The 288358-nt window shown below is 43.9% G+C and overlaps 3 protein-coding genes across 4 annotated transcripts; 1 reads left to right on the top strand and 2 right to left on the bottom strand.

The window, feature by feature from the left end:
• Positions 1-24885: 24885 nt before the first annotated feature.
• Positions 24886-143564, top strand: XDH (xanthine dehydrogenase). Its single transcript, XM_075863435.1, has 36 exons — positions 24886-25019; positions 31342-31399; positions 45378-45474; positions 46245-46353; positions 63419-63545; positions 66414-66475; positions 67666-67728; positions 71468-71554; positions 72245-72386; positions 73191-73283; positions 73363-73514; positions 75889-75982; positions 77592-77701; positions 77957-78141; positions 78886-79060; positions 82334-82423; positions 84730-84899; positions 86138-86261; positions 87025-87144; positions 87883-87979; positions 98181-98305; positions 98512-98645; positions 98882-98969; positions 99463-99549; positions 127279-127470; positions 129732-129877; positions 130301-130382; positions 130806-130901; positions 131239-131367; positions 134153-134227; positions 134724-134776; positions 134909-135023; positions 135702-135767; positions 139742-139930; positions 140709-140876; positions 143426-143564. Exons 1-36 carry the CDS (start codon positions 24942-24944, stop codon positions 143474-143476), a joined length of 4029 nt encoding a protein of 1342 aa, XP_075719550.1. The 5' UTR covers positions 24886-24941; the 3' UTR covers positions 143477-143564.
• Positions 143565-162842: 19278 nt separating this feature from the next.
• Positions 162843-169519, bottom strand: LOC142761431 (carbohydrate sulfotransferase 11-like). Of its 2 annotated transcripts, none has more exons than XM_075864623.1 (2): positions 169091-169519; positions 162843-164494 (listed from the first exon to the last, which is right to left on the bottom strand). In XM_075864623.1, exons 1-2 carry the CDS (start codon positions 169347-169349, stop codon positions 163722-163724), a joined length of 1032 nt encoding a protein of 343 aa, XP_075720738.1. In that variant the 5' UTR covers positions 169350-169519; the 3' UTR covers positions 162843-163721. The 2 variants fall into 2 exon arrangements, with proteins under 2 accessions (XP_075720738.1, XP_075720737.1); XM_075864622.1 differs by having other exon boundaries at positions 162843-164497.
• Positions 169520-224577: 55058 nt separating this feature from the next.
• On the bottom strand, positions 224578-278952 carry EHD3 (EH domain containing 3). Its single transcript, XM_075863436.1, has 6 exons — positions 278351-278952; positions 271138-271314; positions 264300-264397; positions 234845-235257; positions 231906-232070; positions 224578-227434 (listed from the first exon to the last, which is right to left on the bottom strand). The coding sequence occupies exons 1-6, from the start codon at positions 278572-278574 to the stop codon at positions 226907-226909; spliced, it is 1605 nt and encodes a 534-aa protein (XP_075719551.1). The 5' UTR covers positions 278575-278952; the 3' UTR covers positions 224578-226906.
• Between the last annotated feature and the right edge of the window lie 9406 nt (positions 278953-288358).

Genomic DNA, 288358 nt, shown 5'->3' on the forward strand with positions numbered 1-288358 from the left:
ACATCAGTACCACTTTCAGTATAGGTGGTTACATTTCCTTCCAGCCATAAGTCCCAGAATAGGGGAAAGACTCTTCCCAGTATCACACGGTGCAGAGGTGACTTTACCACGTCTACTTTATGACAGGCTGCACCACAGGTTGTCTCTTTTTGGACCACAGCTGTAGGGTACGCTCTAGTTTCTATGTGTAGGCACAGTACCCTATAGTATGGCCCAGGGTTTACCAGGGTCTATTAAAGTCACTAAACTCCCAGAGTCCAGCAACTGCACATCCTCCTATTAAAACAGTACACATTGGGGGTCTCTGCCGAATAAACGTTGCATTGTACCTCTACACAAGGTTCACGATCGGTAGTCACTTGTAGGTCCCGCCTGTAACTGCGGCCCGGGCAGACTGTATCACTTGTCTGGTCCCTTGTACGCCAGAGCTCACTCCTGTACCCTGCAGGGCCGATCCTGCCCATTATTCTGCTGGTGGAGTCACTGTGTACAGACATTACATTACTTATCCTGTACTGATCCGGAGTAACATCCTGTATTATACTCCAGAGCTGCACTCACTATTCTGCTGGAGTCACTGTGTACATACATTACATTACTTATCCTGTACTGATCCTGAGCTACATCCTGTATTATATTCCAGAGCTGCACTCACTATTCTGCTGGTGGAGTAACTGTGTACATACATTACATTACTTATCCTGTACTGATCTTGAGTTACATCCTGTATTATACTCCAGAGCTGCACTCACTATTCTGCTGGTGGAGTCACTGGGTACATACATTACTGATCCTGTACTGATCCTGAGTTACATCCTGTATTATACTCCAGAGCTGCACTCACTATTCTGCTGGTGGAGTCACTGTGTACATACATTATATTACTTATCCTGTACTGATCCTGCGTTACATCCTGTATTATACTCCAGAGCTGCACTCTGATCTAACTAAACACACTTTTCCCTCATTATATGGATGGCACACTACTAACCACGCGAAACAAGACAAAATTCTGTGTGCAGCCCCCAGTATAACTGTTACGGCCTGTATTATACTCAAGAGCTGCACTCACTATTCTATTGGTGAAGAAAAGAGTCTGTAGTAGAACAGCAGATATGGGTGTCATCAAACTTCTAATAGTACAGATACAGTTGGAAATGTTGCACTGTAGATAGATAGGTAGTGGGCTAAAAACTCAACGTGTATGCCAACTGTATAAGACAGTGTTGTAGGATGTCCGGTCAAGGGGCTGGTCTAAGAATTTTGAGAAAAACCAAGAAAGTGCATTGTTCCAAGCGGTATTAAAGAGCAAATGAAAAAAATAGCTTTGCTGTGCGGTGGTTTGGATAGAAAATGATAATAGGCCAAGACTGAACCATGAAGAACGCCAACAAGAGATGGGTATAGCAAAGGATCAGAGACGTAACACGAAAATCCTTGGGTCCATGCAAAATCAGTAACAGGGCCACCCCATTATAATGTGGAATTTATAATACTGGTGTCTTCTTATGTGGCAGAGGGGTCTTTGGACCCCCTCATGCACCAGAGCCCAGGCATGACTGCTACATCTGCATCCCCTATATGTACACCCCTGAATAGGATAAATGTCACATTGGGTATGTGGACCCACTGGACCGTACCGCCTTGGCGGTATGGCAGCTGGCCAACAGGACACAGGTCACAGTCTATAGTTCATATAGTGTACCTGTGGTAGCTCATACAGTAGCAAGACAGGCTCGGCTGGGACTAGGCATCAGGCAGGCGCCAGGCGTGGAGTAGCAGGACAGGCGTGGAACACAGCACAGCACAACTTCAGCTCAACACGGCACTTGACCAGGATAGCGCGGGATACAGGTTACAGGTAGCAGGAACGGGAAACACTGAGAACTGGAAAACACTTAGGAGACCATTTGCATAGACATACTAGGGTAACGATAACAAGGCTCAGGTAAGATAGGAAGGGGCAGAGCCCTTCTTATAGTCCAGGGGGCTCTGGAAGCAATCAGCTCAACCTCACACCTGTGTGCGCTCCAAGGCTGACTGAGCTCGCGAGCGCACCCTGGTGGTGAATGTGGAACAGGATGGCCGCATGTGCAGACATCTCTGGAGAGAAGGGCGTCGACCGGATGGAAGAAGTTTGTGGTCAGCGACCACAGACGTTACAATAAAGCAATATTTAAGGACACCATGAAGGAAAAGAGAGGTATGAGGGAAGCATGAGCACAAAGAAAGAGATACGCTTGCCTCATGTGAAGTAGATTGGAAACATTAACTGGTCAAGGACTGTACCTTGAAGTATAGCAACAAAGGGTAGAGGACAAGGCAACATTGAAAGACCAGTCTAAGTGTTATGAGGAAAACCAGGATAGCAGTGTCCCAAGTTGTTCTGGAGGTCAAATAAAAAAGCTAATTTGGCCAGTGTGGAGATTTGGACATAAAACATTACTGGATCAAGAATTAAACCTTGAGGTAGATCAACATAGAATGGGTTTGGAACAAGATCAGGTTAAAGTGAAGGCCACCTTGAAGGACCTGTCTGAGAGTTAGGAAGAAAACTAGGATGGCACAGTGTCCCAAGTGGTTTTGGAGGTCAAAGTAAAAGCTAGGTTCCCCTGGTGTGGTGGTGTAGACATAAAACAGTACTGGACCAAGCAGTGATCCTGAGAGGTAACAGTACTGGACCAAGCATTAATCCTCAGGACTTGTCTGAGAGATATGTAGACAACCAGGATGACACAGTGCCCCAAGAGGTATTGTAAGTCAAAGTTACTGCTAGATTCTCCAGGTGTGGTGGTGTAGACATAAAACAGTACTGGACCAAGCATTGATCCTCAGAAGTATTGGAGAGGACAAGGTCATATTGAAAGATACCTTGAAGGACCTGTCTGAGAGTTGAAAAGACAACCAGGATGGCACAGTGTCCTATATGGTATTGGAGGTCAAAAGCTAGGTTCGTCTCCAGTGGTGGATTAAGTAGACCATAGGCCCTGGGCTGTTACCTAAATTTGGGCCCCCCTTCCGCACCGCCGCCCTGCTGCGCCATAACTATTGTTAACACTACCTTTTTGGGCAAGCATTAACAAACGGGGGTTACGATTCCCCTTGTCACAGGGCTGTGTCCCTACATACTGACAGTATCACACTGTGCTGGGACACATCCTCCTGACAAGGGGAATTGTCTATCAGTCCTGGACTGCAGAAAGATTTTTTGTGAAATACAAGGATTTCCTATAATAAACATGTCAGGAGAGGTGACAGATTCTCTATAAATCTAGTGACTCACAGGTGACGACGTCTCAGATTCCAGTAGTTTTTTTCCTCTTTTCTTCTCCATCCGATCCAGAGCTCATGACGACTTCTCCCGGCCATGACTCATTTCTGCAGAATTTGCCACTCAGATGTCTTCGGCTCCTCACTTTTCCAACATTTTCACACCTATAAACGAAAATAAAATTATCATGGTGCCACATACTGTGCCCCTAAATATAATATCACCATGCACTGCGCCCCTGAATATAATAATACCACACACTGTAAAACACCACATACACACAGCCCCCTGTACATAGTGCCACACACAGCCCCCTATAGATAGCGCCACACAGCCCTCCCCCTCTTGTAAATGGTGCCACAGAGCCCCCCCTGTAAAGAGCGCCACACACATACCGCTGTGGACACAGCCCCCCCCTTGTATATAGTGCTACACAGCCCTCCCCTTTGTACATAGTGTCACACAGCGCTCTCCCCCTTGTATATAGTGTCACACAGCGCTCCCCCTTGTATATAGTGTCACACAGCGCTCCCCCTTTGTATATAGGGCCACACAGCGCTCCCCCCTTGCATATAGGGCCACTTACTGCTCCCCCTTGTATATAGGGCCACATAGCGCTCCCTCCCTTGTATATGGTGCACACAGCGCTCCCCTCCCCCTTGTATATAGAGTCACACAGCACTCCCCCCCCCCCTTTGTATATAGGGTCACACAGCGCTCTCCTCCCCCTTTGTATAAAGGGCTACACAGCGCTTCCCCCCTTGTATATAGGGCCACATAGCGCTCCCCCTTTGTATATAGTGCACACAGCGCTCCCCCTTTGTATATAGTGCACACAGCGCTCCCCCTTTGTTTATAGTGCACACAGCGCTCCCCCTTTGTATATAATGCACACAGCGCTCCCCCTTTGTATATAGTGCACACAGCGCTCCCCCTTTGTATATAGTGCACACAGCGCTCCCCCTTTGTATATAGTGCACACAGCGCTCTCCCTTTGTATATAGTGCACACAGCGCTCCCCCTTTGTATATAGTGCGCACAGCGCTCCCCCTTTGTATATAGTGCACACAGTGCTCCAGCTGGACGCATGTGAATGCTCCGGACTAGACGCAGATATGAAGATAACCAGGATGACACAGTGTCCCAAGTGGTATTGTAAGTCAAAAGAAAATCTAGGTTCGACTGGTGCGGTGGTGTAGAAATAAAACTGTACTGGAGCCGCGGCGGATTCTTGAGGTAGACCTACAGAGAGGAGTATCGAGGAGGATAAGGTGACACTAAAGGATACTTTGAAGAACTAGACCTGGAGTTGGGTGTGGGACAGAACCATAGGAAAACTGTGAGAAAACGTGTCCTAATGGACAAGACAGTGAAGAGTGAGGGTATGTTCACACGAGGTCATTACGTCCGTAATTGACGGACGTATTTCGGCCGCAAGTCCCGGACTGAACACAGTGCAGGGAGCCGGGCTCCTAGCATCATAGTTATATACGACGCTAGGAGTCCCTGACTCGCTGCCGGACAACTGTCCCGTACTGTAATCATGTTTTCAGTACGGGACAGTTGTCCTGCAGCGCGGCAGGGACTCCTAGCATCGTACATAAGTATGATGCTAGGAGCCCGGCTCCCTGCACTGTGTACGGTCCGGTACTTGCGGCCGAAATACTTTCGTCAATTACGGACGTAATGACCTCGTGTGAACATACCCTAACACGGAGGGGGTCACAGCGGAAATGCAGATGATGGGATTTCTGATCCTTTATGATCACTGTACTTTTCTTCTGACTTGTTTTGCGGGATATGTAAGTTACTGAATGACCGGTGTTTTCCATGTTGTACGTCTCCTTCTAGACAATAATCTGCCAGTGTTTTGTAAGGCGATTAATACTAACCTGTCCGTTACATTGTGTCATGAACCTTACTGTATATCATTAACCTGTGGGTCAACAGTCCATAGAGTCAACATAGACCATGGTGAAAAACTAAACCGGTCCATGAGGTCCACTGTACAGGATCAGATCTGGAGTCCAGCATAAAACAATATTGTATCAACTTAATATAAAAACATATCGAATTGTGTATTATATGAAGCATCACATGACGTGCCAAATACATCCCCCAATCACGTACCAGAGGAAGGACAGGAATACCGGACTTGTGTTATTATCTGCGCTGAAGATCCGTTAGGAGCCTCCATTGCAAATTCTTCCGAAAATCCAAGACAAGTTACGTAACCTGCAGCGCTATCCTGTCTGGTGAAGTGATGGACACCATGACGGAAGCCATTAAAGTCCATGAGTTCTGTCAGGCACCGTGGGTATCCGTCATGTGATGGATCCGTCACAGCACTGTATTCCATTTTTCTGCTACTATGACGGAACAAAAAAACTGAATTCCTAGTGCATGTGTGAACAGAGCCTAAATCTCCTCATCAGTAATGATAAATAACCAAATAAATGTTTGGCCCGGTGCCCCGGACGACTGCCGCTACAGCGGTCGCAATTGCGACCGGGCCACAGCCCCCCGCACCGCGTCTATAAAAATTTACTATAGTAACTGGAACCTATGTCATAAAATATACGGGCCCCTGTTACTATAGTGACTGGAACCTATGTCATAAAATATACGGGCCCCTGCTACTATAGTGACTGGAACCTATGTCATAAAATATACGGGCCCCTGTTACTATAGTGATACCACTATACTTACACTCCTTCCCGAGCGCAGCGGAAGGCCTGAAGTTTTCTCGCGTCATGACGCTGTGCGCCGCGCATGACGTCACGACGCTGGATTGTGTCGGGATATCCATTGTACCTGGAGACGAGGAGGAGGGTAAGTGTAACATTACTACCTGCTGGGGTCCTGTATCTAAGCCTGCCTTGTGGTAGGCTTAGATACAAGGTATAACAGACAGTATCACACATGGACCCTGAATCTAAGCCTACCACATTGTAGGCTTAGATACAGGGCCCAGGCAGACAGTAATCTTACGCTGTATAAGTTTACTGTCTGCTGTAGCCCTGTATCTAAGCCTAACACGTGGTGTGATCCTGTCTGCTGGGCCCTGTATCTAAGCCTACCACATAGTAGGCTTAGATACAGGGCCCCAGTAGAGAGTAATCTTATATTGTATAAGATTACGGTCTGCTGGGGTCTTGTATCTAAGCCTGCCTTGTGGTACGGTTAGATATATGGTCTAACAGACAGTATCACACATGGGCCCAGTATCTAAGCCTACCACATGTGTTACTAATGTTTTTTTGTGTGTTTGTGTTTTTTCACAGGTTCGGTTGTTGGACTTCGGATTCGAGGACTACTTCAATGACGGATTTTTTTATTTTCAATAAAATGGTTAATGAGGATTGTGTGTGTGTGTGTGTGTGTGTGTGTGTGTGGGGGGGGTTTATTTCAATAAAATGGTTAATGAGGATTGTGTGTGTGTGTGTGTGTGTGTGTGTGTGTGTGTGTGTGTGTGTGTGTGTGTGTGTGTGTGGGGGGGGGGGGGGGGGGTTTATTTCAATAAAATATTTTTTTTATGTCTTTGTATTTTCTTTTAAACTTCATTACTACTGCCTTAGTAATGGCCGCCGGGTTATTGACAGCGTCCATTACTAAGGCGAGGCTTAGTGTTAGCCGGTGGAGAGGCTTACGCTAACCGCCCATTATTACCCCGGCACCCACCGCCACCAGGGTTACCGGGAAGAGCTGAGTACGATCCAGTGCCCGAACATCTGTAGTGGTGATCGGGCACTGGGGCGGCCGCAGGCTGGTGTTATTAGGCTGGGAAAGGCCAAAAACAGTGGGTCATCTCACTCTGGTAATGCTAGGTTGCTGCTGTGTTATATCTGGCTGGTTATCAAAAATGAGGGGGACCTCACTTATTTATTTTTTTTAAATGGAAAAAACTTGCGTTCCCCCCATTTTTCATAACCAGCCAGATTCAACCCAGCAGCAGCCTAGCATTACCAGGATGAGATGACCCACTGGTTTTGGCCTTTCCCAGCCTGATAACACCAGCCTGCGGCCGCCGCAGTTCCCAACCACCACTACAGATAGTCGGGTACTGGATCGTACACAGCTCTACCCGTTACCCCTGGTGGAAGTGGGTATCGGGGTAATAATGGGGGGTTAGTGTTAGTCTTTTCACCGGCTAACATTCAGCCCTGTCTTAGTAATGGACGCTGTCAACCAGCCCTCCGGGTTCACCCCGTTCAGAAATAATATGTGATATGTGGGGTGGATCAATTACCATTATGAGCTTGAGGTAAAATAATTTAAAAAAAACCTGCAGTTATGATGGGACGTGATCGACATTCCAAAGGGAAATATGTTTAAGGAAAAACAAAAAACTTTTGTTCCACAGGAAACTGCAGCTCGGCAGACAAAAATGTGACCAGTTATTGCAGGAAGAAATGAATAATAGTGGAATTCCTTTTCAATAAACAAGATATTATAAAGAACATCATGCAGCTCAGAGTTCTCAGACAAAGTGCCCCCATAATAGAGACAACCAGAGGGCCCCCATAATAGAGTTTTACACGGTTATTCCTAGAATTGGAATCTAAGTAACTTACCAATATACTTGTATTTTCAATTCCGTGCAAAAACGCCACCCGAAAGCCCAATCATGTGATGCAGGAAGCTCTGTAGTTTCCTTCTACATGATGACGCGCCGACACAGCCCCGCGTGACTTCTGCCTTCTCTTCTCCTATTGTTGGTGTCGACGCATCATCAATCAGGTGACCTAGAGGGGCTGGCAATGTGACTGCAGCCCCCTCCTTATTCCCGGCCGCATGCACGGCCTATCACAGGCAAGGAATTGGAGGGGAATAGGCTGCAGTCAGGTAAGAAAAGCATGATGGGATATGTAGTAAATGAGTCACACCCACTTTTTCAAGCTGACACAAATGATTCTAAATACTGGCATAAATGGTTAATAAGTATGTGACACAAAAAAAAAAATGGGCAAATACATTGATAAATGTGGGCCACTGTGTCTGTCATGGCATAACTTTGGGGGTACTGTGGCTGGTACTGTTATGGGGCACTGTGACTGGCTATGTTATAAAGGCACTGTTTCTGCCATGACAATGGGAGGCATTTTCGCCTGTTTTTTGATGAGTTTTGCGGAGCGGTTTCAGCGCCAAAAAACTCGTGAAAAAACCAATGTGAACAGGGCCTTAGGGATAACCCCTTTAATTAGGAAGGACACACCTCTAATAAATTAGTCGCATCTTGTGTTGTCCATGCGACATAAAGTGAACATTTATGCCAGCTACGAGCTGGTGTAGATTTCTGGTACATTTTTGGCGTAAATTCTAGTAAATGTGTCGGTTTGCATATGGCCTCGCCCCTTCCACCAAGCCCCACCCAAAAAACGTTTCTACATTTTCCCAATTTAAGTATTGTATGTTTTAAAGGGGGAAATAATAAATGACGCCATTTTTTATAATTGTGGCCCAGTGCCCCATATCACAGCCAGTCACAATGCCCCATAAAATGATATCCGTCAATGGGGAGCTTTACTAATGAAATTATGCCAAAATTCTGTCACAAATTGCGCCAATAAAGGAGCGTAGATTGCATGCAAAGCGCCTAAAAAAGGGGCGTGGATGAGTCATAAAGTGTCCCAGATTTATTAAGGACTTGCGCTATTTTCTTTCGCACTGAATACTGGTGTAAAAGACGACAGCCACGTGGTGGCGTAAGAAAAAGTGAAACATGTCTAACACGTCTAGCAAGAGGCGCCAAACGTATCATACAGCGTGCACCGTTCCAATAAATTTGGTGCAGTTCCTACCAGTCTAGATTTGTTTATTCCTGTCTAAGGCTACGTTCACACAGGGCGTATACGCAGTGGCGGATTATCATATGGGCGTTTCGGGCGGCCGCCCGGGGCCCGAGGCTCCCAGGGGGCCCATGGCAGCCCGAAACGCACATCATCTCCTAAATCTATTCAGCGCGCTAGCGCTGCTAACGGCCGAAGATGAGGAGGAGCAGGGAATTGGCCGGGAAATAGGTAGGACACGCCTCCCTGACAAGTGCGGGCCGCCGCCATTGAGTAACAGAACAGCGACGGACGGCTGTTCTGTTACTCCAAAGCAGCAAGACAAGAGCCGGGCGGGCAGTCACCGGCGCTGAGGTCAGTACAGGCGCATCCTCCTGCCCAACTGGTTCCCGACCGCTGGCTGTATTTTTACGGCCAGCGGTCAGGGACGGGTCCTTAAAACCCGAGCCATAGACTTTCTACGGCTCGGGTTTTAACTTGCTGCCCGTGCGATCGGGCAGCTGAATGTCGTGTCTCCGGCTGTCAGTGACTGCCGGGGACCCTGAGGAGAAGATAGGAGCAGCTTTCGCTGCTTCTGTCTTCTCTGATCTCTTTTACATAGCGCTCAATGAACGCTGTGTAAAGGAATAGAGACAGCAGCAGCGGCGCTGTCTCTATTCCTCCCGGTGATCATGTGACTGGTCACATGATCGCCGGGTCCCGTTAGTGACAGACTGCTGCTGGGTCTTACTAGACCCAGCACAGCCCTATTAGTGACAATCGTCACTATGAGAGGGCTGATTTCCCCTGTAACTGGGGCTGCTGTGCAGCTCCAGTTACAGTGGAAAAACATGGTGTAAAACAAAGAAAAATAATATATAAAGTTCCCCAAAAGTCTTTTTTGACCTTTGAGGATCAGACCATAGTAATAAAAAATAGTAAAGTGCAAAAAAAAAATTAAATAATAAATACACATAAAATACCCACCCCAAAAAAAACGTCCCCCCCCCGCCAATCATTGTTGTAACGCTAGCGCTGACCCAATTACCCTAATATAGACATGTAATATATTAAAATTTACGGTAGACAATGACGATTACAAATAAAAGGTCTATTTTAGGGTAAAACAATGTTATTACCAAAAAAAAATAGCTGAAACGTAAAAAAGCTTATTTTTTTACTATTATTTTTAAACTTTATGAATAAAAATTCTAAAATAGCAAAAAAGGTGTGTATAAAAACGCTAAAAAAACGAAACCTGCATTGTCTACGGAAAAAACTTCGCAAAAATCACGTCGGTTTTATATTTTTTTAAATAAAAATGTGTGTTTGGGGCAACTTTGTAATTACGTTTTATTAAAAAATATTTTCACTTTTTGAGATACAGCTGCTTTGTATCCTGTATCCGTCAGGTCAGCAGGACTGACGTGTTCAGTGAAACGGGCCCTGCGCTAAATTATAATCTTAGATGTGATAGATTTGAGGTGGATCCTGCATGTCACTGATCCTGTCAGTCCTGCTGACCTGACGGATACAGGATACAAAGCAGCTGTATCTCAAAAAGTAAAAATATTTTTTAATAAAATCAATCAATCACACTGATACACAGACATACCATATATATATATATATATATATATATATATATTTATAATATAAAGTTTTTTAATGTGTACATAACATTGTGGCACTATATACAAGGGGGAGCGCTGTGTGGCACTATATACAAGGGGGGGCTGTGTAGTGCTATCCACAGTGGTATGTGTGTGGCGCTCTTTATAGGGGGGGCTTTTTGGTGCTATTTACAAGAGGGGGAGGGCTGTGTGGCGCTCTCTACAGGGGGGCTGTATGGCACTATCTATAGGGGGCTGTGTGTAACGCTCTCTACGAGGGGGATGTGATATATAGCGGGGGCTGTGTATGGCGATATCTATGGGGGTGTGTAATATCTACAGGGGCTGTGTGTGGCACTATGTACAGGGGGCTGTGTGTATGTGGTGTTTTACAGTGTGTGGTATTATTATATTCAGGCGCGCAGTGTTTGGTGCTATTATATTTAGGGGTACACTATGTGGCACCATGATAACTTTATTTTCGTTTATAGGTGTGGAAATGTTGGAAAAGTGAGGAGACGTCTAAGTGGCAAATTCTGCAGAAATGAGTCATGGCCGGGAGAAGTCGTCATGAGTGCTGGACCGGATGGAGAAGAAAAGAGGAAAAAAACTACTAGAATCTGAGACGTCGTCACCTGTGAGTCACTAGATTTATAGAGAATCTGTCACCTCTCCTGACATGTTTATTATAGGAAATCCTTGTATTTCACAAAAAGTCTTTCTGCAGTCCAGGACTGATAGACAATTCCCATTGTCAGGAGGTTGTGTCCCTGCACAGTGTGATCCTGTCAGTATGTAGGGACACCGCGCTGTGACAAGGGAAATCGTAACACTGTTAATGCTTGCCCAAAAAGGTAGTGTTAAAAATAGTTACGGCGCGGTGAGGAAGGGGGGCCCAAGTTTGGGTAACAGCCCAGGGCCCATGGTCTACTTAATCCGCCACTGCGTATACGCTGCATAAAGGTACGCGACGTATCCACCCTGTTGGCCGCAGGTAATTCCAGTCGAAAAACCGTACCAAATTGTGGTGTCGTTTTTCGCCCGGAATATCCGCTGCGGAAATCTTGCAATGAAAAAAAATATGGATATACTTACCATGCGTCCCTCCGATGTCCAGGAGCCCAGGGATAACGTCATCCCAGGAGGCCGGCCTGGATGAAGAAGCACAGAGTTCTGGGTAAGTATACGATTTTTGTTTTTTTCCTGAGTTGCGATTTTTGCGGCGGAATCGCAGCTTTTCTGCTGCAAAAATCGCAACATCTGCTATTTATTGCGGGTTTTCCCTCCCCATTGAATTCAGCAGGGAAAACCCGCAACAAAAAAGCAGCGACTACGCAAATACAATTGACATTAAAAAAGGCACCGCAGGTCAATTTCAAAATATTTTTTTCCCGCTTATAATTTACACAGCGTGTGGATCAGATTTGTTCATATCAACAAAATCCGTTGCGGAAAATCTGCAGTATTTGCGCCACGTGTGACTTCGGCCTCAGACAGTAATCATAATTTTCGTCCAATAGGTTTATAAATTAAAAGAGGAATTTCTATTATCGCACTCTTTATAATACACCACGGGAATAAACCAACGGCGACGGTATACATCAGTGATAGATACAAAGCCAGAGACCCCGTGTCTGGAGAGGACAGGAAGGGCGGTGAAATCAAGAAAATAATCCAAGTGTAAAATATTATAGAACAAAGAGAGCGTGAAAAAAGTGTAAAATCATCAATGTGGGTGTGAGACTGTAGCAGAATATTCATATGATGTCAGGCGGCGAGAGTTACATAAATGCGGAGAGATAATCCCAAACATTCCGCATTGTATAATGAAACATTCTGCAACTTTCTCATATACTTTGTGCCTCAATTCCTCACAAATTTTAAGATCTCGGCTTGATGTCAGTAAATGGAAACATTCTTACTGAATCTAAAGACATAATACTACTGACTGCTGAGTGATTGATACAATTGTGTCAAATCTATATACTATGGAATCCAGAGTAATACATTGTAACAAAATATCAGCACAAGAGAGAGATTGTGCTGTCCTCAGGGAAAAGAAGAGCACAATCCTGTAATGAGCGCGTTCAGTAAAGTTTGGTGACAATCTTGTCTTTGATGGTTCAAACCCGCTAAGGGCAAAGCCACACGTGGCGGAATTGCTCTTGAATTCCGCTGCGGACACTCCGCAGCGTTAATCCGCAGCGGAGCCGTTTCTCCATTGACTTCCACTTCTATTTAGCAGTGTTCGTTTAGATGAAGCGGAAAATTCCGCTGCGGAGCATAGGCTGCGGTGCGGAATTTGGTGTCCGCAGCATAGAATGGATGTTGCGGACCAGTGGCGGACTGGTTGCGGACTCATTGCGGAAGTTCTCCATTGACTTCAATGGAGATTCTAAATTCCGCAATGAAGTCCGCAGCTGTCATGCACATGTCATGTGTGCTGCGGATGCGTCTTGCTTTTTTAACATGACATTTCTTCATTCTGGCTGGACCTATGTATTTCTAGGTCTACAGCCAGACTGAGGAAGTCAATGGGGCTCCCGGAATTACGGGAGCGTTGCTAGGAGACGTCAGTAAATAGTCACTGTCCAGGGTGCTGAAAGAGTTAAGCGATCGGCAGTAACTGTTTCTGCACCCTGGACAGTGACTACCGATCCCAATATACAGCAACCTGTAAAAAAATAGAAGTTCATACTTACCGAGAACTCCCTGCTTCTGTCTCCAGTCCGGCTTCCCAGGATGACGTTTCAGTCCAAGTGACGGCTGCAGCCAATCACAGGCCAATCACAGGCTGCAGCCAATCACAGGCCAATCACAGGCTGCAGCGGTCACATGGACTGCCGCGTAATCCAGGGAGGTCGGGCTGGATGGCGAAAGAGGGACACGTCACCAAGACAACGGCCGGTAAGTATGAAATTCGTTTACTTTCACTAGGGAAAGTGCTGGCCCTTCTCTCTATCCTGCACTGATAATAGAGAGAAGGGAAGCACTTTTACCGCAGTCCGCAGCAGCTAGTCCGCATCAATTTACTGCACATTTTGGGCAGATCCGCCGCAGAATCTGCAACGCAGATTCTGTGCGGCATTGATGCGGACAGTTGCGGAGGAAATCCGCCACGTGTGGGCATGCCCTAAGGCTGGATTCACACAAGCATGTTTGGTCCGTAAAGTACAGAACGTATTTCGGCAGCAAGTCCCGGACAGAGCACACTGCAGGGAGCCGGGCTCCTAGCATCATAGTTATGTACGACGCTAGGAGTCCCTGCCTCGCTGCCGGACAACTGTCCCGTACTGTAATCATGTTTTCAGTACGGGACAGTTGTCCTGCAGCGAGGCAGGGACTCCTAGCGTCATACATAACTATGATGCTAGGAGTCCGGCTCCCTGCACTGTGTTCGGTCCGGGACTTCCGGCCGAAATACGTTCCGTCCTTTACGGACCGAACATGCTCGTGTGAATCCAGCCTTATTGTGCTTAAGTGCATGTTCAGACGTGGCGGAATTCTGCAGACACTGTCCGCATCAATACCGCACATATTCTGCGTTGCAGATTCCGTTGCGCCTTTGCCTAAAATATGAAGTAAATTGCTGCGGATTAGTGGTTGCGGATTCAGGTGAAGAGTACTTTGTGCTGTCTTTTAAAACATTCCATCCCAGTCTGGCTATAGACCTGGAAACACATAGGTCCAGCCAGAATGATGAAATATCCTGTTCGTGAAAGCAATCCGCAACGCAACACACATAACATCTGCGGATTTCTTTGCGTAATTTTGCAATTCCGCCAAAGTACGCATCAAGTCCACAACAGTCAGTGTATGCTGCGAACACCAAATTCCGTACCGCAGTCTATTTTCTGCAGCGGAGTTATCCGCAACGTCTGCACGAAGATAACTAAAAAGGTGTGGAAACCAATGGACAGACTACCTTTTTTTCGTAGGCATTTTGTTACATTTTGAGGCAGATTTTAGATACAATTATGACACGAAAACGAAAGATTATGGGTTATGTTCACATATAAAGTAAAAAACGGCTGAAAAACAGCTGAAGAACTGCTGAAATACGGCTGAAAATGTATTTTGGAGCTGTTTTTCCATCGACACAATGAAAAACAGCTCAAAAAATGGCTCAAGAACTGACATGCGTCTTCTTTTTACACTGCGTTTTTTGGCGCCACGTTTTTTAAAATGGCGCCGTAAAAAAACGCCCTCTCTGAACAAAATGCTGTTTTTCCCATTAAATTAGATAGGCAGATGTTTGTAGACATTTACACCCCGACATACGCCTAAAAACTTTGCCTGTAAATATATCCTAATTGACATGCTGCCGATTTTTTTAATTTTTATGCAGAAAAATTCTTCTAAATGTAGATGAGGTTACTCGACATCACATCTCATTTACTTAAGTGATACTGTATAACAATGCAGATTTGCCACAGGTAAATCAGTGCGGCAAATCCATACAAAATACAATGTGCAGGGGGCGCTGATCATCCTGCTGGTTCGTACTTAGCACATTGCATATTTGTGGCAAGATTGTGGAGTGGTCTAGGGAAATTCACCACCTACTGCCTTTATTTTTCAATGCTTTATTAGTTATATTCTTGAATATAGGGGGCAGCAGTATTATAGTAGTTATATTCTTGTATATAGGAGCAGTATTATAGTAGTTATATTCTTGTATATAGGGCAGTATTATAGTAGTTATATTCTTGTATATAGGGGCAGTATTATAGTAGTTATATTCTTGTATATAGGGGGCAGTATTATAGTAGTTATATTCTTGTATATAGGGGGCAGTATTATAGTAGTTATATTCTTGTACATAGGGGGCAGTAGTATTATAGTAGTTATATTCTTGTATATAGGAGCAGTATTATAGTAGTTATATTCTTGTGTATAGGGGCAGTATTATAGTAGTTATATTCTTGTATATATGGGGCAGTATTATAGTAGTTATATTCTTGTATATAGGAGGCAGTATTATAGTAGTTATATTCTTGTATATAGAGGCAGTATTATAGTAGTTATATTCTTGTATATAAGAGCAGTATTATAGTAGTTATATTCTTGTATATAGGAGCAGTATTATAGTAGTTATATTCTTGTATATAGGAGCAGTATTATAGTAGTTATATCCTTGTATATAGGGGCAGTATTATAGTAGTTCTATTCTTGTATATAGGGGCAGTATTATAGTAGTTCTATTCTTGTATATAGGGGCGGTATTATAGTAGTTATATTCTTGTATATAGGAGCAGTATTATAGTAGTTATATTCTTGTATATAGGGAGCAGTATTATAGTAGTTATATTCTTGTATATAGGAGCAGTATTATAGTAGTTATATCCTTGTATATAGGGGCAGTATTATAGTAGTTATATTCTTGTATATAGGGGCAGTATTATAGTAGTTCTATTCTTGTATATAGGGGCGGTATTATAGTAGTTATATTCTTGTATATAGGAGCAGTATTATAGTAGTTATATTCTTGTATATAGGGAGCAGTATTATAGTAGTTATATTCTTGTATATAGGAGCAGTATTAGGCTGGGTTCACACGTGGCGGAATTTCACTTAAATTCCGCTGCGGACACTCCGCAGCGTTAATCCGCAGCGGTGCCGTTTGTCCATTGACTTACACTTTAATTTAGCAGTGTTCGTTTAGACGAGGCGTAAAATTCCGCTGCGGAGCATAGGCTGCGGAGCGGAATTTGGTGTCCGCAGCATGCTCTGTCTGTTGCGGAGCAGTGGCGGACTCATGGCGGAATTTCTCCATTGACTTCAATGGAGAGTCAAAATTCCGCAATGAAGTCCGCAGATCTTATGTGTGCTGCGGAGCGTATTGGTTTTACTACCATGACATTTCTTCATTCTGGCTGGACCTATGTATTTCTAGGTCTACAGCCAGACTGAGGAAGTCAATGGGGCTCCCGTAATGACGGGAGCGTTGCTAGGAGACGTCTGTAAATAGTCACTGTCCAGGGTGCTGAAAGAGTTAAGCGATCGGCAGTAACTGTTTCTGCACCCGGGACAGTGACTACCGATCTCAATATACATGTATCTGTTAAAAAATATATAAGTTCATACTTACCGAGAACTCCCTGCGTCTGTCTCCAGTCCGGCCTCCCAGGATGACGTTTCAGTCTAAGTGACGGCTGCAGCCAATCACAGGCCAAGCACAGGCTGCAGCGGTCACATGGACTGGCGCGTCATCCAGGGAGGTCGGGCTGGATGCCGAAAGAGGGACGCGTCACCAAGACAACGGCCGGTAAGTATGAAAATCGTTTACTTTCACTAGGGAAAGTGCTGTCCCTTCTCTCTATCCTGCACTGATAGGGAGAAGGGAAGCACTTTTCCCGCAGTCCGCAGCAGCTAGTCCGCATCAATGTACTGCACATTTTGTGCAGATCCGCAGCAGAATCTACAACGCAGATTCTGTGCGGCATTGATGCGGACAGTTGCGGAGGAAATCCGCCACGTGTGGTCATGCCCTTATAGTAGTTATATCCTTGTATATAGGGGCAGTATTATAGTAGTTATATTCTAGTATATAGGGGCAGTATTATAGTAGTTCTATTCTTGTATATAGGGGCGGTATTATAGTAGTTATATTCTTGTATATAGGAGATCAGTATTATAGTAGTTATATTGCTGTATATAGGAGCAGTATTATAGTAGTTATATTCTTGTATATAGGAGGCAGTATTATAGTAGTTATATTCTTGTATATAGAGGCAGTATTATAGTAGTTCTATTCTTGTATATAGGGGCGGTATTATAGTAGTAATATTCTTGTATATAGGAGCAGTATTATAGTAGTTATATTCTTGTATATAGGAGCAGTATTATAGTAGTTAGTTTCTTGTATATAGGGGGCAGTATTATAGTAGTTATATTCTTGTATATAGGGGCAGTATTTTAGTAGTTATATTCTTGTATATAGGAGCAGTATTATAGTAGTTATATTCTTGTATATAGGAGGCAGTATTATAGTAGTTATATTCTTGTATATAGAGGCAGTATTATAGTAGTTCTATTCTTGTATATAGGGGCGGTATTATAGTAGTAATATTCTTGTATATAGGAGCAGTATTATAGTAGTTATATTCTTGTATATAGGAGCAGTATTATAGTAGTTAGTTTCTTGTATATAGGGGGCAGTATTATAGTAGTTATATTCTTGTATATAGGGGCAGTATTTTAGTAGTTATATTCTTGTATATAGGAGCAGTATTATAGTAGTTATATTCTTGTATATAGGAGCAGTATTATAGTAGTTAGTTTCTTGTATATAGGGGGCAGTATTATAGTAGTTATATTCTTGTATATAGGGGCAGTATTTTAGTAGTTATATTCTTGTATATAGGAGCAGTATTATAGTAGTTATATTCTTGTACATAGGGGGCAGTATTACAGTAGTTATATTCTTGTATATAGGGGCAGTATTATAGTAGTTATATATTTTCGTATATGTGGGCATTATTATAGTAGTTATATATTTTTGTATATAGGGTGCAGTATTATAGTAGTTATATTCTTGTATATAGGAGCAGTATTATAGTAGTTAGATTCTTGTATATAGGGGGCAGTATTATAGTAGTTATATTCTTGTATATAGGGGCAGTATTATAGTAGTTATATTCTTGTATATAGGAGCAGTATTATAGTAGTTATATTCTTGTATATAGGAGCAGTATTATAGTAGTTAGATTCTTGTATATAGGGGGCAGTATTATAGTAGTTATATTCTTGTATATAGGGGCAGTATTTTAGTAGTTATATTCTTGTATATAGGAGCAGTATTATAGTAGTTATATTCTTGTACATAAGGGGAAGTATTATAGTAGTTATATTCTTGTATATAGGGGGCAGTATTATAGTAGCTATATTTTTGTATAGAGGGGCAGTATTATAGTAGTTATATTCTTGTATATAGGAGCAGTATTATAGTAGTTATATTCTTGTATATAGGGGCAGTATTATAGTAGTTATATTCTTTTATATAGGAGCAGTATTATAGTAGTTATATTCATGTATATAGGAGCAGTATTATAGTAGCTCTATTCTTGTATATATGAGCAGTATTATAGTAGTTATATTCTTGTATATAGGGGCAGTATTATAGTAGTTATATTCTTGTATATAGGGGCAGTATTATAGTAGTTATATTCTTGCATATAGGGAGCAGTATTATAGTAGTTATATTCTTGTATATAGGGAGCAGTATTATAGTAGTTATATTCTTGTATATAGGGGGCAGTATTATAGTAGTTATATTCTTGTATATAGGGGGCAGTATTATAGTAGTTATATTCTTGTATATAGGAACAGTATTATAGTAGTTATATTCTTGTACATAGGGGGCAGTATTATAGTAGTTATTCTTGTATATAGGGAGCAGTATTATAGTAGTTATATTCTTGTATATAGGAGCAGTATTATAGTAGTTATATTCCTGTGTATAGGAGCAGTATTATAGTAGTTATATTCTTGTATATAGGAGGCAGTATTATAGTAGTTATATTCTTGTATATAGAGGCAGTATTATAGTAGTTATATTCTTGTATATAAGAGCAGTATTATAGTAGTTATATTCTTGTATATAGGAGCAGTATTATAGTAGTTATATTCTTGTATATAGGAGCAGTATTATAGTAGTTATATCCTTGTATATAGGGGCAGTATTATAGTAGTTATATTCTTGTATATAGGGGCAGTATTATAGTAGTTCTATTCTTGTATATAGGGGCGGTATTATAGTAGTTATATTCTTGTATATAGGAGCAGTATTATAGTAGTTATATTCTTGTATATAGGGAGCAGTATTATAGTAGTTATATTCTTGTATATAGGAGCAGTATTATAGTAGTTATATCCTTGTATATAGGGGCAGTATTATAGTAGTTATATTCTTGTATATAGGGGCAGTATTATAGTAGTTCTATTCTTGTATATAGGGGCGGTATTATAGTAGTTATATTCTTGTATATAGGAGCAGTATTATAGTAGTTATATTCTTGTATATAGGGAGCAGTATTATAGTAGTTATATTCTTGTATATAGGAGCAGTATTATAGTAGTTATATCCTTGTATATAGGGGCAGTATTATAGTAGTTATATTCTAGTATATAGGGGCAGTATTATAGTAGTTCTATTCTTGTATATAGGGGCGGTATTATAGTAGTTATATTCTTGTATATAGGAGATCAGTATTATAGTAGTTATATTCCTGTATATAGGAGCAGTATTATAGTAGTTATATTCTTGTATATAGGAGGCAGTATTATAGTAGTTATATTCTTGTATATAGAGGCAGTATTATAGTAGTTCTATTCTTGTATATAGGGGCGGTATTATAGTAGTAATATTCTTGTATATAGGAGCAGTATTATAGTAGTTATATTCTTGTATATAGGAGCAGTATTATAGTAGTTAGTTTCTTGTATATAGGGGGCAGTATTATAGTAGTTATATTCTTGTATATAGTGGCAGTATTTTAGTAGTTATATTCTTGTATATAGGAGCAGTATTATAGTAGTTATATTCTTGTATATAGGAGCAGTATTATAGTAGTTAGTTTCTTGTATATAGGGGGCAGTATTATAGTAGTTATATTCTTGTATATAGGGGCAGTATTTTAGTAGTTATATTCTTGTATATAGGAGCAGTATTATAGTAGTTATATTCTTGTACATAGGGGGCAGTATTACAGTAGTTATATTCTTGTATATAGGGGCAGTATTATAGTAGTTATATATTTTCGTATATGTGGGCAGTATTATAGTAGTTATATATTTTTGTATATAGGGTGCAGTATTATAGTAGTTATATTCTTGTATATAGGAGCAGTATTATAGTAGTTAGATTCTTGTATATAGGGGGCAGTATTATAGTAGTTATATTCTTGTATATAGGGGCAGTATTATAGTAGTTATATTCTTGTATATAGGAGCAGTATTATAGTAGTTATATTCTTGTATATAGGAGCAGTATTATAGTAGTTAGATTCTTGTATATAGGGGGCAGTATTATAGTAGTTATATTCTTGTATATAGGGGCAGTATTTTAGTAGTTATATTCTTGTATATAGGAGCAGTATTATAGTAGTTATATTCTTGTACATAAGGGGAAGTATTATAGTAGTTATATTCTTGTATATAGGGGGCAGTATTATAGTAGCTATATTTCTGTATAGAGGGGCAGTATTATAGTAGTTATATTCTTGTATATAGGAGCAGTATTATAGTAGTTATATTCTTGTATATAGGGGCAGTATTATAGTAGTTATATTCTTGTATATAGGAGCAGTATTATAGTAGTTATATTCTTGTATATAAGAGCAGTATTATAGTAGTTATATTCTTGTATATAGGAGCAGTATTATAGTAGTTATAATCTTGTATATAGGGAGCAGTATTATAGTAGTTATATTCTTGTATATAGGGGCAGTATTATAGTAGTTATATTCTTGTATATAGGGGGCAGTATTATAGTAGTTATAATCTTGTATATAGGGAGCAGTATTATAGTAGTTATATTCTTGTATATAGGGGCAGTATTATAGTAGTTATATTCTTGTATATATGGGGGCAGTATTATAGTAGTTATAATCTTGTATATAGGGAGCAGTATTATAGTAGTTATATTCTTGTATATAGGAGAAGTATTATAGTAGTTATATTCTTGTATATAGGGGGCAGTATTATAGTAGTTATATTCTTGTATATAGGAGCAGTATTATAGTAGTTATATTCTTGTATATAGGAGAAGTATTATAGTAGTTATATTCTTGTATATAGGGGCAGTATTATAGTAGTTATATTCTTGTATATAGGGGCAGTATTATAGTGTTATATTCTTGTATATAGGGGCAGTATTATAGTAGTTATATTCTTGTATATAGGGGGCAGTATTATAGTAGTTATATTCTTGTATATAGGAGGCAGTATTATAGTAGTTATATTCTTGTATATAGGGGCAGTATTATAGTAGTTAAATTCTTTTGAAATATCTACTCTTCTTATGGCTTCCTTTAGTGCTTTTCTCCTAGCTTTTTACAGACCAAAACGTCATATAAACTTTGACTCGTTTTTAGGGCATGATCAGACGTGGCGGAATTGCTCTGGAATTCCGCTGCGGACAGTCCGCAGCGGAAATCCCCAGCGTACACGTTTCTCCATTGTCTTCCACAGCTTTTTAGTTGGGTTCGTTTACACGTTGCGGACAATTCCGCTGCGGAGCATAGGCTGCGGTGCGGAATTTGGTGTCCGCAGCATACAATGGTTGTTGCGGACGTGTGGCGGACTTGTTGCGGACTCATTGCGGAATTTCTCCATTGACTTCAATGGAGAGTCAAAATTCCGCAATGAAGTCCGCAGCTGTCATGTACATGTTATGTGTGCTGCGGATGCGTATTGGTTTTACTAACATGACATTTCTTCATTCTGGCTGGACCTATGTATTTCTAGGTCTACAGCCAGACTGAGGAAGTCAATGGGGCTCCCGTAATTACGGGAGCGTTGCTAGGCGACGTCAGTAAATAGTCACTGTCCAGGGTGCTGAAAGAGTTAAGCGATCGGCAGTAACTGTTTCAGCACCCTGGACAGTGACTACCGTTCCCAATATACAGCAACCTGTAAAAAAAAAAAAGACGTTCATACTTACCCAGAACTCCCTGCTTCTTCCTCCAGTCCGGCCTCCCAGGATGACGTTTCAGTCCAAGTGACGGCTGCAGCCAATCACAGGCCAATCACAGGCTGCAGCGGTCACATGGACTGCCACGTCATCCAGGGAGGTCGGGCTGGATGCCGAAAGAGGGACGCGTCACCAAGACAACGGCTGGTAAGTATGAAATTCTTTTACTTTCACTAGGGAAAGTGCTGGCCCTTCTCTCTATCCTGCACTGATAGAGAGAAGGGAAGTACTTTCCCCTCAATACGCAGCGGCCAGTCCGCATCAATTTACTGCACATTTTGGGCAGATCCGCAACAGAATCTGCAACGCAGATTCTGTGCGGCATAGATGCGGACAGTTGCGGAGGAAATACGCCACCTGGGGCCATGCCCTAAGTGTCAGTGTTCACTGTGCATCTGCCATTATATTCATGAACCAGGAAGCCCAGCATGAACAGGTCCCATTGTAGGGTTGCAACGGTGCACAAAACTGGGGCACAAAATAAGTAATGCTGCATGTATAGTTATGGAGTCTCCTGGAGTAGTAATTTCTACAGGACACATTTTGGACCCTGTCAGTTGCCAGACGCTGTGTGGATCTCATGTAAATAATCACAGATCACAAACTCCTCATCAATAATTAACTTACTGTCCGGGATTGTTTATCCAACAAAATCCATGTGTGCGTTTTTAGAATTGGTGTCACCGTGCCATGGTGGGTGCTAAACAAGACACGTTGTGCCAGGGCTGGATAAATATTCATTAAACGTCACCATGGATGACTTCACTTTGGCAAAAGTATAGACTGGGCGCTATTACATAACGAAAATAATTAAATACAAATAAAATTCCACCCGTGCTGTGAGAGCTCAAAAAAGAGACTCTGCCCCGCTGCACGCCAAGGTGTTTTCACATCTACATTTGGTGCTTTGCCAAAAATAATTTCATGGTGTCTTATCGGCGCAATAAAGATAGCAGTGAAAGGGGTTTTCCAGCCGTAAAAAACTATTTATTGCATAATGAGAAGTTTTGTAACTTTTTAAAATACTTTGTGTTTTGATTCCTCACCGTTTTAAAGATGTCTTCTTGCTGTCAGTGAATGGAAAATTGATTGGTTCCATTCAGTGATATAGAAGCCCAGTTCTGCTTTTACACAGCTTTTGGTTTCTTACATTGTATCAGTGTAGAGAAAGCAAAGCAGTAGCAGCACAAATCTCTCCCCTGTCTCAGTGCTTACCTGCACTGATACATTGTAACGAACTGCAGCTGTGTGAGCAGGACTAGGTCTAAATAAATTTTTAGGATATAGTTCACTGGGTTGGCATCTTACATCTTGTGTGGGGGTAGAGAAGGGACACTGGCTTGGAGCACATCTCAGAATCCCAAGTGCTGCTTTTCATAGGCATTTGACTGTCAACCCATCAAATAAAAATATTCTTTGGACTGTCATTGCAGGCAGCAGGGCTAACACCCTGTCCTTAGGGGAAAGAATAATAATTGTGATCTGCCTACTTTTGGTCCTCCTAGACTTCCATGCATCCCCTCAGAAAATCCCAATGGTGTGCCATTTTGTCCCTGACCCCCACCCCAAAAAAGAGGCACTGACGATAAGTTGTTGCCAGGGTGTCTCGCTCCTGGGAACCCATTGATCAGTTGTGATCTGGGAAGAACCCAGCCGCAGGTGCTCGCCTTTCCTGCAGCGCCACCACAGGGAAATCAAAGAATTACAGTTCTCCTTTAAATCAATAGCTTGTCTGTGTAACGCACAGACATGATGGGTCCTCCAGGTAGAGACACTCTTTATAACCACTCTTTTCTCTGTCAAATAGATGAAGGTCCTGAATGGGGGAACTCGGAATTCCTCAATAGAATATTTGGAAATGGGTTTTCTAAACCTTTTTCATACATTCAGGCTGCAAAGGATACAACCCTTGTGTGATAACACCCGATCTGCTTGCTCTAGGGGGTTAAAACGTTACTGCTCACAATGAATAGAAGCGTCCATCTTGCCATTGGGGGGGACCAGGCAATTCTCCTCCCTGGCCAACTTTGGGTCAACTCTTCTGTCTAACCCCCACAACACAACTATAGAATGACCTACACTAATCGGTTCAGACCGCGACTGTCCGGATAACGCATTACATTGTGTAGCGACCCTCTTTCCCCAAAAAAAAACGGGTCAATCAGCTGATGGCTACGGCCAGATCCGGAAAATCGGTGAACAAATATATTTTCAGGGTGACCTGTGAGTCCCTATTGTTGCATTGACAAAAAGTTATTTGAGTTGATGTCTCAGCCTTGTCAGGAGTATTTCACAAAGTCCAGAAAACTGATTCTCTATAGTGGAGACCCCGTGAAAATGGGGCAGATGAGCGTGCCGCCATGGTAAGGAGCATCTCGAATTGAATGAGACTGGCAGAGCCTGGAAAAGAACTTTGTCATGCGAGATCATTGGTTCCCATTGTGGGCCGGTCTGCCCCTCCCCAGTCAAATGACATTTAGATACTATGAAGAGTAGTATCTGCCCGTTCACTTATTACGTACACTCTGTGCCTGAGGACTCATGTACTGCTGATCTGTGTTCTGGCGTTGACTAATTTCACATCTGCTGCAGTGATGGTTAAAATTCAGCAGGAAACTCAGGATCCGCACAATATGCCCGATGAACTGATATTTTTTGTGAATGGGAAAAAGGTAAAAAACAAAAATAATTTATTGCATTTTTAAATATTTTTGTTATTTTTGTAATTTTTTGTATTTAATTGTAGTTTTTTTTAAAGTAAATTAGTAACACGGTATGGCAATAAACGGACTTAATATACAGTCAATTAAGATTTGTTTTTTTTTTTTTTGCAAATGCGAAAAAAGGAAAAAATAAAGTCAACATTTTTTAAATTATCTATTTTTTTATTTAATTGCATTTTTATTTTTTGTTTTTATTGTATTTTTGATGAATGAATATCGTGATATTGCAATAAGCTGAATTAATGTACAGTCACAATTATAAATGAGTACTTTTTGTGAATAAGAAAAAAGATTTAAAAAAATTATTAAAAAATGGCAAAACAATGTTTTTTTTCATTTTCATATAATTGCATTTTTAAATATTTTTGTAGTTTTTGTATTTTTTTTATTTAATTGCGTTTTTAAAAAAAAAGTAAATAGTAACATGGTATTGCAATACGCTGATTTAATATACAGTCAATTAAGATTTGTTGTTTTTTTGCAAATGCAAAAAAAGGAAAAAATAGTCAACATTTTTAAAATGATCTATTTTTGTATTTAATTGCATTTTTATTTTCGTTATGGCATTTTTGATGAATGAATATCGTGATATTGCAATAAGCCGAATTAATGTACAGTCACAATCATAAATTAGTATTTTTTGAGAATGGTAAAAAGGTTAAAAAAATTGATATATTTTTTTTAAGTACATTTTTGCAGATAATAGATTCATTCCTATGGCCCCATGCCCACGAACGTGCTTTTCACGGATCTGTGTGATGGCCGTGAGTCCGGTGCAAAAAAACTCAGGACAAGTCATTTTCCTGTCCGGATTTACGGCTTCACAAACTGGTGAAATCATTCCATGTATCCTGATGACACTTGGATGCACAACAACAGATTTTTTGCAGACAAACGGCAACGGATCCGTGGTTTTGCAGCCCGTAAAACCACAACGGTCGTGTGCATTAGACCTGATTGCATTTTTTTAAACGAAACTGGTTACATGATATTGCATTGAGCCTCATTAATATAAAGACAATTATTTATTGACAGAAAGTTTGTATCAATTTTTGCCATTTTTGTTTTAAAAATCTGTGTTAAATTTTTGCATTAAATTTTTCTAAGAATATATATTATATAAGTATAAATGACATGAACTTACAACTACTTAGAACAGTATATAATACTATATATAAATTTAAATGAAATAGTTGTCTAGTGTAGGATCCTTCTATAAGGTGAACTGATCTTAGGGGGTCCCCGCTGCTTGAAGTCCCTGTATTCCCTATCTATCAATGTGGAAAGCTACAACACCACTGCAAAACACAGCAGCACCAGAGGCATATGACTGTCTTGTTACAATTTATCAGCGCAGCCAGGGGTGTGACTAGGAAAGACTGGGCCCCATAGCAAACTCTTGACCGGGGCCCCCCCAGGGTGCCACAAGCAGCTCCCCTTATAAATAGTGCCCCCTGTAGAAAGTGCCATACAGCCCCCCTGTAGACAGTGCTATATAGCCCCGCCTATAGACAGTGTCACACCCCATTTGTAGATAGCGCCCCCACCTCACCCTTGTAGATAGTGCCATATAGCCCCCCTGTAGATATCGCCATAAAGCCCCCACTGTATATAGCGCTATACAGCTCCCACTGTATATAGTGCCACACAGCCCCCTCCCTTGTATATAGTGCCACACAGCCCCCCTTAGTAGAAAGTGCAGCACAGCCCCCCCTTAGTAGATAGTCCCACACACAGACCCCTGTAGATTGCGCCACACTCAGCCCCCTGTAGATAGAGCCACAGCCCTCCCCCTTGTAAATAGTGCCACACAGCTCCCCCTTTTGTATAGTGCTACACAGCCCCCTTTGTGTATAGTGCCACACAGCTCCCCCTTGTGTACAGTGCCACACAGCCCCCCTTGTGTATAGTGCCACACAGCCCCTCTTTGTGTATAGTGCCACACTGCCCCCCCCCCCTTGTGTATAGTGCAACTTCGCAATGGTACATGTAAAAAAGTTGTGTCAGCCAGGGAGATGTCACACAAACATGGAAAGGTGGGTTTTGAGGCAGGACTTTGTGACTCTACAGGATAGCGGCACCGCCCCATGACCCTCTAATGAGTAATTAGCCTATAGTGTGTGACGTTTTAAAAGTGGATTTAAAGGATTTTGCTGCATCTGAAAAAAACATACAAGCGAATGTTTGGAAATATTGTCAGGTCATGTATTACCGCATGGTGGCGGTTCAAGGGGTTAAAACTACCTGACAGATTCCAATGAAATATACAATGAATTGAGAACAATTCCATCTGCCCTGCAATTTTGTTATTATAAATATATCCGATATAATTACAGATCTAGAACCAAGCTCTGACATATATACAGCACCACAACCAAGCTCAGTACATAAATACAGCACCAGAACAAAGCTCAGTACATAAATACAGCACCAGAACAAAGCTTAGTACATATATACAGCACCAGAACAAAGCACAGTACATACATACAGTACCACAACCAAGATCAGTACATAAATACAGCACTAGAACCAAGCCCATACATATATACAGCACCAGAACAAACCTCAGTACATAAATACAGCACTAGAACCAAGCCCATACATATATACAGCACCAGAACAAAGCCCATACATATATACAGCACCAGAACCAACCTCAGTACATAAATACAGCACCAGAACCAATCTCAGTACATATATACTTCCACAGAACCAAACTCATTACATATATACAGCACCAAAACCAATCTCATATGTATATAAGGCACCAGAACCAAGCTCAGTACTTACATACAGCATCAGAACCAAAATCAGTACATATATACAACACCAGAACAAATACAGCTCAATTTAGTGCAACCCCTGCCATATAGGTTTGTACGGCGTAAAACTACAGCTCCCAGCATGGCCTGAACAATGGTAAAGATATGCTGGGAGATGCTGTTTCACCAAAAAAAAAATCATTCCATCCATCATCTCGCTACAGATCATACAGTGACTACAGTGCTGATTAGAGGCAGAATAAGAATTTACATTAAGTGACTCACCGGTGACGTCTCAGATTCTAGTTATTTTCTTCTCCCTCCGGTCCAGACATCTATGATGGATTTCTACCGACCATGACCCACTTCTGCAGTTTTCCGCTCAGATATCTTCAGCTTCTCACTTTTAAGACAATTCTGCATCTATAAACGAAGTTAAAATTCTCAACACCTCTAAATATAACAAAGCGCCATACACTGCACCTCTAACTATAATAGCGCCATACATTTTGTCCTTAATTATAATAGTACCATACACTGTGTCCCATACACACACACACACACACACACACACACACACACACACACACATCGTGCCCCCTGTAGATAGTGACCACCATAGAGCCTCTGTAGATAGTGACCTACATAGAAGTCCCTGTAGATAGTGCCCACATATGAACTCCAGAGCTGCAAGGCAATAGTGCTAACCACTGAGCCACCGTGCTGCCCTACATATAGCTTCCCTTATAGCTAGTGCTCCACGTATAGCCCACCACTGTTTATAGCATCACATATAGCTCCCCCTGTATATAGTGTCCCATATATAGCCCACCGCTGTAGACAGTGCCCTACATATAGCCATCCTGTAGCTAGTGCCCCACAGGTAACCCACCCCTGTATATAGTGTCCCACATATAGCCCACCCCTATAGAAAGTGCCCTAAAAATTAGCTCCCCTATAGATAGTGCTCTACATATAGCCCACCCCTGTATAGTGTCTCACATATAGCTCCCCCTGTATATAGTGCCCCACATATAGACCACCCTGTATATAGTGCCCCACATATAGACCACCCTGTATATAGTGCCCCACATTCCCACACATAGACCCCCCCTGTAGATTGTGCCCCACATCCCCACATATAGACCCCCCTGTATATAGTGGCCCACATATAGACGACCCCCCTTGTAGATAAAGCCTCCACTATAGATAATGCCAGTCACAGTTTTATGAGAAAAAAACAAAAAACTTTACATACCCACATGATCCCGTTCCCACGCTGTTCGCTGGCAATGCAGATCTGCTCTCTTCTGAGCGGGTCTGCTGGAGCTGAGCGTCGTTCAATGATACTCATTGGCGGGGCAGAATGACTTGCCCCGTCAATCAGCGCCTTTCAAGCACGTAAGCATTGCACCGCTAGCCAATCAGCGTCATTGTAAGGAGCTGAATGGTCGGGAACATGCCCAGCCATTCAGCGCTAATGCATGTATTTGGCTGTCGCTAGCACCGGGGCCCCCTCCGGTGCTAGTGGCGCCACCGGGCATATGGGAGGGGGCGTGTTGGCTGGCATCACGGGCCCCCTCAAGCCACTGGCCCCGTAGCATTCGCTACGGCTGCTACCGCGGTAGTTACGCCACTGAGTGCAGCCTGTGCAGTGTGCACAGATGAAAGCAGCAGCACAAATCTCTCTCCTGTCCTGGACTCCAGGGTGATAACTCATATCTGCACTGAAACATTGTAACAAACCAAGCAGCTGTAAGGCCATGTTCACACGTGGCAGAATTTTTCCGCTACAAATGTTGGTGCAGATTCGGGGCAATTACGCAACGAATCTGCAGCAACATTTCAATATTTGACAGGTAATTCAGACGCTGCAGATATCACAGCGGACTTGCCACAGATTTCAGTTTTTGCTTTGCAAAGGCTGAAATCTGCAGTGAAATTCCGCTTCTTCTCCGCAACGTCATGAGCTGCTGCGGAGGGAAAATTCTGCACCGCAACCTAAATTCCGCACAGTTATTCTCCCCAACGTCTGAACTAACTTTCCTAAAAATGTATAGAAAGAAATGAAAAAAACGGCTGCTGCAGAATTCCACTGCGAACTATTCGCAGTGGAATTCAACAGCAATTCCGCCACGTCTGAACGTGGTCTAAGAAGTATTCGGTTTGCACAGGTTTTTAGCTTCGGAATGTAAACATTGTCTGTTTCCATTCACTAACAGCAAACAGAGATGTTGAAATGGTGGGGAATTGATATAGAAAATATAGTAAAAAGTTATTTATACAATGAATAAGTTTTATTTACAAAAAAACAGAAACCCCATTAATCTTAGGGAATCTACCCTGGATTTGGATGGGAGAGTGCCCGCCTTATGTTAATTAGGATCCCTAAGACTTCTCAGCCAATCACAGACGTCTCATGTATTTAACCCTCGCGGAGCTCGCATAGCATGAAATATCCTGTGCTGGACCCCTATGGACACTAGATGGGAAGGGAGGCGATGGCGGCGCCTCTTTAGAGGATGAACAGGCCGCTCTTTCCTCCACGAGATGTTTACAGGCGGCAGACACCTCAATAATAACTCAAGGAACTAAAACTATAAAAATAAAGACAATAATTGTGTTTATGGATCCATTCACTTTACACAAAGACGGCACACCATTTCCTTTTCTGTGGAAATATTTGCAAATATGGAGCCAAGATTGGTAACGCAAACAGAAAGCGCCGCCAAAACAATTAATCTTAAGTTTTATAACGGCATCTCCTTAGAGACTGTCTTACACAAAGCCCAGTTCCGCTTTGTAATATTATTTTACGGTTTAAATTTACATATGATTTTGACTAACTGATCCTATTACATCAGGTCATATACTCCAGTCACATCCAGAGCTGCATTCAAAATTCTGCTGGTATTATCTCAACCTCATATCTCATTTTTACCTCTTGCTGGTTCAGTATCGGTGCAAAACATGCTCCGTTGTGGTGCATTGTGGGAGGAAAAATTAACGTAACGTGTAGTAATCTGATTGTAGCAAAACACATTTCCCACAATGCACTTCATCAGAGTGCTGTGCATTATAGGATCTCAGGTAATTCAATGAGGGCTGAATCTGGCAGTGAGGGCATATTCTGTGACAGCCAGCAGAGGAGGAGTAGCAATAGAGAGCTATCTGTCTCCATTATGTTCTATGTGCGGTAAAGAAATAGCTAAGTACCCCAGCCTGATTCTAGGACCCCCACCTCACCTGCAGATATGCCATAGATACATTTGACTGTAATACCCCTTTAATGTACTATATACTATGTATTATAGACTGTGTGCAGTACTTCGTATGACCAGCAGGTGGCGTGTAGACCTTTTATGATACAATGTCATTTGTACACTACTCTGAACAGGAATCATATATACTACATGGCATAGTGTGGGATCCCTCTACAAGTTCAGTGTATGCCTATTCACATTCCTCTTTTGAACGCACTTTCTTATACATTTTTATCTTTTTTGCAGGTTATCGAGAAAAATGCTGATCCTAATATGACTTTATTGACTTACCTTCGAAGGAAATGTATCCATGTTTTTTGTATATTCAAGGGGTAACATAACATATTTTTCGGACTATAAGACACAGTTTATCGCAAGAATAAATCTTGCTAAAAACTCCCTGCGTCTTATAGTCGGCAGTCAAGCGACCCGTCTGCGCCAGACCCCCTGACCTTAATTAACCCCTTCCCAACCCAACGAGGGGGGTGATGTTTGGAGCGGGCTCACTCGCCCGTTTGAAAAACTGCAGGTGTCAGCTGTGTTTTACAGCTGATATGCTGAACAGTGATTGCGCTGTTCCTGGCCGTTTAACTACTTAAATGCCGGGGTCAATAGCGACCGCTGCATCTATAGGGGTTTTCCTATGAAGGACATTTATGACATATCCACAGGATATGTCATAAATGTCAGATAGATGCGGGTCCCACCTCTGGGACCCTCACCTATCTCTAGAACGGGGCCCCCTAAACCCCGTTCTAGCTTTGTGTTCTCCAGGTCACTTAATGATTACATGGTCGAGTTACGGAAACGCTGTTTCCGTAACTCCCATAGAACTGAACTGGGATACGACTCTATCTGACATTCATGACGTATCCTATGGATACGTCATAAATGTCCTTCATTCAAAAACCCAGGTGGACGGCCTCCGACAGCCCAACGCCCCCCCCCCCCACGCAATGCAATCGGGGGTGCCGATGGTTGTCTAATGAAGGCCAATGGGTCTGCTTTCTCTCTGTCTCTGCTAAGCCATGCCTCCAGCAGAGTAAAAATTTAAATATACTGCAATACATTTCTATTGCAGGGGTTTGTACCAGCAATCTAACGATCGCTGGTTCAAGTCCCCTAGGGGAACTAATAAAATGTGTAAAAAAAATAAAAAAATATTAAAGGTTAAAAAAAAACAATTATTTTTCCCCAAGCACAATGTAAAAATAAATAAATAATTGGTATCACTGCGTCCGAACTATTACAATTTACCGTTATTTAACTCGCACTGTGAAGAGCATAAAAAAAGAAAAAATAATGAAAACACCATAATCGTTGTTTTTTGGCCACGTTAGCGCTAAAAAAATGAAATAAAAAAAAATCGTATGTACAAAAAAATGGTGCCAATAAAAACTAAAGCTCGTCCCGCAAAAAATAACCCCCCACACCGCTCAATAGATGAAAAAACATAAAAGTTATGGCTCTCACAATGTGGTGGAACAGAACAGAACTATTTTTTTTTAACAAATAGTTTTTTCTTTGTAAAAGTAGTAAAATATGAAATAATTTTTTCCTATTTTCTGTTGTCTAAAACCTGGGGGCGTCTTATAGTCCGAAAAATACGGTATATGGGAAACAACCTGGCACCTATCTCAGTTAGCAAGTTTAGTGGGAAAGCAATATTCTATATTTATGGAGATTTCTGTATACGTCGCCATTCTTCAGACTCCTATATCTATTGTATCATTAAGGATTATTATAAACTTTAAGTTGCCTTTACCAGGGAATTCTGAATTGGGGGGGTTCCCTCATTAAAGACCCTCATCTATTAACTACAGCATTTCTCAATTTGGAGGACCCCACGTCATTGCATTACATCGACAGCCTATTGAGTTTAATAAACACCATGTAATACTTCATTTCCCCTGTGGTGGCGCTGCAGAATTGGACACTTGCCACACTCCCCCCCCCCCCCATAGATTATAGCTGATCACTGGGAGTCTCAGTAACAGGACATCCCATGATCAGTTTATCATTGGGGTGGGGGCGGAGTTTCTAACAAATCCGGATTGTGAAAAGGGGAGAACTCCTTTTTCACTCCTGGTAACCACATGAGCGACATTTTTACAGATTGTTCTCTTGTTTTCTGTTTGGGTCTTTAGGTGTCTCCATTATTTCTGTGAATGTCTCCCTCTTTCTTGTCACTGGTCCTCCTCTTCTTCTTTTTAGTTTAAAGGAATGCCCCAGGCAAAATTGACACTGTCTTATGCCAAGTTCAGGGCCTAAAGGGGCGGAGCATGACACAAGGATTCAAATAACAACAGAGCAATAATCTGTGTCATGCTCCGCCCCCTGAGGCCCTGCACTAGGCCCAATACAATGTATCACTTTAGTCCGGATTGTTCCTTTAACTCTTCTCCGATGAGCAGGGTCTTCTCATAACATGTCCAGAATAAGATAATAAGGGCCTTTTCATATCAGCGTTCGTTTTTCGTCGACTGCGCTATTGATTCCGTCAAAAGAACGGAAACCTTACGGAACGGAGACAAACGGCGACCATTTGCAACGGAAGCATTACCATTGATTTACAAACGGAAGTTATGGTCTCCATTTGCCTTTCTGTTGATGGGTTCCTCCGACGGAATGGTCTGACGGAATCCATAAACGGAAACCGAACGCAGATGTGAACACACCCTAAACTCCAGTCTGGTTAAAAAGGAAAGGTTAGGGGACTGCACGAGTCGGACGTGCGAGAGAGGAGCTCCGTGGATTACAGGAGAAATCCTAGCCCATCCGCAGCATTTCGGGCACAGAGATCACCCTGCTTATTACCTGTCCCTGTTGGAACAAAGTGCGAGCAGATCGGCTTGATCTGGAGGCCGCACACGCCATTTTTTGGCCGCCGAGACTTGAGGCCTAGTGGAGAGATAAGCCGTGGCCTCGACTTCCTGACTGAGCGCCTGCGGCTTTTGATACTTACCGGCCGTGCGGAGGAACCTGCCCTTGACCCCGGAGCGCTCCGCTTGCGGGAATAAAGGTACCAGGGGTCAGGGAGGATTGAAAGACCCGCCCGGCGGAGGCCTGGGTGCTCCACCTTTTGAAGCTGCCATCTTGCGTGGACGGAACGGCCAGCGTTCCAGCGCTTCTCAGCAAGTGCCACACGTTAGCCCTCCATTTACCCCTCATCATTCTTGGTCATTTTCTTTTTGGTCACTGAACCAGAAAATCTGTCGCAACTGACGCTATTGCTACTGGCTGTCGCATACGTGTACCGCGCAATTTTGCTGTGTGAACTTCTGATATAATAGGGATTGATATGTAGATCTCACCCTGACTGGTTTGCTTTTTCAAGCACTTTGTACGGCATTTCTCTATTAACAATGCACGCCAAAAGAAGAATAAGGCCTTATTCACACGAGCGTATTTCACGTCCGTGTTACGCGCGTTAAAACAACGGACGTCACACGGACCTATGCAATTCAATGGGGCCATTCTCATATTCAGTGTTTTTTCAGGCGTGCGTCCGCTGCGTGAAACTCACCATACCCTATTCTTGTGCGGGTTTTGCGCATCACGCACCCATTAAAGTCAATGGGTGCGTGAAAATCTCGGACAGCACATGGACGCAGATCTGTGTGCTGTCCGGGATTCACGCAACAGTTCCTTCAGTTTATTTTGCTGATGTAAAAAACGTGTGAGATACGGATGACATAGGGGCGCAAAAATGCAGACGCGCACTGTACACGGATGTCACATGGAACGGCAATGCAGGAAAAATGCTGGTTTTTTTACGCGTGCAAAACGGACACGTCCGTGTGAATAAGGCCTAAAAGTCCGCAAGATATAGACAAATTCCTCCGGAAACAATCTGACCACTCAATACTCAGCGAGGGGAAATATATTGTAGATGATGCAACAGAACGTGATCAAGGAGCTGACTCTGAAGAAGGAAGCGCAGCATCGGATGCAGCCGCTTCTTCCGACACCTGCCAATTATCGAAAGTTTTCCATAAAAAATGCCTGGCTCCGGCCCTCTTTCCGGTTCTTAAAGAGACTCTGTCACCAGATTATAAGTGCCCTGTCTCCTACATAATCTGATCGGCGCTGTAATGTAGATAACAACTGTGTTTTTTATTTTGAAAAACAATAAATTTTGACCAAGTTATGCACAATTTTAGATTTATGCTAATTAGTTTCTTAATAGACAACTGGGCGTGTCTTTACTATTTTACCAACTGGGCGTTGTAAAGAGGAGTGTATGACGCTGACCAATCAGTGTCATACACTTCTCTCTTCATTTTTAGCAGTACTCGCAACACAGCATGATCTCGCGAGATCACGCTGTGCTGTCACATACTCCCACATTAACTTTACCGAAGTGTCCTGAGAGTGAATAGACATCGCCTCCAGCCAGGATGCGATGTCTATTCACACTCCCGACACTTCGGTAAAGTTTTTCGGGGACTTACTCACAAAGCACAGCGTGATCTCGCGAGATCACGCTGTGCTGTCATTCACAGAAACTTTACCGAAGTGTCGGGAATGTGAATAGACATCGCGTCCTGGCTGGAGGTGATGTCTATTCACTCTCAGGACACTTCGGTAACGTTAATGTTAACGAGTATGTGACAGCACAGTTGTTAACAGTTGTTAACGAGTATGTGACGAGTATGTGACAGCACAGCGTGATCTCGCGAGATCACGCTGTGTTGCGAGTACTGCTAAAAAGGAATGGACGAAAGTGTATGACGCTGATTGGTCACTGATTGGTCAGCGCCATACACTCCTCTTTACAACGCCCAGTTGGTAAAAAAGAAAAAACATGCCCACTTGTCTATTCAGAAACTAATTTGCATAAATCTAAACTAGCTCATAACTTGCTGAAAAATGATCGTTTTTCAAAATAAAAACCACTGTTATTTACATTACAGCGCCGATCAGATTATGTAGGAGATAGGCCACTTATAATGTGGTGACAGAGCCGCTTTAAGGAACTGTCTGATATTAAATCTGAAATGAAGCATGTGGGGAGCCGGGTGGAAACGCTGGAAACCACACAGTCTGCTATTGTGGTACACAGTGATGTCGTACAAACAAATTTCCTAGCACAACAAGAACATCTCAATTATGCTTTTCTCATGATGGAAGATCTGGAAAACCACAGTCGCAGAAAGAATATACGTGTTAGGCCTCATGCACACGACCGTATTTTTTCCCACCCGTAAATACTGGCGTAAATACGGGTCCGGTGTCACACGTATTCCACCCGTTTTGCACCAGTATTTACGAACCCGTGCTCGTAAATATGGGTCCGGTGTCACACGTATTCCACCCGTATTTACGAGCACGTTTTTGGCGGCAAAATAGCACTGCACTAATCGGCAGCCCCTTCTCTCTATCAGTGCAGGATAGAGAGAAGGGACAGCCTTTTCTGTAATAAAAGTTAAAGAAATTCCTACTTACCCGGCCGTTGTCTTGGTGACGCGTCCCTCTCTTCACATCCAGCCCGACATCCCTGGATGACGCGGCAGTCCATGTGACCGCTGCAGCCTGTGATTGACCTGTGATTGGCTGCAGCGGTCACATGGCCTGAAACGTCATCCAGGACGTCGGGCCGGATGTCGAGAGGGACGCGTCACCAAGGCAACGGGCGGGAGACCGGACTGGAGGAAGCAGGAAGTTGTCGGTAAGTATGAACGTCTTTTATTTTTATTTTTTACAGGTTTATACTGATCGGTAGTCACTGTCCAGGGTGCTGAAACAGTTACTGCCGATCAGTTAACTCTTTCAGCTCCCTGGACAGTGACTATTTACTGACGTCGCTTAGCAACGCTGCCGTAATGACGGGTGCACACATGTAGCCACCCGTTATTACGAGAGCTCCATAGACTTCTATGGACTGTCCGTGCCGTTATTACGGCCAGAAATAGGATATGTTCTATCTTTTTTAACGGAACGGGCACCTTCCCGTGTGAAAACGGGAAGGCACCCGTCGCCAATAGAAGTCTATGAGCCCGTTATTACGGGTCGTGATTACGACCCGTAATAACGGGAGTTTTTACGGTCGTGTGCATGAGGCCTTAGGGATCTGCCAGGTACTTCGTCTAGGTATACTCCTGGGATTAATCAATCCACACCTGAGGCCAGACCTGTTAGACTGACACCGTCTCCCACCAACCAGGGTGGCAGGCTCAGGAGTGGGAGAGCCTATTGCGGCCTGGTCAGTCGGAGTTAGCTCCGCCCCCTGTCCTTTATTACCTGCCCTGTTCTCTTCCTCAGTGCTTGTAATTCTTCTGGATTCCTGGCCCCACTGCTGCTTGCTCCAGCCTGCTTCTGCCGTGCTTCTGCCTTGCTGCAGTTCCGCTTAACCTGCTTTGCTTTGCCCCTGGCTTGCTTCCTTCTCCGTGCTCACGTTGGTATACTCCTCTTCATCCTGGTCCTGACTACTCATTCACCGCTCCGTTTCCTCGCGGCGTTCCGTGGCTACTGCCCCTTCCCTTGCGTGTTCCCTGTTTGTTCTCCCGTGCACTTAGACAGCGTAGGGACCGCCGCCCAGTTGTACCCCGTCGCCTAGGGCGGGTCGTTGCAAGTAGGCAGGGACAGGGCGGTGGGTAGATTAGAGCTCACTTTCCCTTCACCTCCTTCCTGCCATTACATAATTACAAGCCACTACCTAGTCTACCATTTTTCCTATGCTGACGCTATCATGGACCCCCTTGAGACCCTGACCCAGCAGATGCAGGGCCTCTCCCTACAGGTCCAGGCCCTGGCCCAGAGGGTCAACCAGGGTGACGCTGCCTTAGTAGTACCCCTCACCTCACCTCTAGAACCCGACCTCAAGTTACCTGACCGGTTCTCAGGGGACCGTAAGACGTTTCTCTCCTTCCGGGAGAGTTGCAGACTGTATTTCCGCCTAAAACCCCACTCCTCAGGTTCCGAGAACCAGCGGGTGGGTATCATCATATCCCGACTCCAGGAAGGGCCCCAAGAGTGGGCCTTCTCCTTGGCTCCTGACGCCCCTGAACTTTCCTCTGTTGATCGTTTTTTCTCTGCCCTCGGACTCATTTACGACGAGACTGACAGGACTGCTTTAGCCGAGAGTCAGCTGGTGACCTTACGTCAGGGTAGGAGACCGGTTGAGGAATACTGTTCTGATTTTAGAAAGTGGTGCGTAGCTTCTCGGAATGGCGATGGGGTAACTCTCCCGGAGCGAACCCTAATTCCACCCCCTCGACTTCTCCTGTAGGTGCTGGCTTCTTCTTCGTGGGGAAGAAGGATGGTGGTCTTAGGTCGTGCATTGATTATCGTAACCTGAATAAGGTCACCGTAAGGAACCAGTACCCACTTCCTTTGATTCCGGATCTTTTTAATCAGGTTCAGGGAGCCCAATGGTTTTCTAAGTTCGATCTACGGGGGGCATATAACCTTATCCGCATCAAAGAGGGGGATGAGTGGAAAACTGCGTTCAACACACCCGAGGGTCATTTCGAATACCTGGTCATGCCCTTTGGGTTGTGTAATGCCCCTGCTGTTTTCCAGAATTTTATTAATGAAATCCTGAGAGATTACCTGGGTAATTTTCTTGTTGTGTACCTTGATGACATACTGGTGTTTTCCAAGGACTGGTCCTCCCACGTGGAGCATGTCAGGAAGTTGCTCCAGGTCCTTCGGGAGAATAATCTGTTTGCTAAGACTGAAAAATGTGTCTTTGGGGTACAGGAGATACCATTTTTAGGGCAAATCCTCACTCCTCATGAATTCCGCATGGACCCTGCCAAGGTTCAGGCTGTGGCGGAATGGGTCCAACCTGCCTCCCTTAAGGCGTTACAGTGTTTTTTAGGGTTCGCCAACTATTACAGGAGATTTATTGCCAACTTCTCGGTCGTCGCTAAGCCTCTTACGGACCTTACTCGCAAGGGTGCTGATGTCCTCCATTGGCCCCCTGAGGCCGTGCAGGCCTTTGAGACCCTCAAGAAGTGCTTTATCTCGGCCCCCGTGCTGATTCAGCCCAACCAAGAGGAGCCATTTATTGTGGAGGTTGACGCATCCGAGGTGGGAGTGGGGGCCGTCTTGTCCCAGGGTACCAACTCCCTCACCCATCTCCGCCCCTGTGCTTACTTCTCTAGGAAGTTTTCGCCCACGGAGAGTAACTATGATATTGGCAACCGCGAACTTCTAGCCATTAAATGGGCTTTTGAAGAGTGGCGGCACTTCCTGGAGGGGGCCAGACACCAGGTAACGGTCCTTACGGATCACAAGAATCTGGTTTTCCTAGAATCGGCCCGGAGGCTTAATCCTAGACAAGCTCGGTGGGCACTATTCTTTACCAGATTTAATTTCTTGGTTACCTATAGGGCTGGGTCCAAGAATATTAAGGCTGATGCCCTGTCACGTAGTTTCATGGCCAATCCTCCTTCCGAGAAGGATCCTGCTTGTATTTTACCCCCTGGTATAATCGTTTCTTCCACGGATTCTGATTTAGCTTCTGATATCGCGGCTGATCAGGGTGCAGCTCCCAGGAACGTCCCTGGGGACAAACTGTTTGTTCCCCTGCAATACCGGCTAAGGGTACTCAGGGAAAACCATGACTCCGCTCTATCTGGTCATCCTGGCATCTTGGGCACCAAACACCTCATTACCAGAAACTATTGGTGGCCTGGGTTGCCTAAAGACGTTAGGGCTTACGTCGCCGCTTGTGAGGTTTGCGCTAGGTCCAAAACCCCTAGGTCCCGACCTGCGGGCCTACTACGTTCCTTGCCCATTCCCCAGAGACCATGGACCCATATCTCCATGGATTTTATCACCGATTTGCCTCCATCTCAGGGCAAGTCGGTGGTGTGGGTGGTAGTAGACCGCTTCAGCAAGATGTGCCACTTTGTGCCCCTTAAGAAGCTACCTAACGCCAAGACGTTAGCTTCTTTGTTTGTGAAACACATCCTGCGTCTCCATGGGGCCCCAGTCAATATCGTTTCTGACAGAGGGGTACAATTTGTTTCCTTATTTTGGAGAGCTTTTTGTAAAAAGTTGGAGATTGATCTGTCCTTCTCCTCCGCCTTCCATCCCGAAACTAATGGCCAAACGGAAAGGACTAACCAATCCCTGGAACAATATTTAAGGTGTTTCATCTCTGACTGTCAATTCGAATGGGTCTCATTCCTTCCCCTTGCTGAATTTTCCCTGAATAACCGGGTCAGTAACTCGTCAGGGGTCTCCCCGTTTTTCTGTAATTTCGGGTTTAACCCAAGGTTCTCCTCCGTTTCCCCTGGTTGTTCCAATAATCCTGAGGTAGAGGATGTTCATCGGGAACTGTGCACTGTCTGGGCCCAGGTTCAGAAGAACCTAGAGGCGTCCCAGAGCGCACAAAAGATTCAGGCGGATAGTAGACGTTCTGCTAACCCCCGGTTTGTCGTCGGGGATTTGGTCTGGTTGTCGTCCAGGAACTTGCGCCTTAAGGTTCCGTCCAGGAAGTTTGCTTCCCGATTTATTGGACCTTATAAGATCATTGAAGTCCTCAACCCTGTATCCTTCCATCTGGAGCTGCCCCCATCCTTTCGCATTCATGACGTCTTCCATGCCTCCCTCCTTAAACGCTGCTCCCTGTCCTGGTCCCCCTCGAGGAAACCTCCTGTTCCCGTTCTCACCCCTGAGGGGGTGGAATTCGAGGTGGCCAAGATTATGGACAGTAGGATGGTCCAGGGCTCCCTCCAGTACCTGGTCCATTGGAGAGGATACGGGCCGGAGGAGAGGACTTGGGTACCTGCCCGTGATGTTCACGCTGGGGTATTGATCAGGAGGTTCCACCTTCTCTTCCCTACTAAACCGGGTCCTCTTAGTAAGGGTCCGGTGGCCCCTCATAAAAGGGGGAGTACTGTTAGGGATCTGCCAGGTACTACGTCTAGGTATACTCCTGGGATTAATCAATCCACACCTGAGGCCAGACCTGTTCGACTGACACCATCTCCCACCAACCAGGGTGGCAGGCTCAGGAGTGGGAGAGCCTATCGCGGCCTGGTCAGTCGGAGTTAGCTCCGCCCCCTGTCCTTTATTACCTGCCGTGTTCTCTTCCTCAGTGCTTGTAATTCTTCTGGATTCCTGGCCCCTCTGCTGCTTGCTCCAGCCTGCTTCTGCCGTGCTTCTGCCTTGCTGCAGTTCCGCTTAACCTGCTTTGCTTTGCCCCTGGCTTGCTTCCTTCTCCGTGCTCACTTTGGTATACTCCTCTTCATCCTGGTCCTGACTACTCATTCACCGCTCCGTTTCCTCGCGGCGTTCCGTGGCTACTGCCCCTTCCCTTGCGTGTTCCCTATTTGTTCTCCCGTGCACTTAGACAGCATAGGGACCGCCGCCCAGTTGTACCCCGTCGCCTAGGGCGGGTCGTTGCAAGTAGGCAGGGACAGGGCGGTGGGTAGATTAGGGCTCACTTTCCCTTCACCTCCTTCCTGCCATTACAATACGACTACGGGGCCTCCCGGAAAGTGTTGTCCACGAAGCTCGGCCAGCTACTGCCACGTCTCTTTTTTTCGGATCTTTTGGGAGAGGAGAGGGCACAGAAAATTGTGGTGGAACGGATACATAGAGCGTTGCGCCTCAAACCGGCGACCTCAGACCCGCCGAGAGATGTTATCTGTCGTCTACTAAGTCATGTTGATACTGCTGCAATCAAGAGAACGCTCTTCGGCTTTGAAGGTTCCCGGATTTTGGTTTTTCAGGACATTGCAGCCACCACGCTTACAAAACGCCGGCTGTTGAGACCACTTACAGATGAGCTAAAGGTGAAGAAGATTCCTTTTCGCTGGTTATTCCTGTTCGGCGGCAAACAGATCACCATAAATCATCCAGACGACCTAGAACAGATATGGCGCAGACTGGGCGTACCTCCCAAGGATATCACCTCTTGGCTCCCGATTCGACCACACACACCGTTTCCTGTTCTACCCTACCAGGAGGACTGGCGAGTATACACTAAAGGGAAATCCCCTAAACGTAAATCTGTGGATCGCAACCCGCCGGTGATTTGAAAGGGCTTGCATCAGTTATTTGTTTTTTGCCCGCCTTTAGACTTAAAGGGAACCTGCCACCAGGATTTCACCAATTCAGCTCTACTCACCCCTCGCTGACCGCTGCTTTCAAAAGTTCATTGCCGTTATCCCTGCTCCTTAACTCCTCCTCCGACCGTAAGTAACGGTCTGCAAAGATTTTGCGCCTTTTATGATAATAAAAGGTCCCGTTCGTTCCTCTTCTTATGCCCGCCCACGGCCGAAAACTGGCCAACCCTGAATAATGTCAATCAAAAGTAAGGAGGCGGGGTTAACTCGGAAAGGCTTGAGGAATGAAGATTTGACTCTTATGCTCATTAGCATACGGTGCGGGAACACTAAAAAACTGAATGCTATAAGGTACAGAGCTACTATGATCTCAATTCTTATATTGTATGCTCCATAGTGCGCCGGCCTCTTTCCACTGGGATCCTGGAGGCGAGTTTTCCCACCTTCCCTCCCTTGTTTTGTAATGTTGTAAATTGTATATTTATCTTTAAAAAAGAATAATAATAATAATTATATATATAAAAAGAATACAAAAAACAAAAACGTAACCACTTCCTGACCAGGCCCATTTTCACGTTTTAGCCATGTGCCAATTTAAAAGCAAATTGTTCTTCTATTACTCTTCCAATCTACATGTATTTGGTCTTGTTTTTCTCAGAACATATTGGGCTTCCATATTGTATAAAATAATAAAAGATATATTTTACTTTTTTTAAAACTGTAAAAGGAAAAACGGGAAATAAATTAAAAAAAAGTGTGCATATGTAATTTTAGGTGATGTTTTTTTTTTTTACATCTGGTGCATGCCGCTGGGTAAACACACCTGAATACATATCTATCTATCTATCTATCTATCTATCTATCTATCTATCTATCTATCTATCTATCTATCTATCTATCTATCTATCTATCTATCTATCTATCTATCTATCAGTCTGTCTGTCTGTCTGTCTGTCTATCTATCTAATATCTATCTATCTCATATCTATCTATCTCATATCTATCTATCCTCATATCTATCTATCTATCTATCTATCTATCTATCTATCTATCTATCTATCTATCTATCTATCTATCTATCTATCTATCTATCTATCTATCTATCTATCTATCTATCTATCTATCTATCTATCTATCTATCTATCTATCTATCTATCTATCTATCTATCTATCTATCTATCTATCTATCTATCTATCTATCTGTCTATCTCATATCTATCTATCTATCTATCTATCTATCTATCTATCTATCTATCTATCTATCTATCTATCTATCTATCTATCTATCTATTTATCTATCTATCTATCTATCTCATATCTATCTATCTATCTATCTATCTATCTATCTATCTATCTATCTATCTATCTATCTATCTATCTATCTATCTATCTATCTATCTATCTATCTATCTATCTATCTCATATCTATCTATCTATCTATCTATCTATCTTCCAAAATTTATGGATTATTACTGATAACTCAGTTACACCATCCTTTCGAGCAGTTTGGGAGAGGGAACTGGACACCCGGTTTACACCAGTGAAGTCCTCCAGAATCTTAGCCAACTCGCATGGTTCTCGAGATCCATTAGAATCCAAGAGAATTCTTAGAAGACCACGACGAGGTGGCATAAAACTCTGTGCCAGCTTAAATGAATGGGTTACTCTCCGGATGATACCCGCTGGAGGGGTAATTCTGAGGAACGATGTCACATATTTGGTGGAACTGTAATGTTATCGGGCTGTTCTGGAGAGATGTTTTAAATCATGTCAATTTCATTTGCTCGGAGTCGATCTCCCTCTCTCCTGAGCTTATCTTGCTCTGGCTCCCAACGCCGGAGTTGATCCCTTCCAAGAATAATCTCCCCACGATTTTGATAACCGCTGCGGAGCTTCTCATCCCTCTGAAGTGGAGATCACCGACTCCTCCAATGGTTTGAGAAAATTCAACAAATTGCTCTGTTGGAGGAGCTCTCATGTTGGGGGCGGGGTACTCATGCCAAATTTTGAAATGATGGAAACCATGGCGGTATTTCAACACTACAAGACATACCCCTGTTAGTCGCACTACATCTGCTTGATGTATATGTTCTGTCAGGGAAGGACCCATGGTTATAAAAGCTGTAGTTTTTTAGGCCATGGGCCCCCCATCTGCTGCTTAGCTGGTCTCTATGTTGTAAGACATCACTTGTTAGGGTATGTTCACACGGCTTATTTTCGGACATTTTTCAGGCAGTAAACAGCTCCGTGTTTTCAGACGTTTTTTTAGTAAGCGTGTGAACATAGCCTTAGACTTAGTCACTCGCCTAAATGAAACACTCACAGGCCCCATGCCCACGAACGTGCTTTTGCGGCCGCAATTCCCCTGAAAATCCGCAGGAGAATTGCGGCCCCATTCATTTCTATGGGCCCATGCACACGACCGTGGTTTCTACAGTCCGTGCATGGCCCTGGATCCCGGACCGCAGGAAGAACGGACATGTCTTATTACGGCCGTGTTCTGCGGTCCAGGCTCATAGGAAATAATGGACGCGGCCATGTGCACGGCCTGCGATTTGCGGGCGGCTCGCGGGTGACACTCTGCGGCCAGCCGACGCGCAAAATCATGGCCTGGAGATATCATGTGTGCGATATGGTTTGTAGATGTCGCGCTATATTCAGACACTGTTTTATTTGTTGTTATGAACCCCCCTCCCCCCTTTTGTGTTACTTTATTATATCTGCCGGCCGGCGTGCCTGTAGTACATTTATACTTGTTTGAATGCTTCTAAATTCAATAAAAACAAATTTGGAAAACAAAAAAAAAAAGGAAAGGTTAGGGCTAGTTCACACGCAGGTTTTTGGCGCGTAAACCACGTCGGAAACCGGACCAAAAAGTGTCCGCAAACGCCTCCCATTGATTTCAATGGGAGGCGGTAGCGTTTTTTTACTGCGAGAGGAAAAAACTCTTGCGGGAAAAAGAAGCGTCATGCCCTTTCTTCATGCGTTTTCGTCTCTGACCTTCCATTGACATTAATGGGAAGCAGAGAAAGCGTTTTTTGCTGCATTCTTTGCCCGCGGCGCTCAATGGCTGTTGCCGAGAAACGCTGCAAAATACGCGTCAAAGAAGGAATTTCCTGAAACAATTTTGAGGCAGATATTTCCGCCTACAAAATACTCTGTGTGAACAGGGCCCTAAAGGCACCAATACTTTTACACCTTTCTGTAAAGTTTTTGTTTTTCTTGCTTTTATTACCTTAACATTGCCTTCTCCAGTGGGGTTGAATGGGACCAAGCTGGGCTGTGGTGAAGGAGGCTGCGGAGCCTGCACCGTGATGATCTCCAGATATTGCATATTCCACGAGAAGATCCTGTATCCTTTTATATCAGACACATAACAAATGCCCCCAACCCGCAGCCCCTTCCTACACCAGTGCCATATGTTGGTGAGCTCTCTTAATTTTTTTAAACATATTGCAAAAAATAGTCCATGTAGCTTTAAATCAGATCTCCAGGCTCCTCCTCTTTATTGAGTCTCCTCCCCCTCAGTCTACTTGTACCTTATAATGGTACTTTTCTCCCTGGTGGTTTACTTGTAGTTTATTATCATTCTGCCCTTGTTGTAACAGAAATCAGTTCTCTATTCACTAATTTTCTGCTGAGCTTCTGCTTATACACAGCAGCCAATCTGAACAAGCAGAGCTGCAGTGTAAAGCATGGAGTGAGAGAGCAGCAGGATGGAGTGAGACAAAATAAAATACAAAAATCGAATAAGGTATTAGTCACTGAGTCATCCTTGTATGTGAATTTTTTTATTCAGCAGTTACCTTGGTCTCTTATATGGGTAATACAGGCGATAAATATGACTCTCAGCTATTACAGTGGCCATAGTGGTTTCATCCAGCTTTTTAAAGACCCTGAATGACATGTGAAGCAGTACTGTAAGTCTGTATAATTGTCAGTAGTCACTGTAGTTTATAGAATTCTATTCATGAACCAGGAGGATCAGGCTGAACACTACAAGAGATTTCTCCTTGATAGGGAATTGTGTGCTACGCTGAAATCCAACCTTATATAGAAGACGGATGCATGTTCAGAGAAAGTACAATCTGTCAATTCGGATCCTATACCTACGCCTCGTAGACATTATGCTGTGAACGCGTGCCTGGCTCCCGTCTGTTCTCTGAACTCGGCGTCCGTCACCACGGTGGAAGGGATCGGAAGCACAAAAACACGACTTCACCCCATTCAGGTAATTATGTTCCTATACGTCCCATGTATGTAACAGGATGGAGCATAAATGGGGCAGAGTGCCCAGAGAGCCATAGTGACCCCATACTAAAGTAAGACACAGTGACCCCATAATTAAAAACAGCCACAGTGACCCCGTAATAAAGACAGCCACAATAACCCCATAATGAAGGCATCCACAGTGACCCCATAATAAAGGCAGATTATGTAAAGTTGATGACATCACTCAGTCCATACAGGTATTAATGGAAATAAAGGTGTTTAATCCAACATAATCCAACAAGCCATGATGAAGTCTGCTGGATTATGTTGGATTAAACACATTAAAACATACATTTCCACTAATACCTGTATGGACTGAGTGATGTCATCAACTTTATATTATCTGTTTATATTGTAGGGGTCAGACCAAACCCATGAGGTGACGCGCACCAGAAGGACCTCACTCAGGAGCTGCTTATACTTTCATTCCTATAATAAATCCATCCACAGTGACCCCATAATAAAGACATCCACAGTGACCCCATAATAAAGACATCCACCGTGACCCCATAATAAAGACATCCACCGTGACCCCATAATAGACAGCCACAGTTACCTCATAATAGACATCGACAGTGACCCCATAATAAAGAAAGCCACAGTGACCCCATAATAATGAAAACCAAGGTGACCCCATAATAAAGAAAGCCACAGCGACCCCATAATAAAGAAAGCCACAGTGACCCCATAATAAAGACATCCACAGTGGCCCCATAATAAAGAAAGCCACAGTGACCCCATAATAAAGACATCCACCATGACCCCATAATAAAGACATCCACAGTGACCCCATAATAAAGACATCCACCATGACCCCATAATAAAGACATTCACAGTGACCTCATAATAAAGACATCCACAGTGACCCCATAATAATGACATCCACAGTGACCCCATAATAAAAACATCCACAGTGACCCCATAATAAAAACATCCACAGTGACCCCATAATAAAGACATCCACAGTGACCCCATAATAATGACATCCACAGTGACCCTATAATAAAGACATTCACAGTGACCTCATAATAAAGACATCCACAGTGACCCCATAATAATGACATCCACAGTGACCCCATAATAAAAACATCCACAGTGACCCCATAATAAAGACATCCACAGTGACCCCATAATAAAGACCTCCACAGTGACCTCATAATAAAGACATCCACAGTGACCTCATAATAAAGACATCCACAGTGACCCCATAATAATGACATTCACTGTGACCTCATAATAAAGACATCCACAGTGACCCCATAATAAAGACATCCACAGTGACCCTATAATAATGACATTCACTGTGACCTCATAATAAAGACATCCACAGTGACCCCATAATAAAGGCAGGAACAGTGACCTCATAATAAAGACATCCACAGTGACCCCATAATAAAGACATCCACAGTGACCTCATAATAAAGACATCCACAGTGACCCCATAATAATGACATCCACAGTGACCCCATAATAAAGACATCCACAGTGACCTCATAATAAAGGCAGGAACAGTGACCTCATAATAAAAACATCTACAGTGACCCCATAATAAAGACATCCACAGTGACCCCATAATAATGACATCCACAGTGACCTCATAATAAAGACATCCACAGTGACCCCATAATAATGACATCCACAGTGACCCCATAATAAAAACATCCACAGTGACCCCATAATAAAGACATCCACAGTGACCTCATAATAAAGACATTCACAGTGACCTCATAATAAAGACATTCACAGTGACCCCATAATAAAGACATCCACAGTGACCCCATAATAAAGACATCCACAGTGACCCTATAATAAAGACATTCACAGTGACCTCATAATAAAGACATCCACAGTGACCCCATAATAAAGACATCCACAGTGACCCTATAATAAAGACATTCACAGTGACCTCATAATAAAGACATCCACAGTGACCCCATAATAAAGACATCCACAGTGACCCCATAATAAAGACATCCACAGTGACCTCATAATAAAGACATCCACAGTGACCCCATAATAAAGACCTCCACAGTGACCCCATAATAAAGACATCCACAGTGACCCCATAATAAAGACATCCACAGTGACCCCATAATAAAGACATCCACAGTGACCTCATAATAATGACATCTACAGTGACCCCATAATAAAGACATCCACAGTGACCTCATAATAAAGACATCCACAGTGACCCCATAATAAAGACATCCACAGTGACCCCATAATAAAGACATTCACAGTGACCTCATAATAAAGACATCCACAGTGACCTCATAATAAAAACATCTACAGTGACCCCATAATAAAGACATCCACAGTGACCCCATAATAATGACATCCACAGTGACCCCATAATAAAAACATCCACAGTGACCCCATAATAAAGACATCCACAGTGACCTCATAATAAAGACATCCACAGTGACCCCATAATAATGACATCCACAGTGACCCCATAATAAAAACATCCACAGTGACCCCATAATAAAGACATCCACAGTGACCTCATAATAAAGACATTCACAGTGACCCCATAATAAAGACATCCACAGTGACCCTATAATAAAGACATTCACAGTGACCTCATAATAAAGACATCCACAGTGACCCCATAATAAAGACATCCACAGTGACCCTATAATAAAGACATTCACAGTGACCTCATAATAAAGACATCCACAGTGACCCCATAATAAAGACATCCACAGTGACCCCATAATAAAGACATCCACAGTGACCCCATAATAAAGACATCCACAGTGACCCCATAATAAAGACATTCACAGTGACCTCATAATAAAGACATCCACAGTGACCCCATAATAAAGACATCCACAGTGACCCCATAATAATGACATCCACAGTGACCCCATAATAAAGACATTCACAGTGACCTCATAATAAAGACATCCACAGTGACCCCATAATAATGACATCCACAGTGACCCCATAATAAAAACATCCACAGTGACCCCATAATAAAGACATCCACAGTGACCCCATAATAAAGACATCCACAGTGACCTCATAATAAAGACATCCACAGTGACCTCATAATAAAGACATCCACAGTGACCCCATAATAAAGACATCCACAGTGACCTCATAATAAAGACATCCACAGTGACCTCATAATAAAGACATCCACAGTGACCCCATAATAAAGACATTCACAGTGACCTCATAATAAAGACATCCACAGTGACCCCATAATAATGACATCCACAGTGACCCCATAATAAAAACATCCACAGTGACCCCATAATAAAGACATCCACAGTGACCCCATAATAAAGACATCCACAGTGACCTCATAATAAAGACATTCACAGTGACCTCATAATAAAGACATCCACAGTGACCTCATAATAAAGACATCCACAGTGACCCCATAATAATGACATCCACAGTGACCTCATAATAAAGACCTCCACAGTGACCCCATAATAATGACATCCACAGTGACCTCATAATAAAGACCTCCACAGTGACCCCATAATAATGACATCCACAGTGACCCCATAATAAAGACATCCACAGTGACCCCATAATAAAGGCAGGAACAGTGACCTCATAATAAAGACATCCACAGTGACCCCATAATAAAGGCAGGAACAGTGACCTCATAATAAAGACATCCACAGTGACCTCATAATAAAGACATCCACAGTGACCCCATAATAAAGACATTCACAGTGACCTCATAATAATGACATTCACAGTGACCTCATAATAAAAACATCTACAGTGACCCCATAATAAAGACATCCACAGTGACCTCATAATAAAGACATCCACAGTGACCCCATAATAAAGACATCCACAGTGACCTCATAATAAAGACATCCACAGTGACCTCATAATAATGACATCCACAGTGACCTCATAATAAAGACCTCCACAGTGACCCCATAATAATGACATCCACAGTGACCCCATAATAAAGACATCCACAGTGACCCCATAATAAAGGCAGGAACAGTGACCTCATAATAAAGACATCCACAGTGACCCCATAATAATGACATCCACAGTGACCCCATAATAAAAACATCTACAGTGACCCCATAATAATGACATCCACAGTGACCTCATAATAAAAACATCTACAGTGACCCCATAATAAAGACATCCACAGTGACCCCATAATAAAGACATCCACAGTGACCTCATAATAAAGACATCCACAGTGACCCCATAATAATGACATCCACAGTGACCTCATAATAAAGACCTCCACAGTGACCCCATAATAATGACATCCACAGTGACCTCATAATAAAGACCTCCACAGTGACCCCATAATAATGACATCCACAGTGACCCCATAATAAAGACATCCACAGTGACCCCATAATAAAGGCAGGAACAGTGACCTCATAATAAAGACATCCACAGTGACCCCATAATAAAGGCAGGAACAGTGACCTCATAATAAAGACATCCACAGTGACCTCATAATAAAGACATCCACAGTGACCCCATAATAAAGACATTCACAGTGACCTCATAATAATGACATTCACAGTGACCTCATAATAAAGACATCCACAGTGACCCCATAATAATGACATCCACAGTGACCTCATAATAAAAACATCTACAGTGACCCCATAATAAAGACATCCACAGTGACCTCATAATAAAGACATCCACAGTGACCCCATAATAATGACATCCACAGTGACCCCATAATAAAAACATCCACAGTGACCCCATAATAAAGACATCCACAGTGACCCCATAATAAAGACATCCACAGTGACCTCATAATAAAGACATTCACAGTGACCCCATAATAATGACATCCACAGTGACCCTATAATAAAGACATTCACAGTGACCTCATAATAAAGACATCCACAGTGACCCCATAATAAAGACATCCACAGTGACCCCATAATAAAGACATCCACAGTGACCCCATAATAAAGACATCCACAGTGACCCCATAATAAAGACATCCACAGTGACCCTATAATAAAGACATTCACAGTGACCTCATAATAAAGACATCCACAGTGACCCCATAATAAAGACATCCACAGTGACCCCATAATAAAGACATCCACAGTGACCCTATAATAAAGACATTCACAGTGACCTCATAATAAAGACATCTACAGTGACCCCATAATAATGACATCCACAGTGACCCCATAATAAAAACATCCACAGTGACCCCATAATAAAGACATCCACAGTGACCCCATAATAAAAACATCTACAGTGACCCCATAATAAAGACATCCACAGTGACCTCATAATAAAAACATCTACAGTGACCCCATAATAAAGACATCCACAGTGACCTCATAATAAAGACATCCACAGTGACCCCATAATAAAGACATCCACAGTGACCTCATAATAAAGACATCCACAGTGACCTCATAATAAAGACATCCACAGTGACCCCATAATAAAGACATCCACAGTGACCCCATAATAATGACATCCACAGTGACCTCATAATAAAGACATCCACAGTGACCTCATAATAAAGACATTCACAGTGACCCCATAATAAAGACATCCACAGTGACCCCATAATAATGACATCCACAGTGACCTCATAAAAAAGACATCCACAGTGACCTCATAATAAAGACATCCACAGTGACCTCATAATAAAAACATTCACAGTGACCCCATAATAAAGGCAGGAACAGTGACCTCATAATAAAGACATCCACAGTGACCTCATAATAAAGACATCCACAGTGACCTCATAATAAAGACATCCACAGTGACCTCATAATAAAAACATCTACAGTGACCCCATAATAAAGACATCCACAGTGACCTCATAATAAAGACATCCACAGTGACCCCATAATAATGACATCCACAGTGACCCCATAATAAAAACATCCACAGTGACCCCATAATAAAGACATCCACAGTGACCCCATAATAAAGACATCCACAGTGACCTCATAATAAAGACATTCACAGTGACCCCATAATAATGACATCCACAGTGACCCCATAATAAAGACATCCACAGTGACCCTATAATAAAGACATCCACAGTGACCCTATAATAAAGACATCCACAGTGACCTCATAATAAAGACATCCACAGTGACCTCATAATAAAGACATCCACAGTGACCCCATAATAATGACATTCACTGTGACCTCATAATAAAGACATCCACAGTGACCCCATAATAAAGACATCCACAGTGACCCCATAATAAAGACATCCACAGTGACCCTATAATAAAGACATCCACAGTGACCCCATAATAATGACATCCACAGTGACCCCATAATAAAGACCTCCACAGTGACCCCATAATAATGACATCCACAGTGACCTCATAATAAAGACCTCCACAGTGACCCTATAATAATGACATTCACTGTGACCTCATAATAAAGACATCCACAGTGACCCCATAATAAAGGTAGGAACAGTGACCTCATAATAAAGACATCCACAGTGACCTCATAATAAAGACATCCACAGTGACCCCATAATAATGACATCCACAGTGACCCCATAATAAAAACATCCACAGTGACCCCATAATAAAGACATCCACAGTGACCCCATAATAAAGACATCCACAGTGACCTCATAATAAAGACATTCACAGTGACCCCATAATAATGACATCCACAGTGACCCCATAATAATGACATCCACAGTGACCCCATAATAAAAACATCCACAGTGACCCCATAATAAAGACATCCACAGTGACCCCATAATAATGACATCCACAGTGACCTCATAATAAAGACATCCACAGTGACCCCATAATAAAGACATTCACAGTGACCCCATAATAAAGACATTCACAGTGACCTCATAATAATGACATCCACAGTGACCTCATAATAATGACATCCACAGTGACCTCATAATAAAGACATTCACAGTGACCTCATAATAAAGACATCCACAGTGACCTCATAATAAAGACATCCACAGTGACCTCATAATAAAGACATCCACAGTGACCTCATAATAAAGACATCCACAGTGACCCCATAATAAAGACATCCACAGTGACCTCATAATAAAGACATTCACTGTGACCTCATAATAAAGACCTCCACAGTGACCCCATAATAAAGACCTCCACAGTGACCCCATAATAAAGACATTCACAGTGACCCCATAATAAAGACATCCACAGTGACCCCATAATAAAGACCTCCACAGTGACCCCATAATAATGACATCCACAGTGACCCCATAATAAAGACCTCCACAGTGACCCCATAATAATGACATCCACAGTGACCTCATAATAAAGACCTCCACAGTGACCCCATAATAATGACATCCACAGTGACCCCATAATAAAAACATCCACAGTGACCCCATAATAAAGACATCCACAGTGACCCCATAATAAAGACATTCACAGTGACCTCATAATAAAGACATTCACAGTGACCTCATAATAAAGACATCCACAGTGACCTCATAATAAAGACATCCACAGTGACCTCATAATAAAGACATCCACAGTGACCTCATAATAAAGACATCCACAGTGACCCCATAATAATGACATTCACTGTGACCTCATAATAAAGACATCCACAGTGACCCCATAATAAAGACATCCACAGTGACCCCATAATAAAGACATCCACAGTGACCCTATAATAAAGACATCCACAGTGACCCCATAATAATGACATCCACAGTGACCCCATAATAAAGACCTCCACAGTGACCCCATAATAATGACATCCACAGTGACCTCATAATAAAGACCTCCACAGTGACCCCATAATAAAGACCTCCACAGTGACCCCATAATAAAGACATTCACAGTGACCCCATAATAATGACATCCACAGTGACCTCATAATAATGACATCCACAGTGACCCCATAATAATGACATCCACAGTGACCCCATAATAATGACATCCACAGTGACCTCATAATAATGACATCCACAGTGACCCCATAATAATGACATCCACAGTGACCCCATAATAATGACATCCACAGTGACCCCATAATAATGACATCCACAGTGACCTCATAATAAAGACCTCCACAGTGACCCCATAATAAAGACCTCCACAGTGACCCCATAATAAAGACATTCACAGTGACCTCATAATAAAGACATCCACAGTGACCCCATAATAATGACATTCACAGTGACCCCATAATAAAGACCTCCACAGTGACCCCATAATAATGACATCCACAGTGACCCCATAATAAAGACCTCCACAGTGACCCCATAATAATGACATCCACAGTGACCCCATAATAATGACATTCACTGTGACCTCATAATAAAGACCTCCACAGTGACCCTATAATAATGACATTCACAGTGACCCCATAATAAAGACATCCACAGTGACCCCATAATAAAGGCAGGAACAGTGACCTCATAATAAAGACATCCACAGTGACCCCATAATAAAGGCAGGAACAGTGACCCCATAATAAAGGCAGCAACAGTGACCTCATAATAAAGACATCCACAGTGACCCCATAATAAAGACATCCACAGTGACCCCATAATAAAGACATCCACAGTGACCCTATAATAAAGACATCCACAGTGACCCCATAATAATGACATCCACAGTGACCCCATAATAAAGACCTCCACAGTGACCCCATAATAATGACATCCACAGTGACCTCATAATAAAGACCTCCACAGTGACCCCATAATAAAGACCTCCACAGTGACCCCATAATAAAGACATTCACAGTGACCTCATAATAAAGACATCCACAGTGACCCCATAATAATGACATCCACAGTGACCTCATAATAATGACATCCACAGTGACCCCATAATAAAGACCTCCACAGTGACCCCATAATAATGACATCCACAGTGACCCCATAATAAAGACCTCCACAGTGACCCCATAATAATGACATCCACAGTGACCTCATAATAAAGACCTCCACAGTGACCCCATAATAATGACATCCACAGTGACCCCATAATAAAAACATCCACAGTGACCCCATAATAATGACATCCACAGTGACCCCATAATAAAGACCTCCACAGTGACCCCATAATAATGACATCCACAGTGACCTCATAATAAAGACCTCCACAGTGACCCCATAATAATGACATCCACAGTGACCCCATAATAAAAACATCCACAGTGACCCCATAATAAAGACATTCACAGTGACCTCATAATAAAGACATTCACAGTGACCTCATAATAAAGACATCCACAGTGACCTCATAATAAAGACATCCACAGTGACCCCATAATAAAGACCTCCACAGTGACCCCATAATAAAGACATCCACAGTGACCCCATAATAAAAACATCCACAGTGACCCCATAATAAAGACATTCACAGTGACCTCATAATAAAGACATTCACAGTGACCTCATAATAAAGACATCCACAGTGACCCCATAATAAAGACATCCACAGTGACCCCATAATAAAGACATCCACAGTGACCTCATAATAAAGACATTCACAGTGACCTCATAATAAAGACATTCACAGTGACCTCATAATAAAGGCATCCACAGTGACCTCATAATAAAGACATCCACAGTGACCCCATAATAAAGACATCCACAGTGACCTCATAATAAAAACATCTACAGTGACCCCATAATAAAGACATCCACAGTGACCCCATAATAATGACATCCACAGTGACCCCATAATAAAGAAATCCACAGTGACCCCATAATAATGACATTCACTGTGACCTCATAATAAAGACATCCACAGTGACCCCATAATAAAGACATCCACAGTGACCCCATAATAAAGACATCCACAGTGACCCTATAATAAAGACATCCACAGTGACCCCATAATAATGACATCCACAGTGACCCCATAATAAAGACCTCCACAGTGACCCCATAATAATGACATCCACAGTGACCTCATAATAATGACATCCACAGTGACCCCATAATAATGACATCCACAGTGACCTCATAATAAAGACATCCACAGTGACCCCATAATAATGACATCTACAGTGACCCCATAATAAAGACATCCACAGTGACCCCATAATAATGACATCCACAGTGACCCCATAATAAAGAAATCCACAGTGACCCCATAATAATGACATTCACTGTGACCTCATAATAAAGACATCCACAGTGACCCCATAATAAAGACATCCACAGTGACCCCATAATAAAGACATCCACAGTGACCCTATAATAAAGACATCCACAGTGACCCCATAATAATGACATCCACAGTGACCCCATAATAAAGACCTCCACAGTGACCCCATAATAAAGACATCCACAGTGACCCCATAATAAAGACATCCACAGTGACCCTATAATAAAGACATTCACAGTGACCTCATAATAAAGACATCCACAGTGACCCCATAATAATGACATTCACTGTGACCTCATAATAAAGACATCCACAGTGACCCCATAATAAAGACATCCACAGTGACCCCATAATAAAGACATCCACAGTGACCCTATAATAAAGACATCCACAGTGACCCCATAATAATGACATCCACAGTGACCCCATAATAAAGACCTCCACAGTGACCCCATAATAATGACATCCACAGTGACCTCATAATAAAGATCTCCACAGTGACCCCATAATAAAGACATCCACAGTGACCCCATAATAAAGACATCCACAGTGACCTCATAATAAAGACATTCACAGTGACCTCATAATAAAGACCTCCACAGTGACCCCATAATAAAGACCTCCACAGTGACCCCATAATAAAGACATTCACAGTGACCTCATAATAAAGACATCCACAGTGACCCCATAATAATGACATCCACAGTGACCCCATAATAAAGACCTCCACAGTGACCCCATAATAATGACATCCACAGTGACCCCATAATAAAGACCTCCACAGTGACCCCATAATAATGACATCCACAGTGACCTCATAATAAAGACCTCCACAGTGACCCCATAATAATGACATTCACTGTGACCTCATAATAAAGACATCCACAGTGACCCCATAATAAAGGCAGGAACAGTGACCTCATAATAAAGACATCCACAGTGACCCCATAATAAAGGCAGGAACAGTGACCCCATAATAAAGGCAGCAACAGTGACCCCATAATAATGACATCCACAGTGACCCCATAATAAAGACCTCCACAGTGACCCCATAATAATGACATCCACAGTGACCCCATAATAAAGACCTCCACAGTGACCCCATAATAATGACATCCACAGTGACCTCATAATAATGACATCCACAGTGACCTCATAATAAAAACATCTACAGTGACCCCATAATAAAGACATCCACAGTGACCCCATAATAATGACATCCACAGTGACCCCATAATAAAAACATCCACAGTGACCCCATAATAAAGACATCCACAGTGACCCCATAATAAAGACATTCACAGTGACCCCATAATAAAAACATCCACAGTGACCCCATAATAAAGACATCCACAGTGACCCCATAATAAAGACATCCACAGTGACCTCATAATAAAAACATTCACTGTGACCTCATAATAAAGACCTCCACAGTGACCCCATAATAAAGACCTCCACAGTGACCCCATAATAAAGACATTCACAGTGACCCCATAATAAAGACATCCACAGTGACCCCATAATAAAGACCTCCACAGTGACCCCATAATAATGACATCCACAGTGACCCCATAATAAAGACCTCCACAGTGACCCCATAATAATGACATCCACAGTGACCTCATAATAAAGACCTCCACAGTGACCCCATAATAATGACATCCACAGTGACCCCATAATAAAAACATCCACAGTGACCCCATAATAAAGACATCCACAGTGACCCCATAATAAAGACATTCACAGTGACCTCATAATAAAGACATTCACAGTGACCTCATAATAAAGACATCCACAGTGACCTCATAATAAAGACATCCACAGTGACCTCATAATAAAGACATCCACAGTGACCTCATAATAAAGACATCCACAGTGACCCCATAATAATGACATTCACTGTGACCTCATAATAAAGACATCCACAGTGACCCCATAATAAAGACATCCACAGTGACCCCATAATAAAGACATCCACAGTGACCCTATAATAAAGACATCCACAGTGACCCCATAATAATGACATCCACAGTGACCCCATAATAAAGACCTCCACAGTGACCCCATAATAATGACATCCACAGTGACCTCATAATAAAGACCTCCACAGTGACCCCATAATAAAGACCTCCACAGTGACCCCATAATAAAGACATTCACAGTGACCTCATAATAAAGACATCCACAGTGACCCCATAATAATGACATCCGCAGTGACCTCATAATAATGACATCCACAGTGACCCCATAATAATGACATCCACAGTGACCCCATAATAATGACATCCACAGTGACCTCATAATAATGACATCCACAGTGACCCCATAATAATGACATCCACAGTGACCCCATAATAATGACATCCACAGTGACCCCATAATAATGACATCCACAGTGACCTCATAATAAAGACCTCCACAGTGACCCCATAATAAAGACCTCCACAGTGACCCCATAATAAAGACATTCACAGTGACCTCATAATAAAGACATCCACAGTGACCCCATAATAATGACATTCACAGTGACCCCATAATAAAGACCTCCACAGTGACCCCATAATAATGACATCCACAGTGACCCCATAATAAAGACCTCCACAGTGACCCCATAATAATGACATCCACAGTGACCCCATAATAATGACATTCACTGTGACCTCATAATAAAGACCTCCACAGTGACCCTATAATAATGACATTCACAGTGACCCCATAATAAAGACATCCACAGTGACCCCATAATAAAGGCAGGAACAGTGACCTCATAATAAAGACATCCACAGTGACCCCATAATAAAGGCAGGAACAGTGACCCCATAATAAAGGCAGCAACAGTGACCTCATAATAAAGACATCCACAGTGACCCCATAATAAAGACATCCACAGTGACCCCATAATAAAGACATCCACAGTGACCCTATAATAAAGACATCCACAGTGACCCCATAATAATGACATCCACAGTGACCCCATAATAAAGACCTCCACAGTGACCCCATAATAATGACATCCACAGTGACCTCATAATAAAGACCTCCACAGTGACCCCATAATAAAGACCTCCACAGTGACCCCATAATAAAGACATTCACAGTGACCTCATAATAAAGACATCCACAGTGACCCCATAATAATGACATCCACAGTGACCTCATAATAATGACATCCACAGTGACCCCATAATAAAGACCTCCACAGTGACCCCATAATAATGACATCCACAGTGACCCCATAATAAAGACCTCCACAGTGACCCCATAATAATGACATCCACAGTGACCTCATAATAAAGACCTCCACAGTGACCCCATAATAATGACATCCACAGTGACCCCATAATAAAAACATCCACAGTGACCCCATAATAATGACATCCACAGTGACCCCATAATAAAGACCTCCACAGTGACCCCATAATAATGACATCCACAGTGACCTCATAATAAAGACCTCCACAGTGACCCCATAATAATGACATCCACAGTGACCCCATAATAAAAACATCCACAGTGACCCCATAATAAAGACATTCACAGTGACCTCATAATAAAGACATTCACAGTGACCTCATAATAAAGACATCCACAGTGACCTCATAATAAAGACATCCACAGTGACCCCATAATAAAGACCTCCACAGTGACCCCATAATAAACACATCCACAGTGACCCCATAATAAAAACATCCACAGTGACCCCATAATAAAGACATTCACAGTGACCTCATAATAAAGACATTCACAGTGACCTCATAATAAAGACATTCACAGTGACCTCATAATAAAGACATCCACAGTGACCCCATAATAATGACATCTACAGTGACCCCATAATAAAGACATCCACAGTGACCCCATAATAATGACATCCACAGTGACCCCATAATAAAGAAATCCACAGTGACCCCATAATAATGACATTCACTGTGACCTCATAATAAAGACATCCACAGTGACCCCATAATAAAGACATCCACAGTGACCCCATAATAAAGACATCCACAGTGACCCTATAATAAAGACATCCACAGTGACCCCATAATAATGACATCCACAGTGACCCCATAATAAAGACCTCCACAGTGACCCCATAATAAAGACATCCACAGTGACCCCATAATAAAGACATCCACAGTGACCCTATAATAAAGACATTCACAGTGACCTCATAATAAAGACATCCACAGTGACCCCATAATAATGACATTCACTGTGACCTCATAATAAAGACATCCACAGTGACCCCATAATAAAGACATCCACAGTGACCCCATAATAAAGACATCCACAGTGACCCTATAATAAAGACATCCACAGTGACCCCATAATAATGACATCCACAGTGACCCCATAATAAAGACCTCCACAGTGACCCCATAATAATGACATCCACAGTGACCTCATAATAAAGATCTCCACAGTGACCCCATAATAAAGACATCCACAGTGACCCCATAATAAAGACATCCACAGTGACCTCATAATAAAGACATTCACAGTGACCTCATAATAAAGACATCCACAGTGACCCCATAATAAAGACATCCACAGTGACCCCATAATAAAGACATTCACAGTGACCTCATAATAAAGACATCCACAGTGACCCCATAATAATGACATCCACAGTGACCCCATAATAAAGACCTCCACAGTGACCCCATAATAATGACATCCACAGTGACCCCATAATAAAGACCTCCACAGTGACCCCATAATAATGACATCCACAGTGACCTCATAATAAAGACCTCCACAGTGACCCCATAATAATGACATTCACTGTGACCTCATAATAAAGACATCCACAGTGACCCCATAATAAAGGCAGGAACAGTGACCTCATAATAAAGACATCCACAGTGACCCCATAATAAAGGCAGGAACAGTGACCCCATAATAAAGGCAGCAACAGTGACCCCATAATAATGACATCCACAGTGACCCCATAATAAAGACCTCCACAGTGACCCCATAATAATGACATCCACAGTGACCCCATAATAAAGACCTCCACAGTGACCCCATAATAATGACATCCACAGTGACCTCATAATAATGACATCCACAGTGACCTCATAATAAAAACATCTACAGTGACCCCATAATAAAGACATCCACAGTGACCCCATAATAATGACATCCACAGTGACCCCATAATAAAAACATCCACAGTGACCCCATAATAAAGACATCCACAGTGACCCCATAATAAAGACATTCACAGTGACCCCATAATAAAGACCTCCACAGTGACCCCATAATAATGACATCCACAGTGACCTCATAATAAAGACATCCACAGTGACCTCATAATAAAGACATCCACAGTGACCCTATAATAAAGGCAGCAACAGTGACCCTATAATAAAGACATCCACAGTGACCCCATAATAAAGACATCCACAGTGACCTCATAATAAAGACATCCACAGTGACCCCATAATAAAGACATCCACAGTGACCCTATAATAAAGACATCCACAGTGACCTCATAATAAAGGCAGGAACAGTGACCCCATAATAAAGACATCCACAGTGACCCCATAATAAAGGCAGGAACAGTGACCCCATAATAATGACATTCACTGTGACCTCATAATAAAGACATCCACAGTGACCCCATAATAAAGGCAGGAACAGTGACCTCATAATAAAGACATCCACAGTGACCCCATAATAAAGGCAGGAACAGTGACCCCATAATAAAGGCAGCAACAGTGACCCCATAATAATGACATCCACAGTGACCCCATAATAAAGACCTCCACAGTGACCCCATAATAATGACATCCACAGTGACCCCATAATAAAGACCTCCACAGTGACCCCATAATAATGACATCCACAGTGACCTCATAATAATGACATCCACAGTGACCTCATAATAAAAACATCTACAGTGACCCCATAATAAAGACATCCACAGTGACCCCATAATAATGACATCCACAGTGACCCCATAATAAAAACATCCACAGTGACCCCATAATAAAGACATCCACAGTGACCCCATAATAAAGACATTCACAGTGACCCCATAATAAAGACCTCCACAGTGACCCCATAATAATGACATCCACAGTGACCTCATAATAAAGACATCCACAGTGACCTCATAATAAAGACATCCACAGTGACCCTATAATAAAGGCAGCAACAGTGACCCTATAATAAAGACATCCACAGTGACCCCATAATAAAGACATCCACAGTGACCTCATAATAAAGACATCCACAGTGACCCCATAATAAAGACATCCACAGTGACCCTATAATAAAGGCAGCAACAGTGACCTCATAATAAAGGCAGGAACAGTGACCCCATAATAAAGACATCCACAGTGACCCCATAATAAAGGCAGGAACAGTGACCTTACAGGAACAGCAAGAGTTCCAATTAGTACGAGGGACAGAATCCATCATTTTCAGCCACTGACCACATATTAGCCAGCCATGGTTCCCCCACCAATGGCAGCCACAGTTCCTCCATAAGTTGTCACAGTGCCATCAGAGACCCCATAACAAAGCATTTCATCTCCGCTCCCCCACAGCCCATGTATAACCTCCCACCTCGTATGTTACAGAACGGGCTAAGATGAGTCTTTGTGATTGGACGATGTCTCGCATTGTTTTATACCCGGACTCCACGCGGACTTTTGGTTGCGCGATCATTACGGCAAAATCGCAGGTTAACGCGTCAATGTTTCCTACGGGGGAATCACAGAAATCCCGGCCGTGCCAAAAATCTTGTGATTGCAGCGTCACTTTCCCCCATGGGGAACCATTGAGGTGTCACACGATTTTACTGGTCGCCACCGAGCCTTAGCGGTGATTACTAATGAGCGGTCGCCATTTATTTCACTATTATTAATAATCCATGAAAGTTATTGAGGTCGTTCACAGTAACAATATTTTATTTTACAATAACAGGAAAGAATAGCGAAGAGTCACGGGTCACAATGCGGCTTCTGCACGCCCGGGATTGTCATGTCGCTATATGCGTTACTGCGCAATACACCTCAGCCCAACATGGAGGAAATAGAAGACGCTTTCCAAGGTGGCAGGAGTCCGGATTTACAGCAAATCTGAAACATGAGTGACTAGAATGACTTCAAATAGAGACAGGACACGTTTTACAATCGTTTCTCATTCAGTGTATTCTCAATGAGACAGCAGAACAAAGTATTTAAGTAAAGGAGTGTGCTGATCTTGTGGGGGCAGTGATCTGTTCTCTCATGTCATGATGTCAGTGAGGATGGGTCTGCATGTAACAGGGACAATGTCATGATGTGAGGAGGAGATTGGAGACAAGTGGGAGGACAGAGACTGAGTTATATAGTGAAAGCAGCACAGAGCATTTCAGGAGAGGATCATCCTAATCTTGTTACAGGTCACAGAGAGAGTGGTACACTTTGGATAGCTCTGCTGCTGCTGTCTTCTGGGGAACCCCTGACCAGGTTTCTGGGGAGCCCCATGATTCCAGGGGACCCTAGTAGGGAAACACTAATGTAATAAACATTATCGATTGCCGTGCTTGGGCCCTGTTCACACAGAGTTCTTTGGCGCTGATTTTGACACTGAAACCGCGTCGGAATCGCACAAAAAAAAACGCCTGAAACAGCAAAAGAAAAACCTGAAATCATTGATTTCCATTCGCAGGAGAAAAAAAAAGCGACATATTCTTTCTTCCCGGCGCTCAATGGCCGCGGCCAAAAAACAACGCGAAAATTGCGGCAAAAAGTACAGGCAGGTCAAAAGCAGATTGTATCTGCCTGCAAAATACTCGGTGTGAACAGGTCCTTAGTCTCCAGGATGTACGTGGACACCAGGAAGATCGCATGGGCACAGCAGTTGCGATTGGCAGCCGGGTTCCCACTGTAAAAGAAACCTCTGATCCCAGCCGGTTACCCCTTAGATGTGGCATCAAAGGAGCATCTAAGGAGCGCAACGCAGTAGCGGCGTGTTTATGGTGTCACCATTGCATTCGGAGGCTTAAGAAAGACCCCAGGTCTGCCATAAGTATCAGCCTATTAGGCCATGCCGAGATACTAAAATATAAAAAACAATATCAATTTAATATCGCCATAATTGTAATGACACGAAGAATAAAGATAAAAAATAAAGATTTTATACAGCATGGTAAAAAGCACAAAAAAAATAAAAAATAAAAAATAAAAACAAAAAATAATGAAATAATATATATATATAAAAATGGCGGCATTGCTATTTCTTTTTCATCCCCTCCCCAAAAATCAATAATTTAAATGTAGTCCAAAATAATGGCAATAAACACTACAACTCGTCCTGGAAAAATGAAGCCCTCATACCGCTACGTCAACGGAAAAAAGAAAAAAAATTAAGATTCTTTGAATGCCGTGATGAAAAAAGGAGGACACAGATTGAGAGTCACATAAATAAGGCAGATGCGTCCACAGCAGCACAGAGTATTTTTAATGAAATTAGGTTGTAATCATAGAAAATAAATATCTCTATACGCGGTAGGCTTCTTGTCCAGTGGTCCCAAATTAGAAGTGTTAGCAGAGAAGGGGCAGTTTATCAGGGACATCGATGGGTCTTGGGTAGATTGGGAGCATGACATTTTTTTTAAGGGATTGTTCCGCAAAAGAGACCTCAGAGAAGGTGGGGCTTATGCAAATATGCCACAAAGTGGGCGTTCCTGTGCATATGTGGGCGGAACAGGGTGGGGCTTAATAATGTCACCGAATAGGGATTTACATTTTGGGAGGTAGGTTATAGGGGGAAATGTGATTCTAGCGAGCGCCCCAAGAAAAGCCGATCAGGAATGAAGCGTCTCAGCGCTCACAAGAGCCCTTCTGCCGCTTCGTTTTAGCGATTAATGGAGGTTTGTGGTCGAACCTTCCCCGATCAAAACTTCTGACGTGACGATAACGTATCAAAATTGTTTTAAAAGTTGAGTTACCCTTTAGAGGGTAACTAAACATTCGACAAACTTCTGACATGTCAGAAGTTTTGATTGGTGGGGTCCGAGCACTGAGACCCCCACCAATCACTAAAATGAAGAGGCAGAAGCGCTCGTGTCTGTTCGGCTTTTTCCGGAAAGCTGATGTAGCGGTGTACGGGCTGATAGACTTTCTATTGAGTCCGTACACCGCAACATTGATTTCCGGAAAAAGCCGAACAGAAACGAAACGGCTGAGCGCTCACATGAGCGCTTCTGCGGCTTTATTTTAGCGATTGGTGGGGGTCTCAGTGCTCGGACCCCGCCAATCAAAACTTCTGACGTGTCACTATGACGAACGCTTAGTTACACTTAAGGAAGTTCTCCAGATTGTTCTAAATAAAGTTCAATAATCTATGGTGAAACTGTCGACGTCTTTTTAATATACTGTCAGGTCAGTTCTTTTTTGAGATCTCTGCTTGCTGGGAATATCCTTGTTTACATTCAGAGGCCAAATCCCATCCTGACCTAGACCTGCTCACACAGCTGCAGATTGTACATTGGCACGAGTATAAGACAATCCTCTGTGAGCAGCACAAATCTTTCTCTGTCCTGTTCTCAAGTCTGTTATACAAACTGATACATTATTGCAATCTACAGCTGTGTGAGCAGAACTGGATCAGGAGGAGTTTTTAGCCTTGGAATGAATTCCCTGCCAGCAAGCAGAGATCTTGAAAACTGTAAGAAATCGAATCACAACGTTTTTTAGATAGCTGTATACCTCATACAATGATTATGCTTTATGTACATGAGACCGGACAACTCTGAACTTTACCTAGAAGTTGTAGGTTCAGATCTAGACGTGGCGACGTAGATCTTACGTTTTTGCAAAACATACTGTAGGAAATAAGAACGTAGTAACATCTTTTGACATTCACATATGATCCACATAGATCCATCTGATCATATTCATATGGATCTAATGTCTGACTGTCCCCAAAACAGGGAATCTGTGTCGTTGTACGGGATATCGACCTATTCTTCAGGGCTTCAGGACATTTGCCAAAGTGAGTACCCTAGTAAATGTTTGGCGTCCATTTTTGGAAAAGTATTTCGGACTACGTTCTTCCTTGATGCTATTCTGTTTCAAATGACAATAATTATAATAATAATAATATAATTTTTTTTATATTTTCTATATATTGTATCTCCTCCTCCTTCTTCCCTCTCTTGAGCTTATGCTATGTGAACAATACGTTTTTGAAAATGGGCGTGGCTTGTACTGCTTTGTAATTGGCTGGGAGGTAGTGGAAACCGTCCTATCCTGCTGTGATTGGAATTGACACAAAGCAAAACCAAGCTCCGCCTCTTTAATAAAGCCCCACCCCTGAGCACTGACAAATACTTATTATTTGTTTTGTATATATTTTTTTCTCATTTACTTCTAGGTTTGTTATTACTTTAGACTGGATTCACACACAGCGTTTTGCTTCATTTTTCTGCGTTATTTGATGCCATTTTTAGTGCTGCATTAAAGTCGATAGTAAAAAATCAAAAGCACTACATACAATTTGGGTTTCGGGATTTTTTGACACAATTTTGTGATTAGCGGCTTTTTATCCAAACGCACCATTAAAAAAACGCTGTTACATTTTACAAAACGCTGGTGTTTTTAGATGTATTTTTTTATGCAGTTTAAATTGCCAGAAATAAATGCATGTGTGAATGAGCCTTAAGACGACACTACAGGTAGGTAGAGACTTTGCTCCCTGAGAATTTTCTTATTTCTGGATCCAGATAGAGGCGCTGTTATTGTTCCCCTACTAAAGTATGGATAACCCTTTTCCAAATGCCAGGACATAGGGATAATGGAGGGAGATCCCCAGACTTGGAAATTAATAGATGACCTGTACTGCTTAGCAGAAGATTCTCTGGGAGATACATAACTGCGGATCACAGGGAGTCCCAGCCGCGAGGTCCCTGCAAGCAGCTAATCTTCTTTGGACCTTTAGCTGACACTTTTTGCCCAAAGTGGACAACTCTTTTAAGGGAGGAAAAGTTATTTTTGCCCCTACGAGCAATTAGACTGACTCCTTGATCAGTTTTCTTAATTTCTCCATTTGTGTCCCACCAAACCTCATTATTTTTGGAAATATTGTGACATTTATCCAATACTAACAGCAATGTTACAACTTGTTTCTGCCCCATAAATTGTCTTATAATTGTCCAGTGTTTTATAACAGTTTTATATTTTCAGGATGGATGTTGTGGCAGAAAGACAGAGAACGGCTGCTGTATGGATATGAAAGAGGAAAACAAGGTAAAACTTCTAGTAATTGTGTTAAATTATGCAACAGGAAACATATAACAGTGACATCCAGTGCTCAAATAACAGTGCCATACAGTCCACAAGTATCAGTGCCATACAGTCCACAAGTAACAGTGCCATACAGTCCACAAGTAACAGTGCCATACAGTCCACAAGTAACAGTGCCATACAGTCCACAAGTAACAGTGCCATACAGTCCACAAGTATCAGTGCCATACAGTCCACAAGTATCAGTGCCATACAGTCCACAAGTAACAGTGCCATACAGTCCACAAGTATCAGTGCCATACAGTCCACAAGTAACAGTGCCATACAGTCCACAAGTAACAGTGCCATACAGTCCACAAGTAACAGTGCCATACAGTCCACAAGTATCAGTGCCATACAGTCCACAAGTAACAGTGCCATACAGTCCACAAGTATCAGTGCCATACGATACAACAAGTATCAGTGCCATACAGTCCACACGTATCAGTGCCATACAGTCCACAAGTATCAGTGCCATACAGTCCACAAGTATCAGTGCCATACGAAACAACAAGTATCAGTGCCATACAAACCACAAGTAACAGTGCCATACAGTCCACAAGTATCAGTGCCATACAAAACACAAGTATCAGTGCCATACAGTCCACAAGTAAAAGGGCCATGCAGTCCACAAGTAACAGCTCCAGATAGTCCCCAAACAGAAACAAGGGAAGAAGGTAGGATCCAGCGCTGAGGCGTTAAAATGGAATTCAGTTTTCCAAGTTTAATTGTTGATTAAAAGGAAGTCCAGTGGTATAAGGTCCTGGGTGTATAGAAGTTGAGGGAGGGTATCCTCTTGGCCTACGCGTTTCGGACGACGCTGCGTCCTTAGACTTGGCTGTGATAACTTTTGAATAGAGCGCGCTGTCATTTATATCCTGTGGGGTTTAAACAGTCCCCAAACAGCATTGCTACACGGACCGCAAGTAACAGTGCCATATAGTCCACAAATAATAATTCCATACAGTCCACAAGTAACAGTGCCATACAGTCCACAAGTAACACAGCCATATAGTCTACAAGTAACAGTTCCATACAGTCCACAAATAACAGAGCCATACAGTCCACAAGTAACAGAGCCATACAGTCCACAAGTAACAGAGCCATACAGTCCACAAGTAACAGAGCCATACATCCACAAGTAACAGAGCCATACAGTCCACAAGTAACAGAGCCATACAGTCCACAAGCAACAGAGCCATACAGTTCAAAAGTAACAGTTCAATATAGTCCACAAATAACACTGCCATACAGTCCCCAAGTAACAGTCCCATACAAACTACAAGTAACAGTGCCATACAGTCCACAAATAACAGTGCCATACCGTCCACAAATAACAGGGCCATACAGGCAACAAATAACATTGCTATACAGTGCACAAGTAACAGTGCCATACAGTCTACAAGTAACAGTGTCATACAGTCCACAAGTAACAGAGCCAGACAGTCCACAAATAACAGTACCATACAGTCTACAAGTAACAGTGCCATACAGTACACACAACATAACAGTGCCATACAGTCCACAAATAACAGTACCATACAGTCCACAATGAACAATGCCATACAGTACCCAAATAACAGTGCCATACAGTCCACAAATAACAGTGCCATACAGTCCACAATAAACAATGCCATACAGTGTCCAAATAACAATTCCATGTAGCCCGGAAATAATGTTATACAGTACCCCAAAAATATTGCCATACAGTCCACAGATAGCAGTGCTTTGCAGTGCCCAAAGAATCATTTCACACTCCACAAAAATGTCATACAGTATCTACATAACAATGTCCTGTCATGCAGTCCACAAATCACAGTGCCCAAAATGTACTGTCTTATAGAACATAAATAACGATGCCATACAGTACTCAAATAACAGTGCCAAGCGAAGTTATACTGTCATACATTAAGAATTCATACAGTGACATACAATTCACGTTAATGTTTGTTAATGGATGTTAATTTGGACCCGCTCAGTGCCCCTTTGACACTGCTGTTGTGCTAGAACGCTGAGCTGACTGGCGTGAATAATGGGGGTCAGAACACCCACGCAGCTAACATGACACGTTTAGTACTGCCATGGTGCATTGGGAGTTCTCCGCATGGACAGGTTGGGCTTCAAGAGTTTACCGGGTTTACCAGTCCATCCAGCCCTGATGCATAGGACAGAGGGAGCAGGACAGACGTCAGACAGGTTTTGGGGCTGGTGGAGGCTCCTAAATTTTTGAGGCCGCAGGGAAGTCTCACCTTTTGTTCTTCCGATAATCCAAACCTACAAATAGTAATACCTTGATCTATATACAGCAAAGCTCTGCCATTACACACGCTGGGTATATAGTAACTTAGAGAAGATTTCCATCAACAGATTGGTCCTGTTTGAAATCTGCAGAAAAATTATAAATTGGGAGTTTGAACATGAAATTTAGGAACAAACCGGTTTGCAACAAAAATACTGTCTGGAACAATCCATACCAATCTGTTGACTTTTTAAGGGGTTGAATACTTTTGCAATGCACTGTATCATCCATACGGACTAATTGGTTATTTGTGGGGAAAAAACAGGGGTGTAAATATAGAGGAAGGGGGTGCAAAGATAACAGTCGCACCTGTACCCGGTGCCCCTCCGCCACATAAGAAGACACCAGTACTATAAACGGCACATAGTAGGTTGGGGGTCTTGTTACAGATTTTGCTTTGGGGCCCAGAAGCTTCAAGTTAGAACTCTAAAAATAACTGAAAAAGTGAAAGACCCCGGCAGCAAGTGGTCCTCTCCACTGCCAACATCCGATTTGGTTGCAGGGTTGCCAACGTCCGTAAATTTATGGAGAATCCACAAAAACCGGGTATTTTCTTCTGCCCTCCGTAGCGTCCACCAGAGAACATCCTTAGGATACAAATAATTAGTCTAGTGCTGCCTGGCGAGGCACGGGAATTATCAGTCCTGTGCCTCGCCATTCGGCGCTTTAGCAATGATGCAGTCAGCGTGATGACTTCATCGCGCCGACTGCATCGTTTCGCAGAATGAGACCTGATGTCTGACCAGGCCTGCGGCGGAAACGGTGACAGGTGAGCATGGAATTGTTTTGTTTTTTTTTGTTTTTGTTTCAATGGGCAGTGTTTGGGGCACAATATACAGGGGACTCTCTGGGGGGCAGTATCTACAGGGGACTCTCTGGTGGGCACTATCTACAGCAGACTCTATGGGGGCACTATAAACAGGGGACACCCTGGGGGGTACTATAAACAGGGGACTCCCTGGGGGGTACTATCTACAGGGAACTCTATTGGGGGCACGATATACAGGGAACTCTATGGGGCACTATCTACAGGGAGCCCTATCTACAGAGGACTATATGGGGCAATGTCTACAGAAGGATCTATGAGGGGCAGTATTTACAGAAGCCTCTATGAGGGGGCACTATCTACAGGGGGCGCTATCTCTTTATCATTAACTCTTGATTTTGTAATGTGTAAAAATGTTGGCCTGTTTGTAATTTTTTAGCTAAGTAGTCCAGAAATGACTGAAGTGGAGGTTGGCATCCTTGTTTGGTTGTCCACTACTAGACCTATCGGGCTCTATTGAGACTCTTACCCCATTATCATGTCTTAGCCCGAGTCTTCCTGCAGATTTTTTAGTGGGGCAAGAATGTCTGGTAGAGACGATATCCATAAATCTAAATCATCTCTTTTATTTCGTATAGACGCCAACATCTACAGCTTTGTTTGACCCATCGGACTTCAGACCCTTGGATCCGACACAAGAACCAATCTTTCCTCCAGAGTTGCTGGTAATTTGTACTATATACCATAATATATTATTTATCTCATCATTTATGTATTTAATAAGGGTCATTCCAACTCATTTAGAAAATAAACCTTTTCCACCTCCAGCAGTAGGAGTTCCATAGTTTGACTGCTCTTTTGAAGAACCCCTTCCATATTGATGTTGAAAGCGACTTTCCTCGTAGTAGATGCCGCCTTGTTATGTTTACTGGTCGAGCTATAAAAAATAATTAGATCTTTGCATTGACCTTGGATATACTTATACATTGTAACATAGTAAAACCCCCTAATTTCCCAAATTTTCCAAGGCAGGATGGAAAATGGAAGGAGTTGTCCCCTTTTTGTCTACATGACTGATCATACATTATATCTAGTTTTTCATGTACAGACTGACTAGTCATTTAGAATCCTGTAGCATCCTTTTTATACATCCTGTGATCTTGTTAGGCTTTGCAGCAGCTGCCTGACACTGGTTGCTTCAAGTAGTTTGCAGTCCACTGGTATTCCTAAACTCTTTTCCATTCTTTTGAATCTGATTTGCACAATTTAAGTTTTGACAATTTGGAAAATGATTCGCAATTCACCTATCACTATGGAGCATTGGTTGATTCAGGCCATTGACATTTACTGTATATTATATGTGTATTTTATAAGTTGCTACAACAAGCAGCCATTCCCATGTATTTTCATCACAGCTGGGCAGGAACGCACCTCGAAAGCAAATGGTTTTTAAAGGAGAAGGTGTCACCTGGTATCAGCCGTCCAACCTCAGTGAACTATTGAACCTGAAGGCTCAGTATCCTAATGCTAAACTTGTGGTGGGGAACACGGAAGTGGGTGAGTAATGGGATGATGTGCTGAATATAGCATCAACAAGCAGTAATGTAATGTATGTACACAGTGACTCCACCAGCAGAATAGTGAGTGCAGCTCTGGAGTATAATACAGGATGTAACTCAGGATCAGTACAGGATAAGTAATGTAATGTATGTACACAGTGACTCCACCAGCAGAATAGTGAGTGCAGCTCTGGAGTATAATACAGGATGTAACTCAGGATCAGTACAGGATAAGTAATGTAATGTATGTACACAGTGACTGCACCAGCAGAATAGTGAGTGCAGCTCTGGAGTATAATACAGGATGCAACTCAGGATCAGTACAGGATAAGTAATGTAATGTATGTACACAGTGACTGCACCAGCAGAATAGGGAGTGCAGCTCCTTGGTATAATACAGGATATAACTCAGGATCAGTACAGGATGAGTAATGTAATGTATGTACACAGTGACTGCACCAGCAGAATAGGGAGTGCAGCTCCTTGGTATAATACAGGATATAACTCAGGATCAGTACAGGATAAGTAATGTAATGTATGTACACAGTGACTCCACCAGTAGAATAGTGAGTGCAGCTCTGGAGTATAATACAGGATGTAACTCAGGATCAGTACAGGATAAGTAAAGTAATGTATGTACACAGTGACTCAACTTTTTTATATTGATATGTAATGTATAAAATGGGGCTCAAAGGCTGAGATACGCCTTAAAAATGTAGAGACTGTGGGTCGGCTGACTGAGGTCCTATGTTTTATTGACGCACTCATGGTTTTGAAGCTTCCTTGTTGTTATTTTTTTCAGGAATTGAAATAAAATTTAAAAACATGTTGTATCCGGTCATTATTGCCCCGGGCTGGATCGCAGAATTAAATGTTGTTGAGCGCACTGGAGAAGGTGAGACACGGCAATGACTGATTGGCTGCTCTCGTGATTTAGTGTTTGTATTTCATCCTATTAATGCATTTTTTGTTAGGGATTCGCTTTGGTGCCGCCTGCAGCTTGTCCCTACTTGGTGACGTCCTCCAGAACGCAGTATCTGACCTCCCCCCATATAAGACAGAGGTGTTCCGGGCTGTTTTGGAGCAGCTGAGATGGTTTGCAGGACAACAAATCCGTAATGTTGCAGTAAGAACGTCTCCTTTTTAATTCATTCAGATACTGTCACTTATACATCGACAACATATTCCACAGCGCTGCACACAGATAATTAACACTCACATTGAGTCAATGTCAGTCACCTAAGTAAGCATTAAGTGACTTGGTTGGACCTTCAAAGACAGAGAAATGGCGTATATACTCCACTCACATCCAGAGCTGCATTTAGAAATCTGCTATCTTCCATTTGCAATCTGTCAACACTCTGCTGACAGACACACCCCTATCAGCTTAGCTGAGTTTCTATAATAAGTTGCATTCTGCAGTATTGCATTGTGGGAATAGTTTATGCCAGGCAGATTTAAAAAAAAGCAACTCCCATAAAGCAACACAGTAGGGCACGCGGTACAGGGCTGGCCTTAAGGGTGTGCGACCTGTGCAAGTGCACAGCACGCTGCACCCTCCCAGCATATAGGGAGCATCACTGGGCTCTGCCTCTACTCTGTGCTCTGCTCTTAGTTAACACACACAGAGTAAATATGAGCCGAGGAACAAGAGCAGAGGAGGAAGCTCTGCCCACAGCCCGTCCTGCACGAAGCCTGTGATCCTGTCAGCAAGGAGAGATGGTGAGTATCTATGTGGGTGCATAAATATATGTGTGTATACAGTATGTATATCTGTGTGTATACAGTATATGTCTCTGTGTGTATACAGTATGTGTCTCTGTGTTTGTATGTTACAGTGTGTGTGTGTGTGTGTGTGTGTGTGTGAATATATATATATATGTGTGTGTGTCTGCATGTGTTTATGCCTCTTTGTAAAAGTGTGTTCAATATTAAAGTTGAATAGATAAAATAAAGATATCTGTGCTGCCCCCTATATACCCTGCTGCTCCTATATACCCTGCTGCTCCTATATACCCTGCTGTCCCTATATACACTGCTGCCTCTATATACCCTGCTGCCCCTATATACCCTGCTGTCCCTTATATATCCTGCAGTCCCTTATATACTCTGCTGCCCCTTATATACCCTGCTGCCCCTTATATACCCCGCTATCCCTTATATACCCTGCTGCCCCTTATATACCCTGCTGCCCCTTATATACTCTGCTGCCCTTAAGGGAAACACCACATTTTCATGTAAAAAATATGTGTATAAAGTGTATCTCCAGTTTGGAAGTGCATTGCATGATATACAGTACATACATAATACATACATACACACATATATGCCTCTGTGTGTATTTATATGTGTCTGTGGGTATAGTTATCATCTACGACATTATCTGTACTCAGAGAATTACCACTGTGTTATCTGGTGTTACATAGGACTGCATGTCAAATCTACATTATCGCTACTGTGTATATATATGTGCCTGTGTGGATATGTATCGGTCTGTTTGTGAACGTGTCTTTGTGCTTGTATATATGTGCCTTTTATGTATTTGTACATGTTCCTGTCTGAGTATTTATCTGCCGGTCTGTCTGTATATGTGTCTGTACGTCTATATATTTACCTGTAAGGATGTATATATTCCAGAATGTGTGTATGTATATTTGCCTGTATGTCTATATATCTGTCTTTATGTATGTACAGTATATATGTTCCAGTATGTGCGTGTCTATATATGTGGTTAATTTTTGGTTTGTGTATGGGGTGGCAATAGAGAGTCCCGCACAGGGCGCCATCCAACCTAAGGCCGGCCCTGATGCTGTATACAGATACTAAACTAGTAGGTCTAACAGACTGACAGCTGACAGTATGCAATGCCCATGACAGTTAAGCAATGCCCATGACAGGCAAACAATGCCCATGTCAGGCAAGCAATGCCCATGACAGGCAAGCAATGCCCATGACAGGCAAACAATGCCCATGACAGGCAAACAATGCCCATGACAGGCAAACAATGCCCATGACAGGCAACAATGCCCATGACAGGCAACAATGCCCATGACAGGCAAACAATGCCCATGACAGGCAACAATGCCCATGACAGGCAAACAATGCCCATGACAGGCAAACAATGCCCATGACAGGCAAACAATGCCCATGACAGGCAACAATGCCCATGACAGGCAAACAATGCCCATGACAGGCAAACAATGCCCATGACAGGCCTCTTCCAAGTCTTAATTTACTGTATCTATGTATCAGGCGCATCGCTGGGTCCTAATGCAAAAATTTGAACAGGGTCCCCACTATGTTCACATGCAGTTTATTATACTGGTGTCTTCTTATGAACTATATGTTCTGTATATGTGAACACTCACTAATGCCATGTATATAAAAGCTGCCCCAGAATACTCCACAAACTACAGTAATAAGTGAATGGACTTCTAAAGCGGAGGCTGCAGTTTTCTGATATCTCCTTCCATTATCAATGTTTATGGTGTTACTTCCAGGCCATTGGGGGAAATATCATGACGGCCAGCCCAATATCTGATCTAAACCCGATCTTCATGTCAACGGGCAGCAAACTCCACATCATCTCTCAAGGTAACAAATCTAGATTTGCTATTTATAGTCCACAATGCATTTGAATAGGACTGTGGCGCAGGACTGTATGGGAGTAAACCCATTTATAGTGCACTGTTCTCATATGCGGCCCTATAAGCATGCTGCGCCTATTGGTCCAGCTACAGTTCCGGTAATCCCGATTGCTGTATATTGATATAATAGTGTCACCTCCTGTTGTCCCTCCATGTGCACTGATGACAGGAGACCGAGGCGGTAAATATCTGGGGACCATGGATGTCAGTCACGTCAGTGCACACAGAGGGAAAACAGGAGCGGTGAGGGACGTACACGATTGGGGGTGGGGAGTCGGAGCGGAATACATAAGAATATTGCAAAATGTAGAATTTTTTCATTTTAAGAGCAAATTTATAGATTTCGAAAATCTAAACAAAATCTTCTGTAATGTTGGCAAAAAATGAAGTGGAAAAGTACTCCGGATGGGGCAACAGGACCCCCTGTGTGGGGCAGATAGTGTGTGCTAGTGTCAAGCAGCAGCTGAAAGGGGCCTCAGTTTTATCTTTGATCTACCCCCCCCCCTTAATATATGTCCCTGCTGATGTGATTTATGAAGAATGGATGTTTGAATGCTTCACATTTCTCAATATAAGGACGGCCATAGAGATAACCTCAGGACTCTTGTTTCAAATCGTATGCATGGGAAATTGTGTGGAATGGCTAAATCTTTACTTCTTTGGCCAGCTCAAAGTAAATCTCCACCTTTTATTATGATGTCATTTTTAGGTCCAACATTCTGTTCTGATTAATTTTTTTATATATTTTTATTGGAGCTGGAGCTCCACTTTTATGATAAAGCATCAAATCCCCTGCATAGACAATGATATAATTCTAATTCCCAGCAGTCACCACTAGAGGGAGCTTAGAATCTTACTGCATACAAATTTCTTATTGAGTTCAATCTATAATCAGTATGCAGTGAGCTCCTAAGCTCCCTCTAGTGGTGACTGCAGACAGACAGAAGTTTATAATTGAACTCTATGTCTATGCAGTGGATTTGGAGCTCTGTATCAAATAAAAGAAGCTTAATCCGGTATAAAGATATATTAAGAAATCAATGAGCACAAAATATTTGACCTGATTAGATTTAAAAAAAATGGCATTCAGTGTAATGGGGTTGTCCAGGATTAGAAAGACATGGCTGCTTTATTCCAAAACAGTTCCACGCCTGTCTATGGGTTGTCTGGTATTCCAGTGAGGAAGTGAATGAGCATGAGCTGCAATACCACACACAACCTGTGGACGCGTGTGGGGCTGTTTTTGGAACAAAGCAGTCATGTTTTTTTAATACTGGACAAACCCTTTAAGTTTGTCAGGTTGATTAATTTTGCAAGGAACCAATTAAAATCCATGAGCATTTGTGTAATACAACGACCTCCCCCTCTATCTTCTTCATATGCCATAATAGAACATACCAACACTATGAAGGGGTGATCAGCAGTGGTCAGACGCTTATCTTGACCTCACAGGGATCAGGATAAGCGTCTGACCACTGCTGATCACCCCTTCATAGTGTTCATTAAATGTGTTCAGATGAATCCACTTGAGCAATTGTCCCAAAATCAATTTGTAGAGAAGAAAAGGACGGTCCCAATGGACGAGAATTTCTTTACGGGATACAGGAAAACAATCTTGGAGCCACATGAAATTCTCCTGTCTGTAGAGATTCCTTACTCCGAAAAGGTGAGTGACGTGAAATCATTTTGATGCCTGTAAAATGATCCTAAAATATTGCACAGGTCTTAAAGGAGAAGTACCTGGAAAACGGCTTTAATGACTCCCAATATGTCTCTATTCACTGACAGCAATGAGATATCTCCAAAGTCTTTTAGAAGGTTGCAGAACTTTTCATCGCACAATTTTATATTTATTAACATAAAATCTGAACTGCATTGGCGAATGCAGCGACAATTAACTCTTTACTTGATGTTGTGACAGTGGGAATATTGCTCTGCCTACAAACAAGCGTCACGGCGGGAGGATGATATCGCCATTGTCACTAGTGGGATGAGAGTTGTATTCCAGCCTGACAGTCATCGAGTGGAGAAGATCCAGCTCAGCTATGGAGGCATGGCCCCTGTCACCGTCATGGCAAAAGACACTTGCACGGCATTAGCCGGGAGGTAACGCACCCGAAACTGATCCAGAATGGGGGGGGGGGGGGGGGTATAAAATAATTTTTATAAGATTTTCCTTTCTTCTGATGTAAGATGAATAATAGTTGTGTTTTTTTATACTCTTGTCACACCCAGAGCTGCAATCAAAATCTGGTAAGCAGAATAGAGTGTATTCTGGGAGCTTAGATGTCGAAGATGGATCCCCCACAAGTTGTTATGTAACATGTCTGACTATAAAGTGACTGTGAGTGAGTGTAGAGAAAACACTGTCTGTTTCTAAGGAAAACTAGCAGAATTCTGAATGCAGCTTTGGATGTAACTAGAGTATAAGACAGAATGTAAATCAAAATCAGTACTTGATAAGTTACAGAAAAGTACCTGGAAAGTTATTCGAGATTTCATGCTAAAATATTGTTGAACGTAAATCTTTTTTAGGGACACTTTATCTTTAAGTTGTTTATTTTAAAGCAGTGCTTTTTTTAAAAAAAAAAATCTTGGCAAGACGGTGACAAGGCAAATTTTTTATAAAACGAAATTTTAGAGGTTAGTTTTTATTCTTTTAGATTTTTTGTATTTTTTCATGGCAATGCTTGCAACAATGTATTAGGAGATGCAGTATTCATGTTTGCCACTAGATGTCAGTGTAACACTCATTACTACTCTATACTACTCTATACTAGATATGACTATTCTATGGTTGTAGTTTTCTGTCATTTGTAAGCCATTAATCTTTTATTTCTCTCCACACAGGGAATGGAGTGACCACTTATTACAGGACGCCTGCCGACTTCTAGCCAAGGAGATGTCACTGTCTCCTGGCGCTCCTGGAGGAATGGTCGAATTCCGTCAGACCCTGACCCTCAGTTTTTTCTTTAAATTTTATCTCACGGTTTTTAAGAAATTGGAAAAAGATTTAAATGATAATGTAAGGACTTTCTCTTGTTTGCTTTTTCATCTTGAATCTAATCTTGATCTATAATATTTTTAACATTAGAGAATTGCCTATATAGAGATCATCCACCAAATTATTATAAGGGAATATAAAGTTCACATTTTGTTTCTAGGAAACCAATTGCATTCATAATTTGGAGCGGTTTCCTTAGATGAGGAGTTTCCAGTGTTCTGTCCCTTCATTAAAGAGAAAAGTTCTCCTGTTCCACCAATTCATATCCTTATGAAATCTGAAATGCCTGTCGCTGCCTCCAGGGGGCGATCTGTATGCAGCAATATATTGCTCGTATTGAAAAGAATGGAAGCTATTGACACATCTGCCCCCTAGTGGTGGCAACAGGTGTCTGGTAATCAAACAACTACACTATGTGGCTAGAAGTATGTGGACCCCTGATCATCACACCTATTCGAGCTTGATGGACATCTCATTTCAAAACCATCGGTGTTAATATGGAGTGGGCCCCCTTTTCTGTATCTATAACAGATTCCACTCTTTTGGCAAGGCTTAAAGGGGTTTTCCACTATCGGAGAACTAATGATCTATCCACCGGATAGGTCAACAGTATATGATCGGTGTGGGTCCGACACCCGACCCCGCCACCGATCAGCTGCTCCAGCTGTCTCTGGGTGCCGGATGTTTTGAACGGAATGCAGAAGTTGGAGCCTGAAGCAGTTGGCTCCGTACGCTGCATAGTGGCCGATCGTCAGAACTGCAGCTCTACTTCATTCACTTGAATAGGAGCAGTACTGCAGCTTGGCCGCTATTCCCTGATCGGAGCCATTTGTTTCCGGCAATATTGTCCGGTGCCCGGAAGGCAGCCGGAGCAGCTGATCGATGCGGGGTCCGGGTATCGAACCTGCACCAATCATACACTGATGACCTATCTGGTGGATAGGTCATCAGTTGTCCGATAGTGGAAAACCCCTTTAATAAAATTATTTGGGCTGTCTGAGAGAATATGTTTCTATTTGTGATGTCAGGCGGTAACCTTGGAAGAGAAGGTCTAGTTCGTAATCGACATTCCAATTCATCCCAAAGGTGTTGTATGGGGTTGAGGTCCAGACTCTGTGCGGCCACTCGAGTTCCTCCACGTCAAACCGGAACAGAAAAGGGACTAACCCCAAACTGGTCCCACAATGTTAGAAACTACAATTGTATAAAATGTCTTTGTTTACTGTAGCATTAACCCTTCACTGGAAATTTTGGCCCAAACCCAAAAAAACACCCCCCAGATCATTACCCTTCCTCCGCAATATGTTACAGTAGGCACTATGCATTCCGGTAGGTAGTATTCCCCTGGCATCTGCCAAACCCAGATTCCTCCATTAGACTGTCAGATAGTGAGTCGTGGCTCATGACTGCAGAGAACACGCTGCTCCAATGGCGGTGTGCTTTACACAACACCTGCCTCTGCTTGGCATTGTGCATACTGATCTTGGACTTGTGTGCAGCGACCATGGAAACTCATGCCATGAAGCTCCGGACGCTCAGTTCTGATGCTGATGTCACTTACAGAGGCAGAGGCAGAGGGGATCTCTGTATTGAGTGATACAACACAAGACAGGCGTTTTTTAATTGTCCCACTTTTCAGCACTTGCAGGTGACCGGGGCAGAACTAGCAGATAATAACACTTATAGGAGACTGGGCAGATCTAGCAGATAACAATAACACTTACAGGTGACCGGGGCAGAACTAGCAGATAATAACACTTACAGAAGACTGGGCAGATCTAGCAGATAAAAGTAACACTTACAAGTGACCAAAGCAGAACTAGCAGATAATAACACTTACAGGTGATCAGGCAGATCTAGCAGATAACAATAACACTTACAGGTGACAAGGGCAGATCCAGCAGATAATAATAACAACACTTACAGGTGACTGGGGCAGATCTAGCAGATAACATTTACAGGTGACCGGGGCAGATCTAGCAAATAATAATAACACGTACAGGTGACCGGGGCAGATCTAGCAGATAATAACACTTACAGGTGACTATGGCAGATCTAGTAGATAACAACACTTACAGGTGACCGGGGCAGATCCAGCAGATAACCATAACACTTACAGCGGACTGGGGCTGATCTAGCAGATAATAATAACACTTACAGGTGACCGGGGCAGATCTAGCAGATAATAATAACACTTACAGGTGACTGTGGCAGATCTAGCAGATAATAACACTTACAGGTGAACGGGCAGCTCTAGTAGATAATAATAATAATAATAATAACAACACTTACAGGTGAGTGGGCAGATCTAGCAGATAATAATAACACTTACAGGTGACCGGGGCAGATCTAGCAAATAATAATAACACTTACATGTGACCAGGGCAGTTCTAGCAGATAATAACACTTACAGGTGACTATGGCAGATTTAGTAGATAATAACACTTACAGGTGACCGGGGCAGTTCCAGCAGATAACCATAACACTTACAGCTGACTGGGGCAGATCTAGCAGATAATAATAGCACTTACAGTTGACCGGGGCAGATCTAGCAGATCATAACACTTACAGGTGACCGGGGCAGATCTAGCAGATGATAACACAGGTGACCAGGGCAGATCTAGCAGATAATAATAATAACACTTACAGATTACTGGTGCAGATCTAGCAGATAATAACACTTACAAGTGACCATGGCTTATCTGGCTGATAATAATATCACTTATAGGTGATCAGGGCAGATCTAGCAGATAATAACACTTACAGGTGACTATGGCAGATCTAGTAGATAATAACACTTACAGGTGACCGGGGCAGATCCAGCAGATAACCATAACACTTACAGCTGACTGGGGCAGATCTAGCAGATAATAATAATAGCACTTACAGGTGACCGGGGCAGATCTAGCAGATAACAATAACACTTAGAGGTGACCGGGGCAGAACTAGCAGATAATAACACTTACAGGAGACTGCGCAGATCTAGCAGATAACAGTAACACTTACAGGTGACCGAGGCAGAACTAGCAGATAATAACACTTACAGGTGACCAAGCAGATCTAGCAGATAACAATAACACTTACAGGTGACCAAGGCAGAACTAGCAGATAATAACACTTACAGGTGACCAGGACAGATCAAGCAGATAATAATAGCGCTTACAGGTGACCGGGGCAGATCTAGCAGATAATCATAACACTTCACTCACAGCAAGCAGAAATCTTGAAAATGATGAAAAGTGAAGAACTTCTTGATTATTTTCTATATTTAATTTTTGTTTTCGATTTCTCTAGAATAATTTCCATGAGGCAGTCCTCCCGGAATATGAGAGCGCCACAGAACTGTTTCATAAGCCTCCGACGTCCAGTGTACAGTTGTTTCAGGTAAGTAGTTCCAATAATCACTTTATACTCAACTTGCCTCAGAAATTTTCCCTTCATTTAAATAATATATATTTTGAGAAAAATAAAATTCTGCGGATGAGTGAATTTGCAGAAAAGCAGTTATTGGTATTTTGGCCACTAGGTGGCAGCATTACAAAGCACATCACAATACACAACATTCTTGGACTGGAAGGTGATGTCCTCCGGGAGGTGTTTATATCACTGCGATATCAGCCGCGGATTCATCCTCCACCTTCCTTACCACATCTAGTAATGGAGACATGGCAGGAAAATCATAAACACAAGGACCGTTCCTCCCCACTTCTTCTTATATGGGATTGTTCCAAATCATGAAGAAAACACTTGTCACGTGGTTATATATATTTATTGAGAAGGATACATAGTCCACATGGTAAATATATTGTGAGGAGTCTGCCGGTGCACCGCATGATATTGCTTCTGCTCCGGGGCTGCAGTAAGAGGCCACAGTCTCCGCCATGTAGAAGATGACTTGGCACCACCTGTAGTGCGTCTTGATGTTGCACCGTACCCTAAACTATTCCCCCCACCATTACTCCACCTCCACCAGCCTGAACTGTTCACACCTGACAGGTAGAGTTCATCGATTCTTGCTGCTCGCGCCACATTCTGACCCTCCGATCAGCGCGGTGCTGCAGAAATCTGGATTCATCTGACCAGCCGATGTTTTTCCACTTCTCAATGATGCAATTTTCGGCTCTTTTGACCCACTGGAGTCTCGTCTTCCTGTTTTCCTTAGACAGTAATGGCGCAGGGAGTGGTCGTCTGCGGTTATATTCCATGCGTGCTACGGGACGACAAGTTGTGGGTTTGGACACGTTAGTTGGACCGTGAGCCGCCTGGTCATCAGAACGATTCTCCACATCCCCCTCGGACCCCTTCTACCGACGAGTTGTTGACGTCCACAGGGTCCCCTTCCACAGGATGTTTTTCCTCGATCACATCAATCTCGGATTAAGGTGGTCAGTTTTTGTAATACTGGCCCCGGGTAGTGTAACACTGATGACCAGGCCTCGTTCCAAATCGATCAGAACCCTCGATTTTCCCATTCTAATGGAAGCTCCAATCATGAAAGGGCCGGTGTCTCTAATAAAGTGGCCATTCAGCGTATATCTAGCTAGTCCGTTACTCCTATCAACAGGGACAGCCAGGATTCTGCAATACTTTAGGAAGTCCCTCTTTGTATCAGAACAGCCTCTTTCAATTAAACTGGGGGTAATATCACAATAGTCCAACAGAACAATTTAGACCTCACAATCTAGCCCTGGTAGCTGCTCCCTTTACATCCCTTTGCATTATGCTCTCCAGACATGGGTGCTTTTTTTCTGTATGGATGGCCGTTTTGATGGAGACATCACACTGGCGCGGATTCCTTCTCATATCCCTGGTGTCTGGCTGTCTTTTCTCCATCGTTCCTTCTCTGGTTCCCCTCAGGGTACTCACTGGACTGCTACTCTGCTCACATCTTCTCTGCAGACAGCACACAGGCCACCTCTGGAACAGTTCTACCCACACGTTCACAGGCTCAAACACAATAATTGGCCTCTAAGGTCCAGCAGAAGACAACCCCATTTGGAGCCGACTTTGAAGCCAATATCATGCTACCAGGGTCTATCAGATTATTCACAATTGGACATGTTCTGTATAGATGAAGGATGGGCTCTAAGAATTATTTCCTTTGGTGGGTCCAATGATGTCTAGTCCGACACTGGTGAGAATGACTGTCTGAGCCGGACATCTACTCTCATTATATATCTTGTGTGATAGATACAACACCTGATCTTCAACATAAGGAGGTTTTCCAATCTGGTCACCATTGCAATGTTATTATTTGGTACTTATTTCCTATCTTCATAAGTTGTATTTACCGGTGGTTCTATGGCTGGTGCAATTAGTCTGGTCTCTTCCACTTTCGGGGTGATGGTTGTTCTCCTCACCCACAAAAGAAGCGTGGGAAAAATGTTGTCGGTTTTCAGCTACAATCTCTGTCCACACATTTATAAAAGTCTTCAGGGTCCAGCAATGACTTCAGGTCTCTCCTGGTCTCTACAGCACCTGTCATTTATTTTAAACATGGAGCAGACTGGGACCTGACAACTTTATTCCCACGCTGTTGCCAGCTAATAGAAAACCAAGCCCAACCTTCTCCATTGCAACAGAAGTATTATTTCAGCACTCCAGGAAAATGCAATCTTCTAGCGAACATATTAAAATACATTACACACTACATTAGTTACATTTAAAATATTTCTGGCCTTGCTTTACAGGAAGTTCCACCCGACCAGAACCCAGAAGACTTTGTCGGTCGTCCCATCATGCACTTGTCAGCCATGAAACAAGCTACAGGAGAAGCTGTGTACTGTGATGATATTCCCCATTATGAAAATGAACTTTATTTGGCCTTAATAACCAGCACCAAGGCTCACGCTAAGATAATGTAAGTGGAGGAGTTTTGGGGTTCAGACCATTAGGTAGAGAGACTTGTCATGTATCATAGAGGCAGCCCCTGTTTCTCTATGTGGGTCCGCTCCCCCTTTTTTAATGTGGTTATGATCCTGCAGAAGACCTGATCAGGGGCGTGCACAGAAATCATAGGGCCCCAAGGCAAAACATAGTGTTGGCCTAACCCCCACTTATAGGGGACGCTCCGTTAATACTAATGCACCAGGCGGGCAGCGTGCCAGTATCTCTCCCCTGTGCAGCGTGTAACAGATTTATCAACAGGGTGCACGTCAGGATTAGGCTAAAAATGCACGGACAAAACTTTTCCAACACTTTTGTTTGTATAAATAAACAAGTTGCGCTCCGCACGATCTTGATGCCCCACAAAATTTACCTGTCTCAAATGTCAGAAAATTCTCTTAACACAATACATGATAAACCTTACTGCCTGCAGCCACCACTAGGGGGAGCTCAGTGCATACAGATTTATACAGATACTACTGAACTTAGTGCAATGTGCCCCCCTAGTGGTGGCTGCAGGAAAAGACTATCGCGCTATATCATTGGGAAGCAGAAAGAGTTCAGGGCCGGACCATACACTCATCATGGGCCCCATAGCAGTGGCGAGGTCTGCCTCTATGGTACTGGTTCTGATGGTTACATTGCCATACTACCAACATTTAAATCCCAAATGGCACATTGTAGGACGCCCTTTTTAATGCAAATCAACATAAACTCCACCCCTTTTGTTGCGTTATTTACGGGACATTCCCGTGATCATCTGGACTTTTGGAAAGTATGCAAAGTATGGGGAAGGGGGGACGGGACAGCAATGGGAATCCCATTCCGGCCCAGAATTCAGATGAAGCATCATATATAGTATATAAGTTACAAAGGCAGCTGCTATGGGTGCATTAGAAAGGGGGGACCCAGCTTACATTATAATCCTCCCCCTAGGAGCTAAATACAAATAAGAGCGGAAAGAACAGACCCCACAATCCTGCTGCCCTTCTCTCCTCGGAGAGAAATAAATAAACTCTGTCATTGGATGTTAGGTGTGATGGTGTGAGGATGTTAGGTGTGATGGTGTGAGGATGTTAGGTGTGATGGTGTGAGGATGTTAGGTGTGATGGTGTGAAGATGCACCAGTGGTGGGGCCCTATATTGCTCTTGGGCCCCTCACATCTTCTGTTTACCCCGCTGATCATGCATGTCATGTGTTCTTCTCTACAGATCCATCAATAAATCGGGGGCTGAGGTCACTCCAGGGTTCGTCTGTTTCCTTTCTGCTGAAGATATTCCAGGAAGCAATGTCACTGGAGTCAGAAACGATGAGCAGATATTTGCAGCAGAAACGGTAAGCAGGGGCAGGACCTATTTTCAGAATGCACCCCCTCGGTCCCCGAAGTTTTAGCAGGATAGTAATTGTCCCCTGTGGTAACACTGATTGGTAAATGATTCAATGACAGGACGTTGTTGTTTTTTTAAAACCATAAACGGCACCCCCTCCCCCCCATGGCGCCCTAGACGACCGCCTACTCCGTCTACCTCGCAGGCTACAATCAGTGATCTCCCTATGAGCTGACATTGCATGTTGCTGTGCAGCTCGGCCATTGGGAACCTGTTCAACTTGTCAACATGATTGTTGTTACGTGACTAAACTGTTAAAGGGCAACTCTATCCGGAGCGGTCAGCTTATAATAGTGCTGGAGCGTTATAAGAGGAGCGGCTGAGATCAGTCACATATATGGATGTAAATGTCTCTGGAGGTTCTCAGATATTGGACATAAAGTAGTGATCATGGGGCAGAGAGTTTTTGCATTTCCTGTCATTCATCCCATTGAACACTAGAAATGGCTGATAACAGGGAACAATAGATTGCAATACATATTATTCTGAGCAATACATATTATTCTGAGCAATACATATTCTATATGACCTATTCAATTCCCCACTGAACAGCCGCTATGAACAGCGTGTTTGTGGCACAGTTTCTCTTACCCTTGGCTATACATATTCACCCACATAGTCATGGACCCCCCCAAGCCCGGCATGCACTGGCATCTCCCTGGTGCTGACGCCAGCCCTGGATGTGAATATTTCTGATGTATACCTTGCAGGTGACTTGTGTTGGACATATTATTGGTGCGGTAGTTGCGGACACTCAGGAACATGCACAACGTGGAGCTAAGGCTGTGAAGATCACGTATGAGGAGCTGGAGCCCATCATTACAATCCAGGTACAAGGATATAAAATCCAAGTTAAGGGAACTCTCCATCCTATAGTGGCTTTGTCTTTGGGGCTCTGAGGTGGCTTCGAGTTGATACCTAATATCCCTGGAGGTCTAGGTTCGAGTTAACACTAAACATTCTTGGTGTTTTAGGATGGTGAAGGTGTTAATCGTATTATCTGCGGTTATCTAGGACAGTAATTTTGCGCTGATTCATTTCTTAATATATCTCTATAGGAGTCAGAGCTCCATATTTCTGAAACAGAACTCCAAATCCCCTGCATTGACATAGTTACATAATAAAATTCTGGCTGCCAGGAGTCACCACTAGGGGGAGCTCACTGCATATTGAGCTCAATACTAGCTGTATAAATCTGCTCAATACTAGGCTCCCCCTAGTGGTGACTGCAGGAGGAAAAATGTAAATTTATAAGTAAGGAGTGACTCCTTCTCCTGCAGAAGGGTGTTCTCCAGGGACTAGGAAGCCCCTCTGGTCTATATAGGACGTGTCCACTACTAGCATTGCACACAGACTCCATATCATCAGTAAGGACTTATAGGTTATCTGTGAACTAATCCATAATCTTCAGCAGAAAGTGATTTCCCTCGACCTAGTGTCAGCATTAGATGGGGTGGTCCTGGGTTGTGTCATCACTCCAGATCCTGGGCTCAGTGGAGGATCCTCGGTTGGTCCTTCATATAACTCTGACCGTCTCTCAATCTCATCACTTTGTACTAATCTCACAGGATGCAATTGACAAACAATCATTTTACCTGCCCATCAAGACGATTGCAAATGGGAACATAGAGAAAGGTTTCCAGGAGGCCGATCACACTCTGGAAGGTGAGGATGGAGCGGCCGCAGATTACTGCACATTGTCACCTAAACCATTGTTTATTTATACCCTGGTGCCCATTGTTTATTTATACCCTGGTGCCCACATCCACCATTCCTTTATGTAACACACACACAGCACACATAGAGCACACATACAGCACACATAGAGCACACATACAGCACACATAGAGCACACATACAGCACACATAGAGCACACATACAGCACACATAGAGCACCCACACAGCACACATAGAGCACACATAAGGCACCCATACTGCACACATAGAGCACACATAAAGCACACATAAAGCACCCATACAGCACACATAAGGCACCCATAGAGCACCCATACAGCACACATAGAGCACACATAGAGCACCCACACAGCACACATACAGCACACATAGAGCACACATAAGGCACCCATACTGCACACATAGAGCACACATAAAGCACACATAAAGCACCCATACAGCACACATAAGGCACCCATAGAGCACCCATACAGCACACATAGAGCACACATAGAGCACCCACACAGCACACATACAGCACACATAAGGCACCCATAGAGCACACATAAAGCACACATAAAGCACCCATACAGCACACATACTGCACACATACATAACACATAGAGCACACATAAGGCACCCATACAGCACACATAGAGCACACATACAGCACACATAGAGCACACATAGAGCACACATACAGCACACATAGAGCACCCACACAGCACACATAGAGCACACATAAGGCACCCATACTGCACACATAGAGCACACATAAAGCACACATAAAGCACCCATACAGCACACATAAGGCACCCATAGAGCACCCATACAGCACACATAGAGCACACATAGAGCACCCACACAGCACACATACAGCACACATAGAGCACACATAAGGCACCCATACTGCACACATAGAGCACACATAAAGCACACATAAAGCACCCATACAGCACACATAAGGCACCCATAGAGCACCCATACAGCACACATAGAGCACACATAGAGCACCCACACAGCACACATACAGCACACATAAGGCACCCATAGAGCACACATAAAGCACACATAAAGCACCCATACAGCACACATAGAGCACCCATACAGCACACATACTGCACACATACATAACACATAGAGCACACATAAGGCACCCATACAGCACACATAGAGCACCCATACAGCACACATACAGCACACATAAGGCACCCATACAGCACACAGAGCACCCATACAGCACACATAAGGCACCCATAGAGCACACATAAAGCACACATAAAGCACCCATACAGCACACATAGAGCACCCATACAGCACACATACTGCACACATACATAACACATAGAGCACACATAAGGCACCCATACAGCACACATAGAGCACCCATACAGCACACATACAGCACACATAAGGCACCCATACAGCACACAGAGCACCCATACAGCACACATAGAGCACCCATACAGCACACATAGAGCACACATAAGGCACCCATACTGCACACATAGAGCACACATACATCACACATAGAGCACACATAGAGCACACATAAAGCACCCATACAGCACACATAAGGCACCCATACAGCACACATAGAGCACCCATACAGCACACATACAGCACACATAGAGTACCCATACAGCACACTTACAGCACACAGAGCACCCACACAGCACACAAAGAGCACCTATACAGCACACATACAGCACATGTGGAGCAACCTGATTTGTTTTTATGAAGAAGTGAGCAGAAGTCTAGACAGAGGGGCCGCTGTGGATTTAGTGTTTTTGGACTTTGCAAAGGCATTTGACACTGTCCCCCATAGACTTCTAATGGGTAAATTAAGGACTATAGGTTTAGAAAGCATAGTTTGTAATTGGATTGAGAATTGGCTCAAGGACCGTATCCAGAGAGTTGTGGTCAATGATTCCTACTCTGAATGGTCCCCGGTTATAAGTGGTGACCCCAGGGTTCAGTGCTGGGGCCACTATTATTCAACTTATTTATTAATGATATAGAGGATGGGATTAATAGCACTATTTCTATTTTTGCAGATGACACCAAGTTATGTAATATAGTTCAGACTATGGAAGATGTTTGTGAATTGCAGGCAGATTTAAACAAACTAAGTGTTTGGGCGTCCACTTGGCAGATGAAGTTTAATGTAGATAAATGTAAAGTTATGCATCTGGGTACCAACAACCTGCATGCATCATATGTCCTAGGGGGCGCTACACTGGGGGAGTCACTTGTTGAGAAGGATCTGGGTGTTCTTGTAAATCATAAACTCAATAACAGCATGCAGTGTCAATCAGCTGCTTCAAAGGCCAGCAGGATATTGTCGTGTATTAAAAGAGGCATGGACTCGCGGGACAGGGATGTAATAATGCCACTTTACAAAGCATTAGTGAGGCCTCATCTAGAATATGCAGTTCAGTTCTGGGCTCCAGTTCATAGAAAGGATGCCCTGGAGTTGGAAAAAATACAAAGAAGAGCAACGAAGCTAATAAGGGGCATGGAGAATTTAAGTTATGAGGAAAGATTAAAAGAACTAAACCTATTTAGCCTTGAGAAAAGACGACTAAGGGGGGACATGATTAACTTATATAAATATATTAATGGCACATACAAAAAATATGGTGAAATCCTGTTCCTTGTAAAACCCCCTCAAAAAACAAGGGGGCACTCCCTCCGTCTGGAGAAAAAAAGGTTCAACCTGCAGAGGCGACAAGGCTTCTTTACAGTAAGAACTGTGAATCTATGGAATAGTCACCGCAGGAGCCGTCACAGCAGGGACAGGAGACACCGCAGGAGCCGTCACAGCAGGGACAGGAGATGCTGCAAAAAAAGGGTTAGATAATTTCCTAGAACAAAAAAGTATTAGCTCCTATGCGTAGAAATTTTTTACTTCCCCTTTCCCATCCCTTGGTTGAACTTGATGGACATGTGTCTTTTTTCAACCGTACAAACTATGTAACTATGTAACTATGTAACTATGTAACCTATACAGCACACATACAGCACACATACAGCATATATAAAGCACCGATACTGCACACATAGAGCACCCATACAGCACACATAAAGCACACATACAGCACCCATACAGCACACATACAGCATACATACAGCACACATAAAGCACACATAAAGCAGAAATAGAGCACCCATACAGCATCCATACAGCACACATAGATCATACATACAGCACACATAAAGCACACATACAGCACCCATACAGCACACATACAGCATACATACAGCACACATAAAGCACACATAAAGCAGAAATAGAGCACCCATACAGCATCCATACAGCACACATAGATCATACATACAGCACACATAAAGCACACATACAGCACCCATACAGCATACATACAGCACACATAAAGCACACATAAAGCAGAAATAGAGCACCCATACAGCATCCATACAGCACACATAGATCATACATACAGCACACATAGATCACCCATACAGCACACTTACAGCACACATAGAGCACCCACACAGCACACAAAGAGCACCTATACAGCACACATACAGCACATGTGGAGCACCTATACAGCACCCATACAGCACACATAAAGCACCCATACAGCACACATAGAGCACCCATACAGAACACATAAAGCACCCATACAGCACACATAGAGCACCCACACAGCACACAGAGCACCCATACAGCACATACAGAGCACCCATACAGCACACTTACAGCACACATAGTGCACCCATACTGCACACATAGTGTACCCATACAGCACATATAGTGCACACATGGAGCACCGACACAGCACACATACAGCACTCATGCAGCACACATAGTGCACCCATACAGCACCCATACCGTGCACATACAGAGCACCGATATAGCACACATAGAGCACCCACACAGCACCAATGGAGCACCCATACTTTACACATAGCGCACACATAGAGCGCACATACAGCACCCAAATAGCATACATAAAGCACCGATACTGCACACATAGAGCACCACACAGCACACAGAGCACCCATACAGCACACATACAGCACACATACAGCACACTTACAGCACACATAAAGCACACATACAGCACACATACAGCACACTTACAGTACACATACAGCACACATACAGCACACTTACAGCACACTTACAGCACACATAGATCATACATACAGCACCCATACAGCACACTTACAGCACACATAGAGCACACACAGAACACAAAGAGCACCTATACAGCACACATACAGCACACATAGAGCACCCACACAGCACACAGAGCACCCATACAGCACACATAGAGCACCCATAAAGCACCCATACAGCACACAGAGCACCCATGCAGCACACATAGAGCACCCATGCAGCACACATAAAGCACCCATACAGCACACAGAGCACCCATACAGCACACATAAAACACCCATACAGCACACATAGAGCACCCATACAGCACACATAAAGCACCCATACAGCACACATAGAGAACCCATACAGCACACATAAAGCACACATACAGCACACATAGAGAACCCATACAGCACACATAAAGCACCCATACAGCACACATAGAGAACCCATACAGCACACATAAAGCACCCATACAGCACACATAGAGCACCCACACAGCACACAGAGCACCCATGCAGCACACATAGAGCACCCATACAGCACACAGAGCACCCATACAGCACACATAGTGCACCCATACAGCACATATAGTGCACACTTGGAGCACCGACACAGCACTCATGCAGCACCCCTAGTGCACCCATACAGCACCCATACCGTGCACATACAGAGCACCGGTACAGCACACATAGAGCACCCATACAGCACCAATGGAGCACCCATACTTTACACATAGCGCACACATAGAGCGCACATACAGCACCCATAGTGCACACATAGCGCATACATAGAACACCTATACAGCACACATAGAGCACTGTTGCAGTACACATACACTATAGCAAACCCACAGTGCCCATACAAATCACATACACTATAGCAATACCCATGGCATAGCACATATATAGCACTGATACCGCACACATATAAGCTATATCACAAGACAGATGCAATACTTCTACATCACCATAACATCTATACAGCACTGATATAACACTCATACAGCAGAGGTACAGCACCCCTATAGCGCCCACATAGCACCCACATAGCACGCCAATAGCACCCCGATAGCACTACGGACTTTGGAGCTTTGCTGGAATACCAATACACCTAGGACGCCCTGGCTCACCACCAGGGCCGCCATCAGGGGGGTATTAGGGGTAGTGGTGTGAGGGGCCCGGCCAAACCTAATTGAAAGGGGGGCCCGGCAACTGCCGCGACATTCTTTTGGTAGGAAAAAACGGGCCCGTGCAATGGGGCCCGTTTTTTTCACTAAAAGAATGTCGTGAGCTGCTGCTGCTGCTGCGGGCCCCCTCCCCTCGTCATGGGGGGCCGTCGAACCGTCCGCCCGCGCGCGCGCACCCGATCGCGCGCCCAAGGAAACTCCCGAGCGCGCACCCACGAACGCCCGCACTGGAGACCGCCCGCGCGCGCACCCGCGATCGGCCACGCGCGCACCCGCGAACGAAGCGCGCGCAGCCGCGGACACACATGGACAAAACTTACCTGGAGCCTGGCTGGAGGTGAAGGACTGGACGTCTGGACCGAAGACCTCGCCTGGAAGACATCGCCGGAAGAGGACTGGAGTGGGAGCAGCAGCTCTTCTGACACAGTGAGTAAATTATCTCAAAGTGCTGATCATTTATGGCCCTGTTCACACAGTATTTTGCAGGCAAAAAAAAATCTGCCTCAAAATTCCTTAAAGAATTTTGAGGCAGATTTTGACCTGCCCACACTATCTTGGCGCGTTTTTTTGCTGCGTTTTTTGCCCGCGGCGATTGAGGACAGCAGACAAAAAACGCAGCGAAAAATGCATTTTCTGCCTCCCATTGATTTCGATGGGAGGTCAGAGGCGGAACCGCGGCAAGAAAGGACGTGCTGCTTTTTCTTTTTTCCGCGACTGGCTCCCATTGATTTCAGATTAAATCAATGGGAGGTGGTTTTGGAAGTTTTTTGGTGCTGATTCTGACGCCGTGTCCGAGTCAATATCAAGGGCCAAAAACTCTGTGAACTAGGCCTTATTGTTATGGCTTATTCAGACGAACGTGTAATACATCCGTGCAACGCGCGTGATTTTCACGCGCCTCGCACGGACCTATGTTACTCTATGGGGCCGTGCAGACTGTCAGTGATTTTCACGCAGCGTGTGTCCGTGTGTCCGCTGCGTAAAACTCACGACATGTCCGATATTTGTGCATTGTTCGCGCATCACGCACCCATTGAAGTCAATGGGTGCGTGAAAATCCCGCCCAGCACTTCCGCAGCCGTATAAACTATGAATGAAAACAGAAAAGCACCACGAGCTACAAACAGAGTGTCATAATGATGGCAGCTGCGCGAAAATCACGCAGCCGCGCATCATACGCTGCTGACACACGGAGCAGTTATGGACCTTTTGCATGTGCAAAACGCCACGTTTTTTGCGCGTGCAAAAAGCACACGCTCGTGTAAATCCGGCCTTAGGGTAGGAACACACTCGGCATGAACGCTGCGAATTATATGCAACACATTTTATTGTGGATAATCCGCAGCGTATTACAGTCGCAGCAGAGTGGATGAGATTAGAACAAATCTCATCCACACGCTGCAAAAATAATGGACCTGCCGTGTGGCTTTTGGCTTTTTAAGCCGCAGCGTGTCAATGTATTCTGTGGAATCGCCGCTGCTCTGTTGCGGAAATGCTGCGGTTCTGCCGCAAAAATCACAAATGAGAAAAAAAAAAGGTACTTTTTTAAATTGATAAAGTTTAGACTTACCCCGGCCGTAGTCCTGGTGGCGCGATCCTCTATTCTTAGCGCAGCCCCGCCTCCTGTCATGACGTTTCATCCCATGTGACTGCTGCAGTGGTCACATGGTCTCCAGCGTCATCCCAGGAGGCGGGGCTACGTTCAGAAGAGAGAGACGCGTCACCAGGACTACGGCCGGGGCAAGTCTAAACTTTTTTTTCCCTGCAGGATTCCCGCAGCGGACACGCCTCCCGAAACCTGCGCCACTATTTGGTGCGGTTTTGCTGGCAGAATTCCCTGCGGCTACCGGGGCGGATAAGCTGTGTAGTCTTACTCAGCATATCCGCCTAGTGTGTCCCTTATGATGTCGCTCCTGGAGCTGCTGCCGGTCTCTAAATAGGCAGTTGGTCCAGTAGAATTTGGAATTATTTTCTTTTGTGAACCAGCTTAAAAAAATACAAAACTTTTGTGTTAGGGCCTGTTCACATCACCGTTCGCTTCCGTTCCGGGGTTCCGTCTGAGGTTTCCGTCGGGTGAACCCCGCAACGGAAAGTGAAAGTGATAGCACAGCTTCCGTTTCAGTCACCATTGATCTCAATGGTGACGGAAATATCGCTAATGGTTTCCGTTCGTCACCATTCCGGCTGGTTTTCGGACGGAATCAATAGCGTAGTCGACTGCGCTAATGGTGATGGAAACGGAAGCTGTGCTATCACTTTCACTTTCCGTTGCGGGGTTCACCCGACAGAAACCTCAGACGGAACCCCGGAACGGAAGTGAACGGTGATGTGAACAGGCCCTAACACAAAAGTTTGTATTTTTTTAAGCTGGTTCACAAAAAAAAATAATTCCAAATTCTACTGGACCAACTGCCTATTTAAAGAGCGGCAGCAGCTCCAGGAGCGACATCATAAGTGACACACTAGGCGGATATGCTGAGTAAAACTCCACAGCTTATCCGCCCCGGTAGCCGCAGGGAATTCCGCCAGCAAAACCGCACCAAATAGTGGCGCAGGTTTCGTGAGGCGTGTCCTGCAGGGAAAAAAAGTTTAGACTTACCCCGGCTGTAGTTTAGGTGACGCATCTCTCTCTTCTGAACGTAGCCCCGCCTCCTGGGATGACGCTGTAGACCATGTGACCGCTGCAGCAGTCACATGGGATGAAACGTCATGACAGGAGGCCGAGCTGCGCTAAGAATAGAGGATCGCGTCACCAGGACTACGGCCGGGGTAAGTCTAAACTTTTTTATAAATTTAAAAAAGTGCCTTTTTTTTTTCTCATGTGTGATTTTTGCGGCAGAACCGCAGCATTTCCGCAACAGAGGAGCGGCGATTCTGCAGAATACATTGACATGCTGCGGCTTAAAAAGCCAAAAAGCCGCAGCATGTAAATATTTTTTTCACCGTGCGGATGAGATTTGTTAAAATCTCCTCCACTCTGCTGTGACTGTGATACGCTGCGAATTTTCCACAATAAAATGTGTTGCATAAAATCCGCAGCGTTCATGCCTAGCGTGTTCCTACCCTAAGGCCGGATTCACACAAGCGTGTGCTTTTTGCGCGCGCAAAAACGTGGCGTTTTGCGCTTGCAAAAGTTCCATAACAGCTCCGTGTGTCAGCAGCGTATGATGCGCGGCTGCGTGATTTTCGCGCAGCCGCCATCATTATGACACTCTGTTTGTAGCACGTGGTGCTTTTCTGTTTTCATTCATAGTTTATACGGCTGCGGAAGCGCTGGGCGGGATTTTCACCCACCCATTGGCTTCAATGGGTGCGTGATGCGCAAACAATGCACAAATTTCGGACATGTTGTGAGTTTTACGCAGCGGACACACGGACACACGCTGCATGAAAATCACTGACAGTCTGCACGGCCCCATAGAGTAACAGGTCCGTGCGAGGCGCGTGAAAATCACGCACGTTGCACGGACGTATTACACGATCGTCTGAATAAGCCCTAACAATAAGGCCCAGTTCACAGAGTTTTTGGGCCTTGATATTGACTCGGACACTGCGTCAGAATCAGCACCAAAAAACTTCCAAAACCGCCTCCCATTGATTTAATCTGAAATCAATGGGAGCCAGTCGCGGAAAAAAGAAAAAGCAGCACGTCCTTTCTTGCCGCGGTTCCGCCTCTGACCTGCCATCGAAATCAATGGGAGGCAGAAAATGCATTTTTCGCTGCGTTTTCTGTCTGCTGTCCTCAATCGCCGCAGGCAAAAAACGCGGCAAGATAGTGTGGGCAGGTCAAAATCTGCCTCAAAATTCGGTGCGCGGTTCCAGGCGGTCGCCGGAGCGCATGCGCGGGAGTTTGCGGGTGCGCGCGATCGGTCGCACGGGCGGCGGTGTTTGACGGCCCCCATGCTACCCAGGGCCGCCATCAGGGGGGGTATTAGGGGTACTAATGTGAGAGGCCTGGCCAAACCTAATTGAAAGGGGGGCCCGCAGCTCATGACATTCTTTTGGTGAAAAAAACGGGCCCCATTGCAGGGGCCTGTTTTTTTTCTACCAAAGGCAAGTCGCGGCAGTTTGCCGGGCCCCCCTTTCAATTAGGTTTGGCCGGGCCTCTCACATCAGTACCCCTAATACCCCCCCTGATGGCGGCCCTGGGTACCATGATATAGTGCTGGACGGAGTACCGTTAACAGGCGGTGCCACGGTAGGGGGGCCCAGAAAATTTAGCTGTAGGGGGCCCTGAAATTCCTGATGGCGGCCCTGCTCACCACACACGGGGGTGCTTAAGAGCTGCACAAAATCTTTGCACAAGAAGCCCCACTTTTTAGTACTAGTTTTGTGGTGATAAATTATAAGTCCATGTCCTCATCAGAATGTGGTGTCGCGATTTTGTGTCATGATAAGGGTGAGGGCACCAGATATAAGAACGCTGCCTAGTCCTAGCAATGTCACTGTTTAGGACCATCATGCTCTGCAGCATTGTGTGGGGGAAGGGAAGCGACGACAACTCTGATAATTGTAGACTACAAATAAATCCTTCTCACCCTTTACCCCTTCTACTGTCTGTAGGTTAGTAAGAAGAGGGGTCGATGGAGTGGAGTAGCACATGATAGGATCAGACTACACTGGATTTGGATTTGTAGTCTGTAACCATGGAGACACGTTTGTCTACATTGGTGCTGTGTACATAAAATGAAAGGAGGATTTTAAACAAGACAATTAAAAAAAATTATGGTTGGAAATCGGTGTCTCGCGATTAATAACCTGAATTACCCTATGCTTCGGCCGGTGCGCTACGATTATTCTAATTAGGGAGGGGGCTTCCCGTAATATGATTTCCTTTGGCTTACAATAAATTTGTGTTTCTGTCGTTCCTCAGGGGAGATTTACATTGGGGGTCAAGAACATTTCTATTTGGAGACAAATTGCTGCATTGCTGTACCCAAGGGTGAGGATGGAGAGATGGAGCTTTTTGCTTCCACCCAGAATACGACGGAGACCCAGGTAAGACAAATGGGGGTCAAAAAATAAGAACCGGGATATAATCATCTCAATAATCGCAAGTGAAAAATACCGCCATTCCTCGCCACTAGTTATCGTGCGTGACCCCGGTGTCCTCAGATCTGACCCATCTTCATTATTAGACATGAAAGTGACCCATCAGGAAATAAGATTCGGAAACTCATGGCTTTTTCCCATCTCCAACTTAGAACTTTGCGGCCAATGCTCTCGGGGTTCCTTTTAACCGTATTGTGGTCCGTGTGAAGCGAATGGGGGGAGGCTTTGGCGGGAAGGAATCCAGAAGCGTCGTCTTGTCTACAGCCGTGGCGGTGGCTGCCTACAGGTAATCATCACATATTGGCTCCATACTAAAGCTCTATTCACACTGCGTATACGATGAGCGACCCCATTGACCAACCATATGCCAAGAGTGTGAGACCCTATGGGTGACATATGCCACTGTATGACTATATGACACTGCTCAAACGCAGTGTGAACGGAGCCCTAAACTGAAATGTAATAACATCTGATGCACCTATGTTTGTCTTGATGTACAAATTGAATGACTGTTTTATGTAGGACGGGTCGTCCTGTACGGTGCATGCTGGACAGAGATGAGGATATGCTTATAACCGGCGGCAGGCATCCTTATTTGGGGCGTTACAAGGTATATTTGCAGATTTTTTATTTTTATTGAAAATCTCACATATGTTTGGGGGTCACTCCTGTACCATACAGTACCAAAGTAATATTAATATACGGTGCCCTAATAAAAACCCTCAGCAGTGCCCAAATAACACCCCAACATGATCTCCTAATAGTAGTACCATACAGTACCCAAGTAATATTATTATACAGTGCCCAAAAACACCACTGTACAGAGCCAAGATAATACCACAACACAACGGGCCAATAATACTAACATACAGTGCCCAAATAATACCAATATAGAGTGCCCAAATAATAATACCATCAAGTGCCCAATTACAGTCATACAACTGACGGCTCATTAATTAAATCCTGCCTCTCCATGCGGTAAAGTACAGAATGGGCTCAATCTGTCCATTATAGCAGATGCAAAGCAATAGTGTCACCTCCTCATGTACAACTGTCAATTACCTGAACCAGATCTCTCAATGACCTTTACTGTATGTCCTCAGGTTGGCTTCAAGAAAACAGGACAAATAACGGCATTGGAAGTGTCATATTATGCAAATTCTGGCAACTCATGTGACCTGTCACATGCGGTAAGTATCACCAAATGACCTGCGAGAGACATTACATTACTTCTCCTATACTGATCCTGAGTTACATCCAGTATTATACTCCAGAGCTGCACTCACTATTCTGCTGGTGGAGTCACTGTGTACATACATTACATTACTTATCCTGTACTGATCCTGAGTTACATCCTGTATTATACTCCAGAGCTGCACTCACTATTCTGCTGGTGGAGTCACTGTGTACATACATTACATTACTTATCCTGTACTGATCCTGAGTTACATCCTGTATTATACTCCAGAGCTGCACTCGCTATTCTGCTGGTGGAGTCACTGTGTACATACATTACATTACTTATCCTGTACTGATCCTGAGTTACATCCTGTATTATACTCCAGAGCTGCACTCACTATTCTGCTGGTGGAGTCACTGTGTACATACATTACATTACTTATCCTGTACTGATCCTGAGTTACATCCTGTATTATACTCCAGAGCTGCACTCACTATTCTGCTGGTGGAGTCACTGTGTACATACATTACATTACTAATCCTGTACTCATCCGGAGTTATATCCTGTATTATACTCCAGAGCTACACTCACTATTCTGCTGGTGGAGTCACTGTGTACATACATTACATTACTTATCCTGCACTGATCCTGAGTTACATCCTGTATTATACTCCAGAGCTGCACTCACTATTCTGCTGGTGGAGTCACTGTGTACATACATTACTTATCCTGTACTGATCCTGAGTTACATCCTGTATTATACTCCAGAGCTGCACTCGCTATTCTGCTGGTGGAGTCACTGTGTACATACATTACATTACTTATCCTGTACTGATCCTGAGTTACATCCTGTATTATACTCCAGAGCTGCACTCGCTATTCTGCTGGTGGAGTCACTGTGTACATACATTACATTACTTATCCTGTACTGATCCTGAGTTACATCCTGTATTATACTCCAGAGCTGCACTCACTATTCTGCTGGTGGAGTCACTGTGTACATACATTACATTACTTATCCTGTACTGATCCTGAGTTACATCCTGTATTATACTCCAGAGCTGCACTCACTATTCTGCTGGTGGAGTCACTGTGTACATACATTACATTACTAATCCTGTACTCATCCGGAGTTATATCCTGTATTATACTCCAGAGCTACACTCACTATTCTGCTGGTGGAGTCACTGTGTACATACATTACATTACTTATCCTGCACTGATCCTGAGTTACATCCTGTATTATACTCCAGAGCTGCACTCACTATTCTGCTGGTGGAGTCACTGTGTACATACATTACTTATCCTGTACTGATCCTGAGTTACATCCTGTATTATACTCCAGAGCTGCACTCACTATTCTGCTGGTGGAGTCACTGTGTACATACATTACATTACTTATCCTGTACTGATCCTGAGTTACATCCTGTATTATACTCCAGAGCTGCACTCACTATTCTGCTGGTGGAGTCACTGTGTACATACATTACATTACTTATCCTGTACTGATCCTGAGTTACATCCTGTATCTCTTTATTTTATATAAATTTACAAAACATAAACTGAAAAACAAATACATAACTAATTCCATATAACCAAAAAGTCACAACCCAATTCTTATAAACAAATTTTCTTATATACATCTCTGTATATGAGAAGAGAAAACTATACCAGACCCGGCCACATACACCCCACTCTTATATACTTACATCTACACTTCATCCGAAGCTAAACAATAACTAGAATATATACAAACATCATATAAACGTAATCCAAAGTACTAACAGAAAATCCCCCGACCCGCGTCAACCAAGGGCCTAAAGAAACAACATAATAATGATGATAATAATCAAACATAATAATAACAAATAAAATAATAATAATAAACAAAACAATCCAATCCAAAATATAATAATACTAATTCACACCTTTTTTTTTTTTTTTTAAATCACACTATACACATCCTGACTTTCCTTAACCTTACCCTTCTTACCTAATCTCCACCACCCTAGCCAGCATCTCGCCTCATGTCCTCCCATGTCCGCATAGTCTAGATGCTGGCCCCCGCCACCACACCCAACAGCCCAGCCCCCCGCCCCATGTCCTCCCATGTCCGCATAGTCCGGGGCTGGGTCAGGCACACCCCCCCCCCCCCCCCCCCGACCCCCCTCCCAACCTGTCTATTAACCCCCTTAAGTCTATCCCTATTCTAACAACATTTTTACAATATAATACAATACACGTCACCAACTTGTCCAAATACCAAACCATATACAAAATACACCGTACCCGAAAGCACCAAGTTCGGTCGCTTGTAAACCTTTTTCCTGCCATTTCAATCCTAAACAAAACAAAAATCTTCCTGTGCTTACCTAGCCCATCACCAGATAGAGAGTAGGGAAAGCCCCCCCCAGCACCCCCCCAGAGGCCAGGGTACCATGTCCACCGCTGCACCCTCCCTATCGCTTGCCCTATCTCCTTACCCTATTACTAGCCCTTTCTTGACCCTATTGAAAGCTGACCCTGTGCTGACCCTCACCTTTCTCTTTTTCCGAGCCCTATCGCTATATTTTTTATTGGTGCCTCAGCGGAACGCAGACCCCCACCTCCAGTTGAGCACCGGTGACGACCCCCCCTCCCTCATGAAAGCAGACACATTAAGGCACCCAAAAGGAAAAGCCCCTCCAAAGACGAGAGGCTTTGGATGCTCCCAATCTGCCGACCTCCAAAGAATGCACCTTCACCAGGTCACCCATGATATTGCTAACAACCTCATCTACTAGGAGGATTTTCTTCTGGGTAGAAACTTGACATCGTGCATTCCACATAAAGTGCCTGACCACTATACTGACTAGAAACAAGGTGCAATGGTCCCTACCGCCGAGGTCTCCGAACACTCCATAGGCCCACCCAGCATAGGAGAGGCTGGTTAGGCCTGGCCAACCAATGGAGGCTCCCACCCTTTTGTATACCTCTGTATTGAAAGGGCAATGAAGCAGGAAATGCTCCATGCTTTCCAGCACTCCGCCGCACTCCTCCCGGGGGCAATCCCGATCATCAGAGCTTCTGCACTTTAGATTGCCCCTCACATACAGTCTCCCATGGAAGCAACGCCAAGCCAGATCCCAAAACTTCTGGGGAATCCTCGCTGAATTTAAAAGTTTTAATCCCACCCCGAGATCACTACTTGGGCAGTCTTTGAGCGCCAGGGGCTTCTGGAAGTGGGTCATCAGGACCCTCCTGTCAAGAAATTTTCTCGACATGGTCCTGATCTCCCACACCTCCAGACCCCACCGGCGAACAATCTTCAGCGCCAGGGTGGCATAAGCCGGGAGATGTCCGTGAGGTGTACGCAGGTCTTTCACTTGCCCTCCTCTCTCCCATTCCTGGAAGAAAGGCCGAAACCACCCCCTGCAGGAGGATATCCACCAAGGAGCCCTCTCTTGCCAGAGGTTTGCCAGGTTGATCTTAACAAAGGTGTTCACTAGGAACACCACTGGGTTAACCATACCTAACCCGCCTAGTGTCCTTGGTAGGTAAGTAACCTCCCTCTTGATTAGGTTGAGCCTGTTCCCCCATAACAGCTGGAAGAACAGGCTATAGACCCGGGTCCAGAGAGGTTCTGGCAAGATGCACACACTGCCCAGGTAAAGCAACATGGGCACCAGGTAGGCCTTGGCCAAGTGAACCCTTTCCCTCAGGGTTAAGGACCAACCCTTCCATTGGTCGACCTTCTGGGCAACTAGATTCAGCCTATCCTCCCAGTTCTTCTTGGGGTAATCACCCGGGCCAAATTCGACTCCTAAGATCTTAGCAGACCCCTGAGGCTCTGGAAGGGTGTCCGGGAGATCAAAACCAGGATCTCCTCCTCCCAGCCAGAGACTCTTGCACTTATCCCGGTTGATCTTGGACCCAGATGCCAATGAGTAACGCTCCACTTCCGACATCACCCACTCTGCCGCCCCTCTCGAGGAGACAAAAATGGAGACGTCGTCTGCATACGCAACCACCCTCTGAGTGGCCTCCGGCCCCTCCAGGCCGGCCCGACTCCCGCCAATGGCCCACGATCGATCCTTTTAAGAAAAGGATCAATTGCGAACGCATATAGCAAAGGGCTCAAGGGACAACCCTGGCGGACACCAGACCCAACCTCAAAGGGGGTTCCAACCCAACCGTTCACCAGCGCAAAAGTCTCAGCCCCAGTGTATAAGGTCTGTAGCCAATTGACAAACCCCCCCGGTAGGCCGTACCTCAGAAGGACCGACCAGAGGTACTCGTGGTCCACCCGGTCAAAAGCCTTGGCCTGGTCCAAGGACAGGATGTACCCCTCCCACCGACCAGAATTTCCCTGCTCCACTGCCTCTCTGACACTGAGGACAGCACTAAATGTGCTGCGGCCTGGAACAGAGCAATGCTGGACCGGCGAAAGGAGCCGGGATGCAAACTTCACCAGCCGATTAAACAGCACCTTTGCGAGAACCTTTCTGTCCGTATTGAGCAGCGCTATGGGACGCCAATTCTCAATACGGGTCGAGTCTTTACCCTTCGATAAAACGATCAAGGCCGACCTCCTCATTGACATTGGCAAAGTACCCGAGGAAAGGCACTCATTAAACACCTCAGTCAAGAGGGGAACTAGGGTTCCTTTAAAAGTCTTATAAAACTCAGATGTTAAGCCATCCGGCCCTGGCGATTTTTTGAGGGCAAGCCCATCAATCGCCAATCCCACTTCCTCTTCCTTGATCGAGTCTATCAAAACACCGAGAGAGGGGTCTACCCCTGGCTCAGGGATGGTTTCAGCCAGGAAAGCCGACATCTCGTCTCGGTTTGGATCTTGCTTCACCAAGAGGTGCGAGTAGAAGGATCTGACGACCTCCAAGATCCCTGATTTGGATCTCTTCAGAGATCCTGTACTATCAATCAGTCCTGTCACAACCTTACGACTCACTGACATCTTACAGTTCCTGTAGGGGTAGGGCGAGCGGTACCTCCCGAAATCCCTCTCAAGAACTAAAGATGTGTGCCTATCATACTGACACCTCCTGAGCAAAGCTTTCACCACGGAGATCTCCTCCCCACTACCCCCGGTTGAGACCAGATGTTCGAGTTTCCTCCTCAGTTCCTGATATAGGCGGTACCTACTCATGGACCTGAGGCTCGAGAGCCTGCGGAAAAATCCTGCCACCCGGACTTTAAACAACTCCCACCACTCAGACTTAGTACCACTGAGATCCAACAAAGGTACCTGGCTCTGAAGAAAATCCTCAAAGGCCTGTCTTATCTCCGCTTCTTCCAAGAGAGTAGAATTCAGCCTCCATATACCTCTTCCCATCTGGAGGGACTCTGCAATGTTCAAAGAGAAAATAATCATACAGTGATCGGAGAACTCCACCTCAACAACGGACACTGGTGAAGAGATGGCTTCCTCCTTCAAAAAAAACCTGTCTATCCTAGACCTACAACTACCTCTACGATAGGTGAAACCCGAGTGGCCTGAGGTATGCCTGATGTGGATATCCACCAGGCGAGCATCGCTAACTATATTTTTTAATGCTACACTATCATAGGTCAATTTTTTATCTCCGGAACCTCCTCTATCTCGGGGCCTCACGACAGTATTGAAGTCCCCTCCAAAGATAACTTGTCGACCTGAAAAAAGGAAAGGCTTAATCCTCATGAAGAGACTTTTACGGTCCCATTTGCTCTGGGGTCCGTATATATTGATTAATCTTAATTCCTGTCCCCTCATGAGGACATCTAAGATCAAGCACCTCCCCATTTCTAACTCAATCATCCGTCGGCATGTTACCGGTGCGGTGAAAAGGACCGCCACTCCGCTATAGGGCTCAGCCGCAAGAGACCAGTAGGAGGGCCCGCGTCGCCACTCCCTCCTAGATTTAACGACGTCTGCCAAAAGTGACAGCCTGGTCTCCTGCAAAAACAAAATGTCGGCTTCAACTCGGCCAAGAAAATCAAAGGCTGCAAATCTCGCCCTATCTGACTTAATGCTGGCAACGTTAATTGATGCCAGCGTCAACGGAGTGGGTGCCGCCATCATGGATGTTTGAGTTAGACGGCTTTCTTCTTCCCACCCCCCCCCTCTATCTGATGAGGACCCCCCTTCTTTGCCTCGCTTCTTGCAAATTGAGGAGTCCATACTCACCACCCTATTCCCATCTTCATCCCCAAGTTCCGGGTCAACCTCCCCCTCTGGGGGCAACGGCCCCTGCAGCAGGGGAGGCTCAACGACTCTAGGGTGCCCTACCATGCCCTCCCTCTTAGTATGAGAGGCTGGAACATCCACGAGAGCATGGTATCGATCAGTAGATCGCACAAGGGGAGTACAGGATTTACCTTCCTGGGCCAGGGCGGGGCCAGATGTATTTGGCCTTTGGGTTTTGCCCGGTGTCCCTTTTGCTGTAGGCTGAGTCCTCTCTTCCTCTCCCACACTTTCATAGTGGGAGGACTGAGAGTCCCCAGCCCTCTGCTCCCTTTGGATCCTCCTCATCTCCTCATTCAATTCGGCCTCCCCAGGGGCATCAGCTTCAGGGGGGGCATCCAGATCCGAATCAGAGGTCGTCCCAGTTTCCTGGAGCGCCCCCTGCTCCCTCTCCTTCCTTCGCTTCTCCGCCCTTCTCTGGCGAGAAGGGGGACCCTTCTTTTCATTCTTCCCTTGCCCCTGTGCCCCATCGTCCCTGCCCGCACCCTCACCCACGGAGGCCTCCCTCCTTTCATCCTCCGCAGGTTTGGAACAAGCATTGACAACAGAGCGAGGACACCGAGTGAACGGGTGACCTAAGTCACCACACAGGTTGCAGCGAATCCGGTAGCACGATGCGGCTAGATGACCAATCCCCCCACAATGAGCACACTTCTGCACCTTGCAGCCTGCACTCAAATGTGAGGGGTCGCCACACCGGTGACACAACTTCGGCTGCCCCTGGTAGAAGACAAGGATCCGATCTCTTCCCAGGAAAGCAGACGATGGTATGTGGGACACCGTCTGTCCCAGACGCTTTAGTTTAACCATGAATGTCCAGGCCCCTGACCAGATGCCAAACTCATCCATGTTCTTCCGTGGCATCTCTACTACCTCTCCGTACCTTCCCAACCAGGTCATGATATCAATACAAGAGAGTGACTCGTTACGGGTAAGAACGGTCACTCTCTTGGGACCACTTTGGCGAGAAATTGCTTGTGCAGCAAAGTCTCGCCAGCCAGGCTCGTCCTTCACCAGCTCGTAGTTCCCCCAGAAGACCTCAAGGCCCCCTAGGTGAACAAAGCTGATGTCAATCTCGACCGAGCCATGAGGATGTATCAAGGCAAAGATGTCACTCGCCTTGAAGCCCATCCCCAGCAGCAGCTCCACCACCCTCTTTCTGGGAGGGCACGCATCATTGCCACGCCACCGGAGACTAACCACATTCCTCCTGGCTACAGCCTGCCCGGCTGTTGGGAGCGACCACTGATCTCCTCGTTGCTCTCGGAAGGCATTTAGACCATATCTGTCTATCCAGAAAGACAGGTCCTTCTGCACTCCCCCTATGGTTAGGGTTTGCTTTCCCTCTCTTAAGGCGTCCAAGAGACGTTGTTGCAAGTTACCGTCCCCGGACCTTGAGGATGAAGATGGGTGGGCCCGCTGTCCCCCCGCTGCCACACCAGCATAACACCTGCCGGATGTCACAGCAAGAGGAGCGCCAGGCCCATTGCCCCTGGTTGATACCCCATCCCCACCACCTCACCACCCACAGACACGGCACTCAACACCCCATTACCAGCAGACACTCCAGCAACTTTATTTACAGACACCTGCATACCCCCAGCAGTTTCCACATCCACAGCCGCAACTTTTTTATTTAACCCACCAGGTCCCCCTGCAGTCATCCTTCTGGCCAGGCCTGGTTCTATGTTATGTATTTTTTCTGTACATTTTGCTTGATTAGACATTGCTTCAGTCTCCGCATCATCAGGCACCTTTGCAGGGACGCCACCAGATGTTATAAGCGGTGTCCCTGCTGTGCCCTCCGCCTCATTAACCTCCATCTGTTCTATGCACTGTACATTTTTGGGAGAGGGGCCACCGTCACCCCCGACGCCAGCAGCTCCCTTCTCGCCTACACCGTTTTTCAGCGATGCAGACGAAGGAGCCACTGACGTCACTGAAGCTGCCTCCGGCGCCGGACTACTCCCCCCTCCCACAGAGGAGTGGCGAACAGAGCCGGAGCCCCCTCTGTGACCGCCCTTGTCCGGAACGTCTGACGGCTTTACTGCGACACCGACAGACTTCCGGCTTTCAGACACCACATCCGGTTTCTGGTTTACCCGTTCTCCCGACCCGACTCGCATCAGAGACCAGTTTCCCGGGCTCGCCATTCACCGGACACGGGGACACACCCCCTGGCGTCACCAGGCCACCAGTACCGCCCCCTTTGCAGGGGTTGGCGTCCGGCGCCATTTTGACCACCACGTGCGCTAATGCCGGACCCGTAACACTCTCCCCGCATTCCCGCTCCAGCCCCACTGCAGAGGCTTGAGCTGGGGGTCTTGCGGGACCTGTGCCCTGATCCTGACTTTCATCAGGCTCAGAGCACAGGAAGGATCTTGCTGTATACACAAGTTTAAATGAACCTTTAGCAGATTTTTTTTCCTTTTCCTTTTTTTTCTTCTTTACCTTTTCCTTCTCTGCGGGTAACTCCGCACCGAAACAAAATCCCTGGAAGGATACCGGCGACTCCACATTACGGATCTGAGTGAGTAATCCTGGGGGCCGCTCACTGTCAGTTTCAAAACACTCCTGATTATTCCCAGCTGTGTGTCCACCCTCCTCCTCCTCACTGCTCCTGGGTGCCTCAGAATCTGTGCCTTCTCTGGACTTTACATTTTCATGCTCCATTGCCTCCACCACATTTTCCTTTGCTGTGTCTTCCTCCATACTTTCTATTTTTATAGGTGCTGCCATCTCGGCAAACCTCTCTTCGTTTTTTAATTTTTCTCCAAACACCCCTCCGCCTGCCACAATCTCATCACGTCTCTCTTCCACTTCTTTTATTTCCTCCAACAAGGATTTCACATTTAAACGGTATCGGGACCTCTTACCTCCTGTGGCTTTTGCAGCCCTTCCTCTGGCGACCGCCAAGTCCGCACGGAGCCGTTGCAGCGACTTCCTGAGGTCCCGATACTCCTCCAACCGCATGGCCAGACGGGAGCTGAAGTTCTCCACCGTCTCTCCGGTCCTCAGCTGTCCCCATTCCTCCACATGACTGCCATCCAAATGTCCGGACAGCGCTGGTCCTTCTGCAGACGACAACACCTCTATCACCCTGCCGGACCGCGTCTCCATACCCTTATCCAGGGTTCCAGCCTCAGGGGGAGCCAGGACAGCCTTGCCCCGAGATGATCTCCTCACCCCCGCGACCGTTTGCATATTCCCAGCCAGCTGGGATGACCCTCTACCCCCCGCTGGCATGCTCCGGGAGGTAGAGGTCTGAGGCTCCATCCTAGGATGGAACCCCTCTCAGGGTACTTTCCAAGCCCAGGCAGATGTTATGAGGCCTGGGCAGATAGGATAAGGAAAGTCCCTGGATCCAAGGCCTGCACGGAAGTCTCAGCAGCTCTCTCCACATGTCTTACTCCACCCAATCCAGAGCTGCACTGACTATTCCGCTGGTGGAGTCACTGTGTACATAGATTACATTACTTATCCTGTACTGATCCTGAGTTACATCCTGTATTATACTCCAGAGCTGCACTCACTATTCTGCTGGTAGAGTCACTGTGTACATACATTACATTACTTATCCTGTACTGATCCTGAGTTACAGCCTGTATTATACTCCAGAGCTGCACTCACTATTCTGCTGGTGGAGTCACTGTGTACATACATTACATTACTTATCCTGTACTGATCCTGAGTTACATCCTAAATTATACTCCAGAGCTGCACTCACTATTCTGCTGGTGGAGTCACTGTGTACATACATTACATTACTTATCCTGTACTGATCCTCCATTATATCCTGTATTATACTCCAGAGCTGCACTCACTATTCTGCTGGTAGAGTCACTGTTTACATACACTACATTACTTATCCTGTACTGATCCTGAGTTACATCCTGTATTATACTCTAGAGCTGCACTCACTATTCTGCTGGTGGAGTCACTGTGTACATACATTACATTACTTATCCTGTACTGATCCTGAGTTACATCCTGTATTATACTCCAGAGCTGTACTCACTATTCTGCTGGTGGAGTCACTGTGTACATACATTACATTACTTATCCTGTACTGATCCTGAGTTACATCCTGTATTATACTCCAGAGCTGTACTCACTATTATGCTGGTGAAGTCACTGTGTACATACATTACATTACTTATCCTGTACTGATCCTGAGTTACATCCTGTATCTCTTTATTTTATATAAATTTACAAAACATAAACTGAAAAACAAATACATAACTAATTCCATATAACCAAAAAATCCACAACCAAATTCTTATAAACAAATTTTCTTATATACATCTCTGTATATGAGAAGAGAAAACTATACCAGACCCGGCCACATACACCCCACTCTTATATACTTACATCTACACTTCATCCGAAACTAAACAATAACTAGAATATATACAAACATCATATAAACGTCATCAAAAGTACCAACAGAAAATCCCCCGACCCGCGTCAACCAAGGGCCTAAAGAAACAACATAATAATGATGATAATAATAATAAAACAACAACATAATAATAATAAAATAATAATAATAATAACCCCAAAAATCCAAAATATAATAATACTAATCCCAATTTTTTTTTTTTTTTTTATCCTTTTTTTTTTTTTTTTTTATATATATATATTTTTTAAACACACTATACACATCCTGACTTTCCCTAACCTTACCCTTCTTACCTAAACTCCACCACCCCAGCCAGCATCTCGCCTCATGTCCTCTCACGTCCGCATAGTCCAGATGCTGGCCCCCACCACCACACCCAACACCCCAGCCCAGCCCCCCGCCCCATGTCCTCCCATGTCCGCATAGTCCGGGGCTGGGTCAGGCAAACCCCCCCCCCCCCCCCGACCCCCTCCCAACCTATCTATTAACCCCCTTAAGTCTATCCCTATTCTAACAACATTTCTACATTATAATACAATACACGTCACCAACCTGTCCAAATACCAAACCATATACAAAATACACCGTACCCGAAAGCACCAAGTTCGGTCGCTTGTAAACCTTTTTCCTGCCATTTCAATCCTAAACAAAACAAAAATCTTCCAGTGCTTACCTAGCCCATCACCAGATAGAGAGAAGGGAAAGCCCCCCCCAGCTCCCCCCCAGAGGCCAAGGTACCACGTCCACCGCTGCACCCTCCCTATCGCTTGCCCTATCTCCTTACCCTATTACTAACCCTTTCTTGACCCTATTGAAAGCTGACCCTATGCTGACCCTCACCTTTCCCTTATTCCGAGTCCTATCGCTATATTTTTTATTGGTGCCTCAGCGGAACGCAGACCCCCACCTCCAGTTGAGCACCGGTGACGACTCCCCCTCCCTCATGAAGGCAGACACATTAAGGCACCCAAAAGGAAAAGCCCCTCCAAAGACGAGAGGCTTTGGATGCTCCCAATCTGCCAACCTCCAAAGAATGCACCTTCACCAGGTCACCCATGATATTGCTAACAACCTCATCCACTAGGAGGATTTTCTTCTGGGTAGAAACTAGACATCGTGCATTCCACATAAAGTGCCTGACCACTATACTGACTAGAAACAAGGTGCAATGGTCCCTACCACCGAGGTCTCCGAACACTCCATAGGCCCACCCAGCATAGGAGAGGCTGGTTAGGCCTGGCCAACCAATGGAGGCTCCCACCCTTTTGTATACCTCTGTATTGAAAGGGCAATGAAGCAGGAAATGCTCCATGCTTTCCAGCACTCCGCCACACTCCTCCCGGGGGCAATCCCGATCATCAGAGCTTCTGCACTTTAGATTGTCCCTCACATACAGTCTCCCATGGAAGCAACGCCAAGCCAAATCCCAAAACTTCTGGGGAATCCTCGCTGAATTTAAAAGTTTTAATCCCACCCCGAGGTCACTACTTGGGCAGTCTTTGAGCGCCAGGGGCTTCTGGAAGTGGGTCATCAGGACCCTCCTGTCAAGAAATTTTCTCGACATGGTCCTGATCTCCCACACCTCCAGACCCCACCGGCGAACAATCTTCAGCGCCAGGGTGGCATAAGCCGGGAGATGTCCGTGAGGTGTACGCAGGTCTTTCACTTGCCCTCCTCTCTCCCATTCCTGGAAGAAAGGCCGAAACCACCCCCTGCAGGAGGATATCCACCAAGGAGCCCTCTCTTGCCAGAGGTTTGCCAGGTTGATCTTAACAAAGGTGTTCACTAGGAACACCACCGGGTTAACCATACCTAACCCGCCTAGTGTCCTTGGTAGGTAAGTAACCTCCCTCTTGATTAGGTTGAGCCTGTTCCCCCATAACAGCTGGAAGAACAGGCTATAGACCCGAGTCCAGAGAGGTTCTGGCAAGATGCACACACTGCCCAGGTAAAGCAACATGGGCACCAGGTAGGCCTTGGCCAAGTGAACCCTTTCCCTCAGGGTTAAGGACCAACCCTTCCATTGGTCGACCTTCTGGGCAACTAGATTCAGCCTATCCTCCCAGTTCTTCTTGGGGTAATCACCCGGGCCAAATTCGACTCCTAAGATCTTAGCAGACCCCTGAGGCTCTGGAAGGGTGTCCGGGAGATCAAAACCAGGATCTCCTCCTCCCAGCCAGAGACTTTTGCACTTATCCCGGTTGATCTTGGACCCAGATGCCAATGAGTAACGCTCCACTTCCGACATCACCCACTCTGCCTCCCCTCTCGAGGAGACAAAAATGGAGACGTCGTCTGCGTACGCAACCACCCTCTGAGTGGCCTCCGGCCCCTCCAGGCCGGCCCCGACTCCCGCCAATGGCCCACGATCGATCCTTTTAAGAAAAGGATCAATTGCGAACGCATATAGCAAAGGGCTCAAGGGACAACCCTGGCGGACACCAGACCCAACCTCAAAGGGGGTTCCAACCCAACCGTTCACCAGCGCAAAAGTCTCAGCCCCAGTGTATAAGGTCTGTAGCCAATTGACAAACCCCCCCGGTAGGCCGTACCTCAGAAGGACCGACCAGAGGTACTTGTGGTCCACCCGGTCAAAAGCCTTGGCCTGGTCCAAGGACAGGATGTACCCCTCCCACCGACCAGAATTTCCCTGCTCCACTGCCTCTCTGACACTGAGGACAGCACTAAATGTGCTGCGGCCTGGAACAGAGCAATGCTGGACCGGCGAAAGGAGCCGGGATGCAAACTTCACCAGCCGATTAAACAGCACCTTTGCGAGAACCTTTCTGTCCGTATTGAGCAGCGCTATGGGACGCCAATTCTCAATACGGGTCGAGTCTTTACCCTTCGATAAAACGATCAAGGCCGACCTCCTCATTGACATTGGCAAAGTACCCGAGGAAAGGCACTCATTAAACACCTCAGTCAAGAGGGGAACTAGGGTTCCTTTAAAAGTCTTATAAAACTCGGATGTTAAGCCATCCGGCCCTGGCGATTTTTTGAGGGCAAGCCCATCAATCGCCAATCCCACTTCCTCTTCCTTGATCGAATCTATCAAAACACCGAGAGAGGGGTCTACCCCTGGCTCAGGGATGGTTTCAGCCAGGAAAGCCGACATCTCGTCTCGGTTTGGATCTTGCTTCCCCAAGAGGTGCGAGTAGAAGGATCTGACGACCTCCAAGATCCCTGATTTGGATCTCTTCAGAGATCCTGTACTATCAATCAGTCCTGTCACAACCTTACGACTCACTGACATCTTACAGTTCCTGTAGGGGTCGGGCGAGCGGTACCTCCCGAAATCCCTCTCAAGAACTAAAGATGTGTGCCTATCATACTGACACCTCCTGAGCAAAGCTTTCACCACGGAGATCTCCTCCCCACTACCCCCGGTTGAGACCAGATGTTCGAGTTTCCTCCTCAGTTCCTGATATAGGCGGTACCTACTCATGGACCTGAGGCTCGAGAGCCTGCGGAAAAATCCTGCCACCCGGACTTTAAACAACTCCCACCACTCAGACTTAGTACCACTGAGATCCAACAAAGGTACCTGGCTCTGAAGAAAATCCTCAAAGGCCTGTCTTATCTCCGCTTCTTCCAAGAGAGTAGAATTCAGCCTCCATATACCTCTTCCCATCTGGAGGGACTCTGCAATGTTCAAAGAGAAAATAATCATACAGTGATCGGAGAACTCCACCTCAACAACGGACACTGGTGAAGAGATGGCTTCCTCCTTCAAAAAAAACCTGTCTATCCTAGACCTACAACTACCTCTACGATAGGTGAAACCCGAGTGGCCTGGGGTATGCCTGATGTGGATATCCACCAGGCGAGCATCGCTAACTATATTTTTTAATGCTACACTATCGTAGGTCAATTTTTTATCTCCGGAACCTCCTCTATCTCGGGGTCTCATGACAGTATTGAAGTCCCCTCCAAAGATAACTTGTCGACCTGAAAAAAGGAAAGGCTTAATCCTCATGAAGAGACTTTTACGGTCCCATTTGCTCTGGGGTCCGTATATATTGATTAGTCTTAATTCCTGTCCCCTCATGAGGACATCTAAGATCAAGCACCTCCCCATTTCTAACTCAATCATCCGTCGGCATGTTACCGGTGCGGTGAAAAGGACCGCCACTCCGCTATAGGGCTCAGCCGCAAGAGACCAGTAGGAGGGCCCGCGTCGCCACTCCCTCCTAGATTTAACGACGTCTGCCAAAAGTGACAGCCTGGTCTCCTGCAAAAACAAAATGTCGGCTTCAACTCGGCCAAGAAAATCAAAGGCTGCAAATCTCGCCCTATCTGACTTAATGCTGGCAACGTTAATTGATGCCAGCGTCAACGGAGTGGGTGCCGCCATCATGGATGTTTGAGTTAGACGGCTTTCTTCTTCCCACCCCCCCCTCTATCTGATGAGGACCCCCCTTCTTTGCCTCGCTTCTTGCAAACTGAGGAGTCCATATTCACCACCCTATTCCCATCTTCATCCCCAAGTACCGGGTCAACCTCCCCCTCTGGGGGCAACGGCCCCTGCAGCAGGGGAGGCTCAACGACTCTAGGGTGCCCTACCATGCCCTCCCTCTTAGTATGAGAGGCTGGAATGTCCACGAGAGCATGGTATCGATCAGTAGAGCGCACCAGGGGGGTACAGGATTTACCTTCCTGGGCCAGGGCGGGGCCAGATGTATTTGGCCCTTGGGTTTTGCCCGGTGTCCCTTTTGCTGTAGGCTGAGTCCTCTCTTCCTCTCCCACAATTTCATAGTGGGAGGACTGAGAGTCCTCAGCCCTCTGCTCCCTTTGGATCCTCCTCATCTCCCCATTCAATTCGGCCTCCCCAGGGGCATCAGATTCAGGGGGGGCATCCAGATCCGAATCAGAGGTTGTCCCAGTTTCCTGGAGCGCCCTCCAAATCCTCTCCTTCCTTCGCTTCTCCGCCCTTCTCTGGCGAGAAGGGGGACCCTTCTTTGCATTCTTCCCTTGCCCCTGTGCCCCATCGTCCCTGCCCGCACCCTCACCCACGGAGGCCTCCCTCCTTTCATCCTCCGCAGGTTTGGAACAAGCATTGACAACAGAGCGAGGACACCGACTGAACGGGTGACCTAAGTCACCACACAGGTTGCACCGAATACGGTCACACGATGCGGCTAGATGACCAATCCCCCCACAATGAGCACACTTCTGCACCTTGCAGCCTGCACTCAAATGTGAGGGGTCGCCACACCGGTGACACAACTTCGGCTGCCCCTGGTAGAAGACAAGGATCCGATCTCTTCCCAGGAAAGCAGACGATGGTATGTGGGACACCGTCTGTCCCAGACGCTTTAGTTTAACCATGAACGTCCAGGCCCCTGACCAGATGCCAAACTCATCCATGTTCTTCCGTGGCATTTCTACTACCTCTCCGTACCTTCCCAACCAGGTCATGATATCAATACAAGAGAGTGACTCGTTACGGGTAAGAACGGTCACTCTCTTGGGACCACTTTGGCGAGAAATTGCTTGTGCAGCAAAGTCTCGCCAGCCAGGCTCGTCCTTCATCAGCTCGTAGTTCCCCCAGAAGACCTCAAGGCCCCCTAGGTGAACAAAGCTGATGTCAAACTCGACCGAGCCATGAGGATGTATCAAGGCAAAGATGTCACTCGCCTTGAAGCCCATCCCCAGCAGCAGCTCCACCACCCTCTTTCTGGGAGGGCACGCATCATTGCCACGCCACCAGAGACGGACCACATTCCTCCTGGCTACAGCCTGCCCGGCTGTTGGGAGCGACCACTGATCTCCTCGTTGCTCTCGGAAGGCATTTAGACCATATCTGTCTATCCAGAAAGACAGGTCCTTCTGCACTCCCCCTATGGTTAGGGTTTGCTTTCCCTCTCTTAAAGCGTCCAAGAGACGTTGTTGCAAGTTACCGTCCCCGGACCTTGAGGATGAAGATGGGTGGGCCCGCTGTCCCCCCGCTGCCACACCAGCATAAGACCTGCCGGATGTCACAGCAAGAGGAGCGCCAGGCCCATTGCCCCTGGTTGATACCCCATCCCCACCACCCACCACCTCACCACCTACAGACACAGCACTCAACACCCCATTACCAGCAGACACTCCAGCATCTTTATTTACAGACACCTGCATAACCCCAGCAGTTCCCACATCCACAGCCGCAACTTTTTTATTTAACCCACCAGGTCCCCCTGCAGTCATCCTTCTGGCCAGGCCTGGTTCTATATTATGCATTTTTACTGTACATTTTGTGTGGGTAGACACTGCTTCAGTCTCCGCATCATCAGGCACCTTTGCAGGGACGCCACCAGATGTTATAAGCGATGTCCCCGCTGTGCCCTCCGCCTCATTAACCTCCATCTGTTCTATGTGCGGAACATTTTTGGGAAAGGGGCCACCGCCGCCCCCGACGCCAGCAGCCCCCTTCTCGCCTACACCACTTTTCAGTGATGCGGACGAAGGAGCCACTGATGTCACTGGAGCCGCCTCCGGCGCCGGACCACTCCCCCCTCCCACAGAGGAGTGGCCAACAGAGCCGGAGCCCCCTCTGTGACCGCCCTTGTCCGGAACGTCTGACGGCTTTACTGCGACACCGACAGACTTCCGGCTTTCAGACACCACATCCGGTTTCTGGTTTACCCGTTCTCCAGACCGCTGACTCGCATCAGAGACCAGTTTCCCGGGCTCGCCATTAACCGGACACGGGGACACACCCCCTGGCGTCACCAGGCCACCAGTACCGCCCCCTTTGCAGGGGTTGGCGTCCGGCGCCATTTTGACCACCACGTGTTCTAATGCCGGACCCGTAACACTCTCCCCGCATTCCCGCTCCAGCCCCACTGCAGAGGCTTGAGCTGGGGGTCTTGCGGGACCTGCGCCCTGATCCTGACTTGCATCTGGCTCAGAGCACAGGAAGGATCTTGCTGTATACACAAGTTTAAATGAACCTTCAGCAGATTTTTTTTCCTTTGTCTTTTTTTTCTTCTTAAATTTTTTTTTTCTTTTGCTTTTCCTCCTCTGCGGGTAACTCCGCACCAAAACAAAATCCCTGGAAGGATACCGGCGACTCCACATTACGGATCTGTGTAAGTAATCCTGGAGGCCGCTCACTGTCAGTATCAAAACTCTCCTGATTTCTCCCAGCTGTGAGTCCACCCTCCTCCTCCTCACTGCTCCTGGGTGCATCAGAATCTGAGCCTTCTCTGGACTTTGCATTCTCATGCTCCATTTTCTCCACCACATTTTCCTTTGCTGTATCTTCCTCCACACATTCTATTTTTATAGGTTCTGCCATCTCGGCAAACCTCTCTTCATTTTTTAATTTTTCACCAAACACCCCTCCGCCTGCCAAAATCTCCTCACGTCTCTCTTCCACTTCTTTTATTTCCTCCAACAAGGATTTCACATTTAAAAGGTATCGGGACCTCTTACCTCCTGAGGCTTTTGCAGCTCTTCCTCTGGCGACCGCCAAGTCCGCACGGAGCCGTTGCAGCGACTTCCTGAGGTCCCGATACTCCTCCAACCGCATAGCCAGACGGGAGCTGAAGTTCTCCACCGTCTCTCCGGTCCTCAGCTGTCCCCATTCCTCCACACGACCGTCATCCAAATGTACGGACGGCGCTGGTCCTTCTCCAGATGACAACACCTCGATCACCCTGCCGGACCGCGTCTCCATACCCTTATCCAGGGTTCCAGCGTCAGGGGGAGCCAGGACAGCCTTGCCCCGAGATGATCTCCTCACCCCCGCGACTGTTTGCATATTCCCAGCCAGCTGGGATGACCCTCTACCCCCCGCTGGCATGCTCCGGGAGGTAGAGGTCTGAGGCTCCATCCTAGGATGGAACCCCCCTCAGGGTACTTTCCAAGCCCAGGCAGATGGTATGAGGCCTGGGCAGATAGAATAAGGAAAGTCCCTGGATCCAAGGCCTGCACGGTAGTCTCAGCAGCTCTCTCCACACCTCCTACTCCACCCACTCCAGAGCTGCACTGACTATTCTGCTGGTGGAGTCACTGTGTACATACATTACATTACTTATCCTGTACTGATCCTGAGTTATATCCTGTATTATACTCCAGAGCTGCACTCACTATTCTGCTGGTGGAGTCACTGTGTACATACATTACATTACTTATCCTGTACTGATCCTGAGTTATATCCTGTATTATACTCCAGAGCTGCACTCACTATTCTGCTGGTGGAGTCACTGTGTATATACATTACATTACTTATCCTGTACTGATCCTGAGTTACATCCTGTATCTCTTTATTTTATATAAATTTACAAAACATAAACTGAAAAACAAATACATAACTAATTCCATATAACCAAAAAGTCACAACCCAATTCTTATAAACAAATTTTCTTATATACATCTCTGTATATGAGAAGAGAAAACCATACCAGACCCGGCCACATACACCCCACTCTTATATACTTACATCTACACTTCATCCGAAACTAAACAATAACTAGAATATATACAAACATCATATAAACGTAATCCAAAGTACTAACAGAAAATCCCCCGACCCGCGTCAACCAAGGGCCTAAAGAAACAACATAATAATGATAATAATAATAATAATAAAACAACAACATAATAATAACAAATAAAATAATAATAATAATAATAAACAAAACAATCCAAAATATAATAATACTAATCCCAATTTTATTTTTTATTTTTTTCTAATTTTTTATTTTTATAATATTTTTTTATTTATTTTTTTAAACACACTATACACATCCTGACTTTCCCTAACCTTACCCTTCTTACCTAAACTCCACCACCCCAGCCAGCATCTCGCCTCATGTCCTCTCACGTCCGCATAGTCCAGATGCTGGCCCCAACCACCACACCCAACACCCCAGCCCAGCCCCCCGCCCCATGTCCTCCCATGTCCGCATAGTCCGGGGCTGGGTCAGGCAAACCCCCCCCCCGACCCCCTCCCAACCTATCTATTAACCCCCTTAAGTCTATCCCTATTCTAACAACATTTCTACAATATAATACAATACACGTCACCAACTTGTCCAAATACCAAACCATATACAAAATACACCGTACCCGAAAGCACCAAGTTCGGTCGCTTGGAAACCTTTTTCCTGCCATTTCAATCCTAAACAAAACAAAAATCTTCCAGTGCTTACCTAGCCCATCACCAGATAGAGAGAAGGGAAAGCCCCCCCCAGCACCCCCCCAGAGGCCAAGGTACCACGTCCTCCGCTGCACCCTCCCTATCGCTTGCCCTATCTCCTTACCCTATTACTAGCCCTTTCTTGACCCTATTGAAAGCTGACCCTATGCTGACCCTCACCTTTCCCTTATTCCGAGCCCTATCGCTATATTTTTTTTTTTGGTGCCTCAGCGGAACGCAGACCCCCACCTCCAGTTGAGCACCGGTGACGACCCCCCCCCCTCCCTCATGAAGGCAGACACATTAAGGCACCCTATAGGAAAAGCCCCTCCAAAGACGAGAGGCTTTGGATGCTCCCAATCTGCCAACCTCCAAAGAATGCACCTTCACCAGGTCACCCATGATATTGCTAACAACCTCATCCACTAGGAGGATTTTCTTCTGGGTAGAAACTAGACATCGTGCATTCCACATAAAGTGCCTGACCACTATACTGACTAGAAACAAGGTGCCATGGTCCCTACCACCGAGGTCTCCGAACACTCCATAGGCCCACCCAGCATAGGAGAGGCTGGTTAGGCCTGGCCAACCAATGGAGGCTCCCACCCTTTTGTATACCTCTGTATTGAAAGGGCAATGAAGCAGGAAATGCTCCATGCTTTCCAGCACTCCGCCGCACTCCTCCCGGGGGCAATCCCGATCATCAGAGCTTCTGCACTTTAGATTGTCCCTCACATACAGTCTCCCATGGAAGCAACGCCAAGCCAGATCCCAAAACTTCTGGGGAATCCTCGCTGAATTTAAAAGTTTTAATCCCACCCCGAGGTCACTACTTGGGCAGTCTTTGAGCGCCAGGGGCTTCTGGAAGTGGGTCATCAGGACCCTCTTGTCAAGAAATTTTCTCGACATGGTCCTGATCTCCCACACCTCCAGACCCCACCGGCGAACAATCTTCAGCGCCAGGGTGGCATAAGCCGGGAGATGTCCGTGAGGTGTACGCAGGTCTTTCACTTGCCCTCCTCTCTCCCATTCCTGGAAGAAAGGCCGAAACCACCCCCTGCAGGAGGATATCCACCAAGGAGCCCTCTCTTGCCAGAGGTTTGCCAGGTTGATCTTAACAAAGGTGTTCACTAGGAACACCACCGGGTTAACCATACCTAACCCGCCTAGTGTCCTTGGTAGGTAAGTAACCTCCCTCTTGATTAGGTTGAGCCTGTTCCCCCATAACAGCTGGAAGAACAGGCTATAGACCCGAGTCCAGAGAGGTTCTGGCAAGATGCACACACTGCCCAGGTAAAGCAACATGGGCACCAGGTAGGCCTTGGCCAAGTGAACCCTTTCCCTCAGGGTTAAGGACCAACCCTTCCATTGGTCGACCTTCTGGGCAACTAGATTCAGCCTATCCTCCCAGTTCTTCTTGGGGTAATCACCCGGGCCAAATTCGACTCCTAAGATCTTAGCAGACCCCTGAGGCTCTGGAAGGGTGTCCGGGAGATCAAAACCAGGATCTCCTCCTCCCAGCCAGAGACTTTTGCACTTATCCCGGTTGATCTTGGACCCAGATGCCAATGAGTAACGCTCCACTTCCGACATCACCCACTCTGCCTCCCCTCTCGAGGAGACAAAAATGGAGACGTCGTCTGCGTACGCAACCACCCTCTGAGTGGCCTCCGGCCCCTCCAGGCCGGCCCCGACTCCCGCCAATGGCCCACGATCGATCCTTTTAAGAAAAGGATCAATTGCGAACGCATATAGCAAAGGGCTCAAGGGACAACCCTGGCGGACACCAGACCCAACCTCAAAGGGGGTTCCAACCCAACCGTTCACCAGCGCAAAAGTCTCAGCCCCAGTGTATAAGGTCTGTAGCCAATTGACAAACCCCCCCGGTAGGCCGTACCTCAGAAGGACCGACCAGAGGTACTCGTGGTCCACCCGGTCAAAAGCCTTGGCCTGGTCCAAGGACAGGATGTACCCCTCCCACCGACCAGAATTTCCCTGCTCCACTGCCTCTCTGACACTGAGGACAGCACTAAATGTGCTGCGGCCTGGAACAGAGCAATGCTGGACCGGCGAAAGGAGCCGGGATGCAAACTTCACCAGCCGATTAAACAGCACCTTTGCGAGAACCTTTCTGTCCGTATTGAGCAGCGCTATGGGACGCCAATTCTCAATACGGGTCGAGTCTTTACCCTTCGATAAAACGATCAAGGCCGACCTCCTCATTGACATTGGCAAAGTACCCGAGGAAAGGCACTCATTAAACACCTCAGTCAAGAGGGGAACTAGGGTTCCTTTAAAAGTCTTATAAAACTCGGATGTTAAGCCATCCGGCCCTGGCGATTTTTTGAGGGCAAGCCCATCAATCGCCAATCCCACTTCCTCTTCCTTGATCGAATCTATCAAACCACCGAGAGAGGGGTCTACCCCTGGCTCAGGGATGGTTTCAGCCAGGAAAGCCGACATCTCGTCTCGGTTTGGATCTTGCTTCCCCAAGAGGTGCGAGTAGAAGGATCTGACGACCTCCAAGATCCCTGATTTGGATCTCTTCAGAGATCCTGTACTATCAATCAGTCCTGTCACAACCTTACGACTCACTGACATCTTACAGTTCCTGTAGGGGTCTGGCGAGCGGTACCTCCCGAAATCCCTCTCAAGAACTAAAGATGTGTGCCTATCATACTGACACCTCCTGAGCAAGGCTTTCACCACGGAGATCTCCTCCCCACTACCCCCGGTTGAGACCAGATGTTCGAGTTTCCTCCTCAGTTCCTGATATAGGCGGTACCTACTCATGGACCTGAGGCTCGAGAGCCTGCGGAAAAATCCTGCCACCCGGACTTTAAACAACTCCCACCACTCAGACTTAGTACCACTGAGATCCAACAAAGGTACCTGGCTCTGAAGAAAATCCTCAAAGGCCTGTCTTATCTCCGCTTCTTCCAAGAGAGTAGAATTCAGCCTCCATATACCTCTTCCCATCTGGAGGGACTCTGCAATGTTCAAAGAGAAAATAATCATACAGTGATCGGAGAACTCCACCTCAACAACGGACACTGGTGAAGAGATGGCTTCCTCCTTCAAAAAAAACCTGTCTATCCTAGACCTACAACTACCTCTACGATAGGTGAAACCCGAGTGGCCTGGGGTATGCCTGATGTGGATATCCACCAGGCGAGCATCGCTAACTATATTTTTTAATGCTACACTATCGTAGGTCAATTTTTTATCTCCGGAACCTCCTCTATCTCGGGGTCTCATGACAGTATTGAAGTCCCCTCCAAAGATAACTTGTCGACCTGAAAAAAGGAAAGGCTTAATCCTCATGAAGAGACTTTTACGGTCCCATTTGCTCTGGGGTCCGTATATATTGATTAGTCTTAATTCCTGTCTCCTCATGAGGACATCTAAGATCAAGCACCTCCCCATTTCTAACTCAATCATCCGTCGGCATGTTACCGGTGCGGTGAAAAGGACCGCCACTCCGCTATAGGGCTCAGCCGCAAGAGACCAGTAGGAGGGCCCGCGTCGCCACTCCCTCCTAGATTTAACGACGTCTGCCAAAAGTGACAGCCTGGTCTCCTGCAAAAACAAAATGTCGGCTTCAACTCGGCCAAGAAAATCAAAGGCTGCAAATCTCGCCCTATCTGACTTAATGCTGGCAACGTTAATTGATGCCAGCGTCAACGGAATGGGTGCCGCCATCATGGATGTTTGAGTTAGACGGCTTTCTTCTTCCCACCCCCCCCTCTATCTGATGAGGACCCCCCTTCTTTGCCTCGCTTCTTGCAAACTGAGGAGTCCATATTCACCACCCTATTCCCATCTTCATCCCCAAGTTCCGGGTCAACCTCCCCCTCTGGGGGCAACGGCCCCTGCAGCAGGGGAGGCTCAACGACTCTAGGGTGCCCTACCATGCCCTCCCTCTTAGTATGAGAGGCTGGAATGTCCACGAGAGCATGGTATCGATCAGTAGAGCGCACCAGGGGGGTACAGGATTTACCTTCCTGGGCCAGGGCGGGGCCAGATGTATTTGGCCCTTGGGTTTTGCCCGGTGTCCCTTTTGCTGTAGGCTGAGTCCTCTCTTCCTCTCCCACACTTTCATAGTGGGAGGACTGAGAGTCCTCAGCCCTCTGCTCCCTTTGGATCCTCCTCATCTCCCCATTCAATTCGGCCTCCCCAGGGGCATCAGATTCAGGGGGGGCATCCAGATCCGAATCAGAGGTTGTCCCAGTTTCCTGGAGCGCCCTCCAAATCCTCTCCTTCCTTCGCTTCTCCGCCCTTCTCTGGCGAGAAGGGGGACCCTTCTTTGCATTCTTCCCTTGCCCCTGTGCCCCATCGTCCCTGCCCGCACCCTCACCCACGGAGGCCTCCCTCCTTTCATCCTCCGCAGGTTTGGAACAAGCATTGACAACAGAGCGAGGACACCGACTGAACGGGTGACCTAAGTCACCACACAGGTTGCACCGAATACGGTCACACGATGCGGCTAGATGACCAATCCCCCCACAATGAGCACACTTCTGCACCTTGCAGCCTGCACTCAAATGTGAGGGGTCGCCACACCGGTGACACAACTTCGGCTGCCCCTGGTAGAAGACAAGGATCCGATCTCTTCCCAGGAAAGCAGACGATGGTATGTGGGACACCGTCTGTCCCAGACGCTTTAATTTAACCATGAACGTCCAGGCCCCTGACCAGATGCCAAACTCATCCATGTTCTTCCGTGGCATCTCTACTACCTCTCCGTACCTTCCCAACCAGGTCATGATATCAATACAAGAGAGTGACTCATTACGGGTAAGAACGGTCACTCTCTTGGGACCACTTTGGCGAGAAATTGCTTGTGCAGCAAAGTCTCGCCAGCCAGGCTCGTCCTTCATCAGCTCGTAGTTCCCCCAGAAGACCTCAAGGCCCCCTAGGTGAACAAAGCTGATGTCAAACTCGACCGAGCCATGAGGATGTATCAAGGCAAAGATGTCACTCGCCTTGAAGCCCATCCCCAGCAGCAGCTCCACCACCCTCTTTCTGGGAGGGCACGCATCATTGCCACGCCACCGGAGACGGACCACATTCCTCCTGGCTACAGCCTGCCCGGCTGTTGGGAGCGACCACTGATCTCCTCGTTGCTCTCGGAAGGCATTTAGACCATATCTGTCTATCCAGAAAGACAGGTCCTTCTGCACTCCCCCTATGGTTAGGGTTTGCTTTCCCTCTCTTAAAGCGTCCAAGAGACGTTGTTGCAAGTTACCGTCCCCGGACCTTGAGGATGAAGATGGGTGGGCCCGCTGTCCCCCCGCTGCCACACCAGCATAAGACCTGCCGGATGTCACAGCAAGAGGAGCGCCAGGCCCATTGCCCCTGGTTGATACCCCATCCCCACCACCCACCACCTCACCACCTACAGACACAGCACTCAACACCCCATTACCAGCAGACACTCCAGCAACTTTATTTACAGACACCTGCATACCCCCAGCAGTTCCCACATCCACAGCCGCAACTTTTTTTATTTAACCCACCAGGTCCCCCTGCAGTCATCCTTCTGGCCAGGCCTGGTCCTATGTTATGTATTTTTTCTGTGCATTTTGTGTGGGTAGACACTGCTTCAGTCTCCGCATCATCAGGCACCTTTGCAGGGACGCCACCAGATGTTATAAGCGGTGTCCCCGCTGTGCCCTCCGCCTCATTAACCTCCATCTTTTCTATGTGCGGAACATTTTTGGGAAAGGGGCCACCGCCGCCCCCGACGCCAGCAGCCCCCTTCTCGCCTACACCACTTTTCAGTGATGCGGACGAAGGAGCCACTGATGTCACTGGAGCCGCCTCCGGCGCCGGACCACTCCCCCCTCCCACAGAGGAGTGGCCAACAGAGCCGGAGCCCCCTCTGTGACCGCCCTTGTCCGGAACGTCTGACGGCTTTACTGCGACACCGACAGACTTCCGGCTTTCAGACACCACATCCGGTTTCTGGTTTACCCGTTCTCCAGACCGCTGACTCGCATCAGAGACCAGTTTCCCGGGCTCGCCATTAACCGGACACGGGGACACACCCCCTGGCGTCACCAGGCCACCAGTACCGCCCCCTTTGCAGGGGTTGGCGTCCGGCGCCATTTTGACCACCACGTGTTCTAATGCCGGACCCGTAACACTCTCCCCGCATTCCCGCTCCAGCCCCACTGCAGAGGCTTGAGCTGGGGGTCTTGCGGGACCTGCGCCCTGATCCTGACTTTCATCTGGCTCAGAGCACAGGAAGGATCTTGCTGTATACACAAGTTTAAATGAACCTTCAGCAGATTTTTTTTCCTTTGTCTTTTTTTTCTTCTTAAATTTTTTTTTCTTTTGCTTTTCCTCCTCTGCGGGTAACTCCGTACCGAAACAAAATCCCTGGAAGGATACCGGCGACTCCACATTACGGATCTGAGTGAGTAATCCTGGAGGCCGCTCACTGTCAGTATCAAAACTCTCCTGATTTCTCCCAGCTGTGAGTCCACCCTCCTCCTCCTCACTGCTCCTGGGTGCCTCAGAATCTGAGCCTTCTCTGGACTTTGCATTCTCATGCTCCATTTTCTCCCCCACAATTTCCTTTGCTGTGTCTGGGGCTCTGCTGTCTTCCTCCACACTTTCTATTTTTATAGGTTCTGCCATCTCGGCAAACCTCTCTTCATTTTTTAATTTTTCACCAAACACCCCTCCGCCTGCCAAAATCTCCTCACGTCTCTCTTCCACTTCTTTTATTTCCTCCAACAAGGATTTCACATTTAAAAGGTATCGGGACCTCTTACCTCCTGAGGCTTTTGCAGCTCTTCCTCTGGCGACCGCCAAGTCCGCACGGAGCCGTTGCAGCGACTTCCTGAGGTCCCGATACTCCTCCAACCGCATAGCCAGACGGGAGCTGAAGTTCTCCACCGTCTCTCCGGTCCTCAGCTGTCCCCATTCCTCCACACGACCGTCATCCAAATGTCCGGACGGCGCTGGTCCTTCTCCAGATGACAACACCTCGATCACCCTGCCGGACCGCGTCTCCATACCCTTATCCAGGGTTCCAGCGTCAGGGGGAGCCAGGACAGCCTTGCCCCGAGATGATCTCCTCACCCCCGCGACTGTTTGCATATTCCCAGCCAGCTGGGATGACCCTCTACCCCCCGCTGGCATGCTCCGGGAGGTAGAGGTCTGAGGCTCCATCCTAGGATGGAACCCCCCTCAGGGTACTTTCCAAGCCCAGGCAGATGGTATGAGGCCTGGGCAGATAGAATAAGGAAAGTCCCTGGATCCAAGGCCTGCACGGTAGTCTCAGCAGCTCTCTCCACACCTCCTACTCCACCCACTCCAGAGCTGCACTGACTATTCTGCTGGTGGAGTCACTGTGTACATACATTACATTACTTATCCTGTACTGATCCTGAGTTACATCCTGTATTATACTCCAGAGCTGCACTCACTATTCTGCTGGTGAAGTCACTGTGTACATACATTACATTACTTATCCTGTACTGATCCTGAGTTACATCCTGTATTATACTCCAGAGCTGCACTCACTATTCTGCTGGTGGAGTCACTGTGTACATACATTACTTATCCTGTACTGATCCTGAGTTACAGCCTGTATTATACTCCAGAGCTGCACTCACTATTCTGCTGGTGGAGTCACTGTGTACATACATTACATTATTATTATTATTATTATTATTATTATTAATATTATTATTATCCAGATCTGAATTGACAATTCTCTAGACTTCAGACCTAAAATCTTGTAGCATTACTTGCTGGTTCAGTGTCTGCATAGAGCTTGCTCTAGTAATTAGCATTATATGAGCTGAGCAGTTAGGGTTGTGTTTGTCGACAATCTTGCTGACTGTTTCCAATACAAAACCGGTTAATGACTAGTAGGAAAAATTAAGTAATGCTTTTACTGATACTTATGGGGATCTTTTAGTTTTCTCTGTTCGTTTTCCTCTGTACTAATTGATCATCTTCTTTTTGACAGATTCTTGACAGAACTTTATTCCATATGGATAATTCTTACAAAATCCTCAACATTAAGGGCACTGGATACATGTGTAAGACCAACTTACCCTCTAATACAGCTTTTCGAGGCTTTGGTGGCCCACAAGGAATGATGGTGGTAGAAACCTGGATGAGCGACGTAGCTGAGACTTGCAGACTGCCCCCGGAACATGTGAGTTCTACAACAGATGAATATCGATAGGGGAAATTAATAAAAAATGATCTTCCGACAGTTCACATTGGTGGAGTCTATGAGCTCAGTCCACCTCCGATCTAATAGATGATGGTTGGACCAAGACAGCTATGGCTTGTCTTCCAATCTAATCATTAATATAAGACCTATATAAATGAATCACATTGCAATTCTAGCGGTGCAGTTAGCAGGTTTTCCTAATATCTGGCACCCACTTTTAGGCAGTTCAAGAAAAAAAATCTATTTGAAGGCTGTCATTCTTCATTTTCACCACTAGGGTGAATGACTTCAATGAGCGCTGTAAAATTCCCTATGCAGTGCGTTCCCCCTAGTGGCAGCTGCAGGAAGACAGAATTTTATCAGGTTACACTATGGATGAGTGAAGGGAACCAGATCTCTGAACTTCACAATAATTCTGGATCCATTTATGAAATAAAAGCTTGAGACCCCCCTTAAACCCTTCACCATCCTAAATAATATAATTTCATATTAAATGGTTAGGCCCCATGCACACGACCGTAAAAACTCCCATAATTACGGGCCCTTAGACTTCTATTGGCCACGGGTACCTCCCCGTATGCTTACAGGAAGGTGCCCGTGCCGTTGAAAAAGATAGAACATGTCCTATTTCAGGCCGTAATTACGGCACGGGCAGCCCATAGAAGTGACTACGTGTGTGCACCCGTAATTACGGGAGCGTTGCTAGGCGACGTCAGTAAATAGTCACTGTCCAGGGTGCTGAAAGAGTTAACCACTAAAGAATCAGATACTTCCAGGGATATTAGATAGTATCCCATAACCACCGTGTATAATGTATATCAATATTAACCCCTTCTTTACCTTAGACCACCAGAGATATTAGGTATTAACTCTAGACCACCAGGAGTGTGGGGGGAATACTATCACTAACCCGAAAACCCCCCCCCTGTATCAGTGTATGATGTCATTTATGTATAATGTTGGCAAAATCCATATATTTGTGGACATCTTACTGTCTGTGTTTTGGGCACCAATGCCCTTAACCCTTTCCTTTCATAATTCTGTGTTTACCCCTGAAGTTCCTTTAATCTGATATTTGATAATCAAAAAATTCTGATAATCCAGCACTTGTTTGCAGCACAGAAATACATTATAATGTGGAATTTCATAAATTTGGAGGCAGAGGACCAAGCAAAGTATTGATATTTTATGCTGTATAAATTTAGTTTTTTTTACCCTTACAAGTACATTTTATACAATTTTCTATGACTATCCAAAACTCATCCTATGACGACTAATAGGAACATATTTCTGTCTCAGAGCATCAGTTGTTACTTTTACTTGCGCCCCCTACTGTTACCAACTATCAATGGGGTTGTCTAGTTTAGAAAACCCGTTTTCATATACCATATCAGGGTATTTCAAAGTTAATAAAAGGGGGTCCCACATTCAGGACACTCATTTGTTTAGCCAGAGCAGCTACAAAGAGCGTCTCTCACTCTGGAGGACCCAACATGTCCATGCGTTACACAGACAGCTCATGAATTTGAATGGACACTGTGTAATGTCTTATTTCTCCTGTGGTGGCACTGCAGGGAAATTGAACACTTACTGCCAGGTTGCCCACCTTTTCTTTGTTTACTGTAGTAGTATCAAGGGGCATGGGCATGAAACTTTTTGATTAGAAATAATTTGCGTGACTTTTTTGAATGTCCAGGAAATCCTGTCTGCTGTATCTAGAAAGAAAAACTGTCCATTGCAGTCACATTGTTACGGCATATGAGCTGTGTACAATCATGGCACAATACTGTCCTAATAGAAGCTGGTCTATAGTTGTGTTCCATAGGAAAGCATTGTGTTGCACGATACGTAATAACTTTTATGCGACCCTAAACCGTAGCCTGACAGTGCCGCTACACAGAAGTCAATGTAAAGTTGCACATAAATAATACAATGTTTCCATTGAAAAAAAGCAAATCCTACGATCACATTAAAGGAAATGTATCTGATTAGAAAAACATGACTGCTTTTTTCCAGAAATAGTGCCACCCTTGTCTATAGGCCGTTATTGGTATTGCAGCTTGGTAATTCACTTGAATGTAGCTGACCTGCAATACCACACACAGCCCATGGACAAGACTGGCGCTGTTTCTGGAAAAAAGCTGCCAAGTCGCCCTCTAGCCCCAAGGCGAACTATTGGAAGGAGAGACTTTCTATGTTTTATCCTTACATTCTGATATTACAGTATAACCCATATGTAGGTCAGGAAGCTGAACATGTATCAGGAGGGAGATCTCACTCATTTCAATCAGAAGCTGGAAGCGTTCAATGTCCACCGCTGCTGGGACGAATGTCTCAAGAAGTCCCATTACCAGGAAAGAAAAATCGCCATCGGAAAGTTTAACAGGTGAAAAACAAGAACGCGTTCAGCGACCCCTTCTCAATGAGGTTCTTGTAAAAAAAAAACATTATTACCGTTTTTTGCTTGGCGCAGATATTATTGTACGCACGCCATATTCATATATAGGTCGCAAATTTGTGGCAAAATTAATCATCAGCCTTTAAAAATACCGTCCTATAATGTAGAATCTGCCCCGACTACAGGTCACTCATCCTATAACAGGGGTCAGTAACATTCAGCACTCCAGCTCTTGTGACACTACAATTCCCAGCATGCTCGGAAAGCCTTTGGCTGGAATAATAATCAGAGCATTGTTGGAGTTGTAGTTTCACAACAGCTGGAGTGCTGAAGGTTGCTGACCCCTGTCCTATAATATGTAACCACAAGTGATCCCTATATTTAATGCCCCCATCTTGTGCCCTTCCATAGGCAGCATCGCTGGAAGAAGAGGGGCATCGCAATCATCCCAACCAAGTTTGGCATCAGCTTCACCCTGTCGTTCCTCAATCAGGTTCATGTTGCTTTCGTTTTCTCATCCGTGCGATTAACATTATTTGTACTTCTTATAAAGTTTTTTTTTTCCTGGGACTGATATTTATGGCACGATCGATGCCGATCACCTGCATAAAGGGGCTGCGACTCTTGCTGGAGAACCGCGACCCCTTTAATGTTTACCCAAGCACAGCGCCATACATCTGGTTGTGGCTGTGTCTGGTACTGCAGCTCAGTCCCATCCAAGTAAATAGGACTGAGCTGCAGTACCAGGCCCAGCCACAACCAAATGTGCAGCGCTATGACGGGGTAAACATTAAAGAGGGACTCCGCGCTCTCCTTTAAGCAGCTGATCAGAGATTCCCAGGAGTTGGACCCCCACTGATTAGATATTGATGGACTAATGATGGAAAATCTCATTAGTTGTATGTATTTATTACAGGCCGGTGCCCTGGTCCATGTGTACACAGACGGGTCTGTCCTCCTGACTCATGGAGGAACAGAAATGGGTCAAGGACTTCATACCAAGATGATTCAGGTAACGGTACACAGGACAATTAGAATAGTCTATATGAATGTATGAGAAGAAGAAAATACCAAAAGGGAAAGTTTACCCTTTGAAACAATTCATTAATTGTGCCAATGCATCTAAAATCAAAAAACGAAGCAACTTTACTCATAGTCCTAATTAAAAAATCTGATATCGTTTTGTGCATACAGCTACTTTGCAGACCTATGTGTCTCCATGGTTACAGACTACAAAGAAATCCTGTGTAGTCTGATCCTGCAGTCATATTGACATCCATCTGTCCCCTACCTCTTGCTCACATACATTACTAGATCTAACATAGGATTTTTTCTTTTCCATTTCGCAGGTCGCCAGCAAAGCTTTGGGAATACCAACCTCAAAAATCTATATTAGTGAGACCAGCACCAATACGGTCCCCAACACATCTCCAACGGCCGCATCAGTCAGTTCAGACCTCAATGGCATGGCCGTATGTGTAAGTCTCTGCTGCCTGAGACATCGGAAATCATTCATCTCCATAATAAAAACAGAATTCTGGTTCCCTGCAGCCACCACTAGGGGGAGCTAACTACATATGCTAGTATTGAACTCAATGGAAGCTGTAAAACCTGTATGCATTGTGCTCCCCCTAGTGGTGGCTGCAATAATTACTCATGTATGTAGGAATAGTCAGTGGGCGACTGATATAATGCAATGGCTACGAAGCCGTAGCTCAATCAGGAAAATAAACTGTGTAAATGTTAACATGGAGAATAATATAACACGACACATTTATATCTTACACATTATGGCTTTTAACCAAATACCGACATTTGACGTAACTGTACAACATAGTCGGGAGGGGTGAGTATGGACTGAGCCCGCACCATACTCGGCATGTGGCGGCTGTAACATACTTGTCAAACAGGCATGTCAATAGCGAACGCGGTATCTAAACCGTTAAAAAGAGGGGGTCACTTAATTCCCCCCCTCTGTGACCCTATTGTGGGGTGCCGATGGTTATCATGGCAGCCTGGGCCCCTATATGGAAGGGGGCCAGATGCAGGGCTTAATAGGAGCCCTGTAAAAATTACAATCTACTGCCATACATACGTATTGGAGTGTAGTGTATCAGTGATCAAACAATTACATGTGCAAGTCCACTAGCGGGAGTAAAAAAAAAAAAAAATTAAAAATGTAAATAAAAAGTTTAGCAATATACAAAAAAAAAAATAATAATAAAGTATTAAAAGTAAAAAAAAACAAACTTCCCAAGTAATGTAAAAAAGAAAAAAAAAACATAACTGGTATAAGTCTGAGCTATTATAATATAACATTATGTAACCTGCAGGCTGAATGCCGTAAAAAACAACAAACAAACAAAACCGCCAATATTACTGTTTTTTGGTTACCTTAGTTCTGATTTTTTTTTAATAAAACGTGTTCAAAAAGTCCTATGTAAAAGCTACAACTTGCAAAAAGCAAATCCACACACCGCTCAGTTGACAGAAAAATAATAAAGTTCTGGCTCTTTAAATATGGGGACACTAACAATTTTTTTAAACAAATGTATTTTCTTTGTAAAAGTGGTAAAACATAAAAAAAACGATATTATTTGGTATCGCCGTAATCGTATTGACCTGCAGAATAATGTTAGTGCAGTAAAAATGAAACCCAAAAAAACTATGCAAGGATTGCTGTTTTTTGCCCATTCCACCCAACAAAACATTTTTTTAACATTTTCTAGTACATTATATGGTACTCGTTCTGCAAAAAACAAGCCCTCATACGGCTATGTTAAAGAAAGAATTTAAGTTTTTTGGAAAAATTGCTGCGTTAAAGTGAACCTACCGTACATCATAAATAAATGTTTTCCTAATTTACCTCCGCTGCTTGGTGCAGAGCACCGCTCCCCTGTTCTCCCTCTCACTCATAACTATAAAAATCTCTGCTGCCTTTTGCCACCACTAGGGGGCAATCTGTATACAGCTGCAGACATTAACAAAAAGTGAGTGTGGGCTTCCATCGCACACCAGTGACATGCTTGACACATGACGCACACTGTCACACTGTATATCAATCACACACACTTACCAGATCCTTGCAGGCAGATGAGAGACATCTCCTGCAGAGAAAACCACACCTGATATTGTGAGGCCCCGCCCCAATTCCATAAAGTCACTCCCCTCGGACATCATGAAGCTCCACCCTCCAGTGGAACAGTAATGTCCCCAAACAGCCAGCAACTGTCTTAGTCCTACAGTGGCAGAGAGGGCCCCCTCCCCCTCCAGGTTCCCTGTGCCACTGTACAGGTATTATGTCCACCCCTGCTGTATACAGCTCCTATTGACCAGAATAAGAGCTGCATAAAGATCGCCCCCTAGTGGCATCCAGAAGAAAACGTTTTGACGAGTGTGTGTCAGGGGATTGAGCTGTGGATGAAAGAAGCAGCGCACTGAAGCCTTGTCAGGTATATTAGGAAAATTCTCCAAATCACATGTTTCATTCCTAATTATCATCACAATAATGTTGTTAAAGGGGTTCTCCTACGTCTTAGAAGGGTCCTTTAAGTTTAAGCTGATCTCAAAGTGTCCCCCTACTGGAACCCCCAGCGATCTTCTGTAATCTGCAGGGAAACCTGGCAGTAAGTGTTCAGTTTCCCTGCAGCGCCACCACAGGTGAGATGAAGCATTACAATGTCCATTCATATCAATGTGTTGTCTGTGTAATATAGGACAGGACACGTCCCCCAAAGAGAGAGACGCTCTATGTAACCGCTCTCTACTCTGACCAAGGGATGAGGATCCCGAACAGACAACCCACCTGTATTATTTCACTAATAGGGTGTATGAAAATGGGTTTTCTAAACTGGACAATCCCCTTAAGAGATTTTACACCACAGTACTTTATCTGTTATTGGTAAAGAAATATGGTCCTAGAAACTGCACAATATATCTTTATATGGGGTTGGAACTCTTTTCCTATACAGAGCTCCAAATCCTCTACTCCTAAAATCCTGCCTACCTGCAGCTGCCACTAGGGGAGCTCACTACATATATACATTTAACTTAATGGGGCTTGTATAATTCTATATGTAGTGAGCTCCCCCTAGTGGCCACTGTAGACTGCCAAAATTTTATCATTTAACTCCATATTAGGAAACAAGGTATGTAGAGGTCTATATAAGAAAAACAGGGCTCCAATAATGCTCTGGGCCCTCAGGTACGTTGAATGCAGTTTGTGTTTACATGTTCTTGATAGTTTCATCCTTATAATTATAGAACGCTTGTCAGACATTACTACAGAGGCTGGAACCTTACAAAGAATCTAACCCCGGTGGGACATGGGACAGCTGGGTACGTATATATCTATATATATTATTATTATTCCTTTATATAGCACCAACATATTACATGGCACTGTACATTAAAGGGGTTTAACTTGAAATGGGTAGGTAGAGAGCTCCAGAGAATGAGGGGCAGTTCAGGAGAAATCCTACAGCTGTGGACAGGAAAAGTGTTCCTTAAAGCTGTGAGACTCCAATGCAAAGTCTACACAAGCTCCGCCCACAGCAGTACCTATAGTGCACATACAGCAAGAATTTCACCGTTTTTGCCGGTGCAAAGCGTGGATTTAATAATTCTAATACTAGTGATATCCACCGGACAATTCACAACAGCTGTAAATTGAGATGTTCCTGATTTACCAGTAAAACATTTCTAAAATCGAAAATCTGACACCTAGTGGCCAAAATAAAAACTGCAATATTTCACATTTGAACTAAAGTGTAGGGATGATGAAACATAATGTAAAATATGATAATAATTTTCCGGGTTTTTATTTCCATACTAGGTCAGATCTGCTTATGAGGACAGGATAAGCCTCTCAGCCACCGGATACTACAGGTATCCCATATACACTATTATATCGTAACACTGGGATATTTATAAGAATTCAGTATTTGTTACATGTGAATATTTTTCCACATTTTTTCACTTGTTCTCATTAAACCTGGGAGGTTTTTTTTTTCACTCCAGGATTGACGACATTGGTTATGACCATGAGAAAAATCAGGGGAGACCCAGCAACTACTTCAGCTATGGGGTGGCGTGTTCTGAAGTTGAAATTGACTGTTTAACTGGTGACCATAAGGTAAAATATGACCAAATATAATATGTAATTAAATATAGTATAAGACACTATAATATGATGCAATATAACAGGGCATAATTAATAGTATAATATATAAAATAGTAGATTGTACAGTAAAATTTATGCTTAAATCTGGAATTTTGAATTTCTGCTAATCCGGTATTCTAAAAAGTAGTTCTCATACCACATCAGCAGGAAATCGAGCAATGATCCGAAGTCTACCAGGTATTTGTCCAAAAATTCCAATAATCTGGCACCTCACCAATTTTATGGATCATATCCAATTTTTACTGCAGGTCTATATGAAGGGGGTGTCCTTTAATAAAAGTGTATAGCCCCTTTTTAAGTGCATCTAGCTATAAGCATAAAGTTAAATGATAAAATTCTAGCTACCTGCAGCCACCACTAGGGGGAGCTCACTGCATAGAAGTGAATACAGCTTCTATGGTAGTCAATAATAACACAGTATGCAGTAAGCTCCTGAGCTCCCTCTAGTGGTGGCTGCAGGAAGCGTGAATTGTATCATGTAATGCAGGCGATTTGGAGCTCTGGATACTACAAAGATATATTATGAAATTAATCAGCACACAATTTTGGACCAATTTAGAACAAAAAAAAAGCAGCAATATGTGCGTTTTAAAGGCAAACCTCACTTTTTCTTTATATGATGTTTTTCAGAACTTGCGTACAGATATAGTGATGGATGTTGGCACCAGCCTTAACCCAGCAATAGATATAGGGCAGGTGAGTAACACACAATTCCTACCACTGGCGTAGCTATAGGGGTCGCAGCGGTCGCAATTGTGACCGGGCCCCGAAGCCAGGGGGGCCCACGGCCCCCCGCACCACATCAATAAAAAGTTACTATAGTAACTCGGGCCGCGGGCCCCTGTTACTATAGTAACATAGTTTACTTACCTTCCTGGTTCCGGATCGCAACGGAGGTCCTGACGTCAAGCACTGTGCGCAGCGCATGACGTCACCACGCTATGCGCCGCGCACAGCATCGAGACGACAGAACTCCCGCCGCGGCCGAAGAGGAAGGTAAGGTTAGCCCTGACTGGCGGGGTCCGACTCCCGGGACCCGCCAATCAGCTGTTTTGAAGGGGCCGCAGCACTCGTACGAGAGCTGCTCCCCTTCATTCCTGTCACTTCATTCCGGTCACACTGTGAATCCATGTCGGCGATTCCAAGTGTGAGCGAGTAGTGAAATGAAGGGGAAGCAGCTCTCGTACGAGTGCTGCGGCCCCTTCAAAACAGCTGATTGGCGGGTCCCGAGAGACACATCAGCTATTGATGGCCTATCCTGAGGATAGGCCATCAATGTTTAGGGACTGCACAACCCCTAAGCCTACGATGTAGCAGGCTTAGGGGGCCCATGAGACAGGATCACAGATTGTGTGATCCTGTCTGCTGGGCCCTGTATCTAAGCCAATCACATGGTAGGCTTAGATACATGGCCCATGCGTGATCCTGTCTGCTGGGCCCTGTATCTATGCCAATCACATGGTAGGCTTAGATACATGGCCCATGCGTGATCCTGTCTGCTGGGCCCTGTATCTAAGCCAATCACATGGTAGGCTTAGATACATGGCCCATGTGTGATCCTGTCTGCTGGGCCCGGTATATAAGCCTACCACACTGTAGGTTTAGATACAGGGCCCCAGCACACAGTAATCTTATACTGTATAAGATTACTGTCTGCTGGACCCTGTATCTAAGCCTACGTTGTGGTAGGCTTAGATACAGGGTCCCACAGACAGTATCACACATGGGCCCTGTATCTAAGCCTAACACACGTGTTTCTAATAATTTTTTGTGTGTTTTCTTACAGGTTCGGTCGTTGGAATACGGCGGATTCCAGGACTACTTCGATGACAGCTTTTTTTTTATTATCAATAAAATGGTTAATGAGGGCTGTGTGTTTTTTTTTTTTTTATTTCAATAAAAAAAAAATTCTATGTCTTTGTGTTTTTTTTTAAACTATATTACTACCGCCTTAGTAATGGCCGCCGGCTGATTGACAGCATCCATTGCTAAGGCGGGGCTTAGTGTTAGCCGATGCAGAGGCTAACACTAACCCCCTTTATTACCCCGGTACCCACCGCCACCAGGGGTACTGGGAAGAGCCGGGTACGATCCAGTACCCGACCATCTGTAGTGATGGACAGCCACTGGGGTGGCCGCAGGCTGGTATTATCAGGAGGGGAAAGGCCAAAAACAGTGGCCCTTCCTACCCTGGTAATGCTAGGCTGCTGCTGCTTTATTGTAATTGGCTGGTTATGAAAAATGGGGGGGACCCCAAGTCATTTAACAAAAATAAATTGGAAAGAACGATGTGGGGTCCCCCCCAATTTTCATAACCAGCCAGATACAACACAGCAGCAGCAGGCAGCATTACAAGGGTGGGAAGGGCCACTGTTTTTGGTCTTCCCCAGCCTAATACTACCAGCCTGCGGCCACCCCGATGCCTGCCCATCACTACAGATGGTCGGGTACTGGTTCGTACCCGGCTCTTCCCAGTACTCCTGGTGGGTACCGGGGTAATAATGGGGGTCAGTGTTGGCCTCTGCACCGGCTAACATTAAGCCTCGCCTTAGTAATGGAGGTTGTCAATCAGCCAGCGGCCTTTACTGAGGCGGTGATAATAAAGTTTAAAAAGATACAAGCACATAGAAAAAATATTTTATTGAAATAAAAAAACACCACCCTCATTAACCATTTTATTGAGAATAAAAAAAACGCCGTCATTGAAGTCCTCGAATCCGAAGTCCAACAACCGAACCTGTAAAAAAACACAAACACACAAAAATAATCCATAAAGAAGCAAAATTATTATTCTTCCCTATCCTGGGTCCAGCGCTGGAGACGCAATGTTAGCGAGCTGGGCCCTGTATCTAATCCAATCATGTGTGATACTGACTGCTGGGCCCTATATCTAATCCTATCATGTGTGATATTGTCTGCTGAGCCACTGTATCTAATCCTATCATGTGTGGTACTGTCTGCTGACCTGTGTATCTAATCCTATCATGTGTGATACTGTCTGCTGAGCCACTGTATCTAATACAATCATGTGTGATACTGTCTGCTGAGCCACTGTATCTAATCCTATCATGTGTGATACTGTCTGCTGAGCCACTGTATCTAATCCTATCATGTGTGATACTGTCTGCTGGGCCCTGTATCTAATACAATCATGTGTGATACTGTCTGCTGAGCCACTGTATCTAATCCTATCATGTATGATACTGTCTGCTGGGCCACTGTATCTAATCCTATCATGTGTGATACTGTCTGCTGAGCCACTGTATCTAATCCTATCATGTGTGATACTGTCTGCTGGGCCCTGTATCTAATCCAATTATGTGTGATACTGTCTGCTGAGCTGTGTATCTAATCCAATCATGTGTGATACTGTCTGCTGGGCCCTGTATCTAATCGTATCTTGTGTGATACTGCCTTCTGAGCCACTGTATCTAATCCTATCATGTGTGATACTGCCTTCTGAGCCACTGTATCTAATCCTATCATGTGTGATACTGTCTGCTGAGCCACTGTATCTAATCCTATCCATAGTTTATAGGATCGTAGTGCTATAGATATGCTATGCTGTCTCCTATACACACATTTTTTTTGGGCGGACACATATGTATTGGGGCTATTTCCCCTGACATTTTAAGCCCTGAGGGTATGTTCACACGGCAGCGTCCGTTACGGCTGAGATTACGGAGCTGTTTTCAGGAGAAAACAGCACCGTAATTTCAGCCATAATGGCATGTGCAGGCGTCTTTCGCTGCGTCCATTACGGACGTAATTGGAGCTGTTTTTCTATGGAGTCCATGGAAAACGGCTCCATTTACGTCTGAAGATGTGACAGGCACTTCTTTGACGCGGGCGTCTTTTTTACGCGCCGCCTTTTGACAGCGGCGCGTAAAAAAAAATGACCGTCGGCACAGAACATCGTAAGACCCATTCAAATGAATGGGCAGATGTTTGCCAACGCTTTTGAGCCGCATTTTCGGACGTAATTCAATGCTAAAACGCCCGAATTACGTCCGTAAATAGTGTGTGTGAACCCAGCCTTAGTGATGCCCCGGCTGCTAGTGCTGCATTGTTGGGTCACTTAGGAGACCCAGCGATGCAGCTGAAAGCTGCGGACCGTCGGCCATGAGAAGTTTGCGGGGGGGGGGGGGCCCAGTAAGAATTTTTGCATCGGGGCCCATGAGCCTTTAGCTACGCCCCTGATTCCTACAATCCATGTAGTCACTATGTTATACTCGGCTTACACTAGCACTGCAATATAAAACAAAAAAGCACCCCACCAATCATTGCCGTACCGCCAGTCCCGATGCAATTACCCGTAATGGGAGGTGTCATATGTCAAACTTAACGGTACACGATGACGAACGGGAATAAAATGTCTATTTTACTGTAGAGTTAACCAGAAGATTTTTATTGAATTTAAAAAAAGCAAATGTTTAACGTTTTAACAAGTATAATAATAAAAAAAAATTGCAAAAAAAATCCAAAACAAGTCTTTCATTTTATACTAAAAACAGCTAAACTGTGTCTGGTATTCTATTCTTTTAAGTAATGCCATCCCCATGTGCTAACATAGTGTACATTATATACATAGCAGTAGTGTGATCCCAACCGCAATCAGCTGATCCCTGTCTTTAGACATGATCCTTATAATGAAACTGTCCCGTTCTCAGGTTGAAGGTGCATTTGTCCAAGGACTCGGACTTTTCACAATGGAAGAGTTAAAATATTCCCCCGATGGTAACCTGTACACCCGAGGCCCCGGCATGTACAAGATCCCAGCGTTCGGTGACATCCCAGCCGAATTTAATGTGTCCCTTCTACGGGACTGTCCAAACAGCAAAGCCATCTATTCATCCAAGGTAAAACCATTCACCCTAGAGAGGGCAAACACAGAAGGGGGTGTTTTAAGAGCAATGGTGTCTATGGTGGAGTTGGCAACCCCCCCCCCTCATGCCTTCCCCAACTGATATCCCTGAATGGGATGGTGAAGGGGTTAATGAAGTTAATGAAAGTCATAGGGACTGGAAAAGGCTCCTATAATTTCATTTTATTTACTCTAAATATTACATAATCTTTTATAGGGTCAGAGTCCTATTTTTTTATTATACACAGCTTCCCTTTAGACAGTCATAGTTACATGATAAAATTGTCTGCCTGCAGCCACCACTAGGGGGAGCTCACTACATAAGGATTTAGACAGCTCCTAATAAATCCATATGCAGTGAGCTCCCTCTAGTGGCGACTAGAGGGAGCTCACTTCATTTAAAAAGGCTGGAAAAGCTGGTTGATAACCAATATTGCATCTTTATGGCTCCCACATGTGTGGTTACCCAGCTTTCTTAGTCTCCTGAATGGTAAACCTATGTATGTAGCAGTATGGGACATTAAATAACTAAGACGCTTCTGAAGAACAGGATGACTTTACTGGCGATTTTAGGGTTAATGCTCTTCAATATGTTGGCGTGTAGTACTAGGAGAGTTAGAAGAACTGGACTTATGGTATTAGTGAGGGTATAAGGGTCTAGGTCCATATCTGGTGGGTTGCTCCATCCCCCATCACATTGTATGAGTGATACATTGTTGCATTGTCTGGATTGTATTGTTACATTATATTGATTTGTTGCATTTCCTCTCCAGGCTGTTGGGGAGCCTCCACTCTTCTTGTCGGCCTCCATTTTTTATGCCATTAAAGATGCCATCATGGCGGCCAGAGCAGAGTCCGGCATCACCGGTATATTTAGACTGGACAGTCCGGCCACACCGGAGAGGATCCGTAACGCTTGTGTGGATCAATTCACCAAACTGGTAGGAGCCCACGAGGGGGCGCAATGCTGTTCTATAATTCTCCTTGATTTTATGACCAAGAACTTTAGTACTCCTGCAATATTAGGGCGGGTTCACACGTGGCGGAATTTCACTGAAATTCCGCTGCGGACACTCCGCAGCGTTAATCCGCAGCGGTGCCGTTTGTCCATTGACTTACACTTTAATTTAGCAGTGTTCGTTTAGACTAGGCTGAAAATTCCGCTGCGGAGCATAGGCTGCGGAGCGGAATTTGGTGTCCGCAGCATGCTCTGTCTGTTGCGGAGCAGTGGCGGACTGGTTGCGGACTCATGGCGGAATTTCTCCATTGACTTCAATGGAGAGTCAAAATTCCGCAATGAAGTCCGCAGATCTTATGTGTGCTGCGGAGCGTATTGTTTTTACTACCATGACATTTCTTCATTCTGGCTGGACCTATGTATTTCTAGGTCTACAGCCAGACTGAGGAAGTCAATGGGGCTCCCGTAATGACGGGAGCGTTGCTAGGAGACGTCTGTAAATAGTCACTGTCCAGGGTGCTGAAAGAGTTACGCGATCGGCAGTAACTGTTTCTGCACCCGGGACAGTGACTACTGATCTCAATATACATGTATCTGTAAAAAAACATATAAGTTCATACTTACCGAGAACTCCCTGCGTCTGTCTCCAGTCCGGCCTCCCAGGATGACGTTTCAGTCTAAGTGACGGCTGCAGCCAATCACAGGCCAAGCACAGGCTGCAGCGGTCACATGGACTGGAGCGTCATCCAGGGAGGTCGGGCTGGATGCCGAAAGAGGGACGCGTCACCAAGACAACGGGCGGTAAGTATGAATTTCTTTGACTTTCACTAGGGAAAGTGCTGTCCCTTCTCTCTATCCTGCACTGAATAGGGAGAAGGGAAGCACTTTTCCCGCAGTCCGCAGCGGCCAGTCCGCATCAATTTTCTGCACATTTTGTGCAGATCCGCAGCAGAATCTGCAACGCAGATTCTGTGCGGCATTGATGCGGACAGTTGCGGAGGAAATCCGCCACGTGTGGTCATGCCCTAAAAGTTCTGCAACTTTCTCTTATACTTTGTGTTTTGCTTCCTTACATTCTCAAGATCTCAGCTTGCTGTCAGCGAATGTGAAATGTTTGGTTTACATCCAGAGCCTGAAAACCTGCACATACCTCTTACTAGTCACAGCTGAGAGTTGGTTACAATAGTAACCAGTCTGGGTAATGTTCTGTGAACTAAACAAACTGATCTTCTGTTATGTTACATTATATACAGTTTAGGCTCTGTTCACTATGCGTTGAGGCTATACTTCGGCGGTATATATTGGGAGTATTCCCTGACTATACCAACAACATATACCCCAGACATATGCCATTGTATAGCCCTACTGTGGTATATGTCAGGTATACTGGGTGGTCATAAAAATGTATGCCTGTTGCATATCAACCCCCTATGGCTACATTCAGCTTTCACACTGGGAGCTTTCCTGGCGCTGATGCTGAACTCGTCCACATAACGTGGTGTGTACATAGCCTTTTCCTGCGCTGATACATTGTAACAAACTATCAGAACAAGAGAGAGATTTGTGCTGCTCCTGTGTTTACCTCACAGAGGATGGTCTAGACAGGATACAATTGTAACAAATTACCAGATGTGAGAAGTATTCTCTGTATAGATTCACTGACAGCAAGCAGAGATCTTGAAAATAGTGAGGCATTGAAACACAAAATTTGGTGAACATTTCGTTATACAACGGCTAAGCTTTATCGACATAAAACCCTGAGGTCATATAAAGAAGAGAAATGTGCTTGACGAGTTGCGCCGAATATATTATGCCGTGTGCACCATTTTGAGAAATTTGGCGCAGTTATTGACAACGTATAAATTCATGTATCCTATACTATTGACAAATCTTCCACATTTTAGTTCTTTTAATAGATCGTAAACTGATGACTAATATATAAGATATAGATAATATATAAGAGGATCATAGGTGCGTGTCAGGAGAGATTCAAGGTTAAAATACACCCCCGCACCGCCGCTGCTGCTGACTCTATATACCTCCACATACTAACCTCAAACTGGTGAAGATCACAGAATGCAAAAAATACTAATTGTATGACTGATTCTATATGGAAACCATCAGCAAGATGCTGTTAATGGAGCTGCTGTAAAGGAACTGTGAGTCTGATTGTCTACTTAACACCTAAACTACCCTGCATAACCCATAAATATCCATGTATGTGTTGGTATCATATGTTAATAGATATTTGGATGTGTTAAGGGGCATCTGGCATTCACATGTTAATATGTTGAGCTGGAAAAATGAAGCCATAATAAGATTTGTCAGTAAAATCTAACATGCTTGCTGATGGTTTCCGGACAGAAATATAATCTGAATGTAAGTGAAAATAGCTAAAAAGAAAGATAACGTAGATTGTGGATTTTACATTTGTTGATTCTGTACAATGTTATTTACTGCCCCTTACAACAAATGACTGTGAACTGTAAAGTAGTGTCCAGTAATGAACGTTCCCGCGTTGTTTCCCTGCAGTGTCCGGCTCCTGAACCTGGAACCTTTAAACCGTGGTCTATAAGAGTCTAGAACCGTAATGTTCTGAATCAGAGGAACGTCCATGCACTTAAAGTGTAACTAAACGTTGTCATAGTGACATGTCAGAAGTTTGGATTGGTGGGGGTCCGAGCACTGAGACCCCCACCGATCGCTAAAACGAAGCGGCAGAAGTGCTCATGTGAGCGCTCAGCCGCTTCGTTTCTGTTCGGCTTTTTCCGGAAATCAATGTATCGGAGTACAGGCTCAAAGACTTTCTATTGCGTCACCGTACTCCGATACATTGATTTCCGGAAAAAGCCGTACAGAAACGAAGCGGCTAAACGCTCACACGAGCACTTCTGCCGTTTTCGTTTTAGCGATTGGTGAGGATCTCAGTGCTCGGACCCCCACCAATCCAAACTTCTGACATGTCACTATGACGTCAGAAGTTTTTTTTTAAACGTTTAGTTGCCCTTTAAAGATTGCATTGGATAAAGACTGATGTCACCAGGACTGCGGGAAATACTTCAAGAACATTCAATGACTTTTCTGGGATTCCAAGAGAAGACAAAAATGACTGAATCTCTAAATCTCTAAATAAAAAAATAAATATATCATCTCACTATATGGAGAAAAGTATGTGCCCTCCTACACCGAATATCACTTATCGCAGAGGTAGAAATCTACGCGATTATTTGGTGCATAGTCATCATTCTGGAGGGACTCCGGTGTCAAAAAATTGGCTAAAGAAATCGGTCACTGGCTCTTATCCATGTGGCCGATGTTCTTTTTGCCATCTAATGGTTACTACAAAATAATTTATTAATCCACTTGATAACAGATCGTATCGGATTAAACAATTTATCAATTGCCGTAGTAAGGGAGTTACTTATATAGCGAGCTGTTCCTGTCCTAAGCTATATGTCGGTAAGACAATACAAGAGTTACGGAGGAGAATCTCTAAACATCTAAGCACCATAAATCTAAAAGAGGATACGCCACTATCTAGGCATATCCGTCTCGTACATGATGGTGATGTCCGCTCCTTGAAATTTTGGGGCGTCACACAGGTCAAACTTGGCCCCAGAGCAGGTAACCTGGACCGCAAGCTACTACAGGAGGAGGCACGTTGGATCCACCGCCTGGGATCTCTTAGCCCTGGTGGTCTTAATGAGGGATTTACTTTTGCGGCTTTTCTGTGAACCCTACATTAATTTATAGACTGGAGTTAATCTCTAGTCACTGTTTTCACTTTGTCAACTACATTGTCAAATGAACTCTTAGTTATCTGCCTTACCATATATTTTTCTGCATAAATATATTAGTACTGGTTATACTCAGTATTTGCTTTAGGTACCCCCCAGGCTACAGTCTGGTAAGCGACACAGCGGCTGTGTTCATACTTTGTCCTGGTTCTATTCACTGCCTAGTCTCTATTCCATCTTCTTTTTGTCATTCTCACAGTAGCTGACTCAGAAGGTTTGGCTTGTATTTGAACTTGATCGAAATATACTTACCTCTTTATGTATCTACGCATGTCCTTTTAGATGACCCCTATATGTGTCCGACATATAGAACAATCCTGTTCACACTACTCTAGTAGATCTGTGCGGTTATTAGTCTGCACACAGAATTAGATACTTATTAGCAGTCTCTAATATCATATTGTACATTAGCTCTATTTATCCTAATGTCGGCACATTTACCTATAGACATATGGATAGCCTTCTTAGATCACGGCAATATTACGGCGCTATCTAGAGCAACTATTCATATTATGATCAATTACCCGAAGGCACCCAAGCGTATAAACTCGGTTGCCTATTTACTATCTTGGATATTAGTTTTCTATCACCCTGTTTCTCCTTAGTGCGCCTGTGCATCGATCTGGGAACTTGTTTGTATCACGACAATGTTATAGTGCCTTGGATAGGGATTTATATGTTACCTTCAACCATACTTATATATCTACACACGTCTTTTTAGACGACCTCCATATGTGTCCGGCATATGGAACAATTCTGTTTGCACTACTCTAGTATATCAGCATGGTTGCTAGTCTGTGCACAGAATTGGATACTTATAAGCAGTCTTTAATATTATGTTGTACACTGGTTTTATTTATCCTAGTGTCGGCACATTTACTTATAGGTATATGGATAACTTTCTCAGATCAGGGTAATATTACAGCGCTATCTAGAGCAACTATTTATATTATGATCAACTATCCCATAGCACCCGAGTGTATAAACTCGGTTGTCTATTTACTACCTTGGACATTAGTTTTCTATCACCCTGTTCCTCCTTAGTGCGCCTGTGCATCGATCTGGGAACTTGTGTATATCACGGCAACGTTATAGTGCTTTGCATAGGGATTTCTATGTTACTCTCAATTACTACACTGCGCGTGTGCGCTTGAGTGATACTCACTGGTTGTTCTGCCGAGCCAGTGATTGGTAGTGCCGTCCGTCTATCAACAGGGAAGGAGGCTTGGCCCTCCACTCCTCTCCTGATAGGTCATAGACTAATTGGAGACATGTGTGTAGAGACTCGCAGTGAATATATAATTAGGCTGACTCCGCCGCTCGCTGTCATTGGCCCCGATACCCCTGAAGACGCTACAGCGTAGCGAAACATGTCCTATTGACACTCTAGAATTTAACTATCAATTTACTGAATGTGGAGCGCTGTGGCACTTAGCCCTTTCTAACACAGAGTCTCTACGTCTGGCACTATGCTGACTGCTGTCAGAAATGGACACTAACTTTTAAACTTTATGTAGTCTGTCCTGTTGCAAATCTAATAAAGACTTTTTTATTTATTTCTTTATAATAGTTGGAAAACAGGGCTTCTTTTTGCCGGTAGGCAACCGCTTTTGAATTTAACTGTTTGACGCTCACCAACTATTGAGGTCCTGTTCTTTGTATTCATTCCTCTCCCCCTAAATCATAGAATTCCGTTGTTTCCTCCATCCCCCCCCCCCCCGGTATATAACATCCGGCGCTCGCCCTGCAGTCACTTTACAGACATTAGTGATAGAACGGGTCGTTATAAAGAGATCAGTGACCTCCAGCGCGGTCCTGTAATAGGACGACACCGGTGTAACAAGTCCGTTCCGGAAATGTCTTCCCTCCTGGATTTTCCACCATCACCTGTGAGTCATATTATTGTAAAGTGGAAGGAACCATAGCAACTAGGCCACGGAGTGCAGACCACGTAAAGTTACAGAGCGGGGGGCCGAGTCCTGAGGATCAAGTGCAGAAAAGTCACCAACGCTCCGCTGACTCCATAACTGCAGAGTACAGACCTCCTCTGGTATTAACATCCACACACTGTGCCCGGGAGCTTCATGGCATGGGGGCCAAACAGTTGCAAGCCAGCCGAACATCACTAAGCACAATGCCAAGCATCAGATGGAGGGGGGTAAAGCCACCGCCACTGGACTCTGGAGCAGCGGTGACGTGTTCTGTGGAGTGACGCTTCTCTATGTGTCGTGTTCTGTGGAGTGACGCTTCCTTATCTGGCGTGTTCTGTGGAGTGACGCTTCTCTATATGACGTGTTCTGTGGAGTGACGCTTCTCTATGACGTGTTCTGTGCAGTGACGCTTCCCTATCTGACGTGTTCTGTGGAGTGACGCTTCTCTATATGACGTGTTCTGTGGAGTGACGCTTCTCTATGTGACGTGTTCTGTGGAGCGACGCTTCTCTATCTGACGTGTTCTGTGGAGTGACGCTTCTTTATATGACGTGTTCTGTGGAGTGACGCTTCTCTATGTGACGTGTTCTGTGGAGTGACGCTTCTCTATATGATGTGTTCTGTGGAGTGACGCTTCTCTATGTGACGTGTTCTGTGGAGTGACACTTCTCTATGTGACGTGTTCTGTGGAGTGACGCTTCTCTATGTGACGTGTTCTGTGGAGTGACGCTTCTCTATGTGACGTGTTCTGTGGAGTGACGCTTCTCTATCTGACGTGTTCTGTGGAGTGACGCTTCTCTATGTGACGTGTTCTGTGGAGTGACGCTTCTCTATGTGACGTGTTCTGTGGAGTGACGCTTCTCTATCTGACGTGTTCTGTGGAGTGACACTTCTCTATGTGACGTGTTCTGTGGAGTGACGCTTCTCTATGTGACGTGTTCTGTGGAGTGACGCTTCTCTATATGACGTGTTCTGTGAAGTGACGCTTCTCTATGTGACGTGTTCTGTGGAGTGACGCTTCTCTATGTGACGTGTTCTGTGGAGTGACACTTCTCTATGTGACGTGTTCTGTGGAGTGACACTTCTCTATGTGACGTGTTCTGTGGAGTGACGCTTCTCTATATGACGTGTTCTGTGGAGTGACGCTGCTCTCTATGTGACGTGTTCTGTGGAGTGACACTTCTCTATGTGACGTGTTCTGTGGAGTGACGCTTCTCTATATGACGTGTTCTGTGGAGTGACGCTGCTCTCTATGTGACGTGTTCTGTGGAGTGACGCTTCTCTATATGACGTGTTCTGTGGAGTGACGCTTCTCTATGACGTGTTCTGTGGAGTGACGCTTCTCTATATGACGTGTTCTGTGGAGTGACGCTTCTCTATGACGTGTTCTGTGGAGTGACGCTTCTCTATGTGACGTGTTCTGTGGAGTGACGCTTCTCTATGACGTGTTCTGTGGAGTGACGCTTCTCTATATGACGTGTTCTGTGGAGTGACGCTTCTCTATGTGACGTGTTCTGTGGAGTGACGCTTCTCTATATGACGTGTTCTGTGGAGTGACGCTTCTCTATGACGTGTTCTGTGGAGTGACGCTTCTCTATATGACGTGTTCTGTGGAGTGACGCTTCTCTATGTGACGTGTTCTGTGGAGTGACGCTTCTCTATATGACGTGTTCTGTGGAGTGACGCTTCTCTATGTGACGTGTTCTGTGGAGTGACGCTTCTCTATGTGACGTGTTCTGTGGAGTGACGCTTCTCTATGTGACGTGTTCTGTGGAGTGACGCTTCTCTATGTGACGTGTTCTGTGGAGTGACGCTTCTCTATGACGTGTTCTGTGGAGTGACGCTTCTCTATCTGGCGTGTTCTGTGGAGTGACGCTTCTCTATATGACGTGTTCTGTGGAGTGACGCTTCTCTATATGACGTGTTCTGTGGAGTGACGCTTCTCTATCTGGCGTGTTCTGTGGAGTGACGCTTCTCTATATGGCGTGTTCTGTGGAGTGACGCTTCTCTATATGACGTGTTCTGTGGAGTGACGCTTCTCTATATGACGTGTTCTGTGGAGTGACGCTTCTCTATCTGGCGTGTTCTGTGGAGTGACGCTTCTCTATATGGCGTATTCTGTGGAGTGACGCTTCTCTATCTGACGTGTTCTGTGGGGTGACGCTTCTCTATCTGGCGTCTGATGGATGAGTCTGGGTTTGGTGGATACCAGGAGAACGTTACCCGCCTGACTGCATTGTGCCAGCTGTGAAGTTTGGTGGAAGAGGGGTAATGCTATGGGGATTTTTTTCAGGGGTCAGCCCCTTAGTTCCACTGAAGGGAAACCTTAATTCTTCAGGACACCAAGACATTAAGGACAATTGTAGCTTCCAACTCTGTGGGAACAGTTTGGGGTTCGGCCCCTTCTGTTCTTCATGACTTCGCCCCAGCGCACGAGGTCCATAAACACATGGATAGATGGTTGGTTGGTTGGTTGGTCGGTTGATTGGTTGGTTGAGGCGGTTTGGGGTGGAAGTTCTTTACTGGCCACACAGAGTCCTGACCTCAACCCCATCCAACACCTTTGGGATGAACTAGAATGGAGATTACGAGCCCGGCCCCCTCCCCAACATCAGTGTCTGACCTCACAAATGCTCTTCTTGATGAATGGGACAAAATTCCCACAGACACCCCAAAATCTTATAGAAAGCCCCCAGAACAGTGGAAGATGTTTTACTGCAAAGTGGGGAGCAACTCCTTATTAATAGCTATGGATTTAGAATGGGACATCATAAAAGATCCTGTAGGTGGAATGTGTAGGTGTCCCAATACTTTTGTCCATATAGTGTATTTGTGTGTGTGTTATGTAAAGTTGTAAAATCAATTTTTTTTTTTAATGTTATAAAAGTATTAAAACTTCGTAACCATGAACAGCAGTCACTGTCTCTTTAAAGCAAATCTCCAGTCATTGCTATAAATCTTCACATTGATATTGCTGCAAAAACACTAATGTCTTGCCTGATTTTTTAGCTTGTCCCTCCCAGGCTGCCATAGACCAGACACTGCATTGAATTTTTCTTAAACAATGGGAGGAGCCATAGATGAGGGAGGAGAGAGCAGGGGCTATATAATCTATTTCATTCCTGCATGAACCTCATCCCTGCTGTAGCTGCATTTCAAAAAGCTGAAACTGTTATTTTATGGTATATAACTCTGCTTTCCTGTCTTGCTATATAGTCTAATGTTATCTCAAAGTTTTTGTCAAAGTGTTTGATTGTCGTTAAGTTTTATGATCATCCAGACCTGCTAGTTTGTTTGTTTATCTCTGCATAGCTTTTCACCTCATGTGTCTAGTTGATTTGATTAATAGCTGAACGAGCTTAATTAGGCCTAGATCTGAGCATCTACTCCCCTATAAATTTAGATGTAGCATATGGGGAAGGCACTCGTGCAGGGGGGCACGACGGCAGAAGTCATCTCTGTCAAAGTGTCATACTGTCAAAGTGTCATACTGTCAAAGTGTCATACATGGCAGTTATACATGGCAGTTATACATGGCAGTTATACATGGCAGTTATACATGGCAGTTATACATGGCAGTTATACATGGCAGTTATACATGGCAGTTGCACAGGGTCAGTGACAGGTAAGCTGCATTACCAAACTAGCCCACGCTCTCAATATTAGATTTCTAACTATCTGTAAACAAACATGTTTGCCACCGCTCTCATCATTATAGCTGCTCTTGGTTTTCAATCCTATCGCCCATTTAAGACTTGCCCAAAAACAGTCTACATCAGTCCCTCTCTCCTGGCCTCGCCCATGTACAGCTCCCATTCACTATTCACTTTCCTCAGTCAACTTAACCCATCTCCTCCCACTGCCCAACATAAAAAACACTCACATAAATCACAGAACCATCTGCTGTCTCTCTCCATTCTCCTGCTGCTAGCTGCAGGGGACATATCTCCCAACCCTGGGCCTCCCTTTTCTTCTGCCAAGCTCAACCACTTACCTGCCACACATAGAAACCCTGCAAATCTTCTTGCCATTCCTTGTATGTCTTCTCCTGTCTCTTTTAACTGTGCTCTCTGGAACTCTCGGTCCGTGTGCAACAAACTCACCTTTATTCATGACTTATTCCTTTCTAACTCTCTCAACCTTCTGGCTCTTACAGAAACATGGCTACACCTGTCTGACACTGCTTCCCCTGCTGCTCTATCTTATGGTGGTCTCCAGTTCTCTCATGCCCCCAGAACTGAGAACAGGCAGGGTGGAGGAGTAGGTATACTTCTTTCCCCACACTGCACTTTCCAGGTCATTCCCCCGGTCCCCTCACTCACATTTCCCTCTTTTGAAGTCCACACCCTCAGACTCTTTCACCCTTTTCCCCTCCGAGTGGCAGTTGTCTACCGCCCACCGGGCTCACCCCGCCAATTCCTGGATCATTTTGCTGCCTGGCTTCCACAATTTCTATCCTCTGAAACACCCACTCTCATCATGGGTGACTTCAACATCCCCATTGATAACCCAATCTCCTCATCTGCCTCCCAGTTTCTATCTTTAAAGAGGCTCTGTCACCAGATTTTGCAACCCCTATCTGCTATTGCAGCAGATAGGCGCTGCAATGTAGATTACAGTAACGTTTTTATTTTAAAAAAACGAGCATTTTTGGCCAAGTTATGACCATTTTTGTAGTTATGCAAATGAGGCTTGCAAAAGTCCAAGTGGGTGTGTTTAAAAGTACAAGTCCAAGTGGGTGTGTATTATGTGCGTACATCGGGGCGTTTTTAATACTTTCACTAGCTGGGCGCTCTGATGAGAAGTAACATCCTCTTCTCTTCAGAACGCCCAGCTTCTGGCAGTGCAGATCTGTGACGTCACTCACAGGTCCTGCATCGTGACGGCCACATCGGCACCAGAGGCTACAGTTGATTCTGCAGCAGCATCAGCGTTTGCAGGTAAGTCGATCTTACCTGCAAACGCTGATGCTGCTGCAGAATCAACTGTAGCCTCTGCTGCCGATGTGGCCGTCACGATGCAGGACCTGTGAGTGACGTCACAGATCTGCACTGTCACAAGCTGGGCGTTCTGAAGAGAAGAGGATGTTACTTCTCATCAGAGCGCCCAGCTAGTGAAAGTATTAAAAACGCCCCGATGTACGCACCTAATACACACCCACTTGGACTTGTACTTTTAAACACACCCACTTGGACTTTTGCAAGCCTCATTTGCATAATTACAAAAATGGTCATAACTTGGCCAAAAATGCTCGTTTTTTAAAAATAAAAACGTTACTGTAATCTACATTGCAGCGCCTATCTGCTGCAATAGCAGATAGGGGTTGCAAAATCTGGTGACAGAGCCTCTTTAACCTCGTCCCTCGGTCTGTCACAACTTACTAACTCTCCTACACATGAAGACGGGCATTCACTTGACCTGGTCTTCTTCCGGCTCTGCTCAGTTTCTGACTTTATTAACTCTCCTCTCCCGCTTTCTGACCACAATCTTCTCTGCTTTACTATCAAATATTCTCTGCCTCCTCAGGTCATCCCTACGTATCAGACATACAGAAATCTACATGCCATTAACACTGTGAAACTCATAGACAGTCTACAGTCCTCATTGTCCCCTATCTCTTCCCTCTCCTGTCCCAATCTGGCTGCCAAACTTTATAATAACACTCTCAAAAATGCATTGGATGAAGCAGCCCCCACTACACTCCGAACCACCCGACAAAGACGACGACAACCCTGGCACACGCCTCAATCCCGCTTTCTTCAGCGGTGCTTGAGATGTGCCGAACGACTGTGGAGAAAATCGCATTTGGATGCAGATTTCCTCCATTACAAATTTATGCTCAAAACTTACAACTCTGCCCTTCACCGCGCCAAACAAGTCTACTTCACTTCTCTCATCTCCACACTATCTAATAATCCAAAACGCCTCTTTGATACTTTTCACTCCCTCCTTAGTCCTAAAGTGCAGACGCCAATCACAGATATCAGTGCTGAAGACCTGGCCAATTATTTTAAAGTTAAAATTGACAACATCCGGCATGATATTATCTCCCAGTCCCCTAGTAACATCGATCCCCTTCCCCCCCGCACTCCCTCTTCTTCACTCTCAGCATTTCACCCAATAACTGAAGAAGAAGTCTCGAGGCTCCTCTCTTCTTCTCGTCCTACTACCTGCCCTAGTGATCCTGTCCCCTCACACCTCCTCCAGTCCCTCACACCTCCTCCAGTCCCTCTCCCCAGCTGTCACTGGTCACCTGACTAAAATATTTAACCTCTCTCTTTCCTCTGGTATCTTTCCCTCCGCTTTTAAACATGCCATTATAAACCCATTATTGAAAAAACCAACACTTGACCCATCCAGCGCTGCCAACTACCGACCAGTCTCTAATCTGCCCTTCATCTCCAAACTCCTGGAATGCTTGGTCTACTCTCGCCTTATCCGCTATCTCTCTGCTAACTCCATTCTTGACCCCTTACAATCTGGTTTCCGCACTCTACACTCCACAGAAACTGCCCTTACTAAAGTCTCAAATGATCTCTTGGCGGCTAAATCGGACGGTAAATCCTCTCTCCTGATTCTTTTGGATCTCTCTGCAGCCTTTGACACTGTAGACCACAAACTCCTACTTAACATGCTCCACTCTATTGGCCTCAAGGACGCGGCTCTCTCTTGGTTTTCCTCCTATCTCTCTGACCGCTCATTCAGTGTGTCATTTGCTGGTTCCACTTCTTCTCCTCTTCCCCTTGATATCGGGGTTCCTCAGGGATCAGTCCTAGGTCCGCTGCTCTTTTCTCTCTACACAGCTCCTATTGGACAAACCATCAGCAGATTTGGCTTCCAGTACCATCTCTACGCTGATGACACCCAATTATATACCTCTTCCCGTGACATCACCCCTGCTCTAATACAGAACACCAGTGATTGTCTGTCCGCTGTCTCTAACATCATGTCCTCTCTCTATCTGAAACTGAATCTTTCTAAAACTGAGCTCCTTGTGTTCCCACCATCTACTAACCTCCCTAAACCTGATGTCTCCATCTCTGTGTGTGGCACTATCATAACTCCTAAGCAGCACGCCCGCTGTCTCGGGGTTATTTTTGACTCAGATCTTTCCTTTACTCCTCACATACAATCACTTTCACGCTCCTGTCATTTTCACCTCAAAAACATCTCCAGAATCCGCTCTTTTCTTACGGAGGAAACTGCCAAAACTCTCATTGTTGCTCTGATTCACTCTCGTCTTGACTACTGTAACTCATTACTAGTCGGTCTTCCCCTCACTAAACTCTCCCCTCTCCAATCTATCCTCAATGCAGCAGCCAGGCTCATCTTTATGACCAACCGCTACACCAACGCCTCTAATCTGTGCCAGTCACTGCACTGGTTGCCCATCCCCTTCCGAATAAAATTCAAACTTATTACTCTCACCCACAAAGCTCTCCACAGTGCTGCACCTCCTTACATCTCCTCCCTCATCTCTGTCTACCACCCTACTCGGGCTCTACGTTCTGCCAACGACCTTAGATTAAAATCCTCCATAATCCGAACCTCCCACTACCGTCTCCAGGATTTCTCTCGTGCTGCACCCGTCCTCTGGAATGTGCTACCCCAGACAATCCGATTAATTCCCAATATCCACAGTTTTAAACGTGCCCTGAAAACACATCTATTTAGACCGGCCTATAACATTCCCTGATCTGACTCCTTTCCATGGCCCTCCATTTAGATTAGTCATCAGAATAAGATTCCCTCACACTCCTTCTCTTCATGTCCGTCATACACGGATACTGGCTGGTGACCGGCTCATGCAGCTTTATGTTACCACCGCATGTGTATAAAAATGGCCGGACCATTGTACAGAACAAACACTGTTACACTTTGTGTCTCCCTTATGTCCTCATAGATTGTAAGCTCTTGCAAGCAGGGTCCTCACTCCCCAGGTTTGAATTGTAAATGAACTTTGTCACTATGTAATGTCTGATATTGTTTGTTTCATGTTCCCTCTAAATTGTAAAGTGCTGCGTAATATGTTGGCGCTATATAAATAAAGATTATTATTATTATTATTATTCTATGAAGCTCGGGTGACTGCGGCTAAATGATGGTTGCACAGCTGCTAAAATGCCTGCTAATGGCTATCATTTTAAAATTCCCTTGACATTGCCCTGTTTCTCTCAAATCAGTAGCCCAGGGTTGTCTGATCCTAACACGGGATTGGTCAGATCATGCAATAGTCGTCTAATGTCTATGGGTGGATGATCTAAGTTACACGGAGGAGATAAGGATGAGAAAAAGAAAACCATACAACTGTTCTTAAAGCACAACTATTATTCCAAAAATTCCAATCGCTGCTTAGGTAGCTGTAAACTTTAATAGATGTAGTGCCACCAGGTTTGTTTCACAACTATCCTGTATATTTTGGGGTTTTATGGCTACTGTAACTGTTTTACTTTTCCTTGCATGATTTTTGGGTGGACAGGCTCTTCCTGGTGTCATGTTTGCCCGTACTTTGTCGTCATTTTCTGCTACTCACACATCCAATAGAGCTGTGCACACCACTCTGAGCCAACCAGATGGCTCCTCCCTGGTGCTCCTACTCCCCTCTCACAGCACACTGTTTCACAGACACAGAAGCTGCAGCTGCATCCCCCTCCTCCCTGTCTTCTATTTACTGTATTAGCTAAACAGATTGTTTGGTTTCTGAACATTTACAGAGAGCCGTCAAGCAGTGAAAGGGGAACTACAAGCTGCAGGGCAGAGACGAAAATGCCACATACCTGTAAAAAGCTGATGGGTACACTGCAGTGATGAGCTTAGTGGGCACCCTGGTACAATGGTATTAACTAGGTAAACACTGATTCCTTCTTACCTGAGTAACACGTGGTGTGATATTAGTGCAGACTAAAATAATTCCAGCCACATATGTCCAGACTTTTCTGCTTGATCTGATGGTCAGTCTAAAATCAGGGGGACTAGGGGGCGCTAATGAGCTCTTCTAACAATTAGAAACACTTATTCAAAAGGAAAGAGCCGGCTCTAGGTGTATGTCAGCCCCCTGTCTACCACCACTGCAGCTTTGCATAGCATGTTTACTCAAATCATTATAGCCCCCCAGAAGCCCTGTGGACCCTGGTATCTGCCTGGGGGTATCTGGTGCTGACTCCAGGCCTGTCTCAGCGTGACAATTGTGCCACCAGATCAGCAGGGATTTGATGAAGGGCAGAATTGTCACTGACACGGACTGATCATGACAATGTAACGTGAAGTAACCGCCATAATGGATGGATTACAGTCATACCTGACAACTTCTGAGAAGTGACATCAAATAATTACAGACCCCAAACCAAACCCCCTAAACAAATACAGACCCCAGAAGCCCCAAATAAATACAGACCCCAGAACAGACCTCTAAATAAATACAAACCCAGACCAGACCCCTAAATAAATACAGACCCAGATCCTTTAATAAATACAGAGCCCAGACCAGACCTCTAAATAAATACAGACCCCAGACCAGACCTCCTAAATAAATACAGGCCCCAGACCAGACCCCTAAATAAATACAGACCCCAGACCAGACCCCTAAATAAATACAGACCCCAGACCAGACCCCTAAATAAATACAGACCCCAGACCAGACCCCTAAATAAATACAGACCCCAGACCAGACCCCTAAATAAATACAGAGCCCAGACCGGACCTCTGTTCTGTGGAGTGACGCTTATCTATGTGACGTGTTCTGTGGAGTGACGCTTCTCTATCTGGCGTGTTCTGTGGAGTGACGCTTCTCTATGTGACGTGTTCTGTGGAGTGACGCTTCTCTATCTGACGTGTTCTGTGGAGTGACGCTTCTCTATATTATGTGTTCTGTGGAGTGACGCTTCTCTATCTGACGTGTTCTGTGGAGTGACGCTTCTCTATATTATGTGTTCTGTGGAGTGACGCTTCTCTATCTGACGTGTTCTGTGGAGTGACGCTTCTCTATGTGACGTGTTCTGTGGAGTGACGCTTCTCTATGTGACGTGTTCTGTGGAGTGACGCTTATCTATGTGACGTGTTCTGTGGAGTGACGCTTCTCTATCTGGCGTGTTCTGTGGAGTGACGCTTCTCTATCTGGCGTGTTCTGTGGAGTGACGCTTCTTTATGTGACGTGTTCTGTGGAGTGACGCTTCTCTATGTGACGTGTTCTGTGGAGTGACGCTTCTCTATATGACGTGCTCTGTGAAGTGACGCTTCTCTATGTGACGTGTTCTGTGGAGTGACGCTTCTCTATCTGGCGTGTTCTGTGGAGTGACGCTTCTCTATCTGACGTGTTCTGTGGAGTGACGCTTCTCTATATGGCGTGTTCTGTGGAGTGACGCTTCTCTATATGATGTGTTCTGTGGAGTGACGCTTCTCTATGTGACGTGTTCTGTGGAGTGACGCTTCTCTATGTGACGTGTTCTGTGGAGTGACGCTTCTCTATGACGTGTTCTGTGGAGTGACGCTTCTCTATATGACGTGTTCTGTGGAGTGACGCTTCTCTATCTGACGTGTTCTGTGGAGTGACGCTTCTCTATATGACGTGTTCTGTGGAGTGACGCTTCTCTATATGACGTGTTCTGTGGAGTGACGCTTCTCTATGTGACGTGTTCTGTGGACTGACGCTTCTCTATGACGTGTTCTGTGGAGTGACGCTTCTCTATGACGTGTTCTGTGGAGTGACGCTTCTCTATGACGTGTTCTGTGGAGTGACGCTTCTCTATGACGTGTTCTGCGGAGTGACGCTTCTCTATCTGACATGTTCTGTGGAGTGACGCTTCTCTATGTGACGTGTTCTGTGGAGTGACGCTTCTCTATATGACGTGTTCTGTGGAGTGACGCTTCTCTATATGACGTGTTCTGTGGAGTGACGCTTCTCTATGTGACGTGTTCTGTGGAGTGACGCTTCTCTATATGACGTGTTCTGTGGAGTGACGCTTCTCTATATGACGTGTTCTGTGGAGTGACGCTTCTCTATGTGACGTGTTCTGTGGAGTGACGCTTCGCTATGTGGCGTGTTCTGTGGAGTGACGCTTCTCTATCTGGCGTGTTCTGTGGAGTGACGCTTCTCTATGTGACGTGTTCTGTGGAGTGACGCTTCTCTATGTGACGTGTTCTGTGTAGTGACGCTTCTCTATCTGGCGTGTTCTGTGGAGTGACGCTTCTCTATATGACGTGTTCTGTGGAGTGACGCTTCTCTATGCGACGTGTTCTGTGGAGTGACGCTTCGCTATGTGGCGTGTTCTGTGGAGTGACGCTTCTCTATCTGGCGTGTTCTGTGTAGTGACGCTTCTCTATGTGACGTGTTCTGTGGAGTGACGCTTCTCTATGACGTGTTCTGTGTAGTGACGCTTCTCTATGTGACATGTTCTGTGGAGTGACGCTTCTCTATGTGACGTGTTCTGTGGAGTGACGCTTCTCTATGACATGTTCTGTGGAGTGACGCTTCTCTATGTGACGTGTTCTGTGGAGTGACGCTTCTCTATATGACGTGTTCTGTGGAGTGACGCTTCTCTATGACGTGTTCTGTGGAGTGACGCTTCTCTATGTGACGTGTTCTGTGGAGTGACGCTTCTCTATGTGACGTGTTCTGTGGAGTGACGCTTCTCTATATGATGTGTTCTGTGGAGTGACGCTTCTCTATATGATGTGTTCTGTGGAGTGACGCTTCTCTATGTGACGTGTTCTGTGGAGTGACGCTTCTCTATGTGACGTGTTCTGTGGAGTGACACTTCTCTATATGACGTGTTCTGTGGAGTGACGCTTCTCTATGTGACGTGTTCTGTGGAGTGACGCTTCTCTATATGACGTGTTCTGTGGAGTGACGCTTCTCTATGTGACGTGTTCTGTGGAGTGACGCTTCTCTATCTGGCGTGTTCTGTGGAGTGACGCTTCTCTATATGACGTGTTCTGTGGAGTGACGCTTCTCTATGTGGCGTGTTCTGTGGAGTGACGCTTCTCTATCTGGCGTGTTCTGTGGAGTGACGCTTCTCTATGTGACGTGTTCTGTGGAGTGACGCTTCTCTATCTGACGTGTTCTGTGGAGTGACGCTTCTCTATATTATGTGTTCTGTGGAGTGACGCTTCTCTATCTGACGTGTTCTGTGGAGTGACGCTTCTCTATATTATGTGTTCTGTGGAGTGACGCTTCTCTATATGACGTGTTCTGTGGAGTGACGCTTCTCTATATTATGTGTTCTGTGGAGTGACGCTTCTCTATGTGGCGTGTTCTGTGGAGTGACGCTTCTCTATGTGACGTGTTCTGTGGAGTGACGCTTCTCTATGTGACGTGTTCTGTGGAGTGACACTTCTCTATATGACGTGTTCTGTGGAGTGACGCTTCTCTATGTGACGTGTTCTGTGGAGTGACGCTTCTCTATCTGGCGTGTTCTGTGGAGTGACGCTTCTCTATATGACGTGTTCTGTGGAGTGACGCTTCTCTATGTGGCGTGTTCTGTGGAGTGACGCTTCTCTATCTGGCGTGTTCTGTGGAGTGACGCTTCTCTATGTGGCGTGTTCTGTGGAGTGACGCTTCTCTTTGTGACGTGTTCTGTGGAGTGACGCTTCTCTATATGACGTGTTCTGTGGAGTGACGCTTCTCTATGTGACATGTTCTGTGGAGTGACGCTTCTCTATATGGCGTGTTCTGTGGAGTGACGCTTCTCTATATGACGTGTTCTGTGGAGTGACGCTTCTCTATCTGGCGTGTTCTGTGGAGTGACGCTTCTCTATATGGCGTGTTCTGTGGAGTGACGCTTCTCTATCTGGCGTGTTCTGTGGAGTGACGCTTCTCTATCTGGCGTGTTCTGTGGAGTGACGCTTCTCTATCTGGCGTGTTCTGTGGAGTGACGCTTCTCTATGTGACGTGTTCTGTGGAGTGACGCTTCTCTATGTGACGTGTTCTGTGGAGTGACGCTTCTCTATCTGGCGTGTTCTGTGGAGTGACGCTTCTCTATCTGGCGTGTTCTGTGGAATGACGCTTCTCTATCTTGCGGTCTGATGATGAGTCTGGGTTTGGTGGATACCAGGAGAACGTTACCCGCCTGACTGCATTGTGCCAGCTGTGAAGTTTGGTGGTGGAGGGGTAATGCTATGGGGATTTTTTTCAGGGGTCGGCCCCTTAGTTCCACTGAAGGGAAACCTTAATTCTTCAGGGCACCAAGACATTAAGGACAATTGTAGCTTCCAACTCTGTGGGAACAGTTTGGGGTTCGGCCCTTCCTGTTCCTCATGACTTCGCCCCAGCGCACGAGGTCCATAAACACATGGATAGATGGTTGGTTGGTTGGTTGTTTGATTGGTCGGTTGATTGGTTGGTTGAGGAGGTTTGGGGTGGAAGTACTTGACTGGCCGCACAGAGTCCTGACCTCAACCCCATCCAACACCTTTGGGATGAACTAGAATGGAGATTACGAGCCCGGCCCCCTCCCCAACATCAGTGTCTGACCTCACAAATGCTCTTCTTGATGAATGGGACAGAATTTCCAGACACCCCAAAATCTTATAGAAAGCCCCCAGAACAGTGGAAGATGTTTTACTGCAAAGTGGGGAGCAACTCCTTATTAATAGCTATGGATTTAGAATGGGACATCATAAAAGATCCTATAGGTGGAATGTGTAGGTGTCCCAATACTTTTGTCCATATAGTGTATTTGTGTGTGTGTCATGTGAAGTTGTAAAATCACTTATTGTTTTTAATGTTATAAAAGTATTAAAACTTCGTAACCATGAACAGCAGTCACTGTCTCTTTAAAGCAAATCTCCAGTCATTGCTATAAATCTTCACATTGATATTGCTGCAAAAACACTAATGTCTTACCTGATTTTTAGCTTGTTTTTAGATTGTCCCTTCCAGGCTGCCATAGACCAGACACTGCAATGAATTTTTCTTAAACAATGGGAGGAGCCATAGATGAGGGAGGAGAGAGCAGGGGCTATGCACTTCTATGAAGCTCGGGTGACTGCGGCTAAATGGTTGCACAGCTGCTAAAATGCCTGCTAATGGCTATCATTTTAAAATTCCCTTGACATTGCCCTGTTTCTCTCAAATCAGTAGCCCAGGGTTGTCTGATCCTAACACGGGATTGGTCAGATCATGCAATAGTCGTCTGATGTCTATGGGCGGATGATCTAAGTTACACGGAGGAGATAAGGATGAGAAAAAGAAAACCATACAACTGTTCTTAAAGCACAACTATTATTCCAAAAATTCCAATCGCTGCTTAGGTAGCTGTAAACTTTAATAGATGTAGTGCCACCAGGTTTGTTTCACAACTATCCTGTATATTTGGGGGTTTTATGGCTACTGTAACTGTTTTACTTTTCCTTGCATGATTTCTGGGTGGAGAGGTTTGCCCTGGTTTGCCCGTACTTTGGCGTCATTTTCTGCTACTCACACATCCAATAGTGCTGTGCACACCACTCTGAGCCAATCAGATGGCTCCTCCCTGGTGCACCTTCTCCCCTCTCACAGCACACTGTTTCACAGACACAGAAGCTGCAGCTGCATCCCCCTCCTCCCTGTCTTCTATTTACTGTATTAGCTAAACAGATTTTTTGGGTTTCTGAACATTTACAGAGAGCCGTCAAGCAGTGAAAGGGAAACTACAGGCTGCAGGGCAGAGACGAAAATGCCACATACCTGTAAAAAGCTGATGGGTACACTGCAGTGATGAGCTTAGTGGGCACCCTGGTACAATGGTATTAACTAGGTAAACACTGATTCCTTCTTACCTGAGTAACACGTGGTGTGATATTAGTGCAGACTAAAATAATTCCAGCCACATATGTCCAGACTTTTCTGCTTAATCTGATGGTCAGTCTAAAATCAGGGGGACTAGGGGGCGCTAATGAGCTCTTATAACAATTAGAAACACTTATCATTCAAAAGCAAAGAGCCGGCTCTAGGTGTATGTCAGCCCCCTGTCTACCACCACTGCAGCTTTGCATAGCATGTTTACTCAAATCATTATAGCCCCCCAGAAGCCCTGTGGACCCTGGTATCTGCCTGGGGGTGTCTGGTGCTGACTCCAGGCCTGTCTCAGCGTGACAATTGTGCCACCAGATCAGCAGGGATTTGATGAAGGGCAGAATTGTCACTGATACGGACTGATCATGACAATGTAACGTGAAGTAACCGCCAAAATGGATGGATTACAGTCATACCTGACAACTTCTGAGAAGTGACATCAAATAATTACAGACCCCAAACCAAACCCCCTAAACAAATACAGACCCCAGAAGCCCCAAATAAATACAGACCCCAGAACAGACCTCTAAATAAATACAAACCCAGACCAGACCCCTAAATAAATACAGACCCAGATCCTTTAATAAATACAGAGCCCAGACCAGACCTCCTAAATAAATACAGAGCCCAGACCAGACCTCCTAAATAAATACAGACCCCAGACCAGACCTCCTAAATAAATACAGACCCCAGACCAGACCTCCTAAATAAATACAGACCCCAGACCAGACCTCTAAATAAATACAGACCCCAGACCAGACCCCTAAATAAATACAGACCCCAGACCAGACCTCCTAAATAAATACAGACCCCAGACCAGACCTCCTAAATAAATACAGGCCCCAGACCAGACCCCTAAATAAATACAGACCCCAGACCAGACCCCTAAATAAATACAGACCCCAGACCAGACCCCTAAATAAATACAGACCCCAGACCAGACCCCTAAATAAATACAGACCCCAGACCAGACCCCTAAATAAATACAGACCCCCAGACCAGACCTCTAAATAAATACAGACCCCAGACCAGACCCCTAAATAAATACAGACCCCAGACCAGACCCCTAAATAAATACAGACCCCAGACCAGACCCCTAAATAAATACAGACCCCAGACCAGACCCCTAAATAAATACAGAGCCCAGACCAGACCCCTAAATAAATACAGAGCCCAGACCAGACCCATAAATAAATACAGACCCCAGACCAGACCCCTAAATAAATACAGACCCCAGACCAGACCCCTAAATAAATACAGAGCCCAGACCAGACCCATAAATAAATACAGACCCCAGACGTGCAGATACTGAAGTTTCCCCGTTCCTGCGGTCCTCTTCATTTCCGGGCCCGCTGCAGACAACGGGAGGTCTCCTCTTTTTCCGGAAGTCTCCCGGACATTCGGTGGGCGTTGGGAAGTATTGGTTACATTTCCCCATATGATGAACATCATTGATACATTTAACTTTATTATTGATGATTAATACTGGAGTTTAAGTTGTTTATGTATCAATCACACCCGGCTGCGCCCTAATCTGACACCTCTTATTTATACAGAAAGGGCGAGGAAACACTGAAACTAGTGCAGGCAGATCACTAGCCATTATACGACGTACCGCACATTCACATTACACAAACGCCACAATTAAAGTGCAACTCCAACTATGAACAGTGTTACATTTGTAGGTCCAGAATTCTGTGCTGATTAAATCCATAATATATGTTCATAGGGGTAGGAGCTCTGATTTTATGCTACAGAGTTTTGAAATCCTCTGCTTTCCTTCACATAGCCATATCAATAATTGATATAATTCTGTTTATCTGCAGCCACCACTAGGGTGTGCTGACTGTATACAGATGTATTATTACGTTTACTACTGAGTACACATGAGCAACCACCTTTTCTTATTGCTACAATGCATTACACAAAAAATACAAGCAATTTTGCAAATAATCTTGATTAAAAAAATCTTATCGTTTTCTGTATACAGCTCCTCTACTGATCAATGGCTACAAACAAACAAAGTGCAGTCATATGTTACTCTCTTCCATCTGACCCCTATTCTTGTTAATCTACAAACAGTAGAAGAGGAGGCAAATGGAAGAGAGTAACACATGACTTCATGATCAGACTACACAGGGTTTGTTTGTAGTCTGTTACCATGGAGACACATAAGAGCTGTAGAAAGGTAGAAGATATTTCATCAAGACTATGTGCAAAGTTGGAGCAATAATGTTAAAAAAAAAATGTTGCATAAATATACACACCCTTGGTGACATCTACTCTAATTGGACAAAATAAATAATCCAGATTATGATCATGATACATTTTCACGCCATTGTCCTATTCCCAACTAAACTGTTGCGCAATGGGAAAGCTGCAAAGTCCCATGAGTAGAGATGAGAAAGCTGCGTGAGATGTTCCTTGCTGAGGCCACGGAATAAGTGGTCAGAGAGCCACCTGGATGTCAACTTGGCCTTTCTGTCTACGGATGGCGGCAGCTCTACCGATTCTGGTAAACCTATTCTCTTCAATACGTGAGGTAGTTCAGCCTTGAGGAAATCAAACATCACTATGTAGTCATATTGGACAAAACAAGGACAACACACACTGACGACGGAGCTGGACGAGAGGCCACCTGCCCCTGTCTCCATCATGAGAACGTCTTCAATGAAGTCTTCAAAGGCCACCTCCCCGGCATTGCCTTGCATGTAGATGGAGACAAGTCTTTCGAATGGATCCCCAACGAAGAGAACCTTGGTGTAAGTTCGCAGGATTTGGGCCAACGTGGTTGGGTTGTAATGAGCCAACTTGTCATCTGCAGGTAGGGGGTTCCTTAAGGTGACATCAGATCTTCTCTCCATAGCTTCTACGAGCTCTTCCCAACCATGAATGGTCACGTCAGTTGACTTGCAATACACCGTCATGAGCTTGTGGCTGACAGTCATTCTGGACAGAAGATGTTCTGCAGATCCTGAGGCATTCAAGCTGCGCAATTGTGAAAAACGGTTACAGAAATGTCTCAGTTGCTTTTTCCTAAGTTGTTGGACGTGAAGGAACGAGTCTAAGGTGATGGATGTCCTTCTCTCTTCTTCTCTTAGTCCTGCTGAAAAGAAGTTTACCAAAAGGAAACACATTGAATTAACAGAAAATTACAAATGTATACAATGTATACCACTCACCGGTCTCTCATAGATTATTAGGACACTGCATCATCACAGCCAGCCAATCACAGAGCCTCTATGATTGTCCAAGCTGCTCTGTGATTGGCTGAGAGCTGATGATGCAATTTCCGTGTGTGAACAGTCTACACCCATGAGGAGCAAGAGGAAGGAGCCCTGCAGCCTCCAGTACAGGGAGTTAACCTTTTCACTACCCTAGAACACCAGGGATGTTGTTATTAACCCCTTTACTGGCCTAGACCACCAGGAATTATATAATTAACCCTTTACTGCCCTAGACCACCAGGAATGATGTCATTAACCCTTTACTGCCCTAGACCACCAGGGAAGTTGTCATTAACCCCTTTACTACCCTAGACCACCAGGGGTGTTGTCATTAACCCGTTTACTGCCCTAGACCTCCAGGGATGTTATCATTAACCCTTTACTGCCAGAGAACACCAGTAATGTTATCACTGACCTTTTACTGCCCTAGACCACCAGGGATGTTGTCATTAAACCCCTTTACTGGCCTAGACCACAAGAAATATTATTATTAACCCTTTACTGCTCTAGACCACCAGGGATGTTGTCATTAACCCCTTTACTGCCCTAGATCACTAGGAATGTTATAATTAACCCTTTACTGCCCTAGACCACCAGATATGATATCATTAACCCTTTACTCCATTAGACCACCAGGGATGTTATCATTGACCCTTTACTGCCCTAGACCACCAGGGATGTTATCATTAACTCTTTACTGCCATAGACTACCAGGGATGTTGTCATTAACCCCTTTACTGCCCTAGACCAGCAGGGATGTTACCCATCGCTGCAGGGGAAATTAAGATTATCGTTTTCCAGAGAGATACCAGCCAAAATTGCTTTAGCTTAGTAAGTTGCAGGTGTGCTGGCAGAAGGGCCTTGCACTGTTTTCGCACAGGAACCCTAAGTTGTCTGTGTCTGCCCCTAATTCAATGTCCCATATGTCCCTTTAAAGGGGTGGTCTAGAGATTATTTCCATCAACTCGCTTTCAGTGACTGGAAATATTAATTATCTACATCCAGGGGTTAAAGCCCTGCTGATCTCATACTCACACAGTGGAGGCTGTGTTACAATGTATCATTCTAGACAATAATCCGTCTAAACACATCACCATACTTGTCCTGGACTCGAGGCTGATAATAGCGCTTACCTACACTGATACATTGTAACAACCTGAAGCTGTGTGAGAAACATTAGATCAGGACAGATTTTTCAGCCTTAAAAGGTAAACACGAATGTTTCCATTCACTCACTGCAAGCAGAAAGGAATTGGAACACAAAAGATATTAGAAAAGTTTTTTTTTTTTTTTTTAATGATACAATGGTTAAAGGGGTTTTCCCAGATTAGATATTTATGGGATACCCACAGTGACCTGACGTACCAGGGGAATGGTTGTCCACTCACCCTTCCTTCTGCAAGCCAATCTGCCAACGACAGTCACATATTGGAGGAAATCCAATAAAAAGGTGGCTGCACATATGTATCCAGTGTAGACAATCCTCTGTGAGGTAAACAGCCTGGACTCCAGACTGATACATATAACCTGCACTGATACATTGTAACAAACTATCAGGACTGGAGAGAGATTTGTGCTGCTGCCAAAGGATTTTCAAGACCGGATACAATTGTAACAACGCCTAAACTGTGAGAAGTATTAGGTCTTGGAATATTTTTGGACTCTCATTCACTGACAGCAAGCATAGATCTTGTATTAAAAGACAAAATACGCTACAAGGAAAATATGAGAATCACAATAAAAATTGAGTACATTTTTAGTGAGTGTGAGGAAGCAAATTTGAACTTTCTAGAGAATCCCAGTCATTGTCTTGAGATGAGTAAGAGGCTTGTTGATAAATAAACTCTATATTCTTTCCTCCCCCGCCCGTGCTCCGGCTTTCGAGGCGTGACAATTTCCGTATTTCCTGCTTATAGCCCTTCCCATAAAGTGACAGTCAAATCAAAAGTTTTGAATTGCACAAAACCCCCCACGTGCAGGTCGCCACACGACAGAAACATCATGTCCTCAGGTAGCCGTGAAGTGCACAGCGCGTCCTGATGCGTCATGTGCGCGGCGTCCTGACCTCCTACTGTACCTACATTATTCCGCTATGGACTATTGTTTAACCTCCAGTGTTACACTACATGCCACCCCCTAGACTTCTCCAGGAAAATCACACCATGGAGCGAGCGGAGGCTGAAAAGGTGACAACCAGAGAGGGCAAATAACCCCAAGCAAAGTGTGAAGGTCTCCAACTATCAAGAGTCATTTTTAATACTGATGTCTTCGGGCTCCAGGGCTCGGGTGCGACGTCTTCCTCTGCACACCCTATAGATAGGGTTCAGGTGCGTAGGGGCCCTATAGGCAAGGGGGTCATCCAGGATTAGAAAAACGACTCCTCTCTTTCGGAAACAGTGCCACACCTGTCCATGGGTTGTGTGTGGTATTGCAGCTCAACTCCATTGAACTGAATAGGGCTGAGCTGCAATACCACACACAACCTGTTAACAGGTGTGGCGGTATTTTTGAAAGAAATAAGCCATATTTTCTAATCCTGAACAGCAACTTTAACAAAATATCATTCCTCCTACTGTCTATACCCCGGCTCCATTATATGGATTGTTAATACCTAATATTTCGGAGATGGTGCGGAATTCTTTATAGTGATCAGTGCTCCATTTCCCTCTATTAGGGGGGGGGGGGAATTTATCAACCTCTAGAAAAGTTGCAAAAAGGCCCAAAAGTTGCAATTTGAAGACAAATTTCGACTTTTATCCTTTTTACACTGCCCGCTCAACTTTTGTGAAAAGGGGTGTGGCTTCCAAAAAGGGGCAGGGCTACAAATGTTTTATAATTTACGCCAACTGGAAGTCTACGCCAGCTTCTAGTTCCTGGGGCGTAGCAAGGTAGAGGCTCGTGCCAGGCCCTTGCTCGACGCCCGATCAGTCTATTCCCCTAACTCCCCCTTCCCAGACAAAAAAAAGGATGTTCAACATCGTTATTTTTTATTTTACAGTATGTCCGATGGGAAGGGGGAAATGAATGCTGGACAGCCGCAGTTACTGCGTCACAATTGTTGTTCACGGTCATCCAAAAATGCGCCACGTTTATTTAAGACGTGTTCGCCTCTTAATAAATGTGTTACAACTTTCTTGATATTTTAGATTGGCGTATGAAACGTATGTAACCCCATAGTGTTACATAATACAATTTTGACTACCAGCCGCCGCAACTAGGGGGAGCTCACTGCATACAGATTTATACAGACCCCATTGAGCTCTATATTAGCACAGAATTCAGTGAGCTCCCCCTAGTGGTGGCAGAAATAATTTTATTACGAATGGCTCAGAACAGGGTTTCCAGATTCTAGTATACCCCTCTAAATGCTCCTCTGCCTGGGCGGACGACACATTCATGCAAGAAGAAGCATCTCGCTGCAAAGCATCATGGTACCATAAAAATGCCTTTTGGCCTTTGATGGATCTGTCAACAGATTCCATTCATTTCTATTGGTTATAAGATCAGATATAATGGATACATGAGCCTTTGTCTGACCTGTGGTAACGAGTACGCTGGGGGTGCCATTACTTTTGCAACAGGCTGAAAAAATTAAACATATCATTAAAATCTTGAACCTGAGCCTTGCAGAAGCAAATAGTGCAGTGTATGGGCAGCCCAGGCCTGGCAGTGGGTATGCTGGCACAGTGTACTGAATGCAGTGACTCCGCTGTGCGTAGCTGCTGACGTGTCGCCCTCACGTGCCCTAAGATGTTGTCCTTCTGCTTTACCGTTACTGAGTTATGTCACCGCCTTATACTCAAGAAACCGGTCTAAATGTCAGAACATGACCCAGAACCCCGAGGAACAAGCTCTGGAATAAGGTCACAAGGGATTAGTAATACAGGAGAGGGAGTTGGCATTAATGAGGGCACAGACCTGGCATCATGAACTCTGTACTATAATATGTGCTGCCATCATATGAGAAGTTGTAATATTAGGTGGCTGCAAAATAGTGCGGACCAGGCGGTGACGAGGGGGCAGAGGTAGTAGTGACGCCCGGGCCCTGGTGCCACATCAGAAGACCCCAGGATTATAACTGGCACATGCTAGATGGGGCTTATTACAGATTTTGCATTGGGGCCCCGGAGCTTCAAGTTATGCCTCCGCACCCCCTCCCTCTATAAATGTCGCCCTTGTAGTGTGTTAAACCCTGGGGAAGGGCATTTTACTTAGAGAAAATGGCGCACACGGTATGATAAATTTGGCGCGACTTGCTAGGCATATTAGACGATTTTCCCGCCTCATGAACGCCATACATTTCTGTCCATGTTTTGCACCACCATATCGTTAATACATTTGGAGCATTTTATGACTGTTCTAAGCCACACACCCTTTTGGCGCTGAGCTGGGTGCAGTGACGTCACTTATCACAGCTCAGGGACCCTCATGTTATCCCTGCATATAATGCCGGTAATGTCCAGGATCCTCACCTGTCTGCTCAGTCATCGTCTGCTGGCGCGGCGCCATCATCGCCATCTTCATCCACAATAAAATAATTCCCAACGCAAACAGAAATATAGAGAATCTTACTAAAAACTTCATCGTCTGGTCCGGAAAGGAAAGAAAGTTTAGCTGCAAAGTCTTCTCCGTACCCTCCCCCCTGTGCCCATCACACATAAGGTTAAAGTACAGTTTACTCAAACGTATCCAGCGCGGTGATACATTGTAGAATTCCAACCTGTAACACATGGGGGGTCTGCAGGCGAGCAGGGTCCTCCAGCAGCACAGAGTATTTTAGGAGAGGAGTGTGCTGATCTTATGGGAGGTCACAGATTGAGAGTTACGCAGTGGAAGAAGCAGGGTCCCCCAGCAGCGCAGAGTATTTCAGGAGAGGAGTGCTCTGAGCTTGTGGGGGGCAGTGACCTGTCCTCTCATGTGATGATGTCAGTGAGGACAGGGCTGGATGTGACAGGAGAGGAGTCATGATGTGAGGAGGGGAATGGAGACAAGTGGGAGGTCACAGACGGAGTTACATAGCAGAAGGAGCAGGTTCATCCAGCAGCACAGAGTATTTCAGGAGATGAGGGTGCCAGTCTTGTAAAGAAAGACAGGGTTTTACAGCCTGTGAGAAGGACTAGGTTAGGTTTGTTTACAGCCTCTGGGTATAAACTAGAATGATCCTATTCACTGACAGCAAGCAGTGATCATGAACATTTGATAGAATTAAAACATAAGGTTTATTAGAAAGTGGCAGAACTTTTCATGAAATAATTATTATTTACATAAAACCAGAAGACCTCTATATTAGCAAAATGTTACAATTAAAGGGATCATCCAGTTTAGATAATCCTGTCCTATATTTTGCATGCTCTACCCATAGTGGGCATCACTGTTTGGAGCTCAGCTGTTTGGCATGTGAGAAGCTCAGTGCCAGTAGGTGGCGCTAGATAACAAGGTTTACCCAGGACTGACTCATCTATGACATTGCTGAAAAAAGCCAATAGTGATCCAGAAACATTTTACAAGATGACACACGTCACGCTCCATGTACTCACACCACAAAATGTATGAATGTATGCAAAAGTCAGATCCGAAGCAGCAAGGAAATTATTAGAAAGGACTAAGGCAATAAAATAATACTAGTTATATTCGCCATAGGTAACGGTTTACAGTGAATGTCACCCTTCAACACCATTTTGTTACTTTTTTTTACTGAATATGTTACAAACGTAATGGCGCGGTCAAGTACGAACGAAAAAGAAATCCATGTAAACAGGAGGCTGCAAAACTCGTACGAGCCCCACGACATCTGCAAACAGCTGATTACCATCCTGAGAAAAGGCCATCAATTGTAAAGACCCAGATAACCCCTTCAGCTCTAAGTTTATTGACGGGGGTTTAGAGCACTCTATAAGGCTCTGTTCACACGCAGAGTCAAAAACGTCTCAAAATACGGAGCTGTTTTCAAGAGAAAACAGCTCCTGATTTTCAGACGTTTTTTGTGCCAGTCGCAATTTTCGCTGCATTTTTCACAGCGTTTTTTACAGCCGTTTTTGGAGCTTTTTTCAATAGAGTCTATGGAAAACGGCTCCAAAAACGTCCCAAGAAATGACCTGCGCTTCTTTTTCGCGGCCGATTTTTAACGTGTAAAAAATGCTGCGAAAAACGCTCCATCGGAACAGAACACCGTTTTCCCATTGAAATCAATGGGCAGATATTTGGAGGCATTCTGCTTCCGATTTTTCGGCCGTTTTTCTGGCGTTTACGGCCCAAAAAACGGTCGAAAATGGTCCGTGTGAACATACACTCAGAATAAAACAGAGCTCCTACAAATATATAATTTCATCTTCAGCTGCTAAACCAATGCAATGCTCTATTAAGCACCGCTATAGTCCAGAGCTGCACTCACTATTCTGCTGGTGGAGTCACTGTGTACATACATTACATTACTTATCCTGTACTGATCCTGAGTTACATCCTGTATTATACTCCAGAGCTGCACTCACTATTCTGCTGGTGGAGTCACTGTGTACATACATTACATTACTTATCCTGTACTGATCCTGAGTTACATCCTGTATTATACTCCAGAGCTGCACTCACTATTCTGCTGGTGGAGTCACTGTGTACATACATTACATTACTTATCCTGTACTGATCCTGAGTTACATCCTGTATTATACTCCAGAGCTGCACTCACTATTCTGCTGGTGGAGTCACTGTGTACATACATTACATTACTTATCTATAACTGATCCTGAGTTACATCCTGTATTATACTCCAGAGCTGCACTCACTATTCTGCTGGTGGAGTCACTGTGTACATACATTACTTATCCTGTACTGATCCTGAGTTACATCCTGTATTATACTCCAGAGCTGCACTCACTATTCTGCTGGTGGGGTCACTGTGTACATACATTACATTACTTATCCTGTACTGATCCTGTGTTATATCCTGTATTATACTCCAGAGCTGCACTCACTATTCTGCTGGTGGAGTCACTGTGTACATACATTACATTACTTATCCTGTACTGATCCTGAGTTACATCCTGTATTATACTCCAGAGCTGCACTCACTATTCTGCTGGTGGAGTCACTGTGTACATACATTACATTACTTATCCTGTACTGATCCTGAATTGCATCCTGTATTATACTCCAGAGCTGCACTCACTATTCTGTAGGTGGAGTCACTGTGTACATACATTACATTACTTATCCTGTACTGATCCTGAGTTACATCCTGTATTATACTCCAGAGCTGCACTCACTATTCTGTAGGTGGAGTCACTCTGTACATACATTACATTACTTATCCTGTACTGATCCTGAATTACATCCTGTATTATACTCCAGAGCTGCACTCACTATTCTGGAGGTGGAGTCACTGTGTACATACATTACATTACTTATCCTGTACTGATCCTGAATTACATCCTGTATTATACTCCAGAGCTTCATTCACAATTCTGAAAGCTTCAGAGCTGAAATCTCTCAGAATTATTCTGTGTCTGTACAGAGCCTGCCCCTCTGCATTATTGGAGCTCAGCTTATCTTTTACGGTTGTGTCTGATGATAAACTTAATGATTTTTAAATAACAAAAAGCAGAATTGTAAATGCAGCTCTGAACTAAAATAAAGTTACCTGATCTACAGTTCTTATTTGCAGTTCATGAACCAGGGGACTGAAACGTGTAATGCCCAGCAGAGATGTCACTCATCTTTCCTCACACAAGAGTAAATGGGGATTATATTGTTCTCTGACCCCTCCATAGTCCCATTCTGTATTGTATTCAGTCCACTGAGATTCTATAATATTACACAAGATTTTTTTTTTAAATGCCCTTTAACCTGGCATACAACTGACTCAAGTCCTACATCAGATCAGTTTTCCACGCAGGTCCTTGTTCTTCAGCAGTCTGTCCCTGCAATATAGAAAACCCAAAATAGTAAACCCCCCATGTGCTCATGAATATTCCTGTTTTCTTAGTCTGCGCAGTATTTCACTTGTTAGAGCAGCAGTTTATGCTCCAGAGCTGCTCTTCTTACTGTAGCTGAGAACAGGAACTTGCAGCCATGGATAATCATTTTTTATTTAAAGAGCTGAGGATTTGCTGCAATGCCCCTCTGTCCTCTCCTGTGTCACCTGCAGCGTTGCAAAGGTAGTAAGGTCAATGAGAATTTACTTATTTTACTTGATGCTGCCAGCAGGGGGAGGATAATTGATTCCCAGTGTCCTGTATGTGGGCACTATGTGGGCACTGCGGGCTCTAATAGGAATTATTTGACCCTATGTGGTCACCATGGTTCTATGTAGACAAGGCATGGCACTCTCTGGGTCATGTTTGGCAAGATGTGGGCAAAATGTGTCATTCTCTGGGCACTGTTTGGCACCATGTAAGCATTATTTGGCTGCATGTGAGCAGAGTAAGGCACTCTCTGGGCACTGTTTGGCACTATGTGGGCAATGTCTGTATTTATTTAAAGGGTCTGGTCTGGTGTCTATAAGTTTAGGGGCTCTTGGGGGTCTGTATTTATTTTGAGGGTCTGGAGTCTGTGTTCGCTTAGGGGATCTGGTCTGGGGTGTGTTTTTGTTTTGGGGGTCTGGAGACTTTATTTTTTTTATAGGGTCCGAATTAGGGTCTGTATTCATTTTGGGGTGTGATGCAGGCTGTCTTATGTACAATTTGCAATTAAAATAATGTAGGTTTGGGGCGTGTCCTATATAAATGGGCGCAGCACAAGATGCTCATAGCGAAGCGATTTATACGCCGTTTTTCTATAATTTTTTTTTGGTTAGGCGGGGTTCACACGACCTATTTTCAGGCGTAATGGAGGCGTTTTACGCCTCGAATTACGTCTGGAAATACGGCTCCAATACGTCGGGAAACATCTGCCCTTTACTTTCAATGGGCTTTACGGTGTTCTGTGCCGACGACCTGTAATTTTACGCGTCGCTGTCAAAAGACGACGCGTAAAATTACAGCCTCGTCAAAAGAAGTGCAGGACACTTCTTGGGACGTAATTGGAGCCGTTTTTCATTGATTCCAATGAAGAACAGCTCCAAAATACGTCCGTAAAAGACGCCCCGCAAAACGCCAGTACATGCAATTACGTCTGAAATTCCGGAGCTGTCTTCTCCTGAAAACAGCTCTGTAATTTCAGACGTAATTGCAGTTATCGTGTGCACATACCCTAAGGATATGTTCACACGCAGTGTTTTCAAGCGTATTTCGGGGTGTTTACGCCTCGAAAAACGCCTGACAAAATGGAAACTGAACGCCTACAAACATCTGCCCATTGAAATCAATGGGAAAAACTGCATTTAGTTCATCCGGGACGTCTATATACGCCTCTCTTTCAAAAAACAGAGCGTATATATACGCTCTGTTAGGGTATGTTCACACGACAGCGTCCGTAACGGCTGAAATTACGGGGATGTTTTCAGGAGGAAACAGCCCCGTAATTTCAGCCGTAATGGCATGTGCAGGCGCTTGAACGCCGCGTCCATTACGGACGTAATTGGCGCTGCTTATCATTGGAGTCAATGAATAACGGCTCCAATTACGCCCCAAGAAGTGACAGGTCACTTCTTTGATGCGGGCGTCTATTTACGCGCCGTCATTTGACAGCGGCGCGTAAATTACGCCTCGTGTGAACAGACAAACGTCAGCCCATTGCTTTCAATGGGCAGATGTTTGTCAACGCTATCGAGGCGCATTTTTCGGACGTAATTCGGGGCAAAAACGCCAGAAATACGTCCGTAATTAGTGTGTGTGAACATACCCTAAAAAGAAGTAGCATGTCACTCCTTGGGGCGTTTTTTGAAGCTGATTTTCCATTGAACACTATGAAAAACGCTTCAAAAGAAGCTCCAAATTTAATTTTCAGCTTCAAAAACACCTGAAAATCAGAGGCTGGTTTCTCTGAAATCAGCTCCGTATTTTTCAGACTTTTTTGTTAAGCGTGTGAACATACCCTTAGGCTGTGTTCACACAGAGTATTTTGAAATCAATGGGAGGCATTTTCGGCCCGTCTTTGACGAGTTTTGCGGCATGGTTTCCGCGTCAAAAAACTTGTCAAAAATCTCTGTGTGAACATACCCTAAGGGTATGTTCACACGCACTGTTTTCAGACGTAATTCGGGCGTTTTACGCCTCGAATTACGCCTGAAAAAACGGCTCCATTACGCCGACAAACATCTGCCCGTTGCTTTCAATGGGTTTTACGATGTTCTGTTCCCACGAGGTGTAATTTTACGCGTCGCTGTCAAAAGACAGCGCGTAAATTGACGCTTGCGAAAAACAAGTGCAGGACACTTCTTGGGACGTTTTTGGACCCGTTTTTAATTGACTCCATTAAAAAACAAAATGACATAGTACAATAATAAATGTTTCCATTCACTGACAGCAAGCAGAGATCTTTAAAGGGTGAGTAATTGATAAACAGAGCATGATAGAAAGTTGCTGAGTGTGTGAAGTCAATATTCCATTATTACATCTGTTTTGGAAAAGTTGGACGACAATTAATACAAGCCCTGTCACCCAGCTTTTCCAGACTCCTGAGTAGCAAACCTAATTAGATAGGTAGAGATACACTATATGGCCAAAAGTATGTGGACCCTCCTCCTAATTATTGAGTTCAGGTGTTTCTGCCATTGCAAGCAGGTGCATAAAATCAAGCACACAGCCATGTAATCGCCATAGACAAACATTGCTAGTAGTAGCAGCTCAGCCACGGAGTGGTAGACCACGTAACCCAAAGAGCGGGGCCGCCGAGTGCTGAAGCGCCAATCCTCCGTTGTCTCACTCACTAGAGAGATCCACACTGACTCTGGAAGTGACATCAGCACCGGAACTGAGCGTCCGGAGCTTCGTAAAATGGGTTTCCATGGTCTCTGCCCACAAGTCGAAGATCAGTATGCACAATGCCAGGCGGCAGCTGGAGAGGTGTAAAGCACGTCGTCACTGACTCTGGAGCAGCGTATTCTCTGGAGGGATGAATCATGTCTCTATCTGGCAGTGTGATGGAGGATTTTGGATTTGGCAGATGCCAGGAGAACGCTACCTACCGAAATGCATAGTGACTACGTGAACGTTTTTTCGAGGAGGGGTAATGGTCTGAGGCTATTTCTCCTGTTTGGCTCTCTTCCAACATCAGCCTTACCTCACAAACGCTCTTCTGGATGAAATGGCCCAAATTCCCACAGACACACTCCAAAATCTATGGAAGGTATTACCGGAACAATGTTACGTACATCCGCAAAAGGGCGACCAACCTCTTATTAATGCCCTTGGTTTTGGAATGGGGTGTCCAATAAGCTCATAAAGATGTAACGGTCAGGAGCCCACTGTCCACATACTTTTGGCCACATAGGTGTACACCTTCTTATTTTGCTTCATAACAACAGATTTATCGTTTAGGACTCTTGAAAAGCTGGATGACAACCCCTATGGACGCGGTAATGATGGCCGTATTGGTTGTCACCCAACTTTCCCAGGAACAGATATAAGTGGGAAATTAGAGTCTGGTTAGAGGAGTTGTCTGATGATTCCCTCGCTGCGGAGATCCCCTTTATCCTGTTTTCTCTTTTATTATTGGATTTCTCGTCCGGGCAGGAAAATAATATTAGGTTTTACAAGGGCATCAGGATGTGCAGCTTAGAACGCGATGACATCCCGCAGCTAAAAATACGCCTCATATTTGTGTTTTATTTTATATTTTAGGAATCTTAAGTCAATTAACATGTGTTCATCTTATCCTGGAAATCTGCCCCAAAACCAGTTCCTTTCTGGCTTCATCCCCAGGACGCAGATCTTCGGCTCGCGCCGTATCTCCCCATCCCCCGTGCAGCCCGTATATCAAATATCTTATCGTTCTCTTCCTATAGTGTTTTACGGACATTTCCATTTCCACCTTTTCACCCCTTGCGGTTTTGAGGTCCAATATTCTGTGCTGATTCATTTCGTAATCGCTGATTCATTTCGTAATACAGCGGTCAGACCTTTTATTTCCATCACACAGAGCTCCAAACCCTCCGCATTGAGATAGAAGAGGATTTATTAGGACTGGCGTTTCATACGGCATTCTTAATATAACGCTGGAGTAAGAGGCGCCGGATGTAATAAGAGTCGGACACCTTTTAGTAAATTAGGCGCATCTCTGGCTGTCAGCGCGTCGGAAAGGTCAGACTGCGGTAGCTACGAGATGGCGTCGATTTCCGTTTTAATTTACATCAGCTCCTGGCGTGAATGACAGTATGTTTTTCAGCCTGGGTCAGGCCACGCCCTTTCACTAAGCCCCACCCATTTTTTTGCACAGATTTCTACTTTTGTACACTAGAAAACTGACACAGGGTGAAATTTAGTAACTTTTCTAAGGCCTTATTCACGCGAACGTGTCCGTTTTGTGCGTGTAAAAAACGCAGCATTTTTCTTGCATTGCAGTTCCACGTGACATCCGTGTACGGTGCGCGTCTGTGTTTTTGACGCGCGTATGGCATCCGTATGTCACGCGTTTTTTATGTCAGCAAAATAGACTGAAGGAGGTGTTTTTTTTTCCCCCTCATCATTTCTTTAGCAACTGTTGCGTGAATGACAGAAAGCACACCGAAGTGCGTCCGTGTGCTGTCCTTGATTTTCACGCACCCATTGACTTTAATGGGTGCGTGATGCGGAAAAAACGCACAAGAATAGGACATGCAGTGAGATTCACACAGCGGACATGCGCTGCGTGGAAAACACGGAATGTCTGAATGGCCCCATTGGATTGCATAGGTCTGTGTGACGTCCGTTGTTTTAACGCGAGTAACATGGACGTGAAATACGCTCGTGTGAATTAGGCCTAAGGGTCCTTTTACATGGGCCAATAGTCGGGCAAATGAGCATTCATATGAACGCTCGTTCCCGATCATTGCCCTGGACGAGCAAATACTTGTTCATCGGCCGATCTTATCGTTTATGCAGCAAGAAATATTATTGTTGTTGGCGGCACATGATGGAAATGTCTGGGGACGAGTGATCGTGGTGACGAGTGATCATAGTGACGAGTGATCGTGGTGACGAGTGATCATGGTAACAAATGATCGTAGTGATGAGTGATCGTGGTGACAAATGATCGTAGTGACGAGTGATCATGGTGACGAGTGATCGTGGTAACAAATGATCGTAATGACGAGTGATCGTGGTGACAAATGATCGTAGTGACGAGTGATCGTGGTGACAAATGATCGTAGTGACGAGTGATCATGGTGACGAGTGATCGTGGTAACAAATGATCGTAGTGACGAGTGATCGTGGTGACAAATGATCGTAGTGACGAGTGATCGTGGTGACAAATGATCGTAGTGACGAGTGATCGTGGTGACGAGTGATCGTGGTAACAAATGATCGTAGTGACGAGTGATCGTGGTGACAAATGATCGTAGTGACGAGTGATCGTGGTGACAAATGATCGTAGTGACGAGTGATCGTAGTGACGAGTGATCGTGGTAACAAATGATCGTAGTGACGAGTGATCGTGGTGACAAATGATCGTAGTGACGAGTGATCGTGGTAACAAATGATCGTAGTGACGAGTGATCGTGGTGACAAATGATCGTAGTGACGAGTGATCGTGGTGACAAATGATCGTAGTGACGAGTGATCGTAGTGACGAGTGATCGTGGTAACAAATGATCATAGTGACGAGTGATCGTGGTGACAAATGATCGTAGTGACGAGTGATCGTGGTAACAAATGATCGTAGTGACGAGTGATCGTGGTGACAAATAATCGTAGTGACGAGTGATTGTGGTGACGAGTGACTACAAATGATCGTAGTGACGAGTGATCGTGGTGACGAATGATCGTGGTGAGGAGCGCTCGTCCCCATACATTACTGATCATTGCTCCTAGTGAAAGGAGCAAATAAGCTCCGATCATGATCAATGAGCTGTCTCGTTGATCGGTGCTCGCTTTCACAGCCAAAATTGACCGGTGTAACAGGACCGTAACTCATTTTTTATCCTGCACAATGAACGTCCTTAAAAAATAGTGGAATAGCGTTTTTTCGATTATCCCCCTCCCAGAAAAATGTATCAAAGTTAATCGATAAGGGCTTATTCAGACGAACGTGATATACGTCCGTGCAACACGCGTGACTTTCACGCGCCTCGCACGGACCTATGTTAGTCTATGGGGCAGTGCAGACTGTCCGTGATTTTCACGCAGCGTGTGTCCGCTGCGTAAAACTCACGACATGTCCGATATTTGTGCATTGTTCGCGCATCACGCACTCATTGAAGTAAATGGGTGCGTGAAAATCACGCATGGCACACGGAAGCACTTTCGTGGGACGCGCGTGAATCGCGCAACCGCAGTGAAAAGTATGAATGAAAACAGAAAAGCACCACGTGCTACAAACATCCAAACGGAGTGTCATAATGATGGCGGCTGCGCGAAAATCACGCAGCCGCGCATCATACGGGGCTGGCACACGGAGCTGTTAAGTGTCTTTTGCGCACGCTCGTGTGAATCCGGCCAAAGTCCCATGTACTCTAAAATGGTACCAATAAAACGACAGCTTTTCCCATAAATAAGAAGCTGACATGAAGCTCCGTTGACAGAAAAATAAAACAGTTAGGGCGGATTTACACGAGTGTGTGCGTTTTGCGCACGCAAAAAATGCTGCGTTTTGTGCGCGCAAAAGGCACATAACAGCTGCGTGTGTCATCACCATATGGTGCATGGCTGTGTGATTTGCGCGCAGCCGCCATCATTATGACACTCCGTTTGGATGTTTGTAGCACGTGGTGCTTTTCTGTTTACATTCATTCTTTTACAGCTGTTGCGCGAGTCACGCGCGTCCCACGGAAGTGCTTCCGTGGGGCATGCGTGATTTTCACGCACCCATTTACTTCAATGGGTGCGTGATGCGCGAAAAGCGCCGAAATATAGAACCTGTCGTGAGTTTTACGCAGCGGACTCACGCTGCGCAAAACTCACGGACTGTCTGCACTGCCCCATAGACTTGCATAGGTCTGTGCGACACGCGTGAAAACCACGCGGGTTGCACGGACGTATAGCACGCTCGTGTAAACGAGGCCTTAGGCTGCGTTCACACGACCTATTTTCAGACGTAATGGAGGCGTTTTACGGCTCCAATACGTCGGCAAACATCTGCCCATTCATTTCAATGGGCTTTACGGTGTTCTGTGCCGACGACCAGTCATTTTACGCGGCGCTGTCAAAAGACGGCGCGTAAAATTACAGCCTCGTCAAAAGAAGTGCAGGACACTTCTGGGGACGTAGTTGGAGCCGTTTTTCATTGACTCAAATGAAGAACAACTCCAAATTACGTCCGAAAAAGATGCGGCGAAAAACGCCAGTGCATGCATTTACGTCTGAAATTCAGGAGCTGTTTCCTCCTGAAAACAGCTCCGTAATTTCAGCCGTAATTGCAGTTATCGTGTGCACATACAGTTATAGCTCTCAGAATGCAGCGACACAAAAACAACTCCAACTTTAGGGTCAGTTCACACGTTACGTAAATACTGCGGGTTTTCTGCAACGGAATTCATTGCGGAAAAAATCCTCAGGAAATACAGGAGCAGCGAAGTGGATGAGATAAAACAATCTCGAAAACGCTCCGAAATTCACCTGCGGTGCGGAATTTTATTCTGCAACATGTCAATTGTATTTGCGGAATGGCTGCTTATTTGTTGCGGGTTTTCCACATTGAATTGAATGGGGCGGTAAAACCCACAACAAATAGTCGTTTTTGTTGTGTCTTTTTGCGGCGGGTTCATACTTACCCTGAAGTCTGTGTTCCTCCCTCCAGCGCGGCCGCCTGGGATGACGTCAGAGGGCCAGTCTCCTGGGATGACGCTTCATCCCATGTGACCGCTGCTGCAGCCAATCACAGGTCATGAAACGTCATCCCAGGAGGCCGGACTGCTAGAACGGCTAAGTGGTGCGGTTTTTCAGACGGAATTCCCTGCGGCGCAAAGGACTGATATGCTGCGTGCTTTTACGCCCCGTGTGAGCTTAGCCTTAAAAGGGTTAAAGGAGACCAATCTAAAAGATTCTTTACATTAACCCCTTCCTGACATTTGACGTATCCATACGCCAAAGTCGGGTAGGGGACGTATGGAACGGGCTCGCGGAGTGAAAAAAAATTGTGAACGCCAGAATCTCTATTTTTTGGTCACCTGATCTCCCACAAAAAATGAAATAAAAAGTGATCAAAACCTCGCATAAACCCCAAAATGGTATAATTAAAAACTACAGCTTATCCCGCAAAAAATAAGCCCTCACACCACTTAATTGACGGAAAAATAAAAAAGTTATGGCTCGGAAATTTGGCGACACAAAATACATTTTCTTTTTTACACTTAGGTTTTTACTTGTAAAAGTAGTAAAATATAGAAAAAACGATATATATTTGGTATCGCCGTAATCGTATTGACTCACAGAATAAAGTTAACATGTTGGTTTAATTGCACAGTGAATTCCGTAAAAACGTTGCGCAAAAAACTATGGAGGAATCGCTGTTTTTTTTCATTTTCTACCCCACAAATAATTTTTTCCCGATTCCTAGTACATTATATGGCACAATAAATGGTGCTACGAAAACCTACAACTCGTCCCGCAAAAATCAAGCCCTCATAGGACTATATCGACCGAAAAATAAAGACGTTATGGCTTCTGGAAGGTGGGGAGGAAAAAACGAACATGAAAATCTGAAAAAGGGCTGCGGCGGGAAGGGGTTAAAAATCTGAAAAGTGGTCTTTAATTTATGCTTCTTCTGCGCTGGGATATGATTGGTTGAAGCTACGGGCGGCACAACTGATGACAACATGTCCCCTCCTGATATTTGTCAGGTGTGGTTACGTCATGAACTTGTGTGGATCCAAATCACCAACTACATCAATATCTACATCCCGGCTGACTTGAATACCGATATGTGTGGACATTGATGTAGATGGTGACTTAAAGACTACGCTCCGTACACCTATGAAATTTTTTTATTATTATTAAATATATAAAACAGTGTATCAGTGTGTTTTGTGCAACTTTGAAAATACTTTTTGTTAAAAAATATTTTTACTTTGAGCTACAGCTGCTTTGTATCCTGTATATAGAGCAGCTGTATCTAGTGCTGAACACTGAATCCGTCAGGTCAGCGGACTGACGGGTTCAGTGTCAGCCGGTCCTGCGTGTCTCTGACATGTTCATAAGGCTGGGTTCACACGTGGCGGAATTTCACTTAAATTGCGCTGCGGACACTCCGCAGCGTTAATCCGCAGCGGAGCCGTTTCTGCATTGCCTTCCACTTCTATTTAGAAGTGTTCGTTTAGACGATGCGTAACATTCCGCTGCGGAGCATAGGCTGCGGAGCGGAATTTGGTGTCCGCAGCATGCTCTGTCTGTTGCGGAGCAGTGGCGGACTCATGGCGGAATTTCTCCATTGACTTCAATGGAGATTCTAAGTTCCGCAATGAAGTCCGCAGCTGTCATGCACATGTTATGTGTGCTGCGGATGCGTCTTGCTTTTTTGACATGACATTTCTTCATTCTGGCTGGACCTATGTATTTCTAGGTCTACAGCCAGACTGAGGAAGTCAATGGGGCTCCCGTAATGACGGGAGCGTTGCTAGGAGACGTCTGTAAATAGTCACTGTCCAGGGTGCTGAAAGAGTTAAGCGATCGGCAGTCACTGTTTCTGCACCCGGGACAGTGACTACCGATCACAATATACAGCAACCTGTAAAAAAAATAGAAGTTCATACTTACCGAGAACTCCCTGCTTCTGTCTCCAGTCCGGCCTCCCAGGATGACGTTTCAGTCTAAGTGACGGCTGCAGCCAATCACAGGCCAAGCACAGGCTGCAGCGGTCACATGGACTGGCGCGTCATCCAGGGAGGTCGGGCTGGATGCCGAAAGAGGGACGCGTCACCAAGACAACGGCCGGTAAGTATGAAATTCTTTTACTTTCACTAGGGAAAGTGCTTTCCCTTCTCTCTATCCTGCACTGATAGAGAGAAGGGAAGTACTTTTCCCGCAGTCCGCAGCAGCTAGTCCGCATCAATTTACTGCACATTTTGTGCAGATCCGCAGCAGAATCTGCAACGCAGATTCAGTGCGGCATTGATGCGGACAGTTGCGGAGGAAATCCGCCACGTGTGGTCATGCCCTAACTTAGAGATGTGATCGATTACAGGTAGATCCTCAGAGACACGCAGAACCCGCTGTCACGCAATCCGTCAGTCTCGCTGATCTGACAGGTACAGGTTTCAGCGCTAGATACGGCTGCTCTTTATGCAGGATACAAACAAGTTGTATCTGAAAAGGTAAAAATACGTTTTAATAAAAAGTATTTCGAAAGTTGCACCAATCACAGTTCTAGTATTTCCATATCTTTAGTAATGATACGTGTAAACAAGGTCCAAGTCCCAAGGCATATGGCATCCTTTAGATTGAGGTTACACATCAAACTTTTGCCAGCCAATGACGGGTGAGGTTTTAATAACTCTGCAGCACTAGTATTGCAAGGAAACAGCCAGTGACAGTCGGGTAAGGGACAACCGTCGGGTTTGTGCTTTTTGCATGGCAGCTTTTTGTAAATTGGGTGACGACTTTTTGTAAATTGGGCAACAACTGGCACAGTAAAAGTCAACATGTAGCCTCATTATTGTCTCACTTTCAACAGGGGGCACAGAAAGTGTGTGTGGCACTTTATTTGTATGAGGCACAGCTTGTGGCACTCTTTTCAGGAGGCACTGTTTGTGTGACACAATTGTATTCAGGGGCCCAGGGTGTGACATAATTGTACTTGGCGGGCACAGTATGATGGGGCGGGGCAATATGTAATCTGTATAACATGTATCTCATATTTGCATGAACTTTTAGATTATAACAAGTAGGGTATGTTCACACGACAGCGTCCGTAACGGACGAAATTACGGGGATGTTTTCAGGAGAAAACAGCCCCGTCATTTCAGCCGTAACGGCATGTGCAGGCGCTTGAACGCCGCGTCCATTACGGACATAATTGGCGCTGCTATTCATTGGAGTCAATGTATAACGGCTCCAATTACGTCCCAAGAAGTGACAGGTCACTTCTTTGGCGCGGGCTTCTATTTACGCGCCGTCTTTTGACAGCGGCGCGTAAATATACGCCTCGTGTGAACAGACAAACGTCTGCCCATTGCTTTCAATGGGCAGATGTTTGCCAACGCAATCAAGCCGTAATTTCTGACGTAATTCCAGGCGTAAAACACCCGAATTATGTCCGTAATTAGTGTGTGTGAACATACCCTCAGGGTATGCGCACACGGTTACTAAAAAACATCTGAAAATATGGAGTTGTTTTCAATGGAAAACAGCTCCTGATTTTCAGATGTTTTTTTACGGCCCTTTTTGGAGCTGTTTTTCTACAGAGTCAATGAAAAACGGCTCCAAAAACGTCTCAAGAAGTGACGCGCACTTCTTTTTCGCGGTCATTTATTTACACAGCCATTTTCAAAACGGCCACGTAAAAAAAAACGGCCTGTCGGAATAGAACGCCAGATGTTTTGAGGCGTTATGTTTCCGATTTTTCAGCCGTTTTTCGGGCGTTTACGGCCCGAAAAACGTCTGAAAATAAGCCGTGTGCACATACCCTTAATGTTACACCTGCCATTGATTCCTTATAGATGTCAATATTCTTTTCGTTTGCTTGATGTGCACTGATCAGTTATGTCGGGAGTGCCGATGATTTGATATGGGATATATATATATATTGGATATAGGGCTGTATAGAGGAAGAAAAAAAATCCCTGTAAATCGGTGTGACTTGGCTGCGGTGTATATCATTGTGTGTATGTATATCATTGTGTGTATGTATATCATTGTGTGTATGTATATCATTGTGTGTATGTATATCATTGTGTGTATGTATATCATTGTGTGTATGTATATCATTGTGTGTATGTATATCATTGTGTGTATGTATATCATTGTGTGTATAATCATTGTGTGTATGTATATCATTGTGTGTATGTATATCATTGTATGTATGTATATCATTGTGTGTATGTATATCATTGTGTGTATGTATATCATTGTGTGTATAATCATTGTGTGTATGTATATCATTGTGTGTATGTATATCATTGTGTGTATGTATATCATTGTGTGTATGTATATCATTGTGTGTATGTATATCATTGTGTGTATGTATATCATTGTGTGTATGTATATCATTGTGTGTGTATGTATATCATTGTGTGTGTATGTATATCATTGTGTGTGTATGTATATCATTGTGTGTGTATGTATATCATTGTGTGTGTATGTATATCATTGTGTGTATGTATATCATTGTGTGTATGTATATCATTGTGTGTATGTATATCATTGTGTGTATGTATATCATTGTGTGTATGTATATCATTGTGTGTATGTATATCATTGTGTGTATGTATATCATTGTGTGTATGTATATCATTGTGTGTGTATGTATATCATTGTGTGTATGTATATCATTGTGTGTACATTGGCTGGGGGCAGGAGGTCCAGGAAGGAGCGCTCCATCTTATGTACAGACCTTCACTACAATACACATTCTCTTTCCAGAATCCCTGACACATTTGCTGTCCAAAGAAAATAAACCACTCTAAAAATGTCTGCAGGTTTACACAAAAATATCCATCCTGGAAGGAGAAGAATTTGCCCCAATATGAAGCCCTCCAACATCCATCAACATCAGCCAGTGCTGGGACCGAGGCCGAAACCATAACAGGAATATGTCCCCCGCAAGACAGGAAATTCTATTTATACAGAAAATTCCATGAAAAATACACAGAATTCTTTCTATAATTACGCACACGGTCCGTCCCTTTAGGTCTGGGGGCTCAGGGCGGATATTTTTGGGCTGTATATAAAGTTTTGTGGGATTTCAGGCATATTGTCCAGACACAGTCTATATGGATCTGGTGCTGATCCCACACGTGTCTTCCTGGCACCTTACAGGGTGTCCGTCCACGAGATCACAGGGATCCGGCCGTGGAACAATAAGGAGCCGGATTATATTATTATTGGACTATCAGAAGTTTTATTAAATTAACTTTTTTAGATAAATTTAAAGAGGTCTCCACTCAAGCAGCATGTACCCCATAACAGTGCCAGCCAAAGTGCCCCCATAGATCAGCCAGACACAGTGCCCTTATAACAGTACCAGCTACTGTTCTCCATAACAATGCCAGGTAATGTGTCTCAATAATAGTGCCCTCCTAACAGTGTCAGATACAGTTCCCCCATAGCAGAGCCAGGTAAAGTGCCCCCATAGTTGAGCCAGACACAGTGCCCTTATAACAGTACCAGCTATTGTTCTCCATAACAATGCCAGGTAATGTGTCTCAATAATAGTGCCCTCCTAACAGTGTCAGATAGTTCCTCAATAGCAGAACCAGTCACAGTCTCTCTAAGGCCTTATTTACGAGCGTAGTTCACGTCCATGATACGCGTGTGAAAATCACGCGCATCGCACGGACCTATGTTAGGCAATGGGGACATTCAGACAGTCCGTGATTGTCACGCAGCGTTTGTCCGCTGCGTGAAACTCACGACATGTCCTATACTTGAGCGTTTTTTGTGCATCACGCACCCATTGCAGTGAAAATCACACGCAGCACACGGACGCACTTCCGTGTGCCGCGCGTGATTCGCGCAACAGTTGGTCAAGAAATGAAGGGAAAAATAAAACCACCTCTTTCATTTCTTTTTCTAAACCTCAAAACCGTGTGTCATAAGGATGGCACGTGCGCGAAAATCACGCAGCCACGCAGCAAACACTGATGACACACGGAACTGCAACGCGCAAAAACATGCATTTTTTGCGCGCGCAAAACGCACACGTTCGTGTCAATTTCGCCTAAAGCAGACCCACACAAAGTATCCCATAGTAGTGCCTGCCACAGTACCTCAACAACAGTGTCAGCCCCAGCACCCCAGTAACAGTGCCAACCATAATGTCTCCTTAAGGGCGGATTCACACGAACGTGATTTGCGTCCGTGCAGCCCGCGTTGTTTTCACGCGCCACGCACAGACCAATAGTGGGGCAGTACAGACAGTCCGTGTTTTTTGCACAGCGTTTGTCCGCTGCGTAAAAAGCGGAACAAGTTCTATATCTCTGCGTTTTTCGCGCATCACGCACCCATTGAAGTCAATGGGTGCGTGAAAATCACGCATGCCCCACGGAAGCACTTCCGTGGGACGCGCGTTATTCTCGCAATAACAGTAAAAGAATGAATGTAAAAAGAAAAGCACCACGTGCTTTTCTGTTTACAAACATCCAAACGGAGTGTGATAAAGATGGCGGCTGCGCGAAAAGCACGCAGCCGCGCATCCATATGGACAGGGCAACCGGAGCTGTCAAGTGCCTTTTGTGCACGCAAAACGCAGCGTTTTTTGCATGCGCAAAACGCACATGCTCGTCTGGATCTGGCCTAAGGGCGGATTTACACGAGCATGTGCGTTTTGCGCGCGCAAAAGGTACTTAACAGCTCCGTGTGTCATCACCATATGATGCGCGGCTGCGTGATTTTCGCGCAGCCGCCATCATTATGACACTCTGTATGTTTGTAGCATGTGGTGCTTTTCTGTTTACATTCATAGTTGTACAGCTGTTGCGCAAATCACGAGCGTCCCACGGAAGTGCTTCCGTGTGGTGCGCGTGATTTTCACGCACCCATTGACTTCAATGGGTGCGTGATGCGCGAAAAACGCAGAAATATAGGACATGTCATGAGTTTTACGCAGCGGACACACGGACACACGCTGCACAAAAATCACTGACAGTCTGCACTGCCCCATAGATTAACATAGGTCCGTACGACACGCGTGAAAGTCACACACGTTGCACGGACGGATTACACGTTCATGTAAATAAGCCCTAACAGTGTCAGTCACTGCGCCCTAATAATAATTCTAACCACAGTACCCCTATAGTAGAGCCAGCCACGATACTCCAATAACAGTACCGGATACAGCATCCCCATTCAGGGCAAGCTTTAGAGGTGGCAAACTGGGCAATTAGTCAGGGCCCCTAGTTGTTAGGGAGCCCCCCAGGACAGGAACCCCAGGAGTAAGCGAGAAAACCACCCAGTATGGCAGTCTAATTTTGGAATTAAATTGCAATGTTATGTGGGCACTATATGGGGTTATTATGTGGGCACTATATGGGGGTATTATGTGGGCACTATATGGGGGTATTATGTGGGCACTATATGGGGGTATTATGTGGGCACTATATGGGGGTATTATGTGGGCACTATATGGGGGTATTATGTGGGCATTATATGGGGTTATTATGTGTGCACTATATGGGGGTTTTATGTGGGCACTATATGGGGTTATTATGTGGGCTCTTTAAGGGAGTATTATTTAGATGCTGTATATGATTTGGGCACTATATGGGGTTATTATGTGTGCACTATATGGGGGTATTATGTGGGCTCTTTAAGGGAGTATTATTTGGATGCTGTATATGATTTGGGCAGTATATGGGGGTATTATGTGGGCTGGATATGGCAGTGTTATCTTGGCACTCTATGGCAGCATTATGTGAGCTAAAATTATGAGAAAAACTGTCTAAAATGGCAAGTGTGGGGGTCCTACTTTTCTTGTTGCTCAGACCCTCATTTATTATAAATCCGGCCCCATTGCAGACTTTGGTTGGCAGAGCCCGTCAAAGAGTCTCAATAAGGGCACGGTCACACGTGGCGGAATTGCTGTGGAATTCCGCTGTGGACAGTTCGCACTGGAAATCCGCTGCGGACAGTCTGTCCATTGGTTTCCACACCTTTTTAGTTATCTTCGTGCAGACGTTGCGGACCATAGACTGCGGTGCGGAATTTGGTGTCCGCAGCATACACTGGCTGTTGCAGACTTGTGCCGGAATTTCTCCATTGTCTTCAATGGAGTTTCAAAATTCCGCAATGAAATCCGCAGATGTTATGTGTGTTGCGTTGCGTATTGGTTTTACAAACAGGATATTTCTTCATTCTGGCTGGACCTATGTGTTTCTAGGTCTACAGCCAGACTGAGATGAAATGTTTTAAAAGACGGCAGGATGTTCTCTTCATCTGAATACGCAACGGCTAATCCGCAGCAATTTACTGCACATTTTAGGCAAAGGCGCAACGGAATCTGCAACGCGGATTATGTGCGGCATTGATGCGGACAGTGTCTGCAGAATTCTGCCACGTCTGAAAATGCCCTTATAATAGACCATCCAACAGACTGCATGCTGCGGAGGGAAAATTCTGCACCGCAGCCTGATTTCCGCACAGTTATTTTCCGCAGCGTCTGAACTAAGTTTCCTAAAAAGGTATAGAAACCAATGGAAAAAAACGGCTGCTGCAGAATTCCACTGCGGACTATCCTCAGAGGAATTCCACAGCAACGTTGTCTGAACGTGCTCTTAAAGAGAAGATGATTCCTTGTGTGACTAATGTAATTCTGCCATTTTCTAATATACTTTGTGTTTCATTTCAAGCTTGCTGTCAGTGAATGAGAACATTCTTGCTTACATTCTGAACCTGCACATAGCTAGCCTGTTCTCGGCTGAGAAGTGGATACAATGTATCAGTCTGGACAATGCTCTGTGAGCTAAATACATCATCAGCTTCACAGGTCTCTCTGGTAGTTTGCAACAATGTATCAGTCTGGAGTCCAGGCTGTTTATTGTCTAGACTGATACATTGTATCCACTTCTCTGCTGAGAGCAGGACTGTGTATGTACAGGTTATGAATGTGTTCTCATTCACTGACAGCAAGCAAACATCCTGAAAATGTTGAGCAATTAAAACAGCAGCAGCCTTAACCCCCAAAAAACGCAATCACCGAGAAAGAAGTTTTAAAACAATAAAGGGACATTGGATGACACAGGGGACGTTGTCGCAGAGATCGCAGGACACTTCCCTGCTGCCAAGAAACTCCCAGCGGACACTTTGATAGTATTTGCATACACAGGAGTTATTAAAATGTATTTTTCTAAGGTGCGCTAATGGGTTTGTTTCTCTTGCCCCTATATAACGGTGCTGGCGGTTTAGGGGAGTCAAAACTTCTGACAGGTTCCCTTTAAATGAGACCCTATATCCAGTGACAAGTTGATGTATGGCCACACCGGGAGGGTTAAGAATGTCGACAGCCGGGATGGAAGGATCCCATAGACGGAACATCACGTTGCGCCCATACATCAGCCCCGTCTATGGCCGCAGCTCGGAGCCCAGGCTTGTAGGACGTAAAATAACAGGAACCTCTTATCAGCAGCTCAGGAAGCCCAATTGCTAAGTGGAAGTGTTAGTTTAGAGTTCCTGATGCTGTCAGCGGCTGCTCAGGAATAATTCATGGGTTTCGTCGGGCGTCAGGCCCAGGGCTCAGATCTGGGAGGGGTGACCAACACGGGAAAAAACAAGTGGGGTCCGAATCACTGCTATCTCCATCTTGTCCCTCCCAATGATAAGGATTTCAATGTACAATGCAGTGAATTATTCTACATTTCCTTTTCTGACTAATGACGCCAAAATTGGCTAAAAATAAGCGCGGGACGGTTGTTTTATTTATAACCCAGGTGTTCTGGAATTTAATTTCAGAAGTTGTTTTTCCTTAACTTGCCAACTTGGTGCCAAACTGATATTATGGTGTTTAGGGGTGAACATAAAAATCATCGGGCCTCATTGAAAAACTCAGAATGGGTCCGTGGTGGATGCCTCCTAGGCGACGTCCACACATATATTTGTGATATATTTATACATGGTTGTTAGGTCGCCCCTCAGACGTTTTTTTTCGAAACTAAATATCCCTAATTTTGACAAAACTTTCTGGGTACTGTAGTCCAACCATTCCATGTATTACTTTATCTGCCCGCCTTTGTACCCGCTCCAGCTCTGCTATGTCTTGTACACTGGCGCTCAGTACTGTACACGATATTACATGTGTGGTCTGACTAGTGATTTATAAAGTGGTAGAACTACAGTTTGTTCCTGTCATGTACATCTATGCCGCTTTTGATCTCCTTTGGCTTGGCAGCAGCCGCCTGACACTGGTTACTATAGTAAAGTTTACTGTCAACTAAAACTCCTAAGTTCTTTTCCATGTCAGTATAGGGATGATAATGATACCTGTGGCACCCCACTAGTAGCTGTGACCCCCTCTAATACTGGCACCTCTGGTACACCACTGGTAACTGATAACCCTTTAATAATTTTCCTTATGGTACCCACTGGTATATATGATCGCCTCTAATACTGGCCCCTGTGGTACCCGCTAGTAATAGGGACCCCCTCTAATACTGCCCCCTGTGGTACGCCAATAGTAATAGTGACCCCTTCTAATACTGGCCACTGTGGTACCCCACTAGTAATAGTGACCCCCTCTAATACTGCCCCCTGTGGTACCCCACTAGTAATAGCAACCCCCTCTAATACTGCCCCCTGTGGTACCCCACTAGTAATGGTGACCCCCTCTAATCATGCACCCTGTGGCACCCCACTAGTAAAAGTGACCCCCTCTAATACTGCCCCCTGTGGTAACCCACTAGTAAAAGTGACCCCCTCTAATACTGCCCCCTGTGGTAACCCACTAGCAATAGTGACCCCCTCAAATACAGCCCCCTGTGGTACGCCACTAGTAATAGTGACCCCCTCTAATACTGCCCCCTGTGGTACCCCACTAGTAATAGTGACCCCCTCTAATACTCCCCCTATGGTACCCCACTAGTTACAGTTATTTAACCAACTATATTATTTTGTATTTTTACTTTTTGTGTGGCGTAGAAAGCATCAGTTGCTACCAGGAAACCATCAACAAGTAGTTTGGCTGCTGCTGACAGATCCTATTATAGCTTTCTTTTTATTCTATTTATAACTTGTGTGATTACCCAGGATACCTCAGTCCATTAACATCCCTAATACCGGCACACATTAAGGATTTGGGCTACATAGGTTATTACGGTATTAATAAGTCAATCAGTTACACAGCCCTTTGACAGCAAAGTAATAGAGACCAAGGCAATGAATAACATATTTATGCTTGCTGTCAGTGAATTTAAACCAGAGGCTGAAAACCTGTACCAATGGTACTAAATCTCACAGCAGATGGTTTGCTAAAATTTTATCCAACACTGTGATTAGGAATGACAGCAGTGTCAATATATCCTGTCCTCATAGTTTACTACAATGTATCAGTCTGGAGTCCAGTCTCCTTGTATTGAATGGATAGACTTGTAGCAAACCCTCAGCTGTGAGAAGTAGTAAGTCTGTACAGGTTTTCAGGCTCTGTATGTAAATACAAATGTACATATTCACTAACAGCAAACAGAGATCTTGATAATGGTGAGAAAGTGAAACATAAAGTATATTAGAAAGTTGCTGAACTTCTCATTATACAATCATTAAGTGTCATTTACATAAAACAGGACGAGCCCTTTAACAATAAACATTTAATTTAATACTAAAGTTCAGCTTTTAATGTAATTTTTTAATTCTACATGGTGAAAATTTATCCCAGCATGCATCACATGTGAAAACGAATCGTAGCCAAATTCTTAATTCTGGAAAACATAAAACTTGCTCTGGCTTTTCTGTGTCTTGAAACATCTTTCATCAAAATTTAAACAATCCCATACAGAGTCATTTGTATCAGTGGAAATACGCAGCGCTCAGTGAAACACGATTATTCTACTTCCGGACATGCTCAGGCGGTGACCCATATTCTACAAATAAGCCCCTTCCCCCATCCTGCCCCCCATCCTGCCCCCCATCCTATGGTTTTAAATGTTCTTATTATTTAAAAAAAAATAGACATAGAACAAAATGATAAAATTCTATTTGCCTACAACCACCACTAGGGGGAGCTTACTGCAAAGGCATTTATTATTGAGTTCTATGGGAGATGAATAAATCTGTATGCAGTGAGCTCCCTCTAGTGACGGCTGATGGTATTCAGAATTGTATCATCTAACTCAATGGAGGGAATTTTTTAAGCCTGGTGTTTCATAAGTCATTCTTAATATAAAGTAAGTAAGGAAAGGAGTAAGATGGGACACATTTATTAAGAGGAGAACACCTCTTATTAAATGTGTCACATGTTGAGGGAGCCTGTGGGGAACAGGGGGAGAGCAGAGTGGCGGTGATGTGAGCATACACTTTTTATTTTTTTCTATTTAATTCTCTGATAGGGGATAGCCTGATCGGGAGCGGCCGCAAGGTCCTCTATCTTGCTACGCATCACAGAGTAAAATCTACGCCAGCTAGGAGCTAGCGTAGGTTTCCACTATAATTTGTGCCTGTTTTAGATTTAAATTATAATAAATTTGTCAGGCTGCTGTGGCCTCACTCCCTTTTGGGAAGCCATGCTTCCTTTTCAAAAAAGTAGCGAGGACGGCGTGAAAGTTTATTGGTGACTTTTCTCTGAACTATGAGCCCCCTGCGAAAAGCTGTCTGCAGTGAAGCTGTGTGCAGAGGAGCAGGCCAGTGAGTACCCTGAGTGGAACCAGGGTCAATGCAGGGGAGACAAAGCAGCCAGACACCAGGGATCTAGGCAGGGGGTGAGCGCCAGAGTGAAGTCTCCAGCAAAACAGCAGCTGCATCACAGAATGTCCGGAAGTGGTCATCCATACAGAATAGATCACCTGTGACCCAGAGAGAGACATTTATGACATATCCACAGAATATAAAGGAAGTAGTAGGACAACAGCACACGTCTTCAAATCATCAAAGTGGTTTTATTGTCAAGACATCCACAAACGACAGGCAACGTTTCGACCCATAGTGAGTGAGGGGTCTTTGTCAAGCCTAACATCATGTCTAAAAACATCGTTATAAATAGGTGAATACAAGTAGTCACATGGTCCGTTTCAACCAGTGAAAATCGTGAACCCGGTCTCCCAGATGAAGCATACATTAGTCTTAATGATGTTCTTCAATTAGTTATATAATCCTCAAAAAGTGTAAAAATGCAACATACAATACATCTTCAATACATCATCAACATCAATATATCATCAACATCAATATATCAATCACTGTTGTTACAATGAAAAAACAAAGGAGGGAAGTTCACCACACTCCAGGTTCCAGTTACGATCCTAAAGCGCTACTGCGCATGCTCCGCAGTCAGTCGTCTCTGCTGCATAAATCGAAACCAGCATTTGATCAAAAAGAATCACAATCGGATATATGTAAATGTAGTAATATCCTCAATCATGGTGAGAATCCATCGAAACGTAGCTATATATCTAAGTAACTTCAGCCAAACTCAATTCGTGCTATTTAGCTCGTTGTTAAGGACGCCTTCACTAGGTGACCATAAGTCACGTGTGACTAGGTCTCCGAAGAATCAGCAAAACCGAAGGGAAAAAGGTCAGGTTGCCTGTCGTTTGTGGATGTCTTGACAATAAAACCACTTTGATGATTTGAAGACGTGTGCTGTTGTCCTACTACTTCTTTGAAATCTACATCGTGCCGGAGTGGGGTTGCCTGGCTTGACAGCGTGCACCGCACCATACTCGGGATCAGTGCTGCTTGAAAAATCCTTTTTCTCTTGATATCAAACCACAGAAGCGTGCACTTTGGAGGATGAATCCAAATCCACCCAGTGTCATGGGTCTGATTCCCCGAGATGTTACAGCACCAACTTTACAAGGTATGTCAAAGACATTTGCATACAGCAATGAAGATGCGTTGAGGATTGTACAGAGTGCAACTTATGATTCAGCGTTTTTAAAGGCAATGTGTTGCCAGAAAAACATGTTGTTTTTTTTTTTAATTAAACATTTAGTGTGTGGGTGATTAAACATTGTTCAAATTTTTTTTATTTTTTTCACGAGTCAGGAAATATTATAAATTAATTCTAATTTATAATATTTCCCATTTCTGGTCACTAGATGGAGCTATTCCCAAAATTGCAGCATTGCAACATTGGGTGAAAAGCCCTCGCTCTAGTGAGCTCTCAGCAGCCCCCCCTCCTTTATCCTGGCTAGTGCCGGGATAAACGAGGGGTTTGAACGGTGTAACCTCCTACACTGTGTGTCGCCATTTTTTGAGCTAACACACAGTGTAGTAGGTTTACATACAGTAGTAAACACACACAAACACGGAACATACATTGAAATCTCTTACCTGCTCCTGCCGCCGCGGCTCCCTCCGGCCCGTCCGCTCCGTCTGCTGCCGCTGGTCCAAGTGCACAAGTCCGGAAGCCGCGACCGGAAGTAGTAATATTACTGTCCGGCCGCGACTTCCGGCCCACAGGAAAATGGCGCCGGACGGCGCCAATTTCAAATTGGACTGTGTGGGAGCGGCGCATGCGCAGTTCCCACACAGACGCCGTACACACAAGTGAATGGGACGGGAGCCGTTCGCAGTCCCTATGGGACTGTGGCTGCCGTATTCCATGTCTGTATGTGTCGTTAATCGACACATACAGAAATGGAACAAAAAATGGCAGCCCCCATAGGGAAGAAAAAGTGTAAAAATAAGAAAAAGTAAAACACAAACACACAAATAAATATAAACGTTTTTAATAAAGCACTAACATCTTTAACATATAAAAAAATAATTTGTGATGACACTGTTCCTTTAAGTACACCATCAATGGATGCCTTAAAGAGGCAATATGAAAGTGAAGATAAGAGAAAGATTTCACTAGAGTTACATCTATCCACACTATTGGAGTACTACAAGGCACAGAGAATCCCCAGGGGCTTGAGATCACATCTACGCCCGAACATGTTTCCTAATAACGAATACTTCTGTACGAAGTTCGAACACATATCCAACAAATATGCCTTCGATTTGATACTTCTCAATGTGGAATATTTGCAATCAGAAATCGTATTGATTGAAAACAAATTGAAGGAAGTAGAAGCATCAATCGTTCAATCCTCGAATGAGCAGATCTTCGGTTCTCTAAAGGAGAAAATCTCCATGAATTTGGATAGAGTGAAGACCGAGATAGAGAGAATGAAAAGAGATAAGTGGCATCGTGATCTGGAGGACTATCGGAATGGAAAAATTTACAATTGGCAAAACGTCAACGCATATGGTCCTTCCCAGAGACGGAGAAAACCAAGGAAACTGGGGAGTGGCAATCTTCTATACACCACAGGTGATTCTGATTCAACCGATGACGCCAATCATGTACCTTTTTTAGACAAAGGTCCACTTGGAAACATGGACAGTCTAGGAGGGGTGGACGGAAGCATCAACGGCAACGCAAGAGGCCGATTCCGTTCGAGATCGAGACCCCCAATGAGGAAGAATCCTCCAAGAACGAAAACATAGTGGTAAATATTTCGTCTATAGATCTTACGAATGACCAACTTCAAGTGTTACAGAAGGGTCTCTCATTTTGTCTTGATACTAATGTTGATTGGTTCCAATTAGATCTTGATCTAAAAAGTTTTTTTAGACGTCTGAACCTTAAAATAATGTTTTCTAAAGATAATGGGACTGTCTGTGATAACATTGATTCCAATTGTATGTTTCAGTCTAACAAATTAGGTCTTAGACCAATTAGTACATATATGCCTCCCTCTAGCCCGGTTATTGACAAATTTTCCAAGATTGTGCTAGATGAGATTAGGATATTGAAAGAGAGCGCTATTCATGATACAAGGATTAATTCGAATCTTACAAATAAGGAAAGGAAGGCTTTGAAGGAATTTATGAGTAACTATGGGAAGTTTCTGAAGGTAGAGGAACCAATCACTCCAATATTATACACACTGCCCAAGATTCATAAAAATTTGCATGCCCCCCCGGGTAGACCAATTGTGTCGGGGAGAGGTTCAATTTTTAACAACATTGCAATTTTTCTGGATAAAGTCCTGAGGGAATACGTTTTGAAGGCCTCGTCATATATCAAAGACACAACAGATTTTTTGAATAAATTACAGAACATAGAGGCTAGAGGTCCCATATTACTTGTATCATTCGATATTGTATCCTTGTATACTAGCATTGAACACAATAGAGGTTTAAGGGCAATCGAGAAATGTCTCGCCAGCACCGGATGTGACCCAGGGTGTAGACGCTTCATCCTCCAGCTGTTGGAGCTGGTACTAGGGAGGAATTATTTCCTCTTTGGTGACCAGTTCTATCTACAGCTTAGGGGGACGGCGATGGGGTCCAATGTGGCCCCTACGTATGCGAATATCTTCATGTCCATCTTTGAAGAGGAGCATGTTTACACTTCCACATATATGGGTCACATCCGCTGCTGGTGGAGATTCATTGATTACATTTTTGTCGTATGGGAGGGCGATAGGTTGTGTCTAGATCAATTTTTGTTGGAACTTAACACTCATATTCCAGCTCTTCAATTTACCATGGTTTGTTCTGACCGAGAGTTACAATTTTTGGACACTTTGGTGATCTAATTTATGTAGGCGATTGAACACAATAGATTATTTGACAATATTATCACTTTGTGATTTATAGTATGAACTAGGGGCAGAAATAACCTGACCTTTTTCCCTTCGGTTATGCTGATTCTTCGGAGACCTAGTCACACGTGACTTATGGTCACCTAGTGAAGGCGTCCTTAACAACGAGCTAAATAGCACGAATTGAGTTTGGCTGAAGTTACTTAGATATATAGCTACGTTTCGATGGATTCTCACCATGATTGAGGATATTACTACATTTACATATATCCGATTGTGATTCTTTTTGATCAAATGCTGGTTTTGATTTATGCAGCAGAGACGACTGACTGCGGAGCATGCGCAGTAGCGCTTTAGGATCGTAACTGGAACCTGGAGTGTGGTGAACTTCCCTCCTTTGTTTTTTCATTGTAACAACAGTGATTGATATATTGATGTTGATGATATATTGATGTTGATGATGTATTGAAGATGTATTGTATGTTGCATTTTTACACTTTTTGAGGATTATATAACTAATTGAAGAACATCATTAAGACTAATGTATGCTTCATCTGGGAGACCGGGTTCACGATTTTCACTGGTTGAAACGGACCATGTGACTACTTGTATTCACCTATTTATAACGATGTTTTTAGACATGATGTTAGGCTTGACAAAGACCCCTCACTCACTATGGGTCGAAACGTTGCCTGTCGTTTGTGGATGTCTTGACAATAAAACCACTTTGATGATTTGAAGACGTGTGCTGTTGTCCTACTACTTCTTTGAAATCTACATCGTGCCGGAGTGGCTTTGCCTGGCTTGACAGCGTGCACCGCACCATACTCGGGATCAGTGCTGCTTTAAAAATCCTTTTTCTCTTGATATCCACAGAATATGTCATAAATGTCAGATAGATGCGGGTCCCACCTCTGGGACCCGCATCTATCTCCAGAACGGGGCACCCTAAAACCCGTTCAGCCGCTCTGTGTGTTGCGGCTGAACCAGGTGAATTCCGTCCATAGAAAACCCACTGGCAGCCACTACAGCTTCTTGTCCGGTAGTGCTGCCCCGGTCTAACATGCTCTTTATGTAAACCCGAATTCATACCCTCCAGCCATGACTTTTTGGCTGTTCTTAAAGAGGTTGTCCAGACGTACAATGGATAACCTATCCACAGGATAGGTCATCAGTATATGATCGGTGGGGGTCCAACACCCAGATCCTGCACGGATCAACTCCGGGCACTGGATGTCCAAAACGGAAGAAGATGGCTCGAGTTACGGAATATCGGCCGAGCTGCAGTACTATTCAAGTGAATAGCAGCAGAGTTGCTGTTCTGCAGCTGATTGGTGTGGGGTCTGGGTGTCAGACCCCCGCCGATCATATACTGATGACCTTTAGGTAGGTCATCAGTTGTCCGTGCCTGGACAACCCCTTTAAGTCAAATTGTGTGGCACTAGCGGTACCACTCAATTTGGGCAGTAAAGCCCTGTACACTTGGAGGGTAGTAAAGTATTGTAATGTTGATGCTGTTGACGTACGACTAAGCCCCATCGAGACTCGCAGCCGTTCTATTTTAAGTCGTCGTAACAGCATCTCCAAGAAATTTCTCTAAGAATCCTTTATTTATATAAAACAAAAGACGATTTTTACGAAATGTGTTTCTCTGGCAGCTAACGAAGGACAGAACTGCTGCTCCGCGTATATAAATAATGTATTAAGACGTCACTGGAGCGCCGAGCGACGGAAAGAAGCTACAGGGTGAGCAGGGTTTAGTGTGGAGCTTCCTCAGGTCATTGCTCTTGAAACATGAACATCCTACAGCTGAAGAACCTACGGGATGGGCCTTGATATATATAAAGAAGTCACTGCGGGAGACAGGATGACAGATAGTGGGGGGCAAGAAAACATAACACACAAAAAAATGCCTAATGTCACAACAATCTATGGGGGGCCGGGGCTGACATCCCATAACACTAGGAAATAGGATTGTATAGCTAATATAGTTTATATTTTCTTGCACATACTGATATGGAGCATGCTGGTATAACCTGGGTATCTCCTGTATATAATGATATATGTACAGCTGGTATAAGTTATACATCTTCCTGTATATAGTGAAATGGAGCATGCTGGTATAACCTGGGTATCTTCTGTATATAATTACATATGTACAGCTGGTATAAGTTATACATCTTCTTGTATATAGTGATATGGAGCATGCTGGTATTACCTGGGTATGTTCTGTATATAATTATATATGTACAGCTGGTATAAGTTATACTTCTTCTTGTATATAGTGATATGGAGCATGCTGGTATAACCTGGGTATCTCCTGTATATAATTACATATGTACAGCTGGTATAAGTTATACTTCTTCTTGTATATAGTGATATGGAGCATGCTGGTATAACCTGGGTATCTCCTGTATATAATTACATATGTACAGCTGGTATAAGTTATACATCTTCTTGTATATAGTGATATGGAGCATGCTGGTATAACCTGGGCATCTTCTGTATATAATTATATATGTACAGCTGGTATAAGTTATACATCTTCTTGTATATAGTGATATGGAGCATGCTGGTATAACCTGGGTATCTTCTGTATATAATTATATATGTACAGCTGATATAAGTTATACATCTTGTATATAGTGATATGAAGCAAGCTGGTATAACCAGGGTATCTCCTGTATATAATTACATATGTACAGCTTGTATAAGTTATATATCTTCTTGTATATAGTGATATGGAGCATGCTGGTATAACCTGGGTATCTTCTGTATATAATTATATATGTACAGCTGGTATAAGTTATACATCTTCTTGTATATAGTGATATGGAGCATGCTGGTATAACCTTGGTATCTCCTGTATATAATTATATATGTACAGCTGGTATAAGTTATACATCTTCCTGTATATAGTGATATGGCACATGCTGGTATAACCTGGGCATCTTCTGTATATAATTATATATGTACAGCTGGTATAAGTTATACATCTTCTTGTATATAGTGATATGGAGCATGCTGGTATAACCTTGGTATCTTCTGTATATAATTATATATGTACAGCTGGTATAAGTTATACATCTTCCTGTATATAGTGATATGGAGCATGCTGGTATAACCTTGGTATCTTCTGTATATAATTATATATGTACAGCTGGTATAAGTTATACATCTTCTTGTATATAGTGATATGGAGCATGCTGGTATAACCTGGGTATATTCTGTATATAATTATATATGTACAGCTGGTATAAGTTATACATCTTCTTGTATATAGTGATATGGAGCATGCTGGTATGACCTGGGTATATTCTGTATATAATTATATATGTACAGCTGGTATAAGTTATATATCTTCCTGTATATAGTGATATGGAGCATGCTGGTATAACCTGGGTATCTTCTGTATATAGTTATATATGTACAGCTGGTATAAGTTATACATCTTCTTGTATATAGTGATATGGAGCATGCTGGTATAACCTGGGTATCTTCTGTATATAATTATATATGTACAGCTGGTATAAGTTATACATCATCCTGTATATAGTGATATGGAGCATGCTGGTATAACCTGGGTATCTTCTGTATATAATTATATATGTACAGCTGGTATAAGTTATACATCTTCTTGTATATAGTGATATGGAGCATGCTGGTATAACCTGGGTATCTTCTGTATATAATTATATATATATATATAGCTGGTATACGTTATACATCTTCTTGTATATAGTGATATGGAGCATGCCGGTATAACCTGGGTATCTTCTGTATATAATTATATATGTACAGCTGGTATAAATTACATATCTTCCTGTATATAGTGATATGGAGCATGCTGGTATAACCTGGGTATATTCTGTATATAATTATATATGTACAGCTGGTATAAGTTATATATCTTCCTGTATATAGTGATATGGAGCATGCTGGTATAACCTGGGTATATTCTGTATATAATTATATATGTACAGCTGGTATAAGTTATATATATTCCTGTATATAGTGATATGGAGCATGCTGGTATAACCTGGGTATCTTCTGTATATAATTATATATGTACAGCTGGTATAAGTTATACATCTTCTTGTATATAGTGATATGGAGCATGCTGGTATAACCTGGGTATATCCTGTGTATAATTATATATGTACAGCTGGTATAAGTTATGCATCTTCTTGTATATAGTGATATGGAGCATGCTGGTATAACCTGGGTATCTTCTGTATATAATTATATATGTACAGCTGGTATAAGTTATACATCTGCCTGTATATAGTGATATGGACCACGCTGGTATAACCTGGGTATCTTCTGTATATAATTATATATGTACAGCTGGTATAAGTTATACATCTTCCTGTATATAGTGATATGGAGCATGCTGGTATAACCTGGGTATATTCTGTATATAATTATATATGTACAGCTGGTATAAGTTATACATCTTCTTGTATATAGTGATATGGAGCATGCTGGTATAACCTGGGTATCTTCTGTATATAATTATATATGTACAGCTGGTATAAGTTATACATCTTCTTGTATATAATGATATGGAGCATGCTGGTATAACCTAGGCATCTTCTGTATATAATTATATATGTACAGCTGGTATAAGTTATACATCTTCTTGTATATAGTGATATGGAGCATGCTGGTATAACCTGGGTATCTTCTGTATATAATTATATATGTACAGCTGGTATATTATACATCTTCTTGTATATAGTGATATGGAGCATGCTGGTATAACCTGGTTATCTTCTGTATATAATTATATATGTACAGCTGGTATAAGTTATATATCTTCCTGTATATAGTGATATGGAGCATGCTGGTATAATCTGGGTATCTCCTGTATATAATTATATATGTACAGCTGGTATAAGTTATACATCTTCTTGTATATAGTGATATGGAGCATGCTGGTATAACCTGGTTATCTTCTGTATATAATTATATATGTACAGCTGGTATAAGTTATACATCTTCTTGTATATAGTGATATGGAGCATGCTGGTATAACCTGGGTATCTTCTGTATATAATTACATATGTACAGCTGGTATAAGTTATATATCTTCCTGTATATAGTGATATGGAGCATGCTGGTATAACCTGGGTATCTTCTGTATATAATTATATATGTACAGCTGGTATAAGTTATACATCTTGTATATAGTGATATGAAGCAAGCTGGTATAACCAGGGTATCTCCTGTATATAATTACATATGTACAGCTTGTATAAGTTATACTTCTTCTTGTATATAGTGATATGGAGCATGCTGGTATAACCTGGGTATCTCCTGTATATAATTACATATGTACAGCTGGTATAAGTTATATATCTTCTTGTATATAGTGATATGGAGCATGCTGGTATAACCTGGGTATCTTCTGTATATAATTATATATGTACAGCTGGTATAAGTTATACATCTTGTATATAGTGATATGAAGCAAGCTGGTATAACCAGGGTATCTCCTGTATATAATTACATATGTACAGCTTGTATAAGTTATATATCTTCTTGTATATAGTGATATGGAGCATGCTGGTATAACCTGGGTATCTTCTGTATATAATTATATATGTACAGCTGGTATAAGTTATACATCTTCTTGTATATAGTGATATGGAGCATGCTGGTATAACCTTGGTATCTCCTGTATATAATTATATATGTACAGCTGGTATAAGTTATACATCTTCCTGTATATAGTGATATGGAGCATGCTGGTATAACCTGGGCATCTTCTGTATATAATTATATATGTACAGCTGGTATAAGTTATACATCTTCTTGTATATAGTGATATGGAGCATGCTGGTATAACCTGGGTATATTCTGTATATAATTATATATGTACAGCTGGTATAAGTTATATATCTTCCTGTATATAGTGATATGGAGCATGCTGGTATAACCTGGGTATCTTCTGTATATAATTATATATGTACAGCTGGTATAAGTTATACATCTTCTTGTATATAGTGATATGGAGCATGCTGGTATAACCTGGGTATCTTCTGTATATAATTATATATGTACAGCTGGTATAAGTTATACATCATCCTGTATATAGTGATATGGAGCATGCTGGTATAACCTGGGTATCTTCTGTATATAATTATATATGTACAGCTGGTATAAGTTATACATCTTCTTGTATATAGTGATATGGAGCATGCTGGTATAACCTGGGTATCTTCTGTATATAATTATATATATATATATAGCTGGTATAAGTTATACATCTTCTTGTATATAGTGATATGGAGCATGCCGGTATAACCTGGGTATCTTCTGTATATAATTATATTTGTACAGCTGGTATAAATTACATATCTTCCTGTATATAGTGATATGGAGCATGCTGGTATAACCTGGGTATATTCTGTATATAATTATATATGTACAGCTGGTATAAGTTATATATCTTCCTGTATATAGTGATATGGAGCATGCTGGTATAACCTGGGTATATTCTGTATATAATTATATATGTACAGCTGGTATAAGTTATATATATTCCTGTATATAGTGATATGGAGCATGCTGGTATAACCTGGGTATCTTCTGTATATAATTATATATGTACAGCTGGTATAAGTTATACATCTTCTTGTATATAGTGATATGGAGCATGCTGGTATAACCTGGGCATATCCTGTGTATAATTATATATGTACAGCTGGTATAAGTTATACATCTTCTTGTATATAGTGATATGGAGCATGCTGGTATAACCTGGGTATCTTCTGTATATAATTATATATGTACAGCTGGTATAAGCTATACATCTGCCTGTATATAGTGATATGGACCACGCTGGTATAACCTGGGTATCTTCTGTATATAATTATATATGTACAGCTGGTATAAGTTATACATCTTCCTGTAGATAGTGATATGGAGCATGCTGGTATAACCTGGGTATATTCTGTATATAATTATATATGTACAGCTGGTATAAGTTATACATCTTCTTGTATATAGTGATATGGAGCATGCTGGTATAACCTGGGTATCTTCTGTATATAATTATATATGTACAGCTGGTATAAGTTATACATCTTCTTGTATATAATGATATGGAGCATGCTGGTATAACCTAGGCATCTTCTGTATATAATTATATATGTACAGCTGGTATAAGTTATACATCTTCTTGTATATAGTGATATGGAGCATGCTGGTATAACCTGGGTATCTTCTGTATATAATTATATATGTACAGCTGGTATAAGTTATACATCTTCTTGTATATAATGATATGGAGCATGCTGGTATAACCTAGGCATCTTCTGTATATAATTATATATGTACAGCTGGTATAAGTTATACATCTTCCTGTATATAATGATATGGAGCATGCTGGTATAACCTGGGTATCTTCTGTATGTAATTATATATGTACAGCTAGTATAAGTTATATATCTTCCTGTATATAGTGATTTGGAGCATGCTGGTATAACCTGGGTATCTTCTGTATATAATTATATATGTACAGCTGGTATAAGTTATACATCTTCTTGTATATAGGGATATTCAGCATGCTGGTATAACCTGGGTATCTTCTGTATATAATTATATATGTACAGCTGGTATAAGTTATACATCTTCTTGTATATAGTGATATGGAGCATGCTGGTATAACCTGGGTATCTTCTGTATATAATTATATATGTACAGCTGGTATAAGTTATACATCTTCTTGTATATAGTGATATGGAGCATGCTGGTATAACCTGGGTATCTTCTGTATATAATTATATATGTACAGCTGGTATAAGTTATACATCTTCCTGTATATAGTGATATGGAGCATGCTGGTATAACCTGGGTATCTTCTGTATATAATTATTTATGTACAGCTGGTATAAGTTATACATCTTCTTGTATATAGTGATATGGAGCATGCTGGTATAACCTGGGTATCTTCTGTGTATAATTATATATGTACAGCTGGTATAAGTTATACATGTTTTTGTACATAGTGATATGCAGCATGCTGGTATAACCTGGGTATCTTCTGTATATAATTATATATGTACAGCTGGTATAAGTTATACATCTTCTTGTATATAGTGATATGGAGCATGCTGGTATAACCTGGGTATCTTCTGTATATAATTATATATGTACAGCTGGTATATTATACATCTTCTTGTATATAGTGATATGGAGCATGCTGGTATAACCTGGTTATCTTCTGTATATAATTATATATGTACAGCTGGTATAAGTTATACATCTTCTTGTATATAGTGATATGGAGCATGCTGGTATAACCTGGGTATCTTCTGTATATAATTACATATGTACAGCTGGTATAAGTTATATATCTTCCTGTATATAGTGATATGGAGCATGCTGGTATAACCTGGGTATCTTCTGTATATAATTATATATGTACAGCTGGTATAAGTTATACATCTTCTTGTATATAGTGATATGGAGCATGCTGGTATAACCCGGGTATCTTCTGTATATAATTACATATGTACAGCTGGTATAAGTTATACTTCTTCTTGTATATAGTGATATGGAGCATGCTGGTATAACCTGGGTATCTCCTGTATATAATTACATATGTACAGCTGGTATAAGTTATATATCTACTTGTATATAGTGATATGGAGCATGCTGGTATAACCTGGGTATCTTCTGTATATAATTATATATGTACAGCTGGTATAAGTTATACATCTTGTATATAGTGATATGAAGCAAGCTGGTATAACCAGGGTATCTCCTGTATATAATTACATATGTACAGCTTGTATAAGTTATATATCTTCTTGTATATAGTGATATGGAGCATGCTGGTATAACCTGGGTATCTTCTGTATATAATTATATATGTACAGCTGGTATAAGTTATACATCTTCTTGTATATAGTGATATGGAGCATGCTGGTATAACCTTGGTATCTCCTGTATATAATTATATATGTACAGCTGGTATAAGTTATACATCTTCCTGTATATAGTGATATGGAGCATGCTGGTATAACCTGGGCATCTTCTGTATATAATTATATATGTACAGCTGGTATAAGTTATACATCTTCTTGTATATAGTGATATGGAGCATGCTGGTATAACCTTGGTATCTTCTGTATATAATTATATATGTACAGCTGGTATAAGTTATACATCTTCCTGTATATAGTGATATGGAGAATGCTGGTATAACCTTGGTATCTTCTGTATATAATTATATATGTACAGCTGGTATAAGTTATACATCTTCTTGTATATAGTGATATGGAGCATGCTGGTATAACCTGGGTATATTCTGTATATAATTATATATGTACAGCTGGTATAAGTTATACATCTTCTTGTATATAGTGATATGGAGCATGCTGGTATAACCTGGGTATATTCTGTATATAATTATATATGTACAGCTGGTATAAGTTATATATCTTCCTGTATATAGTGATATGGAGCATGCTGGTATAACCTGGGTATCTTCTGTATATAATTATATATGTACAGCTGGTATAAGTTATACATTTTCTTGTATATAGTGATATGGAGCATGCTGGTATAACCTGGGTATCTTCTGTATATAATTATATATGTACAGCTGGTATAAGTTATACATCATCCTGTATATAGTGATATGGAGCATGCTGGTATAACCTGGGTATCTTCTGTATATAATTATATATGTACAGCTGGTATAAGTTATACATCTTCTTGTATATAGTGATATGGAGCATGCTGGTATAACCTGGGTATCTTCTGTATATAATTATATATATATATATATATATAGCTGGTATAAGTTATACATCTTCTTGTATATAGTGATATGGAGCATGCCGGTATAACCTGGGTATCTTCTGTATATAATTATATTTGTACAGCTGGTATAAATTACATATCTTCCTGTATATAGTGATATGGAGCATGCTGGTATAACCTGGGTATATTCAGTATATAATTATATATGTACAGCTGGTATAGGTTATATATCTTCCTGTATATAGTGATATGGAGCATGCTGGTATAACCTGGGTATATTCTGTATATAATTATATATGTACAGCTGGTATAAGTTATATATATTCCTGTATATAGTGATATGGAGCATGCTGGTATAACCTGGGTATCTTCTGTATATAATTATATATGTACAGCTGGTATAAGTTATACATCTTCTTGTATATAGTGATATGGAGCATGCTGGTATAACCTGGGCATATCCTGTGTATAATTATATATGTACAGCTGGTATAAGTTATACATCTTCTTGTATATAGTGATATGGAGCATGCTGGTATAACCTGGGTATCTTCTGTATATAATTATATATGTACAGCTGGTATAAGCTATACATCTGCCTGTATATAGTGATATGGACCACGCTGGTATAACCTGGGTATCTTCTGTATATAATTATATATGTACAGCTGGTATAAGTTATACATCTTCCTGTAGATAGTGATATGGAGCATGCTGGTATAACCTGGGTATATTCTGTATATAATTATATATTTACAGCTGGTATAAGTTATACATCTTCTTGTATATAGTGATATGGAGCATGCTGGTATAACCTGGGTATCTTCTGTATATAATTATATATGTACAGCTGGTATAAGTTATACATCTTCTTGTATATAATGATATGGAGCATGCTGGTATAACCTAGGCATCTTCTGTATATAATTATATATGTACAGCTGGTATAAGTTATACATCTTCTTGTATATAGTGATATGGAGTATGCTGGTATAACCTGGGTATCTTCTGTATATAATTATATATGTACAGCTGGTATAAGTTATACATCTTCTTGTATATAATGATATGGAGCATGCTGGTATAACCTAGGCATCTTCTGTATATAATTATATATGTACAGCTGGTATAAGTTATACATCTTCCTGTATATAGTGATATGGAGCATGCTGGTATAACCTGGGTATCTTCTGTATGTAATTATATATGTACAGCTAGTATAAGTTATATATTTTCCTGTATATAGTGATTTGGAGCATGCTGGTATAACCTGGGTATCTTCTGTATATAATTATATATGTACAGCTGGTATAAGTTATACATCTTCTTGTATATAGGGATATTCAGCATGCTGGTATAACCTGGGTATCTTCTGTATATAATTATATATGTACAGCTGGTATAAGTTATACATCTTCTTGTATATAGTGATATGGAGCATGCTGGTATAACCTGGGTATCTTCTGTATATAATTATATATGTACAGCTGGTATAAGTTATACATCTTCTTGTATATAGTGATATGGAGCATGCTGGTATAACCTGGGTATCTTCTGTATATAATTATATATGTACAGCTGGTATAAGTTATACATCTTCCTGTATATAGTGATATGGAGCATGCTGGTATAACCTGGGTATCTTCTGTATATAATTATTTATGTACAGCTGGTATAAGTTATACATCTTCTTGTATATAGTGATATGGAGCATGCTGGTATAACCTGGGTATCTTCTGTGTATAATTATATATGTACAGCTGGTATAAGTTATACATGTTTTTGTACATAGTGATATGCAGCATGCTGGTATAACCTGGGTATCTTCTGTATATAATTATATATGTACAGCTGGTATAAGTTATACATCTTCTTGTATATAGTGATATGGAGCATGCCGGTATAACCTGGGTATCTTCTGTATATAATTATATATGTACAGCTGGTATAAGTTATACATCTTCTTATATATAGTGATAAGGAGCATGCTGGTATAACCTTGGTATATTATGTATATAATTATATATTTACAGCTGGTATTAGTTATACATCTTCTTGTATATAGTGATATGGAGCATGCTGGTATAACCTGGGTATCTTCTGTATATAATTATATATGTACAGCTGGTGTAAGTTATACATCATCTTGTATATAGTGATATGGAGCATGCTGGTGTAACCTGGGTATCTTCTGTATATAAATTATATATGTACAGCTGGTATAAGTTATACATCTTCTTGTATATAGTGATATGGAGCATGCTGGTATAACCTGGGTATCTTCTGTATATAATTATATATATATATACTGCTGGTATAAGTTATATATCTTCTTGTATATAGTGATATGGAGCATGCTGGTATAACCTGGGTGTCTTCTGTATATAATTATATATATATACAGCTGGTATAAGTTGTATATCTTCCTGTATATAGTGATATGGAGCATGCTGGTATAACCTGGGTATCTTCTGTATATAAATTATATATGTATAGCTGGTATAAGTTATACATCTTCTTGTATATAGTGATATGGAGCATGCTGGTATAACCTGGGTATCTTCTGTATATAATTATATATGTACAGCTGGTATAAGTTACATATCTTCTTGTATATAGTGATATGGAGCATGCTGGTATAACCTGGGTATCTTCTGTATATAATTATATATGTACAGCTGGTGTAAGTTATACATCTTCTTGTATATAGTGATATGGAGCATGCTGGTATAACCTGGGTATCTTCTGTATATAATTATATATGTACAGCTGGTATAAGTTACATATCTTTTTGTATATAGTGATATGGAGCATGCTGGTATAACCTGGGTATCTTCTGTATATAATTATATATGTGCAGCTGGTATAAGTTATATATCTTCTTGTATATAGTGATATGGAGCATGCTGGTATAACCTGGGTGTCTTCTGTATATAATTATATATGTACAGCTGGTTAAAGTTATACATCTTCCTGTATATAGTGATATGGAGCATGCTGGTATAACCTGGGTATCTTCTGTATATAATTATATATGTACAGCCGGTATAAGTTCTACATCTTCTTGTATATAGTGATATGGAGCATGTTGGTATAACCTGGGTATCTTCTGTATATAATTATATATGTACAGCTGGTATAAGTTATACATCTTCTTGTATATAGTGATATGGAGCATGCTGCTATAACCGGTGTGTCTTCTGTATATAATTATATATGTACAGCTGGTATAAGTTATACATCTTCCTGTATATAGTGATATGGAGAATGCTGGTATAACCTGGGTATCTTCTGTATATAATTATATATGTACAGCTGGTATAAGTTATACATCTTCTTGTATATAGTGATATGGAGCATGCTGGTATAACCTGGGTATCTTCTGTATATAATTATATATGTACAGCTGGTATAAGTTATACATCTTCTTGTATATAGTGATATGGAGCATGCTGGTATAACCTGGGTATCTCCTGTATATAATTATATATATACAGCTGGTATAAGTTATACATCTTCTTGTATATAGTGATATGGAGCATGCTGGTATAACCTGGGTATCTTCTGTATAGAATTATATAGGTACAGCTGGTATAAGTTATACATCTTCTTGTATATAGTGATATGGAGCATGCTGGTATAATCTGGGTATCTTCTGTATATAATTATATATGTACAGCTGGTATAAGTTATACATCTTCTTGTATATAGTGATATGGAGCATGCTGGTATAACCTGGGTATCTTCTGTATATAATTATATATGTACAGCTGGTATAAGTTATACATCTTCCTGTATATAGTGATATGGAGCATGCTGGTATAACCTGGGTATCTTCTGTATATAATTATATATGTACAGCTGGTGTAAGTTATACATCTTCCTGTATATAGTGATATGGAGCATGCTGGTATAACCTGGGTATCTTCTGTATATAATTATATATGTACAGCTGGTATAAGTTATACATCTTCTTGTATATAGTGATATGGAGCATGCTGTTATAACCTGGGTATCTTCCTTATATAATTATATATGTACAGCGGGTATAAGTTATACATCTTCTTGTATATAGTGATATGGAGCATGCTGGTATAACCTGGGTATCTTCTGTATATAATTATATATGTACAGCTGGTGTAAGTTATACATCTTCCTGTATATAGTGATATGGAGCATGCTGGTATAACCTGGGTATCTTCTGTATATAATTATATATGTACAGCTGGTATAAGTTATACATCTTCTTGTATATAGTGATATGGAGCATGCTGTTATAACCTGGGTATCCTCCTTATATAATTATATATGTACAGCGGGTATAAGTTATACATCTTCTTGTATATAGTGATATGGAGCATGCTGGTATAACCTGGGTATCTTCCTTATATAATTATTTATGTACAGCTGGTATAAGTTATACATCTTCTTGTATATAGTGATATGGAGCATGCTGGTATAACCTGGGCATCTTCTGTATATAATTATATATGTACAGCTGGTATAAGTGATACATCTTCTTGTATACAGTGATATGGAGCATGCTGGTATAACCTGGGCATCTTCTGTATATAATTATATATGTGCAGCTGGTATAAGTTATACATTTTCCTGTATATAGTGATATGGAGCATGCTGGTATAACCTGGGTATCTTCTGTATATAATTATACATGTACAGCTGGTATAAGTTACATATCTTCTTGTATATAGTGATATGGAGCATGCTGGTATAACCTGGGTATCTTCTGTATATAATTATATATGTACAGCTGGTGTAAGTTATACATCTTCTTGTATATAGTGATATGGAGCATGCTGGTATAACCTGGGTATCTTCTGTATATAATTATATATGTACAGCTGGTATAAGTTACATATCTTTTTGTATATAGTGATATGGAGCATGCTGGTATAACCTGGGTATCTTCTGTATATAATTATATATGTGCAGCTGGTATAAGTTATATATCTTCTTGTATATAGTGATATGGAGCATGCTGGTATAACCTGGGTGTCTTCTGTATATAATTATATATGTACAGCTGGTTAAAGTTATACATCTTCCTGTATATAGTGATATGGAGCATGCTGGTATAACCTGGGTATCTTCTGTATATAATTATATATGTACAGCCGGTATAAGTTATACATCTTCTTGTATATAGTGATATGGAGCATGTTGGTATAACCTGGGTATCTTCTGTATATAATTATATATGTACAGCTGGTATAAGTTATACATCTTCTTGTATATAGTGATATGGAGCATGCTGGTATAACCGGTGTATCTTCTGTATATAATTATATATGTACAGCTGGTATAAGTTATACATCTTCCTGTATATAGTGATATGGAGAATGCTGGTATAACCTGGGTATCTTCTGTATATAATTATATATGTACAGCTGGTATAAGTTATACATCTTCTTGTATATAGTGATATGGAGCATGCTGGTATAACCTGGGTATCTTCTGTATATAATTATATATGTACAGCTGGTATAAGTTATACATCTTCTTGTATATAGTGATATGGAGCATGCTGGTATAACCTGGGTATCTCCTGTATATAATTATATATATACAGCTGGTATAAGTTATACATCTTCTTGTATATAGTGATATGGAGCATGCTGGTATAACCTGGGTATCTTCTGTATAGAATTATATAGGTACAGCTGGTATAAGTTATACATCTTCTTGTATATAGTGATATGGAGCATGCTGGTATAACCTGGGTATCTTCTGTATATAATTATATATGTACAGCTGGTATAAGTTATACATCTTCTTGTATATAGTGATATGGAGCATGCTGGTATAACCTGGGTATCTTCTGTATATAATTATATATGTACAGCTGGTATAAGTTATACATCTTCCTGTATATAGTGATATGGAGCATGCTGGTATAACCTGGGTATCTTCTGTATATAATTATATATGTACAGCTGGTGTAAGTTATACATCTTCCTGTATATAGTGATATGGAGCATGCTGGTATAACCTGGGTATCTTCTGTATATAATTATATATGTACAGCTGGTATAAGTTATACATCTTCTTGTATATAGTGATATGGAGCATGCTGTTATAACCTGGGTATCTTCCTTATATAATTATATATGTACAGCGGGTATAAGTTATACATCTTCTTGTATATAGTGATATGGAGCATGCTGGTATAACCTGGGTATCTTCTGTATATAATTATATATGTACAGCTGGTGTAAGTTATACATCTTCCTGTATATAGTGATATGGAGCATGCTGGTATAACCTGGGTATCTTCTGTATATAATTATATATGTACAGCTGGTATAAGTGATACATCTTCTTGTATACAGTGATATGGAGCATGCTGGTATAACCTGGGCATCTTCTGTATATAATTATATATGTGCAGCTGGTATAAGTTATACATTTTCCTGTATATAGTGATATGGAGAATGCTGGTATAACCTGGGTATCTTCTGTATATAATTATATATGTACAGCTGGTATAATTTATACATCTTCTTTTATATAGTGATATGGAGCATGCTGGTATAACCTGGGTATCTTCTGTATATAATTATATATGTACAGCTGGTATAAGTTATACATCTTCTTGTATATAGTGGTATGGAGCATGCTGGTATAACCTGGGTATCTTCTGTATATAATTATATATGTACAGCTGGTATAAGTTATACATCTTCCTGTATATAGTGATATGGAGCATGCTGGTATAACCTGGGTATCTTCTGTATATAATTATATATGTACAGCTGGTGTAAGTTATACATCTTCCTGTATATAGTGATATGGAGCATGCTGGTATAACCTGGGTATCTTCTGTATATAATTATATATGTACAGCTGGTATAAGTTATACATCTTCTTGTATATAGTGATATGGAGCATGCTGTTATAACCTGGGTATCTTCCTTATATAATTATATATGTACAGCGGGTATAAGGCCTCATTTACACGAGCGTATTATACGCGCGTGCGACGCGCGTGCTTTTCACGCGTGTCGTACGCACCTATAATAGTCTATGGGGCTGTTTAGACGATGCGTGAATTTTGCGCTGCGTGAGTGCGTTGCGTAAAACTCACGACATGTTCTATATTCTTGCGTTTTTCACGCAACACGCACCCATTGACTTCAATGGGTGCGTGAAAACAACGCATGCCACACTGACGGTCCTGCGTTGCATGCGCGAAAATCACGCAAGAGCTGTCAAAAGGATGAATGTAAACAGAAAAGCACCACGTGCTTTTCTGGTTACAAACATCCAAACGGAGTGTCAAATTAGAGATGAGCGCACCGAACTTCACCGGGTTCGGCCGAACTCGTTTTAACCGAACCCGGCAAAAAATGTTCGGGTACGCGACGTCAGGAGACAGTCACTGCCCACGGTGCTCAAAGACTTAAACTGTTTCAGCACCATGGACAGTGACTTTCGGTCACAATATACATATACGTGTAAAAAAAAACAGAAGTTCTGACTTACCGATAAGTCCCGGCTCCTTCCTCCAGTCCGACCTCCCGGGATGACAATTCAGGCCAAGTGACAGCTGCAGCCAATCACAGGCCAAGCACAGGCTGCAGCCAATCACAGGCTGCAGCGGTCTCATGGACTGCGGCGTCATCCTGGGAGGTGGGGCCGGATGACGAGAGAGGGACGCGTCACCAAGGCAACGGCCGGGAGACCGGACTGGAGGAAGCAGGCAGTTCATGGTAAGTTTGAACATCTTTTTTTATTCACAGGTTGGTGTATATTGTGATCGGCATTCACTGTCGAGGGTGCTGAAAGAGTTACTGCCGATCAGTTAGCTCTTTCAGCACCTTGGACAGTGACGGGCGTCGACTAGCCTCATCTCTATGATGGCGGCTGCGCGAAAATCACGCAGCCGCGCATCATACACGGATGACACACGGAGCTGTCAATTGCCTTTTGCGCACGCAAAACGCAGCGTTTTTTTGCGCGCGCAAAACGCACACGCTCGTGTAAATGAGGCCTAAGTTATACATCTTCTTGTATATAGTGATATGGAGCATGCTGGTATAACCTGGGTATCTTCTGTATATAATTATATATGTACAGCTGGTATAAGTTATACATCTTCTTGTATATAGTGATATGGAGCATGCTGATATAACCTGGGTATCTTCTGTATATAATTATATATGTACAGCTGGTATAAGTTATACATCTTCTTGTATATAGTGGTATGGAGCATGCTGGTATAACCTGGGTATCTTCTGTATATAATTATATATGTACAGCTGGTATAAGTTATACATCTTCCTGTATATAGTGATATGGAGCATGCTGGTATAACCTGGGTATCTTCTGTATATAATTATATATGTACAGCTGGTGTAAGTTATACATCTTCCTGTATATAGTGATATGGAGCATGCTGGTATAACCTGGGTATCTTCTGTATATAATTATATATGTACAGCTGGTATAAGTTATACATCTTCTTGTATATAGTGATATGGAGCATGCTGATATAACCTGGGTATCTTCTGTATATAATTACATATATACTACTGGTATAAGTTATACATTGCCTGGTGTAGAGCTATTGACACTACCTTGGAATAAAGCTTCGTTCACATCTCAGTCAGGGTCCCGTTCTGACGTTCTATTTGGAACTTTCCGTCAGAACGGGACCCTGACTGAAACAAATGGAAACCATAGGTATCCGTCTCCATTGAATTCAATTATGATGGATCCGGTGCCAGTGGTTTCCGTTTGTCTCTGTTGTGCAAGGGTTCCATCGTTTTGACGAAATGAATAGCGCTGTGGACTGCGGTATTGATTCTGTGAAAACAACGGGAAAACCACCGGCACCGGATCCGTCATCATTGAAATCAATGGTGATGGAAACGGATACCTATGGTTTCCGTTTGTTTCAGTCAGGGTCCCGTTCTGACGGGAAGCTCCAAATGGAACGTCAGAACGGCACCCTGACGCAGATGTGAACGAAGCCTTACAAGGGTGTTCTTGATATTTATAAATATATTTTCACCCATATAAAAAAATGTTCTCTCTTATTGACATTCCATTGATTCTTATCACAATCCACCACTCGTGTGTGAACAGGCCTCTGTGTGCAATGAATGGGCGTTGATTGCACTTCGCGGAAAAGTTGAACTGTGTTTGGGACTGAACTCACCTTGACCCGTCTCCTTTCGCCTGCTCTGTGGGCTGCGCTGTTACAGGGGAAGGGTTGGAGAATCACGGAAGGAAAAGTCTTAAAATAACCTCATGTATTCTTTGGTGTCACATAGATTGGGATGCGGGGGTACCATTAGGTGAAATGGGCCGATGCCTTAGAAACAGATACGTCGCCACAACTCCGAGTCAAGATGTTCTCCACCACGGCTGGACCTGATATTCACCGGAGATGCATCCAGTGGTGATGTGGAAATAGTGGGAGCAGTGGTTACAATTGCTATCTCCACTGGATAGGTGATAAATGTTCGATCTGTGAGTGTCCAATCACCGTGATACTTCTCAATGCCTAAAACAGGATGACCACTGCCCCCCCCCCCCCCCACTCCCATCTGTTCCCAGGTCCACGGCTGCAGCAAAGAAAAACTTGAATGGAGTCATGGTCGAGCATGCTCGCTGACGCTCCTTTCAAATTCAATGGGAGTGACGTAAATAGCCATGCCATGCCATGCCCCACTCAGGCTGGAATACCCCTTTAATCAGGACACAGTTCCTCAAAAAATGGAGGCCAATGTTGCCCAGTAAAAGCATACCAGTCTTCTTTGTTGGAAATTGCATCTTCCACTTGGTGCCGACCTTCCTTCAAGAACAGCAGAATTCTACTAAAGCCTTGTCCAGAAGCGGAGGATTCCATGTGTAGCTGAAAATGCAACACAAAGCGTGTAATCCATGGCAAATCCGCAGGATTCAAAACAGAAAGGGCTCGTCGACACGATGTGGAATTGTTGCGTTATTTCCATCCGGAATTTTGGACGGAAAAACTGCAGCAGAAGACAGTGGCAGCATAGTGGATGAGATTTAGCGAATCTCATCCACGCGCTGCGTAAAAATTCCAAGCCGAAATTGACCTGCGGTGCGTATTTTTCGTAGCGCAGCATGTCAATTCCTGCTGCGGAAAGTGGACTGATTAGCTGCGTTTTTCAGAGATGTCACCATCTCCCAGCATTGAGAAAAACGCAGCAAAAAATGCACCATTTTTCCTGCAGTCAAAAACGCAGGAATTGGTGCATTTTTGCCGCAGCGGAATGTCTTCTAATTGCTGCAGAAATGTTCTGCAGCAATTCCGTTGTGTGTGGACAAGCCCTAAAACTGTGCTACGTGTGGACGTATCCTACCAGTCAATTTCCAAATGCCATGATAGTCAAACATGGAGACAAAGGAAACAGACATTGGGGTATTATGTGGCCCTTCCAGTGGCCCCAGAGTCTGGGGCATGAAAAGGAATGCAAACAAAAGAGGCACTATGAGGAGGAATTTACAAAAAGTTGCAATTTGTCTGAATCTAGTGTTATAAAGGAATCGCTAGCATGCAGAAAATACCCTACGTAGCTCATCAAGACCCCTCTGTATGAGCTAGAACGGAGGGCCGCTACGTAAGAGCAGCACTCGTTGTGACCGTCTTCAGTCATTCTTTTGTGCAGCTCTAAAGTATAATACAGGATATAACTCAGGATCAGTACAGGATAAGTAATGTAATGTATGTACACAGTGACTGCACCAGCAGAATAGTGAGTGCAGCTCTGGAGTATAATACAGGCTGTAACTCAGGATCAGTACAGGATAAGTAATGTATGTATACAGTGACTCCACCAGCAGAATAGTGAGTGCAGCTCTGGAGTATAATACAGTATGTAACTCAGGATCAGTACAGGATAAGTAATGTAATGTATGTACACAGTGACTCCACCAGCAGAATAGTGAGTGCAGCTCTGGAGTATAATACAGGATGTAACTCAGGATGAGTACAGGATAAGTAATGTAATGTATGTACACAGTGACTCCACCAGCAGAATAGTGAGTGCAGCTCTGGAGTATAATACAGGATGTAACTCAGGATCAGTACTGGATAAGTAATGTAATGTATGTACACAGTGACTTCACCAGTAGAATAGTGAGTGCAGCTCTGGAGTATAATACAGGATGTAACTCAGGATCAGTACAGGATAAGTAATGTAATGTATGTACACAGTGACTCCGCCAGCAGACTAGTGAGTGCAGCTCTGGAGTATAATACAGGATGTAACTCTGTATCAGTACAGGCTAAGTAATGTAATGTATGTACACAGTGACTCCACCAGTAGAATAGTGAGTGCAGCTCTGGAGTATAATACAGGATGTAACTCAGGATCAGTACAGGATAAGTAATGTAATGTATGTACACAGTGACTCCACCAGCAGACTAGTGAGTGTAGCTCTGGAGTATAATACAGGATGTAACTCAGGATCAGTACAGGATTAGTAATGTAATGTATGTACACAGTGACTCCACCAGCAGATTAGTGAGTGCAGGTCTGGAGTATAATACAGGATATAACTCAGGATCAGTACAGGATAAATAATGTAATGTATGTACACAGTGACTCCACCAGCAGAATAGTGAGTGCAGCTCTGGAGTATAATACAGGATGTAACTCAGGATCAGTACAGGATAAGTAATGTAATGTATGTACACAGTGACTCCACCAGCAGACTAGTGAGTGCAGCTCTGGATTATAATACAGGATATAACACAGGATCAGTACAGGATAAGTAATGTAATGTATGTACACAGTGACTCCACCAGCAGAATAGTGAGTGTCCCGCGTATAATATATATAAGTGTCCCGCGTATAATGTATATAAGTGTCCCGCATATAATGTATATAAGTGTCCCGCATATAATGCATAGAAGTGTCCCGCATATAACGCATATAAGTGTCCCGCATATAACGCATATAAGTGTCCCGCATATAACGTATAGAAGTGTCCGGCATATAACGTATATAAGTGTCCCGCGTATAACGTATATAAGTGTCCCGCGTATAACGTATATAAGTGTCCCGCGTATAACGTATAGAAGTGTCCCGCGTATAACGTATAGAAGTGTCCCGCGTATAACGTATAGAAGTGTCCCGCGTATAACGTATAGAAGTGTCCCGCGTATAACGTATAGAAGTGTCCCGCGTATAACGTATAGAAGTGTCCCGCGTATAACGTATAGAAGTGTCCCGCGTATAACGTATAGAAGTGTCCCGCGTATAACGTATAGAAGTGTCCCGCGTATAACGTATAGAAGTGTCCCGCGTATAACGTATAGAAGTGTCCCGCGTATAACGTATAGAAGTGTCCCGCGTATAACGTATAGAAGTGTCCCGCGTATAACGTATAGAAGTGTCCCGCGTATAACGTATAGAAGTGTCCCGCGTATAACGTATAGAAGTGTACCGCGTATAACGTATAGAAGTGTCCCGCGTATAACGTATAGAAGTGTCCCGCGTATAATGTATATAAGTGTCCCGCGTATAATGTATATAAGTGTCCTGCACTTCTTTTGATGAGGCAGTCATGTCGTCGTTTGACAGCTGTCAAATGACGAGGCATAAATTACAGGTCGTCGGCACAGTACGTCGGCAAACCCATTCAAATGAATGGGCAGATGTTTGCCGACGTATTGGAGCCGTATTTTCAGGCGTAAATTGAGGCATAATACGCCTCGTATACGTCTGAAAATAGGTTGTGTGAACCCAGCCTAAGGCCTCATGCACACGACCGTAAAAATACCCGTTATTGCGGTTCGTAATTACGACCCGCAATAACGGGCTCATAGACTTCTATTGGCCACGGGTACCTTCCCGTTTTCTCACGAGAAGGTGCCCGTGCCGTTAAAAAAATAGAACATGTTCTATTTTTCTATTTTACGGGCCGTGCTGCTTTACTTTATAATGACAGCACGGCTCGCAAAAGCGGCCGGCTGCCCGCGGCCGGCCGTGCCCGCCCGTGTTCGTAATTACGAGTCGTAATTACGAGCACGGTCGTGTGCATGACAGGATGTATCTCAGGAGGCGTACAAAACAAAATAAGTATTGTAATATATTTAGGGCGGGTTCACACATAGCGGAATTTCACTTAAATTCCGCTGCGGACACTCCGCAGCGTTAATCCGCAGCGGAGCCGTTTCTCCATTGACTTTCACTTTAATTTAGCAGTGTTCGTTTACACGATGCGTACAATTCCGCTGCGGAGCATAGGCTGCGGAGCGGAATTTGGTGTCCGCAGCATGCTCTGTCTGTTGCGGAGCAGTGGCGGACTCATGGCGGAATTTCTCCATTGACTTCAATGGAGATTCAAAGTTCCGCAATGAAGTCCGCAGCTGTCATGCACATGTCATGTGTGCTGCGGATGCGTCTTGCTTTTTTAACTTGACATTTCTTCATTCTGGCTGGACCTATGTATTTCTAGGTCTACAGCCAGACTGAGGAAGTCAATGGGGCTCCCGTAATGACGGGAGCGTTGCTAGGAGACGTCAGTAAATAGTCACTGTCCAGGGTGCTGAAAGAGTTAAGCGATCGGCAGTAACTGTTTCTGCACCCGGGACAGTGACTACCGATCTCAATATACATGTATCTGTAAAAAAATATATAAGTTCATACTTACCGAGAACTCCCTGGGTCTGTCTCCAGTCCGGCCTCCCAGGATGACGATTCAGTGTAAGTGACGGCTGCAGCCAATCACAGGCCAAGCACAGGCTGCAGCGGTCACATGGACTGGCGCGTCATCCAGGGAGGTCGGGCTGGATGCCGAAAGAGGGACGCGTCACCAAGACAACGGCCGGTAAGTATGAAAGTCGTTTACTTTCACTAGGGAAAGTGCTGTCCCTTCTCTCTATCCTGCACTGATAGGGAGAAGGGAAGCACTTTTCCCGCAGTCCGCAGCAGCTAGTCCGCATCAATGTACTGCACATTTTGTGCAGATCCGCTGCAGAATCTGCAACGCAGATTCTGTGCGGCATTGATGCGGACAGTTGCGGAGGAATTCCGCCATGTGTGGTCATGCCCTTACAAAGCCACTCAGCTATGTAAAATAATTCTCTAGATATATAAATATTATAACCAAGTCTGTGGACATCTGACGATCACACCTATATGATTGCTAGATATCGCATGCCAAAACTTTAGACGTTCATAGAAAGTTTTTGCGGCTATAAGGGTATGTGCACACACACTAATTACGTCCGTAATTGACGGACGTATTTCGGCCGCAAGTCCCGGACCGAACACAGTGCAGGGAGCCGGGTTCCTAACGTCATAGTTATGTACGATGCTAGGAGTCCCTGCCTCGCTGCAGGACAACTGTCCCGTACTGTAATCATGTTTTCAGTACGGGACAGTTGTCCTGCAGCGAGGCAGGGACTCCTAGCATCGTACATAAGTATGATGCTAGGAGCCCGGCTCCCTGCACTGTGTTCGGTCCGGTACTTGCGGCCGAAATACGTCCGTCAATTACGGACGTAATTAGTGTGTGTGCACATACCCTTACAGTCGCCACTTTTCTGGAAAGGTTTTCCATCGATTTTTGGAGTGTCTCTGGGAATTTGTGATCATTCATTTAAAAGAGCATTTGTGAGGTCAGACACTGATGTTGGGCGAGGTCTCGTCCGGCTTGCAATCAGTGTTCCAATTCACCCCAATGGTGTTGGATGGGGTTAAGGGGTCAAGGAGGAGGAGGAGGAAATCACGGTCTATTTTGTGGATTTTTGTTTTTTCAGGTTGTTTCTTTAAAATATCAAAATATAAATTATTTTCTTAAGATTTTATTACTTAATTTGATCTTACAATTGAAAAGACATGAAAAACAGGAACAGCACGAAGGGTAGAGAACATATTAGTGAAAGCACGCCTCGCCAGCATCACACATATGTCATTTTTTTCGTAGATGAGGTCATGGAATATTCAAGAAACCCATGAGGCAGGAAAGACAAAAATTATGTACTCTCTATCTGGTTTAGTCACATCCAGAGCTGAATTCAGGATTCTGCCGTGTTCCCCTTGGAATAGGTTTACACTGTGCAGATAGACCTACCCCTAACAGCATAGGTGAGGATCCAGAATGCATTGATATACCACACCGTGGCCCATACACCATAGACGAATGTCGCCCGAACCCGCCAGTTGTGGCGGGACCGGCCGATTATGTAAGGTGCATGGTGGGCCCCTCAACGGAAAACGTTTGTTGAAAAAAGGATCGGGCATGTTGGATTTCAGCATGCCTGATTCTTTGATCCCAGTGGGTGCTCTATAGCTCAGTGATCACAAATACACTGCGTTCTCATGAAAGTTACAACTTCAAAATACAAAGTTTTCTGGAGTTTTTGGGTCCAACATAAGGATTTACAGATGAAGCTGCTGCAATAATACAAACCTCTGGTCTTATATATTAGATTACACTAAAGTGGGAGGGATAAATTTAAAGGGATTCTCCACTTGCAACTATTTTTACAAAAACCTGGTTGATATCACAATGGAATGTCGTGAAGTCACTGTGGCCAAGCGGATTTAACCCTTCAATGCAGTGTCAATCCAGTATAGAGCTCAACTTCCGAGATAGGCAGAGTAGCCAGAACAACCAGACTTAGGCCTTATTCGCACGGAAATGTCCGTTTTGCGCGCGCAAAAGGTCAGTGTGTCACCAGAATATGATGCGTGGCTGTGTGATTTTCTCGCAGCCGCCATCATTATGACACTCTGAATGAAAACAGAAAAGCACCTTGTGCTTTTCTGTTTTTAAAACCATAGTTTTTACTACTGTAGCGCGCATCACCCGGAAGTGCTTCCGTGTGCCGTGCGCGATTTGCACGCACCCATTGACTTCAAAGCACGGCCAAATATAGGACATGTCGTGAGTTTTACGCAGCGCACATACACTGCATGAAATTCACTGACCGTCATTCACTTACATAGGTCCGTGCGATGATTTTCACGCGCGTAGCACGAACGTATAACACGTTCGTGTGAACAAGGCCTTAGGCTATGTTCATATGGCTTAACAAAAAACGTCTGAAAATACGGAGCTGTTTTTTCGCTGCGTTTTTTACGGCCATTTTTGGAGCTGTTTTCAATAGTCTATGAAAAACGCCCCCTTAAACGTCCCAAAAAGTGACATGCACTTCTTTTCACGAGCCGTCATTTTACACGTGATATTTTACAGCGACGCTTAAAATACAACATCGTAATTCCCATTGAAAGCAATGGTCAGATGTTGGTAGGCGTATTAGGGGCGTTTTTTCAGGCGTAAAACGCTCCAATTATGTCTGAAACCAGTGCGTGTGCGCATACCCTTACACTACATGTGTTGTTAGGCAGCGCAATCCCTAGCAACCAGCTGGTTTGTCAGATTACTTCAGCTCAAGGCTTAAAAGGTAACTAAACGCTTGACAAACTTTTGACATGTCAGAAGTTTTGATTGGTGGGGTCCGAGCACGGAGACCCCCACAGATCACTAACACGAAGCGGCGGAAGAACTTGTTTCTGTTTGGCTTTTTCCGGAAAGCCGATATATCAGAGTACGGGCTGATAGACTTTCTATTGCGTCACCGTACTCCGATACATCGATTCCCGGAAAAAGACAGACACGATGCGGCTGAGCGCTCACACGAACACTTCTGCCGCTTCGTGTTAGCGATTGGTGTGGGACTCAGAGCTCGGACTAATCAAAACTTCCGACACGTCACTATAACAAGTCAGAAGTTTGTCAAACATTTAGTTACCCTTTAATTGGCACAACAGAGGGCAGAGAAGGGGCAAGGAGGCCTGGCATGACTAAAGCCATATCTTATCTCAATATTAATCAGTGATGTGTAATTGGAAATGTAAGCGGAGCGCCCCCTATAAACACAATTGCACCCCGATACGGCTTTATGCTGCATAGAAATATATTTTTTAATATTACAGCTCCCATCTTCCGTTCTTCAGGTCATTTCCTGCACGTTCTCCGATTAATCTTTCCTCATATCCCAGGACAGAGATGTTCCCATCTATATGCTTGATGTCAGTGAATGGGAACATTTTTTTTTTTTTTTTTTTAAAGGGACTTTTTTTTTAATATTCCTAAAAACAATGTAATTGTACATTTCCTTTTTTAGTACCACTAGGGAAATTAAACAGGAAATCATTTGCTCACCTGCACAATATACTGTAATAGGAGGACTAAGATGGAAGACCTTCATCAGGCCCCCAGGCTGAAACGACAACTATCACACTCCACTGCATTTCTTTAACGGCTTAGATGCCGTGGTGGCTATTAACTGCGGCATCTAAGCAGTTAAACCCGGCTGTTAGGGTGAAATGTCAGTTGCAATACATAACGGACACCTGCGCCATCTGGAGCATGTTAACCCGCTCAATACCCCCCCCCCCCCACTTACTATGACATCCATTTACTTCAAATGTCGGTAAGGGGTTAATGACTGCACCAGCTACATTTAGCTTTGAGTTCAGCGCCAATATTAAAGGGATTGTCCTATTTGAACATCTCCTTTCTGTATGCCCCTCTTGTTATGCCTAGTGCAGGGGGCGGAGCATGACAGGAATTCTTGTGTGCTTTTTTAAATTCCGGTGTCATGCTCCGCCCCCCCAGACCTTGCACTAGACAAAACACAGTGTGTCGGTTTTGCCCTAAAATGTTCCTTTAAATACATTAAAACGACACGTAATTTGTCTTCATGTCATTTATAAGTGATTTATTAATAACTAGGCATAAATAAGATCAATAAAAGGAAGTTAGAGAGAATTAGAGTTTAGATTTTATTTATTTATTTGTACAAACTGCAAATGCAGACGCGTCCCCCTTCAAGGCCTTTAAGAGTATTCAGTGCACACAATGAAATGCGCCAGGCGGCAACTGGGTTCATTTACGTAGCAGCACGGGTCCGAATCTCAATATGCAAATGAGCTTAAAGGGGTTTGCGGAGATCAGAAAAACATGGCTGCTTTTTGGCTGCTTTTTTTCCCTCCAGAAACAGCGCCACTCCTGTCCATGGGTTGCGTCTGGTAGTGCACCTTATCTGCGTTCCAGTGAATTGGGATAAGATGCAATACCAGACACAGCCCATGGACAGGAGTGGCGCTGTTTCTGAAAAAAAAAAATCCGGACAACAACTTTAAAAATTGTTGCACAACTGGACAAAGAAAATGTGCCAATTCTATAATAATTATGTATTATCAGTAAGTAAAAGGTAATTCATATAATTCATGCTCGGAATGGAAGTGGTGACAGATGTAACAAGATTTACAAGAAACCACAAGGAGCAGAGAGTTTGAAGCATAGATTTATAAAATAATTTATATACTCAGCAGATTAATACCATTTTCTGGCCCCGGTTTTTAAAGCATTTCTAATAATAATAAAAATAATCTCCTTTAATACCAAAATTAATCTCACAGCATTTTATTTGTTCTCACCACTTACATTACACGCGATGGAGGCAGCCAATGTTGGCATCAACCAAAAATCCACCTTGAGTAACGATATGTGAGGCGACATGTGCCTCACGCCTCAGGGATGTTACGAATTGCTAATCCCGGATGGATCTATTATGATGAATCTCGGTTAAATGGCTGCATCAGTTTCCAATCTATTATTTCAATACACATCCAGAACTCATGGTCCTCTAAATCGACTTCGTAAGACTGTAAAGTGGGTCTATCTTCTCAGGTTGTGTCATCTCATCCTTCCGCATCCAATTACAATCGTCACACGAGAATCAAACAACGTAAAAGGGCTTTGAAGGATTAAAAAAAAAAACACAAGTTTGTTCTCTTCCAAAAACAGCGCCACACCTGCCCACAGGTTGTGCGTGGTATTGCAGCTCAGCCACATTGAAGTGAGCAGGGCTGAGCTGCAATACCACACACAACCTGTGGACAGATCTGGCGCTGTTTTTGGAAGAAAGCAGCTATGTTTTCTAATCCTGGTCCACCCCCTTAAGGATATTCCCAGATTTGACATTTGTCATATATCCACAAGAAAAGAGTTGTGACTGGAGGCCCTACCACTGGGAGCCGCACCAAATCACTAGAATCACCCGTTCCTCCTCACTGCACAACAGCAGTGTGGAGAACTTTAAACGGATCGCCGGTTGAGCATGAGCGCTGCCGATCCTTTCAAAGTCTATGGAGCTAATGGAGACAACAGATAACATCGCCCGACTATTCCAGTCAGTCCTATAGACCTTGAATGTAGCGGCACCGCGCATGCTCGACAGACGATCCTTTCAAGCTCCTCCTCACTGTTGATCGGTGATAAATGTTGATACAAGGAATACCCCTTTAAGGGAAATTGGGCTTTCCCAACATGGACTACTCTGGGGAGGGGAGGAGCATAAGTCAAATTGGATGAAAGCCACATGATGCACCAGGCTTTAGTTGCAGCCTCATGGCACTAGTAGCTGAATAAACCCTACATTTAGACTCAAGGTTCTAAAATATTGTTACAAAGATTCTCCACGGTTACCAACTGCAATAAACCACAGGGTCTACACTGGGCAGGAACCATCTGGCAGGTCTGTACATGGTGAACGTACCTGCGCAGGACATGTCCATAGGCGACCTGATGGGAAACTACAACCTTTGGGCCAGAAGTGGCAATAGTGGAGACTCAAAAGATCTTACGACAAAGCGAACACCATCAGTAAAACAGACGCATACAGGACTTATTTTTTTGGAACAATATGAAACAATTAAAACTAACAAAAACTGACTTGCATAACACACGGCTGGAAACAACGCAATGAGGTATCAAGAATAGAGGCCGCACAATACAACGCAACACAGATCCGAGAACACGTTATGTCTTGTCGCTTTTTTAAAGTCTCTCTTCCCTTTATTTTTGGAATTTTTTGTCTACGTTTAGTAAAGGTCAACACAAAGGAATGAGTTTATTAGCTTCTGGTTAACGGTTAATAAAAGCTCAATCTCGAATAGCATCTTGGTACGGATATATTTTGTTAAACCAAAATGCCACAGCAGGCTCACTTCACATTAATTGTATCAACTTAAAAGTTTTCTCGGTTACTTCTTGGGTCTTCTCTTCACTCCAACAATTTCAATGTTCCTCCGCATCACTCGGCCATCTTCCGCTTCGATGGTGGAATTAGATGACAGGGCAGGTCGTTGGGAAGCTCGTGGCCTTCTAATTTCACCTTAATTAGGTGGTTGGCTAAAGCAAACTCCTCATCGTCCAGTAAACCATCTTTATCGATGTCGGCAAGCTTCCAGATCTTTCCAAGAACAGTATTAGGCAGCTTGGACTTTACCATCTCCCTCTTGGCATTGGCACCGGTGATTTTACCATTGACGGGAGACAGTGTGTAGAAGATCTCGTCGTACATGGGTTTATCTCTGGCTACTACCCAGTCTGCATCGTCAATGCCCTCACCTGCCCCTTCACCATAACCATGTCCAAAGGGACCGTTCAGGGTACCCTCAAAGGCTCCTCCTTTCACCATCTGGACTGGTTTCTGAGTTTCTTCTTGTCTAACCAGAACCATCAAATGGGCGATGTCATGGGCCAGCATCTCATCTACAGTATCCAGGAGCTTGCTCTTCAGAGGTTGAAATTTGTTAAAATCTTGGGATTGCAAGAGATCCTAAGTACCAAAAATAAAGAAAAATTGTAAAGCTTGAGATAAGTGATCCATTGTTGCCATCTATATCAGTCCCTGTCTCCCAATAGGGCTCACAATGAATTTTTTAATCAAAGACAATTACCAGGGTCAATTTCATAACCTAGCAGTATGTTTTTGGAATATAAGAGGAAACCCATGAGCACACGGGGAAAACATACAAACTCCATGCAGGTGTTGCCCCTGGTTGGATTCGAACCTAGGACAATAGTGAGCCACCACGCTTTCCTCAAAAGTAACACGACACAGTAGGAGAGGATCCTTCCCATACAAGATAAAAATATTGGAGGGTAGAAACAAAAAGTTTTTTTTTTCGAAAGCCAGTGATTGTGCTTTCCATCACCCAAGTGCTACTAAATAAAGTGCCACATAAAAAAAGTGCACAAGGGGAAGGGCCCCCAACCTATTTCCCAACCCTCGTCCCTGACCCGTCTAAGGCCTTCTGGGGCGAAGTGCTTCTCCTTTACTGAAGTTTAGGGAGACCCATCAGTGGTTTGCGGTCTGCCACCCCAAAATCCCCCTAGGGATTTCAGTCTATGTTTGGCTCTCCCAGAAGACGGAGCAAGGTTACAGGAAAGAGAGGAAACGAAGGTCTTAGATAGGATTGTATCCACAGAGATGCAATTTGTTATTACATGAGGTGTACAACACCACAAACTAAATGTAAAGGGAAAAGGGAAGATAGATAGGGAGTAGCAATGCAGCAAAAAAACGTAACTTTTATTATTTTACCTTTAAAATATATGCATCTATATGCTAATATTACTTTTTATAGTTTTATTATTAGATCATCAAAAATAAATAGCAATGGTAGGTTAGGTGGGTTATTTACTATTCCACAGGACTCCAGGCAATATATCTATTTGCCAGTGTGTGCCAGAGATGTAGCGTTATATTGGGCTACTAGCTGACCCTTGTGGGTAAATTAGCTGTCCCTAACCTACTATCGTAGTGTCCAGACACGCGTTTCGCCGAGTAACTTTCGGCTTCTGCTGGGGGGGGGGGACAGGAGAGGTGGACACGGCCGACCGCCTCTCCATGTATGCATGCCGGAGATCGTGCAGCGTTCACAATAGACCCGCACGGATTGATCAGTGATCAATGAATGGGCTCGGTTAGCAATATACATTGACAAATAGGAGTGTTTGTGTTGAATAAAGATGGTTCACTGTACAAATAAGCGGACGCTCGGATGTGGTGAGCCCGGCATGTATAATATTAAAAACAAAGAGTGGGGGCTGCCAGCATCTGTCCTGTGGAATAGTAAATAACCCACCTAACCTACCATTGATATTTATTTTTAATGAAATTGGTAGAGTAGACCTCCAATTTATATTATAAGTTGTTAAATTTATCCCTCCATGCTCTGGTGTACACCACCTATTAAATCATGAAAAATGTAGGTATAGGGAGAGAGGAGGAAAGGTAGAGCATGGTGGACAATGTCGCCTTCAATTTTTTATTGATACCGACTAGTGTAGTAGGAGAAGGATTATACTGTGCAATGTCCCCTTTATTGCCACATTGTGTGGTATTTTGATTAAATTATTGCACAGTGTGATTACAGCTTTAAACAAATTCCACTGGGTAGGGAGCTTGTTGGCCCTACTACTCAGGTGGAAATAAACGAGGTGGTGCTGCAAGGGTTATTTTTGTATCTGTAAGATACCTTGCATATGCACACTACAGGAGGTTGTGTTCAAACTCTATGAGCAACTGCCTGATCATTGACTACCTTTTAAGCGTTGCCGCTCCAAACTTTTGGTGAGCAGCAGCGCAAAAGGATTACAATTTTTGTGTCAATGAACAGTTAATTAGTCTTCAGATTGTGTTGTATTTGTTCTGTTACCAGCGTTGCTGTTCCATTCCTGGCTCAAGCAGCAGCTCGGCCAGCAACGCGGACAGAAAGCAATCTATCTCAGTGAGCAGCTAGCTGGTCACCGAGTGCGTTTTGTGTTCTCAGCGTTGCCGCTGCCGTTTTTAATTATGCGGCAATGCAGAGAGACAAACTGCCTGTTGTGTTTTATTTAGTGTTCTCAGCATTGCCGCTGCGGTACACAATTCGGCGGCAATACAGAGACAGCAGCGTACGCTGTGTTTAGGCAAACAGACAGCCTGCCTGTTAGCAGTGAAAACTACTGGTTCGTGCAGTTGTAAGGATTGCTGGCTCTTTCAGAGTATTGGCTGGGAGTGCCGCGACGTCATGGGCACTCAGCAACACACTGGTCTCAAGTGTCGCCACTACCTCCGTTCCCTCCAGCTGTCTGGAGCGGACTTGAATTCGGCAGGATTAGTTAATTATTATTCATGGCTCCAATCTTGCCCTGTGTAATCTGTAATCTTTCCCTACTGTCAGGGTCGGTATGTCCCGACGTACGTTTCACTGAACTGAGTCAGCTTCTTCTTATTTTTAATGATATAATAATAAAACTATATATAAAAAAAAAATATTAGCATATAGATGTAGAAATTCTAAAAAGGTAAAATAATAAAAGTTACGTTTTTTGCTACATCGCTGTTCCCTACCTTCCCTATACAGGAAACTAAGGTCAAAACAAACAAACACACACACACACTCCAAGACAAATATAAACATATAGACACACACAGACACACACACAGACACAGACACACCCTTTGGACCCCAGGGGGCAGACCCATAAGGGCACCACACCCTGAGAAATTCTTCGGATGTTGATAGTAAAACAAAAATTCAAGTGTTAGATGTGCAAGGAGGGCAGACAGCGAGAGTAGATCGTGCTGGAAGTGTAAAGAGGGAATTTTTATAAATTGCATTTAGAGACTTGAAGAACAAGTTAAGGATGAGAGGCCAATGGAGTGGAAGTCCAGAAGAATAGAAAGTCATGGGAGAAGTCCTGAAAGTGAGAGGGTGAAGATGCGTTTAGAGTATTAGAACTAGTAAGGAGCTAGGTAGGAGAAGGCTATGTATATTATATTATTAAGTGAGCCCTAGGCATCTGCCTAGGTTGCTATTTGGTCATAAAATATAAGCTGCCCATATATGGACCGTGACATCAGGGGCTCCTCCAGGAGAGAAATCCCCAGCCACAGTGTCTACAACGTTCTGGCTGGGGACACCATTCCTGGAGGGGGCTCTCTACGGGGGAGGGGGAAGGAGTGTAGCGCTTTCTACAGGGGGCTGTGTGGCACTATCTACAAGGGGGAGGCTGTTCATTATGTCACCATATAGTCTCATTAGCCTCAGTTATACAATCTGTTCTAGTCCGGCACTGACCTCCTTAATTTATTTTCTTTTAATATATTGTTATGTTAACTTCCTTATAGAACTATATTGCTTGTAAAACAAAAGGTTTTATGCTAAAAGAAAAATTACACCTCATTGATTGGTAGAGAAACAAAACATAGCGAGGAAAATGGAGATGTCAGGAAAGAGGGGGGGGGGGGGGGGCGCCAAACCGAATCTTTGCCCCGGGTGCAGGAGGGCCTAGCTACGCCTCTGCAGTGGCCCACTTTAGAATTAAAAAAGAAGGAAGGTCAGGAGTTAATAAAAAAGCGGAAGGGTCAGAAGTATAAGACATTGAGGTAGTTTTCACTTTCCACATGTTGAGGAGTCAGAAAGAGAATTCACAAGTATATGGGATGCCCCGCTCAGAGTTTTCGGTAAGGCTTTAACAAGGTGGGAGAAAGATTTTGTTGGTTGAGTCTACAGAAATCCAGTGTAAGGGTGCGAGAGGAGAGAGGAGCATACACTGTATGAATGTAAAACTTCTCTATAACAGCACTCAGCACCACTCTTGTCCATAGGTTGTGTCTGGTATTGCAACTCATCCCCATGTAAAATGCCCCAGGGCAAGCTCATAGGCATTTATACACATAATTCAAGGAATGTCACAGATTATACCAAATCTTTATACAGGATTAAAGGAACTCTAACTTCAAAACAAATCTTAGTGCCTGCTATGCCCCCTAATCACACCCTCTGTGGGGGCTAGAAAATAAGGTTCCCCCTTCCGGTGCCTCCTAAGAAACTCAAAAAGTCTACTCGAAAATTGACTATTTGTGGATGACCATGAATTATAAACCCCATGTGTGATTCTAACTGGTTAAGAGGGGACCTGCAAAATCGGATTATGGTTCAAAGCTCACCATTTCCCAAATCTCAATTAGAATTTTGGTGTAATGGGATTCAGAGGAACTCGTTCTGGTGACCGAGATTACATATATATTCATGCAACTTTCGGTAAAATGGACGCCTTATAGTGGACCAGGGGGACAACCCCACCTTCAAGTTACGAAGAAATGTTTTAAAACCAAAAGTAGAACAAACCACCGATCAACCCATAGAATTACCCCAACCTTCCAGTGAACCTTCTTTTCCAAGAGTCCCTCAGTGTCGGAGTACTGGGGGGATTCTGAAGAAGTCCGTATATTTGGACGGTGTGGTCTACTCTACCTGCATCTTCTTCAGGTTGGGGAAGTCTCCTGGAGAGATCTGATGTTCTCGTTCAATTCGAGCATAAATCTCCCCCAAACTACCGACCAACTCTTTCTTCTTATTGTCTTTTCCAAAGACGGCCGGCATCTCCTTCTTCAAAGAACTGATAATATATGCGTGGACCTGCAGGGAAGGTAAAGAAGGAAGAGCTTGTGTCATGTAATATTTAGGAGTATCATATTATATGGTCATATTAAGTTTAACTGTAATAATTACACAGTCATTGGCACCTGATAGTCCAGAACATTTGCTGGTGTGCCATATGTCTGAAAGTAAAATAAAGGGACGGCAGACTGCGGTTATAGGGTACGTCCCAGACTACAAATCCACACTGCTGTTATAGGGGGAAGTCCAGACTACACGGCCAGACTACTATTATAGGGTACACCCCAGACTACACATTCACACTGATGTTCTAGGGGGGAGTTCCAGACTACACAGCCAGACTGCTGATATAAGGGGGAGTTCCAGACTACACAGCCAGACTGCTGAAATAGGGAAGGTCCAGACTACACAGCCAGACTGCTGAAATAGGGAAGGTCCAGACTACACAGCCAGTCTGGCTGTGTAGTTTGGACCTCCCCCTGTAACAGCAGTCTGGCTGTGTAGTCTGGACCTCCCCCTGTAACAGCAGTCTGGCTGTGTAGTTTGGACCTCCCCCTGTAACAGCAGTCTGGCTGTGTAGTCTGGACCTCCCCCTGTAACAGCAGTCTGGCTGTGTAGTCTGGACCTCCCCCTGTAACAGCAGTCTGGCTGTGTAGTCTGGACCTCCCCCTGTAACAGCAGTCTGGCTGTGTAGTCTGGACCTCCCCCTGTAACAGCAGTCTGGCTGTGTAGTCTGGACCTCCCCCTATAACAGCAGTCTGGCTGTGTAGTCTGGACCTCCCCCTATAACAGCAGTCTGGCTGTGTAGTCTGGACCTCCCCCTATAACAGCAGTCTGGCTGTGTAGTCTGGACCTCCCCCTATAACAGCAGTCTGGCTGTGTAGTCTGGACCTCCCCCTATAACAGCAGTCTGGCTGTGTAGTCTGGACCTCCCCTATTTCAGCAGACTGTAGTTATAGGGGGGCACTTCTCACTACACAGCCAGACTGCTGTTATAGGGGGCACCAGACTATACAGCTAGAGTATGTTTATAGGTGGAGCTCTAGAATAGACAGCCAGACTGCAGTTATAGGGGAAGATTTAGACTACCCAGCCAGACTGCAGACTATAAGCGAATATATCTCTGAAGTCCCACCAGCAGACATGCGCTATTGTACAAGGCAGATGACATATGAGGTCTGCTGCCATTAAAAACACATTTCCAATTTATTAGCAATGTACTATTGCATTTTTCACACAAGAAATGCATAAGGCGTTTTCCTCTGACTGTTTAACCCTATTTTGAGGTCATTGCATTATTAGGGCAGAAATTCATAGCAGGCACAGGAAATACCAGACATGAATTACATCTCAATAGCCTCGTCTTCTAGCACAAAAACTGCTGCTTTAAAATAGAAGCGTTCTAGTCTGTTACTATTTAAAGATGAAACAATAAACCCATTAAAACGCACTTTCTTAAATGGAGAACAATGGAATGACATTAACCCTTTGTGTGTTTCACGGCCACTTAAAGTGTTGTACGATATTAGAAAACATGGTCCGTCTTCATCTAGAAACAGCACCACTCTGGTCTATGGTTGGGTCTGGTATTGCAGCGGAGCACCATACAAGTCTGAACATGTTTAGAGAGAGCACAACATAGAGCCAAGAGATGGAGCCGAGTTGCAATGCCAGACACAGCCATAAGGGGCACTGTTTCTGAGAAAAAGCAGACACTATTTTCTAATCTCATACAACCTCCTTAATGTGCAAAAAATTACTGAGCATGTAATTATAACGATTATAGTTATTCTTTTCAGTTATCAAAGTTCAAAGAATGAACAGAACTTAATAGGACAACGCCAAACATCACATAACTTTACGCTAATGACATCCTTATAGGATCCGTCAACAGCAGGACAAGGACTGTGTAAATTGAATTGTAAAAAACTTCCATAATGCACCACGTCCATCCAACATATTCCATTGTACCTCAACCTCGGCAGGGCTTAGCGGTGTTCAGCAATATAATATAAGAACATAGCCTGGATGGTTAAAGGGTATGAATACTTTTGCAAACTTTTTTTTAAATTATTGTCCCAGTTACCTAGAATGAAAAAATGAAGCCACTTTGCAAATAGTCTTAATTAGAAAGCTATTATCGTTTTGTTTACGCAGCTTCTATGCAGACTTATGAGTCTCCATGGCTACAGACTACAAGCAACCGCTGCGTAGTCTGATCCCACAGTCATGTGTTACTCCACTTCCCATACCCCCTCGTCTGTACACAGAGTGGGCGGAGTAACACATGACTACAGGATCAGAGTACACACAAGGTTAGTTTCAAGTCTGTAACCATAGAGACAAATAAGTCTGCATAAGAGCTGTATACACAAAAAAACGCTTGGATTTTTAAATCACGGCTATTTGCACAGTTGCTTTATATATTATACATTTTGGATGCATTGGAGCAATATGAGAGGAAAAAAATATTGTGGAAGTACATATATCGGAATATTCTGCAGTTATCTCACAGGCTGGAATATCTTACTGCTGCCCCCTGCTGGATCACTGTCTGTAAGTTCTGGTATAGTGCATTGTGGGAGATATAATGTTTACACCAGGCATACAACCGAAGTGTAACATAGACACAGTACTGATCGAGTCAAAGTGACAATTTGATGAATTCTGATTGCAGCTCTGGATGTGACTAGAGTATAAGACATGGTGTAACGCAAAATAAATACAAGATAGTAAAAACGTCCATAAAATGTCGATTTCATCTGGAAAATGTAGTTTAAATTTTAACTCACCTTCGCCAGTCGCGCTCGCTTGATCAGGTCATTGAGTTTTCTAAGCGCTGCGTTACGTGGAAGACTCTGAATGTCTCTGAATAGATCCTGCTCCTCTGCCTCGAACAGTTTGCGGTTGTCAGGAATGAGAAGCGGGTGTGACCAGAAAGACCCGATGTAGACTCTGATGACCTCCGGGGTGTTGACAATTTTCCCCAAGGACCACATGAGGGCACCGTAAACCCTCATCAGCTGCTGGGTCTCGATCTGATCCGCCTTGTTCAGGACCACTCGCATCTTGTCCTCGTGGTTCTTCAGGGCTTTAATGACTTCGGAGAACTCATCAGAAATGTCCAACTTGTGGGCGTCAAAAAGCAGAATGATGCGGTCGACTCTTTCGGCAAACCATTCCAACACAGCGGCAAAATCATAGCCTGGAACGACAAATATAAATGATAGGGTTATAATATACAAGCGATGACCGGGAGGGTGGTGGTTAGTAGAGGCTTGTGATGTCATCGCTTAAAGAGATCCTCTACATAAATTAATCGTTAAAAAAAAAAAAAAAATCTGAATAATACTGTAGTAAGGTAAAGACTGGTTGCTTGGGAAGTGCTGCCTGTCAACGGTCAGCTTAGTCTTAAAGAGGACCTGTCACTAGGTAATATAAGTTGAAATGGTATACTGACCAGAATAGCGCTGTCTCCCTGGTTCCAGCGCTGTTTTTCTTTTTTTCCTGGACCCCCCTGTTCCAGAGATATGGCCCACTGTTGTGTTGGCTCCCTCGATGCTAATTTGCTGTAGTTAGCCAACAGGGTAGAGCTAACTTTCCTGCCTCTGATGTGGACCAATTAGTGTGAAGCAGCTTGAGGGTAGTTCACGCCCTGTTGACTAACTACATCAAATTAGCATATAGGAAGTCAACACAAAAGTGGGTCATATCTCTGGAACAGGGGGGTCCAGGAAAAAAAGAAAAACAGCGCTGGAATCAGGGAGACCGTGCCATTCAGGTCAGTAAAGCAGTTCAACTTATAGGATCTAGTCACAGTGTTTTCATAAAGGACTGAAAAACTTGGTGACTTTTACGCGCTAAAAGAAAAACCTCTTCCCTATCTTTTTACTATTTCTACTTATTTTTTTTCAGCTAGTCTTTAGTGAAGTTTAAAAAAAAAAAAAAAAATTACATTGTTGCTACCTGGAAACCATCAATAAACTGCTTTTGGTAGATCTGTTATTCTTATTTTGGGTCTCAGACATTTAATGGTGTTCGGATGTGAGTGGGCATTGTTCTGATTGGCTCATTAGCACCCAAAAAATGTTTTCACCCACTTAAACTATCGTAAGCCATATTTACAACTTAACCATTTCCGTAACTCCCATAGATTTAAAACGGCCACCTCTGCATTACATCAGAGACCCTATCTGGGACCCCTATTCTGCCCAAAGGTGGTGTCTCAGACGTGGTAGCCCCACTTATCAGACATTTATGGCATATCCAGAGTCTGAAGTGGGAAATCCTTTTTAATACCCCGGCAGCATGGGTCAGTAACACGCGAAAACACAACTCAAGTATTAGGTATTAATAAGTTAACCAGACCAGTTGGATGTCCAGGAGTTAATAAGCTGAGCTGTCCTCGGTAGTCACACAAGCAATAAAAAGTTTACAGATAAAGCCATAAAAAGATCCGTCAGCAGCAGTTTGCCTGCTTGTTGATGGTTTCCAGTTTGCAATGTATTTTTCTTCTCTGCAGTGTGAAAAAAGGAAAAACAGGTGATACAGTTACATTACACAGATGCTGGATTTTATATTTCCTGACTACAGAGTTGATGTTATTCCAGAGTGGAGTTTCACTTTACTAAATAGGTGAAATTCCTGTAAATAATATTAGAATATATGGAGTCAGTTTTGACGTCATTTAAAGGGTAAGTCAATAAGGGTGTCATCCCAGGACAACTCTTACTTATGACTTGGCAATTAGACATAGAAGTATAATAGGTGGGGGTCCGACCACTAGGACATCCCCCAGCATAGAGAACAAGGGGCCCAAAGTCACCGTTTCCAGGCAGCGAGTTGACCTTGTATGTGCAGCAATTATCCATAGAAATGAACGGCTGCATTGGAGACAGGCGGACGCCGTAATTGACAGGTCATAAAAGTAAATACAGAATATCTGTGATGGTATTTTGTTATTTTGACGCTCTCTCTATGCAGGGGATTTGGAGCTCTGTATCAGGAAACCTGAGCTCTGGCCAGCAATATTACGAGTTTAAATCAGCACATAAAATTGACAATGTTAAAAAAGGTGGACATTCACTTTAAGAGTAAAAGCGGAGCGTCCGAGTACTACTTTTGCCCTCCTCGCTGCGCCGCGCGGACCATTAGACATTTTTAGAGCTACGTGCCCCTGTAATAAGTCTGAAAGTCCTGAAGGTTTTGGGCTTTTGCCAAGGCCGCACACAGGGTGTTTCCTATGCAGCTGACCAGCAGGAAAGAAGAATAAGAGAACTTTAATGTTTAGTTGGTAAAAAGCCGAATTGCTTCATTGTTTTTGCACATTTTTGAAATCAGAACAAAGATTTATAAACTTTACTCCTGTGAGAACGAAAAACCAACACAAAGTTCAGAAAAATCTGATTATATGATCTGCCCTTCTACAGTGTATATATATGTGCGTGTGTTTATATACAACGGTGCGCTGCTTGGGACAGATTGAAGAATGGAACACAGTGATGCACTGAGGAATTGCATCACGTTTTCTTCTCCAGTCACAGCCAGAGCTGCATTTAACATTTCAGTTGGAATCGATCAATATTGTACGGATAAACCTTACATCTTAGCACAAGTCCTATAACACACTGCTGTCTGGTGTATGAGATGTATTCGGTCCACTAAATGGTACAGTGACGGGTGCTGTCACTGTCAGGGTGGTCCGGTGGCTGTCACAGTTAAGGAGATCCTGTGGCAGGCACTGTATTTGGAAGTCCTCTTTACGTCACGGTTATGGGGATCTTGCGCCTGTCACGGTTATGGGGGTCACTACTATGGAGGGCCTATGGCTGTTACAGGGATCCTGTAGCTTGCACGGTATTTGGGGGCCCTCTTTCGGTCACTGTTAAGGGGCCCTGTGGCTATCACAGTTAAGGGGCTCACGTGGCAGTCACTATTATGAAGAGCCTGTGACTGTCACGGTTATGGGAATACTGTAGCTGGCACCGTATTTGGGGGTCCTGTGGCGGTCATTGTTATGGGGGTCCTCTGGCTGTCACTGTTATGGGGGTCCTGTGGCTGTCACTGTTATGGGGGTCCTGTGGCAGAGGCTTCATGCTATAATTTTGTGCCCATATTTATCTATATAGGGTTCGAAAAACACAATAAGTCGTTGATTTATTCTACTAAAGAGTGACGGTCATTTCATAAAATTTTACATGTCAGAAGTTTTGATAGGTGGGGGTCCGGGTGAAGAGTCTTCGGCTCATCTCGAAGAGGAGGGGTTAGCTGGAGACGGCCTCATAAAAAAAGTCTGTGAGCCCATTTTCAGCTAGCCCAGCCTTTCCGAGAAGAGCCGAGATAAGCCGAAGTGATCCCATTACCGGCTGAGCGCTCCTGCCCCCTAGTTTGAGCGATCGGTGAGGGTCTCAGTGCCCGGACCCCCACCTATCGAGACTTCCAATAAGTCACTATGACAGGTCAAAAGTTTTATGAAATGACCGTTACTCTTCAACTTATTTTTTTTCATTTTCATGGTAAATGTCCAAAATGATGATCTGTTTTAGGAGTTGATCGCTCGGCCTTTTCTGAGCAGCTTTAGTCATTTGCAGCGGATGCCGGAAGCCGTATTGTTGTGAGCGCAGATTATTTGTGTCTGGGATTACAGCATTAGTGGATGAGATTGCTCACAGGGGATCCCGGGGAAGATACGATCAGCGAGTGTTAACAAGAAGAGTCAACACCAGGACCTCATGAGCGCCGGCCACTTCCTCAGGTGCTTCGCTTATTCTTTCCAGCAAGTTGCGTCGCTCCGATGGGAAGTGTGAATAATGGGATTTTCAAGGTGTTTTCCACTTTCTCACCCAGATATATTCTTGTTATGGGGTCACTTGACCGGTCATCTGACTAGTGTGGAAAATCATATCAGAAGGAGCAGAAAATTAACGATGAACACTATTTCCACGTGCGGCAGTTTTGTAGTCTATTGATCTCTGTTATCAGCCAGTTCAGGCTTATTAAATTGAAAATCTCTACAGTTTTGTAATATGCTTTGTGCTTCAATTGAATTTATGGTGTATCTTCTATCAGAAACAAAAGTAAAACAAGGACACTAAAGTATTAAAAGGATGAAAATATACGACTGCATAGTGTATGAGGGCAGTATTATAGTAGTTATATTCTTGTATATAGGAGGCAGTATTATAGTAGTTATATTCTTGTATATAGGGGGCAGTATTATAATAGTTATATTCTTGTATATAGGGGGCAGTATTATAGTAGTTATATTCTTGTATATAGAGGGCAGTAGTATAGTAGTTATATTCTTGTATATAGGAGGCAGTATTATAGTAGTTATATTCTTGTATATAGGGAGCAGTATTATAGTAGTTATATTCTTGTATATAGGAGCAGTATTATAGTAGTTATATTCTTGTATATAGGGGGCAGAATTATAGTAGTTATATTCTTGTATATAGGGGGCAGTATTATAGTAGTTATATTCTTGTATATAGGGAGCAGTATTATAGTAGTTATATTCTTGTATATAGGGGGCAGTATTGTAGTAGTTATATTCTTGTATACAGGAGGCAGTATTATAGTAGTTATATTCTTGTATATAGGGAGCAGTATTATAGTAGTTATATTCTTGTATATAGGAGGCAGTATTATAGTAGTTATATTCTTGTATATAGGGGGCAGTATTATAGTAGTTATATTCTTGTATATAGGGAGCAGTATTATAGTAGTTATATTCTTGTATATAGGAGCAGCATTATAGTAGTTATATTCTTGTATATATGGGGCAGTATTATAGTAGTTATATTCTTGTATATAGGGAGCAGTATTATAGTAGTTATATTCTTGTATATAGGGGGCAGTATTATAGTAGTTATATTCTTGTATATAGGGAGCAGTATTATAGTAGTTATATTCTTGTATATAGGGGGCAGTATTATATTAATTATATTCTTGTATATAGTGGCAGTATTATAGTAGTTATATTCTTGTATATATGGGGCAGTATTATAGTAGTTATATTCTTGTATATAGGGAGCAGTATTATAGTAGTTATATTCTTGTATATAGGAGGAGTATTATAGTAGTTATATTCTTGTCTATAGGAGCAGTATTATAGTAGTTATATTCTTGTATATAGGAGGCAGTATTATAGTAGTTATATTCTTGTATATAGGGGGAAGTATTAGGGCACGGCCAGACGTGGCGGATTTCCTCCGCAGCTGTCCGCATCAATGCCGCACAGAATCTGCGTTGCAGATTCTGTGGCGGATTTGCCCAAAATGTGCAGTAAATTGATGCGGACTGGCTGCTGCGGACTGCGGGAAAAGTGCTTCCCTTCTCTCTATCAGTGCAGGATAGAGAGAAGGGACAGCACTTTCCCTAGTGAAAATAAACGAATTTCATACTTACCGGCCGTTGTCTTGGTGACGCGTCCCTCTTTCGGCATCCAGCCCGACCTCCCTGGATGACGCGGCAGTCCATGTGACCGCTGCAGCCTGTGATTGGCTGCAGCCGTCACTTAGACTGAAACGTCATTCTGGGAAGCCGGACTGGAGACAGAAGCAGGGAGTTCTCGGTAAGTATGAACTTCTATTTTTTTACAGGTTGCTGTATATTGGGATCGGTAGTCACTGTCCAGGGTGCAGAAACAGTTACTGCCGATCGCTTAACTCTTTCAGCACCCTGGACAGTGACTATTTACTGACGTCTCCTAGCAACGCTCCCGTAATTACGGGAGCCCCATTGACTTCCTCAGTCTGGCTGTGACCTAGAAATACATAGGTCCAGCCAGAATGAAGAAATGTCATGTTAAAAAAGCAAGACGGATCCGCAGCACACATAACATGTGCATGACAGCTGCGGACTTCATTGCGGAAATTAGAATCTCCATTGAAGTCAATGGAGAAATTCCGCCATGAGTCCGCAACCAGTCCGCCACTGCTCCGCAACAGACAGAGCATGCTGCGGACACCAAATTCCGCTCCGCAGCCTATGCTCCGCAGCGGAATTTTACGCATCGTCTAAACGAACACTTCTAAATAGAAGTGGAAGTCAATGCAGAAACGGCTCCGCTGCGGATTAACGCTACGGAGTGTCCGCAGCGGAATTCAAGTGAAATTCCGCCACGTGTGAACCCAGCCTTATAGTAGTTATATTCTTGTATATAGGGGCAGTATTATAGTAGTTATATTCTTGTATATAGGGGGCAGTATTATAGTAGTTATATTCTTGTATATAGGAGGCAGTATTATAGTAGTTATATTCTTGTATATAGGGGCAGTAATATAGTAGTTATATTCTTGTATATAGGAACAGTATTATAGTAGTTATATTCTTGTATATAGGAGCAGTATTATAGTAGTTATATTCTTGTATATAGGAGCAGTATTATAGTAGTTATATTCTTGTATATAGGGGGCAGTATTATAGTAGTTATATTCTTGTATATAGGAGCAGTATTATAGTAGTTATATTCTTGTATATATGGGGCAGTATTATAGTAGTTATATTCTTGTATATAGGGAGCAGTATTATAGTAGTTCTATTCTTGTATATAGGAGCAGTATTATAGTAGTTATATTCTTGTATATATGGGGCAGTATTATAGTAGTTATATTCTTGTATATAGGGGGCAGTATTATAGTAGTTATATTCTTGTATATAGGAGGCAGTATTATAGTAGTTATATTCTTGTATATAGGAGGCAGTATTATAGTAGTTATATTCTTGTATATAGGAGGAGTATTATAGTAGTTATATTCTTGTATATAGGGGCAGTATTATAGTAGTTATATTCTTGTATATAGGGGCAGTATTATAGTAGTTATATTCTTGTATATAGGGGGCAGTATTATAGTAGTTATATTCTTGTATATAGAGGGCAGTATTATAGCAGTTATATTCTTGTATATAGGAGCAGTATTATAGTAGTTATATTCTTGTATATAGGAGGCAGTATTACAGTAATTATATTCTTGTATATAGGGGCAGTATTATAGTAGTTATATTCTTGTATATAGGGAGCAGTATTATAGTAGTTATATTCTTGTATATAGGAGCAGTATTATAGTAGTTATATTCTTGTATATAGGAGCAGTATTATAGTAGTTATATTCCTGTATATAGGGACAGTAGTATAGTAGTTATATTCTTGTATATAGGGGCAGTATTATAGTAGTTATATTCTTGTATATAGGAGCAGTATTATAGTAGTTATATTCTTGTATATAGGAGGCAGTATTATAGTAGTTATATTCTTGTATATAGGGGCAGTATTATAGTGGTTATATTCTTGTATATAGGAGGCAGTATTATAGTAGTTATATTCTTGTATATAGGAGGCAGTATTACAGTAATTATATTATGGGAGGGACATTTAGAATAATAACAAAATCAAAAAAACTATTAACGAAAAAACATTTAAAAAAAAGGCTTTACCACTTGACTTCAGAGTGATTACTGCTCCTTTATATTTATATCAGATGAGGCTGGAATAGCTCGGTAAATGGATGAGGATATTCACAGATTACTATGTTATGATATTTCTCCTGCTCTTCACATGGCAACTGTATAAACTATAGACTCTTTTGCGCTATTAAACAGGGTCATAGGTAATGGAATCCCACTGTTATTATAACAATAGGATACGCAGAGCGCCGGATTTACGGCAGGATAGAGCAGGATTAACAATCCTCACCCTTGCACAGTTTATGCAGCATTAGGCCACTTTTCACATATTGTGCGGAGTCACCAGGCGCAGCTTCCTCTCCAGCAGCGCTCGCCTCCTGCTGCACTGCGGCCCAATCCAATTAACCCCACACAGGGGAATCAGAACAGAGTTCAATAAATCAGATTTTATCACATTTAGGAAGTGTGTTCTGCAGTAAGTTATGTCCTATGTGGAGCAGCCGCCGTTCCCAGGAAGAAGTATCGATGCTTTGTAAGCACGCTCCTCACACGAGTGACCCTTGGTACAGATTTCGGAGCAAATTCCTGGAAAATACTTGTAAACAGCTTGGATATGGAGATGGGTAACATATTTATTACTGTAGTGGGAAATGTTCTATACCCTGATCCTAGGTTATGAATTATTGAGTCTTTGTGACTAGTAAAATAGTCAAACTTTAAAGGGGTTTTCCACTTTAGACAATCTCTAATCGTTGGAAGGGTCCCAGGACAATAAGCAGATCACAAACGGTCTCCCGGCTGGGACCTCCAGCGATCAGCTGTGATCTGTGGTGAAACCTGGCAGTAAGCGTTTAGTTTCCCTGCAGCACCACCACAGGAGAAATTAAGCGTTACACAGAGTCCATTCATATCAATGAGTTGTCTGTGTGATACAAGATAGGACAGGTCCTCCAGACTGAGAGACGATCTATGTAACCGCTCTACACCTGGTCAAGAGCTGGGGTTCCTGAACAGAGCACCCCCCCCCTCTATTATCTCAGAATTCCCTAATAGGGTGTATGAATATAAGTTTTGTAAACTGGACAACCCCTTTAAAAGGGGAACTCAACTGAATAGTGGTTTCCAGTTTTACGAAAGTAATGTTTAAAGGGGGTTGTCACCACCGACAACCCTTATAATATGAGAGCCGCCATGGTGATCAGCTGTGGGTACGGCTCCTACGGCGGCCGGCAAAAAGCGGATTTTGTTGGGGAAAAACGCGTCCGGTTTCTCTTTTCACCTGCAGAGATACATCACACAGAGAAATGGCCATCAATGTAATACATGGACATCTTACCCACGTGCGACTTTGTGCGGCCCTGACCTACAGCTTCGATTAGAGGACGACTTCTCGTAGTGTTGGTACATGGTGGAAGCCGAAGAACGACATAGCGGGCCACATTTACGAAAACTGACCAAATTTTATCGAAAGGCGCGCACCTCTAAGTTTGGGGCATTTTCACCAGTTTATCACTAGCGTTTTTCAAGGCGGAATTTGAAGTATTTACACCCCGAAATACGCCTGAAAACACTGCGTGTGAACACAACCTTAGGCGAAATTCCCACTAATTTTTTGCGCGTTGCAGTTCCGTGTGTCATCAGTATTTGGTGCGTGGCTGCGGAATTTTCACGCATATGGCATCCTTATGACACGCGGTTTCGATGCTTAGAAACTGCAATGAATGTGGTGCTTTTTTTCTCCCCCCCTGCATTTAATAACTGTAGCGCGAATCACGCGCGACACACGGAAGTGCTTCCGTGTGCTGTGCGCGATTTTCATGCACCCATTGACTTCAATGGGTGCATGATGCGCGAAAAACGCTCGAGTATAGGATATTTCGTGAGTTTTACGCAGCGGACACGCGCTGCGTGAAAATCACGGAACGTCTGAATGGCCCCATTGACTTACATAGGTCTGTGCGACGCGCGTGATTTTTTACGCGCGTATCACGGACGTTAAATACGCTCGTGTAAATAAGGCCTTAGGGTAAGTCCACACGTAGCATAAATATTGCGGATTGTCGGCAACGGATTTCATTGTGGAAAAATCGGCAGCATAATACAGTAGCAGCAAAGTGGATGAGATTTGAAATCTCATCCAGACGCTGCATAAACAAAAACAAAAAAAAAAAAAAAAAAAAAACGCTCAGAAATTGACCCACGGTGCGTTTTTTTAATCCTCAGCATGTCAATTTATTCTACGGAATCGCAGTTTTTCTGTTGCATATTTCCCCCATTGAATTCAACGTGGAGGTAAAACCCGCAACAAAAATAGCAGATGTTGCAGTTTTTGTGGCGAAAAAGCTGCCATTCCGCGGCAAAAAATAAATAAAAAAAAAAAAAAAAAAAAAATCGCAACTCTGAAAAAAAAATATTATACCTACCACGAACTCTATGCTCCTGCGTCCAGCCCGGCCTCCAGGGATGATGTTTTATCCCATGTGACTGCTGCAGCCAATCACAAAACGTCATCCCAGGAGGCTGGACGGCAGAGGGACGCTAAGACTTACATATAGGCTTTTTTTTCTTTTTACCTGCTGTTTTCCGCAGCGGATATTCCGACCGAAAAACTGCACCGTTCTACAGTTTTCCGGCCAGAAATCCCTACGGGCTCCAGGGCGGATTCGCTGTATACCTTTACACAGCATATCCACCCTGTGTGAACATAGCCTAAATCTGATTTTGCTGTGAATTTGCTGCGATTGTCAGCGTATTTCCAGACAAGAATGGGCATGCCGCAGACTTTTCGCCGTGACCAGCACCACAAATCCACTGCTATGGCGCTGCAGTTTTAAAGAGGTAAATATTAAATATTCGTACACAGTAAAGAGTTTGCTCATTAGGGTCAACTGAGGACAATCCAGAGACAAAAAGCTACGCTCTGAGGAAAAAAAAAAAAATAAACGTCAAAAGAATGTGCCCCCTGGTAGCAGGAGTAGGTAGGATGGCGGAGTTGGCGTTTCCTTCCTACTTACTTTTGTGACAATAATAGGAGACGGTGACTTCCTGACAGTATACGGAGAGGTCGTGCTTTTATGTTTGCTATTAGAGGTGTCGGGGGGGGGGTTCTTCTATGGTTGGACTCTCTAGGCCAGGGATACATCTAGATTCTTTGTAGCGCTACTGATTGATTCTAAGGGTATGTTCACACGGCGGGGGTCCGTAACGGCTGAAATTACGGGGATGTTTCAGCCTGAAAACATCCCCGTAATTTCAGCCGTACCGGCATGTGCAGGCGCTTGAACGCCGCGTCAATTACGGCCGTAATTAGCGCTGCTATTCATTGGAGTCAATGAATAGCGGCTCCAATTACGGCCAAAGAAGTGACAGGTCACTTCTTTGACGCGGGCGTCTATTTACGCGCCGTCATTTGACAGCGGCGCGTAAATATACGCCTCGTGTGAACAGACAAACGTCTGCCCATTGCTTTCAATGGGCAGATGTTTGTCAGCGCTACTGAGGCGCTATTTTCGGGCGTAATTCGGGGCAAAAACGCCCGATTTACGTCCGTAAATAGGCCGTGTGAACATACCCTAACTATTGAGCTACAGTCCACATGAATACGTCGAGTTGCATGCAAATCTTGTGGACTGCATCGGTCACTGAAGAGTTAAAAGCCATGTACACCTTTGAAAAACATTTAATTTTTTTCCTAATAAAAACAGAGTATTTGGTTGAACTTCCTAATTACTTTTTATAAAAAAATATATATTTTTTGAGATACAGCTGCTTTGTCTCCTGTATATAGAGCAGCTGTATCTAGCGCTGAAACCTGAATCCGTCAGGTCAGTCGGACTGGCAGTTTCAGAGTCAGTGGTTCCTACGTGACCCACCTGTAATCGGACACATCTAATTTATGTACGGTCAGAGACACGCAGGACCTGCTAACACCGAGCCTGTCAGTCCCGCTGACGGATCCAGGTCTCAGCTCTAGATACAGCTGGTCTATATACAGGATACAAAGCAGCTGTATCCCAAAAAGTGAAAATAATTTTTAATAAAAAGGTAAATCAGAAAGTTGAACCAAAACACCCTGATAGACATTTTTATAATATATATATATGAATAAATAAAAAGTTTCCAAAAGATGGCCATAGGCTTTGAAATCAATCAGTAACACTACAAAAAGTCTAGTTGTGGCACAGGCCTTAGGGCCCAGCAGATGAGAAGGTCCATGATTTGGTCATGACTTTTACCCCAAAACTCCCCTCCCCACATAGAACACTCACGACCCAGGAAGCTGAGATATGAGGAGCTGTTTGCAGGGTCCTCACGCTGTAGAGCTGCTCTGCTGCATGTGACATGGCGGGAACAATGTTGTCACCGAGGAAATTCTTCCTGACTAACAAACCATGGAGAGATGCTCTGCCAGGCTCATGTTATGCCGTCCAGCCCATTAGATGCAGCTAAAGGCGACAGCGGAGCAGCGAGTCCGTGAGGGTTAGGGCCGGGGAACGCAGTTTCTACATTTTGCCTCAAATAACCCCTTTAACCCCTTAACCACCATCCAAAAGAGTAATCACTTATTTGTTAGTCGCTGTAGCTGTATGTGGGTTTGTTTTTTGTAGGATGAGTTGTATTTTTCAATGGCACCATTTTGGGGTACATATTTATTAGTTTACCTTTTATTAACTTTTTTTTTTTTTACTATTACCCCCCCAAAAAAATTAACCGCATTTCCACCATTGTTTTAGCATTTTAAAGTTACGCTGTCCGTGGTGCGGTGTAAATAATATGGGTCGGTAATTTTAGTGTCGCTGATTTCCAAGGGTCATTTTTTTTTTTTCGTCTATGTAGATGCAGGTGGGTTTGCTTTTTGCAGGACGAAGCTTTTTTTGTGCGGCATTTACCGTGCGGTTTAAAGATTGTATAGACATAAGAGCAGGGTGTGTTTGCTTTATGGCAGTTGCAAGAAGCGATGAAGTACAGCCCCTCCCCCCACAGATATCAAGGAGTAGCAGGGGAGCTGCGTACAGAGCATGATTTGTGTATATAGAGAGTTACTATTCTGCCTTATCTAGGCCAACAGCAATATAATAAAGCGGTTATCGGTCATTTAAAATCTTCCTGCCCTTTAATTATAATAAGATGACTCTGTCCAAGTCTACACAGCAAAGCTGAATTGTGAGCTGCAGGAAACAAGTAGTATCAGTCTATTGTGAGCTCTAGTGGCCAGTGTGAGAACTGCAATATTTTGTGTGTGCAACACACATATACATAAAAAAAAATGTTAAACAAAAAAAAAAAAAAAACACATTTAATTAAAAACCTTATTTAAATGTCATGTTCTGATGATCCGTTCCCTTAAAACACAAAGCAGCGCTGAGGGGTCCTGGAGCCTTTCTCAAAACTTCACATCAAATACAAATGGGATACAAGGAATAAACAATCTATAAATCAGACTTATCAGTTACCGTTTCAATGCAAAATGCAGCGTGGCGCTTTTACATTGCAGCAAATGTCAGCAGCGGTTACCATGAATGTTACTTTGTCAAAGCGATTAAGAGAATTAATTATTCATGCAGGACAAAGCCCAATCCGTTTGTTTGTATTTTAGTGCAAAAGCTCTCGTGTGTTTCAATACCTCCGTAAAGGCTTCTGCGCAGATCGCTATAACCATTTTCCTCTTGGGCTGGATGGGAGAATAAAAAAAAAAAAACACACCAGAGAAAAAACACATGAAGCGTGCAGAATAAAGGCAAACACAGATCCCCTGCTCCCTCCTGGTTCAAGGGGAAAAAAAAAAAGTTATACAAAATAAAAGATGTAAAATGTATCAATAAATATATATGTAAAAAAAAGTTCTATTATAAAAAGATCAGCGAAACTTTGATATTTTTTTTTCTCTTGAAGGGTGAAATACAGTTCTATCCACTCTTTAGGAAATTTTCACTGGCGAAATAAATTTTAAAGGTTCGCTCATGACAGTAAGGGCTTATTCAGACGAACGTATAATACGTCCGTGCTACGCGCGTGATTTTCACGCTCCTCGCACGGACCTATGTTAGTCAATGGGGCCGTTCAGACTGTCCGTGAGTTTCACGCAGCTTGTGTCCACTGCGTAACACTCACGACATGTCCTATATTTGCCCGTTTTTCGCGCATCACGCACCCATTGAAGACAATGGGTGCGTGAAAACCGTGCACGGCATACGGACGCACTTCTGAGTGCCGCGCGCTATAGTAGTCAAAACTATGAATGAAAACAGAAAAGCACCACGTGTCATAATGATGGCGGCTGCGAAAATTACACAGCCGTGCACCATACGCTGCTGGCACACGGAGCTGTTATGGAACTTTTGCGTGTGCAAAACGCACATGCTCGTGTAAATCCGGCCTAAGGCTCCGTTCACACTGGTGTTATGGCTTCAGTTTATAATAGAAGCCACGCAGCTGTGAAGGCTCCATTATACTAAGGATTCAGACTACAAGAAACAGACCCCATTGACTCTTAACAGGGTTAGGGGCAAATTTTTTTCACTTTGATGCAGAGTTTCCCCAAACTTTTCGGACTAGGCACCCTTGGGGAGAAAAAAAAATATATATATATATATATATGTCCTCAGGGCACCCCTACCCAAAAATGTTTAGAGAAAGACAGAAAACTGCTAAAAACAAAGCACTACACTCTAAGGGTATGTGCACACGAGAATTGTCTTTTACGTCTGAAAAGACAGACTGTTTTCAGGAGAAAACAGCTGCGTCGTTTGACGTAAAACCTCCTCCTCGTAATATACGAGGCGTCTGTGACGCTCGGAATCTTGAACTGCTCTTTATTGAATGCAATGAACAACGGCTCAAATAACGTTGCACAGAAGTGTCCCGCATATAACGTATAGAAGTGTCCCGCATATAACGTATATAAGTGTCCCGCATGTAACGTATAGAAGCGTCCCGCATATAACGTATAGAAGCGTCCCGCATATAACGTATATAAGTGTCCCGCATATAATGTATATAAGTGTCCCGCATATAACGTATATAAGTGTCCTGCATATAACGTATAGAAGTGTCCCGCATATAACGTATATAAGTGTCCCGCATGTAATGTATAGAAGCGTCCCGCATATAACGTATAGAAGTGTCCCGCATATAACGTATATAAGTGTCCCGCATATAATGTATATAAGTGTCCTGCATATAATGTATATAAGTGTCCTGCATATAATGTATACAAGTGTCCCGCATATAATGTATACAAGTGTCCCGCATATAATGTATACAAGTGTCCCGCATATAATGTATATAAGTGTCCCGCATATAATGTATAGAAGTGTCCCGCATATAATGTATATAAGTGTCCCGCATATAATGTATACAAGTGTCCCGCATATAATGTATACAAGTGTCCCGCATATAATGTATACAAGTGTCCCGCATATAATGTATATAAGTGTCCCGCATATAATGTATAGAAGTGTCCCGCATATAATGTATATAAGTGTCCCGCATATAATGTATATAAGTGTCCCGCATATAATGTATATAAGTGTCCTGCACTTCTTTTGACGAGGCAGTCATTTTACGCGTCGTCGTTTGACAGCTGTCAAACGACGATGTGTAAATAACAGGTCGTCTGCACAATACGTCGGCAAACCCATTCAAATGAATGGGCAGATGTTTGCCGACGTATTGGAGCCGTATTTTCAGACGTAAAACGAGGCATAATACACCTCGTTTACGTCAGAAAATAGGTCGTGTGAACCCAGCCTTAGGGTATGTTCACACGGCTTATTTTCAGCCATTTTTCGGGCCGTAAAATTGGAAGCAGAACATCCACAAACATCTGCCCATTGATTTAAATGGGAAAAAAGGCGTTCTGTTCCAACGAGCCGTGTTTTTAGGCGGCCGTTTTGAAAAATGTCCGCGAAAAATAAGTGCATGTCACTTCTTGAGCCATTTTTCATTAAGTCTATAGAAAAACAGCTCCAAAAACGTCCGTAAAAAACGGGAGTTGCTAAAAAAAAAAAAAAAGCTGATCAGGAGGAGCTGTTTTCCCTTGAATACAGCTCCGTATTTTCAGAAGTTTTTTTTAGTAAGGGTATGTTCACACGGCCAAATTTCAGACGTATACGAGGCGTATTATGCCTCGTTTTACGTCTGGAAATACGTCTCAAATACGTCGGCAAACATCTGCCCATTCATTTGAATGGGTTTGCCGACGTACTGTGCAGACGACCTGTTATTTACGCGTCGTCGTTTGACAGCTGTCAAACGACGACTCGTAAAAATACAGCCTCGTCAAAAGAAGTGCAGGACACTTATATACATTATATGCAGGACACTTCTATACATTATATGCAGGACACTTCTATACATTATATGCAGGACACTTATATACATTATATGCGGGACACTTATATACATTACATGCAGGACACTTATATACATTATATGCGGGACACTTCTATACATTATATGCGGGACACTTCTATACATTATATGCGGGACACTTATATACATTATATGCGGGACACTTATATACATTATATGCGGGACACTTATATACATTATATGCAGGACACTTATATACATTATATGCAGGACACTTATATACGTTATATGCGGGACACTTATATACATTATATGCAGGACACTTATATACGTTATATGCAGGACACTTATATACATTATATGCGGGACACTTCTATACATTATATGCGGGACACTTCTATACATTATATGCGGGACACTTATACATTATATGCAGGACACTTATATACATTATATGCGGGACACTTCTATACATTATATGCAGCACACTTATATACATTATATGCAGGACACTTATATACATTATATGCAGGACACTTATATACATTATATGCGGGACGCTTCTATACATTATGTGCGGGACACTTATATACATTATATGCAGGACACTTATATACATTATATGCAGGACACTTATATACATTATATGCAGGACACTTCTATACATTATATGCGGGACACTTATATACATTATATGCGGGACACTTATATACATTATATGCAGGACACTTATATACATTATATGCAGGACACTTCTATACATTATATGCAGGACACTTCTATACATTATATGCGGGACACTTCTATACATTATATGCGGGACACTTATATACATTATATGCGGGACACTTATATACATTATATGCAGGACACTTATATACATTATATGCAGGACACTTATATACATTATATGCAGGACACTTATATACATTATATGCGGGACACTTATATACATTATATGCGGGACACTTATATACATTATATGCGGGACACTTCTATACATTATATGCAGGACACTTATATACATTATATGCGGGACGCTTCTATACATTATGTGCGGGACACTTATATACATTATATGCAGGACACTTATATACATTATATGCAGGACACTTATATACATTATATGCAGGACACTTCTATACATTATATGCGGGACACTTATATACATTATATGCGGGACACTTATATACATTATATGCAGGACACTTATATACATTATATGCAGGACACTTATATACATTATATGCAGGACACTTCTATACATTATATGCGGGACACTTCTTTGGACGTTTTTGGAGCTGTTTTCTCATAGACTCCAATGAAAACAGCTCCAAAAACGGACGTAAAAAACGCCGCGAAAACGGCGCGAAAAATGCGAGTTGGTAAAAAAACGTCTGAAAAGCAGGGTCTGTTTTCCCTTGAAAACAGCTCTGGATTTTCAGACGTTTTTGTTGACTACGTGTGAACATACCCTAAGTGTGTGAACAGGGCCTTAGGGTATAATACGGGGCTGTATTCAAGGGATAACAGCTCCTGATTTTCAGCCGTCTTTGGAGTTGTTTTTCTATTGACCCAATGAAAAAACGGCTCAAGACGTGACATGCACTTATTTTTTACGGGGGGGGGGGGGGGGGGTTGGGATTCTGTCCGCTAAAGAAATATTCAGAGATTTATTTAATTAAGGAGGGTGTGCAATTATCAGTCGCCAAAGCTAGTGGATTCTTCTGGGATGATAGGAGTAGTAATACCATTACGTTATAACTGCCCTGCTCCAAGGAACACATTGCCCTGGTCAGTAGGGGGCACTATACTGCGCCAACATTTCCCTTTATACACAGCTTGCAGGCTCAGCAGGAGCGGGGACTTCAGAGGGAGCGGCCTGGTCACTCCACGGTGCGGGTGGAGAAGGAAAACACAGCTGATGGAGAACCTGAACACTCATCCTTAACGTATCACGTCCTGATTCTAGTGCTGAGAGGAGTGACGTGGAGTGCGGTCAAGAACGAGTGGAAAGTTACAGACCGCTGGCAACGCACGAAGGTCCCAGTCCAAAAATGAAAGATCAAGAACTTGACATAAAACATGAAGTAACTTTGCAAAACTAGACTTATACTCCATTCACATCCAGAGCTGCATTCAAAATTCTGCTGGTGTCATTAGGTCTCTGGCTGCACAACCTGGCTACTCACTGCTGCCCCCTGTTGGTTTAGCCTCTGTACGAGTTATGTTCTGGTTAATTATTCTATAGACTACTGTAAAGAGCCTGGTGTATGCGCTACATCTGCAACAACGCAATGCAGCAATGGTTCTCTCCGTACAGAGCTTTACTGCTTATCCTTCAAGGTCATATAAATCCACTTGCAGGCTTGAATCTAAATCACTGGTGACCACCAGGAATCCATAATAAGGACCCTATCAAACAGCACCCCAGATCTCAGCTTCTGGTACTAGGGGTGCTGGGGGATTGGGAATACTGGGTTTGACTCAATATCTAATCTTGGAGGATTGTAGGTAGCGGTAATCTCCCTGAATTACAGGCTTGGGGGGTTGTAGTGATAATTCAGCTACTACATGTAGTTACATGAACGAGGATTTCTTACTCATCCGAGGAGTAACAGGAAAGCAATAACTGCAGGGACAAGGACGGGGACTGTCCAGGGAAACCAACGCAGGGCAGAGTCCTAATGGGGAAAGGTGACTAACATCCCGAGTACCGCGCCAATATGACAAGATTACCACCACGTTACAATAGAATGACATTTCCAGCCAATCCCAGGGAGGTGGGCAATTCATTTTAATAATACTGTAAATGATCTGACACGAAAGGTGCTGGATTATCAAATATTCTGGATTATTGGACGGTCATAGAAAAGTATATGAAATTATAGGAGGGATTGTCAAAATATTAGCACATTATTACAGGCGCATGCGGTCTATCAGAGCTCACCACCACTTTCACAGACCGTCTATTAGAGCGCCACGGCTACCCATCAGCACCCGCTCTTTACTGAGAGGGTTGTTGCGGTGACAGAGGGGGGATACTCTCTTGACCCTGGCATCTAAGGCTATGTTCACACGCAGTGACCAAAAACCGTCTGAAAACAGCGCCTGATTTTTAGATGTTTTTGTAGCAACTCGCGTTTTTCGTGGCGTATTTTATGGCCGTTATTAGAGCGGTTTTTCAATAGAGTTAATGAAAAACGGCTCCAAAAACGTCCCAAGAAGTGACATGCACTTCTTTTTCCGCGCCATATTTTGACAGCGACGCGTAAGGGTATGTTCACATGCAGTATTTTCAGATGTAATTCGGCCGTTTTACGCCTCGAATTACGCCTGAAAAGACGGCTCCATTACGCCTACAAACATCTGCCCATTGCTTGCAATGGGATTTACGGTGTTCTGTTCCCACGAGGTGCAATTTTACGCGTCGCTATCAAAATACGGCGCGTAAAAAGACGCAGGACACTTCTTGGGACGTTTTTGGAGCCGTTTTTCATGGACTCCATTGAAAAACAGCTCCAATTAGGTCCGTAAAATACGCAGTGAAAAACGCGAGTTGCTACAAAAACGTCTGAAAATCAGGAGCTGTTTTCGCCTGAAAACAGCTCCGTATTTTCAGACGTTTTTGGTCACTGCGTGTGAACATACCCTAAAATTACACCTCGTGGGAACAGAACACCGTAAAATCCATTGATAGCAATGGGCAGATGTTTGTAGGCGTATTAGGGGCGTTTTTTCAGGCGTAATTTGAGGCGTAAAACGCCCGAATTGCGTCTGAAAACACCGCGTGCGAACATACCCTAACTGGTTAAACAGGCAGGATCAAAGTTCTCTCCGATCCCAGCTGTTGTAAATTACAGCCAACACCTGCTACGGATGGTGGGGGTAGACCTCCTCTACCCCTGTGCCCGCACCATTCATTTATGGCATGTTGTGGGAAGGGGTTGTTAAGAAGAATTATTCTACTCTTCAAAATTCAAATTATTCTGGAGGAGGAACCAGATTATCAGACTTTCTGGATTATCGGACGCTGGATTACATTAAAGATATGTTCACCTTTGAACGCGATTTTTTTTATTTTTATAAAAAAATATGTATCAGTGTGTTATGTGCAACTTTCAATATAGTTTTTATTAAAAATAATTTTTGCTTTTTCAGATACAGCTGCTCTGGGATGCTGTCTATAGAGCAGCTATGTCTAGCGCAGAGACCAGAATCCGTCAGGTCAGGGGGACTGACTGGTTCAGTGACAGCGGGTCCTGCGTGATCCACCTATTATCGATCACATCTAAGTTATGAACTGTCAGACACGCAGGACCCGCTGTCACTGAACCCGTCAGTCCCCCTGACCTGACGGATCCACGTCTCCGCGCTAGATACAGATACCCTATAAACAGGATCCAGAGCAGCTGTATCTAAAAATGCAAAAATATTTTTTAATAAAAACTATCTTGAAAGTTGCAAAAAACACACTGAATAATTATTTTTATTATGATCTATAAAAAAAAAAATGTCACTTTCAAAAAGGTTTACGTAGCCTATAAAGGGGGTTTCCGAGGTATTTAAAAAACATTGGCCTTGGCAGGAGGGATGCAAAAAAAAAAAAAAAAAAAAAGCCATTGCTCAGCTCACAAATTCCCCGTCGTTCCAGCGCCGCCGCTCCGTTGCTTCCGCCACTTTGTTTTGACAAAGCTGCAGCGATGACGTACCCGTCTACACACGTGATCGCTGCAACCAATCATTGGCCTCAGCGCTCGTGCCGTATACCCACGGAGACCAGCGATTGGCTGCAGCGATCACGTGGGTAGACGGGCACGTCATCGCTGCAGCTTTGTCAAAACAAAGCGGCGGAAGCAACGGAGCGGCGGCGCTGGAACGACGGGGGATCTGCGAGTTGAGCAACGGCTTTTTTTTATTTTTTTATTGTATCCCTCCTACCGTGCCCAATTTTTTAAAGAACTCGGAAAACCCCTTTAAAATTTCACAGTAGACCTGCCCGGGTTTAAAATGCCTCATGTAGAGAACGAACTCTTGAATTGTTGCGATTTCTTCACACACCATTTTTTTTTTTTTTTTTTTTTTTTTTTTAAATAGTGCATTTTTACATGCGTTCTTTATATGTGGCGTTTTTTACTTTGCAAATAATCGGATTCAAAAGAGTCCTCTGTGCAAAACATGATTATATTCTGAAAGAACGCCACAAAAAAATAAAAAATGTAAAACATTTGAAATATTAGTTTTCTGGATCAGACAAAAAAACAAGACAAAACAATGGAGGCCGGTCGGAGAAAAACGCCACTAACTGCCTTAAAAAGCCCAAACTCACACTATGTTGCCATTTTATATAAACGCCACAGAGCCAAAAAACGAACAAAAAACGCGCTGTTTGTAGTGGGTTTAATATTTCCCTTGGGAGTTCAAGCTCTGGCCGCAGTGTATTATATATTGCAGAAAAGAAAATGAGCCAAAAAAAGCCGGTTCTGCCACGTCCGTTTCTAGTTACAGAGGATGATGGCAGAAACGTGGGCACCGGGCAGCGTGTGCAGGTGACCGGCCCCGGCAGTGTAAGACCTCAGAGGCCCTACAAAAATGTCACACCCTGGAAATATAATAAGTCTCAAATAGGATGACATCAACTCGCTAACCGGCGGGGGTCAGGGGTACATGTGACCGGGTCACATGACAAGGAGGCACGAAGGGAGAGTAATGGGTCCGACTGTAAATATTCACATAGAGATGCTGAATGTCACCGCGGGTCTAATTGTAATATACAGCTGACCCGCTCATTATACCCACGAGACTGGAAAAATGTATAGCATATAATATATGGGGTGGTACAATCACATGACCAAATAGTAGGAGGGGCCAAGGACTAGACCTTCCTGTTCAAGTCCACCGTGAAGGGACCGGATTTTGATTTCTGCTTTGTGGTCCCATCTCCTCCTATGTATCATGTGCCTGTGAATACGGCTGTGATTTTGAGTTCACATTTTTAATGTACTGTATCTTTAAGAGCTTATATGGAAGACTAGACATTATATGTCTATATATAAGATACAGAACATCAGTGACCACCTAGGATAGCAGTCTTGTATAGAGAAGGCGAAGGAGGTTAGATCATAACCAGTAGGAGGCGATCAGAAAATCACCTATAAAATTAATCCAAAATAAAATTTACATTATTTTTCTAGGACTAAATACAAAAAAAACAAAAAAAAAAACATTTCTATAAAAAAAAAAAAATAAAAAAAAATAAATAGGGGCACAAAACCGGCTGATCCTTCCAGTGTAGATCTGCGGTGCTCTTCAGACTGGATCTGATCAGCAGGGTCATTTCATTAGCACTGGTTCATGCACACGGCCCTTTTAGGGTTCATCAGGGTGTGTTCACACATACAGATTTGTTGCAGCGATTACCGCAACGGTCCCTTTTATAGAATATCATGCACCTGCCGCAGAGACCGTCCTGATCAGAAGAAGAACAAAAATGCAGAAACTTCTGCAACAAATGGGATAGATTTGGCTTTGTTTTTACTGGAAGACTTCCATATGTGTAATGGGGGAGGGGGCAGCAGTGCTTTCAATGTTTACAGCTGCCGTAAAGCGCACACATACTTTTGCCCGGTCTATACACACAATGCATTACAGATATGTCTGCCTCCAAACCCCACACATTACCCCCCCACCCAACCATGCACCTTAAAGGGGCTACCTAGGATTAGATAAAAAGCATATGCTCCCCCCCCCCCACTCTTTAGCACCACTCTGGTCCATGGGCTGTGTCTGGTATTACAGTTCAGCACCATTTATATCCGATGGACCCACAACCCCCGTTATGCACATATGGCGTCCTTCGAGACCAGGGTATGGAGCGCGCTCTTATAGACGTCTGTTCAGACATGTGCAGGTAAATTATCATATATCCCCCCTCTACTACACAGATGATTACTGATCCTGTATAGCTCAATACAATGGGACATACCCTTTTAAGAAAAATTACAACCCCCTCCTGATAAAACAGACACTACAGCGCTGCATACAGGAGGGGTTACTTGTATGGGTCTGGACGTGCGGTTTTCACCTTCATTTCGATTTGCTTCTTGTTTTACAAATCTAATTAAATGACTAATAACGATCTGTGGGGTCAACACGAAAGCTTGTCCACAGCGTCAGGGGGATCAGTCGTCACAACGTCATCCTGCCGGAAGCAGCAGACAATTCCTACATGTACGGTGGCAGCAGGTGGTAATGGTCCACAGCTGGCACTTCGTATCTGTGTGGGTTGGTGGGTTTCTCAGACACATCCAATGGGCCAATATCCCATTGGGATACAGTGACATCCTTTAATCCAGCATCAGTGGCACCTGACAGATTATCAAATATTCTGGGTTATGGGACAGTCATAGAAACGATGGGTCAAAATAAAGAAAGTATTCACACAATCTGCGGCCATCATATTCCTAATTGGCTCAGTCTATTACTTGTGGTCCAAGAAATTCTACATTATATTGAATTTCTATTATGGAAACAAGCGCCAGATTATCAGATTTTCTGGATTATCAGATGCTGGAATTTCAGTGTTTTTTGGGATGTATGGGCTTGTATGTGGCCCACCATGATGCACTAGAAATGGGTACAGAGGACTCCCCAAGTTGCGGTGCACTCATTCCCCCCCTTGTCCAGGGGTCTGCACAATGTGGTTGTTCAGGGGTATATACAATGCCCAGTGGTATATACAATGCCCAGTGGTATATGGACAGCGCTTTGTACCTCGGAGTATGAAAGTACCCAGTCTTTGGTGCTCTATTGTATGGAGTACATTGAAATTCCTTTAATCCAACACCTGATAATCCAGAATATTTGTCAATACGGCATCTACTAGGTCCCATTGAAGCCAAATTAAAACAGAAATCATGAGGGGAAAAAAATACACAAGATGAAAAAATATATATATGTTTCAGCTTCAATGAGTCTCAAAAGATGGACCCCAAATAGAACCTCTCTGCGGGGTAAAAACCGTAGAGGCAGGGGCGGACTACTTTACTGTCGATTTTTCACACTTGATTATAAAGGAAACAGTCAGCGACAACGAGGATGACCCCTAAAAGGACTCTTCACATCCTCATGACGAGCCAATGTGTAGGTCAGGTCGGCCTTGCCTTCAGGAAGGGAGGGGGGGGGGGGGGGGGGTTGTCGTTTTCAGCTGCATGATAAATCAGCGGCTGGAGCGTTGCCTTGTACGGTTTTTCCAAGACAAACAAGAAGGTTTGTGAAGACTTAAATCCACATGATAAAACGTTCATTGGCCGTGACATGAATCTCAGCTCCGTGCGCGATTATTTCCGGTGATGCTCCAGCTGAACTGGTGAAGTTTTGGTGCAGTAGCATAAACGCAGCTGTGGGGGCCATGTACACCTTTGAAATAGACATTTTATTTTAAAAAAAAAAAACAAAAAAAAAAAAAAAAAAAAAAAAACCACGCAACCATTGAAGTCGATGGGTGCATGATGCAAATCGCGTGCGGCACACGGAAGCACTTCCGGGTGACGCGCATGGCTACAGTTGTTAAAGAAGTGAAGGGAAACATAAAAGCACCTCTTTCTTTACGGTTTCGTAACATAAAAACAGAGTGTCATAATGATGCCGGCTGCGCGAAAATCATGCAGCCGCGCACCATATACAGATGCCACAACTTTTGCGCGTGCAAAATGGACACTTTCGTGTGAATAAGGCCTTAGTGTAATAGTTTAGCGATGGTGCAACTCTAAATTCTGCAGATTCTGAGTGGAGATGCTGCGTTTTTTAGTTGTCGAAATAGCAAGTTGTATTTTGTCGCAGCTTTTACAGCAATTCCGCAGTTCAAAACCGCAGACGCATATAAAGTTTTCTACAATCAATGCTTCACACTAAATCCACAGGTAAAAATGCTGCACAAAAAAAGGATTTCAGTAGCTACATTGCATTTTCGCATAAAAAAAAAAAACAAAAAAAAAAAACACACTATTTGCGGTCTATTACGGTGACGGATTTGCCTGCGGATTATTGAGATTCTGCAGTGGATTTTTTGATGCTCATCCGGCCCGTGTGAACATATCCGAAGGAGGACCTGACATGTCTGTTTTAGTAAATATAAATCGTGTTCCCAATAAAAAGTCACAATTCTAGAGCATCTTTTCTTAAAACTCTGCGTTGGGCTGTTCCTCTGTTATTCCTCCTAGAAATGTATGAATAAATTGACAACTGGGTTTGACCATTCCCCTTGTCAAATGGGCGTGTTCCTACACAGTCTGAGACTGAACACTGATTGGACAATGTCAGACGGTGTAGGGACACACCTCTAACTGGTAACACTCAGTCAATTTATTCATACATGTCCAGGAGGATTAACAGAGGAACGGTGCAACACAGAGTTCTAAGAATATGGGCTACAGAAACATTTTATTGGGAATACAAGTCTGTCTGCAGACATTAACTAAATTTGTCCCCTTGCCACAGAGGTACAAACCTAGAATACCAGGAATACTCCCAAAGGAGATCACCCCTGCTTCTTGCATAAATGATATAAACTGGGCATTCAATCAATACGGCATGCACCCGCTGAACCATAAACCTCGTAATCTGCTATATACCTGTACACAGGGTATATAATGAACCCATCATCCTGCTAGGGGCCAGAAATATACACGTAGTCCATTGCCGAGTAGCCAGTCCATTGCATGTACAAGTGACCATCAGGGAGAGTGCCCAGTGCAGGGGTCTATACCGTGCCCACCTTCTCCTGCACATGTGTCTATATACAATAGTCAGCTCCATGGTCCGGGAATTTACACAATGCCAATCCCTTAAGACTCCAATACCCATACAAACATGGTGCCAACCCCCCCCCCCTACAAACCAGCAGTTGGGGAGGGGATCACACGTCATATCGAGGTACACACACACACACACCTTTACTAAGAAAAAATAAATAAAATGCGCCAGAATTCTGGCTCAAGTTGCACCAAAAAAGTGGCGTACATGTTATTCACCAAATTTATTATTTGTTTAAGACACTTTTTTCACCTCCCTGGACAGTTTTCAATAGGGTTTAGAACATTAGCCGTGGCTAGGAGTCATCGTTGTAAAACGCACCAAATTTATTAACGGCGTGCGCCATTTTTTGGCCACAAAATACTGCTGTAAAGTCTGCCAGCCATGAGGTGGCATAAAAATGAGATCATCATCTAACAGATCTAGCAAGATGCGCCAAATTTATGATCAATTTTGCGCAGTTTCTGCCGGTCTGATCTAGAATTACCCAGTCACATCCCTGTAAGAAAACTAGGCAACCAAAATAGAGAGTCTCTCGTGGGCCGGCATTGAGACTTGGGGTTACTATGGGACATTTCTGGTGCCAGCTTTGGCTGTCTGGGCTACATCACGGCTGACTGTCGTCACAGTGTTTATTATACAGTCCTGGCAGTTGCTGATCATGTAACTACAATGCACATATAGTAAACGTGGATGAAAGCAGCCATGTATTTCTAATCTTGTATATCCCCTTTATTTGGCATCCCCGAATATGGGGTCACTGCATTTCGATAGAGATCATGAAGACAAACCCATACTTACCAATACTTCAATCCCCCAAACTGGAACATTTAAGCCACTCCGGGGAATGGCCCCAAAATAGTTGAAAACACCCACTTTTCCCAAAAACTTGCATAAATCCTGACCCTTTTGTGGTCAGCCTCATGGGATTGTCCCGGGACGGTCGGTAAACCCTGTTCATGTGCCGTTTAAGAACATATTGACATCAAAGACCGGGGTACCCAGCTCGAGACCACCCTATATGAGCCAGAACAGAGAGCCAAGGGGCTTCTGATCTGGCGGACACGAGCCATCCATGTAGTGCATGGACGGCCATTCATCTGAATAACCGCCATGTAATACTACATTTCCCCTCCAGAGGCCGCTGTTCGAGAAACGTCTGGCTGGCCGCAGTTGTCGGCAGCTTGACCCGTGGCGATCAGATGGCTCCCATATGAAAGGGATTTTCTGTGATGAGACAGTATCAAATATAGAGACACCTGCATATGGTTTTAAAAGTCAGAAAACGGCGGTGTATAGCCTTTGGCTTTGCGATGGAAATACTCGTGGGGACGCTGAACTCACATGGACCTATGGCGACCCCTTATCATTAGTATTGTGCTGCAAATGCTCTTATCTAATGAGCGCTAGTTGTCGTTTTTGATACTATTTATTGCACCAGTTTTTGAAAAAAAAAATTCTGATTTATCCACGTTATATTTTCCCATTTTCTAAGTGTAGATTTGACACCATAATAACGTGTCCCTATATTTAATCACCATCATGTTATGGGTTTATGACCTGACCGGGGGTCATGGCTCTGCGCTTACACTTTTTGTGCCCTTTTAAATGTTTAATATTCTGTCTGTAATCGAATATAAAAACACTGGAAACCTAGCCTAAATTTAGGCTTTGTACATTGAGGTTTTGGTGCATTTTTTTGCCGCAATTACAGCGAAACATTAGCAAAACGCAGCGTTTTTTGCTAAATTGCGGCAAAACAGAATCGTTTTGCCACTATTTCAAGCTAAGCGATGCAATAATGGACCACAACCGTTGTGTGAAAACCTAGCCTTGACAGTTTTAATAAATGATGCCCAAATATTTTCATTTCAAGGGAAGGCCTCAGTTATCAAAGCTAACAGTAAAACTGCCCTTGTTACCCATAGCAACCAATCAGAGCTCAGCTTTCATTTCTTAAACTGCTCTGGAAAAATTAAAGCTGAGCTCTGATTGGTTGCTATGGGTAACAAGGACAGCTTTGAGAAATGAGACCCTTCTATTAGAAAGCTGCAGAATGTCTCGTTTTACAACGTTAAAGGGATTGTCCGGTGTCAAGAAACGAATGTTATTTTTTGTATAAATAAAAGTTACACAAGTTGCCAATAAACTTTCTGTTAGGATTCCTCAGTTGTCAAGATCTCTGCTTGCTGTTATTCGGTAGGAACATTTATGGTTTACTTCCAGTGAATAAAATGCTGTCCATGGTCATGTGATGGACACACAGGTGCTGAGATCGTTACATGGTCATGTGATTTACACACGTGCTGGAATCATTAGAAGACACAGCTCTGATGCACATAGTGTAACTGTAATATACGCTCGTGCGACGCGCCTGCTTTACACGCGTGTCGTACGCACCTATATTACTCTATGGAGCAGTGCAGACAGTCCGTGGGTTTTGCGCAGCGTGCGCGCGCTGCGTAAAACTCACGACATGTTCTATATTTCAGTGTTTTTCGCGCATCACGCACCCATTGAAGTCAATGGGTGCGTGAAAACCACGCAGGTCGCACGGAAGCACTTCCGTGCGAACTGCGTGATTCGCGCATCAGCTGTCATTCTCTGAATTAAACAGAAAAGCACCACGTGCTTTTCTGTTTACAAACATCCAAACGGAGTGTCATAATGATGGCGGCTGCGCGAAAATCACGAAGCCGCGCATCATACACTGATGACACACGCAGCTGTTAAGTGCATTTTGCGCACGCAAAACGCCGCGTTTTTTGCGTGCCCAAAACGCACACGCTCGTGTAAATCAGGCCTAAGGGTATGTTCACATGGCCTATTTTCGGCCATTTTTCTGGGCGTAAACGCCCGAAAAATCGGAAGCAGAACGCCTCCAATCATCTGCCCATTGATTGCAATGGGAAAAACGGCTTTCTGTTGCGAGGGGTAAAAAAATGGCCGCGAAAAAGAAGTGCAGGTCACTTCTTGGGACGTTTTTGGAGCAGTTTTTCATTGAAACCAGCTCCAAAAACGTCCGTAAAAAACGCAGCGAAAATCGCGATTGGCTTAAAAAACGTCTGAAAGTCAGGAGCTGTTATCCCTTGAAACCACCTCCGTATTTTCAGACGTTTTTGAGTTTGCGTGTGAACATGCCCTAACAAGCCGTGCACCTGTGTGTCCATCACTTGACCATGGGCAGAATTTTATTCACTGGAAGTAAACAATGAATGTTCCTACTGAATAACAGCAAGCAGAGATTTTAAAACAGTGAGGAATAATACAGAAAAGTATATTGTCAAATTTTATAACTAGGAGCTATACAAAGAAAAAAAAAATTTGCTAAAACCTGACAACACCTTTAAGATGTTATTACATACACCTGGACAACCCTTCTCGCCACACGTCGCAGTTTTATCAAATCGCCGCAGTTTTGAAAAAAAATTACATTAAAAAAGCAATTCGACCACAACGTGTGAATAAACCCTAAACATGTGGACAAACAAATCACTAACAGATCCGATACAAACATCTAGAGAGGATCCTTATTTCTGGCCATGGACGTGGAGATTTTTCCGTTTTTTTTGCCAGGACCCCAATAAAACGTGTAAGTTCATAAATCTTAAGAATTATTAACATGGAAAATGACTGTGGAAACAGAGGACGGCGTATACTCCATATATCTAGCAGCGGCTCACGTTATATCAGACACGGAGCATTACTTCTCACCTCGACTGATCCTTTGCTTCTCTCCAGACAGGATCCCAGGGGTGTCAATGACGCTGATGCTCTCCAGGACGGGATTGGGCAATTGTGCACAAACAAACCTGCATAACATAGAATAAACGAATAATTAAAAAAAAAAAAAAAAGAGCCATGATTAAAATCACAGTAGCACAGAGTATTTCAGGCGAGGAGTGTGCTGATCTTCTGGGTGGTAGTGACTAGGTCACCTAGTGAGGACACGGCTGCATATGACAGGGGCAGTGCCGTGATGCGAGGAGGGGGCTACATAGTTAAAAGAGCCGGGTACCCCAGCAGCACAAAGTATTTCAGGAGAGGAGTGTACTGGTCTTGTGGGAGGGGGGGGGGGGGGTAGTGACCTGTCCTCTCATGCGATGATGTTAGGGAGGACAGGGCTGTATGTGATAGGAGGAGAGTCATGATGTGAGGAGGGGAATGGAGACAAGTGGAAGGTCACAGACTGAGAACTACATACTGGAGAGAGCAGGGTCTTCAGAAGCACAGAGTATTTCAGGAGAGAAGTCAGCTGATCTTGTGTGGTCAGTGACTTGTCCTCTCGTGATGATGTTAGGGAGGACAGGGCTGGTTGTGACAGGGGCAGCGTCACGGTGCGAGGAGGGTGGCTACACAGAGAAAGAAGAAAGGTCTGACAGCAGCACAGAGTATTTTAGGACAGCAGTGATTTGTCCAATCATGTGATGTTGCATACTGTATCTTATCCCATCAGCTCCTATAATTTGTCATAATCCGTATAATGCGCTAGTAGGATAGAACGTCACAGATGGATTATGGGTCTCGCTAGAACTTTTATATTACAGAAATCATTCTAATAGAAGGAGCATCGCAGAAGTTACAACGCGTCACCTGACACAACCGCTCTGTGAAAACAAAACCGTGTTTGCGGAACATTATAAAGTGACAGAAGATGTGGCGCGTGATGCGGCCTTCACCCCCATCAGCAGAAAGGAAAGGAGGAAATGGCGCAGTTCAGAAAACTTTTTGCAAAATGGAAGCGAATCAAAGAGCAGATGGAGTGAAAACTCAACTGAAAGGGAAAGTTTAACCACAAATATTAAAAATCCACAGGAATTATAAATATCTTTGTCTGTAAAGTTACAATGAAATCCATTAGGTAATCACCCAGCTTTCCCAGGCTCCTGACTGCAAACTGAGACCGCTACTCGCTGTCATTTACATAGAGGGAAGATAGACCGAACTATAAAAAAAATATATAGCTGTAGAAGAGGACATCGATTTACTAAGGATTTTTGATTTTTTTAAGGTGGTAATTTACTTTTAAAGGGTCTGTATAATTTTGCAACAATTTTTTGCAAATAGCATTTTTTTTTCTTTCCATTATCGAAACTACCATTTTGTGTATGCAGCTCTCCTGCAGACGTGCGTTTCCATGGTTACAGACTACCAATAAACCTTGTGTAGTCTGACCCTGCAGTCATGTGTCACCCGGCTCCATCTAACCCCCCCCCCCATCTTGAAAATAGACATGAGTGTAAGGGTATGTTCACACGCTTAACAAAAAAACTGAGCGGTTTTCAAGTGAAACCAGCCTCTGATTTTCAGCAACTTGCGTTTTTTGTGGCATTTTTTACGGCCGTTTTTGGAGCGGTTTTTCTATGGAGTCAATTAAAAACAGCTCAAAAACGGCTCAAGAATTGACATGCTCTTTTTACGAGGCATTTTTTACGCGGCCGTTTTTCCCATTGAAATCAATAGGCAAATGTTTGGACCCGTTCAGCCCCCGTATTTTTAGCCGTTTTTCAGGGCGTTTACGGCCCGCATGAACACACCCTAATGATAGCTTTAAACACTGATAAGGTGTAAGATTTTGCAGGGTAATTTTTCGCGCCCATCACAAAGGTGGTATAGGAGGAGTAAGTAGCGACTATTCAAATTTGCAATCAAACCCAAAATCGCGGTCACGTGGCTGAATAGGTGAAGGAAAGTGTAAATGCAGGTGGTCTCGAAATTGCCTCATCTATAATGCAGGGTCTGGCTCCTGGCAACCAGCTGATTTTCCGGGGGGGGACGGGGACGGGACGTTTAACTTTTGATGGCCAGACATTTCCCCTCATTCAGATGGCTCTCCGTTCGGCTCAGAGGGGTCCCGGGTGGGGGGGGGGGGGGGGGTCCATCAAGGGATTGTACTTAAAAGCTGCAATTTTACAATCTTAAGATCTTCATTTTCAGCGTGCCGGAAGATTTGAGCATTACGGCGTGTAATGCTGCCCTAACACATGACCGCAAGATCAGACTACACAGAGCTTGCACGTAGTCTGTAACCATGGAGACACAGGTCTACTTAGGAGCTCTATACACAAAACGGAAAGGCAATTTAAGCAAGACTATTGGCAAAGTGGCTTCTTTTTTATTTTAGTTGCATCAGTTGACCTGCTTGCTGACTATCTCCTGGTTGGAAGGCATTTGGATATTTAATTTCTACACTGCACTGTAATAGTGGAATGAAAATCCAGTTAAGATCCGACTCACATTATGAATGGCCCACCCTTTAACAACAACTACACTCAGACGGCCGGGCGTCACCGCCATTACTGAACCTTTAATTAGAGCTCACAGCACAAACATTCCTGTCATGTCATTACGAGTTCAGCTCCATATGAGGAGCCTGTGAACCCGACCTCGCACCTCCACGTCTCATCAGGAGATGACCGCGACAATTCACACCTCAGTCACTACCCAAATTCCTGGTAGGTCCGCCAAAGCACTGGGGATTGTGGAGGATCCCAGTGGTTCCACAGCACGCCCCGTGGAGACGTTACGTGACTTTTTTAAAAAACAAAAAGTTTTTGGGGGTACATTTATTATTTTTAGAAAAATCTAAATTACGATCGCAGCCGGAGATGGGGAAGGTCATGGAGTTCATCTGCTGCCCCTGCTGAACTTGACAGGTCGGGTTGCTCAGGACACGCTGCCTAACAACCACAGTCTTTACAAAAGGGATTGTCAGGCAGAATGTCCCTAGCAAGGACCATGCCTTTCTCTACCTTGTACTAAAATAACTAAATTAATTATAAAAATTTAGGTCAGAATCCCGTAAAAGGGGTTTTCCAGGAATACACATTGATGGCCCATACTTAGGATGTGTGATGATCGGTGGGGGTCTGATAACTGATCGGCAGAATGAAGGGGCAATGGTGCTCCCTGGCCCCTTTAATGTTTTTCCAGGCAAAGCAGCACGTCTGTACATGTGGCCGTGCTTTGTACTGCAGCTCAACGGCTGGCATTTGTCGAGTGCGACCTGTGCGGTTACTCAGGGTGCATCGGCCACCCCTGCTGAAGAGGGCGCTATACAAGGTCTAGTACCTATGGCTTGTGACCAGTACGAATCTTATAAGTATTCCGAATACATTGTAGATGGCTGTTATTTGGTCACTGTACGGCGGTATCATGTGAGCACTGTACGGCGGTATCATGTGAGCGCTGTATGGTGGTATCATGTGGGCGCTGTATGGTGGTATTATGTGGGCACTGTATGGCGGTATTATTTGATCACTGTATGGTGGTATTATGTGGGCACTGTATGGCGGTATTATATGAGCACTGTATGGCGGTATCATGTGATCACTGTATGGTGGTATTATGTGAGCACTGTATGGCGGTATTATATGAGCACTGTATGGCGGTATCATGTGAGCACTGTACGGCGGTATCATGTGAGCACTGTACGGCGGTATCATGTGAGCACTGTACGGCGGTATCATGTGAGCACTGTACGGCGGTATCATGTGAGCACTGTACGGCGGTATCATGTGAGCACTGTACGGCGGTATCATGTGAGCACTGTACGGCGGTATCATGTGAGCACTGTATGGCGGTATCATGTGAGCACTGTATGGCGGTATCATGTGAGCACTGTATGGCGGTATCATGTGAGCACTGTATGGCGGTATCATGTGAGCACCGTACAGCGGTATTAATGTAGCCATTATGTGGCAGTGCTACTAAAGCACTGTAGCGTTTGTTATGGTCGCACTGTATGGCGGCAGCACCGTACACCAGTTATTTCGGTAACGCTATGGAAGTATTATTTGGGCACCATACTGTATGACACTTATAATTAGATACGGTATAATATTTGCATACTTTCCAACCATCCCTGCAAAACCGATTTAAGAGAATTATACAAATATGGCCGAAAGTGAGAGTTTAGGCGTGGTTCGGAGGCGGAGCTTAAAAAAGTTATTAAAGTAAATGTTGAGAGATATGCATTTGTACACCATATTGGGTGCACCAACTAAGGATACAGCACGAGGGAACCTTCCAACGTAAGGCTAGCCCTGCTCGGTGCTATGCTCCTGGATAGGTGTTGGCCGCCCAACAATCACTCATTGATAGCCTACCCTTGATCAGCCACAGGGGACAGACTACTGTTTATCTGTTGCTTTCCTATGGCTCCCAGCATGCATCACTTGTGTAAGGTGTTGGCCCTTTTGTACACCTCGGCTGTGCATATCTCGGTATGGCTATGTTCACATATGCGTTGTGTAGTCCCGATGTTCTGCTCCGTCAGAGGAGCAGAACAATGGAATAACGGAATCAATGGCTTCATTGCACAACGGACGCCACCAAAACATCCGTGATTTTACCGGACACAATAGTGCAGCATGCACGGAGCCTCCGACGCAGATGTGAACAGAGCCGAAATCAGATCAGGTTGGGAGAGTCATTAATATCTTTATCATATACATCTAGACATGGCTTAAGGGGCTGCTCTATTTATATATCGATCTATAGGGCCCTCGGTGGAAAAATCTTGTAGAGTAGTAATGATAGAGGGGAGTGAACCAGAACGTGACCTACATTAGGAATAGATTGTATGGAGCGAGCTCTTGTATACAGATCATTCCATTGGGGCTCTGCATTGTATACGGGTCTTTATGGGAATGTTTGCATTGCATCCAGGTCGTCAGATAGGGCTGTACACATGATTATATATGGGTCAGGTCATGCAAGCAAATAGGATAGGAGCAGGCGCTGGGTTCTGGCTGGAATCTGCAGTCTCTGGAGCGTTGCCTCCCTCACCCTGGAATCTCACAAATGTTTGGAGGGTCCGGTTACAATACAAGTGGCCCCCGGGAAACACAAATATTGCTTTTAAGCTTTCTGCTAATCATTGGGCACAGCCTGGAGATCCTGGCGGATCATTACTGCGGGGCGTAAATACTTGTGGATACAGAGAGCAGGGGCCAGGAACGCATAGAAACTACCGGTGTCTGACAGATCGCACTGGGTGCAAATATCTCCGGCATAAGGGTATGTGCACACGGTGTTTTCAGGCGTAAACGTCGCGAAAAATGGCTGAAAATCCGGAAGCATCTGCCCATTGATTTCAATGGGAAATACGGCGTTCTGTCACGACAGGGCGGTTTTTTTAACACCTCATTTTCAAAAAAACGGTGCATAAAAAGACTCCCGTGAAAAAGATGTGCATGTCACTTCTTGAGCCGTTCTTCATTGACTTGGGGGGGGGGGGGGCCGAAGGAGCAGCACAGAGGGGGGGGGCCGAAGGAGCAGCACAGAGGGGGGGGGGGCCGAAGGAGCAGCACAGAGGGGGGGGGGGGCCGAAGGAGCAGCACAGAGGGGGGGGGGGGGCCGAAGGAGCAGCACAGAGGGGGGGGGGCCAAAGGAGCAGCACAGAGGGGGGGGGGGGGGGGGGGCCCAAAGGAGCAGCACAGAGGGGGGGGGGCCCCAAAGGAGCAGCACAGAGGGGGGGGGCCCAAAGGAGCAGCACAGAGGGGGGGGGCCCAAAGGAGCAGCACAGAGGGGGGGGGGCCAAAGGAGCAGCACAGAGGGGGGGGGGGCCAAAGGAGCAGCACAGAGGGGGGGGGCCAAAGGAGCAGCACAGAGGGGGGGGGCCAAAGGAGCAGCACAGAGGGGGGGGGCCAAAGGAGCAGCACAGAGGGGGGGGGGGGGCCGAAGGAGCAGCACAGAGGGGGGGGGGGCCGAAGGAGCAGCACAGAGGGGGCTGAGGAGCTTTGTCTGCTTCTTCCCTTTTCTGTCGTCAGCCAATCCAGGTTGGAGTTTAACAATTAAGACCAACAACTAGTCTTAATTAGGGTTGTCAGGCAGCGCGTCCTTAGCAACCAGTCTATCTAATATGACTCAGGTCTGCAGCTCAACTGGTACTGAACTGAGGGCAAGCAACGAAGCTTGTCAGGTCTCCAACCAGGATTTTACCTCCCTCATGGCTATATAAGGGTCAATGCACACGATGCGTATTACGTGCGGTTTTGGGTGCGGCAAAACCGCAGCGTAACACAGCACCAGCATAGTCAATGAGGTTCCAGGAAATTTCATGTACACGCTGCAGTATTTTTCCGCACGCAAATTGACCTGCAGTGCGGATTTTAAAATTTGCAGCATGTCAATTTATCCTGTGTTTCCACTTGCGAATTGTATCTGCCTAGTGTGGAGGAAAAATCTCACCAAAACCTGCAGAATGAAAACGCGCAGATTTACGCAGCACAACGATAAAAACCCACAACCGAAAAACACAAGATCTGGTGCAGTTTTTACCTGTGAATTTCCTGACGTTTTTCTGCGTATTTTCCGCAGCAAAATATGCAACGTGTGAATGTCGCCTTAATCGGATTTGTATAATACAGATATAGCAGAGCGGAGATTGACATTTGGCCCAATTAGAAGATTTCATGTCTCATTTTGTTTACCTACTCCATCAATTGAATGGAGCGATCATAGTACACGTAAGAAATAGTTAGATGACAGATTCAGCACTGCTACATCGGTAGGTTATTGAAGACATACAAGCTTATAACACACTGACCTGTTTAGAAAAGCATTTCCAAAGGCATTCAGTTTTCGGAAAGGTTTTTTGGGGTCCACCACTAGAGCATTGCCCGGTATAACCCCTTCAACTTCCCCCTGCATCACTGCAATGAAGGAATCGGTGGTGGGTTCTGGTCCGATCCTCATCCCAGGGAAGTCCTGTTCCAGAAGATACCTGAGGGGGGGAAATAATGGAGGTCAGAGACACGTTCCTGCATGAAACCCAGACGATTAGTAAAATACATTGTCATCCACCACAGACCCATCCTAACAAGACCCCATAATTAGGAGGGGTCCCAACAGGAGAACCCAGTCCTGTAAAGATATATGGACACCAAGAGCAGCCCACTAGTGAATTGACCTGACCCAATGCTTCACAGCTCAGGCTTTGTTACAATTGCATCCAGTCTAAATAATCCCCTGTGAGCTCAACACATCTGCAGCACAAATCTGATCGTTTGTTACAATGTATTAGTACAAAATGTATCAGTTTGGAGTCCAGGTTGTTTACCTAATATAGGATTGTCTAGACTGGATACAATTGTAATAAACAAGCAGCTGTAAAACTTTAGTTTAGGATGAGTTTCAGCCTCTGAAGAATGTTTCCATCCACTGACAGGAAGCAGAAATGGAGAGAAATAGAAACATAGTATATTTTAAATCTGCAGAATTTTTCATTATATAAGGATTCCAGTAACAAAATCCTTAAGGCCTCACGCACACGGCCGTGCCCGTAATCACTGCGGATACGGCCTTCCGACAGCAGCGGACAGCCACCCGCATTTTCGACCCGTGCTCCCAGACCCCGCAAAAAATACAAGAAGTTGTCCGGGGTCAATAGAAGTGAATTGGTCCGTAATTGTGGACCACAATTATGGACAAATTCTATGGTCGTGTGCATGGGGCCTAAAAGCGTTTTCCATTTATCAGCAGAACACGCCTTTTAGAACTCCAATCAGAATACAGGCTGCCGCAAATGGTGCTTGTATTCTGTTAAAGATACCGCCCAGGACCCCTGCGGTACTATTGAACTGAATTAACCCTATGGCAATTTTGTTCAGTGGTACCCTAGGATGTTGTGGCTCAAACACGGACCCTGCGACGCGGCTCAAACACGGACCCTGCGACGCGGCTCAAACACGGACCCTGCGACGCGGCTGTAGTATGGCCGTGTGAACCTCGCATTACGGAAGCCGCTGACAAACTGTGAAGAATTGTGTAGGAAATTATTCGGATCATAGAAACTTGGCGCAAGTCACTGTCATTTTAATAACCTCAGGAGCGAGACCTCGCACAACGACAAACATTCACATTACTTCTACAGGGGCAGTGTGGATCTTATGGAGCGAGATACAATACACCCCCGCACACGTCCCGTAAACAATGGTGTCAATGTACCCTCAACGCCCAGGTTACCCGTCCCTGTAATGTGACCGAAACAGAACCCCAAACCTCTTAAAGGAACAGTGCCCCTAATTCTATATTCTCTCCATGTGTTGAACAGCAGAATGCAACCTATTGTTCTCTGTTATCATCTATTTCAGCTGGGGAGAGGCTGTGACTGTAGTGTTTTTCCAAGGGTATGAGTGACAGAAAGCTCAGAACCCCGCTCCCCATGATTACTACTTTATGTCCCATATGTCTAGTGCTGAGAACCTGAAAAACGGCAGAAAATAAGCAGTGTGAACATACCCTTAGGTATATCAGTTTCTGTGAAAGCTGGGTGACAGGCAATATGGCTTCCAATAAGACTCCCACGAGCTACCTTAAAGTCATCAACGGTCAATCTGCTGGGTTATACAAAAAAGAGGAACGAGGCAAACTTGCCATTCAAGATTCTGGGAAAGATGGGTGACAGACAACCCCTGTGGCTGCTGTAATGGCGGCCATATGAGTCATCACCCAGTTGTGTACACAGGACAGGGAAAGGTTACATTTACAGCACTGCTGTATCCTAGGGCGGCATTATTTTGGCACAAATTTTGTTTTACATTTTCGACGGCCAATACCAGCCACCCCTCCCCCCTATTAATCATGTGAGAACACAAGACTGCGCCATGGTTTACCTTCCCTTCCTCAGGTCTTCGCTGCAGGATCCGTATCCTATCGCTCAGTAAATATCGCAGGTGGAGACCTAAACGCTGCGTCTGTATCTGTTCCTGAACCGCATCATTTTCTGGGATAGCTGAGGGGTAATACGCAACGTTACCTCCACTACATCTCCCATAGTGACGGTCACCCAGCTTTCCCAGACCCCTGTATAGACAGTCTACTATTACGCCACCAGTTTTCTTGAGACTGAAGATGTAGCAGTGCTGGTTTAGCGCCCCAGCCCCTTCACTCATCGGAACAGAACGCCGTCTTTCCCATTGAAATCAATAAGCAGATTATTTGGAGGCGTTCTGCTTCCGATTTTTTGACTGTTTACGCCACGAAAATAAGCCGTGTGAACGTACCCCTACAGGCACAACGCTGTGACTGGTAAACAAAGAAGAGGCCGCGACGACGAATGCCCCAGACCCATCAATCAGCTGACATGGGGGGGGGTGCTGGGAGTCGGACCTCCACCAATCTGATATTGATGACCCATCCTAAGGACAGGCCATCAATAAAAAATAAAATGTCCGGACAACCCCCATCTCCAACGCGGCCAGAAAGGACCCCACTTTTGGGTACAAAGCTCCGCTCCCTTTAACCAGAGTTTGCAGGACAATCCCACAAAAAAAACAAAAACGGTCAGTTGGGAGGTTTCTTCATGGTTTTTCCCTGCACATTGTTCGTCCGGTCACCCGCTGTCCAAAAAACCCCAGCACGGCCCATTAAAGTGAGTGAGGCCGGGAGCGCCGCTGTGCAGGGAAAACGTTGTAGGCGACAGCGCTGCGGCCCCTTCATTCTCCGGATCGGTGAGGGGTCAGAAAGGAATAACATACGTTCGCCATACGCCAGCACTTTATGAGGCGGGACATCGTTCTGGCGTTATTTTCCATATGAAGCCACTGAATGGTCACTTCTCCAAAACTCTAATTTTCCATTATCAGCTGTGCACTTGAATGCAATCTATTGCTCTCAGTGATCAGCCATCACCGGAAGGGAGAGACTGTAGCGTTCCTCAATGGTATGAGTGACAAGCGTAGAACCCCCCCCCATCATCACGTATCTCCAGTGCTGAGAACAATGTGTGACTGAGATCAGCCGCTCCTCTTATAACGCTCCAGCACTATTATAAGCTGCTGACTTTACGGTTACTGTCCCTTTAAGTTTTTACAAGATGGCGGTTAATGCAGCCATTAGGAACGTTTTGACACTTTGGAGGGGAAGCGGTGAATTATAAATGGGGGTTAATCGGGTCCTGAGCTTGTGGAAACATCCCAGCCCCTAAATTATTGATGGGAGGAAAAGTGTAGAGAAATGGAAAGGTGCGAGGACGAGCCACCGAGGCAGAGGTCTACGGTGAACGGGTTTGAGGAGGAGATTTTCATCATTTACGTATTATTATTTTTAACCCTGTAATGACTGCCTATACGGATCTCCTAATTGGGTCTTTTTTCCTGCACTTCCAACCATCCCATTTTTCGCCGGAGTGGCCTCCCCCTTCATCCGCATTAGTAAACGAAACTTAGATAACGACAGAAGCCCTTGGGTTTCTGGGTGTTGCGGCTGCAGTAGCACCCTAAAATGCGACTGTATAATGGCGCGTGAAGTCGGCCTAGGAATAACAGGTCTGTCATCAGCAGCTTAGTGACTGTTTCCAGATCGCATCAGTGTCCCCCCCCCCTCCCCCCTAATACTGAACAGAGTAGAAAAATTTGTGAAATATATATATATATATATATATATATATATATATATATTTTTTTTTATAAGTGTAAGTAGGGGGTAATCCAGACCCTCCCTTATTTAGCTTATGGAGGGGGGGGGGGGGGGGGGCCAAGAGGAGCTTCCCATAGTAACCAATCAGATTGCTTCGTTTATTTTTTACAGGGTTTCTGAAAAGTAAGATCTGGAATCGGATTGGTTGCTTTCTCTAATTTTGGATATTTGCCGCCGACTTTCTGAAAATTGACTATTGAAAAACATAATAGGCAACATGTGAACATTCTACCAGGGACACTTTGGTTATGCAAATGGATAAAGGCGGGGCTTGACAGGGGCGTGGCTTGTCAGAATACACTTTCTTTCAGAATAGTCCTTGTATACTGTCCTTAGGCCAAATTCAGACAGCCGTAGTATATGTGACGTCACACGGACGCATCTATTCCAATTGGGCCGTTCACACAGCCGTTTCAACGGACCGTGTGAAGGGTCAGTTGAAAATAGAACGAGTCCTATTTTGTTCCGTTTTCATGGATCTCTCTATAAACTCAAGTCTGTGGTGATCAGTGAAAACGGGACCCACACGGGGGCAACTCGGACGTGAAAAACAGCTGTTTTTCACGTCCGAGTTTTCCCACGTTCGCCTGAAATCGGCCTATGAGGACGGTATACGGGAGGCAAATGCCCGCGGCAGTGATCTTATGGCACATGACCAAAGTCAGGACGGCAGCGCCAAAGATGAACCAGGAGCAGCAAGTCATATCATCGGTTATCTATTTGATTGATCCAATAAAGGACGGCCCCTATTGCCCCCTCCCCCCTCTCTTATTCTGTTCTGAATTTGTGGGACCGCGCCTATGACACACATTTGCCAGGAATCCTCTTGAAAAAATAGGGAGAGTCCCGGAAAATTTGTGATTTTTGGCAACTACGGAAATAGAAGGTCCCTTATAAAGACGAACCCTTTCTAAATGCCCTATTGGGGGATATGGATGTTATGGAAGGGGGTGTCCCATCTATCCTACCAACAAAGAACGACTCAGATTCTGGCGGACCGGCCGTCCATGGATTACACCGTCACTTATTTATTTGAATGGCCAGAAAGCGACCAAACGCGGAAACAAGACTAGTCAGATTTTTTTTTTGCGCAAAACTTCAAAAATTGATAGAACGTTTGACATTTGGTATTGAGAAAAGTTCTAGAAAATAACCATTAATAGGATCGCGTCTCCAGCGCGGGTTGTGCACGTAACATCAATATTAAGGAACCCGATGACTTATAGATAATTATTTTGTCTCCGATACTGAAAACGTTTGCGCTTTTTTGCCCGCGGTCGTTGAATCTAATTCAAGGACCGCGAGTAAAAAAAAAAAGCTGCAAAAAACGCTCAGAAACGAGCGCCATGGGCGTTTTCTGCCTCTTATTAATTTCAATGGGAGGTAAGAGACAAAAACCGCGGCAAGAAAGGACATGCCGCTCTTCTTTCCCGCGAGCAGCCAAAAGCCGCCCGGGAAAAAGACACCTCTGCCTCCTACTGATATCAACGGGGGGGGGGGGGGGGCGATTTTGGAGGTTTTTTTTACGCTGTTTCTGTATCAAAATCAGTGGCAAAAAAAACTCTACGTCAACTGACCCTAATACTTTTCACAGCTGAGGGTTTGTTACAATTGTATCCAATCTAGACAATCCTCTGTGAGCAGAGCAATCTGGATACCTTTTACCCACACCAGTAAAATTGTAAGAAATTATCAGAACACGAGAGAGATTTGGGCTATTAGGCCTTATTCAGACGAACGTAGAATCCATCCGTGTGACGGCCATTAAAACAGCCGTCGTCACGCGGTCACATGTATTTCAATGGAGCTGTTCAAATGTCCTATTTTTTTCCGTTTTCAAGCCTATGGGGATCCGTGAAAACGGGACCTGCACGGGGGCAACGTGGATGTTTTTCACATCCTAGTTTCCCCACGCTTGTCTGGACAAGGCCTTAATATGTTTAGCTCACAGGAGGATTGTCTAGACTGGATACAATTGTAACAAATTCTCAGCTGTGAGATGTATTAGGTCTGTAGGTGTTTTCAGCCTCTGGATGTAAACAAGGATGTTTCCATTCACTGACAGCAAACCGAATGGTGTGGTATTGAAACACAAAGTATATTAGAAAATAGCAGAAGTCAATTTATATCTAAATAATTCAAGTAAATGTCACCTGGACGTGACATATGCAGAAAAATATCATGATGCCATTTGCAACATCTAAATTCTGGCGTACAGTTTCAATACAGTTGTGAAATGCTTGAAAATGGCGCAAAATATTTCATACCTACATTCTTGGGGGGGGGGGGGTGCAGATAACATTTTTGACTCGTGCTTGACTGAACAAAGTCTTCCAAATACAGCGCCACACCTGTCCTCAGCTCCGTTCACTTCAATGTAGCAGAGCTGAAATACCAGAGAACCCATGGACAGGTGTGGCGCAGTTCCTGGAAAAAAAACGTACCCTCGTTTTCTAATCCTGGACAATCCCTTTAAAGTTTTTTTTCTTATTTTGTTTACGTGCGTAAAAAGTACTTCGACTCTCTAATATACTTTGCGTTTCAATTCCTCACCATGTTGCTTGCTGTCAGTGAATGGAAAGATCCTTGTTTACATCTAGAGGCTGAAAACCTGTAGACCTAATACTATTAACAACTGAGGGTTTGTTACAATTGTATTCAGTCTAGACCATCCTCTGTAAGCTAAACGCAGCAGCACAAATCCTTTTCCGCTCTTGATAGTTTGTTACAATTTTACAGGTGTGGGTAAAACGTATCACGACTGTTCAGTTCACAGAGGATTGTCTAGGCTGGATACAATTGTAACAACACTCAGCTGTGAGAAGTAGTAATAGGTCTGTACCAGTTTTCAGCCTCTGGATGCAAACAACAATGCTTCAAATCACAGTTAGCAAGCAGAGATCTTGCAAAATAGTAAAGAATTGAAACAAAGTTTGATTGAAAGTTGAAGAACTCTTAACTATACAATGATTCAGTGGCCATGCAGGATCGGTTAATTTGTTACGGGGCTTCTTCTGGGGGGGGGGGTGAAGATTTGGACCTCCTGACTATCTCCACTTTACTAGACGGATGCATAGAGAAGAGGGGGGCTGACTCTCTGGACTCCAGGCTCTACCAATGAAGTGTCACCCATTCATTCCGGTTTGATTTAAAAAAAAAAACAAAAAAACACAAAACTCCGATGTCCCTTTTTAATTTTGGTCTGGGAAATTTTTGGGGACATATGAAGAAGAAGGTCTCACAATTACACAGGAATACTTCATACCTGATGTTATTAAAGTTAGAGCCCCCCTTTAAATCCCATCATCCCCATTATAGTCCCCAGCAGAAGGTTGACCTACCGGATGAACGTGGTCTTCCCCGTAGAGTACTGTCCCACCAGCAGGATCATGGGCTTGTTATCAAAATCTGCATCTTCCAGGGCCGGCGAATGAAACTCGTGGAATTTGTAATATTCTTCCAGGGGCAGCAGTTTGGTCTTGTACAATTTCTTCAGCCCGTCGCTGACCGTCTGGAAAACTTCAGGATCCTTTTTCCGGTCATCGTTCCCTAACCAGCTGAACATCTCTGGAGGCAAAAGATCAGAAATTGGGACAATTTAGGGGATGACAATATTTTGCAAAACAAATGCAAAATATTGGGAAAAAATATTTAAAATATTTGCACTGGAATCTCTACAAAAAAAAAATGCAACAGAGGCAGATTCTGCTGTGATCTGCTTTGCAACAATGTATCAGCTGTTACTGCAAATGATACAATCAGTGATCACAGGAAGAAATAAAAGGCCCCTCAGTGCAATCTGCTGCTTTCTGCTGTTCAGTGCTGGATGCCGGGGCACAGGACCCAAAGATGCACATCAGACCCTTCCAGCTGGATTTAAATGCCAGCAGCCCAGGAAACTGGAGTACACCGGAAGTTCCCATCTCCGGGCAAAGCATCCCAGTTTACAGCAATGAGTGAAGCCGGAGAGGGCGGGGCCATGCTGGTGGGTGCGGCACATGATCTCCTGAGCAATGCAGGGATAATCCAGTGCGGGATCTGCGTGTGCAGCGGCGCCATCTAGTGGTCGACAACGGTAAGGCAGGTCACCTTTTGCATTCTAAATTTAGCACAGCGCTATAAATAAGCGGTGACTTCATTGCTGATATTCTCCGCTATTTACAGAACTCATAACAATAATTAAGGCTGTAGTCATTAACATCCCCTATATTTATATCATATTAACCAATAGGGCGTCCTGCAGGCTCTATGCGCATATACTGTGCATTTATAGCATCTTATACAGTTTATAATAGTGCTGATAATTCAGAAACTTAAAGGGGTCGGTCTGTTTTTTTCTGCTGCTGGTTAGGAGACATATAATAATAAATGATGATACGCAATAAATTACAATGTAGCAGGTTTTCTGTAACTCAGCAGCGCTCTCTAGTGGTGGTTGGATATTTTTCTAAGACTTTACATGATGACTCAGGATTGTGGCTCAGATCTCAGGATTATCTATCTATCTATCTATCTATCTATCTATCTATCTATCTATCTATCTATCTATCTATCTATCTATCTATCTATCTATCTATCTATCTATCTATCTAATCTAGAATTTCCTTTATTTAACAGTACTTGTGAGATCCAGCATGAGGGTATATTGTCACACCTGATATACCCCCTGCACAAATCCATTTATGCACTGTATTTAAATATATATAACATAGATAGATAGATAAATAAATACTATGGCGGAGCAGGGAGCATGATTTAGGATGATGTGGAGCAGCTCCGTTCGTCGCTGGATTAGGTGATTACAATTTTTTATTAAATTAGTTTGGGGGGGCTGTGTGTGGCACTATCCACAAGGGGGGACGTGGCACTATCTACAAGGGGGACGTGGCACTATCTAAAAGGGGGGGATGTGGCACTATCCACAAGGGGGGACGTGGCACAATCTACAAGGGGGGACGTGGCACCATCTACAAGGGGGGACGTGGCACCATCTACAAGGGGGACGTGGCACCATCTACAAGGGGGACGTGGCACTATCTATCTACAAGGGGGACGTGGCACTATCTATCTACAAGGGGGGACGTGGCACTATCTATAAGTGGGGACGTGGCACTATCTAGAAGGGGGACGTGGCACTATCTACAAGGGGGGACGTGGCACTATCTACAAGGGGGGACGTGGCACTATCTACAAGGGGGGACGTGGCACTATCTACAAGGGGGGCGTGGCACTATCTACAAGGGGGGACGTGGCACTATCCACTAGGGGGGACGTGGCACTATCTACAAGGGGGGAGTGGCACTATCCACAAGGGGGACGTGGCACTATCCACAAGGGGGGACGTGGCACTATCTACAAGGGACGTGGCACTATCCACAAGGGGGGTGGCGTGGCACTATCCACAAGGGGGCGTGGCACTATCTACATGGGGGGACGTGACACTTTCCACAAGGGGGGCGTGGCACTATCCACAAGGGGGGACGTGGCACTATCTACAAGGGGGGACGTGGCACTATCTACAAGGGGGACGTGGCACTATCCACAAGGGGGACGTGACACTTTCCACAAGGGGGCGTGGCACTATCCACAAGGGGGGACGTGGCACTATCTACAAGGGGGGAAGTGGCACTATCTACAAGGGGGGACGTGGTACTATCTACAAGGGGGGACGTGGCACTATCTACAAGGGGGGAAGTGGCACTATCTACAAGGGGGGACGTGGCACTATCTACAAGGGGCCCAGTGAAAAGTTTGCTATGGGTCCAGTCTTTCCTAGTTAAACCCCTGATTAATAGATATAAGTGGATCTGTCAGGTCTCCTATCTGAGGGTGGATATAATCGAGGTCAGGAACATATCATTTTCTATGAGGACGGCAGGAATATATTTTGCGTGAAGTTTGGTGGGGGGGTTTTCCTCTTACAGATTTTGCATTATGACCCAGGAGCTTCCAGTCGCACCTCTGAGGCCTGGTTCCCATATAACAGCTGTGTCTGGTCGGTCCTGTTTTTCCTGAGCCGGACCTGTATGGCATCCGTAAGCCGGACAGAGAAAGACTGCAAGGAACGTATGCTCATGGAGTCGTCCGGTGCCACTACTGATGCCACCAGACACAAAACTGAGCCCGAAGGAAGCTATACAATCAGTGTTCTCCCTCTGTGGTTTTAGTTCTATTCTGGAGGGAAAAAGACTGCGGGAGCATTTTAATTTATTTGCTATGGCGCCCCCTTAAGGATGGAAAATCATGCTCAAAATGGGATCTGTATGTTATGGGCAGCGATCTGCAGTAGATCTGTTCTTCCTGCTGTGTACTGGACATTCCTGTTCTGGGACATAGCCGTCATCATTACTCTGCAGTTACGTAATCCAGTAACTCTGCTACCTGTGATCGAGGCTTCGGAACATCTTCACGTGGAGAACTATTGTATAATACTCCATGGATGTGTAACCGGCAGCTGCATTATTCACAGCGTTGCCCGCAGCCATAGAGATTCACTACGTGGGAGGACAGGAGGAGGAGAATTCCTCTATTTCTTGCAGAGGGTTAACCAAAAATTTGCTAACATATTTGGCTTTGGTGAAATAAATAATTTCGTATTTAAAGTGACATGCCGCTGATCCACCCAGTAACGCAAGATTTTTAGACGGTTTCCTCGTAATTCCAGTTCACATAATACCGTCATATAGAGCCACGGATAAAACCAACATGAAGTTCCCAAATAAGACGCGGTATCCAAATAAAACTCTTAACCCTTTAAGAACCCACCAAACAAGTCTTTCATTTTTTTTTTTATCTTCGCATTCCAAGAGCCAGAACTTTTTATTTTTCTGTCAACGTAACGGTACGAGGGCTTGTTCTTTGCGGGATGAGTTGTGGTTTTTAATCTCTTCTCTCCATTTTGGGGTACATACAGGTTATTGATTCGTTTTTAGTAACTTTTTTTAAATTTTTAAATTTTCACAATAACCGCACATTTTATTAAAAAAAAAACATTAAAAGAAAGTTTTTTGCCATCGCATTCCAACAAACGTAACTTTTTTTTATTTAGCTGCATGTGGTCTTTTTTTTGGGATGAGTCATATTTTTTAATAAACTCATTTTGAGATACATATAGATCATGGATTAACTTGGGGTGAAAAATAGAACGTAAAATCAATTCTGCTATTGTTTTTTAATTTTTTTTTTACATTATTCACCGTGTGGTTTAAACAACATGTTAACTTTATTATACGGGTCATACCGATTGCGGCGATACCATATACAGTGAAGGAAATAAGTATTTGATCCCTTGCTGATTTTGTACGTTTGCCCACTGTCAAAGTCATGAACAGTCTAGAATTTTTAGGCTAGGTTAATCTTACCAGTGAGAGATAGATTATATAAAAAAAAAAACAGAAAATCACATTGTCAAAATGATCTATATTTATTTGCATTGTGCACAGAGAAATAAGTATGTGACCCCCTACCAACCATTAAGAGTTCAGCCTCCTCCAGACCAGTTACTGCTCCAAATCAACTTGGTGCCTGCATTATAGACAGCTCTTACATGGTCACCTGTATAACAGACTCCTGTCCACAGACTCAATGAATCAGTCTGACTCTAACCTCTACAACATGGGCAAGACCAAAGAGCTTTCTAAGGATGTCAGGGACAAGATCATAGACCTGCACAAGGCTGGAATGGGCTACAAAACCATAAGTAAGACGCTGGGTGAGAAGGAGACAACTGTTGGTGCAATAGTAAGAAAATGGAAGACATACAAAATGACTGTCAATCGACATCGATCTGGGGCTCCATGCAAAATCTCACCTCGTGGGGTATCCTTGATCCTGAGGAAGGTGAGAGCTCAGCCGAAAACTACACGGGGGGAACTTGTTAATGATCTCAAGGCAGCTGGGACCACAATCACCAAGAAAACCATTGGTAACACATTACGCCGTAATGGATTAAAATCCTGCAGTGCCCGCAAGGTCCCCCTGCTCAAGAAGGCACATGTACAGGCCCGTCTGAAGTTTGCAAATGAACATCTGGATGATTCTGAGAGTGATTGGGAGAAGGTGCTGTGGTCAGATTAGACTAAAATTGAGCTCTTTGGCATTAACTCAACTCACCGTGTTTGGAGGAAGAGAAATGCTGCCTATGACCCAAAGAACACCATCCCCACTGTCAAGCATGGAGGTGGAAACATTATGTTTTGGGGGTGTTTCTCTGCTAAGGGCACAGGACTACTTCACCGCATCAATGGGAGAATGGATGGAGCCATGTACCGTCAAATCCTGAGTGACAACCTCCTTCCCTCCACCAGGACATTAAAAATGGCTCGTGGCTGGGTCTTCCAGCACGACAATTACCCGAAATATACAGCCAAGGCAACAAAGGAGTGGCTCAAAAAGAAGCACATTAAGGTCATGGAGTGGCCTAGCCAGTCTCCAGACCTTAATCCCATCGAAAACTTATGGAGGGAGCTGAAGATCCGAGTTGCCAAGCAACAGCCTCGAAATCTTAATGATTTACAGATGATCTGCAAAGAGGAGTGGGCCAAAATTCCATCTAACATGTGTGCAAACCTCATCATCAACTACAAAAAACGTCTGACTGCTGTGCTTGCCAACAAGGGTTGTGCCACCAAGTATTAAGTCTTGTTTGCCAAAGGGATCAAATACTTATTTCTCTGTGCACAATGCAAATAAATATATATAATTTTGACAATGTGATTTTCTGTTTTTTTTTTATATATAATCTATCTCTCACTGGTAAAATTAACCTAGCCTAAAAATTCTAGACTGTTCATGTCTTTGACAGTGGGCAAACTTACAAAATCAGCAAGGGATCAAATACTTATTTCCTTCACTGTATGTATCAATTTTTTTAGTCCCACCAGACGATCAGATGATCAGTTATGTATACTATGGTCTACTCAGTATATCAAAGCATTTATGACTGTTAGCAATAAACCGACAGCAAACTTATTAGGCGTGCCTAAATAGCCTAAGCCACGGCATGTCTGGGGGCCTTTGATGGGCCCCCAACTGCCCTGGCAACCCATTGGCGCCGTTCTTCCCCCGGGACTTATCTCCGATCCTGGCAGTTGTGGCGGGAGCAGGGCTGTGTATCACCCGCGAGATCACCATGACGAAAATGTACATCACGGAGCAGGAACTAGAACCCGACCGCAACGCACATTTTCATCATAACTGTAGGCCGTAAAGGGGTTAAAGAGCCTATTCAATACTGCAATTTAATTCTCAAATACCCGTGTTTCCCCGATAGTAAGACACCCCCGATTGTAAGACGTATCGGGGGTTTCAGGGGGGTCGGCTAATATAAGCCGTACCCCGAAAGTAAGACATATGTCTTACTTTCGGGGAAACACGGGGGTATTGCCCACTTCCGCGCCGCCCCCCTCTCCATACGTCACCCCCAGCACTTGTCAATGCCGCCGCCTCCTCCTTAAAACCCGAGCCATAGACTTTTTACGGCTCGGGTTTTAACTTGCTGCCCGCGCGATCGGGCAGCTGAATGTCGGGTCTCCGGCTGTCAGTGACTGCCGGGGACCCTGAGGAGAGGATAGGAGCAGCTTTAGCTGCTTCTGTCTTCTCCGATGTGTTTTTACACAGCGTTCAATGAACGCTGTGTATAGGAATAGAGACAGCAGCAGCAGCGGCGCTGTCTCTATTCCTCCCGGTGATCATGTGACAGGTCACATGATCGCCGGGTCCCGTTAGTGACAGACTGCTGCTGGGTCTTACTAGACCCAGCACAGCCCTATTAGTGACAATCGTCACTATGAGAGGGCTGATTTCCCCTGTAACTGGGGCTGCTGTGCAGCTCCAGTTACAGGGGAAAAGATGGTGTAAAAGAAAGAAAAAAATATATATAAAGTTCCCCAAAGGTCTTTTTTGACCTTTGAGGGACAGACCATAGTAATAAAAAAATAATAAATAATAAAGTAAAGTGCAAAAAATTCGACAATTTTTTTCTAATATAAGACATACCCCGAAAGTAAGACATAGTGGGGCTTTTGGGGATAAAAAGAAAGTAAGACACTGTCTTACTTTCGGGGAAACACGGTAATACCACCATGCACTGCTAAATAATACTGGGGGCGTCCTCGAGCCGTCCAGTAAATGGGAGCCCTGGACAAATGCCTAGTTTGCCACCCCCTTGGACTAAACACTTGTAAGGAGTTACCTGAGTACAGTATTGAATACAATGTATCGACCTGACTGTACACAGATAATGGACACATAATATCAGCTCGCTGGCCGCGTTCCAAGTCATTAACGCAGATTTAGCTGCCAGAAAATAATTCATTAAGACATGTCCAGGCCGTTCGGTTAGATTTCACTTTTCTTCGTTTGATAAGTCACCCGTGTGGTATGACATTGTGAGTTATGCGGAACATATGCGTCCGGCGCTCTTCATGGTCTGTCCCAATGATTTTACCGTGTTCTGAGTCACATGACAAGAGAAGAGTCACCGGCAGCCGAGCTGGAGATTAGAGGAGCCGTCTACCCAGCATTCCCCTGTCTGCAGACACAATGTTATTTCATGTAGTACATGTTCCACAGCGATGATGATGATGGTGATAATAATCCCCGGGACATTCATTCACACTTATAATTATAGAGGATACAAGTGTCGCTTATGCAAACATGTTTCACTCTTATTCTAATATATGAACCGGTAACGCCTGTGATTGCCGCCATTTTGAAGTCATTGCGTTGGATAATTAGACCCACCCATCACGTAAAGTTTCAGTAGTCGTGAGCGCACTTCACTTTATGAGCTACGAGCAGCTGCGTAGTTGAGAGCTCAAATGTGCAATCTGGGATTTTGAGAGATTTTTGACCAAGCACAAATCCTGGGGTGCTCCTTCATACCCTCAGGCCCTGTCTCTTCGTTGAGAGATAGGAATTAGCTTAGCAAATGTGAAAAAAATATTTTCAACATATTCTTCAAGCCTATAGGATGACTTAAAGAGGTTGTCCAGGATTAAAAAAAAAAAAGAGCTGCTTCCTTCATAAACAGCGCCACTCCTAGCCACAGGGTGTGTGTGGTATTGCAGCTCATTACCATTCTCTTCGATAGAGCTCAGCTGCAGTACCAGACAAAACCCATAGACAGGTGTGGTGCTTTTTCTGGAAGAAGGCAGCCATGTTTTTGTAATCCTGGACTACCCCTTTAAAATTCTTCCTCAGTTCCTCACGGGCCAGTGTCTCAAGACTCAGTTGTACGACCAGGCCATAGTGATTTTTCAAGCAATGACTTTCATGGTACACAATGTAACTATAGATGAAAGATCAAACGCAAAGTATCAAAGTAACTCCCGCCCCCAAGCATGTATAAGCATAAGAATATATATATATATATATAAAAATACACAACAAAAGTATTCCAAATATGACTCCTATTCCTATCTCTGGGAAATAAGAAATCAACCAACACTACATGAGCAGTTGTTTTAAAATTTGGAGCTCTAAAATAAATTTTTATATATATATATATATATATATATATATATATATATATATTATAATGCTCACATAATACAACCATGCAGTGCCCAAATAATATCACCTTACAGTGCTCAAATAATACCAACATAAAGTGGTCACATAATACCACCATACAGTGCCCAAATAATACCACCATACAGTGCTCAAATAATACCACCATACAGTGCTCACATAATACCACCATACAGTGCTCAAATAATACCACCATACAGTGCTCACATAATACCACCATACAGTGCTCACATAATACCAATATACAATGCCCTAATAATACCAACATACAGTGATCAAATAATATCACCATAAAGTGCTCAAATAATAGCGCCATACATTACCCAAATAATACCATTATAAAGTGCCCAAAAACGCGCTACACGGTAGCCAAATAACAGTGTCAAACAGTGCCCAAATAATAGCGCCATACAGTACCCAAACAATACTGCCATATAGTGTCCAAATAATACTGCCATGCTGTACACAACTAAAACCACCATACCGTGCCCAAATAATACAGCCATTCAGTGCCCAAATCATACTGCCATACAGCGCTCAAATAATGCCACCATACAGTGACCAACCAATTCGGCCATACAGTGCTTAAACATTACCACCATGCTGTGCTCAAAAAATACCGCGATAAAGTGCCCAAAGATAACACCATACAGTGGTCAAATAATAACACAATACAGTGCCCAAATAATACCGTCATATAGTGTCCAAATAATACCACCATACAGTGCCCAAATAATACTGCCATAGAGTGCTCAAATAATACCACCATACAGTGCCCAAATAATACCACCCTACATTGCCCAAATAATACTGCCATACAGTGCCCAAATAATACCATCGTACAGTGCTTAAACAATACCATCTGAACAGTGTCCAAATAATACCGCCATACAGTGCTCAAATAATTCCGCCATAAGATGCCCAAAGATAACACCATGCAGTGCTCAAATAACAACACCATACAGTGCCAAATTAATACCGTCATACAGTGCCCAAATAATACCAACATGCAGTGCTCAAATAATACCAACATACAGTGCCCAAATAATACTACCCTACAGTGCCCAAATAATACCAACATACAGTGCACACATAATACCGCCATACAGTGCCCAAATAATACCAACATACAGTGCACACATAATACCGCCGTACAGTGCCCAAATAATACCAACATACAGTGCTCAAATAACAAAGTGTTACTTCATATGCATATATCCCTTATTACAAGAGTATGTTGCTCTGTACACAGCAGATACAAGTACATTATGTGGCAGAAATAATTTTTTAACCCCTACATTCTGTGTCCCAGCCTCAGATGCATAAGAGCCTGAAATGTCCTGGTGCTGCAAGCATACACTACCCTCACTGCGACCATCACATCAACCCTCTAGTAGAACATCACTAAAGCCTCAGGTAACACATCTTACCCCTTCACTTATACTACACCTTCCTCCTCTTTCAGCACATTTTACCCCTTTACTTGCTGCACATCTCCCCCTCTTGCAGCACATCTCCCCCTCTTGCAGCACATCTCCCCCACTTGCCTCACATCTCCCCCTCTTGCAGCACATCTTCCCCTCTTGCAGCACATCTCCCCCTCTTGCAGCACATCTCCCCCTCTTGCAGCACATCTCCCCCAATTGCCTCACATCTCCCCCTCTTGCAGCACATCTTCCCCTCTTGCAGCACATCTTCCCCTCTTGCAGCACATCTCCCCCTCTTGCAGCACATCTTGACACTGAGGTCTTGACCTATTGACGAAACTGAACTGGAATTTGTATATAAAACACATTACGGGGTCGGTATAAGCTGCG

This window comes from Rhinoderma darwinii, chromosome 4, assembly GCF_050947455.1.
Source record: "Rhinoderma darwinii isolate aRhiDar2 chromosome 4, aRhiDar2.hap1, whole genome shotgun sequence".
Classification (NCBI taxonomy): domain Eukaryota; kingdom Metazoa; phylum Chordata; class Amphibia; order Anura; family Rhinodermatidae; genus Rhinoderma; species Rhinoderma darwinii.

Coding starts and splice junctions, on each gene's coding strand:
- XDH (XM_075863435.1), top strand. CDS start 24,942: ATGGTTAAAATTCAGCAGGAAACTCAGGATCCGCACAATATGCCCGAT. Junction 73,515..75,888: donor AACAAATCCGTAATGTTGCA/GTAAGAACGTCT, acceptor TGTTACTTCCAG/GCCATTGGGGGAAATATCAT. Junction 139,931..140,708: donor AAGCCATCTATTCATCCAAG/GTAAAACCATTC, acceptor TTTCCTCTCCAG/GCTGTTGGGGAGCCTCCACT.
- LOC142761431 (XM_075864622.1), bottom strand. CDS start 169,349: ATGTGTTACAGGTTGGAATTCTACAATGTATCACCGCGCTGGATACGT. Junction 164,498..169,090: donor GACGATGACTGAGCAGACAG/GTGAGGATCCTG, acceptor ACTTCTTTTCAG/CAGGACTAAGAGAAGAAGAG.
- EHD3 (XM_075863436.1), bottom strand. CDS start 278,574: ATGTTCAGCTGGTTAGGGAACGATGACCGGAAAAAGGATCCTGAAGTT. Junction 271,315..278,350: donor GGGAAGACCACGTTCATCCG/GTAGGTCAACCT, acceptor TCCCCCCCTCAG/GTATCTTCTGGAACAGGACT. Junction 235,258..264,299: donor GAAGCAAAGGATCAGTCGAG/GTGAGAAGTAAT, acceptor TTGTCGTTCCAG/GCTATGATTTTGCCGCTGTG.